The 269,538-nt window shown below is 46.1% G+C and overlaps 41 protein-coding genes across 68 annotated transcripts; 16 read left to right on the forward strand and 25 right to left on the reverse strand.

Annotated features, from left to right (window-relative positions):
- Positions 1-2,460: 2,460 nt before the first annotated feature.
- LOC117587721 (tRNA-specific adenosine deaminase 1) lies at positions 2,461-4,272 on the forward strand. The gene is made up of 3 exons (XM_034278629.1): positions 2,461-3,390; positions 3,445-3,797; positions 3,868-4,272. The coding sequence occupies exons 1-2, from the start codon at positions 2,495-2,497 to the stop codon at positions 3,752-3,754; spliced, it is 1,206 nt and encodes a 401-aa protein (XP_034134520.1). The 5' UTR covers positions 2,461-2,494; the 3' UTR covers positions 3,755-3,797; positions 3,868-4,272.
- LOC117587722 (carbonic anhydrase) lies at positions 4,256-11,262 on the reverse strand. The gene is made up of 3 exons (XM_034278630.1): positions 11,035-11,262; positions 5,350-5,508; positions 4,256-5,287 (listed from the first exon to the last, which is right to left on the reverse strand). The coding sequence occupies exons 1-3, from the start codon at positions 11,066-11,068 to the stop codon at positions 4,668-4,670; spliced, it is 813 nt and encodes a 270-aa protein (XP_034134521.1). The 5' UTR covers positions 11,069-11,262; the 3' UTR covers positions 4,256-4,667.
- A 4,771-nt stretch (positions 11,263-16,033) lies between these two features.
- On the reverse strand, positions 16,034-21,774 carry LOC117587569 (brefeldin A-inhibited guanine nucleotide-exchange protein 1). Its single transcript, XM_034278394.1, has 3 exons — positions 20,674-21,774; positions 16,389-20,431; positions 16,034-16,321 (listed from the first exon to the last, which is right to left on the reverse strand). Exons 1-3 carry the CDS (start codon positions 21,458-21,460, stop codon positions 16,184-16,186), a joined length of 4,968 nt encoding a protein of 1,655 aa, XP_034134285.1. The 5' UTR covers positions 21,461-21,774; the 3' UTR covers positions 16,034-16,183.
- A 394-nt stretch (positions 21,775-22,168) lies between these two features.
- On the reverse strand, positions 22,169-24,255 carry LOC117587885 (zinc finger BED domain-containing protein 4). The gene is made up of 2 exons (XM_034278862.1): positions 24,099-24,255; positions 22,169-24,022 (listed from the first exon to the last, which is right to left on the reverse strand). Exons 1-2 carry the CDS (start codon positions 24,233-24,235, stop codon positions 22,195-22,197), a joined length of 1,965 nt encoding a protein of 654 aa, XP_034134753.1. The 5' UTR covers positions 24,236-24,255; the 3' UTR covers positions 22,169-22,194.
- A 483-nt stretch (positions 24,256-24,738) lies between these two features.
- Positions 24,739-31,091, reverse strand: LOC117588173 (ATP-binding cassette sub-family A member 2). The gene is made up of 14 exons (XM_034279287.1): positions 30,734-31,091; positions 30,501-30,624; positions 30,245-30,445; positions 29,712-30,182; positions 29,501-29,653; positions 29,258-29,436; positions 28,678-29,195; positions 28,306-28,618; positions 28,098-28,249; positions 27,853-28,039; positions 27,553-27,787; positions 26,846-27,469; positions 25,779-26,784; positions 24,739-25,717 (listed from the first exon to the last, which is right to left on the reverse strand). Exons 1-14 carry the CDS (start codon positions 30,917-30,919, stop codon positions 25,258-25,260), a joined length of 4,809 nt encoding a protein of 1,602 aa, XP_034135178.1. The 5' UTR covers positions 30,920-31,091; the 3' UTR covers positions 24,739-25,257.
- Positions 31,092-31,218: 127 nt separating this feature from the next.
- Positions 31,219-32,452, forward strand: LOC117588176 (protein FRA10AC1). The gene is made up of 2 exons (XM_034279291.1): positions 31,219-31,689; positions 31,746-32,452. The coding sequence occupies exons 1-2, from the start codon at positions 31,252-31,254 to the stop codon at positions 32,079-32,081; spliced, it is 774 nt and encodes a 257-aa protein (XP_034135182.1). The 5' UTR covers positions 31,219-31,251; the 3' UTR covers positions 32,082-32,452.
- On the reverse strand, positions 32,365-33,994 carry LOC117588174 (mitogen-activated protein kinase p38b). The gene has a single exon (XM_034279288.1). It carries the CDS (start codon positions 33,765-33,767, stop codon positions 32,670-32,672), a length of 1,098 nt encoding a protein of 365 aa, XP_034135179.1. The 5' UTR covers positions 33,768-33,994; the 3' UTR covers positions 32,365-32,669.
- Positions 33,995-34,394: 400 nt separating this feature from the next.
- On the forward strand, positions 34,395-40,164 carry LOC117588175 (glucose-6-phosphate 1-epimerase). Of its 2 annotated transcripts, none has more exons than XM_034279290.1 (7): positions 34,395-34,970; positions 36,417-36,468; positions 38,462-38,520; positions 38,580-38,736; positions 38,801-39,138; positions 39,197-39,348; positions 39,692-40,164. In XM_034279290.1, the coding sequence occupies exons 1-7, from the start codon at positions 34,883-34,885 to the stop codon at positions 39,737-39,739; spliced, it is 894 nt and encodes a 297-aa protein (XP_034135181.1). In that variant the 5' UTR covers positions 34,395-34,882; the 3' UTR covers positions 39,740-40,164. The 2 variants fall into 2 exon arrangements, with proteins under 2 accessions (XP_034135181.1, XP_034135180.1); XM_034279289.1 differs by lacking the exon at positions 39,692-40,164 and adding an exon at positions 39,419-39,521.
- A 439-nt stretch (positions 40,165-40,603) lies between these two features.
- LOC117588209 (transmembrane 9 superfamily member 4) lies at positions 40,604-43,412 on the reverse strand. Of its 2 annotated transcripts, XM_034279346.1 has the most exons (6): positions 43,263-43,411; positions 41,876-43,113; positions 41,583-41,810; positions 41,340-41,523; positions 41,143-41,281; positions 40,830-41,086 (listed from the first exon to the last, which is right to left on the reverse strand). In XM_034279346.1, exons 1-6 carry the CDS (start codon positions 43,266-43,268, stop codon positions 40,986-40,988), a joined length of 1,896 nt encoding a protein of 631 aa, XP_034135237.1. In that variant the 5' UTR covers positions 43,269-43,411; the 3' UTR covers positions 40,830-40,985. The 2 variants fall into 2 exon arrangements, with proteins under 2 accessions (XP_034135238.1, XP_034135237.1); XM_034279347.1 differs by lacking the exons at positions 41,340-41,523; positions 41,583-41,810 and having other exon boundaries at positions 40,604-40,972; positions 41,186-41,191; positions 42,292-43,113; positions 43,263-43,412.
- A 270-nt stretch (positions 43,413-43,682) lies between these two features.
- LOC117588207 (rho guanine nucleotide exchange factor 18) lies at positions 43,683-50,304 on the forward strand. Of its 2 annotated transcripts, none has more exons than XM_034279342.1 (3): positions 43,683-44,082; positions 44,152-44,930; positions 46,193-50,304. In XM_034279342.1, the coding sequence occupies exons 2-3, from the start codon at positions 44,198-44,200 to the stop codon at positions 49,489-49,491; spliced, it is 4,032 nt and encodes a 1,343-aa protein (XP_034135233.1). In that variant the 5' UTR covers positions 43,683-44,082; positions 44,152-44,197; the 3' UTR covers positions 49,492-50,304. The 2 variants fall into 2 exon arrangements, with proteins under 2 accessions (XP_034135233.1, XP_034135234.1); XM_034279343.1 differs by having other exon boundaries at positions 43,683-44,024.
- Positions 50,290-54,193, reverse strand: LOC117588208 (DNA topoisomerase 3-alpha). The gene is made up of 4 exons (XM_034279344.1): positions 53,977-54,193; positions 53,278-53,911; positions 52,756-53,217; positions 50,290-52,699 (listed from the first exon to the last, which is right to left on the reverse strand). The coding sequence occupies exons 1-4, from the start codon at positions 54,133-54,135 to the stop codon at positions 50,325-50,327; spliced, it is 3,630 nt and encodes a 1,209-aa protein (XP_034135235.1). The 5' UTR covers positions 54,136-54,193; the 3' UTR covers positions 50,290-50,324.
- Positions 54,194-55,052: 859 nt separating this feature from the next.
- LOC117588231 (zinc finger protein swm) lies at positions 55,053-59,920 on the reverse strand. Its single transcript, XM_034279380.1, has 6 exons — positions 59,795-59,920; positions 59,179-59,488; positions 58,618-59,116; positions 56,237-58,546; positions 56,041-56,169; positions 55,053-55,978 (listed from the first exon to the last, which is right to left on the reverse strand). Exons 2-6 carry the CDS (start codon positions 59,235-59,237, stop codon positions 55,751-55,753), a joined length of 3,225 nt encoding a protein of 1,074 aa, XP_034135271.1. The 5' UTR covers positions 59,238-59,488; positions 59,795-59,920; the 3' UTR covers positions 55,053-55,750.
- A 260-nt stretch (positions 59,921-60,180) lies between these two features.
- On the forward strand, positions 60,181-61,502 carry LOC117588232 (cytoplasmic tRNA 2-thiolation protein 2). The gene has a single exon (XM_034279381.1). It carries the CDS (start codon positions 60,267-60,269, stop codon positions 61,473-61,475), a length of 1,209 nt encoding a protein of 402 aa, XP_034135272.1. The 5' UTR covers positions 60,181-60,266; the 3' UTR covers positions 61,476-61,502.
- On the reverse strand, positions 61,490-62,731 carry LOC117588233 (nucleoside diphosphate-linked moiety X motif 19). The gene is made up of 2 exons (XM_034279383.1): positions 62,579-62,731; positions 61,490-62,513 (listed from the first exon to the last, which is right to left on the reverse strand). Exons 1-2 carry the CDS (start codon positions 62,672-62,674, stop codon positions 61,515-61,517), a joined length of 1,095 nt encoding a protein of 364 aa, XP_034135274.1. The 5' UTR covers positions 62,675-62,731; the 3' UTR covers positions 61,490-61,514.
- A 28-nt stretch (positions 62,732-62,759) lies between these two features.
- Positions 62,760-64,133, forward strand: LOC117588234 (nucleoside diphosphate-linked moiety X motif 19). Its single transcript, XM_034279384.1, has 4 exons — positions 62,760-62,905; positions 62,960-63,177; positions 63,237-63,579; positions 63,641-64,133. Exons 1-4 carry the CDS (start codon positions 62,804-62,806, stop codon positions 64,043-64,045), a joined length of 1,068 nt encoding a protein of 355 aa, XP_034135275.1. The 5' UTR covers positions 62,760-62,803; the 3' UTR covers positions 64,046-64,133.
- On the reverse strand, positions 64,063-65,239 carry LOC117588235. The gene is made up of 2 exons (XM_034279385.1): positions 64,300-65,239; positions 64,063-64,247 (listed from the first exon to the last, which is right to left on the reverse strand). Exons 1-2 carry the CDS (start codon positions 65,169-65,171, stop codon positions 64,145-64,147), a joined length of 975 nt encoding a protein of 324 aa, XP_034135276.1. The 5' UTR covers positions 65,172-65,239; the 3' UTR covers positions 64,063-64,144.
- A 1,400-nt stretch (positions 65,240-66,639) lies between these two features.
- LOC117587931 lies at positions 66,640-68,268 on the reverse strand. Its single transcript, XM_034278918.1, has 2 exons — positions 67,160-68,268; positions 66,640-67,100 (listed from the first exon to the last, which is right to left on the reverse strand). The coding sequence occupies exons 1-2, from the start codon at positions 68,217-68,219 to the stop codon at positions 66,724-66,726; spliced, it is 1,437 nt and encodes a 478-aa protein (XP_034134809.1). The 5' UTR covers positions 68,220-68,268; the 3' UTR covers positions 66,640-66,723.
- A 221-nt stretch (positions 68,269-68,489) lies between these two features.
- Positions 68,490-70,571, forward strand: LOC117587888 (nucleoside diphosphate-linked moiety X motif 19). 2 transcript variants are annotated; one of them, XM_034278864.1, is made up of 5 exons: positions 68,490-68,635; positions 68,699-68,943; positions 69,015-69,272; positions 69,329-69,410; positions 69,476-70,570. In XM_034278864.1, exons 1-5 carry the CDS (start codon positions 68,549-68,551, stop codon positions 69,884-69,886), a joined length of 1,083 nt encoding a protein of 360 aa, XP_034134755.1. In that variant the 5' UTR covers positions 68,490-68,548; the 3' UTR covers positions 69,887-70,570. The 2 variants fall into 2 exon arrangements, with proteins under 2 accessions (XP_034134755.1, XP_034134756.1); XM_034278865.1 differs by lacking the exon at positions 68,699-68,943 and having other exon boundaries at positions 68,563-68,635; positions 69,476-70,571.
- A 14,197-nt stretch (positions 70,572-84,768) lies between these two features.
- Positions 84,769-87,810, reverse strand: LOC117587836 (transcription factor MafB). The gene has a single exon (XM_034278798.1). The coding sequence runs from the start codon at positions 87,391-87,393 to the stop codon at positions 85,930-85,932; it is 1,464 nt and encodes a 487-aa protein (XP_034134689.1). The 5' UTR covers positions 87,394-87,810; the 3' UTR covers positions 84,769-85,929.
- A 6,209-nt stretch (positions 87,811-94,019) lies between these two features.
- Positions 94,020-96,516, reverse strand: LOC117587899 (alpha-tocopherol transfer protein). 3 transcript variants are annotated; one of them, XM_034278877.1, is made up of 6 exons: positions 96,416-96,516; positions 95,097-95,256; positions 94,941-95,035; positions 94,540-94,884; positions 94,294-94,472; positions 94,020-94,243 (listed from the first exon to the last, which is right to left on the reverse strand). In XM_034278877.1, exons 2-6 carry the CDS (start codon positions 95,230-95,232, stop codon positions 94,126-94,128), a joined length of 873 nt encoding a protein of 290 aa, XP_034134768.1. In that variant the 5' UTR covers positions 95,233-95,256; positions 96,416-96,516; the 3' UTR covers positions 94,020-94,125. The 3 variants fall into 3 exon arrangements, with proteins under 3 accessions (XP_034134768.1, XP_034134767.1, XP_034134766.1); XM_034278876.1 differs by lacking the exon at positions 96,416-96,516 and adding an exon at positions 95,565-95,606 and having other exon boundaries at positions 95,097-95,258; XM_034278875.1 differs by lacking the exon at positions 96,416-96,516 and adding an exon at positions 95,547-95,563.
- A 1,756-nt stretch (positions 96,517-98,272) lies between these two features.
- Positions 98,273-100,504, forward strand: LOC117587826 (ran GTPase-activating protein). The gene is made up of 5 exons (XM_034278786.1): positions 98,273-98,483; positions 98,546-99,227; positions 99,289-99,769; positions 99,831-100,007; positions 100,076-100,504. Exons 1-5 carry the CDS (start codon positions 98,378-98,380, stop codon positions 100,403-100,405), a joined length of 1,776 nt encoding a protein of 591 aa, XP_034134677.1. The 5' UTR covers positions 98,273-98,377; the 3' UTR covers positions 100,406-100,504.
- A 725-nt stretch (positions 100,505-101,229) lies between these two features.
- Positions 101,230-107,128, reverse strand: LOC117587608 (DNA topoisomerase 2). The gene is made up of 5 exons (XM_034278459.1): positions 106,904-107,128; positions 105,647-106,234; positions 105,163-105,586; positions 102,067-105,098; positions 101,230-101,991 (listed from the first exon to the last, which is right to left on the reverse strand). Exons 2-5 carry the CDS (start codon positions 106,199-106,201, stop codon positions 101,641-101,643), a joined length of 4,362 nt encoding a protein of 1,453 aa, XP_034134350.1. The 5' UTR covers positions 106,202-106,234; positions 106,904-107,128; the 3' UTR covers positions 101,230-101,640.
- Positions 107,129-108,744: 1,616 nt separating this feature from the next.
- Positions 108,745-110,182, reverse strand: LOC117587642 (putative nuclease HARBI1). 2 transcript variants are annotated; one of them, XM_034278528.1, is made up of 4 exons: positions 110,011-110,182; positions 109,792-109,949; positions 109,462-109,732; positions 108,745-109,394 (listed from the first exon to the last, which is right to left on the reverse strand). In XM_034278528.1, exons 1-4 carry the CDS (start codon positions 110,173-110,175, stop codon positions 108,768-108,770), a joined length of 1,221 nt encoding a protein of 406 aa, XP_034134419.1. In that variant the 5' UTR covers positions 110,176-110,182; the 3' UTR covers positions 108,745-108,767. The 2 variants fall into 2 exon arrangements, with proteins under 2 accessions (XP_034134419.1, XP_034134418.1); XM_034278527.1 differs by having other exon boundaries at positions 109,792-109,955.
- Positions 110,172-127,049, reverse strand: LOC117587650. 2 transcript variants are annotated; one of them, XM_034278541.1, is made up of 3 exons: positions 126,896-127,049; positions 124,330-125,075; positions 110,172-110,182 (listed from the first exon to the last, which is right to left on the reverse strand). In XM_034278541.1, the coding sequence occupies exon 2, from the start codon at positions 125,062-125,064 to the stop codon at positions 124,339-124,341; it is 726 nt and encodes a 241-aa protein (XP_034134432.1). In that variant the 5' UTR covers positions 125,065-125,075; positions 126,896-127,049; the 3' UTR covers positions 110,172-110,182; positions 124,330-124,338. The 2 variants fall into 2 exon arrangements, with proteins under 2 accessions (XP_034134432.1, XP_034134431.1); XM_034278540.1 differs by lacking the exon at positions 110,172-110,182 and having other exon boundaries at positions 124,271-125,075.
- LOC117587643 (heparin sulfate O-sulfotransferase) lies at positions 110,481-112,468 on the forward strand. Its single transcript, XM_034278529.1, has 5 exons — positions 110,481-110,738; positions 110,801-111,137; positions 111,192-111,330; positions 111,387-111,607; positions 111,665-112,468. The coding sequence occupies exons 1-5, from the start codon at positions 110,624-110,626 to the stop codon at positions 111,906-111,908; spliced, it is 1,056 nt and encodes a 351-aa protein (XP_034134420.1). The 5' UTR covers positions 110,481-110,623; the 3' UTR covers positions 111,909-112,468.
- On the forward strand, positions 113,813-118,897 carry LOC117587645 (alpha-tocopherol transfer protein-like). 2 transcript variants are annotated; one of them, XM_034278531.1, is made up of 5 exons: positions 113,813-113,931; positions 117,188-117,367; positions 117,702-117,796; positions 117,855-118,008; positions 118,068-118,897. In XM_034278531.1, the coding sequence occupies exons 1-5, from the start codon at positions 113,874-113,876 to the stop codon at positions 118,553-118,555; spliced, it is 975 nt and encodes a 324-aa protein (XP_034134422.1). In that variant the 5' UTR covers positions 113,813-113,873; the 3' UTR covers positions 118,556-118,897. The 2 variants fall into 2 exon arrangements, with proteins under 2 accessions (XP_034134422.1, XP_034134421.1); XM_034278530.1 differs by lacking the exon at positions 113,813-113,931 and adding an exon at positions 114,405-114,559.
- Positions 119,258-122,047, reverse strand: LOC117587649 (ras-related protein Rab-9B). 2 transcript variants are annotated; one of them, XM_034278538.1, is made up of 3 exons: positions 121,544-122,043; positions 120,016-120,210; positions 119,258-119,945 (listed from the first exon to the last, which is right to left on the reverse strand). In XM_034278538.1, exons 1-3 carry the CDS (start codon positions 121,733-121,735, stop codon positions 119,562-119,564), a joined length of 771 nt encoding a protein of 256 aa, XP_034134429.1. In that variant the 5' UTR covers positions 121,736-122,043; the 3' UTR covers positions 119,258-119,561. The 2 variants fall into 2 exon arrangements, with proteins under 2 accessions (XP_034134429.1, XP_034134430.1); XM_034278539.1 differs by having other exon boundaries at positions 119,717-119,965; positions 121,544-122,047.
- Positions 122,384-124,151, reverse strand: LOC117587640 (tRNA-splicing ligase RtcB homolog). The gene is made up of 2 exons (XM_034278525.1): positions 122,777-124,151; positions 122,384-122,715 (listed from the first exon to the last, which is right to left on the reverse strand). The coding sequence occupies exons 1-2, from the start codon at positions 124,067-124,069 to the stop codon at positions 122,488-122,490; spliced, it is 1,521 nt and encodes a 506-aa protein (XP_034134416.1). The 5' UTR covers positions 124,070-124,151; the 3' UTR covers positions 122,384-122,487.
- On the forward strand, positions 125,501-159,497 carry LOC117587637 (paxillin). Of its 12 annotated transcripts, none has more exons than XM_034278516.1 (10): positions 129,865-130,205; positions 136,828-137,003; positions 137,066-137,297; positions 137,370-137,511; positions 137,577-137,668; positions 137,743-137,908; positions 140,562-140,571; positions 142,574-143,269; positions 143,383-143,496; positions 159,460-159,497. In XM_034278516.1, exons 1-9 carry the CDS (start codon positions 130,121-130,123, stop codon positions 143,473-143,475), a joined length of 1,692 nt encoding a protein of 563 aa, XP_034134407.1. In that variant the 5' UTR covers positions 129,865-130,120; the 3' UTR covers positions 143,476-143,496; positions 159,460-159,497. The 12 variants fall into 12 exon arrangements, with proteins under 12 accessions (XP_034134404.1, XP_034134399.1, XP_034134402.1 ...); XM_034278509.1 differs by lacking the exons at positions 129,865-130,205; positions 143,383-143,496; positions 159,460-159,497 and adding exons at positions 133,573-133,697; positions 135,520-135,748; positions 145,454-146,038; XM_034278513.1 differs by lacking the exons at positions 129,865-130,205; positions 143,383-143,496; positions 159,460-159,497 and adding exons at positions 125,501-125,672; positions 145,454-146,038.
- Positions 130,068-130,916, reverse strand: LOC117587653 (C-type lectin 37Da-like). Its single transcript, XM_034278543.1, has 2 exons — positions 130,793-130,916; positions 130,068-130,731 (listed from the first exon to the last, which is right to left on the reverse strand). Exons 1-2 carry the CDS (start codon positions 130,881-130,883, stop codon positions 130,262-130,264), a joined length of 561 nt encoding a protein of 186 aa, XP_034134434.1. The 5' UTR covers positions 130,884-130,916; the 3' UTR covers positions 130,068-130,261.
- LOC117587636 (peroxisomal acyl-coenzyme A oxidase 3) lies at positions 146,812-159,158 on the forward strand. Of its 4 annotated transcripts, XM_034278506.1 has the most exons (7): positions 146,813-147,157; positions 151,733-151,875; positions 151,937-152,860; positions 152,916-153,041; positions 153,109-153,454; positions 153,515-154,074; positions 159,147-159,158. In XM_034278506.1, exons 2-6 carry the CDS (start codon positions 151,741-151,743, stop codon positions 154,069-154,071), a joined length of 2,088 nt encoding a protein of 695 aa, XP_034134397.1. In that variant the 5' UTR covers positions 146,813-147,157; positions 151,733-151,740; the 3' UTR covers positions 154,072-154,074; positions 159,147-159,158. The 4 variants fall into 4 exon arrangements, with proteins under 4 accessions (XP_034134398.1, XP_034134397.1, XP_034134396.1 ...); XM_034278507.1 differs by lacking the exon at positions 159,147-159,158 and having other exon boundaries at positions 146,812-147,137; positions 153,515-154,309; XM_034278505.1 differs by lacking the exon at positions 159,147-159,158 and having other exon boundaries at positions 151,730-151,875; positions 153,515-154,309.
- On the reverse strand, positions 149,251-150,988 carry LOC117587641. Its single transcript, XM_034278526.1, has 3 exons — positions 150,148-150,988; positions 149,903-150,098; positions 149,251-149,833 (listed from the first exon to the last, which is right to left on the reverse strand). The coding sequence occupies exons 1-3, from the start codon at positions 150,929-150,931 to the stop codon at positions 149,344-149,346; spliced, it is 1,470 nt and encodes a 489-aa protein (XP_034134417.1). The 5' UTR covers positions 150,932-150,988; the 3' UTR covers positions 149,251-149,343.
- Positions 155,290-157,894, forward strand: LOC117587648 (cell wall protein IFF6). 3 transcript variants are annotated; one of them, XM_034278535.1, is made up of 6 exons: positions 155,290-155,441; positions 156,705-156,792; positions 156,852-157,098; positions 157,193-157,267; positions 157,358-157,577; positions 157,642-157,894. In XM_034278535.1, exons 2-6 carry the CDS (start codon positions 156,732-156,734, stop codon positions 157,816-157,818), a joined length of 780 nt encoding a protein of 259 aa, XP_034134426.1. In that variant the 5' UTR covers positions 155,290-155,441; positions 156,705-156,731; the 3' UTR covers positions 157,819-157,894. The 3 variants fall into 3 exon arrangements, with proteins under 3 accessions (XP_034134426.1, XP_034134428.1, XP_034134427.1); XM_034278536.1 differs by having other exon boundaries at positions 155,294-155,441; positions 156,700-156,792; XM_034278537.1 differs by lacking the exon at positions 157,193-157,267 and having other exon boundaries at positions 155,292-155,441.
- Positions 159,498-159,765: 268 nt separating the features above from the next.
- On the forward strand, positions 159,766-162,119 carry LOC117587639 (fibroin heavy chain). 2 transcript variants are annotated; one of them, XM_034278523.1, is made up of 5 exons: positions 159,766-159,887; positions 160,077-160,089; positions 160,181-160,207; positions 160,358-161,816; positions 161,880-162,119. In XM_034278523.1, exons 1-5 carry the CDS (start codon positions 159,839-159,841, stop codon positions 162,030-162,032), a joined length of 1,701 nt encoding a protein of 566 aa, XP_034134414.1. In that variant the 5' UTR covers positions 159,766-159,838; the 3' UTR covers positions 162,033-162,119. The 2 variants fall into 2 exon arrangements, with proteins under 2 accessions (XP_034134414.1, XP_034134415.1); XM_034278524.1 differs by lacking the exon at positions 160,181-160,207 and having other exon boundaries at positions 159,768-159,887.
- Positions 162,120-163,308: 1,189 nt separating this feature from the next.
- LOC117587646 lies at positions 163,309-165,487 on the reverse strand. The gene is made up of 4 exons (XM_034278532.1): positions 165,217-165,487; positions 164,099-164,383; positions 163,867-164,004; positions 163,309-163,793 (listed from the first exon to the last, which is right to left on the reverse strand). Exons 1-4 carry the CDS (start codon positions 165,296-165,298, stop codon positions 163,342-163,344), a joined length of 957 nt encoding a protein of 318 aa, XP_034134423.1. The 5' UTR covers positions 165,299-165,487; the 3' UTR covers positions 163,309-163,341.
- A 7,502-nt stretch (positions 165,488-172,989) lies between these two features.
- LOC117587647 (parkin coregulated gene protein homolog) lies at positions 172,990-174,035 on the reverse strand. The gene is made up of 3 exons (XM_034278534.1): positions 173,790-174,035; positions 173,352-173,731; positions 172,990-173,296 (listed from the first exon to the last, which is right to left on the reverse strand). Exons 1-3 carry the CDS (start codon positions 173,945-173,947, stop codon positions 173,040-173,042), a joined length of 795 nt encoding a protein of 264 aa, XP_034134425.1. The 5' UTR covers positions 173,948-174,035; the 3' UTR covers positions 172,990-173,039.
- A 5,409-nt stretch (positions 174,036-179,444) lies between these two features.
- LOC117587968 lies at positions 179,445-180,120 on the reverse strand. The gene is made up of 2 exons (XM_034278977.1): positions 180,007-180,120; positions 179,445-179,945 (listed from the first exon to the last, which is right to left on the reverse strand). The coding sequence occupies exons 1-2, from the start codon at positions 180,103-180,105 to the stop codon at positions 179,445-179,447; spliced, it is 600 nt and encodes a 199-aa protein (XP_034134868.1). The 5' UTR covers positions 180,106-180,120.
- A 1,808-nt stretch (positions 180,121-181,928) lies between these two features.
- On the reverse strand, positions 181,929-182,674 carry LOC117587652. The gene is made up of 2 exons (XM_034278542.1): positions 182,444-182,674; positions 181,929-182,381 (listed from the first exon to the last, which is right to left on the reverse strand). The coding sequence occupies exons 1-2, from the start codon at positions 182,657-182,659 to the stop codon at positions 182,004-182,006; spliced, it is 594 nt and encodes a 197-aa protein (XP_034134433.1). The 5' UTR covers positions 182,660-182,674; the 3' UTR covers positions 181,929-182,003.
- Positions 182,675-183,630: 956 nt separating this feature from the next.
- On the forward strand, positions 183,631-193,678 carry LOC117587638 (tyrosine-protein kinase Dnt). Its single transcript, XM_034278522.1, has 4 exons — positions 183,631-184,114; positions 191,524-192,748; positions 192,818-193,114; positions 193,186-193,678. Exons 1-4 carry the CDS (start codon positions 183,961-183,963, stop codon positions 193,295-193,297), a joined length of 1,788 nt encoding a protein of 595 aa, XP_034134413.1. The 5' UTR covers positions 183,631-183,960; the 3' UTR covers positions 193,298-193,678.
- Positions 193,679-221,962: 28,284 nt separating this feature from the next.
- Positions 221,963-223,178, reverse strand: LOC117587680. Its single transcript, XM_034278571.1, has 4 exons — positions 223,047-223,178; positions 222,530-222,984; positions 222,192-222,479; positions 221,963-222,137 (listed from the first exon to the last, which is right to left on the reverse strand). The coding sequence occupies exons 1-4, from the start codon at positions 223,157-223,159 to the stop codon at positions 221,983-221,985; spliced, it is 1,011 nt and encodes a 336-aa protein (XP_034134462.1). The 5' UTR covers positions 223,160-223,178; the 3' UTR covers positions 221,963-221,982.
- A 391-nt stretch (positions 223,179-223,569) lies between these two features.
- LOC117587665 lies at positions 223,570-224,886 on the forward strand. The gene is made up of 4 exons (XM_034278556.1): positions 223,570-223,763; positions 223,827-224,281; positions 224,337-224,624; positions 224,677-224,886. The coding sequence occupies exons 1-4, from the start codon at positions 223,651-223,653 to the stop codon at positions 224,823-224,825; spliced, it is 1,005 nt and encodes a 334-aa protein (XP_034134447.1). The 5' UTR covers positions 223,570-223,650; the 3' UTR covers positions 224,826-224,886.
- The last annotated feature ends 44,652 nt before the right edge of the window (positions 224,887-269,538 follow it).

Here is a 269,538-nt window from a genome sequence, read left to right on the forward strand (position 1 = left end):
GATGAGACCCCGGACGTTGTTCTCACGAATTTTTCACTTAACTGTGGGCTATCTGCGTTGATAGCGTTCCTCCATTCTGCCATGTTGGCAGCTGCCTTAGCCGACTCCGAATTGCGTGCTGCCGCTCTTTTGGCTTTGGTCACCTCGGCGAACGAAGCAACCGAGTGAATTTCCCTAGCTGCCTCAGTGTTGCTGTTTTGGCGTTCGGGGAGGATGCCGTTTTGCCATGTGGGTGGGGGAAACTCCCCTGGGTCCCCTGGGTTGGGTGGAGATCTACCAAAGAGTACCGGGTACCTAGCCTTGACCTCAGATCGTGATAATTTTTCAAGCGTCATGCTTTTTTGAATAGCATACGCTTTCCTTCTGGCCTCGCATTGCGGGTGCGTAGCCGCGTGGTTTCCCTTGCAGTTAGCACAGCTTAGCCCCGAGCATAGAGTGTTAATGCTGTGGTCCCGACCACATTTGAAACATCTAGGTAGGCTCTTGCAGTGCTGCGCCATATGACCGAACCTAAAGCACCTGAAGCATTGGCTAAACTGGACGAACGGTTTCACTGCTACCTTGGTGTACAGGAACTTGATTTCCTCTAAACTAGAGTTTGACACTGCCGGTGGGTACCCTATCCCCCGAGGTTCTGTCAGTTCTGGTAATTCGTTGTATTCCCTCTAGCGGGACGTCCGAGATGATCAGCTCCGAGAGCTGCTCCTCCGAGTGGTGGCCAGGGATCCCAAAGATTAGACCCGCCTTTTGTACAAAGTGCCGCAAAATTCGGGGAGAGTACCCGTGGGCGGCGAAGGCACTGTTTTCCACAAGCTTGTTTGCACCGTCGGCCGACCTGCATACAACCTTGCACGTGCCATAGCCTATCCTCGCGACCTCCTCTATACCGCCAAGTCCCAGTTTTATCAAAAGTTCGGATAGCTCGAACTGGTTAATTGCAATCCCGGAATTATTATCGCTTAATTTGTCTATTTACACTTCAAAAGGGCCATTGTGACCCTCGTAGTCTTTGTTTTCATTAGTATTTGCTTTCAATTCATTTGTCGTACTCACTGACGTCTGACAAACCTCTACATGAGACTTCTGTTTTTCACTCGTAGTCGTTTTTTAGGTTTATTTATCGTTTCTTTCTCCTTCATGATGGTTTTCGTCGTCGTCGCTGTTGTTTTTCCCGCCTTTTTTACGCCTGCCTCAAATGCAGGTCTGGTGTCTTTTTCCCTGCTTTTTCGAGTCTCCACTAGGATCCTTGATCCTGTCGCCTTCTCCGTGGCCATCCTGGTCTTTCCTAGGCCTGCCATAGTTCCAGATTTCGCTGCTCCAGATTCCGTGTGACTGGCTTATCTGGGCCGAAATTGCGCCGAGGCAAGGTTTTCCGAAAAACTACGGATCCACTAAATGTTTTCACCCGCCGTCTTTATTTGTTTGTGGGGCAACCACTAATGATCGAATTATTGCTTTTTATTAAAGGATTTAGGCGAAATTTCGTGAAATAAGATAATTTTTTTCTTTCGCGGCAAATACGAACTTCGGCGTTTATTAATATGTATTGCAGGCAGCGTGACCGCGAAATTATCGATAACCGTCAGGTCCTCGAATATATACCAAATTATACTTTTTCATTTATAAAATATACTGATGAAAAATAATTTATTAAATACTAACGTATTGTAAGAAAGTACATATTTTTCGGATTCGATATGTTCACAACCATATACGTATCCTAAATTTTGTCTTATATATAATGGATTAGATACATTATATTTCGTAAATCTATATCTAAATTTGATTTTTTTTAAGTCTCGGGCAATATAAGCCCTTTTCACGTAAAGGCACTACCTGCTCTGATTCTGGTGCTATTACATTCTTCGGCTCTTCTGAATTTCGCAGCTAAGCTTTCTCCTCTACAAACGAATCAATCTATAAACGAAAGACAATTATATTAACATAGCGAAAAAGCGTAAAGAAAAACAATTGTTTTAAACGTATTTTTGATCGTCCGCAAAAGGTTGTAAGCAATGTTTCCTTGTGCTTTTGAGTGGCAGCGTGTTGTCATGCGATTCATATTGAAAGCCTTGAAGCAAGTATCAATTGAGAGAGTAGAGCCCGAGTCCTGTCTATAATTTTGTTTGAAACCTTCTCGAAAATGTGTTATCAATTGTCGAAATATACCTATGTATCCCGATATACCGTACATATACCGTCGACTCAATATCGACACTAACCATTGGAGCGCAAAAAATAACAAGCAATACATGTGCATGGCTGCGTGTTCTACACGAGCTAATCCACTTGTAGCTGGGTCCACTGGCTGTTCCACACGCACTAATACACTTGTAGCTGGAGCGTCTGCAGAGGTCCGGGACTTCACCACGCACACTGAGCGCTGACGTTTCGCTTGTACTGTATGAAGAATCTAGTATACAGTAGGGTTAGTGACGATAGCTACATTATTGTGTAAAAACTTATCGAAACTTATCAATTCATCGCATGTGTAATGTGTAATTGTGATACAAATTTATCTTTTGAGGATATATCCAAGATTTGCTATGACAAATTTGATTTATTGCCAAAAACCGGCAAGCCCTCGGCCAACCAGTGGACTGTTTTGTCATGCGTTGTGGAGCACAACCGTCAAACGAGAGACAGCCGGGTGGTGGCTCTCGGATGTGGGACAAAGTGCATTGGTTACACCAGACACTGCCCGAAAGGATTTATGTTGAACGACTCCCATGCCGAAGTATTGGCACGCCGAGCCTTTTTACGGTATCTGTACCACGAACTAGACCACGACCGTATCTTCCATTGGGACGCTAAGCACCGTTACTTTGAGCTCAGTGAACACGTGGAGTATCATTTCTTTAGCACTCAGACGCCATGTGGGGACGCTTGTATTGTGGATGAGTCCGTGGCAATGGGACTCGAGAAGAGTGCAAAGCGGCCCCGACTGGACGTGAACTCTGAGATGGTCTACACTGGCGGCAAGCTGATAGCCGGCCAGCTGCCTGGAGCCATAACCGATGACATGGAGCAGACGCCGGGAGCATTACGCACCAAGCCCGGTCGTGGTGTGCGAACTTTGTCCATGTCGTGCAGTGATAAGCTAGCCCGCTGGTGCGTGCTTGGTGTACAGGGCGCGTTGATTGACTCTTTAGTCTCCAAGCCCATATACTTCAGCTCGCTCAACTTTAGCTGCCCCGAGGCGCATCAAGTGTCCGTGGAGCGTGCAATCTATAAGCGATGGCAAGGACGGTCATCTAAGCACACGCGATTCCAACCCCAACAGCCACAAATACGCATTGATGCCAGCCTTACCTTTAAGTACTCTCAGCGAGGTGACAGGCAGCCCTCGCCCAATGGTTTGGTTTGGTCACAGCTGCCAGATGATCTCAGGTACGTTCTTATTTTTATGCTTTTGAAAGTTATCTCACCTCTATTTGCCTACAGGCCTTATGAGATCTCCGTGAATGGCAAGCGGCAAGGAGTGACAAAAAAGAAACTAGAATCCGCCCAAGCTGCTTTAGCGGTCAGCAAGTTCAAGCTGTTTCAAACGTTCCTAAATCTGCTACAGTCGCATGCAGAATTGCGTGCGAAATTTCAAAGAGATGACTCCGATCTGGAGCATATGACTTATGCTTTCTGCAAGGATTTGTGTGAGGATTATCAACAAGCATGGCGCCAATTGAAAGAGGAATACTTTCAGCAGTGGACCTGCAAGCCCAAAGGGTTGCTCGATTTTACTTCAAAAAGTGAATGAGCAAAGCATTGGTCTGTCTCTCTATGGGGAAACCTCAATCCGGGTAAGGAGCACTGTAACTTGGCAAATTTATTGAGCTTTTTACAGACTTCTAACATGTAATTTTTATATAGAAAGGCTTATAGCTGATGGCTGCTGGCATATCCAAATGCAACTAAAACACATCTCGAGTTAGCGCACATTCGTACACAAAAAGGTGTAGCTATTAGCTATGTATGTATGTATGTTGAGTTCTGACTGTCACCTGACTGTCGCCGCGAATCTTGAAAAACTGGAATGCCCATGTGAAGTGCATATGAAAGTCTCACACCGAGCGCATCTTGACCACGGCCACGGTTCACGGCCTGCAGAAGCGAAAGTACATAGATGAAAATTGAAGAGAAAGAAGTCGATAAGCGCTCCCTGGACACCAAGCACGCTCCATTTATCATTAAAAATGTACGCGTATTCCAAAACTCTGGGAATAATGCCCAAACAATTGAGTTTTACAAAATATATGACTAGATTTCATAATGCAACATTCAATCGTGTTATATTTAATTTGTAATACCATAATATGTAATATATAATATTATACTAATTGTCATTTTGCAAACGATTAACAAACAAATAATAATAATCAAAAAACGAACATACATTACAGATAAAGATACAGATACAGCTACGCATGCGCAGACGCGTAACCAGATAAAGATAGACGACACACACATAAAGTAGTAATATGAGGTACATATGCGTGCTTTGCTGGGAGTAGTACGAACTAAAGACGAGAACTGAACAGTAGGATGTGCTGGTGCTGGCATAGCACCATTTTATCTCGCTGCGTGGTGCGAACAACTAATCATACGACTTGAATCCATTGACTTTTCAAAGACTGCTCTGAGTTGACCATTTTCCCACCGACAAATCCACTTCAATGGCCGCCAATCTCGCGCAGCTCGCGCTTGCCCAGCGGCAATGGGGGGCGGAAGTTGTTGATGACTTTGCCGTTGAACTCATTGCAGGGGCACTCCTCCTTGACATCGTAGGCGTTGAGGTTGCGCATGGCATTCAGCTGATCGTCGGACACCTCGATGGGGGTCTTAAACACAATCCAGATGACACACTCCGAGCAGGGTGGTGTGGTCAGGGAGCCCTCGTAGGTCCAGTAGGTGTGAACATCGGGCAGCAGCTGGCCGGGATCGCAGCCATTGGGCAGGGTTACACGATCGCCCTTGTGCAGCACAAACTGCAGCAGGCTGCTGACCTTGTCCAGCTCGGCATGATGATTGCCGGCCTGCAGGAATACGCCCAGCACAGCTAAGCCATCGGGAGCAGCGGCAGCCTCATTGAAGGACCTGTACTTGGTGGTGTTCCAGTGGACCAAGTGCAGCTCCCCAGCATAGGACACTCCATCGACGGTGTGCTCAGAGCCCTTGGAGTCTGTGCATCCCCAGTGGCAATGGAACTGCTCCAGCTTAAAGATCTGATCGCCCAGGGGACCTCCAGTCAGCTGCGAGCCGGTGCCATTCACATCCACGCGCCAGCAGTAACCTTTAAAGAATTTGAATTAATTAGCTAACGCTTCTTCATGACGTTCTTCAGCATCCACTTACCGGGATTGACCAGGCTCTTGGTGTTCTCTGGAACATACTTCCACTTGAGTGGGGAAGCTTTCAGCTCACTTCCCTTCTTGGCGCTGGAGGGCGTAATGTCCACGGGTGACTGGCGATGGCCGGACGCATGTGGATAATCCTTGGCCCAGTGTGCGGGTCCTGGGAAAATACACAGAACAAATTTGAACTATCATTAGATATTTGTTCACTAATTGTTGTCCCCTCAGCGAAGTGTTTATAGATATGAAACAATAAATCAAATCAATTCATTTAATTCCCATTTGTGCCAGCGAATAATTTCCCTGAACAATAATTATGGGTCATTATGGTTGTAATCAAATTTCAATTTCCCACAATGTTTTTTCCCACTACACAAAATTAAAGTTGAAGTGTGACAAATCATTACAATCACTTTTTTAATGTGACTGATTAAAAGTCCACTTAGGATGAGAGAATTCTTTGGGCAGCTTTGGTTGAACCGAAAACAATGACTTTATTTATGCACATTTTCCAGTTTTGATAAAACTGTGCGACAGTCTTTTTGTACTTTGTCTGAGACAAAAATTAGGCTGTAGGCCTCAATGAGTAGATCACTTCCTCATACAAGTAGAAGAATACAATAGAAAATTCTACAATCTTTCACAGGACTTGCAATTATTGGTGATAGAATGGATATACCTAAAGTTATGGCTAGATATTAAGCTTTCTACCAACTCTATAGATTCTTGAATTTTTACAATTAACAAAAATTCTTTTGTATGGTATGATCATATTTTAAAACATGAACTCGTTAGTAGCATATATTCTTAACAAAATTAGCTACTAATCATATAAATTATTCAAGGAATGGATCAATATTGGGATGCTATGTTCATGCATTGCCATATCAGCAAACTGTCGTTGGGGTTTGAAGTTCAATAACATTTTGTATCAAGAGAATATTCCTGTGCATGCATAGTTATATAATTAAATAAAATACTGTTTGCTCAGAATGTGGCATTGCACATTATGACCAGGCAGATACTTCCTCCTAATAATTTTCAGCTTAAACATTTAGTTAGCATATTATGAATGCAAATGGCTCGGCAGTCCGCTCATCTGATACTCATAATATTTGTCTAGAAATTTTATCTGAACAAGCGGCTGTGGCAACAAATGTATTTGCCCGTTCTGTTCGTTCTCCTGTTTGCTGCAGTTTATAATTTATAAAAGTATATGTACTCATACCATGCCATACGAATTTTTTAATTACTGTCGGGCGTGCGCAAAGTGAGAGCAAATATTGACTCGTAGAACAACGTCACGTGCCAGTAAAATCACTCTGGAAACCCGCCAAGCGGGTAGTCATGTGATAGGATCGCTGCAGACGCACGCTCCAGATAAACCGCTAGAGTGTGGTATGTCTTGTAGGTTGGGTTTGTGGATGGAAGGGTATACTCTAGGGCTGGTTGACTAACCCGAAAACAACAATGTATGAATATGTTTGTATGCCCAAGTGCAGACCCGAAGGCCAGGGGCTTCCAGCGGGTCTTATCTAACCACAAGACTCAGGGAAAAGCCTCATTTGCCGCATGATAAATGACTGAGCTCAAAGCGTCAAAGGCCCTGTAGCTTTTTGGCATTAATTTCGTCAAAGTCCTATATTTAATTGATAATGGAAAAAAGTCAGGTGAAATGCATTTATCAAAGGAAACTTCCCCTTGGACAGTCAGAAAATCAAACAATGGGCCTGCATCACGTAGGCACATCACGTATACGCCGTGTTTGGCATACAGAGGAATTTGAGGGAGCGATCCTTTCGTAACTTAGCAGCCATGTGCAAATATCCGGCCATATATAACACCTTTTCTTTTATAATACGTAATCAGTTTTTATTTAACTCTATCTCTCAGATCATCTCAGCTTTTCTTTTTATTTGATTGTTTACCAAGTTGGGTGCTGCTGCCGTCTGATGTAAATGCTTCGAGTAAGATCTTCTGGCGACGTTTCTCCTGTAGTATTTACACTATAGCCTGTGTTTCTGCTCTGATAACAATGGATTGTGGAGTGGAGTGGGTAAAAAAACACACACTAGAGGAGCACTTGCGTAAACATTATAAAAATAAATGAAAGGAAAATAAAAAGTAAGGGAAGGTAAGGGTAGGGAAGAGTAGAACACGCCTGAATTTGGCGAAAAGTAACTCTAGCCATAACCGAAAAGCAAACAAATGGTTGTAGATTGATCCATTAATTTACGATCTTTGGGAAACTCGAATAATTTCCAAACATTCCCTCGACTTGCACTTTATTTTGTTTCAATTTAGATTCGATTCTCAGAATTGTGGTAATTAATGATTTTCAATTGAACTGAGTATCGATATCTATATCCTATCCCCACAAAGGCCCCGGGCTGGGCACCAGCTGAAAGTTGTCTTCGAGAAACTTGTTCCGGAAGCAACAACACACACGCCCCGCCAAATGGAATCTATAATGATCTTTCGTTGGAATCTCAGCGAAACGAACTTTTCCCTTAAAGCTGCAGTCTCGTTTTGCTTTCCCCATTCCAACCGAGAGCGAGAGAACAATTCCAAACAAAGCTTGTTGCTGTCTACCAAAAACATCCATTCAAAATTACACAAAAAGTGTCTTGGCATAAAAGTAAGATATAAAAGAGAATTCAAATAAAAAACAGAGAGAGAGAGAGCGAAAAAACAAAAGAAAATAAAACACTTGCAATTAGCATTTACGTATTTACGTCTTTACGATTTTACGAGTTAAGCGATTCTAAGCGAGCCTTGCATGATAATATCTGGGGGAATCATCGGAAATGAAATGGATGCAATCACGAGTTTGTTGCGTGTGTCAGGCCAGGCCTGGCCTGGAGGGACGATCGTAAGGAAACTTTTGACAAAAACTGGTTTGGGTCAAGTAACTCAATTCACTTTCCAGAACCCAGTAGCAATCCAAAATTATGAGTCAGAGCAATTCTGATGATATAATGTCGCACTCCGTGTTTTATTTCTTTTTATAGGCACACTCAATTGACCGGGCTAAAAAGCAACAACCCTTCAGACAACTGCTTTGTGCTTTGTTCGACTATTATTACCATCCCCATTCGTTTAAAGAAGACCCAGCAGTGCTCAGCCTTGGTCTAACTTTGTCTCTTACAAGCCATCCCAGCACCTGCAACATTCTGTTTGCCGTAATTATTTTTTTGCATGTGAAATTCAGAAAATGAAATGCTGAATTGGGGACAATAAACCGCAAATGGAATAATTGAATTGTCATTAAATACATCGAAAGCCTGAGCACAAGTGCATTTCGGGCCTAATGGAAACACTCCTCATACCCCATATCGTTTTCTTCCATGTCTGCTGATACTTATAAGGTGTGGGGGCTAATTGAAATGTTTTCGGTTTTTTTTATTTTCTCAAAATTTTCCAAACTCATAAATTGATATGTCTTTTTAGCACCCTCCATCTATACTCAAATATATATCAATTCAATTTTCAGCAACATTTTATTAGCACACCTTAATAAAATATCTCGATGGGCAATTCAAGCGTTAGATCTAGCCAAAAATAATATCAAACTGGCAATTTCTTGCACGTTCCTTGCGTGAGAAATATTTCTCCTCCAGTCTGTCCACAATAAATATTGAATCTAATGGGAATCCTCATCTGATGATGATTATAGGGTAAACAAGCGTACGACTTCCATTGATGTACTTTGAAGTTCGATTCCAAATATCTTGCGTGTTTTCTCAGTGCAAGCCAATAACTATATTTGTACATATTCTAGATAATGGAGATCTACATAGGAACGTGATAAGACAATAAATTATATATCATTGAAGTAATTATAAACCAATCGATCATTCTGACTATGACATTAAGATGATATAGCACCCTGCTCAAAGGTTTCTTTCTTACAAAAATAAACACTAGAATCTTAGATAAAATATAACCACTACCATCACGTTGTTTCGGAAGTGTTTCAATGAAAGATATGAAATTGCACGCCTGATCAGCTGAAGGGAAATCAGTGCTGTCGGAACGTTTTATTGATCTTCGTGCAAACACGAGAGTTTTAATCTCTCCGAAGTATGCGGGACTTCGTAATCGTATGAATACATGTGCAAATGTGTATGTACAGCTGTTGGAGGGTCAGAGGCTAGAAAACCTGAGCGATTTGATTAGAATTGTGGCACTAATCGGGCAATCTTGAAGGAATACTAATACAAAAGTCGTACTGGTCTGGTCGCAAAGAGGAAGCTGCGTGATGAAGGAGCTTCTTGCATTGGAAAGTTACCAGCAGCAGCATCGAATCAAATCAATCAGAGCAATCAGCGCCATTTAAGCAAATCAATTGAAATTGTCGAAAAATGGGAATTTCATATGTATGGCTAGGCCTTTGCAAAGACATTGGTCAAGTGCTGACTGTGGAACCGGTCTGCAATGTGTCCTTAACAGACCAAGAACGTGCACTTGACAAGTAAATGAACTGCCTTCGAAGCGGCGCGCAGAGAGCCGAACACCAAGAGACAGGGACGGGCAAGCGAATGAGAATTCGAGCATGAAGTTGTCGTGCGTGAGTGTGTGTCGGTATAAGTCGAACTCGTTTGCTGAAGACCGGGACTGAGACTGGTTAAATGGGAAGCACCCAGAGAGCGTCGGCGATCACGAGACACGGCCCGTGCGAAAACCCCCCCCGAACGCCACCAGCCCCGTTTGCCAGCACAATATAATTACTGCGTTTCGCCCATTATTCATGAGTGCCAGCGAATAGAACGTGTCCAAGTCGGTTCGGCTCGGTTCGTAAGTTTGTTTGCCCGCGTTAGATCGGCGCTTGTTCATTGGGTTTGTTGAGCTTATGAGCCATGTAATTGAAGTGCAAGGCGATGAATTTCATACAGAATATCGTGTCTTGTGTCTTGTGTAATCACTGTGGGATCACTCACTCTTTCACTCTCTCTCTCTCTCTCTTCGGAAGTTTTCTAGTATTACGCCAGAGAACAATTGGTTTTTCTTTCACTTAATTTGTAATCTGAAACCCTTACGATAAGCCCCAAATCAATGACTATGACCATTTCTCTGAAGCACTTTTAACCGTTTAATTATCTGACTAATTGCCTATTTATTGAGGGTGTAGTCGTCACTCATGTGTGTCGCTGAATCTGCCAGTACTTATGAGTACGATTATTATGTATGTATGTGGTTTTTATTGGGTTAGGTCCATCCCCCTCATGCCCCTTTGAGCGCTGGCTGTTATATCTAGCCGATATCTTATCGTTGGGAATTAAATTTACAGAATTCTGTCTGATTCGGGCATGACGTATTTGTCAGATACGCCAGACAAGCAATCCGGAAAAATTCCAAACTGACGCTTGCAATCCCAGGGGAGTGGAGAACTGGCCACAACCTGTCGACAGCTTCAAAGACTGCTCTGATCTGTATTATATTGTTGCACGCAGACGCAGCGTGCGTATGACTCAAAAATCTCCACAAATCTCGGCGGTAAGACGCGATAAAGGCAAAGCAGACTTGTCTGACCGAACGAAGGCCGGTGCGGAGAGGAGCGAAAAGAGCGAGCAGGGAAGTTGTTTTCGGTAATCGGTAAACAAACCCAAAGCTGCTTCGGTACCGTACCCGATCGGGTCAAAATAAACAAACAAATAAAAAGCGGCGTTCGCTCGCGGCGGCTTACCATTCTCTTCGGTGTAACCCCAGTGGTGGCTCATCTTGAATTGGACTTCTTCTTTTTTTGGAGGGGGACACTTGATGGGTTGCTTCACTCGCGAACTTCGGCACGCGTCTGACTCTTGTTAAGGATCTGGCTGAATATTTTATAGAGCACCGCGTAAGTGGGAATCGGGAACAGAGCCACGCGAAATGCGAAACGGGAGACGACGGCGACTGTTTGGGTAGTCCGCTGATTGTAGACTGTGCCCGACTCGGGGCAGCGCCGCTGACTTGAAACTTGACAGCACACACCACAGCACGCACCTCACGAGAGGCCCCCACAAGCAAAGAGAGCGACGAGCGGCGAGCGACACCGAGAGAGAGAGAGCGAGCGCGACAGAGAACTAAACTACTGTTTAACCCCAAGCTCTTTGGTTGAATGGAACAGAGAACGGGAAGCACTGGGGGAGGCATGAGGTGTCATTAGAACTGTTGACAGTGGCTGCTGGGTTCAATAGTTTGCTTTCGTGCTCGTACTTGAGTCCGGCACTGTGGTGTGCATAGGTAATCCGTTTACGCTTAAACTACTTCCGACAAAGGTGAATATGTTAGCTTGAAACTGAAAGAAACGGAAGCTGCTTGCATTGATTGCGGTTGTTCAATCGATTTTCATACACTTTCTGTCGGTTATATTCCACTGTGCTGAATATTTTTTTGTAAATTGCTCGCCATCATTTTTTTTTTGTGACTTTGTTGCTGTACTTTTTCGCATTGTTTTTGTTCCTGCACTGGGGACTTAAAGCGTGATCGCGATCGCACTTTCGACAACGTACACACATACATACACACATACATATGTACATGTATGTGTACCCTATATATCCCAAAGGGGAATGGCTATGGCGACACACTCTAATCGCAGTAGTTTTGAGGGGAAACTGTTCAGGCTGAGCTCTCAATTGACAGCCCGGTAGAGGGTGGAGAGCAACAGGGATCCATAATTCTCATCCCATCAACGCTATGTTCATGTTATTCCATTAGGCTCAGTCTCCGCATAGCACGAAGCCACTTCAGCGAGTTAAGCACAAAATTTGTCACTAATTTCACTTTTCTTCCGTTTGTTTCCGTTGCTCAATATAATATACATCCCCCTGCTAACACGATTATCGGATTGAAAATTGATTATATGTTTTCCCCTGCGTGTGTACAATTAATGTGAGCCGCGCGCGCATGAAGTTTTTGGTGTGTTTGCGTCTGGATTAAATGTTATCCCACTCCTGCCAGTGGAATTTTAGCTTAAAATCGAATTAACCTTGCACTTATTGGCACCGTTGAACGCTTTGTCGGCTACCCTACCTCACCCCTATCCGCACCCCACACCATTTCGGTCCGACCCTTCTCACGTGCATTTTTGTTTGCAGTTTGCAAATTTGCTTCCGCCTTTTGCCAAATGGAAATGGAAATGAAAATGGGAATGTATCTGGATGGAATTTGATTTAAGCTCCCGCTCTGACAGTTGACTTCAAGGTCGAGTAATTATTGTTAATGGGAATTAGCTGGTCGGAGCCCATGTGACTGGAGAGGTTACAGGGAGGGAACGGAACGGCACGGAACCACTGCGATCGTGCAGTGCAGATTGGCTGCTAGGGGAACGGAACGGAACGAAAGGTGGAAACAGAACTAGAACACTTTTTGTTGCTACTTCGCATGGATTCATAATGAATTGCCTGACAGGGTATACTTTGTACAAAAACCCAAATCAATAGTTAAGGTAAATTATGAATACACAACGGCTCAGAACCTGACTAAGGATATGTGATATTACGGCAGCTTTTCCAATGTTCCATGAAACTTTAATCTGATGATTGCCAGGATCGTTAAAAGGATTATTTTCAAGGATATTAATTCAGTTTTCGTATATAATATGGGAAAAATATTAAATAATAATTAAGAAGTAAAGCCACAAAAAAGTAGCAGTAGTTTCGGATAACAAATATTTGCCTAAAAGTTGAGAGATTTTGGCTGTATTTGCTTTAGATAAGTCTAATCTAAGATGATTACTGTTTTTCATCGTGATTCACGGAGAGAACTTTCAGACAGTTCAAGCAACTTATCAAGGCGAATGCGACAAGTGTTGAACTTTCTCAGTGACACACAGCCACAACCCAGTACAGCACAACCGAAGCCTGCAAACAATATTTTCGAGCTTTTGTTAGCTAATTATTTGCACTGCCCCCGACAAAAAGAACTTTTTAAAATGGTCAGGCTATCCAGCATCCTAATATTTACTTTTATAATATTTTTATATGAGTAGAGAATCTTTTACAATTATTTTTTGAGATGCGCGTGGCTAGGGATTAATTTTTATTCTGTTTTCTGGCAGCAGATGTTGGAAGCAGCTCTTATATCTCTTTTTATAAGAGGTACACCCATAAAGCTAGTCAAAGATCTTGAACTGTATTTGGTGGTGGCTTATGTGGATTTGGTTTGTGCTCTGTAGTATATTTTGTGCACTCTGTGCACCCCTCTCTAAAAAACAACGAGTCGCCCTCAATTAACACCTCTCGCTGAGATCTTTCGCAAATCGAATCAGAAGTCGACCGATGGAGAGCGTGATTAAGTTTCCTATGGAATTGACATATTAACTAGATTCATTAGCGCATGGCTTAGAATTTCCAGCTCACACTATAGAAACCCACACACGGAACCTCTTCTCCGGGACACATACAATCCGTTGATTCGACTTGATAATCTCTGTTCAGACCAGTTAACGTCAGTGCGGTGCGTGTTAATCGAACTGTTTAACCATCAAACAAACGAAAACAACACGAAAACAGTCATCCCATGTCATGTGGACTGGACTGTGGCACGAAATTGGCCAAACAAACAATAGATACTCGGAACTGACTGGACTGGCTTGCGAAATATGCCAATGGACAGTCTTATGTAGATACTAAATGAAGGTAGAGTGGATCCAATCCTAGCAGCAAAACAATTAGCTACTTATTTATACCTAGTGCCGTTTAAAAAAGATACAAATATTTTTGTGGAGCAGGTCAAACTGCCTGCGGCTGTATAATGAAATTTAACGAATAATAAACTCGGCTATCGGAAACCTACACACATCCCCATTTCATATTATAAAAGGACGAGCTTTGATTCAAACTACTTATTTAAAGTTCATTCCTTCATTTTAATCTAGTTAATTTTTCTTGGTAAAGTACTTATTTATAAATCATCAGATCAGGGTTAATGATCGCTTTCAGAACCTACAAAGTTTTTCCTTTCGCTTTTTAGATCAAAATATTCCTTTCATGAGTAATTCATGGTCTGAAAAATCCACGCACCTTAAATATGCTACTAATTGCAGTCCCCTTCCAAACTACTAAACTAACAGACCATTTCCTTAAATAGTTGTAATAGTATCTCTTTTAGTTCAATTTAGTTTTAATTTCTCTCGACCAAAAGTCTAACATCGCTTGGGTGGCAGATATTCTGCATTTGAATGGAACTCTTCCAATAGGGAGTGTGCAAAATAAATAAATGAAATTCAATGGTAAAATCTGTGAATTGGTCTTTACGTGTTTGTGGTTCAATCAAAATCAAAATATACTCAAAGATAGATGAAGATGTAGATGCTCTTTCGTGTGGGATGAAAACCATTTCGCAGACCAGACCCTGTCGTGTCCGTCCTGTCCGTGTTCTGATGCTCTCCTCCCTCAATTCAAATAAATTCGTAGCACACGACTGGGGCATAATAAAAATGCCATCAATATGGTTCCCAAAGAACGGGCAAAAAATGTACAAAAATGCAAAGCATTTTATTTGAGTTTTTTGTAAATTTGGAGAACATGACAGAAATATAAAGAAATTTGCTGTGTTATTTGGTTTGGGTGGTGCTATAAATGATCTCATGATGGCTAAAATAATCAGATCAGATCTTAGATCTTAAAAGACAATTTAGCATGCCCGAATAACAAGTAACCAGATCTTTATATGCACGATGTGTCAAAATAATATCTTTTTAGCTTTACATATTTTCTATGGCATCTCTTCCATTTTTTTTTTCCTTACAAAAAATTTAGTTTGTACAGGCGCTCACAACACTCAATTGTGGAGATGACTTCAACGTTGGACTCAATTTCCAAATGTGGTCGTTGCATAATATTTACCATTGATTGTCTTACGATTTTGAAGATTGAAAGATAGCCAAGAAAACTGGCTGCATGGCTTTATTTGCTGAAATCCCACTTTGGCTCAGAATTATCCTGCGAAGTCCCTTGTTGTGACTGTTTTTATTTGTGGGGTTGAACCACACCAAACACTCCTTCGGAATTATCACACGGGTTCGTTCTTGGCACACTGTGAGCAAATGCGGCAGCCACATTTCGGAAAGCTGTTTCATACCCAACTGATTATTCAAATCTAAAACCGCTTAGCGATGAGGTTGGGTATAGCTTTAAGAATATCTTGCAATTTCAACCTCCAATCGGCCGATTTTGTCTTACAAGAGTTGGCAAACCTGCTGAAACTTGCTCAGCAATGAGCTGATAGAAAATACTAAGCGAATAATATATTTATGGGCGGCTAGAAGTGTGTCATAGTCGCCCTCGCAGCTTCTAAACCTACATAAAGGAAATTAAGTAATCGATTAAAATAATTTGGTAATAATGGTAATATTTGTATATTTGAAATATATCTTTATATATGTATTTTTATATATAGAATTTGATTTAAGTTAACACTAGCAATGTACAGGCTACACAATTTACTCGCTTTAATTGTTATTTACGCTACACTTTAATTGGTAATAGGTAAGAAGGGGGGGAATATTGGAGGAGTGGAAACAAAGTAGTACAAATTCGGAACTCGGAAAAGACATTAAAGGCTTACATAGCATATATAAATGTATGTATGTGTATGGTATATATGTATGTATATATGTAAAAACAACAACATTTCTCTTTAAGCCTACTGAACAATACATCTTGCCTATGTATTTGTTTATAAATATAATAAAAATATATATATATACTCGTATGTGTAGTGGTGTATGTAACAACAAAACCAAAAGGGAACCGAAAGGAGTGCTGGATAAACTATTATTGGGAATTAGTGGGAGCAATCTATTAACATGGCCAAGTCCAGTCTAGTCAACTGAGGCTTTTCCTTGACTATTTAACATTCACTATATTAAATACTGGACCAATGCGCATGAACACGCGCCTAAGGACACTTCTCAGTTCGGGCTTTAGGTCGAAGCACATCATCTCGCACAGCAGGCTGTAATAGTTGGACACGTGCGTGGCAAACTGCAAGAGGGAGATAAACAAACATTAAGGATATTGTAGGAGTAGAAAGGGTTAAAGTACTACTCACCCTTGCATCGGACATCTTGAGGAGGCGTGTGAGGATAAGCAGCAGCAACGATGTCCACGCATCGCGATGCGCTTCGCTTTGCAGGCTCAGGTAGTAGGCCAGCGCTTCCTTGCATACCTGCACCAGCTCCTGCTCTATGCCCGGCCAGTCACTGCGCCGGTTCTCGTCGCCATACATCTTGAAGAAAATGCGCAGCACACAGGCCAGCGAGGAGGTCTCCTGCTTGAGCAGATTGGGCTTCACGGAACCCTTAAAGCCGGCACGCCACAGCAGACTGCGCTGCTCCTGGTCGGCATTGAAGCGCTTGGCAAAGCGATGCGATTGCGTCAGACAATCGGCCAGGGTGAGCAGCTGGCGTGTTCTGAGATAACCATACATGCCCTGCTCCTCACGCTGGCAGTCAAGCAGCTGCGATTGGGAGCCGCTACGTCCGCCTGTTAAGTCTGCTGCTGCCTGCGCCAGCGTTTCGGCATCCTCCTTCCGCGATGTGGCCGGAAAAAAGACAATATTATCCATGGTCTGGATCAGCTCCAGCTGCACCACGCATCGTATGTGCAGAGCCTCGAAGTGATTGTGTTCCTGCAGCGAGGTGGGGTGGCTGGCATGTCCCTTGGGTCGCCAGCTGAGCAGATCCTGTGGCAGCGTCGCATTGAAGATGTCCAGAATGCACTGACAAGTCTTATCCCAGGTAACCTCGTTGAACTTGAACCCATTCGAGATGACCAGATTCTCCAGACAGTTGGTGCCGGAGCGGGCCAGCTGCTCGTTGCTCTGCTGGACGCACCAGTGCAGCTGGGCGAACAGCTCCTCCAGCAGCAGGTGGCCGAGCACATCAAAGTATTGCGTGAAGACGTCAATGATGGCGTACAAGGCGTGATTGCAGGTGGTTGTCATCCATTCGGACTTCTCGGTCAAGTGCTCCGGCAACTTCATGTTATCGAAGATGCGGAAGATCACATTGAACAGATCCTTCCACCAGTTCGGCTTGAAGCTGTCTCCGTAGGTCTTTACGATCTCAAAGAGCACCGTGAGGGCGCGCGTGCGCACATCCAACTTGCATCGATTCACCACGCAGGAGAGCGAGAAGAGCATGGGGAACCAGCCGCGCACCCACACGCGATCCTCCTCCGCCACCGAAGCGTCGTTCTCCATGCCCGCGTGCTCAGCAAACAGTTGGGGCGCCTCGTGCACGCACTGGGCGCAGGTGCGCACCAGCCGAATGGCCTCCATGCTGGTGTCCGGGAAACGGGCGGTTGCAAACTCCGACAGACACTTGACGGCATCCTGGAACGAGTCCACCATGACGGCAAACTGCCGGTGGTACAGATCGCCGATGATCTTGCCCGTGGTCTGGAAGGCGAGCTCCACAATGGGCTCCTCATGGTCCCCCGCAGCCAGGTGGAAGATGCTGAAGATGTTCTTCCAGCCGGAGCGAATGTTGTGGGCCTGTGAGTTGACCATTTGGGCTATGCAACGCACCACCATGTCACGGATGGCGGGCGAGGCGTTCTTCTTCATGATGTGCTCGAAGGGGCGCAGGAAATCCTTCTGGAAGCGAAAGTTGCTAAACTCTCCCTTCTCCATGAACTTCATCGACAGTTGGCGTAGCGAGTCGAGAGCAAAGAAGGCAATCTCCTCGTTGCTGTTGCAGCCAACGGCATTGAAATGCTCGCCGAGCACCTGCCAGATGCGCGACCACTGCAGACGGATGCGCTCCATGTTGTAGTAGCTAATCTCCACGATCTTCTGAAGGGAGAACATGCGTGGCTGCTGCTGCTGCAGCTCATCCAACGACACCTGGCACAGGGCCTTCACAAAGTCGACAATGGCATCGCCATCCAGCCGCATGGAGCCCGTGAAAATGCGATCGACAGCCACCACAACGCTCTGGCTGCTCGTCTCCCCGATGTGCTCCTTTACGCTGGGGTTCAGCGAGTCCTTGAGCGTGGTCTGGGCGCCGGAGAGGAACTGCGGTCGCACACCCGTGCCAATGAGCTGGGCCAGCTCCAGCTGGCTGATGCACTTGACAATGTCCAGCCAGCTGCTGCCGAGATAGTTGCCATCCGTGTGGGCCACCATAATGAGCGTCTTGATGGTGTCTATGTTCTTGGCCTTCATCTCGTTGATGGGTGAGTTGGCGTTCAGCAGCGTGAACCTTGCCAAAGCCTGCACGTAGGCATCACGCTCCAGCGACATGTGAAAGATGCAGGCTATGCGGATGGCGCACCTGATGCCATCCAGGCAGAGTGTGGCTATCTCCGGATCGTCGCAGTCCTGCAAACCCACGGAGAAGGCGGCCAGGAATGGGGTCCAGGCCATCTTGAACATGGGACGCACGTGCTCCAGGTGCTTGGCCGATGTGAAGGGTGACTTAACGTGCGAGACGGACTGCATGAGGTTGGTGGCCGTCAGCGAGATCACCTCCATTTCCATGTTCCAGAGCAGCTTGCGCCGCTTTTCGGTGATGAAGGGCTGCTTGCCGCTGGGCTTGGGCTGTAGCATGCCCGTGTTGTTCTTCATCTTGATCTCGTGCTCGGCAATCTCATCGTAGATGGACGACAAATACTCCTCGGGCAGGTCCGCCTTGCTGTCGCTGATGCCACGATTCATTTTGATGTACTGCTCCTTGGTCATCTTGTGCTTGACCTGCGGCGAGTGCAGGTCCGTCGTTAGCATGATAATGCTGAAGGCCAACACGTACACCGTGTCTGCACTCTGGAATAGCTGATTCTGCGGATTGCACTCGCAATATCTGCTGGCAAACTTCTCCATCAGGCGATCAATCTTTTGCGCCTCTCCCGGCAGCCGAAACTCTTCGAGGAGTATCCTAAGAGCGGCCACCACCTCCATCTGGCGAAAGTTGAAGGCATCGATGTAGGCGCACATCACCTCCTTCGAATGATCATCGTTTTCGCCCAGATAATTTCCAATGACGGTCTTGTCCAGGCGCTCGTCGTCGTGCAGCCAGCGGGCAATGTCCGTGCAGGTGGCTCCAAGCAGCTGCTTCTCCTGCAGGAACTGCACTCCCTTCTGGGGCTTCCGATTGAAGAGCTCAATGCCCGTTTCCATCACCTCCTTGCGCATCTTGCGCTCCTCCAGCGCTTCGGGCAGATCCTGCAGCTGCTCCTGGTTGGAGTTGAGGCTGTGGCTGGAGCCACTGTACGTCGTCTGTATGGTGGTGTCCGCCGAATGATCCTCTGTTGTCGTGGGGGACTGCACCTGCAGCGCTGGCACGGGCATATTTGGGTTCACATACAAATCCTTGCTCCATTCCACCATGCACTTGAGGATGGAGACGAGACACTCCAGGCCACGGATGCGCATGGACTTCTCCTGCATGGGATTGGCGCCCAGCTCGAGTGCCTGCCGGCCCTGCGCTATCTTGGACAGGTCGTTGACCAGCCGCTCAAACAGATTGGCCGCCGAGAAATCACAGTCGTAGTTTACGTAAATATCCACCACAGACTGAGCGTCGGCACAGATGCGCGTCAGCGCTTGAATGACCATCCACTTGTGCTCGAAGCTGCTCGAGTTCGCCTCCAGAATGTTGAGGAAAATCTCCTTGAAGAAGACCTCGATCTGACGCTTCAAGTGTACTTTAAAGTTGGACAGCAGCGCCACGAAGATCGAGAGCGACAGCTCAAAGACCTCCGGCACCAGACTGACGCCATTGTTGGACAGGGCCACGCACAGATACTGCTTGATGGCCATGATGAACATCTCATTGGAGCGGAAGACTGGCCCCGCATTCTGCAGTATCAGCAGCAACAAATGCAGCGACAGCACCTTGGAGCGCAGCTCGTGCGACTTGGGATCAGGATGTCCCTCCGGCAGGGGTTTCATCGAGAGCTTGCACAGCGATCGAAACACCAGAAATGCATCCTTCTGCAGAATGTGTGTAAACTTGGCCGTAACAACGGCATCGTTCTCGTTGTGCAGCTCAACGCTGTCGGGATCCGAATGGGACGAAGAATCGTTGCCGTTCACAAGCACAGCCTCCACTTCGGTGGTTTCCTGATCTTTGAAGGCCTCATTGAAGGCAGCTGCAAAATAAATTAATATTAATTGCTATTCAATAACTCAACAATAGATCAGCAGGCACATGGTGAAATTACAAGAAAGGTGAAGTTGTAACTTATTCACCGTGTTCAAAAAGACAAGCGCTAGAAAGGGATAGAGATTGAGTAGTGGTCTCCGATAGAGAGCGCCCTGTGTAAGTAATTTCACCATGACCAGGCATCAGCAGAATGTGGTCCAAAGATATCTTGGCAGCCTTCCTCCTTACCTGTTATGATCTCAGCCAGCAGCTCCGAGGCAATGACTTCGTCACTATCCGCCAGTGAGTCCTCTCCATTGCAGTCTTCGGACACTGCCGAGTGTATGCTGCCGTTTGTGGGCGGGGGTGGAGGCACCTCGTACACCTGATTCTCCATGCGGGCAAATATGACGTTCAGCATTTGGGTGAGCGTCGCCCGCGCTGTCGTCTGATTGACTAGGTTCTTGCTGGACAGGTAAATGTCGTAGCAGGTGCGCACAGCCTGGAGGAGCGTAAACTCGTGGATCTCGACATGTTGCGAGGTGACCACAGTGAGCAAAGCCTTAATGATCTGCAGCTGTACGCCCTCGTCCGTCTGGGGACCGCTAAAGCAGCCGTATATGGTGATGACAATGCGATCGATTAGCAGATGGCCGGGATTGGCCGAGTCCTGGATGGAGCCCGTCAGATGTCCGTAGGCAATCAGCTTTTGCAGGCAGTCCAGGGCTGTGACCACAATTCGCGGCGAGCGACTCTTGCAGGCCAGCTCGAAGGGCAGGAAGTAGGTCTCGGCATTGATGATGCTGGCCGCATCGTTCTTTGGCAGCGGCAGGGCCGCGCAGGGCAGCTCATTGCCCTCGGCAATCTGGCCGGCGCTGATCAGCTCCGCCTTGATCTGCTCCAGTGCCGAGTCGCAGGACTTTTTCAGCTGCGAGTGGTGGGAGCGCCGTATGTCCTTGTCGGCAAGGATTTTCTCTAGAGCACGCACAATAAACATTTCCTTGGTTTTCGTGGAGTTACTTTGCATATTGTGCATATGCAACTCCCAAGGTCGACCTTTATATTGTTATCCCGAGTTCTCCAAGTGGCCCTCTTTCTTGCTGCTGCTGCTTCTCTCGCCCTCGCCCTGTGCGTTGTGTTGTTCAGCAGATTGCGGAAACGACAGCAACTTTCGCTGCTGGCTGCTCTGCGTCGGCTGTGTGGTGTTCCTCGATGGCTCCGTGGTCAACTCTCGGCACGCGGCGTGTTATTTGTGTTTTTTATGCAGGTGCATATTGAAATGTTTCACTTTTAATTCCACATTAAAAATGATGCGAAAAAAACGTCATCAATATTTTTTTTGCCAGCAGTTTTACTACACGATAACTACACTTTTGCTACATATTAACTACGGATTTATGTAATTAGCAACAGAGACACCTGTCGGGGAAATGCGGACTTGTGACAAGTTTTTTTTTTACATTTTCCAATAAATTGAGATTTGGTTTGCAACGATCAGGAGTTTTTTGCTCATTACGAATTAGCATTCGATGTAACCTGAAAATGGCTTTAAATTACATTTGTTTTTCATATTCTACATTCTCATACCAAGGTATATTCATGAAAAAGGTGCCAAATTTTCTGTCAAATTGAAAGGTATTTATTTAGTATTTAAAGTACTTGAGGTATTTAATGTACTAAAGTATTTACAGTATTAATTAATCAAAATCAAAATGTATTAACGTTGGTAAAAAATAAATATTTTGCTTTAATAGAAAAATGTTACTATAATTACCACTCATCCAATGGGATATCTGCCAGAAAGAGCGTGCTCTCCATGCTAGAGTCAGTCAGTTTTGCGTCCGCCACTGTGTCCGTGAACAGACTCGCCGGCGGCACAGCGGTGGCCGGAATGTGCAGATACTTTTTGGCCAGACCATGCAGAAAGGGATACAAATGCATGAGATTTTCCCACAGCTTCATTGGCTCCTCCTGTAGGTTACTAATTCTTCCATCAAAATAGCTGCTGATCTCATCCTCCCGGTCATTGGGCTCTGTTCTCTGCCTGTGCTGCTCCTTCTCATGCGACAGAGCCTTGAACGCTGCCCAAATGTCATAGTTTTCGGTAGCATCCTCTATAACAGTGGCTGCCTCGCAAGGCTTTACGTGTGTCTGAAAAATCTCATGCAGATCCTTCTTGTACTGGGACGCCAATACTCTGGAAAAAGGCATGGTGCGAAAGCGGGGATCCAGCAGGGTTGCCATAGCAAGTTGGACATTATTCTCTATGCTATAAAAGCAATCCTCCAGCTGACCGACCAGAAACATGCGCAGATCGTAGGTCAACTGAATCTCTGGGCTTCGGTTCTTCTTCAATTCGTTGATGAGGGTGTATGCTATGGGCAAGGCCTTGCTAGCCACGGGAAATGATGTCTCTCCTGCTCGACTGAGCTCCCTCATTGAGCTGGCCAGCGGCTTCAGGACACCAAGCAGTTCACGACACTGTTCCAGCTCTTCCTCTGACAGCGGCGGGCTAATCTCGAGTGGCACGCATTTGGACAGCTGCGGGGCTTCCCTGACGTATCCCTCCAGCATATCAAAGGTGCTCAGGGGGCGTTGATGCACATCCAGGTGAAGCTTTCTTTGTGAGTTGGGGACCCCACTGTCGAAGTAGCAGGCAACGTAGGGGCGAACCTTCTCGCTGTAGTGAAGAACCTCCTTGCGGAGCATTGTGGCCTCTAGTATGGTATTCAGCAGATAGCCAAAACAGGGTATATGTCTATGATCCCCCAGCAGGGACGTGACAGCATCCTCGAGCAGACGACAGCCACCTGTCACCACGCAGGTGATCTTTGCCTTGTTTATGCCGAAGCGTCGACATACCCGCTCCATACGCTCCACAATCTGGCTGTCAGTGTAATGCTCGGGCAAGCCTTGTACCGACAACGTTCTGGATATCTTTTCCAGTCCCTCGTAGAAGTGTACCGCCAGTACCAGGTAACTTCGCTTCTCTGGCCTATTGTGAAGGGCAACACTTAGGGAGAGTGTGGAAAGACTTGCTAATTGTTGGCGCAGCTTCGTTGCTTGCAGTTGTCGCTGGTTGCAAATGTACGTTTCCAGCTCATCCACGCTGGGTGGCTTGGAGCCTGGGCACAACGCACTCACCAAGTGCTTGAATCCCTCGCCTTGAATTGTCTGCAGTGGATGCCTGTCCCGGCAGACAAAAAAGGCCATGTCCTGAAGAAACGAACGGTGGACAGGTATTCTAGCTTCCAGATTGCTGAGGAAGTTGCTGCAAATACCTTCCTCTACATCGTTCGCCTCCTTGGGCTCAAATTCTATAATGTCCTCGGCAGTGACTGTGTCTGCCGTTGACTCCGTAACACCAGTCGTCCAGATGGCAGCCTGTTCAACTGCCTGACAAGAGACATCATCATCCAGCTCTCTGAAATGCTCTGTCTCCGCTTTGGTTTTCATTGCCAGCTCGGTGCTGCTGTTATATTGCCCCTCGAACAAGAACGGGAGGCCCTCGTAGGTTGGAGACTTTTTGATTTTCCTTTTCAACACACGCGGCTTGAAGATGCCACGCATCACCACAGCTTCATTATTGTCGAGATCTCTGCAATTTATAAATGCTTTTGGTTCATCAGCTCCCTCTGGAGAGGATACGCTATCATACGGCATGAAGCACTTACATTTGCTTGTGGGTCTTCATGTGCTTCATCAAGTTGGACGTGTTGCCGGAAGTTTTGATAATCCTTTCGCAGAGCTGACATTGCGCCGTGCTGTTGTCTATTTTATCGTAATATTTCCAAACTTTGCTGCGGGCCATGGCCGTGGACCCCACCAGTCGACCGCGGAGTTATCGATACAATTAACATGACCCTCAAAAATATACCGAAATGATACCGTAAGTTTACCGAATCTAAAACAAATTGTTGCTCGATTTTGATATTTCATTTAATTACTTTACTTATGTTTACAAAGTAGGGATCATACATAGGGGTAAATACAAAATAAATATCAATAATAATACATCATTTTAAATTCATAAATATATATTTTTCTTGGCATTTGGCCAACTTATTACGCCAACTTAACGTCAATGGTCAAGGAAATCCAATCGTTATAAGGAATACATGAAGTAAATTATAATAATTTGAATTCGAAATTTGATTATTATGTATAAATATAAGTAAGCCCTTAAAGCTATACATTTGTATGAACTAAACTAAAATAATAAATATAGCTGTTAGAACTGTTTAACATTTCGAAGTTCGTCGTTGTAGACAATATTTTAATCAATATTATCTCCAAAATATTTTCAAAAATATCTGTGTAGAGAGTGCTTTATTTTAGTCGGTTAAAGTTGATATCTTTGATATAGGTGTGTGTGTAAGTCTTCAAATTATGATTATACACAAGTTAAGTAGAAAAATCCGACAGATACGACAGACGCTGAGCACAAGTTACTGCCGCCTAAAGGATTAGCCTCTTTTGATGAGATTCAATAGAGCCGCTCAAGACACATTATGATAATAAAAATCATGAAAAATCGTGAGATTTATATGCGAAATATCTACAGGTGTACGTCGATAACGTATGAAGGTTGAAAACCAATTTGCGACAGAGCAGCAAGAGGTGGGGTATTTTTACCCGGTACTCGGTGAAACGCACAGTCTTAGATCCAGATCGAATGTATCACTAAGTACCGGAATGATGTCAGAGAAAAGAGAAAAGGGCCGTGCCGAGCCGTGGGCTAAACAAATTAATCCTGATGTCAGGAAAAAGTAAGTGAAGCTTACTCTGACGGCAGTCTTGTGCTCTGTGTCAGTGTCTGGCTTTGGTGCCGAATCACACAAAGTGGGACGCGTCCGGATTGTGTAGAATGGGTGAGCTGTTCGACGATGTTTGTGATGAGGGTGGGGTCTTTGATTGTTTGTCGAATTTGAGAAAAATATCCTCCAGTGTGCACTCATTCAGCGAGTAGTCCGCAACGAGGTGGCCCAATCGATCGGTCAGATGGTCCTCGGTTATCCTAAACACCTTCGACCAATAGACCAAGTTCTCCTGGGTGCTAACAAAGTAGGTTAGGGTACCGGCATGATTCTCCCGCAACTCCAGACCCTCGAACTGCGCCTTCAGTGTGTTTGTGATTGTGTCCACGTTCTCCTCCGTTTCCGTATCTTGTCTCATTTTAAGTTTTATAGTAAAGCCGCTCAGTCTCTTCAAGGCACAGATGTTGTTCAGGCATTTGAATTTCCCATTGGCCATAATTGCCAGACGATTGCACAGCTCTTCGCACTCGTCCATGCTGTGAAAACAAAGATAATATTTAATTGGCAAATGCTGAAATGCTCAAGCGTTTCCCCCACCTGTGTGAAGTGAGCACCACTGTGCGGTCCTGGCCCTGAAACTCCTTGATGCACTGCCACAGAAAGCGTCTGGAAATGGGATCCACCCCAGTCGTTGGCTCGTCCAGGAGCACCAGTGTCGGGGACCCGATCATGGCCATGGCAGCCAGCAGTTTGCGTTTTGTTCCACCCGAATAATGCCGCACCTGGACCTGCTGGTACTTAGTCAGGTGCATCTTTTCGAGCCAGTATTTCACGTTTTCCTTCACACTACTCGGTCCTTCGCTGGTGCTGCTCAGACCCCGCAGCAGGGCCATGTAGTGCAGGCATTGTTCGGCAGTCATGAACTTATTCAGTGCATCGTACTGGGGGCAGTAGCCAAAGCGATGGCGATAGCCCACTTCGTCTTTTCGAATATCGATGCCATCGATTCGTATGCTACCGCCATCCAGAGCAAGGTTGGCGGCAATCATTTGGAATGTGCTCGTCTTGCCGGCACCATTCACGCCCAAGAGGCCAACGCACTCGCCCCGAGATGCGGCAAAGCTGATTCCATCAACGACCACTTTCTTGTTGTACCGCTTACGCACTTTGCTCACGATCAGGGGAAACTCCTTCGACGGATGTGCCATGAGCTCCTCCACTCGCCGCTCCTCCTTGGCGCAGTCGTCAACCACCGTTAGTTGGGTGCTAGGACTCGTGCCCGTTGAGCTGCTCTTCTTCAGTGTGACCAGGCACCTGTTCATCCAAATGGCATCGCCAATTCTTTGGCGCAGGTACTTGTGCTCCAAAACGATCGTGAAGAACGAAAAGACCAGCACGCAGACGGCCACGGCATACACAAAGAAAGTATCCGTTGACAGCAGATGGGGATCGGGTACAGAGCTTCGGTTGGCAATGAAATTCTCATTGATGATGCGCAGCTGGTGGTTCAGATTGAAGTCGGGCAGGAAGCAGAGAAAAGCTATCTTAGTCGCGTGCAGTTTCATGGACTGCGCATTGCTGGAGGTGATCAGAGGAGCAATCGCTGCAAGGGCACACAAATAGTAATCAGATGAGTGGCAAGGCATAAGTAGGGATAATATTACCGGACACAATCAGCATGAGCAGCAGGTAGGTGGATATCGTCGATATGGACTTGAAGTTGTTGGCCAGCGAGTACAGAATGGGAAGGTAGCTACAGCCGTAGAAGAATATGCTCATAACGATGATTCTCAACTCGGAGGCAGAGTAGAGCTCCGACGGCATCAGCCAGTTCTGGAGCACAAACAGCGCCACACAGAGGAGCGCCAGCAGCAGAACGTCAAACGCAAATGTGGACAGCCAGAAGGTGTAGCGCGACATGGTCTGCAGCTGGCGGAAGCCATTGTCGTGCTCTCGGAAGGGCAACGAAATGAAGTAGAACATGCTGAAGAACAAGCCCACAGACACGATCACCGCATAGTACTCCAATCGCGTTGGACTGATGTCACTGATGAAGCGTCGAATTGGTACATATGTGGCCTCAATGTCCGACTCTGGGCTGACCAACTTCAGCATGCTGGAGTCCAGAAAGTTGATCAACTCCACTGAGCTGTGGCAGCGGTTGCCCGCGTAAAAGATTTCTATCTGTGGAGTTCCTCCAGTGCCACTGCCACCGCCATACATGTCAATGGCGCCCACCACTTGTTCGAGGAAGTCCGCCAAGTTGTCCCGTTGCAATTCGAGAAGCTCTGAAAAACAATACAAAATGTAATCGGAATAAAAGAATTAATGTAAGACATTCGTTTGGTACTTGGAACGGAAGGGATCTCACCATTTTTCACACTGCTTCCGCGTAGCTGCAGCGTTTTGGCTGTGAGTCCACTTAGTTCGATTTGCTGCCGCAGCTGCTGCTCAACCTGAGGATGATGGCCCGTCGGATTGTATATATAAACGACACCAGAACCCATCTGACTGAGCTTGAGCGGCAGCGCCGCCTCATTCTTAACCACAGACATGGCATGCATCACAAGAATGGCACCAAAGACGCACACAAAGGGAATGGTCAGCTAGAAAAGATAACATAAAGATAAGTAGAGTTACATCGATAATAATCTAGCGTGCAGCTGTTTACCATTATGACAGCATATTGCCACTTGTTGGTGAGGAATTTCCACTTCTTGTAGAAGATCGCCAGCCAAAGCTGAAACATGCTGGGCGGCGTATGCTGGCTGGGCAGCCGCTTGTAGGGCGCGGTCAGTAGAGGCGCATCGTTGCGTGGGCCGTCTGGAGTATCGACCTGATCCTGCTCGCCTGCACATCTGCACGGAAAAAGGTTAATGGATTTCATGTCAAGCGCTAATCAAACTCTACCCTTACCTTAGAAAAACATCTTCCAGTGTAGTATCCGTCATGGAAATGGTATTTATTTCCAGCTCACTTGTCTTCGACTCCAGCTTGAGCAGCATTTCCGAGAAGCGCGCCTTGTGCGCATAAGGCAGGCAGATATCGACTGTGGGTTTCACCACATTCTGTTATAAATGAAGATTAGATTAATGCCCAAACTGAATTGTGTGCAAAGTCTTACCAGCACGCGGGCAGTTGGCACGTAATCTTGTATAATTTGCATTATTTCATGTTCGCGGAATGTGAAATCGGGGACTTCCAGCTTTAGGCGATAACCGATGCCCGATCTACGCTTCAGTTCTAGGGGGGAGCCCGTGCTCTGCAGCTTTCCATTGGCCAAGATGCAGATGGTGTCTCCCAGCACCTCGGCCTCCTCCATGTAGTGGGTGGTCACCAGAATGGCCTTCTCCTTGCGCAGATTCAACAGAATGTCCCACAGCTCACGACGTGACTCGATGTCCAGTCCAGAAGAGGGTTCGTCCAGTATCACAATTCTGAGCAACATAAAATAACACTTTTTGCTCGCATTTAGCTAGAATTCGAAGAGACTTACTTTGTGTTCCCGGCAATGGCAATGCCCAGCGACAAACGCCGCTTCATTCCACCCGACAAGTTCTGCCCGTACTCGTCGCGCTTGTCTTTGAGGCCCAGTTTCTTAAGCTTGTTATCGGCCCAAAGACGCGCTTCCGAACGGCGTGAACCGCGCAGCTGGGCAAAGAACTCCAAATGCTGATAGCACGTCATGTAGCTCATGAAAACACTGTGCTGCGGACAGAAGCCAATCAGATGGCGATACGAGGCCACATCGCGCTCGCTGCATACAACAATCTTGCCGGAATCCTTCGGAATCAGACCCATAATCATGTTCATCATCGTCGTCTTGCCTGCTCCATTGTGGCCGAGTAGAACCGTAATCTCCTTGTTGTTGATCGTCATATTTAGATTGTCCGAAATAAGCGTTTCACGTTGACTTGTCTGGAACTTCTTGCACAGTTCCGAGATGATGATGGCATGTGTGCCGCGCGGTGCAGTTGTGTACTCGTTGCGTTGTCGCTTCTTGTACGTATTGGGCTGGAGGTGAGCGAAATCTGTTAGCATTTTAAAGGATAAGCCATGCCAGTTGCCACACTTACATCCAGGAAGAACAGAAAAGGTCGCTTGAGTCCACCAGGACCGGGAAAAACACACGCCATGTAGTTGTAGAGCAAAGCGTAGAGTAGGGATTGAGCAATGAGTGTAGAGTAGATCCAGAACATGCGAGTGGAGCCGTCTTTGATCTCCCTGAAGAGGTCCGCTCCCCCAAAGTGGCGGTCTAAGATGGAAACAAAAAAAAGTAGGTGAGGCAAGGTCAAGCTACTGCTGGTGGAGATGCTCACGTTTGTTGGAGAATGTCTGGAACACATCCAAGCCCTCGAGGAAGGCATTGGTGCTGAACAGGAAAAAGGCCAAAGAGGTAACCCAACTGCGAACAAAACTGAACACAAAGGGAATGATTAGCATCACCAGGCCGCCAATTTTCGCATAGAAAACTGCAAAAGGAAAATAAATAAGCAGAAGGATGAAGATTAATCTGTGGACAATTCTTACCTGAGTGAAAGCAAACAGAGATTAAGTACGCATATGACATGGTGGCCAATATATAGAGAAGATACAGGACAGCGATGTAAACGAAGCCAATCAGGCCCAGGGCTTTGTAGAAGTAGGCGGCGGTGAGAACAAATAGCAACAGCGCTGCATAGCAGACAAAGCGAATGAGAAAGAAGGTAAGGCCGTTCAGGAAACTCATTGGAGTGACCAGATTCAGAAATTCCTTGAGCCCGTTCTGTTTCTCCTCCACAAAGGCGACAACAAAGGTGCTCAGCAGAACGACATTGAAGAGAATGGCACACAGTGAGCCAAAGTATGTCAGACGATGGCTATCCATGGTGCTAACCTCCAGGTTGGGCATGGAACTAAGCAGGAGCTCATAATTGGGGTCCAGCTCCTGATACTTCATATACTGGCGATCCAGTATGTGCTGCAGCGTCAGAAAACCTGACCGTATGTAGTCGTCATCATCTGAAAGTGGACAAAGGGAGAATTTGTTAAATTATCTAAAGAAAGAAGAACAACGAACACACCCTTTTGATGATTGATCTCTTCGTCGTTTACGTATCGTTTCTTGGGCGAAATGCGCATTTCATTGGAGCTCAGACTATATTTGAATATGCCACCAGAGCCACGGTTGGGCAGTTGATTAAAGTTGATGGCAAAGCAGTTGCCCAAGCAGTTCTGCTCCATGTCCAACTGCATATCGTAGCTGCTGTTGTAGATGCGAAAACCTGCAGGGAAAAGTTGGATATATTCCGGAGTTTAGGCGGGTGTCTGCAAACTTACGCTCTGCGGGAATTTCCAGCTCCTGCCGCACCATGTCCATAATATCGTCAACATTATTACTGCTGGGTGCAAAATATACAAAGTCAAAATCGTTTCCCGGGAAGTACAGTTGTTTAAGAGTAGCCTAAGAAAAGGAAAATAGCAATTACACTCAAATACAGTCACACGACCATTTACAGATGGAATAAGGCATACATATGTATGTATGTTATTTTTTATCTTATCTTACTCACATAGTCTTTTGCCTCGAACCAAATTGCCAAATTGTGTTTCACGGGCTTTACTGACCAGTGCAGGTATCCACAGAGCACTGCCGCTGATCCTATGAAGATGCACAATAAAGGCACCAAATTGAATCGCAAATATAGAAAGTTTTTGCGCAGAAACACAAAGAACAAGGGGCTGCATCTGCAAGCCATTGTTGTTTTACTTTCCCCCCGTTGGCAAATGTTTTCAGTGTTTTTACTTGGGCGTCAACTTATGGGCGTCAACTATAAACCTATTGGTACTTTCAACCCCTCCCACTGCAGCCACCAATAACCATTGGAATATATATATATATATCTATATATTTATAATCTTATCGGGTGTGGCGCGAATTCTCAACACAAAAACAAGCAAATGTAGCAAAAATCCAAGTGCAAAGATGAGATGTGGAATATAACTTAATTCATTACCGATACTTTTATCGATTCATCGAAAAGGTTTGTAACTATCGCGAGCAGTCAGTAAATTAAAAAAAAAAACAACAATGAGCTCACAGCTATTTCCCATAAATTTAAATAAATTAACTGACAAAGAAGGCCACAACTACATTTTAAACCACTATGTCCTCAACACCGCCGCCGAGAGCGAGTCGCGTAAGCACAAGCGCGACATCGATGTCATCCGAGAGAACCACCGCTTTCTGTGGGAGGACGATGAAGTTGACTGTGGATCGCTGAGTTGGGAACAGCGCCTGGCGCTGCGCTACTACAAGAAACTCTTCAAGGAATACTGCATTGCGGACCTGAGTCGCTACAAAGATAACAAGATAGCCCTCCGCTGGCGTACCGAGCAAGAAGTTGTCGCCGGAACAGGTCAATTCCAATGTGGGAGTCGCCACTGTGTGGAGCGGAAAGATCTGCGCAGCTGGGAGGTTAACTTCAAGTACATGGAGCATGGCGTGCCAATGAATGCGCTCGTTAAGGTAGGATCTAATATGTGAGATATCTCTGGAAGTATACAATTTATTCACTGTTGCAGGTGCGACTTTGTCCCACGCACACGGAGCAACTGAACTACCGCACCAAGAAGAAGGAGCACAAAAAGCAGAAACGTAGGGAGAAAGATGAGCGCAGAGCTGTGAGAAGAAATAAGCGACGTAAATTGGATGATACGGCCGAGGATGACCAGGAGAAAGAAGATAATGAAGAGGAAGAACCTAAGGTGCCAGAAGCCGAACAAGAAAGAAGGAAGATTCAAGGCGAGGAAGACAACACCACCGCGGAAGACGAAATATGGCTGAAACAGCCCGATGTCGTCGCGGAACCCTCCAGGGAGCAAGAGTTCGAAAGCTATCTGGAAGATCTTCTAATGTAAAATAGATAGCACGTTTATTTTTGATTCAACGTAGACAATAGTGATCTTTTTAAAGTTACTGGCCGCGAGATGAGCTCGCTTATGGACTAAGATGTACCATGCATCCATTTACATACATCTTATTGTGTATTTTCTGGCATGCATACTCACATTTACATTTACAAGACTATTCACAATTATTTGTTAAAACCAACACCAAAAAGTTGAACTGGACAGTAAGGCTGTGACACTAACTCTGCATTCTTTTTTTATGTTTTTACAATATTTGTGTATTTTGTGTACCTAGAGTTTCAATCGCAATCTCTTTATTGATCGAGTGCAAGTCGAGGATAGTCGCTACAGGTTCGAAAATACATTCTCATCATTCGTTTGATTTGTTCGATTTGTTTCGTTTTTCTTTTGTTTCTACGCAACGCTCGACGTTAATTCTAAATATAAACTGAAGAAGCAACACTTTAAACGCTCTAAGATAAATGTCCTTGACTGTTTACATTCGATGAATACAAAAATCACGATTGAGAACATCCGCTTGAACTAGGTGTTACGACTGATCTAAAATTATAGCATCTCGTTCAATGGATTTTTTATTTATGGATCCTTCGGAAGGAGCTCGGCGAAGGCCTGAGTGGGCCTGAAGGCTTGCACCTCGGTGAACACCATTTCCCTCCACTTCTCCACGGGCAGCTCGTTCTCCTCGAAGCTCTGGTCGTACAAGGCCGCTGTCTGCTCGTCGGTAGGGTCATGGTACTTCTCCATATACGGATGGGCCAGCGCCTGCTCGGCTGTGATGCGCTGATCAGCATCTAGCTCGAGCATCTTTTCCAGTAGGTCAATCGCCAGGGGATTGGCACCACGGAATATGTCTCGGAAGTTCCTTCGCGGCATCACTGGCAGCGAGCGTATGTAGTTTCTGGCACTCTCCGATGAGATGCGGCTCATGAACTCTTCTGCGGGCGTGCCAAGCACCTCCATGATCAGGTTCAGCTGATGAATATGATCGGTGCCGGGGAAGAGGGTGCGTCCGGTCAAGAGCTCGGCCATTATGCAGCCCACAGACCAAATGTCCACCGTCTTGTTGTAGTGCATCCAGTTGAGCATGATTTCCGGTGCCCGGTACCATCTCGTGGCCACATAGCCAGTCATCTCGCTTTCTGCGGGTCGGGCCAGACCAAAATCCAAGATGCGTAGCTCGCAGTCCTCGTTCACCGCGATATTTGACGGTTTAAGATCGCGATGGATCACCCCGGCACTGTGGATATACTTTAAGCCTCTTAGGATCTGGTATATCAGGAACTGAACGTGATCGTCGGACAACTTCTGCGTGCGTATAATGTTGTTAAGGTCCGCGTCCATCAGATGCGTCACCATGTACACCTGCTGGAACTGGTCCAGCGAGTCGGCGGGCTGTCCGGGATGGAAGACATCCAGGAGACCGATCACATTCTCGTGCTCCATGTGCTTAAGTAGACGTAGCTCACGGTACGTCCGCTTTGCGTGCACCGCAGACTGAAAGGGCCGTGCTAGTTTCTTTATCGCTACCTTTGTGCTGGTTCCCCGGACAACAGCTTTGCACACCTGTCCGTAGGCGCCCTGCCCGACAGGCTGGAGGCTCTGGTATGTCTCCGGTATTTCCCACTCCGTGCGATTTATGTCCAGCTTGTAAAACTTGGGCATTTTTCGTGACATTTTACTGGATTTGTTGCTTTTACTGTATTTATTTTAACCCGTTTTTTCGACAGAATATTTTTTAGCAGTTCCTCTTCTTATTCGTATGTAATGTTATCTTACGTTCGGTTCACACTGCTCTGCCTCAACATTGCTGCGAATGAGTAATCAGTGGAAATAAGGGATGTTAGTGCACTCCCTAAATATATAAACTCGCTTATAAAAAATGCGTACACTGCAAAAATAATAGTTAAAATAAAGCTCAATGCACAATTAACACTTGCGTTTACAATATTCTACAAAAAATATATAAATAGTTGCACATTTTTCTACGTAAGCTATCGATATACAATCAGCTGTTTCTCATTTTGGCGTTTATGTGCTCCTTATGGGTTATTTGACAATAAGTACAGTGGGTATTGGCACAAAAAGTATACGTTTTTCGTGGCTCAATTTCTTTTATCAGAATGAGAAAACATATACTGATTAGATAAGATCATTTACGATAATTAAATTTCGTGAAATATTTTGTAACGGAAAGAGCTTCGATTTTTTAATTTCAAATGGGAATGGTCTCTGCGCGTGTCATTTCGACGTGGTTCGGTTCGCGCCATTCGACCATCCGACGAAGAATATGTGCTCCACTGGAACCGGTATTAGTTTCAATCGGGAAACTGTCTCCGCCACATCGCAAGCTAGGACAGCGCCGCTCCGCGTCGCAACGTTTTTTGCACGAGTTTTTTTCACGTATATTTGTTCATTGACAAAAACTGAAGCTGCTCTCCGTACACGCGTGTGAACCTGTGTGTGTGTGTGTTGTTGTTGTGTGGCGCGCTTGTGTAGCCGTGCGACTAGTCCTGAGAGTGTGAGTGCGAGTGCGAGCGCTGGGTTGGCTTTGTGTGCAGAATAATTTTTGCAAACATTATGTAAATGCGCAAATTAAAGTTCAATCGACACTAAGCTCAGCAATCCGGGCGAAAGACCATTTCAAATTCGAATCAAGATTACCTGGCGTTACATGCCCGAAAGTTACACTTATCAACAAATAAATACAGCCCAGAACAGGGACAACAGTTACACCCGACAGAGGGCGCAGTCAAGGCTCCAGAAAAAAACCGTTAGTACAGAAAACAAATATGGCCACGACAGCGGCAGCCATGGCTGCCACCAGCGTCGTCGTTTTGGATCGTGGCAATAATACGACCTGCACCATCAACTTGCATGGTAAGCGCTACGAGAGGGGACGGGAGGGCCAAAAAGCACAATTAATCATAATTAACCAAAAACACACACAACAAAAAAAAGCGACAACTGGAATGAACAACAATCAGCGCCGATTCTGCAATATCTGTTTGACGCCTCGCCAGAGTCGTTGGCGTTATTTTTAGCGCATGATTAGCCAAAAACAACCAGAACAGAACACTTTATAGACTTTCGTTTTATGGGGAGTTCCAGAGTTAAAACTCGTTTCTCCGCCCCCATTGACGTAGAAATCGTATTGCCCATCGGAGGCGACCTCTAGAGGTTATCAGTTTGTACTAAGAACAACCTTGTCGATGTGCTGCACTCTTGAGAGAGCTTTCAATTAGATTTCCTGTGGCCTATCTTATCGGCCAAGATCCCCCTTCGATAAGCACTAAGAGCCGTTGGGGGTAACGGGTTGGGGTAGCAGTTGCTCCCAGACGATGGGATCAGCTTCAGATACAGCGCCGGCTTTGGAAGCGGCTCCTACTCGCAGAAAATTTCGATTAGGCGTTATGTATATGTATTTATATTCCTCTATATAGCACACGTATTAATGTAGGTGTGTGTATGTCTCTCTATTCGAGTGTGTGCACCTATGCTTGTATGCGTGTACCCAGCGTACTTTCAACAATTACGACTGGCTCTGTCTGGCCTACCCACGTCGGGTTCGTCGTCGTTGTCGTCGTCGTAGTTTGAGCAACAGACAGAGACACAGCACAGTTGGCACCAACAGCGGAACCTAGCGACGGTACTGCCCATGAACGATCCGTTGTCAACAAGTTTTAGAGTGCGCTTTGGCCAAACTCCACTTGTTTGTTTCCTTCATCTGGGAATCCGAATCGCCGAACAGTCGAAGCTCTGGCTCCGGCTCAACAAATCTCATCAAGCATTGTGGCCAGCCCGAAGAGTGTTTTTTGGGAACAGCCAAAACAGCGCCAACAGCGCCAGCAGCGACGCCCACGCACCCATCAAGTGTGCACCCACCAATTGGCCGTAGGCCACATCCACATCCCCATCCATCCTACAGAGTCAGAGCCAAAGCGATGCCAAGCAAGATTTAACTGTACCATAAGCGTATGCCTCTGCGGCTGTCTCAACTGGCTCGCTCGTCTCCAGTCAGTCTCAGTCAGTTTCAGTCTCAGCCAGTTTAGTTGCAGGCCAGTTACGAGTACGTCGGGGCTGTATGTGTCTGTGTCTGGGTCTGGATATGTGGGTTAGAAGTGTGTGCGTCATGTACTTGGGCCACTGTCGATGGCTGTAGTTTTATAGTTGATCAAACTTTGAGTCAAACCATTTATTGATATGCCTCAGATCAGTCAACTAACTCTCATTCTTCTTCCATCAGAGGTTTTGCTTACATTTATCCCAGAATAATTTAAAAAAGTAAATAATAATCATTTCGCAATTCTGAATTTTTATTTGCAGGTGCCACAGTTGTCTCCTGGCGAGTGAACAACCAGGAGCAGTTGTTCGTTAGGTGAGTAGAACCAAAGACAATATAATTGAGAGGGAATTAAGCTCTTTGAACCCTCGTTCGCACACTTTAAGCACTCGCATTGCTCATCCGCCCGAGCAGCCCCGACTTTAAGCTCAAACTTACGCAAGCCAACGGTATTCGCTGGTCATGCAACCAAAAAAGTGAGATGCAAAGTTTCCAACACACAACGCACCGCACCGAGCGAGGGGGGAGCAGGCAAAAAGGCAGAACTGGCCACAAAGGACGTGAACCGACTAAGGGGAGGAGGTGCAGCCTTAGCCATTCTGTTTGGCGGCAAAATGTTTTGTATGACACCCAACAAAAAACATGTCGGGACCGAGCGACGGCCCCAAACGTCGAATCAACGAACCGAACCGAACCAAACCGAACCAAAACAGAAAGGGAACGGATAGGGATAGGGAATGTGCACTGCAGTGCCGCGCTTGCATTCAAACACTGGACAGCAGCGACGAAAAGTTGCACTGCCTCTCTCTCTCCTCCTCTCTCCGCCTGCTCATCCATTATGAGACCTCTTTTTTCGCACTGTTGCTGCTGCTCTCCGCTCTTCCCCTCTCTCTGCGTCCACTCCTCGACCACGCTGTGGCAAAACAATGTGCTAGTTTTTATGAATGGAGTTTTTGGCGCGGCAGAGCTAGATCGATAAATCCCCACTGCAGCTCTGCTCCCGTCTGTTTTTGTTCTGCTCTCTCCACTATCTTGCACATTTGCCGGCACAGTGGAGCAAACACGTCAACTTCCATTCTCAATTATTGTTTTCTTGAGCCCACTTTCGTAAGTTTTGGTGCTTGTTGTTGTTCACAAGAACACACACAGCTGCTACTCCCACATGCACACACACACACTTTTACTATTCGCTCCAGCTCACTCCTCTCGCCAAGGTGGGTGCGGGGCGTCGTCTGCTCTGCCGCTACTTTTCGACTGTTTTTGTGGCTGGCTCTCAGTGGCATTTGGAAACCCACTAAAAACTCCAGACGTTTGGGGGCCATGGCAATGAGAGGATGAAGCTGAAAACTAAATGAATTACAATAGTTGTACAGAGAACATTTAAATACATTCAACGATTTCAAATAACAAAAATAAAAGAAAAACATGCCAAAAAGAAACCTTTAAAATATGAGAATTATACCCACTCCATACAGTGATGAACAAATGTATTTTGCTGCTTAAGCAACAGACTTTTACTGGAATTATTTTGACAATGTCACAATTATTATTGTGTGTAATAAAAAGAGTGCAACACACAAACAGATTGGAAATAGCTTGGAAATAGCGAGTTGTAGGCGGTATTTTGTAGCTGGTATTGTCTAGGTATTCGTTAACAAAAATGAAATACAAGCTTAAAGTGGGATTGAAACAATATGGAAAAGCGAAACTGTTGAGTTTGTCTAAAATAATATTTTAATAGCCTCCTGAGCGAGATTATAATCTAAAGAAATACATACAAATATTCTTCTTGACCGAATTATTTCATCACTCACTGTGCATGCATCGAAATCGTAAGATCCCCTAAACACCCCTCTCCCTGCACCAAATCTCGAACCCAAGACACGAATATTAATGACAATTGCCATGTCAAATGCGTTCCACAACTGAAGGAGCAGCTCACAAATGATGCACAGAAGCAGCAGCAGCAGCAGCGGAGCTGAACTGAACTGCTTGATGGATGCGCCGGCAAATTAGCTGGGAAGAAAGGCAAAGCAGGTCCCAGATTCGACTCCGGGAACGTCGTCGCCGCATCAGCAACCAGGGGAAAAACAAGAAGCAAAACAAAAAACCAACAAAAAAACATAAAAAAGGGGCAAGGAGCATTTTGCCAGACACTTTTTTCTGCTAATAGCATTTCTGAATGTCTGGGCCCCGGGACGGAGGGGCGATGAGATGTCTGCTAACGTTTTTATGGCTGAAATATTTTCGAGCAGCTCTTACCGAATTAATCGACTCTTTCTTCTTCCCGCCCGTCTTTTCCCTGCAGCAAGCTGGCCTCATTTGATGGCAAGAAGGCGATACGTGGCGGGATTCCCTTTGTCTTTCGTAAGTTTTAAAGGTGACAGGAGAAGCCGTTCCTAAAGCATTTTCCTCTGATCTTGCAGCTCAGTTTGGACCTTGGTCGTTTGGGCCGCAGCATGGATTCGCCAGGATCACGCGGTGGCATCTGGAGCGTGCGCCGGATAGGCTGCACAACGGCGACGTCGAGGCCATATTCTCGCTGATGGACAACGAGTTCACGCGCTCCATTTGGAACTACCAGTAGGTGGACGATAGAACCAAAAGATTTCTTGTATGAACTGAACCTGTTCCCCTGTTAACGTAGATTTCGCATCACCTACCGCCTCATTCTGCGCGAGAAGGAGCTTCACTTTCACATTGGCGTCTACAATCCAAGCAAGGAGCTGAGCTTCTCCTTCAACATGCTGCTGCACACTTATCTGAAGGTGCCCGATGTGCGCCGCTGTCAGATCACGGGCCTGCACGGCTGCCACTTTATCGATAAGACGCGGGAAAACGCGTTGTACCAGGAGGGACGCGAGGTGGTAACCGTTAACGAGTGGACAGATCGTATTTACCAGCACACACCGCAGGAGCACGTCATCACCAACGTCGTCTCCGGCCGCAAGATGAGACTGCACAAGTACAATTTCCCCGACACAGGTGAGTCGATGGGGAGTCGGGAAGAATCTGTGTATATTTATTGAACATTCGTCTTCAGTCATCTGGAATCCCTGGATCGATCGATCGCGAGAGATGAGCGACTTTGGCGATGATGAGTTCCCCAACATGCTATGCGTGGAGGCGGGCAATGTGACTTCACCCGTGATCCTGCTGCCGGGCACAGCTTTCGAGGCCAGCCAGATCCTACAGGTAGGACAATCGCTGACAGTCTGTGAATCTGACTTAATCTGAACCTAAATCCCTATCCCTAACGTCACAGCAATTCAAGTGTCCCTATGATCTAGCAATTAATGCACCCAAGAAATCAAGAAAGAAGTCCCAGTCCCGCTTATAGACTCCCGCTTTAGGCTGGACACGAGCGTGGGACTGGTACTTGGTTCCTAGTCTTTGTTTATTTTCGTTTGCTGGCTGTAGCTTGATAAATCTCTCAAAAAAGATCGAAGAGGGCCACGCAACGAGGACCATCCAATTTCGCTGTAGCGATTAAATAAAAAAAAAAACTAAAACTAAATTATTTACTTTGCTTGCACAGATCATCATCGAGGGGAATGTCAGTCGCAAAACCAAAAGGAATCGCTAGCGTTTAAAGAATCGGAACCCCATGAGGTAAACCGATTCGCCAAAAACTTAAAGCGCACTTTTCAAGGAAGTTCACACCTCCCAACACACAAAGGAGGAGTGCCCAGAAAGGACAGAGGCAACGGGAGATATAGAACACAGTTTTGGTTGTTCCCGCATGGAATTTAGAATCTAACCTTTATTATTAAGTAAACGTAAATCCTTCTCTAGCAATAGCAATGTGTGTTGTGCAAAGAAATCAAAGGGAAAAGTAATTCCTAACCTACTCGTAGTTTTCCATCCGAAACCGCAAGCAGTGCAGGCAGTGCTCTCCTTGGGCTAGAAGTAACTGTCACCTTATGTGTGCTTTGGTTGGACCATATTTTATGCAAGTCCTTCTAGTCTTGCACGATTATATGGCATTGCGGATAGTTCGGTTTCATAAAAGTCATAAGAAAGAACAGCAAAAAGTTTGTGGCGTAAAGATGGAGAAGGCATGGTCTTCCCGCTCTCCGAAATCCCCACTACATAGGAACTTGCATTAACTAAAGTTAAACTAATTTGTCAGCTCCCATGGGTTGAACTTGTATACGGTTAAATTATATAGATAACGGAACTTATATTTAAGTTTAATCAATGTAAAATACTAATAGCAATTATCTATGCCAATTTATAAAATAAACGATCCATAAATATAAATCTTGCTGTGCAGCTAACTGCAACCGAAGCCTGGAATTGAGATCGATGGCGCTGGATGTAAAGTGCACTCTCACAACTTCAGGGGTGGCTAGATTGAACACTAAATCATTCAGATTGTCATTCAAATCGCTGGAAAATATCTCTCTGAGTCCGCAGCACACCCAATGAAATTACAAGAGTTAAGCGTAGTTTATTTGATTTAGTTTTTTGTTTATATCGTTTCGTTTCCTTTTGCTTAGATTAGATTCTTTACATAAATGTATAAATTAGGCATTTCTATAACGTCTCCTAAACGCAATGCTCTCGCGAATTGAGCCACCTCCCTGCGTGGGGAGACATACTTAGCAACGTGTCGTCTCAGTAGTTACTCAGGCTACTCAATTAGTTTCGTATGTGGTTCCTTCTGGAAGGGGTAAACGTTTGCACACTTTACACGGTAGTGGAGGTTCGGGGGCAGCTGTTGAGGGGACGACACTTGTACAAGTTTCTCTATAAATATGTTTATGATCGAATGATATTGCGGGGATAGTTTGGTGCACAGCGTTGTGAGAGGGGGGTGGAAATCCTTTTTAGTCAATCTTCACAGCCCCATAAATCCTCAGGATGAAAACATAGGCAGCAAAGAAACCAATCGAGCCGGTCAGCAACCAGAAAGTGAGCACCATGAGACCTAATGGAAAAGGATTTCATTACGAACGTTTTGAAGGTAGAGATTTTTGCACTTACCTGTGTAGCCCAAGTAGAGTAGCGTGGGTATAAACTCTGTGATCTCCAGCTTTGTGAAGAAGTAGAATATGCTATAGAACAGCACATAAACTGCCGAGCCGCCGGACACAATGAAGCTGCGCCACCACCAGCGATAGTCCTGCACAAACATAAATCAATTAAGCAGTTAAGCAATCAACGATTAAACCAAGTCCTACCTCGCCACACAGCTGGAAATAAGTCATGACTATGGAGATCTGGGCGCAGCTTACAACTAGAATGCAAAACACCAGAAACAGAAAGCCAAACAGATAGTAGAACTGATTCTGCCAGATGGCCGTGAAAACAAAGAAGAGCTCAATGAAGACAGCCCCAAAGGGAAGTATTCCAGCCATTAGAGTGCTGAAAAGGCAGAAGATTAGTCAAAGCAGTGCAAAGATTCGAATGACACCAAAGCTCACCTCAGGATTGCATTCATGTACCAGTGCTGAGCGGGCACTTGCCGTGGTATCATGTTGGTGCGCACTGGATGCTGGTACGGCTGCTTGCGGTAGCCAAAGTAAAAGCCGAGATAGACCAGCGGCACAGAAATGCCGAACCAAAGCAACAGCAGAGAGATCATAGTGGTGAAGGGCACAGCTCCGCTCGAGGATTTGTCCCAAATGAAGAAATTCAAGAAGAAACCGGTGCTGCAAGATAATAATAAATAATAAATGGATAGATGAAGATGGCTATTCTTTGTTTTAAAACTCACCCAAAGACAATGCCCGGGTAGAGGGTGGCTGTGAGAAAAGCTGCACGCTTCCATTCGCGACCCTTCATCGTCTTGTAGAGCCGTGCCGCATAGAAGCCGGCAATGGTGCCCATGAACACATACATGAAGATGCCCGAGGTCATTAGAGCGCCACGGGAGGAGGGCGAGAGCATGCCCAGCATGGCAAAGAATATGGTAATCAAAGCCATGAAGAATATTTGAATGCCGCTACCAATGATGGCGGAGAACAGACGGGTGTTCTTGGGCGGACGGAACACGTCGCCATGCACCAGCTTCCAGCCAGTCTCCTCCAGGGTGTCCTCGATGTTGTCGTCCGTGTTGTAGCGGGCGATGTCACGGCGCAGGGTGCGGATCATGATCATGGTGAGAATGCCAGAGAGGAAGAAAACCACAACGAGAGAGTTGATGATGCTGAACCAATGGATCTGAACGTCTCGCATGCCCAGATATATATCCCATCGGGAGGCCCAGCTGACCTTCGACTCCTTCCATTCAACGGAGTACGTGAAGTAGAGCTGCGTCTCGCCCGTTGGATTCACCAGCTGCGGCCGTGCGCTGTCCGGAAAGTTGCAAGTTTCTCCGTGGAACTTGAGCTCCTTGTGATTGACGGAAACCGTCTCCACCTCGAAGCCGACAACGCGATACTTGCCCTTCGAGTGCATGTGGTACGACAGAATGAACTTGAGGTGGTTGTTGATGTAAATGTTTTCGCCATCCACCTGGCCCAGTCGATAGCCATGCTCGTAGGTCACCTCGGACGGATTGTTCGCGTTGACAATTCTGGTGGCCACCGGCAGGTTGTCCACCAGCAGATGGACAAAGTACTCGTGCTGGATACGCTCCGCCACCAGGGCCGAGTCCTCTTTGCTCCAGTTAAGCGGTCTGTCCTTCTGATTGCACAACAGTCGGCAGTTGATTTGCTGATTCATCCTCAGTTCGTAGGGAGTATTCACAATACGATCTCCCCGCAGCACCTCTCCAAGGTTCTCCGACTTGAAGATGAATGTGCCGTTTTTCGGATTGCAAAACCTCAACGAGTAGTACTGATAAGGCAGCTGGGTGCGACTGCTGGTCATTTTCACAGCCTTCACATCGATTTTTTGATCCTGGACAAACTCAACCGGCGCCACGCCGGGCACATAGAAGCAGTCCACCACGCCATACCCAAGGATCGCCAGCACGAACAGCAGCCACCATGGCCTAGCCACGGCCACATACTGCAAACGAAAACAAAATTTATTACAATTTCTTTACTCCTATTTGTTCTGGTTGCGTGTCCCTTTGCCTACGTCGCAGCCCGTCGTTGGCAAGGCATTACATTGGCCGGCTGGGGGTAAACGCTTCAGAGAAACGATGAATCACTCACCTGCATGGTTGGTGGTTGGATACGATTGAATGTACCAGCAAAATTATCACTAAAAGATTTTTAAATCAAATGTCTAATCTAATATATTTTGTATATTTTTTGTCTCCTTCACTGCCAAATCTTCAGTGTTGCATAGTTCCCACTGAGACAGTGTTGGTCATGTAATGAAATAACCCAGCAAACTAAACGCTTGCCTCGCATTTGGAAAAGAAAAATATGGAAATATGATATCTGATATGTATAATTGGGATTTGTATTCAAGTGGGTAAGTTTGAAAACTCCTAACCAAATTCTTAGGGACTGGTCTATGTTAGTTAACATCACGAATTTAAATTGCAAAACTCTCGCTTGCGACCCACGCAAAACACCTGTGCGTTGGTTTACTGGGCAATGGTATCATGGTCACATCTACGTTACGATAACGATAGCCCGTCGCGACCTAGCGATAGGCAAAACGCATCTTAAAAAAAAACCACAAATAATGTGTCTCAAATAGCATTTATACTGTGAAAATATCTCATAGCTATTAGCTCTTTTTAGTTTTCGAATAAATACAACGAACAGTGTACCCTCGCTCCCCCGCCCTCTCAGTTGCTTTAGTTTGCATTGTTTTACACCCACTCCATTGTTGTTGCTGTGCTGCTGCTGTTCCACTTGTGCAAGGACAAGTGTCGTCCTTAAAAAGGCGCAACAATTTACCCCGCGCGCAACAAGGTGCACAGACGTGATCCGAGGGTTGAATCAAAAGAAAATCAATAAATAGTGCATGCGAAAGAGTGTTGCTGGCTGCTGTTGTTGTTCCCGCTGTCGTTGTGTGTGTGTATGTGTGGGCATGCGTGCAGGTGTGTGCGTGCATATTGTATACTAAACTTTCTTTTTCGTTTTCTAGGGCCACCACTGAATAACAAGCAAAAGCAAACCACTCTAGCCCTATTATGGACAACGGAGGCGACGACAGCGACAACGATGTGGTCACCGACTTCCTAAACTCCAACTGCAGCGAGACTGAGCCTCCGAGCACCGCGTCCGTCATCAATGGTGGCTCCACGGGGCGCGTCACTGTAGAAAGCCAAAACTATTGCATACCTGTAATCAACGCACCTGCTCTCCCAACTCTGCCTCCAACTTCGACAGCTGCTCCTGCTCCTACTCCTGCTCCTGCCTGTCTCAATAATAACAACACCAGCAGCAACAACAATATCCATAACATGATTCCCATCATCAATGTAACACCGCACAGCCCAGCCCTGGCTTCCAAGTACAACAACATATTTGAGGACACCCTCAGCCAGCTGCAGAACATCCGTGAAACGGTGGTGCAGATGAAGAACTCCTCCTCCAGTGGCCAGCATATGCAGGAGGGCCTCGCCAATCATGGCCTGCTCAGTGCAGCCATTCTAAGCGCCTCTCTGCCCGACCTCAGTGGCAATGGGCCCAACGGCAACAATGCCTCCTCCCATGCCTACGCCATGTGGTCCTCCACGGCGCCCCAACAATGTCTGCTGCTGCACACGGATCGACGAAAGTCATGGACAGCTGTGGACGATGCCAGTGCTGGCGGGGACTGCACCAACAAGAGCGTCAGCCTCTCCAGTCTGGACAGCGAGGAGCAGGAGACGATCCGTGTCACCGAGCAGCGACGCCGCTCAGCACGAAACAGCACTGGAGGTAAATATGAAAAAAATATGAAGAAGAGACAAGCCATTCTGTCTCTCAACCGCTCTCCTTTTCACAATCGACTCTGGGCACTCGAAGCAGCTAATATCGTTTGTCACGCCAAGGGCAACGACAGCTGCTGGTGATGCAGTTTCGGTAGTCGACTTGAGAATGCAATTCTCGGAGAGAATGCTGCCAGAAACGTCCGTCGTGTCTGCACCAAACTCATTATCTATACTGTCCCCTACTTGTCACACTCTTTATTAATGCACTAACAAGCTCTCGAGTACTCATGTATGCGGTTGTCCAGTATAAGGACATTCAATTTTAGTCTCGCTTGTAATGCGATCTCAATGGCATTCAGTTAATAAGCTTTGCACATATTTGACACCTTCATGCCCTCTTTTTTGATTCTTACACTCTTTGCGGGAACGCTCTTAATAGAATTAACTTTATTGATGATCTTGGTGTTAAATTAGATCCCTAGTTAAAGTTTAAAGGCATAAAAACTTTTTACTGTGTCCCTGCTTGTGCTCACCTGGAATGCAAGTGTGAGATTTCCATTTGTCTAGCTTTTTCCATCCTGAATTAGTGTTGGAAAAGGCCTTGTGTTATTTGTTTGCACAACTTGATCAAAGGTGACTTGGAGTGCGTTGACTTGTTGAGCCGCCTATACTTTACGGACTCCCATTAGATCTACTTCCTTCCACTTTGTTGATCGTATTATAAATTGCATGAACCATTTAGGAATCACTAACTCTAACATACCTTCCCCGTAATTGGTATTAGCAGCGTCCCTCGTTCGATTGAGTGGGAGTCGAATATCATTTCCACCTTGGATCCGTGCGTAACAGCCTTTGGCATGGTGCCGTCATTGCATATCAACACCCAAAGATAAAAAGCAATTATAAATTGTATATTTGTGTGTGGTTCCCCCCCTATATGTACGATAAAGTTGAAAACAAACCGAAGCCATATGAGGGTGTACCTCAATAATAAATAGATAAGATAGAGTATTATTCTATCGAATGTAGGGTTCTATCCGCTGTGTAGGGTGCAAGCACAGTGCCATTCCCAGGCAAAAGTTAGTTTCAATTTCGATAAGGAATTCCACAAAAGCCCCTTATCTCGGGGGTAGTAGCAACTGTAGGCATACCTCTACGGTAAATGCTCTGAGCCAAAGCAGTCCAGACCTACCGATTAGTAACTGCCATTATCACGGCCATTGACAACTTCTTTGTGTTTTCTGACTCTCTCCTCTACTTTGCTTACAGGCATTTCCACTCACTCCTTGAACGAGGCGGAACTGGCCCGCGACTTTGAGCGGATTGCGGCAAAGAGAAGTCTGGCCACGGAGATTATCAGCCGGATACCGCTGCAGAAAAGCATTTCCACGTCGTCGATCATAGCCAAGGAGGATATCAAGGCTTTGGCACGCCACCTGACAGACAGCGAGGATGAGAATCAAAGCCTGCTGCGCTCCCATGCCAAAATCGAGGTGTACGACAACGTAGAGAAGCGACCGAAGCGCGGTTCCCTCTTCTTTCGCAAGAAGAAGCCCAAGGCTAAGACGAAGTCTCTGGTTGGGGGCCAGCTGAGCGCCTGCGACGCCTGTGGGGCAAACATTACGCTGGCCCAGATCAAGGAGCATCATCTGGACTGCAAGGCGAGGAGGATGGCAGCGGGTGGGCAGGACTACTATGACGGACCGGATGCCACCACCTTCAGCAATCCCGAGGACCAGCCGCTGATACGATCCGAGCTGCAGTTCCTCAACGATCCGCCCATTGAGGCCCAGGATCTGGGTGCCGATCCAGCTCTGGGTATTGTGCTGAAAGAGCACGATTCGTGGACGCCTAACGTACCCAAGGAGCTGCTGAAAACACTCAAGGAGCTGCAGATCAAACGGCAGGAGCACATCTACGAGTTCATTATGACCGAGAAGCACCACTGCCAGACACTGATCGTAATGCAGAAAGTGTTTGTGGAGAGCCTAGAACGGCACTTTCCCGCTCTCAATCTCAATAGCATGTTCCCGCGCCTGCAGCAACTCACGGACCTGCACACCTGCTTCCTGCGTCACCTGCGGCAGAAGCAGCGGGAGCAGCCCATCGTGGACAGCATTGCGGACAATTTGTTGGATTTCTTCTCTCTGGAGCAGGCTCAGTGCTTGAGGCTGGCGTACGGCGAGTTCTGCGCCAACCATCGCAGTGCCCTCGAGCAGTTCAAGCTCTGCCTGACAGAGCCCAGCTTCGCGGAGTGGTACAAGCATTGCCTGCAGAATCCGCTGCTCAAGAAGAAGGGCATCCCCGAGTGCATTCTGTTTGTGACGCAGCGTCTCACCAAGTATCCGCTGCTGATCGAGCCGCTGCTGAAGAGTGCGCGCGACAATAAGCTGGAAACGGACAAGCTGCAGCATGCCCTGAACCTGGTCAAGTCACTCCTCGTCGACGTGGATGCCTGCGTGGCGGAGAAGGAGCTGCGCGAGCGACAGCTGGAAATCTATGGCCGTGTGGATGCCAAGTCCTTTTCCATCTACAAGAACAAACCCTTCCGCAAGGCGGAGCTGGGCGTTGAGTCGAGACGACGCCTGAAGTTTGATGGATTGGCCACCCTCATGCAGGGCAGGGCCAAGACGCAGCTGGTCCTCGTGGTTGTGCTCACCGATTGCCTGTGCTTCCTTAGCGAAAACTCCGGCCACAACAAGTACAGCTTCTTCACGCCCGAGCATAAGGCGGGCGTGGTGCCGCTGCAAAAGTTGCTCATCCGCGAGAAGGCCGGCACCGAGTCAAGGGGCATTTACATTATCAGCTCCAACCCAGACTTTCCCGAGATGTACGAGTTGAAGGTGCAGACGCCCAAGGACAAGAATGCCTGGATACAGAGCATCCGCCAGGCTGTGCTCGACTGCCCCGCCACGGACATCATTGAGGCGGAGGATCTCACGGCGGAGGAGAAGCTTAGGATTGGCGTCAACAAGCGGGAGACCATCGAGAAAATGCGGCAGAAGGACATCGAGCAAGCGCTCCTGCTAGAGGAGAAACTTATGTTGCAGCTGAATCTGCTCAAGGAGCAGCATCCCTTTGGAGATGTCACTGGCTCCTCCAATGGCAGCGCCGCCAACTTCCTGGCTGCCCTCGGCTCGTACAAAGATCTCGTCAGCGCCGACTGCGACACTGGTGAGCTGTGGCGACGAGTTCTGAATACTGTGCAGGACATTAGCCAGCTGGCATCCACCATATACACAGCGGCCACGGGTCTGCCTGTGTCCCGCACCCTCAGCAGCGTGGGCGAGAAGCAGAGCGATCAGTTTGCCTCCCCCACACTGCCGAAGCGAGCGGAGACCTTCGCTGGTTTCGATGAGAAGCGTGGGAAGCTGGGCTCAAAGCTGGTGCTGACGCCACGCCTACAGGAGTTGGAGGAGACAAAGCGGGAAACCAAGAGCACAGCGAGTGCGAGTTTAAGTGGAGGTGCAGCTGCTGTACAGCCAACTGAGGAGCCTTTGGAGAGCAATTATGCCGTGCTGCAGGTGTCGCATCATCTGCACACCCTTCTGTGCATCATTTCGCAGCAGATGACCAGCATCCAGAGCCTGCAGCTGCAGCTGGCCTTGTACCGTGAGAGTCCCAGGACCAGCGCGTACACGCACAAGGATCAGTTGGAGGAGCTGCGCAATCTGCAGGACAAGCTGCAGGAGGAGAAGACCGCCTGGCAACGCCAGAAGCTGCAGCAGCAGGAGGAGCTGACCGAGATGAGGGCACAGCAGCTGCAGCTTCAACAGGAGATCAAGGCCGAACAGGAGGATGTGCGACAGCAGCGGGAGCAGCTCTACCGCAAAATGGAACTGCTCTCCAGTCAGGGTCTTTTGTTGTCTCCCAGCACACCGCTGCCACCCATGCCGGTGTCCGCCAATCACCAATGCAGTCCCGCTCTTCCTCCTACGCTGGGTGACGACAGCCACGAGACGGACAACGGCGTAGGCGTGGCGATGGGAACCCCTAGCGTGATGGGAACCACAGATCGAAGAAAGGAAAAGTGGCTGAGCGGCAACTCCAACTGCAAGACACCGCCAGTCAATCTCCTTAGCGCCAACAATGCACCCAAGGCCAACTCCAGCCTGGTCAAGCAGAAGCTGCCAATGAAACTTTCCTCGCTCTCTTCAAGCGGCAATTCCAGCGCCAGTTCGCGCGTCGACAAGTCCGCCAGCTTCAACAATAGCTCGTCAGCATCGCCAGCTCCCTCTGCCGGCAGTGTGCAGCAAATTTTTCCACTTAAACTGGCGGACAAGCGGCACGCGGCGGCGGCCACACCCACAGGCATATCCACTCCCACGGTTCCCACTTTGGTGCCGCAGCACTCGCGAACGGGCAGTTCTCCGGCGATTATACAGCAGGCAACGACAGGCACAGGCACAGCCACAGCACCCACTGCAGTGGTGACTAGAGCCGAGTCCGCTCACTACAGCCAGAGGACGCCGACGAGCAGTCGAACGGGCATGCCACGCACAGGAGGACACTCGGGTACGGGTACGGCACCGCGAGCCAAGCCCGAGGAGGAGGAGATCTACTTCTGACGTCAGTTCACGCCAGAAGTTGAAATCTAAAAGTCTAACATATAAAAATATAGATCTATAGAGCATATCTTTAGCACCACGAACCCAATCCAATGGCTGCTATACATGTATGTGTTGTCCCCCCCCCCCCCACAGGTACTGGCCAAGGAGTGCGTAATTTTAGTGATTTTATTGTACTTAATGGTATTATTATTCTTCGCATAATTCCAGCGCATCTCAAATTGTTCTGTAATGTAGCTTAACTATTTATTAACTTGATGTTTATTTATACATTTAAACGACAAAAAACATCCTAACGAATTTTAACTTATATTCCATTCAAAGATCTGTCTTTTCCCACACACTTAAGCATATATAAATAACACTATATATATATATATGGATATATTCTATATATAACGATTGATGTATAAAACTTAACGACATTCCAAACAAAAATTCCAAAACTATTTTCTTTCTGTTTACTTTAGCTTAAAAATACGTTACCCAGAAAACCAAACGCGAGCAAGCAATTTCGCATGAGAGTCAACTGCGAGACTTAACCCAATAACACATTTGAATCGCAAACTACTCGCATGAGAGCTCGATGGCGAGTGTGTTAAGCAATTTGCCACGCTCGCAAAAGGCACGTTTTTGGTTTGTTGGGTATTACATATATACAATTTTTTGTACATAAATTCAACTCTCTATTTTTGTGTGTATAGAAACCATTGTGACAAGCTTGTAACCAATTGTGCTGTTGGATCGGATCCACTTGATCCCTGACACATTTTTGCAATATTTTAAGCTCGCTCCAATAAATGTTAAAAAAAAACGAATCTATTCCGCTTCGATCACATATCAAAGTCACTTTTGCGTGGACACTTGTTGCGCGTGTGACCCTCCTGGCGGCACAGACCGCAACGTCGCGCTTTGCTGCCTTCGGTCGCAGGTGCGGATGGTTTACGATTGCCGGTGCCCCAGGAATATGATCCTCCTGCTGTGGCCGCATTTCGTGACGTACCTGCGTTCTCATCACCCTCATCGCCCCACTTGAAGAAGCCGCAAGACTTCTCCCGAGTGGGACACGCATAGAACGGTCTGCCCTGATTGGGTCCGTCTCTGCGCACCGTGAGACTGCTGGCCAGCTGACCGCAGTTGCACTTCAGCTGCTCATCGCCGTGCGCTGGAGTTGTCCTCGTTTTAGTTTGGGTTATGGTGACTGTGCTGCTGGAGTTGGAACGCATTTGGGTGCCTCGTTGGGTGGAGCTGTGTTGATTATTGGCCACCGTCGTCACACGATTCGTTTGCCACGACGATTCACTTGAAGAGCTTCCTGCGGATGTGGATGGCAGCTCGTCCGCCCACTGGAAGAACTGACACTCATTGGGCTTGGGACACTTGTAGAACTGTCGTCCCTGGTTGGGTCCATCGCGACGCACGGTGTGCTGCCGTGCTGGCTGATGACAACCGCTGCAGCGCACTGCCGAGGGAGAGGCTGCAACAGCTGCTGGTGTTTCCCACTCCGCGCTGTCCCTTCTCGTCCGTTTGGCTGCCGGTTTAGGAGGAGGCGTGGGAGTGGAGGCTGCTGCGCGTTCTCGACTGCCCCACGGCATGGGCTTCTCCTCCGCTGCATACTGCTTGCTTATCCACGAGGACAGACTCGTGTCCAGCGCTTCAGCCGCATTGCTATGCCCTCGAGTATTTCCTGTTCCCGTGTTCATCAATGCCTCAAATTCCGCATCATCGTCGGCAGCAAAAGCGGCGGCTATGTCATCATCAAAATCAATTGCTGCATTCCCAGTGGATGGCGGAGCATTGCCCGACGACTCAACGGACTCTGCGGCCGCCAGCATGGCCTCTTCAAATCCATCGTTGCTGTCGAAGAATCCACCCATTTCTCTATTACTTTCTGATTGGCTGGCACTGCTGAAATAGCTGCGAATGCTTCCAGTTGTTTTTGTGGCTTTTTTCGACTTGGCTTGGGTGGCTGGTTTTGGTTTCTTGGGTTTGGTCGGTCCATCTTTAGGGCCGTTGCCTCTTGCGACGCCAACATTGGAAGGTCCGCCACCGCCGCCACCGCGACCTCCGGGACCTCTTCTACTAGGGCCACCGCCTCCGGGACCACCACCACCGCCTCCTGGACCACCACCACCGCCAGGACCACCACCGCCTCCGGGTCCACCAGCTCCTCCTGCTGTGCCCACAATACCTCCCACACGTTTTACAGAGTCCAAATTAATGTTGAACGTGGTCCGAAAGAGGCTATCGCAGGGCAAACAGGTCTTGTACCAACCACTTGGCGTGTTAAAGACGCCCCGGTAGTAGGGCGTGCTCAGGCGGAACTTGAGCAGACGATGCCCAGTGCCACACGTGGGACAGCATTCGTCCAGCACGGTGACCTCCTTGCACTCCGCCGGCAGCCAGACGACATTCTTGCAGTCGGGAAAGTTATTGCAGCCAATATACCAGCCCTGCTGGTTCTTCTTGGGCTTGAGGGCCAGCGGTGCCTCATCGCATTTGGGGCACTGGAAGAGCGTCTGCATCTGCGTTTGCTGATTGTTCCCGCCTGCCGGCTCGTTCGATGGCACCTCGTTGATGCGTGCCGATATCTTGGCATCCATGGCCGTGATCTTGTCGGTGATCTGCTGATAGGAGAGCTTGTACTTGGCTATCTGTTCGGTGCGCACCAGCTGCGGATCCTTCTGCCCCTGGCAGATGAGCTTCAAATCGGCCTCGAACTCGGCACGCAGCTGTGGCTTGGCCAGCGCCAGCTCCATGGCGTCGTAGCCCTCGTACAGACCCATGCCAATAACACCCGGCACCAGGGCACCCTTGTCCAGTACCCCAATGTATCCGCGCTCCTTGATCGTGTTAATGTGCTCGGCGTGCGTGGCGTCCGTCCCGATGCCATGCTTCTCCATCAGCGCAATGAGATCCGCCTCGGTCAGCAGGGGCGGGGCAGTGGTGGCTCCCTCGTGCAGTGAGACCTCCGTGGGCTCGAAGCGCTGCTCCCGCTCGTAGTGGTGAATCTTCTTGGCGCTCCACTTGTCGTATACGTACACATCCAGGTAGTTGCGCTCGTGAATGACCAAACCATTGGCAGTGAACTTCTCACCCGCGATATCTATGTTCACGAGAGTCTCGGAGCCAACGGCATCCTTGCTGACGCAGGCGAGAAAGTGTCGCACAACTAGTTCATAGACGCGTGCTTCGTTTCCCTGCAGATCTACAGGCGAAATATTATTTGAACCTCTAAATCGAACTTATTTTGTGTTTACTCACTGTCCGCGGCCTTGGTGGGGTGTATGGGAGGATGCGCCTGATCCGATTTGTTGCCATTGCGCGGATTTGGGCCCCAGTCCAGCACGCGCTGGGCAAAAGCACCCCAGTTGTTATGTCCTGTCTGCAGCTGCACGAGCGGTGCCAGCTCGAACTCCTTGGAGAACTGATTAGTCTCCGTGCGCGGGTAACTGATGAAGCCCTTGCTGTACAGCTTCTCGGCTATGGTCATGGTCTCCTTGGCCGACAACTTGAGCTTCCGCGAGCCGAGCTTCTCCATTTCGACTGTGTCCAGGGGCGTGGGACGCCACTTGTGCTTCGGCTTCACTGTGACACTCTCGACGGTGGCGCGGGGCTCTGGTTCCGCCAGACAGAGCAGCAGATAGTTCTCGCAGGCCTCCTTGTCGAACAGGCGATTTCGCGCCCAGTTAAACTCCACAGTCAGGTCTTCAATGGTGTGCAGCACTATAAAGAGTACAAATTTTGATAAATTTACTTTGATTGAGTAAGTGAGAAGTGACTTACCTCGAATCTTCCAAAAGGGTTCGGAGACAAAGGCCTCTATCTCCTTGTAGCGCTCTGCCACGAAGCCCAGCGTGGGAATCTGACAGCTTCCATACGAAATCAGCTTGTCCGCTATCTTCTCGGGGAACAGGCGTTGCAGTCGCATTGTCTGGAAGCGGGTTATGGCAGCGCCAGTGCGTAGATCCAGCTCCGTGCGCACATCCACGGCGTCGCTCTGCCGCTTATCCGGCTGACCAAGTTGCTGCAAGGCTCGCCGCACTGCAATGGCTGTTATCTCCGAAAAACTGGCTCTATAAACAGTTAGGTTTGGCTTTATCGCTTGACACACATTGATTATCTCAAAGCCAATGTTCTCGCCCTCTCGATCGCAATCCGTCCAAATGATGAGTCCCTGACAGCCACGAACCTCACGCTCCAAGGTTTTCTTGATTGGCAAATAGCTCTCGCCCACGGATTTCCTCACGGGCGCATCGAACAAGGAGCCGGGATCCACGACGCGCCAGTTTCGATAGGAAACCTGAAACTCCAATTGCATCAGGTGGCCTGACACCGAAGTCATCACCATTTTTGCATTCTGCCCACGCACTGCTGCCTCAAAGTCATAGATCTTGTTGTAAACAGAATAACCTTCGCGCTGTAAGATTGTATTTTGATATTAAATATGTCCTTGGCATATTTAGACCCTAGTCTAATACATACGCGAAACGCGGTCCCATTTGAGAGCAGGCCGGCAATTGTTTTGGCCGCATCGTTCTTCTCGGCTACGTTTAGAAATTTCATTTCTGTTGTTTGCTTAGCGTAGTGGCGAAAAGTTGTTGCATACCGGGCTGTGCGTAAACATTTTAAAACCGCTGTCATGTAAAATAGCAAACAAAATCAAATCAAACAATTTTAGGACCGCTTACGATAAGACCGCCCTCAGTAATATACCAACAAAGTGATGAAATATACCGATATACCATAAATAAAGAGTGAGTTAACATCGAACTTAACCCACTTAAGCCCCGTTTATTTATTTATTCCTTGTAGAAATATCCTTCCACTATTCTTAAAAATTAAGCTGATCTTGAAATCATTCACCGGGTTTAATAAAGTTTCATACGTTGAGTGGGAATATTTTAATACCCCAAGGTCGACAAGGGGCTAAAGTTATGTTTTGCTAATCGGAAATGATATTCCTCGACTTTAATATTCGACATTACCATATAAAATAAGGTTTAAACTAATAACTAAGAAATAACTAGTGTCTAAGGAATAAGATGTCATTGTTGCTGGTCAACCCTGTTTCACATTGAGCTTGGACATTTGTAAGCCTATTTTCTTCACCTAATATTAACTTTGTGTGTTCCCAACAGCATTGAGGCAGGTCTCGGCACTTAATCACTCAAGCGCCGTTTTTGCGTTTGTGGACCAACGGAACGTTGGTATTAGTACGACAGAGCCTCTTCGAGCACTGCTTGATTTTGACCATTTGACTTGTTTTCTGTTCATACATACATAATTTGCCCTTACCAAACTATCACTATAACTGCCAGTTTGTGTATTCTGTTGGGTAATCGTATGTAATCGCCGTTGTTCGCTTAGCTTCATACCTTCATTCTATTATCTACATATACCACTGTTTATTTTCCACATCGTCGCAAAGCCGACTGTAGCAGCTGCGCCTGCTCTGATATTTACATCTTGATATGTTTAGCGTACCGACCGCTTTTTCCACATGCTGCTTGGGGCCAAATAAAAATCCCAAATGAATAAGACTCATTACGATAGGGAAATACGAAACTATTTAATTTATTTATTATATCTCTCTATATAACTTGCCGGGCTTTGTATTCACGTTGTTACGTGCTTTTTTCGCTTTGTTTTTTGCCTTTGACTTTTCATTGCGCTTGTTTTTTGAGGGGTTTTTGTTTTGCAATTTTTTTGTGTTGTTTTAGTATTTTATCTTTAGCTTTAACTCAACATAAAATCTTAACAATTAGTTGTGTACATACATGTATAGGCATATACATAAATATATACGTGTATATAAGAAAAAGGATAGAGTGAAAAATATGTAAATACAAAGTATTAGATGATGATCTGATCCGATCTGTTCTGATCTGATCTGAGCCGATATGCTACACCATTCTCAATTTTGCCTGCTCTTCGTGGTTTGACAGAACATTGGACGTGCGATTCGCCGTTAAATCATTCGGTAGTATTTTGTATGCGATTTAGAACTTATATTCAGTAAACATATTAGTAATATTTAGATCGTTTAATTATATATGCAAAAGTGTGCTGGTGCAGGTGGTGTGGTGGCCCATCGCATCTTATCCTATGGCTGCCGCCTGCACAGCGTCGCTTCCATCATTCAATCCATCATCAGTTTTAGATATAGAATAACAACAAATACATGTTAAGGGTGCCCTAACACTTATGAGCCACTTGGAGCTTGCCGCCTCGGCACCTAGCAGCGTAGGGCGGTGCATCAACGACGCCAGGAACGATCCTCGGACTCCTCGTCCTCCTCCTCATCCTCAAGACGCAGCTCCGGCAACGTGTCGCTGCCCAGCAGACTCTCGCTCTCGCTAACAGACTGAATCAACTGCTTTGTGTTATCCAGAGGTGCAACGGCCACAGGAGTTGCCCCAGCAGACTTGTCAGCGGGCGCAGCCATTGGCGCAGGCGTTGGCGTCACCACAGGCGCCCAAGTGATCTACGAACACCAGATAATTATATTTAGCTATAGCTATAAATGGAACTTAAGCATTTACGCACCTGCAGCAGCTTGTCTTGGTACATTTTTCCACGATGCACTGCTTGCTCCGCATTGATGCGTGTCGCATAGGAGAGTATTAGCTGTGGAATCTCACGGTCTACATCATGCTTGCAAATCTCACCAAAGTTCTGCATGATAAAAGATTGCAAAGAGTCATAAAACTGTTCACCCTTGTCGCTCCCGACTGAAACCTACCTTGAAGTGCCCCAGCACAAAGTCCGCCTCTTCGGCCGCAAAGCCCGTGACAACGATGGCCTTTGTTCTCCTGTCCACACGCGTCGAGCCTTCCGGGAAGTTGGCCCGCTTGCGGTTGCCTGCGGCTGCCCCTGGTGTGGCTGCAAAGTGTGGAGGCTTTGTGTTGTTCGGCGCTTGACTGCCGCCGAGTGTGCGCTGAAGCTCCTCGAGACGCTTCTGTATGGCCGTTGTGTCGTTGCCCTCCTGCTGCTGGGCAAACAGCTCCAGCTCCATGTCGAGCAGCTCCTTCTTCTGTTGCTCTTTTGTCTTCTTGATGGGCGGCTGTTGTTGCTGCTGGATCTGCGCCTGCAGCTGGTCCTGATCGGCATGCACATCCTTGCGCAGCTTGTCGATGGTCTCCTGCAGCACTTTGATTGTCTCCAGCGTGTTCGCCCGCTGGGGATCCTGATGATCCAGCCGCTCGACCAGCTCGAGTGCAGTCTTCATTTGTTTCACATAGCTCTGCAGCAGTTCTTGCTTGCGCTTGCGCAGCCCATTGGCCAGCTGATGCACGGCCTTCTGCTGTTCCTCCTGCTTCTTCCGAATGCTCGCTGCATTGGCCGACGGATTGAGCGGTCGCGCTGCTGCCGCACCTCCCGCCGCTGCTCCAGCTGCGCCAACGCCGCCTGCTGCCGTGCTAGTGTTAAGCTTGAGTCGCATTGAGGCGGGTGCTGCCGTGTTGGCCTGCTCTGCCGTCGGCGTGGCATTGTTGCCCGCTCCCGCCTCGGCCAGCGGTGTGGCATTGCTGATCTTCGCACTGTCCGCATTGGGCGTGGGCACAGCGGGTACATTGTGCAAATGGTACTGACTGGCGTTCTTCCTGCCACCACCGCTGCCGCCACCCATGGCACCACCGCCCATGGGATTCATCTGTCCACCCTCCGCTCCGGTGCTTTCGTTGTGCCAGAAAACCTTGATAAAGCGATTGTTGAGCACCGCCTCCGTGCTTCTGTAGGCCACATTGGCCTCCGCGTGCGTGGAGAAGGTAACTATGGCAGCCTCTGGGTCGCCCTCGTACGACACTTGGATGTTGACGATCTTCCCGAACTTGGCAAAGTGATTGTTCAGATGGGCAATGGTGTTGAGGCCTCGCGGCACCTTCCGCAGCTCCAGCGAGCTGTTGTGCTGCTGCATATTCGGATTGACACGCGGTCCCAGGCGACTGTTGATCGGCACCTTGCGCTTGGTGGGCACATCGGCTATGGCCACAGTGTCCTCCAGCTCGAAGCGCCGTTTGCCCATTTCGGCCACGCCGCCGGAGGGCGCACCATCCACCACGGGTATGGGGATGAGCTGCCGCTGAAGCGGTGTGGCGACGGCTGTGGGATTGAAGGAGAATGGCATCATGGCTGGCTGCGGGGGAGCGGCTGGGTTGCGCGCATAATCCGCAGGATTGGGCACACCCATGGGATTGGGACCCGCGCCGCCCATCAGGGGATTCGGACGCACATTCCCCGAGAAAGGATTGATGCTGGTCTGGCCTGGTTGGTTTGGTCCACCCGGTCCCGCTGGGCCCTGGACAGCTGTCGGAGGGGGCACTCCGCCACGTGCCCAGATCTCAGGGGCATCTGGATTGTACTCCCGCATGGACATCATCAGGGCAGAGTTGTTGATGCCCTCAAAGACAACCGGATTGATGCCGTGATCCCAGGGACAGGTCTCGCCGCGCACACAGTATCCCTTCTCGTCAAAGTCTCGACAACGCTGGCGCGGATGTGATGCCGGATGCTCCACTGGCATGGGCACTGGCACCGCTACCGTCAGCTGGTTGGCGGCGGGCAGCGCCTGTCCCCGTTCTGGGGAGCTCTGGTTGCGACGCGCATTCCGCTCGGGCGACACCGAACGGCTGTGCGAGCGTCGACTCTTGTTGCTGCCGCCGAATCGCTGGCGCTCATCCGTGTTGCCGCCGATGCGGCGACGATCGAAGTTACGTCGCCCATGGTGACGATTGTCAGCCGCGCCCGGTGGAGATTTGTTGCGGAACTGGCGCTGGCTTTTCTCGCGCTCATTCATACGACGATCCCGGGATCTGGAGCGCCGGAAGACACGATCGTTGGACCGAGAGCGAGACCGTGATCGCGAACGCAGGGACGCTCGACGCCGGCGACTTTCACGTGGTTGATTCTCCTTGTCGGCATATCCAGCGCTGCTGCCCGCCAAGGCGACGTTTCCTCCGCTGCTCCTACCTGGGGGACTGGCACTGCGCACATGATGGTAATGCGTCGCAGACTGCTGCTGCTGCTGTGGGTTCTGCGAATCTTTGGTTTTTTGCTGCAAAGTGACCAGAAAGGAAGAACAATTTAGGCACTGTCCTGGGTTTGAGTTTTGATCTTTCTACTCACATCGAAGGCTGGCTTGGGGTGCGTGGTCGAATTGGCATCTGTTGTGGGTATGGAGGCAATACTGGCTTCTTGGCTGACGACGGCGGTGGCCAGGGCGTCAGCATCCCGTGCATCGCTGCTCGGCGGTGCCTGTGGCTGCTGCTGGTCGAGCTGCGGCTGATTGCCTGCGAGCCTTATCACAATATCATTTGATGTCGCCGAAGGGGGTGAGGGGGCGGCCAACACAGACTCAATGTCGGTGGGGCCATCAATGGCCAGTGCCAAGTCCACATCGAGATCTAGCTCAACAGCGCCACTTGCCACAGGCAGGGGAGCGGGAAGCGTCAAGTATTCCTCGGTAGCAATGGCATCGAACAGACGCTCCACGAAGCGCTCCGTCTCATCCCCCAGGAAGACTTCCAGCTGCTCGATCATGATGCGTTTGAGATCTTTATCCGATTTGTCTTTCTTAAGCAGCGCGATGACATAGCGCGCCAAAGCAGACGAGTCCGCATCGCAGCTGTTGTTAAAGAGTAAAATTGTGAAAATTCAATTCACTCAGAGCAAGGCACAACAACTTACAGTGGCTCCAGCACTACGCTCAGCCAGTCCTTGAGCTTATCCGAATTTTCTAATATCATTTCGATGACGGGAGGCAGCTAGATAGTGCTCTGGTCGTCGTTGTGGTTGCGTTGGTCGGCCTTCTTTTGAAGCTGGGCGGGGGGTTGGTCGGTCGGTTAATTGTGCTTGGGCACACACATGCACACGCGCCCAAATATATATTTTTAATATGACCTCTGCCGCTCGGGTCCACTCTCTACGTCACAGTGCCAGTTACCGCGATACGTACTATGCTCCTTACGCTTGTAACTGCTGATTGTAACTGTACGCTCTGTAAATATACGAAATTCCTGACTTTTATCTTTTATTTGACAATAACTGATAGTTTTTCTTAATTTTCATTATTTGCTCTTCTTCTTCTGCTATCGTCAATAAGAAAGTTTCTCGATTATGCTACCCGATACTTTTTCCTGCCTACGAATGACAGACACACAACTACACGTACACTACCACTCACACCACGCACATGCATGCGAATTTACATACGTATGTATGTACGACGGCACCCATTTTTTTGCGCCCAAATTTATTGTACTTGCTGTGCACTTTTCTGCTCACAAACCCACACTGGACGTACCTTGGGCCTTAAATTTAACTTATCAATTATTTTTCTACAACAAATTACAGTTTTAATGGCTATTTTTGTGTTTTTCACTGCACTTTTTCCTGCTGCCTTGCTTGACAGTGTGACCGCGGAATTATCGATAAAATATACCGTCTCAACCTCAGGAACATACCTTCTCATTTTGAAATATACCGTCCAAAACCCTATTCCTCAATTTTTATATTTGATTTAATAGACGCTCACCACTGAAAATGTAATTTTTCTGATAGATGAATACTGTTTCGACAAGATTGGAATATTTATAAAATAAACTGTAGGCATAGAAGGTCAAAGTGTTCAAGGAAACTCAGTTGTTGCAAGGTTGCTTGACAAGTTGGCTGCATACGCGATAAGCATCGATACTTCTCTGTCGCATCCAGCCCTGGGAATTTCGTTTACCTGTGAAATTGATTTGATTTAATTCTTGATTTGCATTTATTTTGGCATGTGCAGCATTGGAGAGGATGATTTTGGAGACGAGGGCGCTGCCCATGCAATGGTAGCGGAGTCCCTGCCCACCGGGATATTGATCAGCCTAGGAGACTGCAGCAAGTGCGGTGTGGCCTCCAATGAACTCTACAAACTGAATTTCCGCGTGGCCGAGTGTCATGACTGCTTCCTTATCCACTGTCGACACAAATTTCGAGCAGCCTTGGGTGCTGCCAAAGTCCTACCGCGCAACGCTGATGTCCTACTCTCATTGGATGGCTCTGCCGAGTCTCTGGTGCTCCTGGACATGCTTCACTTCGCGCAGACACAAAACACATTCAGGCGACTGCATTGCAATGCCCGAGTTGTGTACATAGACGATCAGTCCGTGCATGGAGGTGAATCGATAAATCTGCATGCCCTTCAAGCACTCAGCAAGCGCTACGAACCACTCGAGTTCTATGTTACTGAGTTTGGGGCATCGCCCTGCTCGCTGCAGCGGCTCGAGGAATACTCCCCAGCTGCCAAGGAGCCTCACACAAAGCTCAATAAACTCCGCAGCCTGACAGCTCGACAGGATTACCAGCAGCAGCAGCTGAAACACCTACTAGCCTCTGTGGCACAGAGGCTATGCTGCAGTCACGTCTTTGAGTCGCGTATCAGTGGCGATCTGGCCAGCCAGTTGCTGACAGCTATTGCTCTGGGACGCGGAGGTAGCGCCGCTTTGGACGTGGCCCTACTGGACGACAGGCTGGCAGCTGGTGTCAAGCTTCTGCGTCCCCTGAGGGATCTCAACGAGCAGGAAGTTCGCTTCTATTTACATGCCCGGCAACTGAAGCCGCTGCGGCAGTCCGGCAGCAGCTATGGACAGGAGCGTGGCCCAACTGCCAGCCTGCAGAACCTGACCTACGCCTTTGTGCATAACCTGCAACAGAATTATCCCGCCACAGTGTCCACGGTGTTTCGCACCGGCGATAAAATTATTGCGAATGCCCACGAGGAGCTGGATTCTTGTGCTCACTGCCAATCCCCACTGGACGCCAAGCTCTCTGACACACTCCTGGCCATCGAGTACTCAAGGGCCGTCTCAGAGGCTGGCGTGGGCCTGTCCGAGAATGGTGACGACTCAGAGCGTCTGGCCAAGCAGCGACTTGCGGTCAAGGATGGACTGTGCCATGCCTGCCGCTGCATACAGCTGGAGCTGGGAAGTGATCTTTTGACGTAACAAAACAAAATATATATAATTATCCCACAAATGTTTATATTACAATTTCGAGAGCTGGCTGTTGACGTGCTCCTGCAGCTGCAGATGGCCATCAAAGGGAGGAACGTTTGAGGCCAGCACTACCCTGTGAAAGTCGTAGGCGATGTACCGATTGTACTGCCGGGTGCTGCTGTTTAGTTCGGACACAGACACGTTCAGCATTATGGATTGTGTGCACTTTTCCGGCTCGCTTACGTAGAGTTCGTCGCCTGGCAGCACTCCAAACATGCAGCCATCACAGCGGTAGTACACCGGCTGCACCAATGTTGTGCCTAAAGCACTGCGCTGGCGGCAGAACTTTAGGAGATCCTCCGAACGGCGCAGGTTCATCAGTCGAGCCGTGTCGTAGAGCAGCATAAATGGCAGCCAGATTGTGCCGTTTTGGGACTGTGTCCAGGCGGCGTCCGGGTTCAGCCAGTGCGCCGAGGCCACCTCTTGGGGCTCTAGCAGCAGGCTCACCTGCTTCGCCTGCTCTTTCAGAGCGGTAACGTAATAGACCGTGTCAAACTTGCGGCTTGCAGTTGCCGCAGTTCTCCAAGCTGACCACTCATGGAGCGACCAGAGATTGGGCAGGACGTTCAGATGCTTGCATAGTGCCAGGAACTGAGTGCCATCGTCGTGCACTCGCTGCTGCCACTGGGAGCGCTCGTCTGGCTGGAGGAGCAAAGTCCGTGGTTCGCCCTGAGTGGTGGCATGCCAATGCCTAAGGCCCTCCTCGTTGGCACAAAGCAGCAGGCCCACTTCTTCGAAAGCTTCTCTTAGAGCTGTCAGCCTCAGGGAGATGTCTCTGGAAAAATTCTGGCCGCAGGACAGGAAATCCGGCCTTGTCGAGACCTGATCGCAGCTCAGCCGCTTCAGATCCTCGTTTGTTACGCCAAAGGAGCGAAAATATGACAGCCACTCTGAAGACTCATCCGCTCCGGCATCGAACACGCCGCCAGGAAAGACGCAGTGATTCAAGGCATAGGAGGTGCGCTCGCTGCGTTTGATTAAAAGTAACTAATGGACAAAAGATACATTTTGTAATTTAAATAATTTTCCACCTTTGTTCCCGCCTTGCTCACGCTGTAGTCAAACTTTGCAGAGGAAGCCTCCTTAGCAGCTAGTATTAGGCTAGCTGAGGCTCTGTACGTGCCAGGATCTTGGGGAGCAACCATCATGTTATAAATTAGAAACGGCAAACAGTTTCCATATCGTTTCAGTCCAAAATAAACCTTTGATCGGATCCGGCGAACCCGAAATTACTATCGATAACGGTAACTATCGATATCGGTTGTTACCTAAGCGATATGTCGAAACAGGTGCTGGCCAAAATACGACCGTCCTCCAGCCTAATACTGCTGGCAAAGGATGCATTAGCAGCAACTACAAAGCGTTCCTACGATTACAATGTAAGCCAATCCAAGCCCTACGTGGAGGTCATATTAACGAACCTGTTCTTTTAGGCGCTGCTGCTTACGAGAGCCTCAAAGTCCAGCTTCATGCCGGACTCGTCTGTATTTCCAGGCGGAGTGTGCGACGCCAGCGACAGCTCACCTGCGTGGCTCTCTCACTTTCAGCGGCACAACATTAGCTCTTCCATGCTGAACGACGTCTGCCACGTAAAGGGTCCACGTCCCGAGATATTCAATTCACGGCCGGAAACCGATGACGCGATTGACACGTGAGATTTGCCAAATTGTCGCCCAAACGCATCTTCATTGCCTTTAGTCTTTTGTGCAGCTCCTTGTCGTTGCGTCTGACCGCCATACGCGAAACATTTGAGGAGTTGGGCATCCTATTGTGCAGGGATGCTAAGACATTGACCTCGACCAGCGGCTACGGGCAGTTCCATGAACAGTTCGATCGCGCTCACTGGCAGCATGTGGTGCACAATGATGCGAGCCAGTTCCTGGAGCTCTGCAAGCAGCTGGATGTGCTACCAGACGTTTGGTCACTGCACGATTGGTCTGCCTGGCGCACACCTTCCACGTTTAAGAAGCGATTTGTAACGGCCTTCTTTCTGACCTGCCTCGAACAGCCGCCCAGCCTGCACATTGAGCCCAATGAGGTCAAGGATTGTGCGGTACAGCTCCATTGAAGAAGCTTTTTAGAACCCCACTAATCCTTATTTATGCTCGACACAGTGGCGCTCCCCTTTGGACTATCTTCAGGCTTGTTTGCGCAAAGAGCTCTGGCTGCCGCCGCCTCAGTTCTATGAACTTTCGCGCTGCCTCAACTTTGGCACCCTCGAGGAGCTGCGTCAGTTTGCTCTTCAACGCGCGTCCAAGGGCATCGTGCTCACCCATCCTGTCATGTACAAATGCAATGATGGTGTGGTGCATCTGCTGCCCGGCGACGATGCCTATCCATCCAATCCAGATGCCACTAGCGACAAAATTGAGACTGGCCTCTCCGTGGAGGAATTTCGTGGACAAGCGAAATCTAAGCTACATCGTTCGGAGCACAGGAATCAGCATGAATCGCAATTAATTATTAATTTTGCTCCCACTGATGGGCAGGTCGATCCCTTGAATCCAGCTCTGATGTAGAACGAAGGGAATCCTTGATTGCATTTGCATTTATTTATGTTTAAACTGAGTGAGATTTTCTGTTGTTAAATTGAAGCAAGAAAGTTGACGAAAGTTGCTTTATTCTTTGTCCTTGCCGTACCAGAGCTTGTACAGGTATTCGGTCTCCTCGTTTGTGGCGTAGCTGGTCTCGTACTCCTGCGGCTTTTGCCTCGGCTGCGAACTAAAGTGGGGGAGAGCTTAATAGGTTGTGTCTTCTTGATCAATAGACTTACTGGTGGACGGGCACGGGTGTGTATCCTGTGTGTGGCTTCCCATTGCCTGGGCCTGGATGTTGATGCTGCCAACGCTTGCACACCTCTAGACTCCGCTCAATGTTCTTCTGATTGCTGAGTAGTGCGCCCAGTTTGTGCTCAATCTGCGAGTTGTCTCCATGCACTGCGATTATTATCTTCTCAATGCCAGCCAGACTCTCCGCTTGGGTGTAGTTAAGCGAGCGCAGTCCCTGCTCCAGATGATCCACTTTCCGATTCGCGCGACTGGTCATCGCATTTAGCTCATCCAAGTAGACCACTTTGGCCTCAATGTTCCGCTGCTGCTGCTGCAGACCTTTGGCCTTCCTGTCCAGCGAGGCAAGCTCCTTGATGACTCCCTGCTTCAGCAGCTGTTCAATCTCCCCCAGATGCTTGTCCACGGATTTGGTCACCTTGCTGAGTTCCTCCTGGTGTTTGTTTTGCACGGCATCGACCTTGCCCAAAGCTCTTTTGATCTCATTCTCCACCTTGACCAGATTCCTGATGGCATTTGCGTTCTGGCTCTGGGAAGACTTAACAATGGCCGTCAGATTTCTCACGCCTGTGGCCGTCAACTTGAAACTCTCGGACGTGTCCTTCTCCAGTTTAACCAGTCCATTCTCCAGTCGCACAAGGCCCCCGATCTGTTCACGCTGATCCTTGAGCTTGTGCTCGACTCCTTTCTGATGTTTGATCACTTCAATCGCCTTGTGGTCCAGCGCCTCCAGCTGTTCGCTGATGCCCATCAGTATGCGTACGATCTTCCTGTCGCCCCCCGACTTGTCCTCCTGCTCATCAGCAAAGGTTAAAGCACAACCGATGCAGATCAATAGCAATACCGATGCGGCTCTCATTGTGTTCGTGTGTGTCTTGTGAATGTCTGAGATGGGATGTCCACAGCTGACTGTCCACACTCTGTGTAGGCGGCAACTTAAGTAGCCAAGCTAATTGAGCAATTGAGCTTCAAAACATTTCAAAACGTGTCTCAGCTGGGGCTTGCTATTATCTTCCACGAGCTAGTGGGTTGCAGCTGCAAGTTAAGCACTGCTAATGGCTAATCTTTCCCCCGAAAACAGGCGTAAATAGATGATTCTTGACGACGATTGCTTCTGCCTAGCCACTAACCATCTAAAGTCTGCCCACAATCCCCCACATTTCCTCCTCCATTGCGTATACTACTAATTTTCTACTAATTTTGTTTAACGACTTTTCGGGTGCTCAGTTTTCTAAATGTTGATAGTCACGTTCGTCTTGCATTTTTTTTTCCTATAGATACATGAATAGGTATCTTAGGGAAGCGATTGACCGGCGTTTTTGTGTGTCATGGGCACTACTTACGATATCAGACCTTAAACGTGACCATTTCTTCGAAGTGCAGCTGTTTGTTACCAAAAATTTCATTCAAAAATAGGCATGTTAGCCCTACTAAAGATAACATCAAACGGGAAATGTATGAATGTACATACATATGTACCCATGTAGGTACTACATACATGAAAGTGTTGAAGAATGTAAAAGATTTTGGCCATTATTGGGACATCGGTTCTCTTTTAGAAAAAGACATTTCACTCCCTAAACATATCCATTTCATCTATACTCGTATGAGGTATTTAGCCGCTCTCCAGTATTTGTTTCAGTTTGCAATAAAATAGATATTTTCAGCTTTTTGTTGGATTAAATGTAGAAACAAACGAATAATGGTGCGATCTTTGATAATTCTCCAACACTCTGCGTGCATAAAAAAGGGGTTCTGTATGTGCCTAAAGTTTCAGGCAAATTGCTTTAAAACTAGCGACTGATTTCCATACAAATCTACACAACCACCTCTGTTCGTCATCCGGATCAAGTATCATATGTACATACATGGATATGTACATATGTACATACAGCCAGGATTGTGCATATATGTAAAATATTCTTTACATATAGTTTATTAATATTATTAAATCGTGGTAGACAAGTACACAATGTAAGAGCAAGAGTCACGGCTGGTTTTCTGCTGATTTCTACTGCTGCTACTAAAAATACGTTCATTCGACTACCTTTGCTTTTGCTGCTCTTCTACTCTGTTGTGTCCTCTCTCTCTCTCTCTCTGCCGTTGCTGTTTATCTGCTGTTAATCTAGCTCTGCTGTAGTTTTGCTACTGATGTTATCCTCTTTCTACTGCTGTTATGTACAGCTGTTATCCTGCTTTTACTGTTGTTACTGCTGTGGATCTGATGTCCAATCATATGATTACATATGTATGTATGTATATGTATACATGAGTTTCATCTATTGAATTTTAATACAAAATGATACTCTTTCGGTTTGCATTTATGTTTTATTTATTTAGAGTTTAATCAGTTAATCAATTTGCTAATTTCCTACTCGAGGAGATCTATTTAGTTCCACTTTCAAATTCCTTTAGTAAGCATCTTTTATGGAATCATCGGCATACCAGATTCTGTAGGACTCGCCCGGCTGGGCAACGTGTTCATGGCCAGAGACAGAGACCTGCTGCGGTTTATAGGACTGTGGGGATGTTTTTGAATGTCCCTTCTGGCATGGTTTCTGGGGCAGCGGCAGAGGTACAGGCCTGTGAGGATGTTCGTGGGGATGATTCGGAGATGGTGCGGATTGGTAGGGAGATGCCTCCTCCCAGGGCAGAGGTTGTTGCCAGGACACCGAGTGGGCAGACACGGGCCCACTGCTCTGGTGCGTCTCCGACCACGATGCGTGCTTTGCCTTGGGTTCCGGTGACTCGGCATAGGCGCTCACACGATGGTTTTCGGGTCGCTCGCCTGGAAATCGACTGATCTTAGAAATGTTGGCAGATTGGGAGCTGTATGCTTGCACTTACCATGCTTCTGTGGCTCCTTAATACTCCAAACTTGAACCACATCCACGGGCTTGGCACTCGCCTGCTGCTGGTAATGTTGTTGCTCGTGATGGTGCGGCTGTGGTGCAATGTTTCCATAACCCTGGTGATGGGACTCCTGCTGTGATCCGTGCTGCTGGTGGGTGTAGCTGCTGTAGTGGGACTCAGGCTGAGGAGCGTGATGTGGATGCTGATGCTCAGTGGGTCCATAGCTCGGGGAGTGCGATTCAGGTCGAGGATTATGCTGGTGGGAGTGCTTGCCGCAATTCTCCACATCCAGTTCGATGCGCTTCTGGGATATGATCAGATCGCGCAGAGCAGCTTCGATGTGCCTCGTGTTCAATGGCCGCAGATGCCTGACTGCGCTGGTGAGTGCTTCAAGACGAGCCTCCTGAGTGCGATTGAAGTGCTTGAGCTGGTGATCGAGGATGCCCAATTTATTGTTGGTGTCTTCGCTCAACTCCTTCACACCGGACAGGCTCTTCAGCTCCACTTCAATGTTGATCTGCGCCGTCTCCAGGCTGTCGAATGAGCACTGCAGTCCATTGAGCTGGGGTAGAACAGAGCGCGTGACCAGCTTGGTGAGGCCGTCGATGCTGCGGTCTATGCCTCGGGCGCTTTGGATTAGGTGCTTTTGGTAGGCGTCTAGCTTGGCCTCCAGGTGGAGGATCAAGTGCTTGGTTCCCTCCTGCAGCCTGGTCAGATCATGCAGTTCCTGTTGCGTTCGCTTTGCATACTCATGGCCTTGCCGCGAGCTATTGGCGAAGGTTTCCAACAACGCCTCGGCTTGGGCTTCCAGGAAATCATTTTGCTTGGCCAGTAGCTGCTCGACCAGACCAATGACCTGCAGAGCCTTTCGCTGCGCTTCCAGATTCGATTCGATTCTTTTACCGACTGTGTCGATGCTGCTCAACAGAGCATTGGCTTCGCTTAGCTCTTCAGTGTTCTTGGTGAGCAGCTCCGTGATCTTTTGCCCATCATCCCCAATGCAGCTGCAGCTGCAGAGGCAGCCGACAAATAAGAGCGACACCAGAATTTTCATTTCTCAAGTAGCTTTCGAACTAGAATCCAAATTGGAAGTGTCTTCAGGGCTTCGCTTTCATGGCTTAAATATGTTTTACCACAGCTGTGCACGCTGATAATACATTTTTTTGTTTTGTTCTTGTTTCCACCTCCACTTTACAAAATAGTTTTTGTTGACGGTTTTATCAGTGTTTACAATTTGGCATTCTGCACGAATTCGAAACCCAACTAACTAGTGTTGGTAAAGATAACGTTTTTTGTTGCTTTTCGGTACAGGATGAGATATCGATATCGATGGGCAAACAGCTGATGGGGAATAAAACAATTTGAAATATTTTATGTTTTGTGATGTCTGCTGCAACTCCTAACAAATGGCGGACCTCGGCCAGTCTTATCATAATCTCCAAAGAAGCCAACAAGCAACAAGATTACAATGTAAGTACAAGTCACTCAATTATGTATGATGATAATGGTTTTAGAACTCCTCTGATCATCCAGCTATTGATGCTCAAGCGCAGCGATCCCACAGCGATCGTTACGAATCAAACTGTCTTTCCCGGTGGCCTGCTGGACAGCGAGGCAGATGAAGATGTTTCCTGGCTGCAGTATTTCGAAGAGTTCGGTGTGCCACAGGAGGCCTTGAGGCGTCTGGTGCTTCTCCATGAAAACAGACCAGCCATACTGGCTCCCCAGGGCACAGGCTGCTACGACCGCTTCTTCAAGCGCTCACACATTTGGTCGCGGTGAGTCCAAAGGTGACACATCTATCACATAGATTATTGTACTGATCTTTGTACTCTTTTGTTGATTCTAGGGAGATAACATTGCGACTAACTGCTTTGCGGGAGTGCTTTGAAGAGGTTGGAGTTCTCCTGTGTCGCAGTAAAAATGAACTGGATTTCGGTAATATTGCCTTGCCGAAGGAGCTGCCCGATCGCGAGGCTTGGCAGCAAAGAGTGCACAACAAGCCCAGCGAATTCCTGAAGCTGTGTCGGGAGCAGAAGGTGGTGCCGGATTTGTGGGCCCTACACGAATGGTCTGCCTGGGCCAGTCCTTCCATCGTACGCAAAGGGTGGGTTGGAGTATGTTTGCGGATTTTATACTAAAGCTAACAAAGACACCTTGCAGCCATGCTACTGTCTTCTTTATGACCTTTGTGGACACACTCCCCAGCCTGCTGAATGAGCCATCTGAGGTCAAGGAGTCTCTGGTGAGTTTTGGTTTTAATACTTATTACAGATTTCATAAATTGTTTTTTTTTTACCTTTAACTTAGTGGTTAACACCGTTGGAGTTTCTGAAACTGAACCAATTGGGGGAAATCTGGTTTCTGCCACCTCAATTCTACGAGTTGTCGCGACTTGCTGGAGTTGGGTCTTACAAATCCCTCCTGGACTTTGCCACAAAACGCAGCAGTCTGGGTACCACCATGTTCATGCCTTTACTCTATGCTTGCGAGGGATCTATGGTGTCTGTGTTGCCAGGCGATGACTACTACTTGCCAGAGCCGCAATATGTGGACGGAATCATCAGCTTTCCAGGCACCGCTGATGAGTTTAGGACACGCTCCAAGCACTTGCATCGGTTCACCTTTGGTGCGAGAGTTGAGAATCTGGAAATGAATATTCCTCCGCCAAATGGACACTTGAGACCGCTGAGTGTCTCGGGCGAGCGTCAAAAGCTTTAATCACATTCCATAGACAGATCCATCGAGGACAGTGACCTCCCACCCCAGTGACCTGACCCCATCTGCTTAGCTCTGATAAGATACTTAATGTGGCCTTTCAAATGGCGTTGGCGTTGGCCTCAAATTGTTATGAAATAATTCTAAGCGGATTTGGCTGGGCATCAAAATATCCAAGTGCCCGCTCTGGACGGCATTAATTATAATTTTATAGGCGACACTTTAATTAAAAAACTCTAGTTTAGGTTCAAGTCTGCCATAAGTTAGCTTAGGATTGAAGCAATGTACATCCAGAGGGGGGGATGCGCACATCAAAAGCGCAACTCTATGCAGATTCGAGTCCTCCCCCAACCCAAGGCAACCTCAAATCGAAACGGGAGTGGAAGGGCGAGTGGTTGGCCAGAGAGAGAGTGAGGCAGCACATGATTTCATACCATTATGAATGCATTTAAATCACTTTGTGCTCTCCTCCTCCCCACCCAATTCGTGGTTGTTTGCGCCACCTGCCGTGTGACTTTGTGCGCTTTACAGCCTTGGCTTGGTCCCGTTACCCCAGGCACAGGGAAGACAAGCCGTTTAAAAATCAAAAACTGAACGAGCTTGCTCCCCACTTCTGTTTGCTTCGTGCCTGCTCGACTGTTTATTATGCATTGTAAAGGACCAACCCTCCACGGGGGGTGTGGGCACTGGCATAGTGGGGGTGTGGGTGTGCAGGGGTAGACTGCCTGCCTCTGTAACAATTACTTCGTTTAATTTAACCTTTTGTGGGTTTCTTCCGGAGTTTATTGTTCTGTTGTTCATTTAATATCGATTAATTATGTTATTAAGTGGGAAACAGACAACTGGAAGGGAGAGTGGGAGTACCTGAGGAGCACTAAAATCATAATTAGTTGGCAGGAGGCAGGCCGAGAGGTCTGCAAAGCTGCTCATAAATTACAAATTAAATTTAAATGCATAATGTGACAAAATGTCTGTGTGAGTTATGAGCGGCGAAAGCGGCTTAGAATCTACTAAGATGTTGCTTGGGCAAATGAGAATCCCAGGCACGACAGGTTGAAAAACTTCTTGATTTATGCGGGAGAGGAGGAGGAGTGCTGGAAGGTGATGCTACTGGGTGGTAGATGGTGTTTGGTAGCTGGTTTATGCTTTATGGCGAGTGAAGACAAGACACCATGTAATTGAATTTTGAGCTCATTTTCATGATATAAAGCTGATTTACGTGGTCGCTGATAAGGTGAATACCGTACATACCGTTGAAATTGGCTTATTAATTGCCTGCAACCGTATAAATGCATATCACGTACTTTTTTTACTCTCAGCTCTGGCTTTGTCAAGCCCAATGCCCAATTATAGTGATTACTCCAGTACACAGACACGAACAGAGTCCAAGATGTCCTGCACCTGCAAGTGACATGAATACCAAATCCCGACCAGATCGATTCACAAGTAATTGACAAGTTCTCGCCGGGACTTCCCACGGGTATAACCAAACACTCCACACACTGCCACAGGAAGAGAGATTTATTTTTATGGCGTGCATTGTTTGCACTCAACTCGACTCGGCTCGGGGGGCGGCCGACCCCGCGGGGCGAGAGCGTTTGGCGGGCAACTAAATGAGTATTACCGCAATAAATCGCCGCAATTCATTTAAGGGTCGGGCACGGGCAACCCTTAAATCAGACAGCACCAGCAGCAGCGGCAGCAGGAGAAGCTGCTAACTGTTGATGAGAGAAAAGCAGCTCTGTCTCCACCACCGAACCCACAGGGAGATGGATGGGGTACCACCCACTATTCGTCAGACCGTGAACCTGTTACGGGATGTCAGATTGTCACTGGGGAAATTGCCGTTGGGCAGGGGGCTGCCTTGCCTTGCCTTGCCTTGCCTTGTACTCCAGCTGGTCGGACAAATTGCATCAATTGACTTGCGTGTTCAACATAATGGCAATTGTGGCTGCCTCTGCCCCCTGTGGGTGTGGCGACGACAGTTGGACTAATGCGTTACATGATTTTCTAATGATGTCTTTATTTCGTAGCTGGCAAACAGGTATGGTATGAATTACCAAAGGATTTTCTATTGCAATTTTGTTTGATTGAAAATAAGTTTCACTTAAAATAAGCGAAAGTAGTATAATAATGTGAAAATTGTTTGAGCGCCTCTGGCATTTAATAGTGGGTCGCGACTCGATTAACCGCAACTTCCTACTTAAGTAAGTAAACGACAGGCAGATACATTTATCAATGATCCATGTCAGTTGTGGATTCATTTGTTTCTTCACAGTTACGTCGAATTGTGTTGATATTTGGCTGGCAGCTATGGAGAGAGAGAGAGATAGAGAGCGAGAGAGTGAGTACCGTTGCAACGGTATCTAGCTCTATTGCCATTCTTCTCTTTGTTCCGATTCCGCCTGCACTCTTTTTGTACGCAATAAAAGACCTAAACAATGTTTACCCTGATTTCAGCTAAAATAAAATCAAATGTTGCTGTTTTACTTGAATTCTCCTTTTAAAATTAAAAGCAAACAGAATACATAAGAACATATGTACATAAGTACTCTCTTCGCATTTGGTTCCCATTTGACGAGATGCAGGTGGAATAGTTCACCTAAGTACATCATCACGTACTTTAGTACATACATACATATGTATGAATGAACATACATATATTTTAGTACCCACAACTAGCATTTAGGTACATAATAATGAGTGTGTATGTGCGTCACATACATTATTTAACGTTCCACAAAACATCATTGAAAGTTACCTGTACACGCACACACACACACACACACACTGGATGAAGCTTTTGACACGCACACAAACACAAAACGCTCGGTGGGCGTTTCGGTTTTTGGCCAAATATGAATTATGCGCTTGCTCCAGCCAAAATGTGTTCCTGTTGTTGCTGTTGGGGCTGCTCCATTCACTCCTCTGCTTAATTTCTATATAATTTCGCTCTCTCTTTCTCTCTGCAGAATTCACACCTAAGTAGAAGCAGCAGCGGCAGCAGCAGCCCCCATTACAGATGCTGAGTGGTGTCGGTGGCCCTCCCTATCCCATCACACCAGGCTAGGGCGCTTCGTAATTCATTTTCCAGTCACGTCACGAGCCTGCGCATAAGCACCGCTGGGGCTACGTTGGGGTAGGTGTCTCTCTGTCTGCTGATGCGGAGGGGCATTATGTTGTCACGGATCTCCATTGCATTCCATTGAAAAGTAGCAGACACACAAGCACCGATGCATGTCTGGGCATGATTGTGTGTGTGTGTGTGTGTGTACATGTGCAGTAAATATGTGTCGGTGCATGTGCATGTGCATGTGTTTTCCATGTGCATCATTTGCAATTTCGTTAGCGGCGCCGCCATCGTCGTCGTCACTTTTGACATTTTTCTGTTATCTTTGCAAAAAGTGTGACCTTGTCACTAGATCTTAATTGCGATTGGGAATATACTTGGATTATCGCGGCTGCATATGATTTGGCGAATCTATTGCACTTTGAGGCTGGAAAAGATTTATTCCAGTTTTGGTCCAACAACTCAATTCAACCCAAAGCCAACTCGTGTCAATTGACTCTCTCAAAGAAAACCAAAGACCCTTATCAAAAGTCTCGCATTTCATATTTCCATTGACTCAGGGAGTTACTCGAATTGTTCGGCATGGAGTTGGGGTGTGTCGTCATTTAAAAAACCATAAATTCAACGGCAATAACGTATAAAGTATGTTTATTTGGATATTAGGCTAAGCAGCGGCGGAACGGCAAAGGCCCATAAAAGGGGTAGAAATTCGAATAAGAACTTGCGACACAAGACGGTCCATAAGAAGACGTTTCTCAAAAAACTCTTTAACACTTGATTTAACTTCAGCGAGTACAGTGCGTGCTATATGAAAATTCCCATTTCCCATTTCTACTCTGTAACTAATATCTAAATTATCGTAGGTAATGCCACATAATTTCTTAGTTGGAATTATTTCGAATTGATTTAAATATCCAATTTAATTTTTATCATTGATTTGAATTTTCTTAAAGATTCAAATAAACGCTAAATTACATATCATTTTTAATCAACTATTCATTAGTAAGTGAGTTATTCTACGTCATTTTGTAATAAATTGCAATGATTGATGTTCATAATTCTCGAATTCCCTCGATGATCGCATTTCGTGTCAAACATTTTAAGTCATCGAAAAGAAAATAAATAGAAGTAATCATGTAAAATCCGTCATGCCGTGACATATCGTAGCGAAACGCACTGTATCTGATGCCCTCATGCGTCAGGAGAGGCCAGTCGCCGGAGGGTGGATGGTTACAATGTGCTCGGCATATGAATATGAATTGTAATAGATTTAGATATGAATCGAAAATCCATACATATGTCTGTCGTTCCGTTCCGTGGCCAACAAAGGTCTGGCACACTGAAAGGAGCAGCTATAGCGTATAATCCAAGCAAATTGATTGAAGATAACATTTTCTTGAGTCATTTGTACATGAAAGAAAAACTCTCAAAAATATATTGTAAAATGCCACAAAAGAGAAAAATTAATTTTCTGCCTTTGAGCGTGGGGATGTGGCAAAAGAAAATGTAATTTTTAAGCTAAATGAGTTGGGTCCGGTCCATCAATGGCAAAGTAAAGCAAAATTCACTGCAAAAGTAAGAGCCGCAAAAGTTTAAGATTTCCGGCGACGGAAAAATGTTGAAAAATTCTTGGGGCAGATTGAGCGTATCAAATTCGACACTCGGCAAAAGTCTCGTCCGTGCTTTATTTTTGTGCTGGTATAAATTATATGGCACTTGCCACGTGTCACCGATTTGTACGGGTGCAAAGTGTGAAATATTCCGGAAAGGACTCTACAAAAAGGACTTCGTTCACCCCCCATGCCATGCCATGCCCCTCAATGAAGCGTAAAATATTTTTACTTCTTACAGTTTGCGAAGAAGAATTTAATCCGTGCGGAAATTTAACCAATTTAAAAAGGAGAGAGTCACACACGACTAGAGTCGGCCACGCCCCCTTTTCTCGGGTCTGCCCTCATTGTATCCCTTTTTGTTGGGGAAGAGCGCTGCTTTATCCGTTTTATTGTGGTAATAAAACTACAATACAATATTGTTTGAATGAGATTGAACGACATTTGAATGGAGCATGGAATGATGCCGGTTCTCCCTGCCCTGAACCTAACGAGTCGATATTTATGGACCATTTTTGGTTAATTTAAGGGCGAAATTTCCACAAGAATGTTAAAGCTTTGGTCTTGGGGAATATCAAGAGGAGATGGACGCACCAGTTGGTTATTTTAGTCACATTAGTTACGAGCATCCTTGTGCTGTGCACACACAATCTATGGCACTCGAATTTTAATTACCAAACTCAGTGTTAAAATGTATGCGCTGCACTGGGTGGACCATTAAAGGGTTTATTCTCTCAGCCAATAAAATATCCCTAGGAAACAAGGTCACACATGGCACCCTTGGGCAATTTGGGTGACCGAACGCTTGACTTCTGGACCTGGTCAATGGGGGATACATATAATCTACATGTTTATGGCTATTTGCGTTTCGACCTCCGCCGAGATAAGCCATAATTTGATTAAGCCAACCCCTTCGTCCTCGTGGGGAGGAAGTTGGTAAGTGAATAAAAATATGTAAAAAGCATAACTCAAGGATGGTTGCGATCCGTGGACTTAGAGCATAAGCAGAGCAGCTTATGGGCATAAAACCAAAAGCATTAACCGTCGGCCAACGAATCCTGCGGTCAGCTTGGACGAGCTTGTGTCCGTGTCCGTGTCCGTGTCCATGGCCGGGTGTGCGGTCTTGTTTAACCAACGATTATGGAAATTGTCTGAAGCGGAAGGAGAATCAGTGTTGAAAAAAGGCTAAGGGAGAGGAAAGATTTGCAGAGCCAGATAGGACAAATGACACGTAGCCGGGCCCTGGACCCTGGCCGAAACGGACCCGCATACAGAGCGTGCTGGACACCCTCTAAAAAATATTTGTTCACACATGGGGGGGTCACACCAGTCACCAGTCACCAGTCACAAGGCAACTTGACCAGCAACGAGCAGCACTGCAGTCACGTGTGACTTGCCTCCTTCCTTCTCCTTTTGTGTGTCGTGTTTGCCCCGTACCCCAACGCATAAATTGCATTCCTCTACCCCTCTAACCTCCGCTAGTCCCACAGCGTTATTTAAACTAAATCAAGTCCAGGATATATCAGCGGCAAATTGGCAAGCCAGGAGTCGAGACTCAAACGGATGAGCATAAAAATAATCATAAACGTTTATCACATGACCAGTGGACAAGCGATAAAAGCGCCAGGAGAAAATAGGGATGGTGGATGGTGGATGGGGGATAGGGGATGGTGTTGAGGATGAGGAGTGGAGAGGTTTGATGAAAAGGATAGCACAAATTTGAACAGAAAAGGAACGTGATGGAACGCGCTATTTTCTCCAATTTTCTCAGATTCAAAGTGGGTCACAATAAGTGGATTTTTGGACGGTAATACTGATTGGGCAGGAAGCGGGAAAAAACGTTGAAATTCGAGCAATAAACATAAAGAATATATACGAAAATGTAGACTGTAGGACTTACTTTTGTTAATGCATTTTTCAAGGAGATGATTTCCTAACCAAATAGTTCCTCTTTCCTAGGTTTCAGTTACATTTAATATCAAAATTAAAATCTAAAATATGTACATCGCTGTGGATATAAACTACGTATTCTGTTGGCTTGTAAGTATCCTTTTCATATATGTACATATGAGACACGCGTACGTTCCATCTCCTATTTCCGTCAGCCCCTTGCAACATTTCCTTCCAATCAAAAACGGAACACCCCGAAAATTCCTCTTAAGTGATTTTAAACTGGCAACTTCCGCTCTGCATTGTGCTCGTACATGTTGTTGGGCGTGGAAACATTGTTGGCTTGACGAAACAATGAGCACTTATCAAGCACGGATTTCACCTTTCCACACATGGAAGACCAATTCCCGAGCTAGCCACACACATGAGCAGTCAGTCTCCTTTTGCTCGCAATTAAATTTTTGCCATTTGCCCAAACCAAGTCCCTTGGTTGTATTTACATCAAATGAGGGTCATTAAGCTGCTGCCCAGTGTTCGCCAGTGGCAAAGCAACATTTATCGATGGGTATTGGGTTCCCCCGGTCACTGGGCCTCTATGTATTCGTTTGTGTGCTAATCTCTTAATGCGTTTAGCGAACATTTCTATTTGCTTAATGAATTGTTACCGAATACATTCACTTCTCTCTCGTTCTGCTTTCTGGTATTCATTTATTCACTGCGTCGGGTCATTTGTCGACGTTTGTCTTTTGATTTGGAACGGTTTGGTTTGGGTCCGCCTGCGGTGGTCTGGTGCAAAGAACATTAGGAACATGAGGTGGAGGCAGAGGCTGAGAGGTTGGTGACAGAAGTTGGCCATTGGGGTCGCTCAATTAGGTTGATTGAGCTTTACTCTGCATCATGGTCAGTGTCAGGTCTGGGGTGTGTGTTTATTGTTTTAAAGTAAAGCTCAATAAGTGTTAGAACACAATTGTTCATAGTCTGGTCTCGCCACACAACGTCTTTCGCCGCAGGCTGGGTTGAAACTCGCTCGGCATCTCTTTCGCCGATCTGCTCTTCGCTCTCGCCTGAATTCGCTCTAGCCTGAATTCGCTCTCCTTCGTTCTTTGCGTTCTGTTTTCGCGTTTGGTTGCAGCACGAGTTAGTGTTTTGTATAACCGTTTTTGCCAGTAATTAAAGGTAACAAAATTATTTATGGCGACAGAGGTTACATACCTCTGTTTGAAACAATAAATCCAGCCCCAATCCCCTCTGGTAAACGTTTTCCATTTCAAGATCTCGCTCCACTAAACAGAAAACAAAAGAAAAAGTAAGCAAAATCAAAGCACAAATTTAAGAGTATATCCGCTTGTGGGGGGGGGGGACACAGATTTGAGTTGCTTTTAACTGCAGCCGCAATATCTACGTAACTATGAACAATAATTTTATTACCCCCGCGACATACGACGATATGGAGGGGAGTCCTTGCACGATGTGAGCGATATGCAGCGATTGGTTACGGCATAAATTACAATCAAAATGAATTGATATGCGTGTTAATAAACGGGGAGCAGACTATGGCGTATGGCAGACAGCGTAGGTCGAGACAGGAAGTAAAGCAGTTTGGCAGCCACCACGGGAATGGCGGCATTTCGATTTTACGCTTTTATGATTTCTCGATTTTGGTTGGGCGAGGACAGCAGGGGGAACGCACGAAGTGGCAGAGTACGAAGAGTACGTACAGGACAGAAGAGAAAAGGAGAGGAGGAGTGGATCGGAGTGGAAAGTGTGCGTCTGGAGACTCGCTCTTAATTAATAAGCCCGGCCAAAAATTGTGTGTGTGTGTGTGTGTTTGTTTGCTAAATATTTGCCATTGCATAAATTAAGGCCCTCGCACTCCAGCCAGGTACAGTAGCACAGCCAGCAGACAAGCGTCGATAACCAGAGACAGAAACAAAATCAGAAACAAAAGAAGCCGGAGAGGAGAGTGGGAACAGTCCTGAAATTGAAATGTTCTGGCCATGCCCGAGAGATTGTATAATTATCGAGCCGGCTCTGTTGACCGTGTGTGTGTGTGTGTGTGTGTGTGTGTGTGTGTGTGTGTAATTCAATATTAATTAAATCATCCAATTGCATGTACAACAATAAATAAATTAAGCGTCCAACTGACGGAATGCTGATCCCTGCAATCGATTCCGATGCCTCTTTCGTTTCTTTTTTTCGTTCTCCAATTTATTGCATATTCAGCAAAAGCCATTTGCGAAAAAAATGTATTTAATTTCAGTCGGTTTTTTGTGTAATTTCGGCTGCTAGCTGCTCTGCCAACAATATGTTGGCAAAAATATTTAAATTGATTTATTAAAAAATAATTTATGCATTTTTTTATAACCTCATTATGCGCTCAATTCGCGCGTGCACTCCGTCGAGAAAGCGCTGCCAAGCCCGACTTGAATGCTCGACATTTGTGCCACGCCAATCACTTTTTTCCCAGTTGTTGCTTTAGTTTTTTGTATATTTTATTTTAGTTTTCCGCTCGGCGGTTCATTGACCGACAGTGTCGACCCCAGAGTGCTGACACGAGCTTCGATGTCGCTCCCCCCCTTTGCCCAGCCTCGTGTTGCAATCGCTTCGAGTCTCTGTCTCCGGTCGCCCGTCTCTTGGCTTTTGCATTATTCCTAATCAGCGAAAAATCGTTGCGAAACTGAGGTGATATTTGCAACGAGAACGATCGCATTTGGGAGCAGAATCTTCTTTCTCTGTTCTCTGTGTCGCCAGTCGCTTGTGCAAGGTGGAGAGACAATAATAAAAGTCTCACTGAAAAGCGCATTAAGCTATTAAGAAAACGAATACACTAATCACGAGCACTACAAAGTTTATGGGAATATCTGTTCAAGCGAGCAAAGTTCATCATATTTATGATAATGAGCCACATAGAATATGGAGCAACATATGGAGGTCGAGGGTATACAACACCTAACGGAAGATCTTTATTAATAGACTCTGTAAGAGCTGCCATTTCTTGTCTAAAGAAAGCTTTAGGGGCAGGGAAACAGCAGGTAAATAATTGCCATAAGCAAGCAGGCTCTAGAAAACCAGGAAAAATTCCTGGTATAAATATTCTTACAAACGATTGATGACTTCAAAGTGCACTTCTCATTGCACTTGTCTGTGGCTGGCAAAGGCATTGTTTACGGTTACGGGTTTCGTTTTCACGTAAACGTGAGGGAAGCCAATGTTTTTGTTCCCACGGTTCTTGAACAGATTTCAAGGTAAACGAGAGAATCCAAGTGAAGGTGTCAACTGATCGACTTGAGGAGACGCTGTTTACATGTCTAGGGGGGGGGGGAATGCTTAAGGCGAAATTCTAAAATCAGTTTAGGGAAGAGGATCGTTAGAGTATTTTGTAAATATTTCCAAGAATGCCTGACATGCGACTCGTTGAATGTGCCAAATTCTAACCTTCTTTTTAATTGTTGCCCACCTTCCACATTCCACAGCTTAGATTCCAGGAAACTCTCTGCGAGTGTACTCTAGCTTCAGCCATATTAAAATACATTTATATCAAAGCATTTTTGGCTTGCACTCATTACTCATTCGGCTGCTGCTTTTTGTTTGCCTCTTTACATAAGTCCCACAAAATATAAGGAAAATGAAAACGAAATGAAAATAAAATCTGCACACTCTGCGGAAAGAAAACACCACAGACCAAAGAGTAGCAAAAAACAATCAAAAATACAAACATTATAAATACAAAAACAAAGCTTGAATGCACCTGTGTGGCGACACCACTACCTGGTTGTGGCTTCTTGGATTTGCCGGGGGGTTGGGTGTAGCAGCGGGCAGCGGGTCTCTGCAACCTTCTGGTAAACGCGAACGCTCAGTGAAGGTTGCCCCAGAATAGCTACAACCATCGGCAATCTCTGCCTCGCCCCGCTCTGTGCTCGGACACCACACAGTTCTTGTTCTTTTTTTGGGGCAAAATCAAATTCAACCAATTTGTAATGGCCCGGAATTGAAGGAAAAGGCAAATGTCTTCATATGCTTCATGCTAAGGCTTCCTTCCACTTCGTTCTGTGTGTCTCTTTTTTATGGGCCACAGCCAATGAACCAGATAGACATCCTGCCGTGGCCCACACACACGAACGCCCTAACCATTCGACAAAGGGTTTCGACAAGTGTTGGGGCTGGGAGATGCCCTGTAACATAATTTAGAATAAATAAAAGGAACATCTCTATGTAAATATATCTTTCAACAATCATTTTACATATTCAAATGATGTGTGCCAAACTTTTTGTAATATTTCCTCGTTCGTTCCACTGTTGCACATACCCTCAAAGCCCACATCTACAGGGTATGCCACAGTGGGGGTAAGAGCCAAAATGTGATTTAATTTATTATTACAAACGTTAAAGGAGTCGTCCCTGGACAGGGTCCAGACAAAGTTCGAATCTCTGGCAGGGCTGGGGGGGGGTCGAAAAGCGATTTACGGCAGCGCATCAATACAACGTACAGCAGAAGGACGCGGGGACTGGCAAATGAGTTCCATTTATATCATTGGTCATTACGGAAATTATGCGACGCCGAAGCAGCGCCCTGGAGTAGATACACTGGGCACGGAAGCGGTATAAAACGATAAAGATACATTGCAAACGGAAGTCGAAGTATGAAAATCGCCTCAGGGACGACGACGACGACGACGACAACTGCATGGCAAAGGATATACTCGTACGGGCATGAATGACACTGGACATGAAGACGCGTCCCAGCCTGCTGCCCACTGACACGGATTGGGGGGTGAAAGTCGTAAAAAACAGCAGAACAGAGCAGACCCAGAGCCCATCAATAAAAAAAAAACGCAAGACAATGGCCCGTGCTGTGAGGGGGAACTTACTCGTAATCCAAAGCAAGAACGAAGGAAGCTTTAGACTCTCACAAGATGCCAGCCCAGAGATTAGCGCTGGGAATAAGTCAGTGGAAAAAGGAAGTGACGCGATCTCAATGTATGAGATACAGTTTTTGGTCGCTTATCAGCTGTACATGAAAACTTAAAGAAAACATGCATTAGGAATTCCAAGAGATATAACATTTAGGGGTATGAAAGTAATCTTTCTCTGAAAATATGAACATATGTAAGCCTCTCATCTTTAACGAACTATTCCTCATCGCCGAAGAGCGACAAATGGAAACAATTGAAATGTACTGTGCCTGAGTCAAAAATTCGATTTTAGGCCTCAATTATTAATACAAATTCCAAAACGATTAGGTGACTGTTTGCACTTTTTAAATTCTTACACAAAATCTGCAGGGCGGATATCCATTAAACAAATTGAGTTTGATAGAAAATTGTAACATCTTTCATCTGTATGATTCATTTTAAGGTTTCTTCATCTTTGACAATTTTTTAAAATATATATTTTGTATGATATGATTATTTTATGAGACATGAACTCTTAAGTGGCATCTATTTTTAACTAAATGAGCTGCAAATCATTTCAATTGTTCCAAGAATGCCAAAGGTACGCATTTTTTAGGGATGCACCAAGAACAACCCGCTTCAAATCTTCCTTCAAAGAGATTCCCTCCCTGTACTGCCGAGTTCCACAGCTCGTTTTCTACTTAGATTTATTATAAAAAGTGATGTACAAACGAGCTGCTATAGAAGTTACAGTTTACTACAATTCATGGCGAAAGTTCAGCCACCCAAACTATCCTTTCACATCCTTCAATGATTGATAAGCTTTTGGCCGAGAAACTTTTTGGCACTTGTCCTTTGACGCGATAAATTCCCTTTTTTCAGCGCTGCCAAAATGAGATTTACGAGCATTTTTTGGAACAACTTTTAGCCAGAAGCAGAGCTGAGAGGCTGACACTGAGACTGCGACTGAGACTGAACAAAGCAGCGGCTAATGAGCCTTTGAAGGACCGCCGAACAGAGGCATTGGAAATCTTCATTAAGCTAATGAGTGGACTACCCACAGGAATGATGGTGCAAATATTTTGAATGGCAACTTATGTGTTAACGATTTAAGGTTAAAGTCAGCTGGGAAAAATGGAAACAGAACACACCCCCCCACCCTCTCTGTCAATGTCAGCGCTACGTGTGTGGCATAGCAAAGCAAAACGAGAGAGAGAGAGAGCCACGCGATAGACACGGAAACAGAGTAGAAGCAGTGGAAGCCACCCAATCATCCGGCCATCCATGCGATTACATGTGTGAACTATCGATTGAATTAAGAAGAAAAAGGAAAAGGAAAAGGGTCTGAGGCAGGGGACAGCCACTTAAGCGTGTCGCTTGACTGTCGTCGTCCGTGGCTCGTTGCTGCTGCTGGCTGGCTGGCTGGCTGGCTGGCTCATCCACTTGAGGAACGTAATAAAAAACGCACAAACACCCCCACACACCAGCCCCTTTCCAATCCATTCCCATAGCCGCAGCTCATCAAAGCCGTCACACGTCGCAGTGCAGGCATAAAAAGAGTGCCCCGAGTACGCAGCATAATCAAACTCAAACGGTGTTCGGACCATAATAATGTTGACAATCATCCCAGTTGGCAGTTGCCTGCCCCTAAGCACTGATTATGCCCGAGATGAACTTATCCCCATGGTCATGACAATTCACCGATTGTCAGTGTCGTGTCTATAAATTTCGAAGAGACCCGCCCACAGCCATCCACACTTGACATCCACTTACTAGTGTCTGCCTGGCCTGCCCGGCGGCTGCGGCTGGAGGGAGACTTTGCATCAGATATTCATAATTATTGTTTAAACTGCACTTGAAAGCCAAAGAAAAGCCCCAAAATGTCGCAGAGCTTAAGGTTGAAATATATTGAAATGGAAAGAATATTGTGTACCTTCCATATGGGTTGAATCGGGGATTCATATTTATTTAAATGGCGTTTAGCAGTGGTCTTCCATTCTCTTTTTGTTTTAACTTCTTGCATGTGCCGATTGCATGACCGAAAACCCAAAAGAAATCCGACACTTCCTGCTGGCTTAAATAATAATAAAGAAGAAAATGCAAAGAGCTCGGCATAAATAACCAAAATCGACAAAAATTGTTGCGCAACTGTTGGCCGATCGGGTTGTGGCCGCCATCGCCGAGGGCAGGAAATTCATATATTCAAAATAATAAATAAATTCAAGAGCCAGAGCCCAAAAAAAACCGAGCCCGATCTCGAGACGGAGCCAAATCTGAAATGCAATCAAAACAAACAAACTTGAAAAACTAAAAACTTTTATTAATGAAAAGTTACAAGGTCCAAACATTGATTCGCAGCCACAACCAAGTGGTCCAGAGCCGATCTGGAATTACCGAATTACGCCTTGGCCTGCGACTCCGACTCCGACTCCGAGTTGGATTGGTGTCTCGGTGGTCTCGGTCCCCTCTTTGGGGAACGCTTCTGATGTTGCTTTTGATCTTCATGTTGATGATTGTAATTTGATGCTGCAGCTCCAGCTCCAACGGCATCGCCATCGTCATCCACATCATCGGCATCGCCTCCTTCTGCTCCTGCATGCGCCGTTACGCGACTCGTGTTTGTTGATAGTACTTTTGGGGGCACTCAGCTGGGGACTGCTTACTGCTGACACTATCGGAGTCTGCAGTTTATTCATTGTTTATTGTTGATTCTGGTCTGCTTTATCAATGCCGACAGACCACACAAAGTATGCAATTCTATGAAACTGAGGGGGAGATCTAGAGATCGCCCTCCCTAAGGTTGCAAGTTGAGATTAAGAGCCAAAGGATGATTCAACTGTTGGAGAAATGAAGATCTGCAATTGCAGCTACAGACATCTTAAGGACCCAGAAAGATGATTATTAATGGGTTAAAACTTTTTTTGACTGTTCTTAAAGGTAAAGATTAAACGCGGGCACCTGCTGTTTCCTGCATTTAGAAATTAATAAGATTCCACCTGACTTGAAATTAGTTTTAAATCGAATGAAAAGTGAAGAAAAACACTCCTGGAATTTAAAATATTGGATGACGAACTGAGGTTAAATATTTGTATATTCATAAGAGTAACTTTCTTCGTTGTTTTCATCGTGTTATCCAGTTCTTGGTATACCTTATGTAAAAAGCTTCCTTTGTTACCAGTACCTCGGGTGAATTGTACTTACACAGGGATATGCACATTTTTCGGAGTTTACCAAAAAAAATATGATTTATGACTGAGTCTCCTTCAGGCTTCAAGTTACCTTAAGATTCGATGCGAACACTTCTTAAGTTTGAATTTTCCAATGAGTAAACTTTAAGAAGTCTAGAAGGATCTGCGACATCTTCCATTTGGCAAATCTGTTTATGGGGTTTGTTGTTGTAACGCAGAAAAAGATACACTTTGATTTGTTATTTTAAATTAGATTTATTACTAACTTGATTTATGCACACTTATCAGATACTCACAATGTTTCGTTAATTTTAATTAATTTATAATTTCTTGCATTACTCGCAAGTATTCTTCTGTGTCCAGAAGTCCGTGACACTCGAGAGACACTCGGAATGTGTGCCCAAAAAAGAATCTTAAATGTACAGAATTGGCGTTGTATCTTTGTATCTTTTGCATGTTATTTAAATCGGTGTGTGGGTGTGTATATACATTATTGTTTGCAATTATTGTATTACATTATACATATAGGACTTGTTTGTTCAGTTTTAGTTTAGTTTTGATTTGCTTTGTTTGGCTTTTCAATTTTACAGCTTGGTATTTTGGTATTTTATCAGTACAAGTACTTGAAGTATTTTAAACGTAATACAACCTTTAGTTTAGTATGTTTTGTGGTGGAACTAAGCAGTACAACAAAAAGAACCAAAAACAATAGAAAACAAATCCTCTAAGATCAACATTACAGCTACCTTTTTTCAGTGATTACTTTTCAGTTATGATATCTATATACGCTTCTGCTCGCTCTTAATACTAGGGAAGGGAAACTAAAACTAGAACTAATCAACAAATAAGCGTGTGTTACTAACTCGTAATTTGTAATTTGTAATTTGTAATTTTTTAATCGTAATACAATGTAGCGATCGATCCGGTAATCAGAAGCTGCAAAATGATTCTCCTTCTCTTTTCTTTTCCTTTTCCGATTTTGATTTGATTTTGCTTTTCATTTTGGGTTTCCTCTATACAATGTTTGTTCTTTATACAAATGTGTTTTTTAATCAATTTTTGCCTTTAGTCTCAGGCTGATAATCAGCAAAAGTTCCCTCCAAACATGATCCACTCTCTCTCTCTCTCTTTTCCTATTTATAACTATAGCTTTAAAATATCTCAAACTGAATTCTAAACGGAATTTATTGTCACAATCCTAAAAAAAAGAGAGACTTGGAATAGTTCTTTGTTGGCGGGAAACACTCCCTGGGGTGGGGGGAAAATACCTTTTGGAACACCTTTTTCTTGGAGTGGTTTCAGCCACTCAGTTAGCCAGTTGCTGGGCGGCCCACTGGTTGCCGCGTTGCTGATGCGAGGCTGTTGCGGAGGATGTGGTGGCTGCCGCCAGTTGGCGTCATAGGTAGAACTCCGGTGAGCTCTGGCTGTCGCCAGCTCCAGCTGGACCCCCGCCTCCGGCGGCACCAATCCTCTGGAGACGTTGCATGAGGGCGTCCCGCTCCTGGCATACGCGCGAGTACTCATGCTTGAGGCGGTGCAGGTCCTGGTTGAGCTGGCGATTGGCCTTCTCCAGTTCGTGTCGTTGGTGCAGGCGCTTGGAGCGGCAGTTCTGGGCGTAGCCGCGGTTCTTCAGGGTTCGCCGCTTCTGCTTCAGGCGCACCACCTCCTCGCGAGGGCAGCCGTGAAGCCGCTTGTTCAGCTCCCGCACTGTGAGCGTGGTCAGCATGTCGTCATTGATGCAGTCCTCCAGCGTGGCGTTGCTGTACGCTCCCGAGCAGGTGTGAGGTGACATGTTGGTCGAGGATCTCGTCGAGCTGGCCGACATGGGGCGGCAGGGCTGAAGGGCCGCTCGGGTGAGCACGCAACCTCCGCCCACGCTGCTGCTGCCGCTGCTGATGTTGGAGCCCGGCACCTGGGGCAGGCAGTTGGGCGTGACCGAGCCGGAGGCTGCCCCATACGATGCCGTGTGGGAGTGGGCGTGCGGGCTCGAGTGCATGTTGATGGGAGCCAGGTCGAGGTTGTGGAAGTGATGATGCGGATACTTGGCCTGCTGAAGCACAACCTGGTGCGGGTGCGGATGCGGGTGCGCGTGGGGATGGCCGTGCGGATATGGATGCGGATGGGTGTGGGGATGGTGTTGGCTCTGCATCAGCGGCTGTCCATGATGATGATGGTGAGCGGCGGCAGCCGCCTGCAGGGCATAGTCCCGCTGGCGATCCCACTCCTCGGCCTCCTCCTGGGAACCGGGATAGGGCAGCGGCCGCAGATCGAGGGGCTGCTGGTCGGCACGTATGGAGTTGGTCAGCCACATCATTTCGTGGCTCAGTCCGGCACTGACCACGGGCGCAGCTTCCTTCCTACAGCTACTGCTGCCCGTCGGCGAACCCACAACCGGCGGAGTCTCCGGCGGGGTGGAGGGAACGCCGCCTGGCACTCCGGCTGCCGACGAGGAGGATGTGTTGACCAGTATGGCCTGGCCGGGCATCGGGCCGTACTGCTCCGGCGGTGGCGAGAGTGGCTGCAGCCGGCGCTCATCTATGTGCCACTGGTGGCCCGAGAAGGAGCGAAGCTTGATGTGGGGCGACGGTGACACCTCCTCGACGGCTACGGCTGCCTCTGGTGCAGCCAGTGCCAGCGGCTCCGGCACCACCTCCTCGGCAACCGGTGGCTCACCATGCACAGTGGTCCACTTCACAGCCACCGGCTGTGGCGGACTATGATCCTCCCGCTTCACATGCCCAATGGCGGCGGTCGCTGTCGCGCTGGCATTTGCGCTGCTGCCGGCAACCGGCACCTCCAAATGGTGCAGATCGAACTCCTGCACGTACGTGTCGGCTATTGTGGGATCTTCCATTTTCATTGGATCGATCGCGACCGGCCGGTCTCACATGCGAGGGTTGGGTCGGGGCAGGGTCAACTAGGACAACTATTCGGGGGCTAACCGGAGGGGCAACTCGCACTTGGCACTCGAATGGCTGGCACTCTCCGAAGTTTTTTCGTTAATCTATCTTCTTCTTATTCTTCTTCCTTCCTTCGATCACTTTTGGTCACTAACTATCTCTTTTTGGCATTATCTGTGTGCCTGCTCTCTCTCTCTCTTTTGTGTTGCTCACTTTGGAATATATGATATTTTCGCGAGCGCGTGTTCTGCCGCTCACTACGTCCAGTTTCAAAGAGTTAACGGTAGCGAATGAATCTGACTGCGGCTCTGGCTGATGACTGAAGGGTGGCTGGGATGGCCTGGAATGGCCGCGACGCGCGCAGCGCCTTAATTTTATATACATGTACGAGTGTACGGTGTACGGTGTGTAAGTAACGGCAAAAGCTAAAGACACGACATGCAAAAAACAGAACCGAATGCGACGACCACGACAACAACAGCTACATCGGCATCGGGCATCGGCAGCTTGAACGCCATTCGCTGGCTGCTGGCACGTTTGACTCCTGCTGGAACTGGAATTGGAAAATGGAGAAAAGCTTGCACTGCCGCCGCCGCCACCGCACACTTGTCGGCAACAACAACAACAACGACAACAGCAGCAACAATCCACGAGAGAGCCCAAGCCAGAAAAGCCAACTGAGAGCTCCGAAGCTCGATGCACTGCACAGTGGGATCAGAAGCTAAGAAAACTGCTTGCCGAAGTATGTACACAAATTGAGTCCATGGGAAACTAATCGACAGTTACTAACCATATGCATTAGTATAACATGACAGTTAAAATAATACGAATAGAAAACAATCAACTTGGTGTAGAAGTAATAAAAAACATATAACCATACGTGTCACGCCTTTGTCATTAGGTTCGCTAGCCACTCGTGGGGACGAAAACTTCGACCACTGTGCAGGAGCAGAAAGTTTTGCTTGCCCTCTATCGCTCATTTCGCTTTGGTTTCGTTTCGTCTGTCGTGTCCCCCCCATTCATCCCCGCCGTGCTCCTGCGGCTTCACTTGCTGCTGGATGGGGTCAATTTTGGTGGTGGAATAGCTGCTGTTGTGGGTCTCTGCTCTCTGAAGTAGGCGTTTTTGAATTGCCATGGAGCGCATAAAAAACGGCACACAGTCACATGTACAAGCGAGCGAGCTCACATAAATGTTTGTACATATTATGCTGCCTCGACTCCGCCCACTTGGCTCTGGCCCTCTCTGCGAGCATTACCACACACACACACATAGCCAACATAGTCGCTTCCGCTGGCCATCGTCACCGTTTCCAGTCTCATTTGGCTGGCCATCACTCGGTTGGCGTTGGCCCTTTAACGGTCCGCTCCAGACTGGAAGAGCCGAGATGTGGATGTGGTCACATCCATTGTTCCATTTTCCAGTGCATAAGTCAATGCGAGATGTTTTAGCCCTGATAAGTCGCTCGATTTGTTTTGGCTCGTATATAATACTCCGCTCTCTCTGTCCTTCTTTCTCAGTAGATATACGTACGAGGATGTGTATGCGTGAGAGTATCGGTGTGTTTGTATATCTGTTTGCTCTGTGCAAAGGATTTCAGAGTGCACAGGTGCATTTACTTGCTGAGCCAGCAGAAATGGCCCCGGATACCTTACCAACCTTCTTCTGTCCTCCGTCGCCGACATCCGCATCCGTGTCTCCATCCCCATCTGCCCATCTTGGACATGAGTGTTTTTTTGTCTTTTTTTTTAATATGGACATGTTTTTTTTTGTTTTGTGCAAATGTTTTGTCTACGTTGGCCAAACAGATTTTCGTGATATAATATTGCTGTGCGATATGAGCTTCGATTCTCTTTTGTTTGTGCAACAAGTTCAGTTGTGCTAGAAGAATGAAAGGAAGGAACAGAAAGATTGGACTTTCAAAAATACGGACCAAAAAAAAAATATGACCATTTAGGCCATGATGTCATTTTAAAATTTTTGTTTTATCATTTGTATTAATATTTTAAATTGCACTAGTTACATACTTATTACAACTAAATCCTAATTTTTGTTCAAACAACAAAAACAACTTTTTTTTAGAGATTATTTTACTTAAACTTATATTATATCTTTTTTTCTTCATATAAAGGCTGATAAATGTATCCATAAATTAATTTTGAAGACTTTGTAGCTTCAACTCACCGACTGATAAACATGATTTTAAATATAAAATCATTTTTTGTATTTATTTTCCATAAAAAGCTCTGACTTCCGTTTAGAAACACAAATAAAAAATAAAAACTAAGGCACAATAATATTATAAGCTAAGACTGTATTTAACGGCGAGTGCGAGTTTGGGAAAGTCGGTCAAAAAGGCTGCAGCTGAGACTTTTATTCATTTTTAGGAATGATAACTTAAACAACTCCTTAAGGTCCATTATCACCAATGAATAATAATAGTAAAGTACAACAAAAAAACGAATCTTTTAAAGGCAAAATCTTATAAAGAAGCATACAATTTCGGTACTTATTTATTTCTCATTTTATTAGTTTTGTTCTCACGTTTCTTTCGAAAATCACGCATACGAATTTTCAATAACCGAAACTCATTTCCCCAAACGGGACAAAAGCTTGAGAACTATACTCGTATTTGGCTAACTTGTAAGCCACAAAGTGACCACAAAAAACTTTCATTTGGCTGCTGCTGTTGTAACTGGGTTATCGTTCCCCTTCGGACCATCAGCCCGCAGATTCTTATTCCCCCCCGTCACACCCATTCTAGACGCAATTGTTGTGTCGAGCAAAAATTGGGAAAGGGCGGATGGAAAAGAGGGAGCTGGAGTGGCAGTGGGTGGGCCAAGGAGGTATAAACATGCCAGCAGGAAAAACATAAAACAAAATCAAATCAAGTTTGGTGGGTGGGCAATGGAGGAAGGGAGGTAGGGTGGTGGAGTACTAGTAGTCTTCATTGAAGCTTGTCAAAATTAAATTGAACACAATCGAATTATACTCTGAATGCTCCATTTGGCTGTCTGCGCTGATTTCTGACAAAAAGGGGGCCCCATCCTGGTGCCCAAGAGGGAAAGAGACCACACACATATTTATACAAGAACGATTCGCTGATATTGATCAGAGGAGAATGAAGGAAAGAGAGAAAAGCAGCACTTGGGCATATTAAAAAGGGTTAAAGGTGTGCAAATATTTATCTGAGGCCAATTAAAAATACTTTTAATAATCAACCCAAGTCGAGTCAGTCACGAAGCAAGCCACGTGCTGCCCAAAAATGTTCTCCAATTTGAATTTCCCGCCAATATTTGCCTTTAACCATCATGCGGGAAAGTATGCTGTGATTTAGTTTCCATCTCTGCTCATTTGTAATCGATTCAACTGGATGTTGGGGCTGTGTCGTTGCCTGGAATTCAAATCCAAGTGCAAATATTTGTACGCGATTCCTTTCAATTGCATTTCAATTGTTGATGATGATGATGATGTTGCTGTGGAGTCCTCATCTCGCTAGATGATACTGATGACTCCTTCCCGCATCTCGTGATGCCTGTTCACATGAGAGTCCCGGCAACCAGGAACTGAACGCAATTGACAATGTTTATTACGGCGGATTAGGCAGCATTACTCGTACGACTTACAGAAAAAAAGGACTCCGCTCATTCTCAGTCGCTGTGATGTGATTGACTGTGCCAGGCGGCCTGGCTGTGCCTGCCACCCTGCAACATGTCTGTCCTGCCACTACACTGTGAAAAATCAACGGAAATCCTTTGAAGAGCTGAAGCAACGAATTTGAGCTCTTCGGCAAGCCTATACTATAAATACCTTGTACTATAAATATTTTATATATTTTATTTCTAGACTTTTAATCAAATTTGTACCATAAATAAAAGCATTTCCCTCAGTGTCTGGCCGATGTGGTTTCAGATCATCGCTTGGAGTGCCCTCTTTAAGCATGAAATAAAGTCGTGTTTTATCACAAATAATTTCCGGTAAATCAACAGAAAAATCGATTTGAAATACAACACCAACAAATACACAAAAAACCGTTCGCAAGCTTCTTGCCTCATTCCACCTACCTCATATCTGCATACCCTTATCAACGCCCCCTTTCGTTGCACATCTCAGCGTGAGTGCAGCTCGCTCTGGGGGTCCCTGCTAGGCAATGAAAAATGTCCTCTTCAAGGGGTCTACGCTCGGGTTTAATGACATGCAGAGGAGCAGAAGGATCGGGACCAGAACAGAACGGAACAGACCTTGATTGAAGGCTTTTCTTTGCATGCTAAATCATTCAGCTGTATGTTATATTTTTGACTTATTCTCTATTTGTTTCTCCAATTGAATTTACTATTTAATAAATGAATGTTACAGTTCTCCAGTCACTCCAAAGTTTATATGAAACCGCAACCTGAAAGCCATTCATGGATATCTTTATTTCGCTTAATCCACGCTGATTTCCTTGGGCACACATGGAGTCGTTGCCCCAGCAATTTATCTACTTGGGAGGTCGTCATACCACTCAGTCTCTTCGGTCGAGCTCGTGGTTGTTCTGTGTTCTGTGGTGTCTGTGGTAGCCAGGAGTCATAACGAGCTACCATTTATTCTGTTTACACCTTCGCCTCTGGCAGAAAGACGCACAGAGTCAACAAATTGACAGCAAATATTTCAATTATTCTGCGCTGGACTTTATTTATGAAATCCACAGGATCTAAAGGACTCACAGACCCCATCCATCCGCGGTTCGACCTCCGCTTAGACCAGTTTATGTCTGTTTACAAATCGCTGGACATAATTTATTTGCTCCCATTGTTTTGGTACGGCTTCGTGCGCCTGCCAATCGCTGAATGATAAACTGCCTTTGGTGATAAGCCACGATGCCACGGCATCAGGGGCATGCGAGGGCATCCATGGCCTCCGGGGTGTGAGCGAGGGGGTTGTTATTGTGGGACTACCCTTACCAGATCATTAGGAAGCAATTATAGGATTAGGGTTGCCAGTCACCCTCTCTCGCACACTCTTCGTACAAATTCGAAGGTCAGGTACATTTACGATCTGTCAGTTGTCAACGAATGTCAGTGTGACACTGTTGACAGCGGAGGCAACGCCCACAAATGTGTTGTCTGCATAATATGGCTAATTTCAGAATTGAAGTGCAAATTGGAAATGGCAAAAGTTCTTGAAGGGAAAATCAAACACGATTCTTATGGAATATACAACATTTTTCTTTGGTGTTTGCTACGTATCCATGAGTCCACTTATTATAAATATTGTGTGAAATATTCTTATGAATTCGATTTTCATTCGTTGGGTGGGACCTGAGGAAAATTTCTCAGTTCTTAGCGAGAGATTCTTCAATGGGAGATTCCCAAACGGGATGTCCCAAACCAAGACATTACTGGAGATATGATATCTAATTATGTCCCGTCTGAGTGTTGTTCTGTAAGTCCTACGGCTCCACTGTCCACTGAGGCCAAACTAACTTTGTGTCCACTGTCCACATCCGTTTCTGCCCTTGTCTCTGTGGTGCAGTGCATATTGACAGTTCTCTGTGCCATATGTTGGAGCATAGGATGTCCTCTGCCCTTTTCTACTTTCTTTATTTTTCAATAAAATTCGAATAAATTCAGTTTGCGAGCCATAAATTATGTCCAGTTCTGCCCTGAGTCACATAGCAAGGAAGACAGGGATGCAGATATGCACAGACACACACACACACACACACACACGTGTTGCCAGAAGCCAACTAATAACGGGACATTGGTCGTGCCTCCCAAAATGTAGGCTATGGGATATGTGCTACTGTTCCCCCCATAAATATTTGCGCAATAAATTTTTTAATCTTGTCGCTTTAATCGCACAAATGTCGCTGCCTTTTATACGCACACACACATAGACACGCAGATTATGGACTCCTCAGCCCCCGGCTCGCATCAACCTAGACCTCTCTCTCCCCGCAGTGGCAGCAAAATCAATTTCACTATCATTGACCAAAGGCCAAAGCCAAACGTGAGTGAGGGAGAGCGAAACTTTTTTACTGTTTGTTTGTGAGTTTGGGCACAGACACAGACACAGACGGCAACAACTTCCTGTGCGGAGGGTGTGGATGGCAGGGGGAGTGGGTGGGGAGGTAAGACAACGGGATTCAATAAAAAATATCAAACATATTTGTAGCGGTCAAAAAAATGGCACACACACCCTGCACGCACGCCGTGCTTTCGTTTGCTGGAGTGCAAACATATTTATGGTCTCCGACTGCATTTTATGCGTTGTCCAACACTCAATTACCATAACGGGAACAGTCCATGCCCCGACAGTTGTCTTTTTGCTAGGATGGGATTTTGCATAGAAAACACATAAAACGAACATGTCAGCTGTGGTGTGGCGGAAAAGGCTGGAGCTTCCCTGACCGGAACAAATTCAGCTTGTGGGCTCGTTTACTCATTTGATTTGGTTATGCCCGGTCCAGATTGTTATTGTCATCGGCCATTGACGGGACCATACAACGATGTGATGTGGTGTGGCCGGCAAATGTGCGAAGCATTAACTTTTATATCAGCACTGACCTCAAATTTGTGTGTCCTTAACATAACCTCAAACTGGCCATGAAATTTGGGAGATTTTATTTCTCAAACTTAGCCTACATGAATGATCCTTATTTTCAATATCCAAGTTTCAATTCTCCACTGTTTGCATCAAATCAAATCGCATCCTAGTGGAAAATAAAGCCCAACTGTTCCATGTCCTTCTGCACACTGCTTTCAGTGCTTTGCTCTTTCAGCATGTCCAACCAGAGCGTGTAAGAGTAATCGTCATGCAAGCCACCATAGCTGAAAGGGGAACATTAGGAATATTCTTAACGAAGTGAAGTTGAACTAACCGCTTGGGCAGGTGTTCGGGATCGATGTGCTTATGCAGGGAACTCATATCACTGCCATGAATGTAGAGCCGCTCTCGCATGGCTGAGTTAAGGAAGGGCTTGAAAATCTTGAACCCTGCATTGAACACCCAATTCTGGTTCACAATATGCAGCGCAGAGGTACGTATCGGCATGGAGGTCTTCAACAACAAATACAATTATTTCATCATCATCATGCATTCATGACCATAATTTGTTTCCACTTACCACCAACAGGGCAATCATCTTTTGTGCCACGCTGGGACTCAGATGAAGTATGTGTTCCAAGCCTAAGTCCTTGAGATCAAATATGGCCACACCTCCCATAATCTGAGAGATTGGCTCCAGGCTGCCCAGCTCCTGCAATACAATGGTGGCCCTAAAAATATCATCAACGGTAACGCGATTGGGTCGCCACAATCCGAAACGATATATGATTATACGATGGCCGTGCTGATCGCGATATGGCGTCACTGTCAATATGTCCGAATCGCCCAAGTGTCGTAGATCCAGAGGGCGAACCTTCTCGTAGTAGCTCTTGTTGTGTTCACGGAATTTATAATAACTGCAGAGCTGTAAAATGTAATTGAATAAAATTTAAATATCCTATGAGTATAATTTGTACTAACCAATCGATAGCTATTTTCGATCTTCCAGTAGCGTGCGCGTAAAAACTTTTCCAGATATTTGTCATCGTTGCGATGGGGCTGGCATTCGTTTCGCTCTGCAGAGAACTTCTTTGTTTAGTTTTGAGTTGGAATCAGGAGTGTAACTTGGTTACCCACCCATAATATAGCTGCGAAATTGTTCGATGGTTTGTTTCTTGGTCTTTGTACACTCGCCCTGTTGGCTGGCAATGAGACGAATGTGTTCAGGCACCTCCTCCTCGGAGACATTTAGCTTGTGTTCAACGGCAGGCATGGCTCGAGTTTTGGTACTGCTCGTCTGAAATATGTAAAGGTGGGAGAAACCCTTGATTAAAATCTAACTAAGTCAAGGTTTTGAAACCTCTAAATTAAATGACGTCACAATACCAGCTACAAACACAAAAATTAAACAAATTAAACAAACGTTAAGCGCTGCCTTAGGCCACATAACATTGTATTTGAATGCAATTAGCCTCACGTGTCTCATTGTTAGCCACATTTGAGAATTTGCAGCTCTGCTCCCATCTCACCAACTGTGTTTGGTGGGACTTAACTTTTTTTTTGTGTAAGAATTATGGGTTCCTTTACCATTAGAACGTTTTTTGTTTGTAACGCGATCCGCTCGACTTCAGTTTGGAAACTTGAATCAGTCCAAAATTTGTTCAGTCTCATGCAAAATGTTGTTTGTCGTTACACATGTACGAACATATGTAAATGTGTATGGGAATCATTGAATATTAAGTATAAAGAGTAAACAGAACCGAACTGAGCTGCGATAGCGGAAAAGAGACAGCAGAGAGCGACTGTCAAACGAGCGATTATCGCCGGATGGAGCTGCTCCGATGCCCCTGGTCCCTGGGACTGAACCTCGAACCGAACGATTATATTTTCCCCAATATATTCGCAGCAGGCCCTGATAAGCCGGCCAGCCCACCAATGTGTGTTTGCTAATCAGGTCGGTGGGGTCGGTGCAACGTCAAAGCTGATACAACGATGCGACCCCAGCACGTACCCCACATGTGGATGATACTCGTACACCCATCTCAAAGGGCACACACATGGCTGAAGATGTGCAAAGTACCTCTGTCAATATTTCAAATATATTCAAGAAATTGCAACTAATTACATGGTTCACATGTAAACGCCTACAAACATTAACACTAAAAAAGCCCTAATGACACTTAACCCACTAACTGCAGTCTGTATGCAGTTGCCCCCATCACGAACACACACACACACATAGATCCGTGGCTTAAGTGTTAATGAACTCCTCCAGCTGGAGTGATTACTGATTGTCTCCGCACTGGCAATTAATTGCAAGCACTACTCAACAAAGTGCTGCATATTTTAAACTTATAATTGCTAATAATTGTTAGACTCTATTTATAATGGCCCCGAAGTCAACACCCGATTTATGTGTGTACAACCACCAGTTGTGGGATCTCCACTTTCATTACCAGTTACTGATCTGATACACTTTGTTGTTATTATATGTATGTGTATTATTTAATTGTATTTCTGGTACTGCCGCTAATCACGCCAAGTGGAGCTCCACTGTTGAAACTGAACTGAGCAAAAGATCGTACAGAACAAAACGTTTTATGCCCCTACACACAGAACTCTCAACACAAAAAAAAAACTAAAAATAAAAAAATATTAAAATTTTAAGAACCAGTTGTGTCGAAGCCACCATGGGAATCTTCCATCAGATGAGATTCCTCTAGGAGGGTAAATAATAAAGTCCGTTTGTCCGTCTTACTTGTGAAGAGAGTGGAAAGCCAGGCGATGCAGCTCCCTCTCTGCGGAGCGGTTAACAGAAAGAGAGAGTGAGAGAAGAGACAAAACCCTATGCACACATCATACATAAGTTCAACAAGCTGCGGTGACGTCACGCAAAGCTACAGAATATTCTTTGCTTTTGCAGCGAAACGGGTTTCAGCTTAACAGAGAAAATTGCAACAGGAGCAGGCGAAATTATGTACATACGTTGATGACGTTGGACAAGGTCAAGGTGCTGAACAAAACCTGTTCTATGTGGCCATGGCTTTGCTTGTTACCTTAGACAAAACTGACGTTGATTTGAATTGATTGCCGTCTGTCTAACTGCAAAATGCAGTTGGTTAATTCAAATAAAGTTATACGATAAACTAAAAATGCAAGCGTTAAATACACTTTGCAAATAACAGTACTTATATTTACTATAGCCAGACAACATAAAGTACACATTTTTGTAGAACATTAAATATCGAGGGAAAACTTGAGTTTATTGGTAAACTTTTGGCAGTTTCGATAAATTGGAAATGTACAATTTCTTAATGACTTTAGTTTAAGAAAATATCCTTTATTCGCTATGATTAGATCGGGCAGATCAGCCCATGAATTTGTTTATATTTTGGAATTTCTTCGAACGTCAGTAGCCTCAGGTTGCGAATACACAGTCCCGGCTGAGCTGCGGAAAAATTTGTTAAGTTTTATTCCGTTTCCAATAATCCAAAAAGGCTGCAGAAGTTCTTCTCAGGCATATGCAAATTCAATACTCTTATATTTGTTTGCTAATAAATACAACAAACGACACTTCTTGTTTCTTTCCCGCCAAAAGGGGCTTACACCATGATGTCGGTGTTTTCTTCGATGATTGTCCTCCTCCGCCGCTAATACATGCCACTATAAGCAATCTTCTGCTTAGATCCAATTTTTATTAATAAAAATAAAAATAGGTAATCGAAACCAGCCAATCTTGTGGGAAACTGTTTAATAAATTAGATAAAATTATAGTTTTAGCGCCGAGACTCCTAACTAAGTATTAATATTAATTAGAACATCAAAGATGAGAAATATGATTTGAGTATTATGGTATATTTGTAAAATGAGAAGGTTTATTTTGGTATGCTTTATCGATTTATATATATTTTTTAGGGCTGGGAAAACAACGATAGTGAATATAGTATAGGTATATTAGATTGCCCTAGGAATAATAGCTAAATGTTAAGTACTGAAAATAGTTATGTTTCTGCTGAGCTTGTAAGATATCTAATATGAAAAGATACAGTGAAACTGCAATTCTCTGTGATAGTCAAGGCGCCTTAAAGGCTCTGAAAAGCAATGAATCAAATTCATACTTAACTGATGAAATTCATCCACTTTTGTGCTCTAATACCGTAATACCCTATATATATATTTATTTAGATCCTGTGGTATCGCAAAAACATATAAATATATGGTGATTTTAGAAAAAATAACGATGTAAATATATTTTTACTTTAAAAAATATCGATATATTGATATTTTGTTATATATTTGGCAACCCTAATATTCTAGCGCCCATTTTTTTTGCGAGGTTAAAACGAATTTTGCAGCCGGCGTCGTCAATTTTGAGCATAAGTACAGTGCTAGGTCATTATTTAAAAAATTGTTGAATTATGTCGATGTCTACCTTTAACTTTGCGAGCATGGCGGCCCAAATTACAGAAGAACAGGGCATATCATTCCAGGACAAAGCTAAAACCTGGGACTCTGCATCGGATGGTGAGTGTAAACGACGCCAAACATTGCAAACCGAAACTTACGCTCTCTCTATTGTTACACAGTCCAGGAGGTGGTGGATGCACTCAACAACCAGTCATCAGTTCATTTTCTGAACCTTGATGGCAACACGCTGGGAGTGGAGGCAGCCAAAGCCATTGGCGAGGCCCTGAAGCGTCATCCGGAGTTTCGCAAGGCGCTGTGGAAGAATCTGTTTACGCGCCGTCTTAAATCAGAAATTCCAGAGGCCTTGCAGCACCTTGGAGCCGGTCTGATCGAAGCAAAAGCTAAACTGACTGTTTTGGATCTGAGCGACAATGCCCTTGGCCCCAATGGCATGCGTGGATTGGAAGTATTTCTGCGATCGCCAGTCTGCTACTCGCTTCAGGAGCTGCACCTCTACAACTGTGGCCTTGGTCCCGAGGGTGGTGCCATGCTGTCCAAGGCTCTAATCGACCTCCATGCCAATGCGAGAAAGGCAGGAACGCCGCTTCAGCTGCGTCTCTTTGTGGGCGGACGTAATCGCCTGGAGGATGCTGGCGCAAAGGCACTGGCCAAGGCGTTCGCCACTCTGAAAACATTACAGGAGATTGTCCTGCTACAGAACTCGATCTATTTAGAAGGAGTTAAAGCGCTGGCCGATTCATTCAAGGCGAACCCACATCTGCGAGTGCTGAACATGTACGACAACACCCTGAAGTCCAAGGGCGCTGATGAAATCGCGGAAGTGATTAAAGGGCTGACAATGTAAGTGTAGAATCTAATGCTAATATTATTATATATTCAACCTGAAACTTGTGCCATGCAGGCTGCGGGAGATCCACTTTGGCGACTGCCTTATAGGCACAAATGGCGCCTATCAAATGGCCGAGGCTCTGGAGAACTCAAATAACGACATTGAGGTAATTGATCTGAGCTCCAACGAGATCAACTCTGATGGCGGTCTGGTGCTGGTTTCGGCCATCCAGAACAAACCGAAGCTGCGTGTTCTCAACATTGATGGAAATTGCTTTGGCCAAGAGGGCTGTGCGCAGATCATTGAGCAGATGTCCGCGTACCCGAATGCCGCTGCTCTGCAACCTTTCAATGAGGATGAGGACGAGAATGACTCGCAGGAGTCCAGCGAGGAGGAGGAGGAAGAGGAGGAACAGGGTGATGAGTACGATGATGGGAATGACGAGTACGACGAGCATGAGCACGCCAACGATACGACCGAAGAGGCCGACGAAGATGACGAGGAGTATGCTGAGGAGACCGCCTATCTAACCACCAATGCATACACCACAAAGGTTTGTTGCACCGACTCATTCGAGTGGTTATATATTTTTTTTAATGCATCTGTCTATGCAGTTATTCGACGAATCGACAAACTCCAAGGCGAGCGACACCTTTGCCATCGGCAACAAGCCGCCCATTATGTTCTGCAACCCCGAACAGTTCTGCCTGAGCCAGACGCCCTGCTCTCTGCAACAATTCGAGTCCCTCGCCGAGGATAACAAGCTGCAGGCCCTACAAGGGATTATAAATGTGAGTTGAGCCTTTGCAGGTATTCAATTTCTTTACTTTACCTTTCACTTTGCCATTTTTCTGCACAGCAATTCACCGATGACAACCATTTGCTGCTCCTCGTCTTTACCACCCTGAAGTGCGCACATTTGTCGCAACTATCTCAGCCGGCTCTTGAGCTCGCCGTTTCCCTCTTCCAGGCCACCTTCGACTATGCCGTAAAAACCAAGCAGGAGACCCGTGTCCTCAACTATGTCCTGAAGCAGTTGGGCCTTTTGCGCTGCGAGGAGGCCTTCAAGACGGACTACGATGTGAAAAGTTGCCGCCACGCTCTGCGGGAGGCACTGAAGAAACCCGAGTTTGCTAATGACAGCATTAAGAAGTCATTTAAACTATATCTCGATAACGTCGATGCATAAACTTGTCCTAAAATAAACCCTTTAAATCAGTATATGTAAATGTGAAAATGTGTAAAATTCCACTTCGTTGGTGAAGAAAATATATGCGTGTATGACGGCCATAAATGTTTAAACTTTAAAGAAATCGTTTAATAGCCGGTATTGGAAGGGTAAATAGGGAATATTTTATTTTTGCTCGAAAGTGGATGCAACATCAATAGCCTAGTCGATACAGCCATGTCTGTCTGTCCGTACATCGTATGTTCGCCTTGTTTGTCGGCTAGTACTCAGAGACTATAAAAGCTGGTGCCACCAAATTTTGCATCATCTGGATGACTGGCTGGGATTATACACTGTTACAAGTGTAGGCACACTGAGCGCGAAAATCTACTGTATCCACAATTTTTAGGATACTAAAAACGCAGTTCAGTAGGGAATGACTATACCTATCAGATCCCCTAAAAAGGTTCACATCATTATTATAACCAGAGTGGCGAAATTCATGTCCAGTGGCTGCCTCGTGAAGTGTCCGGAGGGGAGCGAGCTCAAAGAGCGTGTTGTCGTATGTATAAAAATTGTAAAATGTATAATTCGAAAAAAAATACATTTATACATATGAAAATATATGCTGACTGAGTGCCGAGTATAAGAGTTGTGACGCGTACGAAGCGTCTCACACGGTCCTCCTCGTTCATGATTAGCCATGCCCATGGCCGTGAAGGTATGTAAAAGGTTTCAAGATATTGTGCAGGAATCCATTGAAGAACTATATATTTAATCTAATTAGCAGCTAATTGTTAGCCAAGTAAAGCTCAAAATGCTCCTTCAGGAATAGACAGGAATAATTAGCAGTTAAATTGGGTAAAATTGATTTATTTACATGAAAAAATGGTATGAGTCTAAAAACTATGTTTATAAAACATGTTAATACAGCGAGATAGTACTTGTTTATGTTTATTCCTGCTGGTGGATTATTCACTGCTCTCCGACTGAGTGCAGCTACAGTAGACGAATGTAATGAAGTGGGTTGTTACCTAAAATACAAATTAAAACACCAACAATAAACACTGTTGATGGGGATAGCAGGGATGAAGAAACAAAGGGGGGGTTTCGAGAGCAGAGTGGGCAGGACAGAAGAGGATAGGAAGGACAGGAGTGATTCCAGTCTCCGAGATGTTTGCCAAATACTTTTCATAGAATTATGCGCAACCTTGGAGACCTTGAAACGATTTTCGTGCGTGTTTCCCTCGTTTCTCTTAGATATCAAAGTCGGAATCATCATCATCATCTACGTGGTCATCTTCCTCATCGCTTTCAATGACGGCACGCCTCTTCTTTGGCGGTGCCTTCTTTTTGGGTCCGCCACTGCTGTCCTCGTCGCGTGTGCGTTTAACCGGACGCTTAATGGGTGACTCGTCGTCCCCTTCATCCTCGCCGCTGCCAGCTTCCCCATTGGATGCCGCAGCAGCTGCTTCCTCTTCATCAGAAAAGAGGGAGCTGTAATCGATCTTCTTGCTTGCCGCCCTGCGACCAGGCCGCACGGCACGCGGCTCCACAACATCCAAGCATTCGACATCGCTGTCATCGGATTGCGCAGCTTTCTTGGCCTTAAAGGAATATAAACATAGAAGATTAATAAGTAAATGGGAATTATGTACATCTCTCCGCTGTTTCGTGCTCACCTTGGCCTTGCTGAAATCAAGTTTTCCCTGCTTCAGGGCGCCACCATTTTCCTTCTTTTGGCGCGGTTTTTTCTCGGCTGGTTCCTTCTTGGCTGCCGGCTCCTTTTTGACGGCTGGTGCCTTTTTGGCCTTTGGTGATGTCTTTGGTCCAGACTCGACCAGAGCATCGAACTCGTCCACCTCCTCACCGGCCTTGACTTCACCCGGCTCAGATTTAACCGCTTTGCCTGTTGGCTCCTTCTTGACTTTGGCTACCTTGGCCGCCAATGCCATTTTCTTGAGAATATCATCGGTTACCTTGAACTCGACATGCTCACCCTCTGGATCGGGGAAGATTTCCCCGGGTGGGGCCGCCGCCGAGCCCTTGACCTTCCTACCCTTGGCCGTGGTAGGCTTCTGGCTCTTCATGGCCTTGGATGTCTTCAGATTGACGCCCTGCTCTTCGAGGCGCTCCTTCTCCTCAACTTCGTTCAACTTCTGCTCCAAAGCATCGAGATCATCCAGCCAGAGCATCGGCGGAGTCCGCTTGCGCAGATTCTCCAGCTCGCTCAGCTTGTAGTCGCGCTGCTTGAGCAACTCGTTCTTCTTCTCCTCGGTCAACATCCACATGGACATGCCCAAGAGGTAGTCGAACTTCTTGACGTCCGTTAGCTTCTTGAAGGCTTTGTCGGGATCAACCTCCTTTTTGACATCCTTCTTGCTGCTGCTCGCAGCCGCTTGTTCGCCGTTCTCATCCTCCTCGTCCTCATTCTCATTCTCATTCTCCGCTTCGGCATCCTCCAGCTTGATGCGGCGCTGCCACTCCTTGACCGGATCCGGGCGATAGCCGCGCTTTGTCAGCTCATCGCACATGGCCTTGCGCTGCTTGTTCTCTACCACCAGCGTCTTCTCGCACTTTTCCAGAATGAAGCGAGCCTGGTCGCTTAGTCGGTCCGCCTGTGCCGTCAGCTGCCCCACCAAATAATCCTTTCTACGTGCGTAATACTCCACGCGCAAATCGTAGAACTCCTTGAGCACATCGGTGGATGTGGCGAAGCGCCTCAGGCAGTTGTTCTTATCGAAGGCGTGCATCTGGTTGATGGAGAGAGTGGAGCTCAGCTTGAACACGCGATAGAATCCTCCCTCCTCGGATCGAATGCGATTGAACTCCCCTGTGGTGAAGCTGATCACGAAGCGGACTGTGGTGTCTGTGTGATATTCACGATACTCGGCCACAATGGCCTTCACCTTATCCGTGCCATTAGAGAGCGGTTCGAGTACGTTTTCCTTGTAGTTCTGTGTCCAAACACCGACTGGGAGTTCGGTGATCTCGATTCGCTCCCCGTGTAGCATCTGTATGTTGCCGGTGTGCACGTAGCGCCCGTCCGAGATGTATTCCATGCGTCCTTGGAAGTTCTTGTACCACGGATGCATCGGCACGGGATCCTCACCGTTGATCATGCGCCTCAGATTCTTGGTAATTTCGCGGGGATTGTAGTTTGCTATCTTGGTTGACCAACCGGTGCCAATGCCTTCGGCTCCGTTGACCAGAACCATCGGTATAATGGGCAGATACCACAAAGGCTCGATCCTCTGGCCATCATCCTTCTGATACTCCAGCAGCGGATCGTCCAGTGGGTGGTAGATGAGGCGCGTCAGCGGCGACATAATTGTGAAAATATAACGAGCGCTGGCACAATCCTTGCCGCCCGTCAGCCGAGTACCGAACTGACCGCGCGGTTCCAGCAAATTGATGTTGTTCGAGCCGACATAGTTCTGGGCAAGGTTCACAATGGTCATCTGGAGGGAGACCTCACCGTGATGGTAGGCAGACATCTCTGCCACGGAACCAGACAGCTGGGCCACCTTCACCTCACGTTTGTCGTTGCGCTTGAAGCAGGTGAACATAACCTTGCGCTGGCCCGGCTTAAGGCCATCCACCAGACTAGGGATGGAGCGTTCGTTGTCTGCGTTGGAGAACAGCACCAGTTCGAGATTGATAAAGTCCGAGTAGCTGATGTGTTTGGTGCCCTTGGTGTAGAGGTAGCGCTCTGGCAGACCCAGCTCCCGGCGACGCTTGACCTCATCCATGTGATTGGTAAGCCAAACCTTGCGCGATTCGATGTGCTTGCGAGAGAAGGCCATCATTATGTTGTCATCGTCCACCTGTCCGTCGTACTTGAAGAGTATGCGATGGCGCTCCATGTCCTGGAAGTACTCTTTCGCCTCCTTGGAGGTCGAAGTACCCAAACCTTTGTAGTACTTGACGTTGTAGGTGTGATGATTGGGCGTATCCATCTTCCACTCCTCGAACTCTGGCAGCGAATAGAACGACAGCTCCTCGTTCTTTTTGGTCACCTTCACAATGGGCGTGATGAACTCCTCGAGGAAGGGCAGACGCAGCAGCTCCGGCCAGTTGGTGTGCACAAAGTTGATCAGCAGACCCTTGATGTGGGAGCCATCCTGATCCTGATCTGTCATGATCATAACCTTGCCGTAACGCAACGTCTTCAGGTCGTCCTCGGTCAGATATTTCTTCTTGTACTGCAGACCGATGATCTTGCACAGATTGTTGATCTCGGCGTTCTCCGACAGCTGCTTGAAGTTCGCCTCGCGCACATTGAGCAGCTTTCCGCGCAGTGGGAACACGCCGTAGTAGTTGCGACCAATCACGCCCAGTCCGGACACAGCCAGCGACTTGGCTGAGTCTCCCTCGGTCAGGATGAGTGTGCAATTGATTGAGTTCTTGCCGCCCGCCTCGTTGGCATCCTCCAGCTTGGGTATGCCCTTAATCTTGCTCGACTTTTTGCCACCCGTCTTGGCTATATCATTCTGCGCCTTGAACTTGGCCCAGGCCAGCACAGACTCCACAATGCCCGACTTGGAGAGGCTCGAGATGAACTTCTCGGACAGCGTGCACTTGGAGCCAAAGCCCTTCGCCTGCAGTGTCATGTTTTCCTTCGTTTGCGAGTCAAAGGTGGGATTCTCGATCAAACAATTCACGAAGATCCACAGATGATTGCGCACCTGAAAGGGCTTAATGTTGATGCCGCCTGGGGGAGACAGAAATGAAGCATTATGTATTGCAGCTCGATGGCATCTCAGTGCGGGCCCTACCTTTGTTTTTCTTCTTGAGCACCTCAATGAGCTGCTTGATGACATTATCCACAACATGATCGACATGTCTGCCGCCCTTTGTGGTGGCTATGGAGTTGACAAACGACACCTGCTGGAAGCCACGATCGGAGGGACAGCAGGCCACCTCCCAACGCTCGTTGGCCACCTCGTGTACGATTTTTATCGGCTGACCGCTGTCATCGTCCTGGTTCTTCACGTGCAGATCGATGTAATCCTTGAAGTTCCTCACTGTCAGTTTGGTGCCATTGAGGAAGACGGAGACGCCCTTCGAGGAGGCAGCCACATCGAATGCACGACGCGACATCAAAGCCACAATATCCTCGTCCAGTCGCTCCATCTTGAACTTGGCCAGATCCGGGCTGAATGTGATGCGGGTAAAGTCGGTGCCATTAAAGTCTTTAATCTGTGGGAGATAATATTATAGAATTCATGCATAAATACTGACAGAGGCTGAGCCACATACCGTCACATCAGAAGCCTTGGACATGTTGGCTCCCCAAGTCTGCTTGAAGGTCTTTTTGTACTGCTTTGTGGCCGTTTCGACAGTGAAGCTGGTGGAGAATATGTTGCAGAGCTTCGCTCCGTAGCCATTACGGCCACCGGTGACCTTTTTCTCATCATCATTGTAGTTGGACGAGGTAAGCAGATGGCCAAAGATCATCGTCGGCACATACATCTTTTGCTCCTTGTGCATGGTCACGGGAATGCCCTGGCCATTGTTCCAAATGGACACAATATTCTTCTCCGGATCAATGTCAATCTTAATGGTGTTCATTGCCTTGTCGCGCTGCTTGTTGTCGGCGGCATTGACCAGAATCTCATCGAATATCTTGTACAGGCCCGGCACGAATGCAATCTCACGCTGGATCATGCGCGTCTTCTCAAAGTCGTACACCCACATCAGTTCCTTGGTGAACTCCACGGAGCCGATGTACGAGTCCGGCCGCAGCAGAATGTGCTCCAGCTGCGACTTCTTCTGGTACATCTGCTCAATGGACATAGCGCTTCCATTCTCCATGACGCTGCTCTTGCACGTGCTGCTGTAGTTGAGCTGTTTGTGATAAAAAATTAATTTTTAATTGTTTATTGTTTGGCCAAGTGTAGTCTAACATCTAAAACAACGTAACTGTACCCCGAGTCCTACGATACGCTAACGAGAATCGCGATAAACCTTCCTCAAGCAACGCTCCCGAGGCAGCCTTTCGTGCCTGGCACGAGCAAGAGTGTAGCACCACAGGAATCGTAAGTATTATCAAACAATTTATGGTAAAATTTATGCTGTATTGTTGTTACTGTACCAGACGACGCGCTTACGAGTCTGCACAACAACCCTGGCTTTGGCGGCATTTGTGCCAAACTGCCGCCCGGCCCCTTCCGGCATTTGCCGATTTAAGCAAAACTACATTATACCATATCGATTTGCACATATTTTGATATTCGCATTAAATACCGCCAGACGGCAAGCATACATACTTTTACTTGCGGTGCAACGCGAGTGGTGTGTGGGAACTTGTAGGTACAGCGCAATGCGAACTGCATTGATGTCTATACCGGCAGCGCCATTTTTAATTTGCAAGCAAAAAAAGAAAAAACAAACGACGCTACCAAAAAAACTATATTCTACACATGAAGAGCAGCACGTGGAGATTTCTCCATAGCCTCTGTTCGCTATTTAGATTTAACCGCAGTTATATTTAAAACTGTCTGTGACCCGGCTTACCTTATTAATTAGTTGCGAGGCTTTTTGTAGTTGCTGCCGTCGAAAAAAACTCCAAGGCGAAAGCTGATCTTTCACACAAAGTAGAAGACGACGCACTACAGTTTTCGTTATGTATGCGCGGCCAAACGTCTACTGGCCTCGGAAATCTGATTAACTTTATTTATTATATTAAAACATTTATAAACCTTAAAACACTCGAAGTACACAACCCAGACGACCGACCGATTAAACCTTAAAAACAGTGTGACCGCGAAATTATCGATAATAAATACCTTTAGTGCCTCGAAAATATACCGAAATGTACTTTTTCGTGTTCAAAATATACCGTAAATATATATACCGTAGTCTTAATTCATGTTCTTCGACTTTGATGTTATATTTGATTTTAATAGCTTGCAAATGCTTTTAACACTGAAAAAATTATTTAATCCGATTGAAGAGTCAATTTGGCTTATTATAAAGACTCCCTTTAATCGGAATTTTTTGTTTTATTTTTTTTAATTTAATCGCTACAGCGAAATTCGCAGACGATGAGTCCGCATTGACCAGGTACTTTATGTTGAAATTAAGAATACTGAACATATTGAACTCAAAAAAGAGTTGCTTGCCGAACGAGAACACTTTTGTGTTTTCTTTCTTAAACCACCATGTTTGGTTTTGCAAGGATTTTATTACACTATAAAGTGATCGAATTTTTTCAAAATTTAGAATTCGAAATTTGCTTTGCTCATGGCCAATGGCCAGTTCTTTAAGGTGTAATGGCTCTTTTCGCAGATTATTATAGTATTTAAAAATACGAAACTTACCCCTGAGATTTGTGAACCGTTGTCACTTAATTTGAATTTTTCATTCAAATCACCCCTTCTGGAGCTTTGTCTACAGTATGTAAATGTATGTAAATTATTAAAAGAGACACATGTAGTTAACTGATATCATATGACAAATATGAGTGAAAGCGCGCGGAAAAAAAGAGGAAAATAAACAATGGAAGTATATATTAATAGCTCGAAGTGTCAAATATTCCAATTTTATATTATAAGGCGGGTATCCAGCACCGCAAAAAATGCTAGCCAACAATTTGGTATACATTTCTTGTGTGCGTGGAACGTAACTAACACAGGCATAAAAATCAACTGCAGTTTGAAATTTAAACTGAAAACAAAAAAGTAACAAAAAGAGCTGGTAGTTGAATTGAGAATGCTTTTGGCATTTGCCAATAATGCATATGGTTTGCCAAACGTCCATTATTGCCATAAGAGCATAAATACTAAATAATTCACTTATTCATTTCAGTAAAATGATTTAATTTTCAATAAAAACATGGGAGAAGTATTTTCTTGACTCCGGCTATCTATTATGACTCTCTTACTTTCCTCCATTTCGCAAACTACACACCAGAAATAAGTGTCAACCATATATTTTGGCCCAGTGACGTTGATATGCAATGACTGCACCCATGCCACCCAGGTGGCCCATGCGACACCAAAATCAGAAACAAGACAAAACTAAAATGCAACTAACTTCGGGAGAGGTAGGCTAGTATAAGAGATTTAAGAAGAGGAAGGGAGTTAGTTGAGGATATAATGTGGCAGAGGGAATTATAATCCGAGCATAAAACCCTAAGGGGTTCGTGTGAGGCATAATTCGATGTACATAGTGAAAGGAACGAAGGAATAATGTTTCTAGTGGGTCTAATGGAATGGGAATCGTAAAGTTTATGCGGCTCAGCCGCATGCTAGAAACAGCAACCGAGGTGGAGATAACCAATATGCTGTTCTCTAAGGGGCAGCTTCATGCCCAGACGCAGCTGCCATCCGATTATTAAATAAACTCGTTATATATATTTGAAATGTATTTGTTTTTTTTATCGAAATACACCAGCAGATTCATTCTGCCCAGGTATTGACCCAGCTGCACAGTTAACATAGTCCCTAATAGTATTTCTAACATGTTTGGGATAGTCCTGGACACGACCACGAAAGGATTCAGTAGCAGGGTCTGCTGCACTTTGAATTAATGGGCTTTCAACCCTGGCGCCATATTCTCTTGGGCTTACGCGCATCAAATAATTGTGAAGATAGCAGCATGCCACTATTACATTTTGCGCTCTGTCTGGGCCACAGCGTAAAGTGTCTGGAACAGCCATCCACCTATTGCTAAGAATTCCGAATGCCTTCTCAATGCAACGACGAGCTCGACTTAGCCGGTAGTTGAAAATCCTTTCAGCTTTGGATAGTTTCCTGGACCCATATGGTTTCATTATGCGCTTGTGCAACTGAAATGCCTCATCCGCAACAATATAGTATGGAGTACGCACTCCCTGCAGCATGCCATCCTCCGGAAATGTGACATTGCCCGATAAAATTGCTTTTCCAAGCGAACAATGTGAAAAGGCAGTCATTTCGGTCTCACTCCCGTAAGCACCAACGTCGATGTAGGTGAACCTATATGAGGCGTCACAAGCCGCCATAAGCACAATTGAGTGAAAGCCCTATAGAAGAAAGGAAAAGGTTAGTTATATACCTAGGTACATACGTTGCCTGAGGTAATTGACTTACTTTTGAATTGTAGAATGCGCTGCCACTATTAGGTGGTGCCCTGATGGCTAAGTGCTTTCCATCGATAGCACCAATGCAGTTTGGAAAGTTCCATTGCTCCATAAAATCTGTGGCCCACTTGAGCATGTTCTCAGAGTTCCATTTCGGAAACTCTCCGTGCAGCGCAGTGCAAATAGCGTGAGACACCAGATCAATTGTCCGGCCCATGTGTTGCTTACTTATCCGATAGGTCGAGCCAACGTGACACTGTAAGTCTCCGGTCGCAAAACACCTAACACAAACGATGTAGTGAGTACTCATTCCATAGTAAAAGACTTGCAGTAGACTTACTCAAGTGCAATGGCTAATTTAGCTCTGAGTGGAATGGCGTCCGGGCGTGAGTTGCGCTTCGGCACTAAATGTGGCTCCACCAATGAAAATAAGATATTGAACTCGCTTTCGTTCATATTAAAGTTCTGGTAGAACATTGTCGGGTTCTGCACCATATTCTGAAACTATGAAATGTTTATTTTACGTGAAACAAGAGATATTAATTATAACAATACTCACATCATTTTGAAATCTTCCCTTTTCTTTCCTCAGCTGCAAGTAAGGGTTCACCCAACAATTGGGGCGCCTCCGTTTGCTCTGTCCTTTTATATTTATCTGATCTTCCTTTTCTTTTGCAGCAACATATGCCGCCAATATCACTAATACTTCATCGTCAGAGTACATTTTTTGGCTGTTTGAATTTTCATTGCACTTTTCACCATTTGCGCTGTTTACAACAAACAGCTGATTCGCCAGCTTGTTTTAGTTACGTTCCACACAAACGAAATATATAGCAACTTCCTGGCTAGAATTTTTCGCGGTGCTAATATATCGATCTAAAATGAATTATTTCAATTTAATTTAATTATGTTCCTTTAAAAATAAAAACATAATTATTATCTTAAAAATCGTAGTTCTGGCGGGCACATGGCGATAGTAGCACGCTATGCAGCACTGCTCCAGCAGCTGCTTCATCAGCTGCTCAGCAACGTTGTCCAATTCTAGACCAAGTTTATTGCAGAAAATCAAACAAAATAAGCAAAACAGCACAGAATTAGGCTAAATACTGGCCTAAAATGTGGCAAAATACTGACATCCATTAGCGAAATTCGTTCGGCGGAAATATAGGAAAATGCTCAAGATGTTTATTCTTCTGCGCCCCACACACTGGCTGGTACTGATCGCCCTTTGCATTCTGACCTGCGCTGGCTATTGGTTGCTCTGGTCTGAAATACGCCTGGAAAATGGTTAGTTGTTTTGTTGCATCTTATCTGGGATCGTAATGTTAATGAGTTTATTGTTTGAGCAGCCTTCAAGCCGCTGACCAAAGGAACGGAGGGTGGCAGCGCACTGGAGCAATCTTTGGGTGTTCCTGTTGCGACCGCCGTTGTGGACAGCTTCGATTACGAGGAGCAGCTGGTGGTGCTCTACAACCGTGTGCCAAAGACGGGCTCGACCAGTTTCGTCAACATAGCTTACGATCTGTGCAAACTCAACAAATACCACGTGCTGCACATTAACGTCACTGCCAATATGCATGTTCTGTCGCTTCCAAATCAGATCGCCTTTGTGCGAAATGTCTCCAAGTGGCATGAAATGAAGCCGGCGCTCTACCACGGTCACATGGCGTTTTTGGATTTCTCCAAGTGAGTTCAATATCATTCCCGCATACCATACATTGCCTAAAGTGTAATTTTCAGATTCCAAATAGCCCACAAACCCATCTACATAAATCTCGTGCGAAAGCCACTGGACCGACTGGTCTCCTACTACTACTTCCTGCGTTTTGGCGACAACTATCGACCGAATTTAGTGCGAAAGAAGGCGGGCAATAAAATTGTGAGTACGATCCAAATTCAGGCTTTATAATTTTTAACTCAATTCTGTCTGTCTAGACGTTCGACGAGTGCGTGATCCAAAAGCAAGCAGACTGTGATCCCAAGAACATGTGGCTGCAGATACCCTTCTTTTGTGGCCACGCTGCCGAGTGCTGGGAACCCGGCAGCGATTGGGCACTCGACCAGGCCAAGCGCAATCTGGTCAACGAATACTTTCTAGTCGGAGTCACCGAGCAAATGTATGAATTTGTAGATCTGCTGGAGAGATCACTACCCAGGTAACATTGCTTTCAGTCTACTGTATACGAAAGTACATTTTATTCTCTTGTTTCAAGAATCTTCCATGGCTTTCGTGAGCACTATCAAACCTCAAATAAATCTCATTTACGCGTGACATCCTCAAAGCTACCGCCCAGCGAATCCACGATCAAGAGCATACAAAAGACCAAGATCTGGCAAATGGAGAACGATCTCTACGAGTTTGCGCTGGCACAGTTCGAGTTTAACAAGAAGAAACTCATGCAGCCGGACAACAAGCATTTGCAGAAGTTTATGTATGAGAAGATACGACCAAAATGATCGCGTAGGCGCAGCAGGAGTCGCAGGCGTATCAAGCCGACTTCCGTTGTGTAACAGTCCCTCCTCGGTCCGGTCCGGTGCTTGTGCTGTAAATATTTAAATTACATAGATTTGATCTGTACTTAAAGCAAGTGAAACAAACGACTTTGTGAAAGACACTAAAGACTTAAGCATTGAATATCGTTGACATATTAATCCAACCCATTTGTATGTAAGTCTCAAAAATCCCCCCACTCGAGAGAGAGAGCGCTTTTCTAGTTGATCGATCGTAAGCAATATCTAGCAACAATTGAATGCACAATATCCAACTCATTTAGTGAAAATGTAACTTTTTATACTCGACAATACAAAGATAATTCGTAGTTGTAACCACAGAGTCGTCAGTAGATCGATTTCCCGTAGTTAGCCATAAGTGTAACGATATTTGGAGCAACTCTCTCATTAATTGTAATCTGTAATCTTAAACTTAAGCTCTAAGGGCCACTCCATTGTATGAGGGTCCATCTCTCTCCTCCCGAATTTGACATTCAAATTAAATGCATGTACATAATTGATAACAATTTGGATTGCCTATTGCTCTGATCAGCGTATTAGCATCAGCAGGCTGTCGGGCCAGATCGCGTGTTTGTAAATTGATTAATGCCATCATTGGGTTACTTTCAACATTCAGCAACATGTTGTACTTTGCCTAAGCTAATTGCCATTGGTTGCCTGGCGCAATCCCGAACTGGACTTTCATAGCTGACGTAGCTCCCGCATGAAGGTGACTGCCTAGCTGACGACTGACTGACTGCCAGACAGACGGACTCAGGTGGGTCGGACGAGTGGACACAGCAGGGCAGAATGGGCTCAGCTCAGCTTAGGCAAGTGCAAGAAATACATTTAGAAACACAACAAGCAGTGAAATAATTAATTAATTGCTCGAGCTTGAAACCAAAGGCAAATGAGTTTGCGTTGCCCGCCACCCGTCAGTTGTTCATTTGGTCGTGAATCGCGGGCACGGCACACAAGTCTCCATCGCCATCGCCATCGCCATCGCCATCCCATAGTTGATCGCTGCTAGACTTCGACTTTGACTTCGGCACGTCTCGTTTACTATCCCAAGACTGAAGAGATCTTGAACCAAGCCATCCCCGTAGCTGAAAGTAAACGCGCGCTGGCCATTCGTTACTAAAGTATTAACTACGCCTGTCCGACAGACAGACCATTTGAAGCGACCCGTAAGAGAGATTTATAACAAGTTTTATAAATATGTACATAGACTATGTATTTGCATTTGTATGTGTGTATATGACAGTCGAGGAGTACTGGTTATGAGTCTTGAAACTAGTTGTGTGTACTGAAGGCGCGTTCAAAAGTTCAATTCTAATTGCGTTTATGTCGCGTATGTTATGTAAACAGCTACCAGAAGAAGACGAACAAAAGCTACACACTGCGAGAAACTGCAAGAACAATGTATACGAGATGATATAACAGTGCGTATAACAGTTAAGAAACCAAAGTCGAGTATAAACGTACTAAGTGCATATTAAATGCATTACAATGCGTTCGGCCGAGCAGAAAACTAAGAAAAGAGTGCGTACATTATTTGACTTCATAAAATGCTTTTTCAGTGCTTTCCGACACGAGCACGATCACCCGCGCGACTTTTGAACTTGATTTACGAAAAGAAAACCCACGACCGTGCTCTTTGCGACTGCCACTGGTTGACCTGACTTAGCTTTTATCTCCCTCTGGCTGCCTTTAATGGCCTATTAAATGTGGCTTAATATGACAGACTATTCTCACTGGCCTGGCCAGTTCGTTTCTTGATAACTTTGATGTACATATGTACGAGTACGTGTAACGATCGTTATACATAGACTCTGCTCGGGTATAAAATGATTTGCCAAGCCGCTTTATATTTCCAGTCTTTAAACGAGATTCTAGCCAGATACACAAACAGCGACCACAAGAGAAGGATCTATGTACAAGCACTTACTTGGAGCCCCCAAATTTCGATTAATTACCTACCTATCTTTCGGTAAGTTTCCGTTTCAACGTATGAACAAAGCACACGCTTTCTTTGGTTTCTTTTGTTCGGGTTTTTGCTGCTGCTCTTTGAGCCTGAACAATTACAAATTCAATGTCCGCCTGAGCATAACAATGCACATTACACATTAAAGCTTTTTCCCGCTCAACCCGTCTCTACAGGGTATCATATGAAGTCAAGTCCAAATTTGAGATAACCCAAAGTGAGTGCACCAATACACGAACAAGTTGCAACGGTAGCGCATAAACGTCACTGCTTTGCCTTTCGTGCAGTTGTTCTCTTTTGCTTTTGTACTTATTTTTGCGAGCATTGCTTTTACATGCCCATTCGGTTGCTGCCGAGAACATCATGTAAAGTTCAGTAACTTGCTGGCATTGACCTATTTCGAGTGTGCTCGTGTTCGATGTGACCGGCTAATGCAGGGACTTGTGTTGCTTAAAATATATTAATTTATTTTCATTGTTGCTGCTCTGCTGCATCGCGTGTTCGTGAGTGGTCTTTCGCGGTTTGGTTCGCATCAGCATGAAGATGCTGAGCACTGCAGCTGCAACCTGCGGCCTGCCCCAACAGTACACGTTGGCGGAGGTGGCTCTATCTCGTGTGGCGGCTTTCGACTCGGGTGAGAAACAGTGAAGCCACTTATGGCGTATAAATTAATGCCACATTCATGGGTATTAACATAGTTTGTTAAATACAATTGTGGGCGTTGCTTTAGTACACATGCTCGCAAATGTATGCACATATGTATGCATGTGTGTATGTGTGTGTGTACTGTTACCGCATGCAGGCTCCTCAATTCTATTGATATTTTGGTTAACGACAACCCAAATACTGGGGAAGTTGTATATAGGTAACAACAGAATTAGGCATTTACGATTTCCCGCACAACAGAACAGACTTTCCAGGCATACACAAATTTTAGAACGAGTACCGGTAAATGGACATTCCCATCGCAAAAGTGAGGTGTCAGTGAGTCAGTGCAAAATAAATAAAGGCGACTAGCGGGTATTCAATAGTCGGCAGTATGTACCTTTAACAGGTTTATGCCCCAACTCAAGCCGAATTGTGAATTACACAGACACAAATCGTCTCGTACTTGTATGTACATATGTATGTACAATATTTACATATTTATGTACATTTTAACCATTTTTTTGCAGAGTAAGGTCAAAGCACTTGTCATTGCCATTGCCAGGTCTTACAATTCCAGTTTCTGTCTTTTGTATTCCCCTTTTTTTTTTTGCAAAAACAACAACGAAGGGCACAGGTTGACATTGCATGCGGTCTTAACCCCAGTCTCTCTCTCTCTCTCTTCTACTTTACCGCAATCTCAATCTTCACGGTTTTATGGCAGCCAACTTGTGGCTGGCTCTCAGTTTTCAGCTCAAGTTCGTCATTAAAAATAGACCAACGAAATACATACCCAAAACGAAAACGAGAGTACGAGAGCATAACGAAGCGTAAAACCATGAATGGGACTCAAGCTTCTGCACGTGCGATCGTGCGATTGATCGTGCGTCTTGGCCAAAAACCGACGAGGCGACGAAAACTGGGCTGTGGCCAGTTGCTTGAAGGGAGACGTGCTAATTATACAAAATATGCCTCGAATATGATTGCTGCTGGACGGACAGGTGTAAGCACTAATTGACATCAACACTGAAACCGGATAGTACACCATTTCAGGGTCAGCGTCGACATAGACAACAGACAACAGACAACAGATTATTATAGACTACAGACTACAGACTGCTCTGCTCTGCTGTGCAATTACACTCGAAGAAAAGCGAACCAGTGGGAATTTGTGGTATGTTGTCCCATGGAATATCCCAGCTGAGAAAACTTTGAAACTGAAATCGAAACCGGCTTTTGTTGGCAATATTTCCCAATGATGATGCACCCGGCCAGCCCCAGCGTCTCTCTCTTCTCTGGCTGGCACACACGTGAATGACATGCTCAAGTTCAGACCGAGCTTTGCTCTCCCAGTTTCAGCTCCATCTCCAGCTGTAGCTGTAGCTCCGAAGTTTGTAGCTGCAGCTGCTACTACGACGCTCTTCCAAATCCAGTTTCGATTCTTGGCTTGCCATAAAATCTCCGCAGCGCTCTTTTGGCCGCAACAGTTTCATCTGCGCTTTCGGCACCGTTGCACGCGTTTTGTCTTAGTCTTATCCACCTTTTTGGCCAATAATCGCGGTTTGTCAAAGTCGTTTAGCAAAACAAGTTTCCATTTGTGTTGTGCTCTGTGCGTACTACTTAAATTATTCGACTAGACTTTGTATTTTCCCAGCCTCAGACACCCATGCACCCATTGTGCCATGCATAATTTTGTGATATTTACGATTTTTGGCAAAGCTGCGACGAAGCTTCATCTCTGCATGAAAGATCTCGAACGAATCACCTGGCCTAACTAATCAAAGTGGATTCAATGTCAGACCTAGGCCCATGCCTTTGATGCTAATTTCCAAGTCTTTTGTTTTGGTTTTGATCACCAAGATCGTGGTAGATCTGCTCCATATAATGAACAGTTTGTGGTGTTAATTCCAATGGATTCAATTTCAATTTTAAATATATATTTTCAGATAGATAGTCATATACTTAGTCCGGGTACTTGTTTTTACTCGCAATTTAAAACTCGTTCCACCAGAATCTCATCCAAGTAGAACTTGTCGAAAGATTTATGAAGCTTTGAAATCAGTTCAAGGTCTTTCGGTCAAATATCACCGCAGATTTGTAGAAATTGCCCTCAATGGGCATCCATGGTTTCCTATGTTGCAAAATCTTTGCTTTGCTTTAATTTAGCTTCCGACATCCATGCGAATGCGAATGTCAAGGTGAAGGTGAGGGCCAGGTTGGCCAGGTGATCAATAATGCGATCAATAAGTGGGGAAGTTGTCTTCGATGCAGTTTCAAAGCCGGTTCCGTAATAAATTCAAATTCTCTCTCTCTCTACTTTACCCTATAAATAGAGTGCACAATTTGTCACAAGGCAGCACAGAAATCGGTCAGAAATATATATATTATTAAATAGCGAAAAGTAGCGAACAAATTGCAAAATGAGTAAGTAATTGAATCGTCTTAGCATTCCACATATATGGCTAGCTAATTGCCAATCGCTGCTAATACATAGCCACTTAGTTGGTTGCTTTAAACATCGAGCGCGCTTAGAACCTTAAACACACTTCAGAGCTCAAAGTACAGAAGCTTTCGCTTGTTGCATGCTAATTGATTTTGCTCTCCCTCGCCCTTTCAGGAGTGCCCACCATGTTGTCGGACTTAGATCAGATGCCGTCGATCCAGCTGGGGGATTTTACGCTCCAGTTTGAGCTGGGCGAACCCACGGCCATGGGCAAGGAGGTGGCCATCAAGGAGCTGCGCGAGACTCCAGAACGCCAGAAGGAGGCCGCCAAGGATCTGGCACGTTTGCTGGAGGGTGAGTGCTGAAACATCTATTAATATTTATGGATACGAAATCAGTTTTCCCCAATTCATTGCTTGACAATCTCATGCCACTAATCACAGGTTATATATTCGAAGGGAAGGTTATAGAACGTAGTTTTGTTGTCTAGCTGGGGGGATTGTCATGTAATGATTAGTTCTACGATCGTAGATCTTCATAATAATATATGTGGGTGCATCGAATCGAGAACTTAATCACCTTAATTTTAGTTTCATTCGACTCAAAGTTCAGTTCGTTAGACTTGCAGTTGGACTGTAGACTCTGATATAAATATATTTTCAAATACTAATTTGATTGTTGTTTGCAGCGGAGAAAGATCTTCTCTATCCCAAGGACAACCAGGAATGGTTTATACGTTTCCTGCGTCCCTGCAAGTATTATCCGGACAGCGCCAGAGATTTGGTAGGCATTATCCTAAATAACAATTTGATCATCGCTTATCTTTCGATTCTTCTCGCAGATCAAACGCTATTACTCCTTCAAGGTGAAGCACTCGGATGTGTACAACAACTTGAAGCCCTCGGGTGAGGCCAACATCTTCCAGAGCAACATTCTGACAGTCTTTCCCAATCGCGATCAGTGTGGACGTCGCGTTCTGGTACTGGAGCTGGGCAGTAAGTGGCACTGGTTAACCCAGCGTTATGGTTTCTAATTTGTCATTTGCCTTTGACAGAACGCTGGAAGCACAAGCAGGTCTCACTGGATGAGGTGTTCAAGGGTGCGGTCATCTTCCTGGAGGCAGCCATGCTGGAGCCCGAGACCCAGATACACGGCGCCGTCGTCATCTTCGACATGGATGGCCTGAGTCTGCAGCAGACCTGGCAGTTCACTCCGCCTTTTGCCAAGCGCATAGTAGACTGGCTGCAGGACGCGGTGCCGCTGCGCATCAAGGCTATACACATTGTGAATCAGCCGAAAATCTTCAACGTGGTCTTTGCCCTCTTCAAGCCATTCCTGCGTGAAAAGCTGCGCGGCCGCATCATTTTCCATGGCACGGATCGCGACTCCCTGCACAAGTACATGTCGCCCAAGTGCCTGCCCCCTGCCTATGGAGGTATCCTCGAACTCAAGCGCGTTAACGGCGATGAGTGGTATAAGCTGCTCCTCAAGTGCGACAAGGAGTTTGATGCCATTAACTCGTATGGCTATAAAAAGAAGTAAAGCGATTGCTCCAGCAAGGGTCTTCAGCAAGTGATAATTTACCCAATATGCCCAGATAGTGTCCACTTCACAGTAACAGTCACAATTACAGTCACACCTATGTACACTTACGAATGATTTAGGCATATAATAGTTAAGCACTCAGTCTGTTATACGCTTGTCCCGCGACCCGTGACAGCGCCTAGAGTTTGCCGTAGTCTTAATCGATTCAATTCCAATCCAGCAAAAGTGTTATACATACTCGTACATATTATATATTTAATCCGGGGTAAGCGTATTTATATTGTGTTAAAATACTTATTATAAAAATTGTTGAAATATAAACACACGTATCCATATAAAGCATTTCTTTTGGAGACTGTTTTATGGAATCGAAAGAGATTCTATAACAGCTTTTCGGGTGTCTCGTTACTTAAATCTACTCGTTAGTGTATTCCAAATATATTTCACAACTTATTCAGACAGTGCATAAAAGAAAAATACATCAACTGCATTGTGTTCTGCTCCTTTTTAAGGCACTTATATATATTATATATAAAATGCAGGGGAGGATACAGGTTAAGGCACCAGCAGATACATAAACCTCTGAGTTTGGAAACTATACACTGTAAACAGGGGGCAAATGTCAGCTTCAATTTCCTTTAGTTTCTGTGACTGAACTGCTTTACAGCACACAAAATAATTTCAGAATAGTATCAAAAATATCATAAGAGAGTTACTTAATACAAATCATTGTGGTGGATCATTGTACTGCAAAATCTTCATACAATCTTCATCTCTTATACGAGTACTCGTATCTAACTTCATTTATAATATTATTCGCACCCTTAGGCATAATCGATACAAATTGTACGTCATATCGAATGACTTTTTGGTCGACTCCTTGTCTCCTCCGTTGTGGAATGTGCACAGCGTGTGGTTCAGAGCTCGTCCTTGAGCTTGAGGCGAACCCTTAACCGCTTGGTTAAATTAAGCGTAAATTCCCGTGACATGACAGCTTCGATGCTCATAGTCGGTAATTGGTAGCTGGCGCCTTTGGTGCACTGCGTTTCTGTCCAAACAGTTTTTTGGATGGGGTGCGCATGGCAGCGTCATCGCCGTCGCCATCCCCATCACCGTCTTTATTGATGCCGCCACCTCCTGTGCAGCAGAGGCGCCGTTGCACGAGGCGTATGGGTCGTGTCAAGTCAATGGTGTCGCCATTGTGGCGAAGCTCAGCCTCGGCCACACACTCCAAGTGCTTCCACTGGCGCAGACCGAGCACAAAGGCGTCGCTCACATTCATCGCTGCCTTCGAGGAGGTCTCTATGTGGGAGGCAATCTGTTGCTCCGCACACCACTGCTGGACACTTTCGTAGCTGACCTGCCGCTTGTGTGGCTGGATGTCGCTCTGCGCGGAAGAACAAATTGCTGGGAAATTACTTTTATATGTGGCTGTTTCAATGGGCTATTCCACTCACCTTGTTGCCCACCACAATGAAGGGAAACTTGTCCGCCTCCACGTCGGCATAGTTAAGAAACTCGTTGCGCCACAAACCCAATCCCCGCAGACTGTCCCGGTCGTCGAGGGCATAGCAGAGCAGGCAAATGTCCGATCCCCGATAGAAGGGAGTGCGCAGTGCCCGAAAACGTTCCTGTCCAGCCGTATCCCATATCTAGCTTGTGCGAAAACAAAGAAAATGCATCAATTAAATTCTGGTTGAACCTTCAATTAGATTCATATTGAAATTTGCTTTCGTTTCTTTCGTTTCTTAGGTATGCATTTGCTACCTTGGCCAGAAATCACCGTCTACACTGACTCATATCATGCCTTACTATTTGCTCTGCAAATATTTGATATCAGAGGTTGTCTCTGCCACAAAATCCAACCCAAGGGATTGATAACGAAGTGCCGCAGATAAGTAAATCAAAACAAACAAAATAAATAAGAAGCAATGTCTTTTTCAGTTATTTGTTTTTACAATTTGCCCCCGCAGTTCGACTTTCATGGCAAGCTCTGTCGGTTCCTTGGAACATTTCGGAGTTTAAGCAAGGGGAAAATACACGTCTTTACTGGCAATAACCCCTAGCATTAAACCCATACTTGGAGAGAATTTCCTGTTTTGTATTTGCTTTTTGGCATGAGAAACGTTGGATTCCCGCTTCTTGTTGTTGCACAGATTCGGCGAACCGTGAACCGGCATTCTTTTCCAGAACTTACCACGTGGGGAATGGGGAATGACAAACCACAACAAAGTTTCAACAAATATTTCTGCAATTTTCCTCAAATATGTAACATTCCCCAAGCACTACTCATACAAGCTGAGATTCTATTGCTTTCCAATGAATCAATTGCATTCATTAAAATCATTAATACATTCTTTTGCCATTTACTGCACTTTGCTTGCTCACTGAGACGCGCCGCCGCTCTCCATATTCATAAGCTTCTCTCAAAACTGTTGTTTGTTTTGTTTTTTTTTTTAATTTCCATGTTTCTATGGCAGCATAAAGGGAAAAACAAACTGGGAGCAGAAAACAAAACGCGACGAATGATGAAACACTCTGATGTCGAGCAAAGGAACTGTTTTTATTATTTTCTTTTCATTCTTTATTTTTTGCAATGCCTAACTGTATGTTAATTGAGCACAAATTGTGGTAGTGTGTGTGTGCATAGGGGGCTTAGATGAAACAAATACAACTACGAACTCAAGTACTGTGGATGGCACAGAGCGGAAAACAATGCTCGATCGTTGTTTAACTTTTAAACGCTTGCGCTGACCGCTGAACGCAAAAAAAAAAAACGTTGTCTACGTGTGTAACAGTTACGATCACACCACTCCACTGACATTTGAAGAACTCTACTAAGATCATCATGGATCGTAACTAATAGCTTCTATCTAGCGAAATATCTTTGGAAACGAAAGGGATCTTCGCTTCACTTGACGATTTCTTCAGCCTTCAAGCTCACCCAACTGTAGCGAAATATTCTGTGGCCAGAACCAAACCCACCTGCAGGGTGTACCGCTCCCCGTCGACCACGATATCCTTGTTCATGAACTCGACGCCAATCGTATGGAAGTTGTTCTCCTCATAACGGTTCGATACGAAGCGGGTGAGCAGGGCAGACTTGCCCACGCCCCCATCGCCCAGTATGACGACCTTCAGCAGCTTGGATTTCTGCGGTGGGCGCATATTTGTCATTTTGTTTATTTTTCTTCCACAATTAAGCCCGGCAACGGTGTGTAGGATTTGCTTGAACTTTTTCTTTACAATTGCGCAGCTAGCAAAGCCCTCCGCTTTGGTGACATGTGATTACTTTTCAATTTGTTAGATGCACCCACGATTTTGAGTCGACTTTCTATCACTTTTTCAGATGCATAAATTGTACACTCTTCTAATAACAGCAATTAGGGTAATGGAAAAAATGTAAATGAAAAAAATTCGAAACGGAAAACCGCGCTGCGGGACAAGTTGAATTCGGTTGGGTCGAGCGGGCGGTGAATGTCAGCTGACGACTAACAGAGAGGAGAGCACGAAGGAACGTGGTAGCATAGCCGAATTGTTTGACAGGTACTTTGGTGGCCTAAGTTGTTTTCCACCCGCTCCCAGATGGCGGAAGTTGATACAGAATCGCATAAGCGGAAATTGTTTTGAAGAAATAAGTGCAAAGTATAATGAATTAGCAATCACTCTCACTTTGTAACAACACTCAACGTGCTAGAGAGAGCGAAAGAGCTGGTTTGATGGGTCGCACCTTTACATTTTACTACCATGCGGGAGTGTGCCCACCAGCTGAAAGTGCCGCTAACAGAGAGCTTTTAGAGTGACCAAAAAAAAAGCTGAGACCTGTTACTTTACAATTTAATGTTTTAATTGAAGCGACAAATTATCTTGTCATTATAAGTCTTCGTCGATTTAATCACAAATAAATATCTTACGAGTACAGACAGCTTTTAGCCCTTGATAACAGCAATGGGACGCATTTTGATGCACTTCTTGCTAATGCCCGCAGCGTGACAGGTGTCCACGACATCGGTTACATCCTTGTACGACTCGGGAGCCTCCTCCATGACTAGCTTGGGAGAGGCTACGCGTATGGCAATGCCGCTTTGCTCGAGCTTGTCCAGCACCTCCTTGTAGTCAAGATTACGGCGGGATTTGGCACGTGACAAGGCGCGACCCTAGAAGAAGTCGTAAAGTGATGAGATATGGACACAGCTGAGAGATTGGGATTTAGCTTACAGCTCCGTGGCAGGTGCTGCCGAAGGTCTCCTTCATGCCCTGCTCTGTGCCAGTCAGCACGTAGCTGCAGGTGCCCATGGTGCCGCCCACGAGTACGGGCTGGCCAGTCAGCTGGTAGTCCACAGGAATCAGTGGATGGTGAGGAGGAAAGGCGCGCGTGGAGCCCTTGCGGTGGACGAGCAGCTTGCGCTCTTTGCCGTCCACCATGTGGTTCTCCACCTTGGCGATGTTGTGGGAGACATCGTAGATGACATGCATGTCGAGATCGTCTGGAGTTGTGTTAAACATCTTGGCAAATGCCTGGCGTGTGAGGAAGGTCATGGAGCTGCGGTTGACCCAGGCGAAGTTGGCAGCCGCTGCCATGGCCTTGAGGTAGTCCTGTCCCTCAACAGAGTTGATGCGGGCGCAGGCCAGCTGCCGATCGTTGGTCTCTATCTTGTCGCGTTTCATGGCCTTTTCCATTTGAACCAGCGCATCGGTGGCCACTTGGTGACCAAAGCCACGGCTTCCTGAGTGTATCATGACGACCACTTGGCCCTTCTCTTCGATGCCCATCTTGGAGGCGCTCCACTTGTCGTAGATTTCGTCCACCACCTGAATCTCTGCATAGTGGTTGCCCGCGCCCAAAGTTCCAAGCTGCGGCAGGCCACGCTTCTTAGCCCGCATGCTAACCTTGGCGGGATCAGCGTTCAGCATGCGGCCGTACTCCTCGCAGTGCTCCTTGTCCTCGGCCCAGACGTAGCCCTCGCGCAGCGACCAGTCCATTCCCATTTCCAGGGCCTCCTCCAGATCGCGTGCGTTCATTGGAATGATGCCCTTTGAGCCCACGCCCACAGGTATGTGGTCGAACAGAGACTGTGCCAGCTGCTCCTTCACCGGCTGCACATCCTTCTCGTAAAGATTAGTGCGCAGCAGGCGGACACCGCAATTGATGTCGAAGCCAACGCCGCCAGGGCTCACTATCGACAGGGGATTATCCATGTCAAATGCGGCCATGTTCCCGATGGCGAATCCATAGCCTGAATGTATGTCGGGCAGGCCGATGGAGCGACCCACAATACCTGGCAGGGCGGCCACATTTGCGATTTGCTTGACGCCGGGCAGGAAGCCACCCACTGCTCCCGGACGGCACGAGTTCTTCAATTCCTCCAGCATGAGTTGCTCCAGGCGCCTGTTCACATAGAAGCAGCCCTCGACGTTCATGTTCGGCTGGAAGCCCTTCTTGATCCGCCAGCAGTGGTCGTTGATCTTCTCCAGATACTTGAGCTCATCATTGTAAGAGCGAACCACCATTGTGAAATCCTTGCCGTACTTTTTAATTAATCCAAAAACATTAATTTAATTTCGCAAGAATTCCGGCTAGTGTGACCGCGAGTATCGATAAAATATATCGACAGACAATAGGAAATATACCGAAATATACCCTTGCATCTTCAAAATATACTGTAAATATACCGTAATCTTAAATAATTATCCTCGATTTTGCTGTTTTATTTGATATTTAATTGTTGGTGTTTTTTCCGTTTTTGTTTTGAGGTAATTTAAAATGTTACTTAGAACACTCAGGGGGTCTTGAAATATGCATGGTAATATTTATAGTAGTCTTGCAGGTAAGCTGGTGGTCCGTAGATTTTCAATTCACTGTTGATCAGGTCGCTAATCAGAAAGCTCAGGTGCGGACACTGCTGCGACAGCTCCTCAGGCGAGAACGGCAATATTCCGAGAATTGTTATATGGATGAGTTTTAAGGCCGGCATCTTTCTGAGTATATTGTATTGCAGATAAGATTCACCCGTCTGATTGTGCACATGCAGCAGAGCCAGCGCCTCCATCTTATCCGCCGACTCCAAGAGACGTGTTATCTGATAGTCCCGCACATCACAGTGACGCATGTCCAGGAAGAGCAGAGAGCTTGCAACTTTACACACAGCGTTCACGATATCGGGCGACCACTTGGCATGATCTAATTTGAGCGCATGTAGGCGGAGACTCTCCGACGCCCCTTGGCACAGGGGATTCAGGTATTTAAGGATATCTTTGTCGCTGGTCGAGTAACCCACCGTTATGTGCAGGCTGTTCAAATGGCGACCCAGTAACAGCATAAGCCCCTCATTAAAGGCTGGGGGGTGCCGCATGCTGAACTGAAAGTATCGAAATCGGTGCAGTTGCCGTTCAATGGCATCATCGAAACGTCTATTTAGTTGATTAAAAAGCGGCAGTAGCTCATCGAATCCAAAATGTAGTAAAATATCGTCCAAACAGTCGTCGTGGAGTTGCAAGAGATTCATCTTGGGTTCTTCTGAAATAAAATGGTAGTTCAAAACACTCTTAAAATAAGAACAGTTACGAAAACTTTGTGAGAAAAACACATTTTTGGCGCGTCAATTTGTATTAGTCCGGTGGTTGGTTTCTAGTACTGGTATTGAAGAGTGGTGTTGTGGAATACGAACTGTCAGCCAATAGTTCGGTTCGCGATAGTATCGTTCAATCAGCTGGCCCCCCCAACCACTGCTTATATATGTGTGTGCGTGTTGATGTTGTATTGTTTATGGCCGCCGCCGCCGCTCCAAAATTAGTGATTCATATAAAACTCGTCTCCAACTCGCGGCGAAACTCACGTATCACGTAGAGACAGAAATTATTTTCAATTCCAAGAGCAGAGCTCAAACTCCACGATTCGCAACGGCGGAGTGCTAGTGAAAAGTGTTTGCGTGGATTAATATTTTCGTGTTGGCTTGGTTTCTACCATCAATCAAAATCAATTAGGCACTCGTGTGCTGGTGCCGAATTCTTTCAGTCAACTGTGCGGCAACATCCCCATTGGAAATTGGAGCAGCCACACACACACACACACACACACACACACAATCCACAGCAAATACAATGGATGACTTAGGTGAGTGAACCACTTCCCCACCACCACAGCAAAACTTCTTGCAAAAATTCCGTCAGTGCATAGCATACATACCTAAACCACAAACTTATGCTGCTGCTCAAGGTCAGTTGCGTGGCGGACAGTTAATTAGCATTCCAGGCTGGTGACAGCCATAGACAACGGTTGCCAGCCAAGTGGCGATGAATAATTTTGGACACTGGATTCTTATCTTGTTAGACCAGCTACATATGTGATTACCAATCTTAATTTTTGTTTCTTATTGGCATGTACTAACTGGGGCATAGCTACATTTTGAATTTTGCATTCCTTGCTTTGTTCATTCCTGGAAGTCGCACACAAAACGATATCGTCTCTCCAGTGCCGTTTCAAGAGTGTGCGAGGGTGTGGTTCTTCCCGATTCCCAAACGAAAAGAAGAGAATTCAAGGGATTGTTAATGATCCGGGCGAATATCCGACTGGTTTTCTGTTCTTATTTATTTTGTTTTGTTTTCTCTCCTTCCAAGTCAATTCTCTGGAACGACCACCACCTCGCGCATACTTTTAGTCATCATCAGCAAAAAAAAGTTGCCGTCTCATACGCGAATCTGGAAGCTTTACTTTATTTTCATTATGACACAATTCTTTGCTGTTTTCCAGTCGCTGAGTGTGTGCAAGCTTGTTTCTGGCTGATCAGACATTCTTGAGAAATGAGTAAAGTAAAGAAAGGCCAAGTCACACACACACACACACACACACACCCACAAACACGCGAATGCAACTCCGAAATTCCAGCTGGCTGATTGACAATCCACCTACGCACAGTGGGTTGCAGCCAGTGAAAATGTTCACATAACGAGCGACTGCAGAACAACAACACCATCTCTTACAGGAAATTGATGCTTGTGCTCCTCTTCTTTTCCGTCTTGTGCCACAATTGCATCAATTTTGCAGCCATTAGTGAGTGCGCGCCCACTTCATTGATGGAGCCTACCCACTCGACACGCAATGTCTGCCCGGCTGCCCGACCGGCTCTGTTCGTGTTGCGTGTGCGCACTGTAAGAGCTGTTGACTGTGCAGGTCGTTTATGTATGGCTTTAAGGGTCGTTGGCGTTTTTGGCGAGTGCCACTCTATAGATCTAGACAACAGCAGCAGCACACTGGTACAAAACACCAAACCGCAGATCACTACAGCACCCAGGTAATGCAGTAATTCAAACTGATCTCACTAAAATGATTTCACTTACGATTTCCACTACATGCGGAAGGTGGTTCGTTCTTTCCAAATAATTCTTGGCACACTGTGCGCACGCACAATCAACAACCGTACGACAATCTTTGTCTCCGCTTTGGTTTCCTTTTCCGTGCGCCTCCCACTTGCGGTCTAGTCGATGCTTCGGCTGCTGCAGGCACAACGAAACAAAATGAAAGCGACTCCAAAAGCAAAACGAAAATCGGCCACATAGTATCTCTCAGAGCGTCATCAGATTGTTTACCTCTCTCCCTTGGTGTTTCTCTCTCTCTATCTATCTGTTGGGGCTCTCTCAGAGAGCGGACTATTTCTAATGGAGCTTTATTTGTTGGGGTCGGGTCCCATTCGGGTTTAGTCGCTCGCGACGCCTTTAACTCAATAGAAAACGCGACGCGCGCGCGTATCTTCGATTCTAACAAAATATTGGAGACAACAAACTGTCCAAGTGCATTGTGTGGAAGTGTCGAAAACTGCAACCCGGGAGCACAGAAGCGAAAAAACAATAAAAACCCGCAATATCAGTCCAGTGTTCAATGTTAAAAAACGCGTAAAAAAATGTATGAAAAGTCATTGGAACTTTGTTGGTGATATTGCGGCAGGTGGTAGCGTGGGAAATTGTTTACTTTGCTCGGAGAAAATAGAAACGCAGGAAAGCAAGAAAAACTGACAAATGGCAGATAAAACAAACAGAAAGCCAAAGATAAGAGACAATAGATAAGCAAGGAATGTTGCCAGTAGCTAAAAACTAGATACATCAAATTAGGTCCACAGATAATTTGGGATTTGTTTAGATTAAGGAATACGTTGCTCGTCTACAATGTTTTTCTTCAAACATCTTTAATTTGCACTAATTATGGATCCAATTAGCAAAGCTACACGACATCTAATAGATGAGGTATTTGCCCCCATGTGGCACTGCATAGAAATTTGGTTCGCGTCATTAATTTTGTGACCGAACGGATTCAGATATCAGATCGTAGGCGTTGAGATGGAAATTTGTTTTGGTTATTTCTGGAGGGGAAAAAGCTCCGAAAGAAATACAAAATACCAACAACATCAATTAAATTGTGCCCACTTAATCCATTAAAATTATGACATATTCCACATATTTTAAGCACTCAAAAGAAAAGAGTGGTGCAGTGAGTGGTAGCGATGCATCGACTTCCCCTCGTTTGTTAGGGGGAAAATTACAAAAGCATCTCGGGTTACGAAAGCAAATGAAAACGCTGGAGCATGATGTAAACGCAAACCGTCTGACAAAGTGTTCAATCGAATGCACTTATGAGAATCCCCTTTCCTAATGCCCTGCCTGCCCACCCACGTGAAGCATTTTGTTTAGCCCCCCGCCGTATCTCTCGAATCTCTCGGATGCCACCGAAACAGAGATGATGCCTTTGTATGGCCGATCCGCTCTGATCGCTGATCTAAAGCTCGTTTCTCATCTTTCAGTCCACGCTTAATCTCTGACTACTTAGCACCTCTGTCTTATTCTTAGTGAAATGAGTTCATCGCTTTTCGAATTTCGATTGCTGCTTAGCAGGTTCCTCTCTCTCGATCGCTCTCTGGCACATTTAACACAATGATTCTTATCTCCAAGCCATTAAATTTCAATTAGTGTTTGTTTTGTTTTGTTTCCATCTGCTGGACAATGATCAGTTCACTTTAAAGTGCACTTAAAAACTGAAAAGAAAAGACAATTCTTTCAGCATTTAGGTGCTTATGTACTTATCTTATCACAATGTGTTACTCAATGGTCAATGCGTTGCCATAAATTGTGCAGAATTTTATCAGCAGAAAGGCCAAAATATAAGTTCAATATAAGTTTTGTTCTTTTCACCTTCTTGCGCCTTCAGCAAGGTCAACACTCGCAATCCGCATCCACGCACACATTTTATCTACTTGCTAATAAAATATTTATATTGAGATCGCGCCGATCTCGTGGAATTTCCTTTCGTGCCTTTGACTTTTAAATAGACCCCAGACCATTGGCCCAAACAATTGCCAAAACGAACGTCATTGCCATTGCCGATCATCCATCCGCACGGAGTAATGTAATGCCTCCTCCCCTCAGGTGTGCTTTTCGGTCGAAGGGAAACTAATTTGTTTATAAAATAGCCTGGAAAGTGAGTTCCTCAGATAGTTTCTTTCTTGGCAAGTCTCTGCGGAAATCTATTGCAGCATTTTCAATTAACCTTCCCTAGTTTGGACCTCCCTTCGTTAGACAGGAAAAAGATCCAAAGACGACGACCGAGAGACATCGCCAGAAATTGTAGTTGTTTTTGTTGTTGTTTTTGTTTTTTTTTTTTTTGGTTATATTTTTAGTTTGCCAATCATTGGCGTTGACGTAATTTGGCAACCTTGATTTATCTTCCCCTTGCCACCCCTTTCCTATCCTGACTTTCCTGCCGTTGGTTTTTTTTGCTTTGTTTCTAGTTTCAGAATTTATATTTATTATTTTTTACCTTTTCCAATGTGTCGTCGTCGTTATGTGTTTTGTTTGAAACGAAACAAAATGTGTGGCATGCATGTTCCTTCTCGGCATTTTTATGATTCCATAAATCTGTCTTTATGGATAGATCCATAGATCTAGTATTAGTATATGTACATTGGGTGTATCTGCTCGTATCGTAAATTTTGTTGGATCCATAGATCAGCCATTCCCATCTTTGGTTGCTCTGTAGATAATGCCATCTGGCTTTTGATCACAGATCACATTGATCACATAGATTAACAGATCGGAATGCTTTGGTTTCAGTTTAGTAATTTTTCTGTGGATTAATTTCTTTTACATTCAATATATCTCTTAATCGATGGACTGCTTCATCGCTTCCATTCTCTCAAATGCATTCCATTCCCTAGACAACCATTTGCTGGAGCATGAATTCACTTTCTTTAGTTTGACTCGGGGGGGGCAAAGCTCTGTCGACAACGACAACAACGAACCATCGACAACATCCACAACAAAATCCACACTGACAGGCAAAACTCAATGCAAACAAAACGACAAATCCGTCGTCGAAAGGCCCCGAAAGGCCAAAAATAAAAATGCGCTTATAAATAATTCAAATGAAAAAGTTTTAGCTGCCGGTAGATGAGAGCCAGCAACAAAAAAGCAACACAAAATACAAAGAAAAACACAAACCTCAAATACAAAATACAAAATGTCATTAGACAGTTCCTTGGTTATTTATTGACAACAAAGTGGAACAGAACGTGAACAATGGATAGAACAATGTACGGAAAAATTGACCCAGGAGCGCGACAGCCATATCGCACAGCTCGGAGCAAGGGCATCCTGCCTGGCTGTAAGTATTCCATTATAGTGTTCCAAGTCCACTTTGGCACTAGCAGGTGACAGATCCTACTTCCACACAACAATCGATATAGTCTCCAGCTTGGGTGCCTCGCAAATAAACTTGAACAGACTGTTGGCATCATCGGCGCAGGGACGATCGTTAAGCTCGAAGCGCTGTGAGTCCTCATATATGTAGCCCAAGTGAATGCAATGCTCCCTGTTGCCTGCGTTGTCGGGTTGGTCGTGAGCCCATCTCATACTGTTGATCCTCTGGCCATTGCTGAACCATTTGTGCGTGCCCGTGCTGCCCAGATCGTTGCCAGAGGTCCAGTAGTTGTCACGATCGGCATTAGCCTTTAGATAGCCGGCAATGTGATCGAACTCCCCGTCTGTCTCGAAGGTAACCAGTTCGGCATCAAGCTCCCTGCATTTCTCGTAGGCCACATACCAGTTGACTCTCTCCCTTCCAAAGAAATAGTATCCCTCGTTGATTTTGGTGAATGGTTCCGATTTCAGGACAGCACCAATCGCATTGCCTGTTCCCACAGAAACACACATTTTTTCACTCGGTTTTAATTCACTTTGAATTCTCCTTACCATCGTTTATTTGAATGGTGAACTTCTCGTGGGCCCAGGACACCTGTGCGCTGGATACCAAACCGAGGAATAGGACCGTAAACTTCAGCATTTCTTTGCTCACTGAATGCTTGGATTGTCACTGGAGGGCTACGTGCAGGAATTTCTGTTGAATGTGTGTTTTCTTTTTAATTACAATTGTTAAACATTTCACCGAAACCCTCATTGCCTTTCCTTTGTTCGATTAACATTCGGGTAGGAGGTTCAGAGAGGTGACTTTGAATTAGTCGAGTTCAGTGGAAATAATGCAATAAGCGAGTATTCGGTAAGATTATATCTTGTTCCTTGACAAGCGGTATTTAATTTCAATTTAATTAAAATTGCCAAAAATATGCTACTCAGAGCTGAAAGAAAGTTTGATCTAGCTTCAGCCTCTAAAGAGAATCATCTGCAAACATTATTTCTGGGGAGTTTATTTCACAGAAGGCAGCTTATGTATAAGGAGTGTGAAAAGCAAAGAAATCTTTGATACATAAGTATCTTTAATTACAGCTGAAGAAATTGTGTGATTTAATTTGAATACAAAATAAATTGTAGCATTTGCTTACGTATTTGGGGTATACTTTTGGGGCTTCGGCTGGCACTCATTTCGCGGTGTAGAATTGATGTACAACTCGTGTTAAATTCCCATTTTGTGTAGTGTCCCAGAAACAACAACAAAATCCAGACCATAATTATTAGACATTGTTTTGGATCCTAGAACTTAGGAGCTACAGCGTACATTTATGGTCGAGAAATAAACGAAAATTTAACAGCATGTGAGAGGAATTGCTGGGGCAGTCTCCATTAAAGTTAACAGCAAATTGGTCGACCCGTCGGCTATGTAAACAACTTTTATAGGAAACAGACACACACATAGGAAGGGGGTGACGTAATTGTAACACTAAAGATGCACAACCTCCGCTCCCTGTCCGCGTTGGATAGACTGTCTATTACACTACCTTCCAGCATATACAATATAGCCAGTCACGTCGATCTATAATATTATGGACTATTAAATTTATAATAATGGTATTTGCTGGATCATGGACTATGACCTTCTGTTGGGTGTGTATACTCATTGCTGCTCTGTCTTACCTTAAGTTCCATCTTACTTTGCGGGCCGTTATTCTTGCCTTCCCTTGCGAGTCTCTCAGACACATTCGCTTACATTTATGTACATATTTACATTCCCGAATCTATTATTGGCTCTAAGATAGTAGCAAAAATTCCCTTTAAAATTTCCCCATCTAGAAGGGTAAATAAATGTCGAATAGCTGAAGTTTTCCACCATCGAGAGAGGCTCGCCCATGTAATTATTCTGCCCGTGCGTCTGTTCGACACTGTTGCATTTATTTTACATTTGGTTTTTAGTACTGTTAGCTAATGAAAGACGAGCAGCACCTCAAATGCATGCAAAGTCGATTCTCCAGGTACCTGAGCTTTATTTAAATACTTCCAATTCAGTTTGCACTGCGACGCCGCGCGGTCTTCATCGTACCGCATCTCTCAACTGCAGCAGAAAAGTGAATCAATTGAAATGAAAATCGGTAAGCGGAATGTGTGTGGAGGTGTGTGACTCCCTCGTATTACTATCTGGTATCTGGTAGTCGATGACCTTACTACGCGACTCATTCATTAGATCATTAGATCATTTGTGCCCATTGAGGCGACAGCAAAACCAATTCTTGGCAGTGGGCGTTAGTGGTTTTCATTCGAATGCTGTTCTATTTATTGCCAGACACGACACTTTGTCTGTATATGCACTCTGTATTCGTACATATTGTCCGTCTGTATGTATGGATATCCAAACACCCATTATGTATGGCGCGTTTCACAACGGTAAGACAGGAAAATCCCCCGAAACATTGTAAAGCATTAGTCAAAGAATGAGAAAAATACACTGAGATTTCAGCTTGAATATGGAACATTATTTTGAAATATTTCGATTATTACCTGAGCCCCATTGTTTGATAAGTCCCAGTGCGGAAGTCGAAACAATTAGTACAACAAAAGAAACACGTTAAAGACTGATTGGTAGTGCAGAACCAGTTCTCATAGTTGACAAAGGTCAGGGGCCGTCAGTTTCTACTTTTTGATAACCTCTTCTACCCCATTGTGGAATTTGAGCTGTGGAATCTATGCTGTTAATCTTTGATCCATAAGACTCAAAACCAAACAGAATGAATGAAATAAATTTCAATTAGTTGCTATTTGCTCATTTTGTGTTTTTGTTGTTTTTACTAATTTTAGTTTTCATTTCAAAGTCAAGTGATTCATCTACAAAAAAAAAAACCACTCAAAGCATCAATACAGCCGAGTGAAAATTAGATAAAGAGACAGAGAGAATGAGAGAGAGAGAGATCTGTGTGTCTTATTTTGTTTATGTGTAAACTGTAAGGTGTTTGTACTCGGGACTCGTAAAAATCAAGGGTAACGGCAGAGGAAAGTGAGAACAAACAATTTATGGATGCGCTACCTCGTATGATATCAGATTGGATTAACTTTTATTTTTGCTTACACAATTTTCATTTACATATTTTATTTTCGTATTTTAAATTGTATGTTGAATGCCACGTTCATGCATACATACATACAACATATCAGCATTCTTAGCCTCCATTGAGTACCAGGTATCTCTCGGGTCGAGACGCTCGACTACTTGTGCCACTTGAGTGAGTTTTCCGTTTGAGTTGGCTATGCTTTGAGTTTTTCAGCATCGGCGCCGTTTGTTGTCGGCCGACGTTTTTACAGTTTGTTCAGTTGCTTTTCAAGATTTTGCCGAGAAACTTTGCTTTGACTCGAGAGTCCGCGAATGAGTTCCGTCCCGATCCGTTCCGCGAGTGCCTGAGTGTGTCGTCTGAGAGTGCAAGCGTTTAATTAAACCGTACGCAATCGATCAGCACTTAAAACAGCAACAACAAACAGAAACCGAAGCCAGAACAGCAACAGAAACCAAAACCAAGAGCAAATGAAAACGAAAGTGCAAAAAAAGGAGCCATTTAAAACACACAAAACACAGAAGAAAGGAAAGGTGGGGTGGAAGCGAGAAGAAGCAGAACAACAACATTGTGCTGCGCTCTCACCCACGCCGCTCTCCCTGCATTATTGTCTCTCTCGCTTCGCACAGCATTGTGGCTGCACATGCATACATACACACATATGTAGTGGTTCCCTCTCTCTCTTGTTGCAGCATTGTGCAAGCAAGCTGTCATTGCCAAATCAACAGCTGCTGTATGTCATGTGCTCTGTAGGCTCTGTCCTCTTGATTGAGTGAAACTTCCCCCAGCCAACGCTTTCAATTGATTTTGATTGGGTTCGTTTCAGTGCATTCCTTATAAATAATATTCGGAGTGTCTTTTAAATTCAGTTACATTGGGCAGCGGATTGACCATCTTCGCATACATACATACATGCATACATACACGCATATGGACATATTTATGTACGTTTGCTTCTGCTCATCTTCATCTTCCACGTTGACCCACTGATGCGTAAAGTTCTGATAACCCTGCCCTGTCCTATTTTACGACCCCCTTCCCAGACACATCCCAGAAAACAGAAAACTATTCGACGGGCAGGTCCACATATGGTGGAATGAACGATTTCCCAGTCAACCACATGTTCGATCTTCCATTTGTTGCTATTTATAAGCGTATTGCGAAATAAATTGCCCGATCTCGCTTCCAACAAACCCCATCCCAACCCGCCCAGAGGCCCCATCACTTTGGATGCTTTTATTATATTCGTTATTAATGTGTGCCAAAAAAAATATAAATCGCGTCACACCTTATTTTCCTTTATATAACTCAAAATTGTTTGAGTGGAAAATACATTTCTATGTTTACTCTCACTCTCCCATAGAGAGTCTGTCTCTCTCTTTCTCTACAGGTGTGCTGTTGTGCGCTTCCTCTGGACAGGAACGTCAGGTTCTAACCTTAACATTTTTGTTGAATTTATTTGTAGACTTTGATGTCTTAATCGTTTGTTTCCATTCCATTGCCCCCTCCTGGTCTATGCTGTTGTGGGTGTGTAAAATGGAAATGTCAGAGTTCGATGTGATGAGATGACAGCTAAATACTTCAAGGTGGAGGTGACAGCTATCCATGACATATTTTGAAAGCTTCTTACTTTGAGGAATGCCGAAGTCAATTGAGGCAAGAAAGATTTTGGAAGGGTGTGTTTTATTCTACAATCCGTAAAAATAAAAGTTCGTGTTTCATAGCCATTTGCCTGCCTCCCTTTTGTCAGCCATTTGCCCGTTCTCGGACAAATTATAAGCGAAAAGAATGCAAACAACATTAATATGATCAAATATGTGTATAGCGTCCATAAGGAATACACACATACCCATACCCATACCCATACGACAAACAAGCTCGTAGTATTATTTCTAGACTCTGTGCGACTTTTAGCCCGTTCGACAAGTTCGGCCCACGAAAATTAAATCAAACAAATATTGTGTGTAGACAGAGACCACCTCTCCGTTGCTGTCTCTGTCTTTGGTTAGTTTTTGGGCTGCAGTGTGTGGGTGTATTTTCGATATGACTTTGTTTGGTTTGCCGTTGGTCCAACGCTTGTTCCACTCTGGTCCACGAGTTGATTGAGTTTTCAGTGGTTAAATTCGCTCGCAGTTTGTTGCTGCTGTTTTCGTTTCGGTTTCGGATTCTGTGGCTTTTGTGCTGTGACTGAACCCATACCGTTTATAGTGATCGATCCTAAGTGAAATTTAGCATACTGCAAAGGCAACAAAGTGACAATCAAACGAGTGAAATATTTCAACATTTTCGATTCTGGCCATATTTGACTGTTGACTGTGTGTTCAGTGTTGTTCCTTCTGGGCCCGTCTGAGAATGCCTGCCAAACTGATATCATCGTCGTTCCACAGCACGCCCCTCAACGACTGCTTCAAAGTGGGCGCCTTTGAGAGACGTTTGGGTAAGTTTGACGCCCGTGACGTGACTGCCTGTTTGATTTGAGTGTGGAACATCGAAGATGTTGTGGGTGTTAATGTAGTAGAGTTCATGATAATATCATTCATGCTTTGTATATCTACTCATCATTAGCCGTGAGTTCAAGTTCAAGAAACTGGTCTGGGTATGCAGCAAGCACGAAGGTTTATATGAAGACTCTTAACACGGCTATACACCTTAGAAAATGTATTTATTTGTATTACTTAAGCCATCATACATAACCATGTCTAGCTTAAGTGCTCTGCTAATTAGCGATCAACGTTAATAAGGAGAAGTGAATGGAAATTGGTCTGTGTGGAATGTGTTTGGAAACAATATTCAATATATTCACTGAAAAAGCAGCAATGAAGAAAACAACATAAGTATCATGTGCATGAAACATAAATACAACAAAATACAAAATACAACAACAGAAATGTCATGTGCATGATGCATTGATTTTTGAAACAAAACAACGTAAAAGCCATGTGCATGACAAAACAACATAAATGTCATGTGCATGACAAAACAACATAAATGTCTTGTGCATGATGCGTCGTAGTGTTAAGAGTTTTTGGTGTTCGACCTGCCTGCCCACCGCTGCTGCACAGAGTGATTCGTATCTGCCGCAAGCTGAGGCAAGCTTTTCAGTTGCCGGCATGCCTCGACATTAGCCAAGACACACACCGCAGGCAGGCAAGAGCTGTGAGGAAAGGTCTCAAGTTTTCAGCGAAATATCGCTTCCCGTAAGCAATACAAAAGAAAACAAACAAAACGAAACAGTTCAGATAAGAAACTTTTGTCCGAAGATACTGGCAGGCAGCAATAACAGCCGAGGGAATGGATTCTCCATTCAGTTATCACAGACCTATGCGTCAGAGGTGGCAGTGCCAGGTGCTTGGAATCGGATTTGGGAAGTTCAAATTAAGTTACAAAAGTTCTCCCGGAAAAAAAGCAGTGGACCATGGCCAACTATGGCGATTACGATAATCTTGGTAGACCTTAGACATACTTTTCATTTATCCAAAGACCAACTTCAGTGTTTCCTCTTTTCTGTCTTTGCAGATGCTCTCCTAGCTGATCTGCAGAACAGTGTGCCGGGTCAACCCCAACAACCTCAGCCTCAGTATGGCACTGTGCAGCCAAAGCAGCAACATCAGCCGCAACAGCAGCAACAGCAGCAGTTTGTGGACAATACACCAGGCTATGGCAGCCTCAGGGGCAAGGCCCAACCACAGGTGGTGAGTAGAAAGAGAAGATTTCATTTAAACAAGGATCAGCCTCTAATCGAAGTCCTTTTTAGTACCAGGAGCACTATAGCGTAGAGACGCGCTCACCAACCGCTGGGGACTTAAATGGCTCCTTCTCCATTCCGAGCAACGGCTACCCCAGCCAGGGCAGTGGCTCCCTGCCCCGCAAGCCCGCAACCACGGCGGTGGGGCAGAACAGCACCGGATTATCGGAGCTGGACTCGTTGCTGCAGGATCTGCAGAATGCACGCTACAACAACGGCGGTGCCGACAAGGGACTGAAGGGTGAGATACAGATACAGAACTAGACTCCATCAAAGGGAAGACATTAATTGTTGGCTTGTTCCCTTTTTGCAGACATCGATGTGCCAGTCAATTACAGCACGCCAGTCTCAAAGTACAACACGTTCAACAGCTATGCCACAGTCGAAGAGCGGCCTACCATGGACAGCCTGCTCAACGAGCTGGACAACGCCCACATCTACGCCGTGCCCAATGGGTAAGCGGATCACACATAGCATCACAATCAGACTGTAACTCAATTATTCTTTAATTTACACACAGATCTGGGCACAAATCCCCAACGCCCGGACGCCATGTCACCATTACAGTACGCGAAACAAAGACGGAGAAGCTGACAGGACCCGATGGTCCAGGTATTTATCTTGCTATAGCACAGCCCTTCAATCTTTACCTTTGCTAATGTCTATATGTTCGCTTGTGTTTGCAGTTGGCACGCTGGAGGAGCAGATTGTGCAGCAGAAAGATTCGTATGCACAGAACAGTGTTGGTCCGGGAATCCAGCAGCAGCAACAGCATCAGCATCAGGCATACACGTCGCAGGCCACCAAGGAACTTGACGACCTGATGGCCTCGCTTTCCGAGTTCAAGGTGAGTGATCAGAGGAGTGGAGATAAGTCGGAGGAAGCATGCTTGTAGATGGAGCGTGATTATAAAGGGAAAAGTATTCTATGATGTCTGAAGATGGCTTTTGGATGAGAAATTCGATGAATTTATTACTTAAATTAACCAAGCAGTAGGAAATATAATTTGTTGCAATGAAAACTTCATTTTCGATAGGGATAGTCAGGAGCAATAAATGTATAAATGTGGGATTTAATCCGACTATAAAACGACTACGCATTAAGTAGACAATGAATCAGAAAAGTATCATTTTGATGAGATAAGAATAAGATAAGAGGAAAGCAAGAGTGGCTGGGAGTAATGCGAAATTTGATAAAAGAATGACGGACAGTAACAAGCGTGGAATGCAGTACAGGATGAACTTCTTTTCAGACACAGTTTTTGAGCAATCTGTTTGGAATACATAATAATCTCTTTTAAGATTTGAACTGAAGAACTTTTAATCTATCTCAATATAGATATATTTTGTTGGAATGCATTTAGTTCGTGTTCCCATTTCCAAACAGAACAAATCTCTTCAGTATTCTTTAGTTTATTCTAATGTAACAACAAATTGATTAGTTTGTTGCAGTCCTAACAAATGTTTTCACTTTTTGTTCACCTGTCGAATGGTTCCGCTCACTTTGAAAAGCGTCAAAACAAATTGCATATGACCGGAGTGGGGAGACACTGCTCTCGGCTAGGTAGACATTAGATATTTTTAGGCCACTACAACCCAATATTCTGTTGGCGGTGATAAAAACCATAAAATGAACATATTTATCATCGCAACTCGTGTGACGCAGGCCAGCCAATCCCATTCAAGCGCCCTTAGTCGGATCTCACCTCATCGGCGGATAGCTCTTGACTTTGACATGGTCTGACGAGCATGATCTGTGAAGGCACATGGTAGAATGTGGATCTGGTCTTCTTTTTATGAGATACATTAATTGAGGCTGATTATTATAATGGCCAACATTTATACGGACTGAAATGATTGTCAGATTTGATCGATTTATTGCACGCGGCGCCACAATTTTATTTATATTTTATTATAAATATAAGTTGAGCAAAGCAGGAACATTCGCACTTTCAGAGAGTCCACATCGTTAAGTACTTTTTGATCAGATCCACAGATTGAATAATAAGGGACACAGGTGGCCATGCATCGATGGGGGTTTCGCCTGCTCCACAAGCAAAAGAATATAGCGGCGGGTATCCCATAGATCCCAACGTAACTTCTTGCTTGTTTATACAGCGTATCTCATTTTCATTTCTCATTAAGTCATCAATCAAATCGTGCGATCCATTGAGTAAACAAAACATTCGCCTTATTATTTCTGCATTGCACATCTCCACAATTTGTGTATCCAAAAAAGATACACAATTTCGCCTTCACTTGGATTAGAACATTTTCATTGTTGTTTCTACTTCGACATTCGTTTGTAGAACACATCATCTTGAGGATGATGTCTCTTAACAGATGTTTTTGCGTTTTATTCAGATGTTTTCCTGTTCTTTTTTGTTCACTTTAGTTTTTTAAATATATTTTTACTGCTCCTTTCCTTTAAAAATTTCGGTCAAGGCTGCACATTTCATAAAGGCTCTTCGATGAATGCTAATGAAACTGGATATTTAAATACCCTTAAAAGGTATATCAACTTCCATGTATAGTCTACTACTTCCACACTTAAATACACCAAAGTCCAAAAAATTTGATATCAATTCCATGGCAGATCGATTCTTCCTACCTTTTGCTCGATCTAAATCTTAAATGCTACATTTCCATATAAAAATTGTTTGAAAGATCCTGATCCGCCGTAGCATCCCAGTTGATTTATGAAAAATGTTTTAATTTAATTTTGATTTTGATAAATACTAAAGTATAAAATCTTTTGAGGTTTATTTGACACTCAAAGTTGTGTCTTTAAATAGAACTACTTAATGAGGGTATCATTCGGTGGGTATAATTATATTAAAGAGATGTTTAAATAATATAATTATTAAATTAGATATTAAATACATCCAAGTCAATCTATCGTTGCTTGTTTTGTTTCTAAAGATAACATGAGAAAATTATACTGCATAAGTATGACATGAAAGCTATCGACCTTCGTACAACAAACACCTCCAGAAAATACTTAAACGAAGAGGGACGTTGTGAGTCGCGTTCAAACGCATCATTAACTGAAGTGCATTCGTTAAAGGATTGGCACACCTTATACATTATTGGATCGAGTTCCATGAATGAAGGTGGAATCTACATACATATGTACTTATGTACCTAAGGGACTAGTTTACAGACATTGCCATATGGTCGCTTAAATATTTTCATCTGAAGGGTGGCTCTTATAATAAGAAAAACCCTTTCAAAGTACTGACAAACACAGTATTAACTTTTTGTAACTCTTTAAGCTAGTTCTTATAGCAAAACAGCATCTGGTCAACGTTCATAAGTAGTTTGATATTTGATTCCCTCTACCAAAGATATTTCACACTAGTGGTAGGCCTTGCGTAGAATTTTGCCAGAGGAATGCAGTGGTAATTATCAGTTTGTCGTTCAGTTATTCGAATCGCATTCATTAATAATTAATTCCTAAGTGAAAAATATGTGTGCATATAATATTCATTCTTTTGGCAATCTCTCAGCAACAGAATAAGCAAAAGTCTTTGGCTGCAATCAAGCAGACAACGATTGAAGCGAATGAATGGGTGGGGGATCTGTGGTCTGTGGATCCGAGTAAATTGCAATTCAATGTCATTGACGAGAGAAGATATAAAATGTATATGTGAAATATACATATGTATGTATGCATGTAGAGAAGGTCGTGTCTGTTAATTATTTAATATCATTTTCAATTTTGTGGCGCATGGCCCCACACGGGTGTAGGTGGGGTTAGAGGGAAGGACAAGGCAAGGCGTGTCCGTGACTTTTGTTGATATGATAAATATGAAAATGAAATAGGCAATCCCTCCATCTCTCTTCCTCTATGTGTGTTTGTGTGTGTGCAGAGAAGAACAAGGAAAACATAAAAATATATTCGGATATAAACAATATTGCACACGGCCCGTGTGTACATTTGCCTCATTGGATATTCTCGTGGTCCGTTTGGTTCTGCTGGGTTGGTGGAGGGGTGAGGGGTCGCCCACACAAAACTTTGGTCAGACACAAACGGACAGTAGTCGGCCGCACTTCCTCCCACCGCTGTCAGCGCCGCCTTGCTTTAGTTTTTTTTTCATTGCAAATCACATTTGCATGGCTATTTTTGAATGGGTCTCTTTTTTCTATAACCAAATATCCATATAATTATGCGATCTACATACGTCTCTCAGTCTGTGTGTGTCTTTGTATACAAAAATATAAATATATTGAATTTTCAATATTTTTGTTGGCTCTTTCATTGCCAAAATCATCAACTGCTGGCTGACAGTGCCCGAATTTGCATTTCCCCTTTGCTCCTATCCGTTCCACATTGATCGAGATTTCCTTCTTGTCTTGCTTCCTGTCCTCCTGTCCTGTCCCTTCCACCCTCTTCTACGCTCTACTCTCTACACTCGAGCGAGTGTTTACCGTTTCTTTCGTGCTTGGCTCTCTGGCACACGCCCATGCGCTTTTTATGGGGAAATCCTGTTGGCCAGCCGGTCGGCGTTCGTTTTTATAGTCCCCCGCCAAGCTGCCAAGCGGCGATTTCTCGGCTTCTCCTTCTATTCGATTCTGTATACGATTTTAGCCTTAAAATAGAATATCAAAATGTTGAAAAACGACGGCAAACCCAATGGCAATTACTTTTGAGACTATACAGGAGCGCAACAAGGCTGTTGAGGGGTTGGGCGCCCAGACAAGAGACAGTCTGCTTAACAGTGAGCCATTGTACATTTTATTGAGGATGAATTAGATATAACAGTTATAGTGTAATAACCAGCATCTTAGATTAGGCTATCTACTCTTATTTGTTTTAGTCTTTTCCGTTCCAACATTTTTGTATATGTCGCGCGCCCACCCTGCCCCTCTCAGTTCTTGAACCGCACCTGTCAAAAGCATAATACGTTCAATTAGGCGTCTACCTACATATGTACATATGTATGTATGTTTGTATGTAGTTAAGAGGAGAGAAACCAGGCATGAGACGACACCAACAACACACTAAATGAAAATGCAAAGTTTATGAAAGAAAAATGAACATTGAAATGGAAACTTGCACAACGACAGACATGATCCATACACACACATAGAGAGACCTCCCCCGCCACCCACTAAAAACGATCGAAGACCCCCCCCCGCCTCCAAGCATTTGTATTTTTGGCAATGAACGGAATGAAAACTACGTCAACGTGCAAGAAAAATGCTTTTTCATATGAGGAGAGCGTCGTGCGCAACGAGGTTCAGACACACAAACGCACAACAGACACACACACACATACACACACTCATGTAATGTAAATCAGACAGGAGAAGCTATGGAAAGAGGAAGAGTAGAATTATTTTTGATATTTTTTGTTTGTAGCGGCGGCTAAAAGCAAAAGTTTTTGTGTTAGCGCTCACACAAGATTTGATTCAGTCGAGGCAGGCACATCGACGCACGAGTAAGAGCGACGGCGGATAGAGCCAGGATGCGAGGAAAGATAATAATCATTTGTCCACCCTTTCCTCACAGGTCAGCAGCAACGGAACGAACGGCACAGGCGGACAATTCACGAACTCTAGCCCGCAGCAGCAGCACACATCGACGGTGCAGCACCAGACGGTAACGGACTACGCCAGACCGAACAAGGGCAGCCAGCAGGCACATCTCACGCAGACCATCGAGGAGACGACCATCGTCGAGGACAGTCGCGAGGATCAGTTGGATTCTATGCTAGGAAACCTACAGGCAAACATGAGTCGCCAAGGAGTCAACACAGTGCAGAAGGGCTGCTGCAATGCATGCGAGAAGCCAATCGTCGGCCAGGTGATCACCGCCTTGGGCAAGACCTGGCATCCGGAGCACTTCACGTGCAACCACTGCAGCCAAGAGCTGGGCACCCGCAACTTCTTCGAGCGCGACGGCTTCCCCTACTGCGAGACGGACTACCATAATCTGTTCAGCCCGCGCTGCGCCTACTGCAACGGCGCCATTCTGGACAAGTGCGTCACCGCCCTGGACAAGACCTGGCACACGGAGCACTTCTTCTGCGCCCAGTGCGGCCAGCAGTTCGGCGAGGAGGGCTTCCACGAGCGCGACGGCAAACCCTACTGCCGCAACGACTACTTCGAGATGTTTGCCCCCAAGTGCAATGGCTGCAATCGGGCCATCATGGAGAACTACATCTCCGCTTTAAATTCGCAGTGGCATCCGGATTGCTTTGTCTGCCGGGTAAGTTCTTCAGCCATAGATGCTCGATGTCTATCTCTTTATTATGGATATATTTATGAGCACATATTAATGTAACTATTCCACATTCGCACGATCATGATTCCATTATCTAGGACTGCAAGAAGGCTGTGCGCGGAAAGTCCTTCTATGCCATGGAGGGCAAGCCCGTGTGTCCACAGTGCGTGGGCGTCGATGAGGAGGAATAGGGAGCCAGATACACACACACACACATCAGCAAGAAGCAAGAATCTGTTGTTGAAGTTCAGCAGCCAACAAAAATAGACCCAGAGCCAGATACAGATACATTTTTTGTACGAATATGCGCGCGAGCTGCGTGCCACTTTTTTGTGTCCGCTCGCTTTTTACTATCTTCAGCATCCATCCCCTGTGGGGCAGGCAGCAGCTGCACGCCGTTTGTCTCTGGCTATTTTCGGGCAACCTCAACCACAACCAGAACCACAGCAGCAGCACAACATCCAACAACCGAGGCAGCAGCAACCAAGCAACCAACAAAAACCCCTGACCTGACCTCTATCTGTGTCTGTTAACTGTATGCCGCTCCATGCTGGCCCGCTGCCACCCACAGCAGGTGCCGCTGGAGCAGTGGATACAGTAGCCACCCTCTATGATGGTCTCTGATTGCCCCTGACCCTGACCCTGGCCCACCCCCACTCTTGACTTGTTGTTGAACTTTTCTATGAAATTTTTGGTAGGCTTAAGTCTTTTAGGTACTTTTAAATTTTAATTATTTATGAAGATGAGCAACAATATTGTAATTTGTTTTTGTAAATAAAATTTAAATAATTACATATTAAAAAAAAAACACTTAAAAACAGCAACAAATCCTTTAAAAGGGAAAGCAGGGAAAAGTTGAAAAAAAGATTTTTCTCTTTTTTTTGTTGCTCCTCCCTCGCAGACGACAGGTGGACCGCACCTCGTGCCAAGGTCAGGGTCAGTTTGTGCTCTGACCTTGACATGTGTCTGCCTGTCGTCTCAGTTGTGGCTTTGTTGCTCTTGTTAAACAAATTACAATATTGTATGCCGTATATGTAAATATATCTTCTGCTCAGCGATCTCCTCCCAGCGGAAGCTCAGGGGAATAAATTACTTGTCGAAAACTATTTTCGCTGCTTACGTACGAGTATCATTATAGCTTTAAGTATTATAGTATCCTATACGATCGACTGTCTTCTATAAGAATCGCACTGTTTTATGGCCCCCTCGTTATATTGGGAATCTCGGGGGTGTTCATCGAATTGATTGACCAGCACAAAAATCCGACGAACTCGTCAATTCTTCAGCGCTGGAGTGCAAAAAGATTTTAAAAATATTTTCCAAAAATAGCCATTCAGCGCTGCAATCGCTATAAATAATATTAAATTATTTTCTTGTAGTTTTGTTTCATATTTTTAATATTATTTGTTACGCTCTGTGGCCCACTTTTCGTAAAATCCACAGAGCACATTTATGAAATGCCTCAAAGGCAACTGCTGCTGCACCTGTTGTTTATGGAAAATTGATTGATGTTTAGAGAGAGAGAGAGCGAAGCGCTCTCCAATGTCCTGATATCCATAGGAATGGTTTCTCTTGTTTTCCGTCTTCCTATTTTTTGCTGGATGTTCGCCAAAAGCGTGCGCAAAATGTTTTTGTCTTGGAAAGCCCTCTTGTTGCTTTGTTCTTGCTGTTTCTGAAATGTTTTTCCAAAAGGCATAGAAAATGAAATAAATGGCAAACACGGAGATGCAAAGCATGCAAATGAGATACATATGTATAAATGTAATATGTACATATTTATGTACATTATATTTATCATATTCAAATTTCATGCTGTCTTGTGTTTTCTGGTGCTGTTCACTTTTGTTTTGCTTCCAATTAGCTCACGCCAACCACCATGCACAGTGGAAAGAATATTTTACTTTGTCACATTTTTCGTGTGCGAACAAATTGTAATTAGGTTTTTGGTGCCCGCAGAAAATAGTATATGGATATTACGGCCCAATCGGTTTCTTCATGCCATATGCCAACTAATTTATAGTCGTAATTAGCCTCGTACGCTGGCAGCACTTGGCCACTTGCTCCGCTATAGATCATCCAAAAAGGCTTCACCCCCACATCCAAACCCATCATATTTGTAGTTTTGTTTTTTGATGGCGCAGTAATTATTTTCTTGCCTTTTCTTTGCAGGACTGTCGACAACCCTTCCAGGGTGGCTCGTTCTTTGATCACGAGGGACTGCCCTACTGCGAGACGCACTACCATGCCAAGAGAGGATCGCTCTGCGCCGGCTGCTCTAAGCCCATCACCGGACGCTGCATCACGGCCATGTTTAAGAAGTTCCATCCGGAGCACTTCGTTTGCGCCTTCTGCCTCAAGCAGCTGAACAAGGGCACCTTCAAGGAGCAAAAGGACAAGCCGTACTGCCATGTCTGTTTCGACAAGATATTCGGTTGAAATTTCCCAGAGTCTGTCGGACCGCAGCTGCCAAACTATTCACTAGCTATGGATATACACACACATAAAACTGTTTTTTATACGATTTACGACCACCCCGAACCCCGAACCCCAACCAACTTAAAGTGCTTTGTATAACCGAGTCAAATTAGTAATTTAATTAATGCAGAACGAGCTAGAGGGTTGCCCTGCCATCGCAATGTAATCAATTAGCAGACACTAATCCCAATCAATTATGTCGGTCATCTTGATATTTTTACTCGTTCAGCAAACATGCAGAATGACCACGGAATGATAATAAATAAATGAGAAAGCTAAGAAGATCTTGTACTACTAGCCACAATCCTGTTGGACTGGACGGGTGACAAAGGGTAATTGAGCTCATTCTGGATTGGTTTTCTTAAGAAAGAAATTGCTTCGTTGAGGAGAGGAAAATACAATACACAACAGAAAATACAAGTCGTCAAAACTAAATATTAGCTAAAAAGAAAGGTTAAGTTCTTTCTAAGTAGAAAACATTTCACTATCGGACGGCACAGGCAACTCTGGATTTTAGTCATTAACTTAAACATGGATTATTTACATAAAACTGATATTTAAGGGTGTTAGTGAGGTCTCCTTTTATTGCATTTTTATTACAATTTTTAATCAATTTATGAGAGATGATAACGGTTATTAAATTTAACTCCTTTTTAATTTACTGTACAAAATCAGCTTTGCGCATGTGCGCCCAAGAGCGAACCCCGAAAGAGAGCGCCTGTGGTGAATACGTCACCTTCTTAGTTAATTCACCATTGCCTGACTGACCTTCGAAACATTCTACTCTTAACCATAGTCAGTTTCATGAGTACCCTGTACGCCCTGCCAATCGTTTTGGCTCTGTAGTATCTTTGTATCTGTAACTTTGCACGTTAATTCACACACACTGAAGCAACTCGATGCCGGCCGGTTTATTTGCCGCCTCGCTCTCACGCTAGCCACTTGACATTGGGGCTGAAAGAAGCGTGGTTGGCCATAGAGCATGTGTGCGTGAGGTGCGCGCCCCTATAAAACGCTGTAGCTGTAGGGTTTCCAGCACGTCCGTTTGTTATGAATCAGCAGTCATTCGGAAAGAATCCATCGGTCCGGGTCGGTTGCCAGTTGTGAGTTGTGCCAGTTGCCAGTTTCCAGCGTCGCTCGTCATCCGTCGGTCGTGTTTTGTGCCTTTTATTAATTCAGCGTGGGCGTGGGCGTGTGCTCAGTGCTGTGTGCTCGTACGTACGTGCATACTCAACGACGAATCGCTTGTTTAATTAGCTGCCAGTCATCCAGCTAACCGAGTGTGTAGTGAGCTCAGCTTGTGCCGGGCATTTCCATTCCGAGTAGTGGAAAACTCCATCGAAAAATAGCAGGCAGCCAGCATCAAAAGTGACTCCAGGTGAAGAAGAAGCGCTACAGGTTGGTGTTAGTGTATGCTTGTGTTGGTGTATTCTGTACTCCGCAGGCCTACAAATGTAAACACACAGATGGGCACATACACATCTTTACGATTATAGAGAAAATCTACCTCTCAGCCTCTCTGTGTCTCTGCCTCTTGCTCTCTCTCTTGGCGCTCACCGCAAAGGCGTTTCGTTTGCTACCTGGTCGTTGTTTTTGCAGTGTTATGTAACAGGAGAAGTAACTGGAATAGTATTTCGAGTCCTTAACTAAACAAGTCATCGTCTTCATGATATCACTACACGCCTGGCATGGCTTGGCCTAGCACTGAAATATTGCTAGACAATAACAATGGGGAGCAGCAACGGTAATTGGATGTATTGTGGTTCCAATTGAGTGTCCCCTCCCTCTTACTCCATGCATTTATGTATGTGTCTGTGTGAGAGAGTGATGATTGTGTGCTAATTTGTCAGTGTGTGGTGTGTAAATAAAAGGGAAATTAGCGGTGCAGTTGTTATTGTCAACAGTGGGACGATAAATTGCATTATAATTCATTTAATTTAACGTCCCATCACAGTTATTCGGTGCTGCTGCTGGTTAGGGTTTGAGTACCGCCCCCCAATTATCGGGGGAAACGAGTAAAAATAAGTTTTCAGTTATTTTCATGCCCAAGGTTAATGGACACTCCCCACTCCAACACCCCCATCAGGTTGGGTCACGCAACAGCTTCGCTCCCTCGAGTCGGACAGTGGGAAGGGTACAACATTTTGTTCATTATTTTACATGCAATCTCCACCTGGCGCTGGCACTCCACATGCCAGAGTTTGTCACGTAAGCCAGCCAGCAGTCTGCGGTTGGTCGCTCGCCTATAGCTGATCTGCTGCCCAACGACCAACGTCTTCCGTTGCTTATCAGTTATTTTCGGGCACTTGCTGCATATGTTTGCAGACTCTGCTCTTTGCTCTGCTCTTCTGATCAGGCTCCAGTTATTTTTTATGACTTTATTTGTTTGTTTGCCTCTCTGCTGTACCCACTTGAGACCCGATCCCGTGCGCGTACCCACCCCTATCTGGTTGTTTCTATTTCGGTTTCAATTACAAAATCCATCTTGAGTTTCGCGTGAATTGCTTCCGCCATGACTCCGCAAACAACAATCGAAAAGCGACTCATGCTCGTACCTAAGATTGCGAAAAAGCTTGGTAAACATTCTCAAAAACCCATAGAACCCCAAACGACTTGTGGATGGTTAGTTGGTAAGGCCCGAACCTAGACCAATGTGTTCTTATCACGCCCGTGGCCGTTGCCGAACCAACCGAGTCACCAACGTGACACATCTGCTAATTAATAACATCATAATTGCCATAATTATTGCTAATAGATCGCTAAATCGATTGGCTTTTGTTGCCATTCGAAAGCGAATCACTCCGCTAAGTATTAGCAGCGTGATACCCGTTATCCAACCAAATGCTTTTTCGGTATCTAAGTTGAAGTACATTCATTTACTTATCGCTTCCGATTTATCACGCACGTTTCGACTTTTAGTCGCAATTGCCCACTACAAAGTGTGATCATAGTCTATATTTTTGCACACTTTTTTGGGTAACTTATCTCACACTTCTTATCAAACTCTTTACCCCGATTCTTGGAAAAACCGTATCTCGAATGAAGCAAATCAAAGTCCTTCCTTACAAAACGCACTTGGAGATTGTTACAGCTGAGATTACGTGGTGAGCAACAGTCCACCTGTCCACCAGTACCCCCCATTCATATAATCAAATTCGAGATATGTTTGCTCTAATTAGTTCAATAGTTTCGGTACCTCTATCCATTTTAACCGCTTTTATGTTAGCAAATCTTATCTGGCATTGACCCTTAATGTTTGTACGTCATATCCTGGTCCAAAGTTCGAACTATAATTTTCTCCACGCAGTTGCATGATCTTTACCCACTTATAGTTACCACTTAAAGAGTCCAAAGTACGTAATCTATTTGTGTGTTTTAGTGATACATTAACTTTGATACATTCAGCATTTACGGCCCCAATTCCAGACACTTGGGAATTGGGAACCCCAAACCCATTTAATGGATAGACATCTGAACACAAAGTCACCGCAAATGATTGCCAAAACAGTTTAATCTTTGCAATTAGCAAATTAACAATAACAAGTAGAATTTTCATGTCATGTCAGAGAGAAGTCAGAGAAGTCTCACAAGTCGCCCTCCTCCAGCTTAAAGACCTGGCGATCCATGTCCGTGTAGCAGCCTTCGCTGGCCGGGTCATCCCTTTCCTCATCGAGCAGGCAGTAAATGTCGTCAATCTCCTGCTTGATGATCTCATTGCCGAGCTTCTTCCAAAAGGGGCGGCAGCGGTTCTTCCACTGGCGCAGATTGAAGAACGCGCAATATCGCGTCGTGGAGGACTTCAGCATGGCCATGTACAGGGGCGTGATCTCATCGGCCATCAGCTTGGCCAGCAAGTAGTTTGTCGTCTTCAGGCTGTGATCATCGTTGAAGTCCACGTAGATGCGCTTGGCCTGCTCGTAGCACTTTTTGGCAATGCTCGTCTTTTGTGTATCCTTGGCGAATATTTTGCCCAGATGAAGCAGAATCTCTGCCTCTGTGTCCTTGTGTGAGTACAAGCGCGAGAGACGTAGAGCTTTCTTGTAGCTGGAAATGGCCTTGTCGGGGTTTGCAAGGCTGCAAGAAATGATCAAACATGAGCCAAGGGTACCCCAAAGGGTACTCCACTTGCTACTTGCTACTCACATCTCGGCGCATTGTCCATGAAAGAGATAATACTTGATATTCAGCTTGACAAACTTGTAATCTGTGCAGGCTATGATTTGTGGTCTGATCTGCTCCAGGCACTGCTGGGCGGCATTGTAGTTGCCGCTCTCCATCAGAAAGTAGGCACGCTCCAGGAAGGTGTCACAGAAGATGTCCAAATTCTTCTCTCTGCCAACTAAGAGGAAATGGAATGGGTTCATGGATAAGCACAGACCCCAACTCACTTTCCGCAATAAGAACTGTGGCCCTGCGTGCTATGTCTATGGCCTCCTGCGGCTGCTGGCGCACAATCTGCTTGCCGTGGATGAGCAGCTGGCGTGCGAGATCCTGGGCCACCAGTTCGTGCAGCGTCTGGCTGCCGGCGCGCATGTCTGGCTGGGCGGTCCACACATGGCCACGCACCAAATTCATGGCAATCTGGAAGTAGCTGATGGCATCGGAGCGCTGTCCCAGGCGCACCAGGTACATGGCGTAGGTGTAGTAAATGCGAGCAACCATTTCAGCGGCATCCCGCTCCTGGCCTTCGATGTTGCGGCAAAGCCCCACAATGTGCTCCAGCACCGAGGTCAGAGCGTAACTGTACTTCTCTCTATGTGGCTCCAGCAGCACCATCGTCTGGTAGAACAGCGAAAAGCACTCCTTCAAGCCCTTCAGCTTGTGCCGGCGCACTGCCAGCTCGGCCTGCTTTAGATTTTCAATCACGGCGTACAGCAGTGGGCGATCGTCGGTGATTCGCTCCCGAATGTTGAGGCTGTCGTAGAGGCTCTGCTCCTTGCCGGCCAGACAGCGCAGAAATTCCGGCAACATGTGACATCCGGCGCAGCGCAGCTCCTCCTCGAGAGCCTCATAGACCGGACCCTTCACGCGTCGCGCCTCCTCGTAGCTCAGTGAAGTGATGCTCTTGCGTATCTGCTCCCGATCAAAGGTGACATCGCGAAAGGCGCGATGTGGAAATTTCGATTTGATTTGCCGCGAAAGCCGCATCATTTCCTTGTGTCGTTGCGCCATGATGAAACGCGAATTAAGTAACAAGTAAACTGTTTGTCAGGCTATTCCTGTTGAAGCTCTGATTTGTTTTTTGAATGATTTATAGCGGGTAAATAGATTGTTAGGATACGAATGTAACGTTCGAATGTATCGCGAGAGCTGCCCAGGCGTTGCCACATCAACAAAACAAATACACTTGGCACGCATTTAATGTATGAATGGTGCATTTGTTAGAGTTATTCTTAGAAATTTCGCAATTAAATCCTAATTCGACACACAAAAACCTGCAACGAATTTGTTTCTGTTGTTATCGAGCACTCGATATGCACATACAAAATTATCGAATATTTAATGGATAGCTGACACAAGCTGGCTGCTATGAAACAAGTCACACATGTGCTCGCGCCCAAACTGTTTTTAAAATATTTTATACATCATTTTGCATTTTCGGTCTGCTAAGATCCCAAATGCATGAGTTTAATTTAAAAATAATTTATGTGTGATGCGAAAATAGCAGTGGCATGAAATTTGCATTGACAAAATCCACAAAGACACTAATGCAGTCGGAAAATGACTCTTGAAATTGTTGCAAAACTGCAGAGACACTGAACCCTTGAGGTTGGGGCTTACTATGGCTTCGAGCAACTGGCACGTTGGCAGATAATGCCCAACTGGAGTGCTTCCACTTGATAGACAGACGACGTTGGGTAATTAAAGTCGTGGGCGAGATTGGACTTGGGCGCACTTGGTCGGCAAACGCGAAGCTGTCGACAGTTCAAATCAGAATTCAAAACTCTGACCAATTTCGCTTTCTTTTAGCAGAACACAAAATGGCCAACGAGGAGACAAGCTTCATACCCGATCTGCCAACTGGCGGGCCACTCTCGGTGTACCGCAAGCGGGCAAACTTTGACTGGAAGCGGCTGCGTTTGATCTTCGAGAAGGAGCAGGGACTGCGCATCAAGGTGAGTGTTAGTCGCTGACCAAGCCACAGACCAACTAACATTTACCCTCTATGCAATGCAGTACAAAGTGTGGAAGCGCTTGGAGAGCGACCCTCTCTTCGCACATGCCTCGCGCACGCTGCCGATGGACGAGCAGAAGCGACTGTGCGCCATGCAGGTGAATCGCATGAAGCAACTGGATCTGGTGCCCAAGGAGATCGAGAGCTTGAGCTTCTCCGCCAAGACCAAGTATTTGATGTACATAAACGAGGCGCTGGCCAGCTACTCGCCCAGTCTCTCGGTGAAGATTGCTCTGGGCGTGGGGCTGTTCAACAATGCCATTCGGGCACTGGGCACAGAGAAGCATCACAAATACATTGAGGCTGCGTGGAATCGTGAGGTAATCACATGCCTGGCCGTCACAGAGCTCTCGCATGGCAGCAACACCAAGAGCATACGGACCACGGCCACCTACGATCCGAGCACACAGGAATTTGTCATCAACACACCAGACTTCGAGGCGGCCAAGTGTTGGGTGGGCAACCTCGGCAAGACGGCAACGGTGGCCATGACCTTTGCCAATCTGTACACTGCCGATGGGCAGAGCCACGGCCTGCATGGCTTCCTCATCCCCGTGCGCGATCCCAAGACATTACTCTCCTATCCGGGCGTCCTCGTCGGGGACATTGGCGAGAAGTGTGGCCTGAATGGCATCGACAATGGCTTTGTGGTCTTCAGCAATTATCGCATTCCACGCGACAATCTGCTCAATCGCACGGGCAACGTCACCCCCGAGGGCGTCTACGAGAGTGTCTTCGCAGAACCGGGCAAGGCTCTGGGCGCAGCTCTGGAGAGCTTCTCCGCTGGCCGCATTGGCATCATGCAGGAGTCGGCCAATACCCTGTGCAGTGCCGCTGTCATTGCCGTTCGCTATGCTGCGGTACGCAAACAGTTTGGACCGGAGCGACAGGGCGCAGAGGTGGCCATCGTGGAGTATCAGTTGCATGTGAGTTTGCCTCGGTAGCGTATCCTTGCAGCCATCTATAATCCTTTTCCCTCAGCAATATCGCATCTTTCCCTATCTGGCTGCCGCCTGTGTGCAGAAGATCGCTGTCGAGGAGCTGACCACCACATATCTGGAGATCATAGAACGCTCCCAGGCGGATTCCAATGGCTTTGATATACTGGTGAGCCACACCCCAAATAATCCTCTTGAAATCTCTCTTATCTCTGTTTTGTTTTTTGCCTTTGCAGACCCAAAACGCCGCGGAGATTCATGCGCTGATATCCGCCTCCAAGCCGCGCATTACTTGGGCCGCCCGGGATGCCATTCAGGAGGCGCGCGAGGCTTGTGGTGGTCACGGCTATCTGGCTGCCGCCAAGCTGGGTCAAATGCGCACCGATCACGATCCCCTGTGCACCTACGAGGGCGATAACAATGTGCTGGGCCAGCAGGCTTCCAACTGGCTGCTGCGTCAGTGGGCGGCCAAGGAGCTGGAGACGCCAATTGGCAGCGTGCGATTCCTGGAGCGAAGGGAGCAGCTTATGGGCCTGCGCTACGCTCAACTTGTGGCAAAGAGTCCCCTTTCCAGCTGGGAATGTGAGTGGAAGTTCGGCAAGTCTCCCTGTGCGCTGACTAATCTCTCATTTTCTCTTACAGTCGCGCTCAGCTGCTATGAGTGGCTGCTCTGCCATCTGATGGCCCACACCACAGCCCACATTGAGGGTGAACTTGCAGCTGGCGGGAGCAAGTTTGATGCCCGTAACAACTCGCAGGTGGCCGGCGCCCGTGAGCTCTCTCTGGCCTACGCCGAGTACTTTGCCCTGTTCCGTTATGTGGAGCATGTGCGTCGCCTCAAGGTGGAGCCTGCGTATGGCAAGGTGTTGCGCCTGCTCTACGACGTGTACGCCATGTCGCTGCTGGAGAAGCACATGACCACCTTCTATGTGGGTGGATTTGCCCAAGGAAACGACTTTGCTGCAGCCGTGCGTAAACTCCTACTAGATAGCTGCCTGCAGCTGAAGGATGTGGCCGTGAGCGTCGCCGATGCCATTGCCCCACCCGACTTTGCCCTCAACTCGGTGATTGCCCGAGCCGATGGCCTGCTCTATGAGAATCTGCAAAACGAATTTATGACCAACGAGGGCGCCTTCCAGCGCTCTTCTTGGTGGCGTGACGTCATCATACCACAGCCCCAGGAGAAGTCCAAGCTCTGAAGAGTCCAAGAAGATGGGGGGTGAAGGTGGAAGGTAAAGACAAGTGCCTGATGATCGTCGCTGGTGGTGTTCCTAATACCCATCCTAAAGTAGATCGTAGTTATTGTTGTTGCCACACAAATTGTGGCAAATTTGCATTTGCATTCACCATACACTATGCCGTACATTCAAGTATTTTAAGATCAAATCTGTTACTACCCTACGATTCAGCATGTTAAATAATAAACATTAAATGATATTCCCCCAATAGAGAAGGGGGAGAAAGAACTGCCTGTGTCCCCAATTGGATTCGCACGATGATCGATGATAGAATTCATGAAATATAAACTGAAAAGTTGACAAAATCCCCGCAAAACTACGCAAAACAAAGATAACTGCATGAGGGGCTAGCACTTCAAATCTCTTTTAGGCTATCCTTCGTCACAAAAATGCTACTCGCCTGCGACAATGCGTCGGCCAGAGCTGAAGTCTTTGGCGCGGCACAGTGTGAACTCAACCGAAAATAAGCGGCAAAAGTCCAAAACTTTATGAGCTCTTTGGATATACATACGCATCTAATTGAGTATTTTTCAGAGTTTTAAAATTTAAAATTTTAATTTTCAATTTAATATATATGAATGTATGTATGTATAATTCACTCAAAGTAGAAAACTGTTTCAGTTATGCAAAAATTAATCGAACTCTCATTCCCTTATCTGAAATGGCCCATTGTGCAATGGGGCTGAGGATCGAGAGTTGAAACTTCTGCGTGCGCAGCTGGGTCTCGGTCACAGACGAAGCATAGGCGAAAAGAGAATTGCGACCCCACGCGCTCTGTATGCTGTGCGTAACGGTGCACCCAAATTGCAGGGAGATTCGTACCAAGGTGCTTCGCCATCATGGAATACTTCGCGATTCAAGTAGGTCTGCTTTAAGTTGATCAGCTCTTGGCTGTGTTTGTCCAATCTACTGCCCAATAAACAAAGAACAAAGGCATATAAAATGCTAAAAGCTTTTGCCAAACGTAACTCTTTCGATCGAAAAGAAGCAGCAAACAAACGAAACTATTTTTTTGATTTTTGTTTTTGCATTCTAATTAGTCAGCCATCAACGTGAAGTTTACTCTCTCACATTGATTCCCTCAAGCGTAGGAGAAACCGAACGACAGTATCATATCATCGTCGTCGTCGTCATCAGCAGTCAGCCACAGGTGTCAGCCCGGTTATAAGAGGACCAGCCTGGTCTACGATCCGGCTCAGACGTTCCACAGTTGCGGCACAGTGAAGAAGCGCGAGAGAGAGCGGCCGAGAGAATCTGCCACCGAAATCTAACAACTGAACCCGACAAAAAAACTGGTCAAGAACCGAATCACTGAATAAACACATCATTAAGTGAGTCGAGGCGGAACGCTGGGTTGTGTCGCTGTTCGTAGTGTTTCGGGACTCAGCTGTCGAGCTCTCCCAGCGATCTCTACAATATATTATTGTTGGTTTTGCCAATTTGTGGCGCAGTTTTTGTTTTGTATTTGAGTTCAGAGTGTCGATTCTGTATGTATGTGATGTGTTGTTGGGAGCTTTATCAGCAAAATGCGATTCAAATGATGATGCTCTACGAGTGTACCAATCAGAACATTTCACTGAACATCAATGTCATGGCATTGTAAAGGCCAAAGTAACAGAATGTGTTGTCGTGTTCTCTTCTAAAGTGCGACTCGAGTGCCGAGTGCCGACTGCTAAGTGCCGTTCCTTTGTTTTGTGCCGTGCCGTGCCGGGGGAGCACAACAAAAAGTTGTGCAAAAAAGTTGCTAATTACAAGTCATATGCGGCACTTAATGTCCAAAAATTGAAATTAGAAAAAACCAAATTATAAATCATCTGACACGACCGGTTATGGCTTAGTCCAAAAAGTCCAACAAAACTCATTCAATTAGAACAGAAAACACTTCAAGTAAAGAAATCTCCGCTCCCACGACAGCTCTTCTGTAAAAAAAAAACCAACAATAAAAACATAAACAAATTGGAATATAAATGACAAACAGAAAACAAAGAGATCTTCTTGCTGCTTAAATTTCTAAACGTTGAACAAAAATGATTGAAAACCGGTTCGGTTCGGTCCTCAATAATATATGTACATAGTCATATGGAGATCGATTAATTTACATTTTGGGGATTTCCGTTTTCAATTTGGGGTGGTCTCTCTCCCTCTCTGTCTCTTTCTTTGTCTCTCTTGCCCCCCCCCCCCCCCCCCAGCACAGAATTGTTTGTGATTTTTGCAAAATCATTATTGGAAAATCGTGTAAAGGCAATTAAACGGGCTTTGGCTGCCTGCACAATTTATGAAATGTTGGCAATTGTTAATTATTGGTTTCATAGACAGACTCCGGTTGTGTGGGATAGTCGGGGATGTACCTCTGTGGTGGGTTGGAGTGGAAGGGCTGCTTATGATAATGAGTGAGAAAACAATAACCAGATGAGCTTCTCCGCTTACACAAGCTTCCGCTTGGATCAATGGCAGATTTGCGTATCCAAACATCACATTAAAACAATATCCATATGCATCCCATCGCAGAGCGCAAACCTGTTCGTTTTGCACTAATTAATGAACCAGTTTTTTCATCATCACTCGACTCTTTTGTTTGTCTTCCTTTGGCACAGCTCAGACCCCAATGCGATTGAAGTAGAATGTGGAAATATTTGCTGATTTGTGTGGTGATGAGTGCCCTCAACGAGGAATCTTCGGCGGGTAAGTACAGTCCCAGTTCCAGCAAAAAATCCTTTCAACTAAAACTTCCTGCATTTTAGCTGGCCAGCAGCCGAGACGACGTCGCGGTTATACCGGCGGCTATGCTGCCGGCATTGCCAGCAGCGGCGGCGGAGGCGGAGGCGTGGGCCACAGCAGCTATGTGAGCACAGGTGGCGGTGGAGGCGGAGGCTACTACGACTACGATGACTATGATGGCAACTCGCCCAACTTTGGCATCATCGATCCGTATCTGTTCCATCAGCAGCTGACGAACCACATTCTGGCCCAGAACTACGCGAACCAACAGTGAGCACGGCGAGGGGGTTGAGCCTCGATTTTTGGGTAGTCTTTAGTGAGGGATAAGGGGTAAACCTAACCGCTTGTTCCTCTGTTTTTGTAGAGCTATAACGGGTCTGGCCACGGCTGGCAATGCTTTTGCATCTGCGGATGCCTCTCTAGTCGACGACGACGACACGTAATTACTTGCAGCTAACTGCTAACACACAACTAACCCACCTAAACCGCAGCTAGACTAAGACTAATCCTTTGGGTCTATACTTTACAGTCGCATCCAGCAGCAGATTGCCGCACAGCAGGCCTACCACGACAATCTGGTGCGTCAGAACCGCTACAGGGGAGGCTCGGGTTCGGGCTCGGGCTCGGGCTCGGGTTCATCCAGCGGCTCCTACAACTCCCATCGCTATGCACCCAGCTATGCCGCTGCCTCGGGCTCCATTGGACCCAATGGGCATCGCCAGACGGCCTACATTAGTCCTGCTAATGCGGTGAGTAAACACTACTGATCCTTTACCAGATCCTTTCCTAACGCAACTCCTTTTTCTTCCACAGGCCTCGCCCAACATTGTGAATCGTTTCGGTGGCTCATCCTCGGGTGGTGGCGGCGGCTACAAAGGAGTCTCCGTCTCCTCCTACAGCCACAGCAATGGCGATGGCACCAGTCGTCGCGGTGCTCAGACCACTGTCAATGACAATGGTAAGGTCACCTCGTACTCGACGCACTCTTAAAGGGATTCCAATCGTTTCAATATCGACTTACATTTCGTTTCGTTTGTATGACAGAAAAAATAAATATTTTTTTCTACGTATTTTTTTATTATAAATACGAGTAAATATTCGCGGACTTTCTCATCTGGTGGGGGTTTCCAATATGGAGCTTTCTTTTTATTAGAAAGTTTCCATCTCGCTTTCTGCAGGCAGGGCCAAAGCGCGGCACACCCATAACGCATAACACATCGAAATTTAATTTCAAATGAAATGCAAATTGTTTGATAACCTTGATTTTGATTTTGCTTAATCTTATGTACAATGCCTTACACCTACGAGTGGTCCAGTTGTCGTATTTGTTGCTCTATATATAAATGAATATTTGAGTTTGTTCCTTGTATTGCTGTGATTATAGTTTATGTACGCGGTTTCAAGGGTCTTCTGTTGCTATGTTGCTTTTTGGAACAATGAAACAAATCTGAGCTCCATGTAAGCTCTGTGGGCAGTGTTCTATCTGTACAACCCTAAGAACTATTATTTACGAATTTAAATTGAAGAATTCATTAAATTATTCCCAAACAAAACTCTCTGGCTAGATTTTGTTTTATTTTATGTTTTTTTACGGTTGAGTGGACCTTATCAGGGGTGACAGGAAATGATCTAATACCTAGGGGACAATATTCGAAAGAATATAAAAGAAGAAAACGACGTACAAAAAGTTTGGCAGAATTATTCAAGGTCTTGGGAAAACGTACAATATATAATTTAAAAAAACGAGAAGGGACGTGTGAGACGCTGCTTACGCGTCACAGCTCATATTATTACACTTGTAACAGTGTGAGCATACAGAAGTCTCGATGCAAAATTGGGTGGCTCTAGCTTTTACAGTCTCTGAGATCCAGGCGCTCAGCAAGACGGACGGACAGACAGACAAATTGGCTCGCCTATTGATGCTGATCAAGAATTTATATACTTTAGGGGGTCGGAAACGTTTCCTTCTGTGCGTTACATACAACCGCATTAAAGGGTACTCTTCGAGTACCTGGTATAAACAAATTTCTATTTCAAAACTCGTAATCTGCATCGCTGAGCACGAAATTCTTGTTCCCATTTAGTCACAAACTTTAATTGAGATTTTTGTTTCTCAATAAGAATTTGTAACTTAAATGGAAACAAGATTTTGCACTCAGCGATTTGGATTGGGCAACAGAATAGAAGAGTATCGACCCGTCTTTTCACAGGCAAATCAAAAATATATTCTTCATCTATGCATATTCGTATAATTTGCTGGGATCGTAGTGGCTCCCTTCTGTGTGAAACATCTAAGCATCAGATCGTCATCCAATCAGATTGAACTGATTGTTATCATCTCATCGAATGCCCCGCCGGAAGTCATAAAACTGTATCCAAGTTTGTTTACAAAACAAAAAACTAAAGCCGTAATCGGAATCGCTGAGAACGAAATGTTGTACTTCCTCAAAACTAGGCTCAAGGTTGCCTATGTGTTCCTTTACCTTACTCTCAATTTTCTAAGTTCAAGCTCAGCTAATTGCAATCAGCTACCGCACACATGTGCATATAGACACCCAATGATCTGAACAATTATACATGGCAACCATATACAACGGGTGTGCTGGAGGCCGATCAAGGTGCTGCGAAACCAACACAAACACAACCCAACAAAAATGTAGAATAAATCCATAAATATACAGGCAGATGATGTCGCAATTAACTTTCATCATTTGAGCTTTCTGCACCAATTGCGAGCTCCATTTCGAGGTATATGGTAAACATTATCAGTGCCGCGGCATCCTCTCTAGGTCAAGAATCAATCGGTTCAAGTCTGAGTTGGTATATGGATGAATGGATGGATGGATGGATGGATGGCTGGATGGATTTGATGTTGTCGCTTATCAGCGATCGGCGTTGTGTCTTCAACGTCTGGGCTTTAAAGCGCGATTCCATTCGCTCGATTCATTAGTACAATTTCAAGCATCGAGCATCGAACGTTTTCCGCACCAAAATAACATTTTCCCTCAACATGAATAAGCTGCTTATATTGGCGCTGTGCCTGGGTGTGGCTACTGCAGGTAGAACATTTTGAAATATAATCAAGAAAAGTGATATTTTGATCCTGTGAATGATGTGATGTCCGTCGTCATCGCGTATTTTCCACTGAATGAACTACGAACTTGTGTAATATTTACACGTGGCGATAAGGCAGCTTCTTACATCATGTTTCGATTAAACAACTAATGAGATTTTCTGTCTCTTTACAGATTTCCAGGGCAGGTAAGTGTCGGGGGGTTGTCATTTTTGACCGAGCTTTCGACTTATGATGATCTCTCTTTCATTCTGCAACGATGACGTGTCGTGTGGGTAGACTCAAGCGGGACGACTTTCATAGTCGGTAAGTGCCGTGTGGCAAATGTTGATGAAAAATATTTACAATTTTCCCCATTGGCAAGCAACATGGTACTTCAAAATTCAAAACCCAATCTGAGCTCTCTTTCCCACTCTTCTGTCTGTTCTAATTTGGACTTTTCTGCACCTCCCTTAGCCACTATACTGCCCACCAGCAAGCCATCGAGACAGCACGCAAGAATGCGGGCTATGGCTCCAGTGGATCGGCCAGTTTTGGGGCAGGCGTTGGTGGCGATGCCAGCAGTTTGGGCAACCTGGAAAGCTCCTACGATTCCGTTGGTGCCGTAGATACCGCCGGCCAGGGCAGTGCCAGTGAGTCTTTTGGTGCTGGCTCAAACTTTGGCCACGAATCTGGCTTTGGCTCCCAGAACGCTGCTTCCTTTGGCTCCCAGAACGCTGCTTCCTTTGGCTCCCAGAACGCTGCTTCCTTTGGCTCCCAGAATGCTGCTTCCTTTGGTGCCCAGAATGCTGCCCAGTTTGGTGCCCAAAATGCAGCTTCTTATGGCGCCCAGAACGCTGCCCAGTTTGGCTCTTCGTTTGCCAGCAATGCCGCCTTCAAGACCAGCCACTCGTCAAACTTTGGAGCTGCTGCCGCCCACAATGTGGGCAGCAATGTGGAGTTTGCCGACAACTCGAATGCCGGCGCTGAGGTTAACTTTGGCGCTGCCAACACTTTGAACTCGGAGTCCCAGCTCGTCAATGGAGTGCAACAGACGGTCCAGACAGCGCCCGTGAGGGGCGGCGCCAATGTCGAGTACGTTCGCCATGAGCAGATTGTGTCCCAGGCACCCAGGCAGATTGTCTACTCCGCTCCCTCCGGCGGCAGCGAGAAGTACGTGCATCTTGTGGAGCGCGTTGTCGAGCAGCCGGCACCAGTGCAGATCGTCGCGGCGCCAAGCAGCACTCAGCACTACTACCAGCGCAAGGTCACAACCACCGCATCGGCTCCCCAGATTCAGGTGCAGCAGCCATCCAGCCGTTTGTCCTACGGCTCCAACTTTGGCTCCAACACAGCCTTCAACACAAACTTTGGCAGCTCCTTCGGCCATTCGGCAGGCCTCAATGTCCAGCAAGCGGGCAGCTCGCAGCTGCATCAGCTGATTAACCAGGCACATCAGACAGCCAGACAGCAGGCAGCATCCGGCACGGTGAGCACTGGCTCCGGACTGTCCACGGCCGGCGGCTACAACAGTGGCCTCAGTGCCAACCAAGTTGCGCAGACCCAGACGGGCAGTGGCTATGGGGCCAACACAGGCTTCGGCTCCAACTCCGCATTCAACTCCAACTCTGGCTTTGGCTTCAACTCTGCCAGCTCCTTGAACTCCGCCAGCTCCTTGAACTCTGCCAGCGCCTTGAATGCGGGCAGCAGCGGATCTCTGCTGAGCGGCTCTCTTCTGAGCGGCTCTCTGCTGGGCGGCACTCAGGGCTCTCTCCTGGGTGGTCAGAGCAACTTTGGTGTCTCCGGCGGACTTGCCAGCGGACAGCAGCAGCAGCAGGCATCTGGTGCTGGCAACTTTGGAGCCAGCGGTGCCGGTGCCGGTGGCTACCAGACCAAGCAATGGGAGAAGCAGTCCAAGTGGTCCTCCCAATCTGAGGTGAGTTGTGCTCGACACGAGAGTTGAACAAATTTCTATTCAATGCGTTTCTGCCTCCCACAGTTCGACTCGGACGGTCATGTGAAGAACTACAAGGATCTGGCCACTGGCGAGAGCGAGAACTACAATGTTAATGGAAAGCAATTTGGCTACAACGCGGCCACCGCTTCCGTTGATGACAACGGCAAGGTCAGCACCTACAGTGTCCACTCCTAAGCAGCAAATGACCTTTCGCGCTCTGAAACAGAGCTCTGAGATTTTGTGAATCTATAACGAAATGATTAAATATTTAAACATTTAAAACTTTATTATGGGGCTGGCATAGGCGATCTGCTGACAACAAAATATTTAATTTTTCAAACTTATTAAAAAGAAATGCCCGAAAATTGCTAGAAGCTTTGCTTAAAAGCGAAAGCGAAAGCAGCAAAATCTGATGGGAAGAGGGGGAGAACGGTTGCAGTAGCAGCACAGAAAGTTTCGTGAGCGAGAGAAAAATAACAGTTATTCACGTTTGGCTGATGGGGAGAAGTGATAGAACAGCAAAAGCTATGCCAAGAGAGCGGGTTAACTGTAATGAGAGGCAATGTGAAGACACAACAATCCCGGCGCATAAAATTAATAAATAAACTATGTATGTATGTATGTATGTATGTTGTCACACAATTAATTGGCATGCATTTGCAGTTAAGACCGTTGTGATTTTTTCGGTGGAGTACTTATTTGTATCCCGCTACGTTGAGCGGTAGCTAAAAGTAGCGGCAGCGGTGGCTGTTTAGAGCGGTGCAATTAATGCACTCACACATCTATACATACAGTACACGTACCTGAGACAGGTGGAGAGCGGCGGTCTACACCAGCAGTCTGTCTTCTCTCTAGCTGCCCCTCTTTGTGCATTCATCTGCTCCCGCTGGACTTTCCGAGTGCTTGGCGTACCTTCGCTGTCGATGCACTCTTCTCTGCCGACTTATTGATGAGTGCTCTCCTCTTGGCTTTGGCATGGATCGCTGTAATCGGTTTTTGCTTTATCCGGTCCCGTTATTTTGACCAGAGCCGTGCAGATATTTGGCACCAGAGCCAAATATAGAGAAGACATCTTGCGCCTAGTGATGGTCCAAGCCGATACTAATGGTTAATGAATCGTGAATTAATTGTTTCTTATTACAAATTTAACGAAAACATTTATTTACAAATGACACTGCCAGTGCATTCGGATTATTGAATTTAAACTAAAAAAAAATCCAATTATGTAAAATTGGGAAATTTTTAATTTGTCTGATTAAGGACATGCCAGTAAAAACAGTATAGTCCGCGAATAATTTTGCTCATAATCGTGTGGTAAAACATTTTTGGTTGTATCTAAGATAATAATGCGATCTCTAATGCATACCATTGGGAGCAACTGACACTACGAGAGACTAAACGAATACGAATTTCGATACTAGCACGCTAAAAATTCTTCATAAAAGTAAAAAACATGAAATTTTATTATTATTGTGAAAGTAGAATACATATCCAGCATGTTGTTTCAAGAGAAGGGTTTTTCGAGCTTGCCATCGATCACCTGCACCACTCCACTATTGATTTTGGCTCTATTTCCAACTGCTATTCCCCGACTAGCCTTGCTGTCCCGCCGACGCCTGTAATCGGTGGAGGACATGCAGTAGCAGGGCTTCCAGCTGGGCCTGCGGTAGATCTGGCTCTGCTCCTGTGGTGCTCGTTCTGTTGTCCACACTGGAACGTAGTGAGTCCAAGTCTCGCCTGTGCGATGAATACTCCCTGAGCCAGATCCTCCACTGTTATATTCATGCTGTGGATAGTACTGTGGGTAGTATGCGCCTCGACTGCCTCCTGCCTCATAGCCGCGATGCTCGCTGGAGTAGTTGGGATTCCACTGTGACTTTGGATCGTAAGTCTTGTGGGTCTTGTGCTTGGAGTCGCTGCCACCGCGGCCCTTATAGATGGGCACACTGGCGTCCTCTAAAATTGGGAAGGTGTGAAATGGGTTAAACGAGACTGAAAGTGGACATTGGACTCTCACTTTCTCACTCACCCTTTTCGCCATGGTTCTGGGCCGAGCTAGTTTCGTTGCCCTCCCCCTCGGAGGTTATTTCGAACGTGATGTCCGTGTGGATGCCCACCCGCTTCTTGTGCTTGCCGCTGTCCGTAATTTCCACGCTCTCTTTGGACTCTTTACAGTTTTGTTTGGGATTGCAATTTTTACTCTCTTTTTCGTTGCATTTCAAGCTCAGAGCTTTGGTGTGGGTGAGTGCCAATCTAATTACCTTTAGTTTGCTGCTGTCCATCGCCCGTATCAACGGTTACCCGCACGCCGTGTATCTTTGGGCGATTGCTGCTGCTTCCACCACCTCCACCTCCTCTTTCGTTGACAGTTGTCCTGTCTCCGCCTCCGCCAAAGCTGCGACCCGTGCCCTGATCATAGCTGCCACTGCCATTTCCACCCTCTGCCTGCATTCCGGGCTGCTGCATCCCTGTCCGGTTTCCGTTGCTGCTGGAGATGCCATCGCTCTCATCGAAATCCAACTTGGATGACACTTTATTCGCCTGACCTGGTTGCGCGCCACATTCCACGTCCCACGTCCCACGTTCCACGTTCGGTGTTGTTTGTTTTCGATTTAGCATAGAAATTAGATTTAGCAGAAATTTAATTAAAGTTATGCAAACACTTGCAACCATCTACCCCTCCATCCTGTTCCCTCCCCTCGGCTTTCCTCAGCTTCGACTTTAATCAGGTGAATTGGAGCGTGTCCGCCAACGCCACAGCCATGAGGTTCGTGGCTTCTACTCGTACTCGTACCCCTAAGTGGTGCAATTAGCACACGCTGACTTATTTATGGATGCATCGCATCGCTCGTAACCCATCTGGTTGACTGAGCAGAGCAGAGTCGGGTCAGAGGCAAAGTGGAGCCACTGCACCAGCGGAATTATACTTATTGGATTTTTCCCAATCAAAAACGGATTAGCAACGGGCTGTGACCGCTATCTAGAGGCCAACCCCTGCATGGCTGATGACTTAAGGGCCATCAATAAAATTACAAATAAGTCTTTAAGGGAGTTTGCATCAGTGGAAGTTTACTTGGATCGCAAGCCATTTAGATCATAATTTTGAGCTTGGAAATTTTTGATTTTATTGAAAATTTTAGCACCAGAACAAAGAGGTTAACCATTGAAGGATGATTAATATATTATCTTCATGCAAATAATGAGCTTTGGAGCTTCATCTATTAGCAATTATTTATTGGATTCGCATTGTCGTGCTTCCCCCACAACTGGAATTATCCCCAATTTAAAAAGAGACACGCAATTGTTGCCCAAGTCAGTGGGAGGAGCTGCCACCTGTCGTTTGATTGATTATTTTCTACCAATTTGCTACTCGTAATACCTTGGACACCGCGATGAGTTAACAGAATGATGCACAGCAATGACAAGAGGAAGGCGGTGAAGGAGCTTGATATTGGCAACATTTCGCCTTGCAGCACACAGAACCCAACAATAAATGCTGGAGCAGGGGGTATTTTGTTGCGGTTTTTATTGGTGTTTTTTGCTGTTGTTGGCAGGAGTTTCGTAATCGACACTTGAACTTTGAGCGCGTCCCGTGTGCACACTTGAAAACCGCCGACAAACAACTAAGCAAAGCGAACCGACTCGAGACGAGATGAAACTGAACAAAACCGAGTCCGAATATACCTGTGGAGATTCATTAAAATTAACTGGCAAAAGCTGGGGAGTAGAAACAAAAAAAAAAAAAAAAAAAAAACGTTTGCTTGTGCTTCTAATTCTAAGTGTTTCCATTTCAGTGGACTTTTGCCGTTTGTTGTTTGCCTTCTGCTGCCACTGCCGCTTGAGCTTTGCAGATAAGATCTTGACTTGATTTTGGTCGTAGGTTCGTAAGTGAGTTGTTGCTGGTGCACCTAATCGAAGGAATGTGTAAGGCGGGTGGCAGCCAGCCCCCTTCCTTTCCATCCCATCCCATAATTGTCTCTAATCGTCTGGCTGGCATCTGCTGTGTGATTGTTTTGATGTAGTTTCCGTTGTATCTTTAAGATTCCATTGTGTATCGGGTGAACCTTTTTGTTCCGAGCTTAGTTTTATTTCTGTGCTTTGGGTTTTTCATAATGCTCTCATCGTTAATCATGGGACGAGCGTTTATCTATGGATATTGCCATTATATTCTGAGGCAATTTTGACAGCGCAAAAACGATTATCATCATTAGGCCACAGAATGCGGAGGCGGCTCCGTCTCAAGTTCAAGCCTCAAATTGCGTTGTATTTGAAGGTTTATCTGGTTTATATTTTGGGGACTTTCTTATGCGAGTTTCATTATTATTTTCTACCCTCGCAATGTTAATTCGACAGCTTCCTCAATCCTAATGAAGCATTTTCCCATTTGTCAAACAACGCCCCGAATCAACCACTTTCTCAAGAAAGGAAATTGCATTAGAAGTATCATCTAGATGTGCACCCCCTTAACAACCCCCCTTAACCGCACATGTTGGAATAATAATGTCAGGCCAAACAAATGTATGGGCCATAAATTCATCCTCCCTTCCTCATTTGGGGGGATCATCCTTGGTTGGAATAACAGGAGTGCGCCAGGTCCAAGGCAATTAATTAGCAATTGCATTTGGTGCTGTCATTACGTGTGATAATTAAAAGGCCTCCCCGGCCTCCACTCACCAAAGAAGCAGCAAAAGAAATCCTGCCAAATGTATGACCATAAATTGTATGCCCTTTGGGCCTGGCTCTTACTCTGGTCCCCATTTCCGTTCCTGTTCAGCTGCAAATGCACTTTAATCTCGAATTTATCAAGCGTAATAGTTTTGCCCTTAGTGCGGTGGAGGAACCTTTTGTAATCTCAGGGATTAGACAGGCGCACCAGGACATGCACGTGGGTGAGCCCTCCCCTTACACTCACACTCGTTGTGTGCCCATTAAGCAGATGGATTTCGTTGTCAACTTTTTTAATATACTTCTGGCTTGGCTGGACTGTGGTCCGGAATCTGCATCTAAATCTGCCGGTTCTGAATGTGTTTTTGATCTCTCTGCCTCTCGACCTGGCTCTGACTGACAGCTTCTTGTTCTGGCAAATGTTTTGCATAAACTTTTGCCTCTGCTTACATCAACTTAATTTTCATTGTCTCTATGCATTTGTGCTGCACTCGGCGGACCAGAGACCAGCGACCAACGACCAACGACCAACGACCACCAACCAGATACCAGAGAAGTTCAAGTGCGTTTCCAGCGAATGGCTTGCATAATTCTATGGGTACTTGAAGACCGCTAACACTTGGAGGGAATAAAGTAGAGTTTCAGTGCTGAGTGCGTAATCGCTGGCATAGGCTTGTGGAATTATTTGGCCATTTGAATTTGTTGTTCCCCATAAATAATAATTACACAACTATTCATATATTTATTTTAATAGCAGACAGTAGTCGGAATATCTACAGACACACAACACCTACTCGTAGCAGCAGCAGATGCAGCAGCAGATGCAGATGCAGATGCAAAGATACAACATGTTTGGGCCAGGCAAAAGACAATGAACGGTGCCAGACAGTCGCCGGTTGTGGCCATGTTGGCTTTGCCAAAACAATTAAAATTGCCAAATTCAAAATCGAAATATACAAATTTACAAATTTATGCGTCTAGCTGCCAGTTACAGTTTTTAGAATATTGCTGTTGGAAAATGCCTATCCCAATTCCATTCCATCCCCTCCACTCTCCCAGAGTAAATTGCACAATTTTCCAGGGGCATGGGGCCAATGCCTGAACTAATGAAATAATGGGCCGAGCGAATTAAATTATGGCCCAGGCATTCCCCAGGGGCCCCAAGGACCTCTAGACAATAACTAAATTTGCACCCACGTTGGGTTGGAGTTTTCATTTTCTTTTTTTTTTTTGATTGCATTGTTGCCCTTTGATTTGCAACCACTCGAAGCGAACGGAACCCCAGCAATCACCCACCAAGGGCCATCCGACACCTCAGCGGAACAACCCACCCCGCCCGACTTCGTCCACCTCGATCCGTTTCCGAGTCCTCCTCCTCTTCCTCATTGCCTATTCATAATTTTGTCTCTCCCTCTCTCTGCTGGCACATACAATTTTTATTATTTGCTCGTTTACGGATTTCTCTCTCTCTATCTCTCTCTCTCTCTCTCTGTCTCTCTTCCCGTTCGCAATTGCTCTTTGGATATTCGTTTGCTCGGGTTTATCGTTTTTCGTGTAGTGCGAAATTATCACAAAACTCATTGAATTTCCTTTTATTGTTGTTGGCTGTCGGCTGTCGGCTGTCGGGTGTCGACTGCCAAGCAGCAATCACACCCACCCTCCCCTGCGAAATCATCATTCGAGTGCAGCGGAAGAGCCAAAGAGCGTCGGCGGCTGCTTCTGTCGTCTTATCGTCGCCTTTGTTGTATCGCGTTCGGTCGGGAATGTGTGTGGCGGGGGGCAGGCACAGTGGGTCGAAGTCAGTTTCCACTTTGATGAGCACTAATCTCTGAAAGGAGTGCGAGTATCTCCATAACCGTAACCATTCGATTACTTAGAAATATTATTTTCTATTTTAATCTTATCTGCCGAGAAATCTCCCGCTGTTTCATGGCATAAGTATTAAAATAATATCGACAAATTCCAAAAGTATGCAAAGTATAATTGTATTTAAAACTGTTGCTAATTTGGCTCGAGTATCACAACGAAAATATAAAATATAAAGTAAAGTCACAGTAAAGTACTAGTATCTATTCAAACATTTCCGATGTGTGGCTGTGCGTAGAATCGCAGCTGCTTCCAACACTGAGACTTTCTGAAGCAGACTTAGACAGGTAAACATCTTGGGTTCCAGCGCAAAATATCAGCCTACTCTGCTCCTGCAGCGTGTAAGCCATCTGCAGCAGTTTCTGTACTTCGTCGTCAAACTCAGAGTGCTGGGCCGAGTAGTGCACCGCTGAAGCATCCTCCAAGAAATCGATTACGGTGTCCAGTGCCTCCATTCCCGAGATGACAAGTTGCATGCCTGCCCTTCGTGTGTCTACTGTATGAGCGGGTGCTTTATGCGAGTACTTTCTGCGACGAAGTAGAAAGTGCGAGAATACTCCAAACACAGCCAGGCTAGCGCTCAATGAGATGATCCAGACCTTTGCATTGGTGGAGATCGAAGGGGATGCCATGTTGGTGTATTTTGTTTGTTTCTCGAATTAGTTGAAGTAATTCTAACATTTCTGATTGTTTGACTGCCTTCAAAACTGCTTCTAAGCCTTCAGTTTTTTTTCACAGTTTCCCCATGGTGTGTCCCACTGTGCATGCAATGTTTCTGTCAGCGCCGCCACCTCCACCTTTCCCACAAAGAGCTGGCAGGTTGCTGGAGAGCAAAAAAGTTGGTTTAAGGTACTCGAAAATGAAAATGCTCTCTAGCATCGTTTGGAGGGCTGCTGCTTCTGTCGCTGTGGTTTGGTGACCATCCGCCGTCACCCCCGCAACGTTCTACACCCCGGCACTTAGCTGACAATGAGCAGTGACAGCTACGAGCGGATAGGGGGGTGGAGCGGATAGGATTCCACCGCCGGGATGTTCCATTGAGAGCCGCTTGCGGTCGTGCCACAACCCCAAACGCCAGGACTCGGACCCAGACCAGTACCCGTACCGTCTGCACGTCTGTTGCATCTGTCGCATGCCGGAACTAAACGACAACAGAGGAACGGAACCCGACACAAGGGTAGTNGGAACCCCGGACAAGGGGGGGCCCCCCCCCCCCCCCCCCCCCCCCCACAGGGACGGGAATGCGAATGCAGTCGATAATGATGTGTAGGCAGGGGCGATTATGATGAGTTTGATAGAGACAAGAACTCCTCGACTTGACACGCATGATTTAGTGTCCCGACCCCTACCCTGTGTCTCGTTTCGATTCCATTTCGCAAATTGCAAATAAGTCGCCCACTGCCCGACCATGGGTCCCCGGACCGTGTCGTGTGACAATTCTCGCAAATTATGTATTTTTTTTTGTTGTATTCCAGCAGCAGCGGCAGCCAACCTAATCCGATTATTGCTGCTGAACCCGGGGACAGGTCCCAGATCCAGGTTCGCGCTGCACTTTTGTGTATCTCGTTGCCAGCATATGGCATGCATGGATAGTGGAGAGGATGGAGGTCTGCACTTACACTCATTGTTCGACCTCTCCCACACTCCCGCACAAACATGCCCCGCCCCATAATTGGATTTCGATGACTGCAAATTGGTGATAATTTCGATTTGCTTCCGGGCAGCTTCCACGGACCACAGAACGCACCGTGCACCGCGCATCGCGCACGTGATTCGTGAAAAAGCGACCAGCTGTGCGCTCTGTACTCTTTATGTCTGGTCGTGACCGGCTAAACAGGGATTGCAAATGGCTGGAATGGCCTCTTTGCAGACAGTGGACTCTAAGCCCCGACCTTACAGTTACGGAGGAGGTGAAACTAAGCCCGAACCTAGACAATTTCCTAATCACCCATTAGCTGATAAGACCGGGCATATGAATGCGAATGCATTGCTGCAGATGGACAGACAATACAGACTTTAATGTTGGTTCTCATCTTGCAGCTAGCTGGCTCAGGATCTCAGTTGCACGGCGAACTATGTCCAGTTGGGAGACAGAGCGGCAAGCCACTGTCATACTCCAGATATGCATACTCGAGATGTGTTTAAGGATCCACTGCAATGAGGAGGATCCACTCAATGCCATATCCAAGTACCTCAATCAAACGGGGTTTGGCTCTCTGGCTTTGGCACCAAGAGTGGCACCAAGAACCAGGCGTACTTCAAGTGCCACCGCCTAACCCATAATTCTTTTCTCAAATTAAAGCAAAGAAATCTGCAGCAAAATCGATTGATTTTCTACTCGGGTTATTAGAAATTTACTGATGTTGCGAGTCATCGATTAACGGAAATTCGGGGCGGCCCCCACTCCACAAACCCCAAACCCAATCGATAAGAGCTCGAGGTGGAGTATGGGCAGCACTCTCGTTTTCTGCGCTGATGTCTGCAATGCTCATTACATACGATGGGATCGAATTGTGCCCACGGGCGTTTCGTGTCAATTTATGCAACTCGCCTGCAATTTCCGGTATATTAAAGCAATTTCCAACCCACTGGCCACAACCCACGGACACACACTCTATCATGGGCCATTGGCACGACTTAATAGCGTAGTCCTGCATATGACTGCTCAACTCTCTATGGATGTGCTTGAGTTGTGTGTGCGTTGGAAAAGCCCTCCTGGGCATTGTCGATGTAACCAAAGTGTGGGCATCAGGAGAGTCAAGTCAAGGCTAGGGAGAGCTTTACGATAGCAGCCCAAAAATTGATATCACACATTTGGGCGGGGTGTTCTCGCAGGTTACGGAGAAAGGAAAACTAGAGTTTGGTTTTGCCATCAGTACACAAAGCACCAAAAACAAGCAAGGGCGAAAGCATTGCAGAACGCAAAGGAAGAATGAAAAAGAGCGAATTCAGTCGAGAGCGAATTCAGACCAAAGCGAAGAGCAGATCGACGAGAGAGAAACTGAGAGAGTCTTCGACGTAAAAGGTTGTGTGCGAGACGAACGACGTTAAAAGCCTTTTCGTATGCCATTTAAATTGTGTTCTATCAATTGTTGAACTTTACTTTTAAACACAAAACATAAACCACCACATAAAATACATATTTTCAATGCCATTTGTTGATTATTTGTTCAATGTGGAACCATCTGTAACCTTGATTTGTATTCTGCCCGTTGAAGTCATATTCAGTAATTGAATACAATATTTCTTAGGACTCAAACCTGTTTACGGCGACTCTTATTATATAACCATTACGATTGCAATCTCTGGAAAGGATTTACCACCTAAATCAAAGTTTTGGCGTCCTGCAGGGAACCCCTTCCGTACCCAGACCATCCCCGGTGTTCCTCGCTTCACTGTTCCCGATCCACTGTTCCCACTCCACTGCTGCCTGTCAGTGTGTCTCTGCGAGTGTGTTGTTGTGTCTCGACGCAATAAAAACCGCTCCAGGAGAAGTGCGTATAAAATGTCAAAACGTTTTAACAGCATTTTGAAGCCGATGCTGGAAGCTGAAGCCGCCGATCCAGGGCCAAACAATAAAATGGGAAATTTTCGCAGCAAGCAAATGCAATTTAGCAACCAGGAGGGTCGACAAGTGACGCTGCACCCAGGGGGACTGTTTGATTTACCGTCAACAGGAGATTAAAAAAAAACGAACGAACGAAATAGAATCAGCAGCGGGGGAAACACGCTACCAAAAAGTGAATTAAGAACTTGTGTGCTGGAACGACTCCGGAGCGAAGCCCAGGGGGGTGGCTCTCTGGCTGGTAGTGGGTGTGGGGCAAATTGAGTTGCAACACTTGGCAGGTTTTTATCTACGCACCACAATCTACCCACCAAGCAACCAATCCAGTGCGGGTGCCGGCAGAGACAGGCCAACCCACCCATAGGCTAGGCGGAGTGACCATCCATCTGCCATTCCACCATTCCACCATTCCACAAGCAGCAGAACGGGACAGGAGAACGAACTGCGAACTGCGAACTGCGGACAACTGTTTCGTGTTTGATAACAAGATTTTTTTGTCCAAAAATTATGGTGGGTCGTCCTTAATTACGCTGAAAAGCGCAAGGAGCTCTGCCTAAACCACATCCACCCCAAGCAATTTAGTTAAATTAAATTTAGAGTGTGCCCATCCTTCGATTTGAAGATGGAGAGCTGCCTGGGCTGGGGGTGTACTCAAAAGTCAAAAGTGTGTGGCCCATTGCTTGATGTTAGCCAGAGATAAGGCCCAGGAAGCACTGCACACCCTCTCTCGTTAGCCAGACCGGGAGTCAACACTCTGTACATGGATATTCCATTAAAACATTGAACAATTCCCACTGTATGATTTATGATAATGAGCTTTTTATTTATGGCACGATTGTTCAATTGGCCAACAAAAAACGAAGCATTGCTGTGTCTGCCCTTTGTTTAACGAAAATTAAAAATTAATTAGGCATTTATCACTTGACTGTCTAACAGATGGCAACTTTCATGGAGGGTAAGCAGAGCGGAACACGAATATTTTTTCAGACAAAAAGAGAGTCCTGGAACTATGGATTTAATGATAAATAATTTTGTATTGCCAGTTGCCAGCCGAAAAATCGAAACTAAATAAACTAAGATCGAAAGCAAAACTGAATCAAAATTGCCTACGATGGCTTCGGCATCTCGCAGCGTGGAAAGACGCTGCTCTCGTAGGTGGGCACCATGTACTTGATGTTGATGAAGGCATTTGGTCCGCCGCAGTACTCCAGCAGCTTCAGGGTGTCCTCGATGACATCGCCAATGCGCTTGCTGCGATCCGGATCAATGCCCTCGCCCAGGTTCACGTTGATGTTCTTGTAAAGATTGCAAACGGCCAGCAGCTGGCGATAGAACGGCACCAAGGCCTGGCCCACACAGGGACCTAAGGAAGAAGTGCTGTAGATCTCACTTTCAATTAGTGAAGTTTCAAGTCTCACCCAAGCGCACCATGAGCTGCACCACCTGCAGCGCGGAGATGATGATGCGCTTGTCGCGTGTCTGAAAGGCCCGCTTCAGTGGCAGAATCAGTTTTGGCAGCACGGGCAGCACCTTCTTGGGCGAACGCATGATCAGATCGATGGCTCCGTTGATGGCCAGCAGCCGCGTGTCGCTGTCCATGTCCGCCAGACCGTCCACAAAGATGGGCAAATAGTAGCAATAGTCGAGCTCCTCTGGCACGCAAGTCCAGCGCAGGGGACGATCTTTGGTTGGATCCTGCTTGTTGCTGCGTCCGGCCAGGACACATGGGATGTCGCCGCGACTGAAATAGATCTTAAAGACAGTCTCCCGCACGGGTCGCCGCTTAAAGATGTCGATTCTGAGGAGCACGTTCTTTATCGCTTGCTAGATTTGTTTTTAGCTGATTTTGTACTCACTTTGGTGGTGGCCTTACCACCGTGTTCTTCTGCAGAGCCTGATAGGTAAAGGCGGGCACAACTCGATTGGGTTGCTTCGATCGCAAGTAGAGCAAATCGCGGCACACGCGTCCCGGCTCGTGGGGTCGCGTGGCACGTTCTTGGGTATTGGAACACATTTCACTTTGTACAAAATTACTTGCGGAATTGAAATTCAGATTATTGTTGGAACTATTGTGGCGAGACTACGTTCGGACTGGGATTTTTAGTTTTGTTATGGAAATGTGTTATGTTAGGGCTACTAGATACAAATGCCGGAGAGCCTGACTTGAACTATTCCAAAATGAGAATTGGGGTTGACATTGGAGGGGGGAACTGCCTCGCCACAACCCCAAAACAGTGTCGAAATTCAGAGCAAAGACACACACACACACACACACACACACACACACAGAACCGTAAAATGTAAATAAATTATTCGTATAAATATGAAAATATTTATGTAGCCCAACACCTTCTTATCAAGACGTCGACACGCCGGCAGGGTGTCCCTGCCCGAAACCAAACAATTTGGGCAGAATAATGCGTTGGGGGCTTGCCTCCACACACACACACACACACACACATCCAAAACTGTTTCGCGTCTCTAAAGAGTCATAAAGGGAAAGTGCAAACATTTGCGCACTTTATCATCTTTTTCCATTTCCCCTAGTAGCGGTGAGGCAAGGCAAAGGTAGCGGTAAATGTACGAGCAACGGTAAATATTTTGTAACGCCCGTCAATTAAGGCGTCTGGTGGGGACGCCCTCTCTATCTCAGCATCTCCCATCTCAGCATTAACCTACTTGGAACGGCGAGAAATAGAGAGAGGCAGAGGCAGAGGCAAAGAAAGAGAGAGTGAGGCAGAGGCAGAGGCAGAGAGAGTGACACAGGCAGAGAGTGAGAGAGGCAGTGACACAGGCAGAAAGTGAGTGAGGTACTATCAGTGCCTACATCTGGGCTCTGTTTCGTGTGCTTTGAATTAATTAAAAACCAAACCATGCGAATTACATCTCTCTGCCCTTATCCGACTTAGTTTTCAGGCTCGAGAATTTCCTGCTCCTGCTCCTGCTCCTCCGCAGCTCTCTAATTGCCCCACGCACAGCTTTTCACTTTCATTCAACACATCGTTGCACGTCGCAACTTATCCGCATTTTAATAATGTGCCCTGGCCCTAAGTCAAGACTTCCCTTCTTCATCCTTCTTGCGCCTTTTGGCATGTAAATTGAGTTGGAAGCATTTAGGATTATGGAGCATAAGGACTGTAAGAGTCAGAAAGGTGCCAACTGCCAACTCCACTCGCTAATTGCTGAAAAGGTTTTTCTGTCGATTTGATTAAAGTGCCGGATAATATACGATTAACCCGGAACAAATGCTCTGGTTGAGTAGCTAAATATGAGCCAATAAGTAAGTAAGCTGATTAAGTATTAAAAGATTAGAAGAAAGCCTACGAATGCCTTGAAGAATCGCACTTGATGAAGATTTGATGAATCGTTGGGCTCTGTAATTTGCGTGCATACTTTTGGGGCTTATACGCAGACTAATTTAGTCTGAAAGTTATTTTTACCATACATAAATAATTTACAAAATAATCATAAAATATCCCCCATTAGGAGGAGCTCGAGTGCAAATTGCTAAATGAAATGTTCTCTGAACAAAACCAGACAGCAATATCGCAGGAGCGCTCCCAGCGCTTACAATGGCCAGCGGCCACAGTGCAAATCAGCCAGATCATAATTTATTGGCCAAAAATGGAAGGTCCACAGAACAGCAGCTCCAAATAGGCCGAAAGCCGACACAAAAGGCATGATGATGATGGGTCGGTCTGGGGAGGGTGAGTGCTCCATGGGTTAGTTGAGGTGAGATGAGATGAGTGGAGGTGAGTGGTGGGTTTGAGTGCGTTTGTCTAGCTGACACTTTCATTAACAAAAAGTCAGAGCGATGACAACGGGCGTCTGCCATCCAGGGTGGAGTGTGTGTGTGTGTGTGTTTTTGCATTGTTACAAAGTGCAATTGTGGAATGGGGGAAATGGGGGGTACTGGGGTCCAGCTGCTCTGTGGGTGTTGTCCCTTCACCATTCATCCGACATGGCTGCAGTGCGGCACGTAAATCTAAACAGCCACTGACAGCTTTCAACTGAAAATTCACTCCCACAACCGAGAGTCACTCCGAACGGCAACAGCTTTTTATGTGCTGCTCAAAATGGACAGTCGACAGATGACAGAGTCAGGGGGGTGGGGGGCAAAGTCCAACCATCTTGAATGTCATATAAGGCAGATAGACACATACATACATATTGTATATATCAATATCCCGTTCATCCATCAATATATGTATATTGGTTTGTAGATGCATGCATACATATGTTTATATACATACATATGTATGTATGCATGTTGCCTGCGCCTTCGCTGGGTTGTTTGTCTGAAATTGACATCACATGCTGGAGCGGTGCTCCCTTTTTGCCTCTTTATCATTGAACATGGCCGACAGACAGAGCTGCCTTTTGTTTCGACCAGCTCCTACTCATCCCCTACCAAACCGAACCGTTCTCTGGCCGAGATTTTATGTTCGCATACATTTTGAGCGCTTTATTGTTTGTCCAATTTCGTGCAACATCGCCTGGGTGCAGGGCTCCGGCTCAGCAACAGCAACATGAAGAGTGTGAGAGAGAGAGAGAGAGAGTAATCGAGTATCCGTTGTCTGTCCCACACTGATGGGAGAGAGGGAGACAGGTCCCGTTCTATGGCAGATAGGTGTTAATCTAATAACTGTCAAATGCAGGATGTTGCTAGGGAAATTGCTGCTAACTAACCAACTCGTGTGTGGGCAAATAACAAATTGTATTCAGATGAGATCAGCTCTATGATGGCACATGCCAAAAGGGTTGGGGGTTGGATTAGCAGCTACCGGGTAAGGTGAGTGCTTAACCCCTCAACTTACTAGAACCCAACCTAGGGGTCATCCTCTCGTGAGTTCAAGCTTCTCTCTGCACTTCTAATGGCTTTCACTTTGTTTATTTGGTCCAACTGCGCCGCTGGGCAGCATGCGAATAATTTCTGCATCGCCAAAAACCCATAAAATCAACAACATTGAGACATTGAGACTCGCACAGACACTGCCAAGTGACTTGCAGGAGCAGTCGAGCATTAAATGGCCACCAAGGAGAGGCGGCTATTGGCGGATGGCGAATGGCGGACGGCGGATGGCGGCAACATATAAAAGTATCTCCTCTAACATTTTTATGAGTCGTAAATCGAAGCGATAAAAATCACAAAAAAATAAGCAAAGAAAAGCCAACGAGCAGAGGTCAGTCTGTGTGTCTAGAGTCTAGACCAGGCCGGGTTCCAGCTTGTGTTCCACATCGCTTCGTTTCTCTCGCAAGTCGCACGATAAATTCGGCAACATGGCGCTAATGACAACAGCAGTAGCCCGGAAGTTCATTATTGTCAGTGATTAATGTGCGAGAGACAGCCGCAGGCCAAGGCTCTGGCTAAGGATGATGACGGTGGATCGAATAATAAAATATATCCAAGCGACAATTGATCACAGCCAACCCAGCCATGATCTAAGGGCCATGTAAAGTGTTTCCAAGTGAAGAAAAAAAATGCATGAAAATGCAATCCCTGTTGTCCTGTCTGCACTGTGCACAGAAACTCTTTCCTTTCCATCGTACTCTGCCGATGCTGGAACGAGTTCTGGCCACATAAGTTAGCTGTGGCTGTCAGTTGGCCTCGGCCCGTGCTCTGTGTACGAGTGGAGGAAAATGCAGCAGGCAGATGGCCCGGGATTTGTTGGCTTCCCGGAATGTCACTCAGTCCGTCAGTTAGCCGGTTGGCCGGGAAGTGCACTGCCTTCTGCCAAAATGATTAGCGCGTTGATTGCATCCAGCTCCAAAGCAGAATTTTGTGCCTGCTCAACAGCGTTTTTGCCCTATTTGTCTCCTTAGACATATGCAGTGCTAAGGGGCATTGACAACGGCACGCACACATCCTTTGATAAACGAGAAGAATGGGAATGGGCTGAGGCCCTTCTGGAGTTGGTTCAATGTACGACAAGTGAAATTAATTTCAAACAATGCAGCAAACGGCGAAGACAACAAAATAGGAGAGGCAGCCGCACGGAGGAAGTAAAAGAAGCTAATACCCCACGACAGCAGAAGCAAATTAAATAAAAATTCCAACATGGAACTAGAGAGCTTCCGTAGGAGCAAGTTTCGCCCTCCACATGACAGACGCAATCTACGTGCCACGAGTCGATGAGTAAGCCAGGAGCAAGGACAGGCGACAGGCGACAGGCGACAAAAAAAGCCAAAACCAAACTTGTCGAAAATTATTTCGTTTTAATTATGCCAAAGGGCGTTGTCAAAGGACGTGTCGAAATGTGTCGCCACTTTTGCATGCACTTCAAATGAAATCACGTCAACGATTTACCACCCAGAACCCAGACCCAGACCCAGACCCAGACCCATAGCCAGCTCCTACAACTTTTCGTTGTCATTATCAATTTGAGTTAATTGCCGCAGCAGCCAGCGTGGGCGGAATGGGCTCCATTGCCGTTCGTGTTGCCTGTCTCGGCCTCCTGGTGCCTCGCAGACGACGCGACGACGCATTGTCGGTGACTGTTTAAAAGCGTTTAGTCGAAATTTATTTGTATTACAAGCCAACACACGGCAGACACTTTCCGCACAGAGCAGGCAGCAAGGAAGGAGATAGAGAAAGAGAGAGAGAGGAGACAGAGGAAGGAGTGAGAGATGCTGAATTATTGAATTAAGTTCTTGTTTGATTATGGCACAAATTCTGTCCAACAGACAGAAGCGTAGCCAAAGGTGTTTCAAACCCAATACTAACAGGAGAGTACAGTGCGTTGCAAAACTATTCGACATAAATAAAAGTCTGCCATATGAACTGGTAAGTTGCTTGAATTATTTTATGCCTAATCGGTATTACCCATAGCTTTGCCCAGAAAAGCAGCGCCAGCAGAACACTGTTGACAGCCCAGTTTAACAGCGTGCGTTACAGTGCTGTTAGCGAAACCCTTTACAGTGCTGTTAGCGCTCTCCGATAGCGCTCTTGGGGTGGGCACTTCGCACTCGTTCGCACGATCGGTCCGGTCCGGCTCGCGAGTGGCCTTAGCCATAAAGCAACTATATAAGGAGGTCTCGTCGGAAAAAAATTATGGACTAGTGCGAGTGAAAAGTGCGAGTGAGAGGGCTCTCGCTGTAGGTGTGAGGGCAACGACAATGGAGTGTGCTGATCAATCATTTGAAGGCAATGTGAAAAAAACATAATAATTGTTTCATAATTTAATTTTTAATAGTTTGCTTCATGATAGTAGTCAGTGTTTTGAAAGAATACAAATTTTGAAACATTTTCAAAAAACGAGCATAGTTAGTTGCTTTAGGGACTTCGATCAAGATTGTTTGCTTTTATCAGCAAGCTGATTCAGCAATACAATGCTGATATACAATGCAAGTGATTGTGACTTATTGGGGAAATCTGGGGAAATCACGCAGTTCGAAAGAACCAAAAAGAACCGAAGATTAAATAGGGAATATTGTATTTGTGGGGAATAACAGATTTTTGTAACGCACATTGAACATTCCACAAATCAAAATATTTCCATTATTTGCATTAATTATACTACTATAAGTTTTTCTTTGTCAACAGCTTTTGCGCTCGATCCTGTTTTACGCCTTTTTCCAAATATCAAGAGATAAATCAGAATGAGTATTAAACAGAGCAGAACTACCAAGTTCACTTTGTTCAGGGATAGCCAAATACTCAAAAGTGGTGTCTGATATTCGCAGATATAATAGTTATCGTATCCGAAGGTTTGTCGCATGTACAATGACGAGTTGGAGAGCACCAGACTGAGGTAGGATTTGAACAGGGGCTTCTCCTCGCCGGGCATCCAGCGGGTAAAGGTCAGCGGCTGTTTGACGCCCTCCCAGGAGTAGGGCATGTCGGCATCGAAGCTATGGCCAGACGTGGCAAAGGTGCTGCCGTCGGCAAAGTCCTTGGAGGAAACATACTCCTCGAGTGCCTTTAGCTCCTCAAGCGTTTCCACAGACACCAGCTGGCTGTTGTGCTGCCAGCAGTCACTTCTCGAATGAAACCAGTCACAGTATTTTAACGACTGAAAAGATGAAGGGTGGCGCTTTTCATTTCACTATTAATTTATGCCATCTTCCACTTACGCTGTCTTCATTGCCAATATAGTAGAACCCTTTGCCAACCCGATCTAATGAGGCCGCACTCTGACAAAGAGAAATGCATAAAATAGCAAATATTCTCATTTTGGATGAACCTTTATGCCAGTTCGATGCCAACGCTTTCTAGTGACTGATTGCATTTTATAAAGGCCAGTTGTTTATAATACTTTTGATAATGACAAAAGATTCGGAAGCTTGGGAATATATTAGTCCTCTCCATGCACAATATGAAATTATATTTTTTTGCAGCAAGAACGACTACTTTCAAGTAGTAAATTATTAAAAATCAAAATATAAAGGAAAACTTCAACTCCCTTTCTGGCAATGGGCAATTTTAAACCCCATGCCATCAAAGGGTTAATCAGCACACTCCATTGCACTATGGGGCATTTGACCACTTTTCCTGGCCGAAACTCATTTGTCAAAAGTAAAAAAAAAGTAATATTTACAGATTTACATAGGAATAAGATCAGTCCGTAATGTTACGTACCCAAAAAATTAACAGTGCGCACCCCTGTTAAGATAACAGCTGTTAAAGTCAGCTGTTTGCTACGAACGATAGAAAGTTATCGGAAAACGGATTTTGTTCATGAAGTTTAAAGTGCAAAAATTGATCAATTTACCAATTTTACAATATTATCGATACAGGCAGGTATTAAAAAGGTGTTTGTGAGTTTGAAATTACAAAATTTACCTCATAATATGTTTAATGGCTAGTTTCTTAACAAGTCCATATTAGTGACGAAAATTTGTCTTTGAATAGACTTACAAAGTGTTCGGCTCCCGCCGGAAGCATTAAACTGCATAGATATTGTAGAGTATTCAGTTCTTAATCCAATTGATGTTATTTTTTCTTGCGCTTTTCTGCGTCTTCGCAGATATTTGAATCTTCGTAACATAACCTAAAGTTTAGATTTTCGGAGTTGTTAGCAATGTTAAACTGAGTGAAGAAGAAAATTGCAGAAGAAGATGCGAATTGCATTGAATTTAAGTGTTAATACCTGTCACTAGCCTTGAGAACGATAAGGGTTATTTGTAGACCCTTTGAAGAACTTTTTTTTACAGTTTGTTGATTAAATTGAACATTTTCACGGAAAACTTGAAACAAATCGAAAAAAACTGTGCAGATTGGCTAAATTCGTGCTCAATTGTACAATTATAATAACGTTGAGACATTTCCAGTGCTATTGTGTCCCACATTCAACAACTCAAAGAAAAAAAGCTGCTTGCAGTATACAAGGAAGTCGATGTAAAAACCCGATTATCTTCTACTTTTCCATTTTTAAAAATCCGGCCACGACCTTTTAAGTAAAATATGGCATTGCTTCACATATTCCCATCATTTTTTGTTTGATTCAATTTAAAAATAAAATAAAAATTCGATTTTTCAAAGGACCTTCCCTTAACTCATACCAGAAAACTATATCAAAAAATATTGTTTCGTTTGGAAGTTATTAATTAATGCCACAAAAAGAGGCCAAATGCCCCATAGTGCATTGTCGTTTCACTCACACATATAGCGCATAGCCCTTTCACTCGCACTTGTTGACAGCATTGTTAGGGAAGAAATTTTGCCGACGGGCCCTCCTTATATAATTGCTTCACTTACAAGCCCTGGAGAGGGATGGGGATTTAGTAGGGGTGCACGAAAGAGAGTGCACTGTGGCGAAGACGTCACTCTGTAAGTCATTTTACCGTGTGCATGAAGCAATTATAGAAGGAGGTCTCGTCGCTTGAGTTCATCGCAGAGCCCTTGCACTCCCACTTATTGACAGCATTGTTACGCATTGTTCATTGGTAGCTTAATAACTCTCTTTGTGCTCTTTGATCGCGCATGCTCTTATTCGATGCTTGCAGATGTTGTAGGGAAAATAATTCCCTCTCACTTGAAGACATGCAAACAGCTCTTTAATAATTTGCAATATTTTATGCCTCATTTAATTTCTGCCCTAGCAAAAGAGCATTCCCAAACACAAATCATTTCAGTGAATTACAGTTCGGGAGTCGCTTTCGCTGTTGAGTGTCTGCTCGCAGATATCGACGGCTCGGGTGTAGCACGACTCGCTGCTCATGAACAGCTCGCCGGCGCGCAGTGTGAGAATCAGACAGTTGCGTCCCATTCGGGGAGTGGGTTCGTCCGGTGCCCAGTTCGAGTAGTTAAGAGCCCGAGCGCGGCCGAAGTAGTTCCAGTAGAAGCGCATATCGCCGGGCCAACGATGGCCGGCGCTCCAGAACTGTGTGCCGTTCTGGAAGCCGATCTCGTAGAGGTGCCGCGCCAGGATGCGCATCTCCTCCTCGCTGTCTAGGCAGACGCGCGAGGTCTTCTTCTCCTGGTAGCAGAAGTTGTGGAACGAAGTGTGCTGCGAGCCAAGAGCGCAAGAGTGCTGATGATCGATGATTCATTGCGAAGTCCACCACTCACCAGAGGCTCCTCATCGGCTATGAAGTAGCAGTACTTCTCCTGCACCTTCTCGTACGGCACCTTGCAGCGCTTCCCGCTCACTGCATCCAAGGAGAGGACCACAAAGCCGAGCAGCCCGAGCAAGCCCAGCAGCAGGTTCCCTTTCTTCCGTGCCTTCTGGCCATTTGGCATCGTCGCTGCGGTCGAACTGTCAAGTGGGTTGATGTTCATCCACATCCCCTAGGCGCTATCGCTATCGCCCAGCCCATGCGTAGAGGCGCTATAAGGCGATGTCTCTGTTTTGGTTTCGGGCTTCGCTGATAAGAACACTAAGCCGAACTATTTGGTTCAAGGTCAGAGACCCAGTAATCGAATGCACGAATCATTTCTGGATTGATACGCAAAACTCTCTCGTACAGTAATAGGGACTTCCAGATCGCGGAAGTGTTTGTTTAGTCTTTGGCAGATCGATGAGGAAAAAACCTCGGGCTGCGCAGTGTAAAAGCTTCGTGTGGCTTCGTGAGGCCAATGCACAGTTGCTCCTCTGCCGACCCACACATACATTCATATGTACGTTTTATAGATTTGAGGCGAATGTTTAGAATATCGGAACAGTTTTCAAATCGGGAAAAATAGTAAGGGCACTTTGCATTCAATATAATTGTGGGCATCCCAAATGTTGCTAGAAAGCCTGCAACATTTGGATCACAGATTTCAACAGTCTAAGTTTTATGTTAACGAGCATGCTGCTCACGCAAAACATGTTTACTCAACATGCTGCAAAGGAAAACCAGATGTTGAAGTAACATTGTCAGCAGGTATAACAGTTTTTTGGTTTGAAATGAATTTCCCATCTTTTAATTTGATTTAAATGAAATTCAAGTTGTCTGCTCCTCCCTAAATGTTTGATAACATTTTATATGTACATATTTCCAGCTCATCACTGAGCTCAGCGCACTTTTGCCATATGAAATTGGATTTTGGGTTTTCAAAAAGTGGCGCTCATTTTAACATTATGTGAGTTAACATTGACATACAAATACATTAACAGCACTACACATTAGCAGAGCGTCTTTCTAGAGAAACAGCTGACGGTATTTTAAATATTGTTTGGTATATTTTGGTATGGTTTCGGTATATTTGAAGTATATATTTTTTGTTGTAGGGTCAGGTGGTATATTGGATCGATAGCTTCGCGTGCACACTGTTCATGGTATTCAAAACAAAAAAAACAAGCGAAGCGAACCGATCGATGCGTTAAACGAGAGTTGAAAATCGCGTTGACGGGCAACTAATTGTTAAACTTAACTAAAAGTGCGTGTAAAAAGTGATATAAGTAAAAGACTTGTGAAAGCGGCGATAGGAGAGAATGTTCGTTTCGCTGCACTTCCGTTGCTAACATTTTGCGCACCCTCGCTCTCTCTCTCCTGTTGACGCTCTTGTGCGCGTGGCTGTGTGAGTGCGTCGCGCTCTCTCTATCGCACTCAATTGTTTACAAATTGTTGTTGCAAACGTGCTAAAAAAGTGTCGGAAAAATCATGAATTTCCCCATGAATTCCATCATTAAATGTCGTCAAAAATTGCTGTCGCTGTCGCTGCTGGCGCTGACTGCACTGCTCCTGCACCCGGGCAGCAGAGTTTCCGGCCATCTGAATGTTTTTCTCAATCCGGAGGAGGTTATGCGGCTGTTGGGTGAGTACATTGCAACTGAAACAATAGCAATTTGTGTCAATGACGATGAACAACTTGAAAGTTTTCATGCAACGAAGAAAAGCGCGCTGCTTTTCCACAGAAAATTATGTGTATTTGTTTTGCTTTTGCTTAATTTAGATTCCCTCTCTCTGTCTTGCGTCCCTTTGCCACTGTCTCGCTCTCTCGTTCTCCTCCTCTCTTGCTCATTCTCTGTCTGTCTTGCAGGTGTTGTTAAACAGTAAAATAAATAAACAAGCTCAAACAACAAACACAAAAACTAAAACACAACCAAGAAGAAGAAGAAATTTTACGCTTCGTAAATGCAAAAGAAAAAGAGAAACAAGGTGAAGAGGAAGCAGAGAGAGAGACACGCAAAAACAAGCATTAAATTTTGTATTTTTGAATATTTCTTGGAACTGAAATTCCTTGACTCTTGGGCTCCAGCCTCCATCCACTCCCCCTGCCAAGAAACGAGCGAGCATGCTGTGTGTAAAACATTGGTCGGGGAGCGCCGGGGTAGAGGCAAAACGTGACTTTTGCATAGTGGGCGGGGGGAATATGAAAGGGTGGTTTTGGGGGTACGGCACGCACGTCAGTTGTGTGTGTGTGTGTGTGTGGGGTGAATGCACAGGCACAGTGGAACGATACGAAATAGAATATTTTTTTAAATAAAGGAAATAATTGTAATTACTTCTGAATTTCTGCATTCCATTAACTCTTCTTAAATTTCACTGTTTTGTACGTCGATTTTCGGTTGATTTCCTCCAATCCTCGCTCACTTTGCCCACAGTGCAGTGTGTCTGCTTGTTATGCCTCAGCGCCTTGTGTTGTTGGGCTCAACATTATTTTTGGCAGTCTTTTTGATGACAAGTTTCCCGTTTACCCTTTCTTCCCTTCTCCTTCGCACTTTGCTTGCAGTGATTGTCGTTTCAGTTGTCGCTCTTGTTGTTGTAGCTTTTGGCATGAAATGTGCAGCCACGCTGCTTGTTAAATCGAAGTTGCCGTTTTCTAGCCAAATGTGTGCGTGTGTGTGTGTGTGGGAGCTCTTCTCGCATACGATAACGATGGCGATGTGCATAATTTTGCGTATGCATTTTGATTTACATTTCGGGGGCGTGAAATCAAATATGCAGAATACTCGCATGGTTGAGTGGGGGTTGGATGTGAATCTGTGGGCATCGCTCAACATGTTGCTGCTGACGGGGGGAAACTTCGTCTGCCCTGATGACTGTGGGACTGTGGCCGGGGGACGGGGGACGGGGGACCACAGTGGTAATTAAGACAAAGTTGAAAAGTTTTGCAGACCCGCCCGCCCGGGAAATGTGTGCGGTTTTTACAATAAAGAAATGCAAAAGCCATTCCACGCACTGCTATAAATCAATTAAGCTGCATAATTTGCATTTGATTTGTGTGCAGCGCAGCGAAGGGTTGCTGTTGCCGGCAGTTGCCAAAGGCAAAAAGGCTTAAATATTTCATTTTGCATTTAATTTATAGCCCGCAGATGATCCACACAGGAGACAGAAGATTCAGTTGCAGGATCACCCTCCCTTCCCCTTTCGCTGTGTCCACGGGTGGTGTCTGAGCTAAAAGTTTCAGGGTAAGAGCTTTGAGTCATAAAAATCCATGGGGTATGGCAGCTGACAGCGCAGCGCGATATGAAATACGATTCTCCCGTCAGATGGGTTGGTCGTACACGATCCCAAAAGATCATCGAATCTCGTACCCCTACCGTTTTCCATTTCGATTCAAATCATAAACACAAAAAATACTCATAATGGGGCACTGGACGACACGCGACACATTTTAAATGTCCCAAAAAAAAAAAAATAATGCATTCAATTCAACTTGAATTTAATTTTACTGCCCCTTTCGGGGTCATTGAAACAATTTTCTTGGAGTTTTCCTCGCCTTTTAATGGTCGTTTGGGTATTTTTCCTGCCTTTCTTTGGGTGCTTTGATTTAATTTGATTGCGGGTTTAGTTTGCTAATGAAGCAGCTATGGGAATTACAACTAAAAAAAATTAAAAGAAAAATGGCTGATGCCCGAAGCAGTGAAATTCTCTGGCAATCTTCACACTTGTTTGGCCTGGAATGGAATGGAATGGAATGGAATGCTGTCACGCCCACCAATAGCAGCGAGTTGATCGATTGGCTGCCACTCCAAGCCATAAATTAGCCACCGAAACAAACCGAAGATACTTGTTGTAGCTTCAAGATAAGTGGAAAAGGCAGAGGGAAAGACTCGGATGTGTTAGATCTACCACCAACTGTGTTAAATAAATTGAGAGCTTCGTGTTGCCGCTTCGAGTGGCTTTTGTTTAGGCCAATTTAAATATTTTCATATTTGCATAGCTATCCCCCAGGTATTGATGGGCTTTTGTATTTGAAGTGAGCCGCGGCTAAGCGGCTAAGCGGCTAAGCGGCTTACACGGGCAACACACAAGCTGCCAAAGTATCTGTATCTGAAAGATACACACAACGAGCCAGCGAGCTAGCGCTACTGTGGCAACTTTTAGCACCTCTGCGGAGTCTCTCTGCCATAACAAGCCACATGCCCCGCTTGTACGCGTTTCTCGTTTATTTTCGAGTCGCGAGAGTCGTGTTCTTGTCGAACGCAGCCAAGATCGGACCAACACGATAATTGGGTAGGAAACGAGAGGCTGCCTTCCCCACTTTATCGTGCTAAAAGCCTTCCACGAACTGCGACTCTGCTCTTGCTCTTACCTGATGTTGATCGGGTTGCATGATCTATATTTTAATTGGAGCCTGTTGCAGTGGCTCTCCTAGTGGCTCCTACACATAATGAAGTGCCCATTAACTAATGAAGCTGTCGCTCTGTCCCACCCCGTAAGCTGCTGGTTGAAGTAAAACTCTTATGAACATTGCCTCACCTTTTGCCAAACGATGTGCCAGAATTAACAGCTCCACCAGACACCTGTCAGATCGTAAAGACGGCTGTAAACAGCTTTTGCTACTACCCAGAGATGGGTTATCTTTGAAAGCCGTAAGAACTTTTCCCTGGAAAGGTGATGCTGATGAGATTATATTTCGGATTTAGTATCCGTTCATTTATGGGCACATTGTGCGAGTGCAGCAAAGTCTCACTTCGTGGGATTCCTTTTCTCTATCCTTTGCCATCCCAAATGTACAAATTTCTAAGTGAAATAGTTCATCTATCATCTGTCTCTGATGACATACTCACACGCACATGACGCGTTGACTTTTCGATGGATTTTCAATCTATTTTTAATCGTGGAACACGGATCATGGACCAGAGATCATGGGCTATCGGTTTCAAAACGATTTGATGCTCTCTGGCTTCATTCTCACTCGCTCTCTGGTGTGTCTGCTGCTACATGATTAGAGCTGGAGCAGAGGGACAGCGAAGGGCTCTGCTGTGGGGCGTGATAAACTTGGCTAAGCCCGCGCGCTTAAAGCGAATTGATTTTCCATTCTGCCCATTTCCCATTTCCATATGGATTTGCATGCAGAACTATTAATGGCAAAAGAGCGGCATTTAAATAAATGAAAATCGCATAAACCGATTGAGAGCAGAGCAATAAAAGCGACTCTGCCGACGCACAAATAAACAAAAGGGATTTTCCATTGTACAGCATTGGGAGTGAAACTCTGCTCGTCAAAGGCTTACATTCGGTTCGATGCTGTGCGCTGCGGTTATCACTGAGGAGCACTGACAGTAACACTGATAACCCGCGCTGCGGGGCATGCAGCAGTGGCAGCAACAGGGAACATGTCAATAATAAATAGCATCCATTGTTTGCAATGCCCTGCCCCGGCTCCTTCCCTGTGCCCTGCACAGGGCAATCTCCATTCACAGAGCCGACATATACTCGTGCTATATGCATATGGCGTGGCAAAAAGGAATAATCATATTTACATTAAACAACAACAGGGGGCAGCGGCTGAAAGGAGGCTGTGGATTTGGGGGACAGACTGGAAACAGAGTTTATTTCCATGTCACATGGACTGACATGGGTGCCATGATGGGGGCGTGCCCTGCCGCGCCATCAAACTTTCTGCAACAGCAAAGATGCAGATGCGGAATGTACATGTGTATGTACATATATGTATGTATTATGTATGTACATATCTGTTTATTGAGTTGTACTACGGGCATGCTGTTCTGTTTATTTGGGTTACGCGAACTGCTGCTCCGCTGTTCCGCTGCTGTGGGAGTTTTCCGCGCCGCTTGAGGAGTGGCACAATGGCATTGGAATGTACATGCATTCGGCTTGTATCTGCCTGCCACATGCTTCGCTTCGTTAGCTGCATGTGGGAGGGAGACTTGCCTGACAATCGATGCAAAATTCGTGATCAACGTTTGATGTATTGCAATAGATGGCACTAGCTACCGAGATAAGGATCTCCACAGATACGAATCTGTGCGAAAAGAGTTGCTCGAGAGAGTTACTTTTGTGGCGAAAACTGTGCCACAGCCACACTGCCACTCCAGAGCTACAAACTGTACATTTTGTATCTAATATTAGGTTCCACTTATATCTACACACAACGTCACTCACTCATCGCTCTTGACCCGCATCATCTTCAGCTTCAACTTCAACTTCAACACCAAGCGACAAACTGGCCAACGATTAAGGTTAATTACTATTGATTTTGGCCATTACAATGAGCCGCTCAACGCCACAGCGTTTTTTGTCAGCCTCCAACAATTTGAATGATTAATTTGGGGATAATTTTAAGAGCCGCGCAGCCAAAGCCAAAGCCATAGCCAGCGCCGGAAGGCAGAACCGAAGCTGCTCGGCGTTAACTGTGCCAAAAGCTGAAGCTAAGATATGGCTAATTCTGTTGCCAACAAATTTGTAACAATCAAAAGCTGAAACCCAAAACCCGAAGCCCATAGACGCTGCTGCTTCAGGGCAGGAAACGAGCGGCAAACGGAGCCTCAGTGAGCGCAAAATAATATCTGAGACGACAGTGGGGGCATCATTTATCATAACGACGACGTGAGGCAACTGAGCAACGACGATTCACAGATACAAAGATACGGCTGTTCGGGCAGGAGATGATGTGGCTGGAAAGCATGTTAAATGTTGACATGTGGTGGGCGTCTCTCTCTCTCTCTTTCTCTCTCTCTCTGGGGGGGTGGCTGATTGTGCGTGGAGTCCTGGCATGCGCCGATCATTTGTTTTATTTATTTTTCGATTTGGGCACAAACTGCACAGAGCCAGAGCTGCCTGCCCCTGCCCCTGGCCCTGCCCCTGCCCACAGGCACAAAGTGAAGTTTGGAGCCGGAGTTAGAGCCAATGCAGCAGCCAAAGTGACATATTAGCCATTAGATGGGGTTTAGAGATGGAGCTGGAGGCTGAGGCTGAGTTCAATGCGGTTCACGGTGCAGATGGAGTCTCCTGTACATCATTTATCATCCATCTATTGCAATTTGGTCTTGGGGATTGTCGAAAAGATACAAACAGGCAGCGGGCAGAGGGTTCTGCCTTGAATTGTAGTCACAGGCTGAGTCTGGGTTATTTGTCTAAGCGGCAAACTGATGACAGCAGATAGCAGCTACAAGACGGCCAGATAGGCACATTTGTGTCCCATTTAATGGAGAATATATTCCCCTAGTAATACTTGTGGCACTCTTTATTTGTCTGCAACAATCGCTGCAAACGTAGCATTAAAGCAGAGACAACCACTCACAGTGTGGCTTAGCTTTTAAGGGTGGCTTCGCGCTCTCTCTCTCTCTCTCACATGTGTGTTTCCGCCACATGTTTGCCCCACTTCCTGCACCAGCAGCCTCCCGCCAGAGTTACGAGAATGCACAGCCCCTCAGCTGACCCCTGAACTGGGACTGGCATCTGTGACTGGGAAAAAAATCAGCATAGGAAATCGACGCTGCGGAAAGCACTTCACGAATTGCAACGCTAATTACATGAAAATGGAAACTAAACCGCAAAACATTTTAACATTTTTGTTTGAGTGGAGTGTCTCCAGAGCTCCAGTTGCAGCTACTTCTATCTGTCCCTCACGGTGCAACAATGGTCACGACTCCGCGCTGTGCAGCTACACTCGCAGAAGCCAGCATCATGACTGCACGCTCCGAAAATTCGACATACGATATGCTGGCAGAGATGCAAGCCAGAGTCGAGGATAGACTCCACGCCCGACATCAAGGAGGCACAAATACAACAGAGCCCAGAGCCAGAGCCCAGAGCCAGTTATGAACATACAAAAAAAAGGTTAAAGAAGTTCAAGAGCCCGACACATGCAGCGGGCAGGCACAGGCACAGGCAAGTGACATTTGCTCGTGACATGGGGCAGACGACGACGACGACGACGACGACGATGCCACTCGAAGACGCCACTCCTCGCAGCAAACCCTTTTAGGGGCTACCCTGAGCTCGCTTACAAATGCAATAAAGCGAAACTTTCACATGAACCTGTGAACTCTCAGACTCCAGCCTCCAGTCTCGAGTCTCCGTGTGCTGCCTCGAGCAGGAGGCAGGAGGTCATTGGGTGGCCTGTGCCCTGGCTGCAGACGGAACGCGTTGCATTTGATTAAGTCATGGGCGCTGTTCCACAGACGACAACGTGCCACATGTTGCACATTCGCTGGGCAGCCACAGCCAGACACAAATTATGTGCCACCCAGTGGAGCCATTGCCGATTTTTATTGTTATTGCCAGTTGTCAAAGGAGCCAGGAGCAGTTGAGGAAGGAAGTGTGCCAGTGCCTTGTGAATTATTTCCTGTGCCACAGCCAAAGATTTCAATGCAAGAAAACCAATCAATCTGGGCTCTGGCTTCGTGTGTGGTCCTGCTACCTGCCTGATTATCATTAGCATAAGAAATCACAACAAGACAAAATGAGTTGGCAGACCTAAGCAAGGCACTGCCGAAGATGCCTCATTAACTGGAGACTCAAGACTCAAGACTCTGAGACTGAAACCGGGTCAAACCGCAAAGAACAATATTTTAATAAACCAAAAACAGACAGACATACAGACAGACAGGCAGATTCCACAGAGATGTAGAAGATACAGCGAGACAGGCAGAAAGAAATCTCAGTTTGTGTTTACTTTGTTGTGTTTTGTTTTGGGCTTGTCTCGTTTTGGTTTCAACTGAAAACCTGCTGTGACTGTGACTGTGCCCTGTCCCTGACAGATGCAGATGCAGATGCAGATACAGATACAGATACGACAGGCAGCAGATAAAGCCGAAAATAGTTTCCAAGGAATTCCCTAAAATCGGAGAACGAGCTCTGCTCTGCCATGTTTATTTATTTATACTCGAATAAAATGTTGCCAGTCGACGGTTGAGCAAACAAAACTCGGAGAAAGACAAGTACCTGCTGGGCTCCCAGGCAGTTGCAGCTTCAATTCCTAATCGATTCCCTCTCTCTCTCTCTCTCTCTCTCTCTCTCTGCTTCCAGGTGTCTCCGCTGAGGTGTACTACGTCCGCGAGGGATTGATCAACAATTATGCCCTGAACTTCATTGTGCCCGTGCCCGCGAATGTGCGGGACATCAGCTTCACGTGGCAATCGCTGGCGGGACGTGGGCTGCCGTACAGCATCAATGTGGTCAGCTCGGATCCGGAGGTGCTGCCGCGTCCGTCGCTGAATGTCTCGCACAGTGGGGAGATTCCCACCTACATCCAGACGTGGGCCATTGAGCTGCGGTGCAGTGGAGTGCGTGCCGCGGAGGTGGATGTCAGCGTCAGCCTGGAGGTGGTGCTCAATCGCTCGCTGAATAATGTCACCCATTTGGTGTTTCGGCGCAAGAAAATCTGTCTGCTCCATGAGAGCGAGGCGGGAGGCGGGGAGCAGCAGCAAGGCGGCATGGGGATCGGCTCTGGGGAGGATGTGGACGATCCGCTGATGCTGGAGACTGTGCTGTCGCCGCCAACGGGTCTGATCACCCTCGTGGTGGGTGTCTCCGTGGCCATGGGCTCCGTCTGCTTCCTCCTGATGATCGCCTACTGTGTGCGGGGAGCGGCCAACAAGCGGCAGCAGCACCAGCATGGGGGCCAGCTCATGCGGACCTCGAGCTTCCAGCGCCTGAACACACATCCCACGCTGCATCCCTGCCAGGCCTCGCTGGGAGGTGGCTCCGGCTCTGCGGCCTACATGACGCCCTCGATGATGGCGCCCCTGCATGCGGCATCGCTGCCGCGTAAGTTGGGGGCTGCCGTGGAGCAGCAACAGCACCCCGAGGAGCTGCATCGTCGCATTTCCGAGCTGACGGTGGAGCGGTGCCGCGTGCGCCTGTCCAGCCTGCTGCAGGAGGGCACCTTTGGCCGCGTCTACCGGGGCACCTACAACGACAATCAGGACGTGCTGGTCAAGACTGTGGCGCAGCATGCCAGCCAGATGCAGGTGCTGCTGCTGCTCCAGGAGGGCATGCTGCTCTACGGTGCCTCCCATCCGGGCATACTCTCGGTGCTGGGCGTCTCCATTGAGGATCACACCACGCCCTTCGTGCTCTATCCCGCCCCCAACAACACGCGCAATCTGAAGCTGTTCCTGCTGGACCCGGCCTGCGCTCGCACCGTCACCACCATCCAGATCGTAATGATGGCCTCACAGCTCTCCATGGCACTCGATCACCTGCACAGCCATGGCGTGGTGCACAAGGACATTGCCACAAGGAACTGCGTGTGAGTAGAGAAGGAAAAGAAGGATCTGCCAGAGCAGCGGCTTGAATATTGGCCACTCTTTCCTTTCAGTATCGACGATCAGCTGCGAGTGAAACTCTCGGACAGCTCGCTGTCGCGCGATCTCTTTCCCTCGGACTACAACTGCCTGGGGGACAGCGAGAATCGGCCTGTGAAGTGGATGTCCCTGGAGGCGCTGCAGCACAAACAGTTCTCGGAGGCCAGCGACTCGTGGGCCTTCGGGGTGCTCATGTGGGAGCTGTGCACCTCCGCCAAGCAGCCCTACGCCGAGGTGGATCCCTTCGAGATGGAGCACTACCTAAAGGACGGCTATCGCCTGGCCCAGCCCTTCAACTGTCCCGACGAGCTGTGAGTATTTCGAGTCAGTACGTAACTGAGAGAGAGTTGAATCTCCTGACGCGCTTCTCCTCCTTCAATAGGTTCACCATCATGGCCTACTGCTGGGCTCTGCTGCCCGGGGAGCGTCCCACCTTTGCGCAGCTGCAGTCCTGCCTCTCCGACTTTTACACGCAGATCACGCGCTATGTCTAGGCTCTAGGGGGTGTGCCCGAGGCGCACCTTCCATCTACGTTTAGTTAGTTTTTTATACGGATATTTGCCAAATCGAATTTTCGCCTGTACATATTACATTTATGTAGAATTACTCCTAAGATCATTGAAGCAAAGACTCAACTTTTATCACATAAATAATCATAGCACACAGTTTTAGCTGCAACATCCATCAATCCACTAGCCAAACAGCAACCGAAAAATCAAATATAGTGATATTTTTATCAATAGCGTTTACGAGTAGAGAATTTGTCCAGCCACTGCATATCGTTGGATCATTTTGTATGCATTTTTTATAGGAGAGATTAAAACATGATGATTTACACACACACACACACACACACACACACACACACAAATATACAAAAGAAAACCCTCGAAATGCGTATTTTATTTGACTTTATTCTACATAGTTTACAGGTCACGCCCTTGGGTTTTCATTCCTACTTTTCCAGCGAAACTTGCCTTGGAAGAGGAAGGAAATTTACGACGCGTAACTGGCAAATGGAAATGAGACAAAAGACGCAGGCACGTCCGTTTCAAGTAGGGGAAAAGGACAGCAAAAGGGACAGCCAACAAATTCACGTTCACGCACACAAATTAGCCATAAATTTTAATTTTACATGACAATGTTTTGCCAGCGAAGGAAACCCGCCCACGCCTCTGGGAGCTGGCAGTAAGATGAATATGAATCAATTTTGAGCCTCTTCGTGCTGCGTCCTTGGCTAAGTAATGGCCCTGGCTGAGGTCGCTCATATGGCTGGAAAAGTGTAGCCCGCAAATAGCATGTGCTACACATATCCTGTGTGCCGTGTCCTTGCCCTGGCCCTGGCCCTGGCTGTTGCTATTGTGCGGCTGGCTGGTCCTCGCACGACGACATCGTAAATATTTTGACAGAATCGCCTTTTGCTCTTACGTTTTGCTGGCCTTCTATGCATCTTATCCTTGGCATGAGGCACCTGCTCCTGCTGCCCAAAAGGTGTACACAGAGCACTGAGAGGCAGCCTCGTCCGTGTTAATCCTTGTGTTTGTGTGACTTGAACTGCTTCGTTTGCCAAGGCATTTCTGGTTATAGTCATAAGCGCCTTAAGCGGCTTTAAAGTTACCTTCGTGCTGGCCGCCTTTCCTGTTGCTGGTTGCCTGCTGTTGTGTTTCTTGTTGTCAAAGCAGGACATTAGGCACCCCCAAAGAGTGAGCAGTTTGCTTAAGCTCGTAGTTAGTTTATGGTTATTGGTCGATAATGTGTGTGTGTGGCATGTGGCAGGAGTGTGAGAAGTGCAGATTGACTGTCGCTGGACGTCATATCAGCTCGTTTGCCTCTGCATCCAGTTGCTTTCGACATGGAACTGATTATGCCAATTATCCAAATAAAATGGACAATAAACACTCGCTCATGTGCACTCCCATGATCTCTCCTCCCGATTATTGTCGCTGTACATCGCTACATTTCCTTACATTTGCAGCTTGATCTTCGTTCCCCCGTCTGAGTTGCAAAATGTAAACAAGCTTCCAGTGGATATGTAAAATACTGTCTTGCATTTCCGGCTGCACGGAGCGCCATCGATGGAGAAGAACAACAACGAAATCATTCACAGAACTGGCGCTTCCCTCTGCAAGGGGATACTTGTCGAAGCGGAGAGGGAACTGAGTTGGTTGCCACCATTTCCATTTTAATTTCACATGGCCATGCGATTTCCATGTACATCGCAGCAACGACAACGACTGCCTCAAGTGGGAGCCGCACCCAGCTCACGGCTCACGGCTCCAGCTCCAATCCCCCCACAGACAGCGTTTCGGTGATAATTTAAAAAGTTTATACAGCCAGGGCTGGCAGGGCTGCTGCTGCTGCTTTTCTCCCATTCTAATGACAACTTAAATAAACAACTGCCATGCAGAGGGAAACTGCAGGGTGGAAAAAAGTGCCAAGAAAATGCCAAGCGAACGGAAAAGAAGTTCAAGTTTCCCATCGACGAGGGCGGGCCATTGTGTGGAAATATTTATTTTCTATAAATTATTTTCGATTATCGCTTCCCGAGCACTAAATAAATACCCGCACTGCAACTGCAATTAAAGCTAAACAAAATTCAAAGTTTTTTGGTCATTTGTCGATGGGCCCTCCCCCCCTGCCCACCCCTCAGCTGTACGGAATTATATGGAGCCGATTCCCCTGCCAGCGGGGGGCAGCACAAATTTATGTGCAACGCTTCCGCTAATGGAATTTTAATGTTTCATTTGAACTAGACGCATAAATTTTTCGTTTTAGTCATTGTGAGAGTTTCCAATACGAGTTTTCAATGTATATTTTTCTCATTCGTTGGCTAACAAGTGGGAATTGTTGTTAGGAGTAAAAGAGCTGGCCCATTCAGTCCATTGGCGCCGCAATTTCACAGAAACGGAGAAACGAGAAACATTTATTGAATTGCTTTTAATTGGAACCGAATTCAGGTGTCTGTGAAGTGGCGCTATAAATATGTAGAAGGACATAGTAGATAGAATATATTTACAGATTTCCTATCAAAATATATTATGTGTCTTCCTTCTACCATTTTGCATTTGCTGCACTTTTTGTGTGGCCTTCGGATTTGGCAGCTAGAAAGTGTAAGTCCTAACTGAGTTATTCACGCAAATCCCTTAATGCCATTTATCATACAAGGTGCGCACACATTTGAAATTCATGTAAAATAGAACGAGACGCATCCTGGGCGGGGTCGGGGTCGGGGTCGGGGTCGGGGTCGGGGTCTGATCTCTGGCAAGCTGGCAAAGCAAAAACAACATTAAATTGAAACAAATTGAACATAAAAAGCATTCAAAATAAAGCAAACACCTCGACGATGAGGCAAGGTGCCAGCAGCCAGGAGCCAGAAGAAGACGAGCTGCTGCCATAGTAAACACAGAGAAAGAGAGAGAGAGAGAGCGAGAGAGAGGGAGTACCAGAGCAAGGGAGCGACAACGACGACAGCGACACCGTCACCGAAAACTAGCAGAGAAAGTACCGTTGCTAGTTGGAAGTTCTTTTTTTTTTCAAGCAAAGCAAAGGTACACACAGCAGAGAAGAGCAGAGCAGAGCAGAATAGAAGAGAAGAGAAGAGAACGGAACGGAATGGAACGGTACAGAAATGAAGAGTAGAGACAGCAGCACTGCCGGGCGGGTGGAGTGGAGTTAAAAGGAAACGGAAGTATTTTCTGTTGATACTGAACTCAATTTAGACGAAATCAAGTCAAACATGGCAGGGAACCGAGCCAGGAGCCAGGAGCCAGAGACGAGTGCGGCCACAGGAAATGTTGTAGTAAATCATGTGGGAGCCGTGAGGCAAACTGTGGCAGGGAGGCAGCAGCAGCAGCAGCAGCAGCAGCAGCAGAGCATGTGGGATGCTGGAACTGTGGAACGGGCTGTGGGTGGGTTTCCAAAGAAGCGCGAGTGCTCAAGACGATGTCCCACACACACTTCTGGCAAAGAAGTTGACAAAAGTACAAGCATCCAAAAAAAGAAAACCCAAACCCAAACCCAAACCAAACTCAAGGCTTGATTGATGTTTGTGCTGTTAGTTGTTGTTTGGGAAGTCTCCTTCCATGCCACCACCCCCCCCGTCACAGTTGCTAAAGGCTACGCCTTTAAGTTTCGATTAAAGATTTCGACTTAGGGCTGGCAGAAAATTGGTTCTCTGTTCACTTGACAGTGGCCACTAATCAAAGCCTGACCAAATATTTATACGTATACCAGAGCCAAGTGAAAGTCACACAAAGAACAAAAAAACTAACGAAAAACATGGAAAAACAAAGGCCACACGAAAATGTTGCTGCCTTGTGGCACTTGCGAGGCTTCTCGAGGCTCGTTTTCATGGCAGGACCGCCCACTGTCCGTGGCTCAAACCGAGATTTAGAGTTAGAGTCGACTCTCAGCATGTGGTGCAAGGGATTTAGTGTCCTTGTCCATTTGTCCTGCCGCACTTTCACTGCACTCCGCGCTCTATTTACAGTTTACGGCTTGGGTGTGGGCTGGTCCTGTACTCCTGCTCGAGTATGTGGCTGTGGCTGTGGCTGTGGACTAAGGACTTTGCCGGAATTGTGTTTGGTAAACATTTTTCGGCTCTCTGTTGTTTTTAATAAGAAAATTGGCCAAAGGCCACACACACACACACACAGAGTAGAGCAAAGGAAGAGGGACGAGGGACGAGGAAGGACGAGCGACTCTTCTTCCGGGGCAGATTGCTTTTTAATTTTGCTGGCCTGCTTCTCTTGTTGTTTCTTTTGTTTTGGTTTATTTTCTTTACTTTTCGGTGCTGTTCTTTATTTTTCCAGTGATTTATGTGTTTGTTTTGGGTCTCTCTCTCTCTCGCTCTGTGGGTCAAGCCGTGGATGAGTGGAAAACCGTTTATAGGAATTAGTCGGGCAGAAGCCGAGACTTTCTCGGCAGCTCGGCCTTCTGCAGATATTGGCAGGATTTTCCACTGCTGCTGTCTGCATAAGCAAAAATAAACAAAAATAAAGAAACGAAATTGTATTGAGTTGACAATTCCTAGCCCCAGTCCCAAAATATATTTCGATTATAATCTCCTGGGTAAAGCGGGTAGAGCTGTTTCCCAAAACAAATGCAAATATTCATGGAATTTTCCCCGCATTAAAATGTAAATAAATATGGAAGGAACATATGAAATATAAAACATCAGAAGCCAACAAGCGATACAAATCACAGTCGAAATATTCAGAGGGGAGTCCCAGATAGCATCTGTCTGAGGGGATGCTTCCCGATTGGAGCCAACACTTATCTCGACAATCTACACCAACGGCAGGGGCACATTTAACCCGAGTTTGCCTTGGGTTAAAAGTGTACACTGAAAAAAAAAAACAGCAACTAAAATATTAGAACAAATTCGCAAAGCCAATTAGTATGTCTTTTATCTATTTAGTTCTCTTTGATGAATGGTTTATTTCTTATTTTTCGCAGTGCAGTTTGGGGCAGGGAACACCGCCGGGTTCTGGGCGTCATCAATTAGGCTCCGCTCCGCTTCGAAAAGGTAAACAGTTCCCGAGCCATGTCTAACACTCGAAAAATGGTTGGCCCATAATGATGGCTGTTGATGATGCTGCTGCAGAGGCAGAGGCGACTCCCCACTAATGCAGAGCCAGTTCTGAGCTGAGACGGAAGGCATCCACAGACGCAATTCATTTATCGATGGTCTCGGGGCTGAGCCTCTTTAGGCCAACTGATTAATGTTGATTATTATTATCAGATCCGCGGCTGAGGGGCTACTTTTCATGTGTTTCAGTTGATTAATGAATGGGAATATGGAAAACCCAGAGACACACTCTTCAAGAGTTGCAGGGGTTGGGCAGGATAAGGGAGAAAAAACTCACCCGAGAAAGTGAAAATGCACAATTAATGGACATTTTTTTTAGGCTTGATAAAAGGGGTAAGTGCAGGAAGGGATGTGCTTCAGGTATTTGTGTTTGAAGATATCAAGAAAGTTGTCAGAAAATATGTAATTATGTATGCCTACATATGTACGTACATACTCGATTGCACAACATTATGACAAAACAGATTTCCGCTCGGGGATAGTCTCACACACAACCACGAATAGTAGATAATCTGCGACAATAAGGAATTCTATTTAAATCATAAGCAGCTTGCAGTCGCAGCACCTTATTTGTCAACTGAGTAACTCGACAACATCTTTGACTTGGCATCTCCTCAAGGCAGCAGGACCTTTCCTTTGCGCCGGGCCAAAGCGGAGAGAAACCAACTGACTGTATACAGTGCGTACGAAAAATATACGACACAAAGAAATCAATTTGATTAATAAATGAATAGTAAATTAAATTTAAATATGATTAAATTTCCAGGCAAACCTCCATTCAACGTTCGACTTTCAACTGTGTTGCTGCAGTCTTACAGTCATGCCACGCACTGTCTCTATATCTATGTGCAGCCACAACTGTCAGCCATCAACGGCGAAAGTGTTGACAAAAGCAACCGACAACATCAGACGTCAACAGATGCGGTCCACCCGAAGAACCAGCCACATCCCCCCCCCCCCCCCCTGGACCCAACCCAAACCTACCAACAGGAGGCAAATCCAAGGTATTTTGCAGCGGAAATAAAGTGCACACAGCACAAACTTTTGAGTCTTTATGGCAGCGCGGAAAATTGTCTAGGGGGGGGGGGGGGGAGAGGAGAAGTTTGTTGAACATATTAAAAAAAATAAACTGGGAAAGCCCAGAGCCAAGAGAGAGATGGGAACTGTAAAAATTCACGGCACTGCCAACGGAAATAAAATAAATAGAAAAAAAAAACTAGCATTAAAAAAAAATAGATAGGACTTTGAAGTTGGAGTCTCTTCTAGTTTTCCTTTATGGTTGAGAAGTTTTTTTTTGTATTTCTTGTTGCACATTTTCTTGTGTGCAGCTGCTTCAGTGGGTTTTGGGAGGGCATGGCTGTGTGGCTTATTTAGCATTAGCTTCGGAACGCCTTCCAATTCGGGCCGGAGCCAGAGCCAAAGCCAGAGAACAAACTGCCAAACATGGCAAACTAATTTCGCATGCAAACTTGGCCCAGGCCGGCCTGGGCCTCAGAGCAGACCTCCCCAAGTTACTATTGAAATTTTGGGAATTTGCAATGCCAGAAATCACGAGAACTAACAGAGTTTTATGGCAAAATAATCATTTGCACCCATGCGGCCTATTGATTAGCATTTGCTCAATGTGGATTCCATCATTCTCCGTGCCTTTCCCCGCTCACTGCATCTTCCGAATGGCCATATGCAAATGCAGGTTGCAGGTGCAACGCGCTGGCATTTGCATGCAAATTAGTTGACAACTCTCAACACTAGGAGGCTTCGATTGGGTTCGATTCGGTTCGGTTCTGGGAGGTCTGCACCTGAGGCCTGTGCAGGGTCGAACTTTGTTGTGTTGCATGCTTGAGAGTTGCTGTACCCAAATGGGAAATTGTCATTTAAAATTTGAGGCAGTTCTTGATATCATATTTGAATAAATGCAAATGTTGGTGCTGAAATTAATTCTCAAAAATTTATTTTATTTATTTAAGAAACGAAAGAGACCAAAGGAGAAACTTGCAATAGGAATGAGGAAAACAAAATGTTCGAGAGAACATCACAAGTTCAGATCGAAGCTGACTTGACGCTCGTCAGGCATGTTTGAAGCGATCTGCAGGTTTTGGATGGAACACAGTTAAATTATTACTGAATGTAATCCTGGGTCGTGGGGGATGTAGGCATTAAATCACTCAAAAGGGTTTGTTCTTCTAAATATGCAGATATACGAACATATAACTCCATTCTGAGGGCATTAATCCCTAGTGCAGACACACACAAAACTTAAATCAAATCAAAGTCAAGGCGGGCATAAATGTAAATCTGGAAAATATATTTGGGCATGCAAAAGTTTCTTTTTTCTTTTTGTTTGTTATCTTTTTGTGCAGTTTCTGTTGACGTTGCTGCAGTGCCTACCCACGTTGCTGCTTCATTTGCATTGAAAAAAGTCCCACACAGGGAAAATTGGGTGGAGGAAATCTATTTGGTATTCCGCTCGTCGTCTGCTGCCTACTGAAAACGCCTTGCAACTCCATCCTTCATTTTTCCAGGCTCTCGCTCTCTCTCTCTCTCTCTCTCTCTCTCTCTTCTTTTTTAATCAATTTCTGTCAGTTGGCTGTCAGTTCGGAGCAAAATCCTCCCAGCCTGCTCTGCAACAGGCCACATACATAAACACATACATACATACATACATACATACATCCTCGTACATTCACAGACAGAAAATTATGCGCATAGATTTTCCACGTCGTGACGCTGTCCGGCTGGGACGGAAAGGATTTGGTGGGTGAACTTGGTGATTTTTAATTATGATAGAGTAAACCAGAGACATTTCCGCAGTCGATTAGGATCTGGAGCAAATTATTGCAAAGAGCTGCATTAGAATTTAAAACTATGCACCGGACGGCTCTATTCCGTATTTGTTTGGCAGCATTGAAAAGGCCGAGTCTCCTTCGGGGGAGGTTGATGCCACTGACCCAATGAGTTGGTTTATAAAATGCATGTTTGTTCAACTCGATTGAATACGCCACAAACGGGGCTCTCCTACAGGGTGTGTGCCAACATGTTTGAAGTCTCTCTCTTAAGTGTTTGTCTTTGCTTTCCCAGAGTTCCCTTTTGCACCCTGTGTTTTAAGGTTGCAAAATTAAATCATGCAAAATCAAATCTTTTATCCACCTTAATCGAGTGCCTTTTGTTTCGGTTTGCTTCGTATAACAAAGCCTCTATTAGGACCTCCCACTGTGACGGACCGGAGTTTGGCGACTACTTAAGCATCACCTTAAAGTGCCCCACCCCACGAACCGAACCGAACCAAGCGAACCGCGCTAAGCTCATTGCGTGGGCTGTGTCGGCACCTCCTGATCCGCCTCCTCCAACTGCAACTGCAACTGCAACCCCAACCCCAACCCCAGCTCAAGCTCCGACTACAAGCGTGCATGACGCACTGCCTCGTTGGCTTTATGTGGCTAACGATCGTGTTTGGGAGGCAACTGATCTCAACTCAACTCATCCAGCGAGTGTGTGGTTGGATGTGCCGCTCGTGTATCTGGCTGCAGCTTGTTTGTATCGCGTATAGCGTATCGCGTTACTTATGCAAATAATTTCACTGGAAATGAGGAGACATGAAATCTTTGCCGCCTTCTCTGCTTCTGCTTCAGCATCAGCTTCAGTTTCAGGTCCAACTTTAACTCCATCTTCATTTTTCTTTTGAATAATTTTTGTGTCTTTTTCAGTTTTTGTGGCCGGGGCCCCGTTGTTGTAATTTAATAACCAGGCAAGTCATATTTTTGCCTCCTGCTGCTTAAGGCCTGCGGCTCCGAAAATGAAACGGAGCCCCAGCCATCAGTGGGAGGAGGTGGCGTAGGATGTTGTTGCTGCCTCTGTCCCTGCTGCTGTGGCTTTTAAAGCACTTGTGCAATAAATTAAAAAGGCGATTTCATGTCGCCGTTGTTGGTGTCCTCTGCCTGTCTCCGCTCCCCCTGGGACAGCAGCCAGCAAGTGGTGGCAGACATGCAGATTTTTGACATACTTGTTTGCATTTTGCTGCTGCTGCTGCTCCTTCGCCGCTGCATCAGCAACATGTCGCAGTCGCTGGCCGTCAGCAACCTCAAGCAGTGGCGGCGTGGGTAAAGCAGTGCCGCGATAGCCGAAGCTTAGCTACCCTTGCAGTTGGTTGCTGTGGTGAATATACAATTCAAATGTGGCATGCAAGATAACCCCAGCAAGGGCATCGAAAGAGTTTCAGTAGTCTGAAAAGTGCAACGTCATTTCTGTTGAAGCGCTTTTTGCATTGAATGCACTGAGCGAAATCATTGAGAGCTTCTATACGCACCTCCTTTCACTTCATGCTCTTAACGGCTCTTCGTTCTCAGTGTTTTTGGAGCATGTCGCAGACATGACATTGCGTTTGCTGCTGACCCTCATCCTCATCCTCATCATCAACGCTGGCGTCTTCTGACTTTAAATCCGAATCTGGACAGTCGCTTGCTCACCCGAGTGTTGGGTCTCCGCTCAGGCAGGTCCCCGTTCCCAGCGGGAACGAGATGTTTGAAATTGTTTTTCAACTGCAGCGTCAGGACTTAGGCGGTCCATGTCCAGTGGGTTCTGCAGTCACGCTATGACTTGACCCACTTTCCATGGGGCCCGAGCACCCCATAAGCCGACACATAATGAGCTGAAAAGTGGACGCAGTCCACGACTCTCGGGCATATTGGCACCTGTGCCCAACAATAAGCTCGGGCTTTCCTCCCAGCACAGAAACAACAAGCAAACAGAGCCACAGCAGGGCGTCGCATCGCACAAATTGCTGGGTTGTAGCCCCAAATGGACGCAGAAGAAATGCAAAATTATGACAACTGCACTTGCAGTAGTCCGCCTGGCGGGGGTCTCCACTCGAGACTCGAGTTGCAGTTGCAAGTGTCAAAGTTAACTCGAAATTATTGTTGGCTAAACTTTTGTGGCCGGCTGCCTCCGCTCTGAATTTATGGCTCGTCCCTCCTGGCCCCGGGCCTAATCGACTGCAATTGCGGCAAATCTTTTATTCTCTCTCTCTGCTTGCTGTTCTGCTTGGCAATTTCAGGCCTGACTGCAGCAGCACTACAAAGTTTTGATTGTTCAGGGCAAGGACTTTGCGCCCTGCCAACTCTCCCCCATGTACTTAGTGGCTGGCCAAGGCAATCTCTCGTTTGACCTCAATTAAAGCGCATCTAATCCGCATTTCATCTTTTCATGTCCCAGTGCCGTGCCCTTTGTCGCCCTTCGCTTTTCTACCTGAGCGGCCAAACATTCCAAATCCAATTCCAATTCCGAATCCAATTTTCTATTTTCTATTTCTGTTTGGGAGTCGTGACCTTTCATAAAGACAGCGTGACACTTTCAGCTGAAAAATATATCCATCCATGAGGAATGTCTTCCGTGTGTATTTTTCAATTTTCGAGCTGTCAACCCCGCTGAGAGGCAATCAGGGCCTGGGCCCTGGAAAGGTTGCTCCCAGCCAAAGCATTAAGCAAAATGCAAAATGCAAAATGCAAAACGCACACACGATAGACTGGCGCATAAAAGTGCACAAAGTTTCGCATCAAGTTTCAGGCAGGACTTGGACCAGGTCCGCGCTCAACTCAAAACTTTGATGCTAATAATGACGCTGCATAAATTGCCTTTTAATGTCCACAAAGCGAGAGAGAGAGAGAGAGAGAAATATTATAATATCCCCTCAGCTCGAAGCAGATGTCAAAGTGCGAACGCAAAACGTGGAGAATTATTTTGCGGCTGGCGAAAGATATTTCCTGTGGCTGGCACAACTTTCCACATGCCACATGCAACGTGCAACTTGCCGCAATCTAATGGAAATTTATGTTGAAAGCATGCCAGTGTCTCCTCCCCGACAACGGACAGCGGACAACGGACAGCGAACAACGGACAGCGGAACAATTTGTAGGCATTTTCACATTGAACTGACCAAAAAGACTGACCCCAACCCCAGGCATGAGCACTGTGCAACCCAGCAATGTGTTGAAATGCATTTTGGAATATTTGTTCTGCCAGAGAAGCTCCTTTTTGCGTCTTTTATGTGCCAGTCTCACATATTGCCATTCCCTTTGTGGCTCCAGTTTGAGTTCCTTTAGTTTGCTGCCTGGTGTAAATTTCGATAGCAGATTTCCAGAGGGGAAATGTAATTTCGCAATTATTTGCCGGCCAGGGCCATAACTCAGAGACTTGTCAACGGTGTGGGGGGGGGGGGGCAAGGGAAAGGCAGGCCGGGGGCGTGGGTGCTAACCCTCGCTGACCCCTGGACTGCGCCTTCGGGCCCGCACGTTTTCAATGCCTGAACTTTGGCACACATTCCGCGCTGCTGCTTGATAGTCGCAGAGAGAAATATGCTCCACGCTGCCGTGAAAGTTCTGCCAGCCCTTTGGGCAACTGGTCTGCCACCTGGGACCCCGTCTCGCGACACGATCAGCCTGCGCAGATAAGGATTATAAATCATGTACACAATATTTTCCACAAGATAATAAATCAAAGCGAGAAAACTGTCGCTTGGCGCCAGCAAGCACCGTCAAAATATTCCCACAAACATGGAGGAAACTCAACGACTCTTCGACTTGGACTACGAGTGGATGATTTATGTAAATGCTACGCGATTATGATAAGCAATCGAAAAGTAATTTGCATAATTATGCGACTTATCGATTGCCTTTTGGCAAGGGGCTGCCCTTTGCCCTGTACTTGCGAATGATCGATAAGCGATGGCTGCCCTGCACCTGACCATAAATCAGAGTATTTCCCTTTCTTATCAGCAGCTGCAAGCGATAAGGGGCTGATCGCTGGCCCGAAATCTCCACGAATTGCTTCATTACCAGTCCCAGTCCCAGTCCCAGCTCCACGTAACAAGAGGCTGCTGGCTGACTGCCTTTTTAATTGATTGCTCTCGGCCTCAGCCCGATGTCTGGCAGTGCTATCAGAACAGGGCAATCTCGCTTTGGAGTACAGGAGAACAACAGAGCAAACACGATAAATAACAGCTCGCAGCGGGACTCGGCGACCCTTTCTAGGGTCTGACAATGAACCCTTTTCTGGGCTTGGACCGGCTGCGATAAACATCGAGCATCGTTAGGCTTTCAGGCCAGGCTCGAAGCTGCGGCACAGACTTCCATCTGATCGCTGAGGCTGCGCTTAACGAGCTTGCACTTGGCCCATCGATTGAGCGATTTCCATCGAGCATTTTCACTTATCCAACAGCTACGGCAGGCAGGAAGCGGGCTTAACTTAATTTCGGTCTACAAACTGCAAATTACAGACAGGCAACTGTCTGCTGGCTGCGGTTTAGTCAGCTGTCAGCACTTGGTACGAGCAGAAACCAGATCGAGACACACCCAGAGCCACCATCTGCAGATGCCTGTGTCGTCATTGCCTTTCGTCGCTGGCACCATTTTGACACTTCATTTGTCACAGCTCCTGATTTGACGAAGAGCTGCCCTGCCCGAGCAGATGTGTGTGAAAATCACCAGTCACGACGTCAACATCCAACTGATCTCGGGGGAAAACTTAATCGAAGGAGCAGCTCCTCCTTGAACCTATTCCCCGCCCAGCCACGAGTCTCGTCTGTCCCAAACAATGGCTCATAAAAATGCGTTTAAAGCCGGAATTTATTGCCTCGAACTGGCATTTGTTTGGGCCGTCCTCTGTGCCTTTCCCCCACCACATAATCGATGATACGTTGACCCCTGGATGGGCATCCACAAGCCACAGCGGTCTTGTTAGCAAAATCACCTGCAGTGCGGGCCAAGCGCAGGAATTAATAATGCAGAGGCTGGAGCCAATGGTTTGGGCACTGGCTTTGGGGCTACCTGAGGCTACCAGAGATCCACAAAACACTTTACTTTTAGGCATAAAACTGCTGCACAAAAATGCCTTAAAATTGAAACATAAATTCCATCTAAAACTTGCACAAGAATCGCTAACTTTTTAGTTCCATTCTTAGGTATTTTCCAACCAAATCGATTCGTTTCGATGCGTCCAATGAGAAAGCTGTAAACATGTCGCATAAATTGAATTAATTACAATTTCTTTATCCAATCGACCCAATTTCGCCCCCCCCTCCAGTGGGGCTCGAATGTTAAGCGTTTTATGGCCGCACAGCAGCCGCCCACAGATCATCATCGGATATTGGGATGCCCAAGGGCCCCCAAATCACTTGATCGCAGACGAGTTCGAGACGTTGTCGTCCAATCAAATGGTCTTCGATGAGGGCATTTCTTATTCAAATTTGATTTAGTTCTCCAGTTGAGCCATGAACCTGAATGGGAACCTCGGCCGGGAACTGCCTTTGGCAGCTCATTAGGAAAGTTGTTCCGCCTTCGTTGTTTATGCCTCTTATGCTTTAGGAACTTTTCTCTCTTCATCTGGTCGCGCTTTGTATTGTCAGGCGTTTATTCTACCAAAATGTTTTGATAAGAGCCGACCCTTCTGGTACAGTTTATGTGGCATCGTTTGTCATTTGGTTTATGGCTTGTTTAGGTGAGAAGAGATGCGATAGGTCTCGGGTTCCACTCCCCTAAGATAGATTAGCGGCAGAACGTGGCTGGGATCAAGGGTATCGTGTGCTGTCGCCAGACATTGTCTCCCTCCTATCTTATCCGAGTTGTGCATCGATTTCTACCTGCAGCTTTCTTTTCTTATCTAATCTGTGGCCATGTTCCGATTCAACAGTCTGTGCATTCATGATTACATTAAGGCAGCAGCTAGCTATCATGATCCATTGGTCGGGGAGCGACTTCTCGCTACTCAATCTCTACCCAATCGCAACAGAATCATTTGGAAAATCAAGTCGCTACTTGGGGCCACAATTCTTGCGCTGCCACACACTCGTCATATGATCATAAACCATCTTTTTTTTTTATGTCCAAAAGTCCCCCCGAGTCCCTTGAGTCATAATTTCATCGTAAAAGTCTGTAAATTCTTTATTTTTACACATTTCTCATGAACGAGTTACGAAAGTGTTCATTAAGAAATGGAATCGAACGGAAAGTCGCCGGCAGATGCCTAAGAATAATATTTTATTAACACTTCGTTCCAGTGAAGATCAATATTTTTGTGTAAACGCGAGACTCGCGGAGCGCCTGGTAAACGTATTTCAGCAGCAGCCAGGGGGAAATTCATTTGAATTTTCTGCCTCCGCACTTGCGGGAGTTCTTTAATTGTGCCATAAAGCCGTCAGCGAGCAGCACCGAAACTATTCCTATGTTTATTTTAATTTATATTTGTTCAAGTTTTTATTTATTTTTGTAGCTCTTTTGGGTTGCCCGAATTATAAACTGCTCGAGAGAGAGAGAGAGGGTGAGAGCGCGAGAGAGAGGGTGAGTCAGTTTATAAACACATGAATCACTCGGCAAACGGAAACTTGTGGGTTCTCTGCCGCCTCTCTTGGGGCAATCTTGAGTTCCAGGGGATGGCCAGCCATTAGCTGCATCGCCCCCCTGTCGGTGATGTGCGCCATTTCTTGGGGTCCCCGAACACTCGATCTCCACCGCGGTACACCCTCAGACTCCACCCAGGTAATTACCGGCCATTAATAATATGCAGATGTGCCTCCTCACCGGTCGCCCTCTCCCTTTTCTTCTCCTCATTCTCATCAACTCGAATTTCACTTTGCCATTTCTTTATTCACAATTTTTCGGTTATGTTCTGTTTATGTTTTTATGGGCCTCACATTTTCCTGAAGCACCCAAGTCGAAATACATTTCGTTTTCAAGTGCCAGTTGCGGCCGAAAAAAAAGGAACAGGAACGAGTCTTGTTTTTGTGTGTTTTCTCATTTCCATAACTTGACCCCACGGGAGAGACAACAAAAATTGCTTTTTATTATGGGAAAATTGGGAATCTAGGGGTGGGAATATCTTAAGATATTCATGGAAACTGGTACTGCGGAGGAAATATAAATCACAATCGATCCAATGACACTTTTTTGCAATGAATTGTCCCAGGAATAGTGGCATAAAATTTGATTATACACAGCCAACGCGGCTGTGGCTGCAGCTGTTGCCTGCGCCACCTAATGAATAAGAGAAGCTCTAATGAAAAAATCGTTAAGAGAAGAGTAGAATGGGGAGAAGAGAGAGAGAGAGAGAGAACAATAAGAGCATCAAGTGCTGCAGAAGAATGCAAACTATGGCGAAAATTCAATTAAAAATGTAAAACAACTCAAAAGCGCGTCGCGATTGGGAGCGGTGGAAGCAGGAGGGAGGCAGCTGATGGAGCGCACGAGAGATGCGACAATGCAAACGAAAACCCACTACATGCAATTAGAGAAGGAGAAGGAGAATGGGAAGGGGAATGGGAATGGGAATGGGAATGGTGAGAGATGGCAACAGTAGGAGCAGCTGGCTGGAATAAAGGCGAGGTGGGGTGGGGCCTGAAGCTGTAGCTGGAGCACAGTTGGCTTTGATTGCTCAATATGCGTGTCCGGTGGGACGGTTGGTTTATTGTATCGTGGCTTTAGTGCGAATAAAGAGGCTGCCTGCTCGTATTCCCCAGAACTGAACACACACATAATGCCCAATAGCACGGATGCTTCAGGGCCGTAAAATTGACAAAGAACTTAGTTAAAGCGAATAGCAACAACATCGTGGGCAGCAGCTACTACCAGCAACCAGCAAGCAGCACCATGCATCCGAATGGCTGTGGGAAAGGAGAGAGGCGAGGGACAAATGGGGATTATGCCTGCAAATGGTTACTGCAAATGGTGTCCGGTGGGGCCTTGTATATGTATGCACGTAGGTGCTTAAGGCAGCAGCGCTGTTAGCAGAGCGGGAGCAGCGAACTGAGAGCTCTCGCTCTCATGCACTTCGCTCTCGCGCTGCCCTGCTGCGATCCACAAGCTTTGCAGCTTTGGCGCTGCGCTGCTGCGATCCACCAGCTCTGGCGCTAGACGTAAGCTTCGCGGTGTCCGTTAGATTTGCGCACGTTCCACCCCCGAATTGTAACAGCCACGACTTCAATGTCTACACATACATATGTACATAAGTACATGTACATAAGCATCACGAAGCCGGCTTTTCCATTTCTACTGGAAATCACGTGTTTTGGAGCTTCACCTCTTCTTTGGGGATACTGCCAGGAGTCCGCCCGGATAACTAATGGATACATTACACATAAATCTGTTCTTACATAATAAATAATTTAATTTAAATTCATAAATTTGTAACTTCTCCAGTTTTAACAAAGATTCTTCCGTAAAAAGAGCGTTGGAACGCCTCCTTTTGCAGCAATTTGTAGCAGCCCTTAATCAACCACAAGCTGGCTTACGCAGATGGACAGGCTAACATTTTCACTCAACTCAATTAAAGTCTTGCCTCATGGCGGAGGAGAATTCAAGGGCCAACAAATCGCAGTCCTTGCACCCAAGACCACCATTTATATTGAGACTAAGGAGGAACAACTCTTTTGTGGCATCGGCGGGATTTATTTGCTGAGATTTGGGGGAAAGAGTTGTGGCCTGGCCCCCACCGTTGCAGCCGCCTGATTATCCAGTGCATTGAGCGCGGCCAGACATTAATTACCAGCAGCTGTTCAGCACCGGCACAAGGACCGGCACCCCAATCCCTCTCGCTCTTCCAGTCAATTCCCACTCCGGATGCTGCCTTAGGAAACCCAAAGCGCATATTTGCCTATTTATGAAAAATTATTCCAAAGTCGTGAACGGAATTTCCATGTCATATTTTTTTGTCTCTCCGACAAAGATGAATTCGGTCTATCGGTGCGTAGGTGTGAACTCCTCTCCTCGGATTTCCTTAATTGTTCGTTCGCTCCCCAAGTTTCAGTTTTTAGTGGAAACATTCGTGGGGACTATCGTAAATATTATATTCATGTGTGATGTGTGATGTGTGTTGTGTGTTTTGTCTGCTCCACCCCGTTGAGGGGTTGTGGCGGTTTTATGGTGCTAAAGACATTAAAACTGTCATAGCATTGGGCACTTAATTTGATATTCGAGCGAGGGATAATTGGAGCAGACCGTGGCATGTGTTCGCTGTGGAAACGGCATACGGGATACGGGATACGGGATATGCCGTACTGTGGTGCTCGTGTGGCTGCGGTGCAGGGAAAATTATTTCTGACATATACTTGGCGGGTTCATGGGTGGCCCACACACAAACACACAGCAGGAGCACCGAATGGGGGAGTTGCTGGAGCTGGGAGCTAGAGCTGGGGCAATTTGCTCTATTTCTGTGCTGCCAGCGGTTGGGAGTTGAGTAAACATTAGCTGGCGGCACTTGAAGGAGATTTTCAATGAGCAACTAAACAATGTCAGCCAAGAAGTAATCTACTTTCTTATCAAATATTTATTTATGTAGTTCTGCTGGAGCATTCCTATTCAGAGAACCACTTTCCATCTTGTCACATCTCTGGCACGTTCCTATCGCGAATCTATCGCATAAATCAGAATCCCAGTCATCACTGGCTCGAGGACTGTTCCCACGCTTTTGGCATTGGCGGACAGTCTGCCACCCAGCAACCTCGCAGAAGGAGAAGGCAATGGCTGATCGTAAACCATGCGTTGTGGGAGTAGGGGGCTGAGCAGCACCCATAAAAAAGGTCTCCTACAATATAATAAACAATTTCCTGATAAATCGTGAAGCGTTCGTCGGGTATGGCCCTGGCCCTGGCCCTGGCCCATGGCTGTGGGGGTTTCGCGTATTGGGTTCCTGCAGCTCATTGGCATGCCGCAAATGGCAGTGACGGCGACGACGACGACGGAAAGACCATCAAATTTATGGCAAACAGAAATTTATGTATTTTAAAATGTAAGCGAAATAATATAGACCGACTGAAGGGTGAGTACGTGTCTAATGTGCGAATGGGACGCGAGGCCTCTAATGAGCCAAAGGGGGCAACGTGGCTGTGGCTTGCATTGTTGCACAAATAACTCAAGTTGCAACTAATTACGACGCATTTCGTACTTAACAACTGTGGCAATAAATTCCGAGCGTGGCCCATGACACGACTGACGTCAAGTGGCGGCAACTGCGGCGACTGCTGGTCGCCAACAGATTCTCAGTCTGCCTGGCAGAATTCAGTCTCTGATTTTTGCTGGGACAACATTTAGCACGCCTCGTCATCATATTCGGAAGCAATACATCATTCCGCAAAGGGCCGAGTCGGACGGGAGGCTGGCAGCCCATGTCCGCGGCATGTGTCACGCTGCCAACCGAGTCCCTTGCCGCAAATTGGTTTGCATTTCATGGGGCTCCACCCCATCCACCCATCTCGTTAGCTGCACACGCAAATTGCCCCCTTCACAGAGGCTGCACAAGTCGCAGACTGCGTCAGGTAGCTGGTAAGTCGTCGACTCGCATTAAGGCTGACAGAGCAGAGGACACTCATCCTTGGTTCTACGAAGATTCAAACATAAATCTAAGGTTTACAGATTAAGGATACATTCAATTATGATGCTGGATTAAGTGAATTGTTATCAAAGCAATGGCAAACTCAGCTGGCAAACAGCAACCAACTACCCACCAATTGTCACCCAGTTCCATTGGACAAATGAATGCTACATACAAATTTGCTACAAATTTGATAATGAGTTGCATGTATTTTCGCTTTTAATTGTAAGTCAAACATCGCAACAACTGCCGGTCACGCACCGCACAAACATCGAACAGAAAAAGCAGCAACGGGGCCCCCGTCCCAGCCCACGTCGAGCAGCCGCGTCGCGCTGCATACAAATGGCACTCACTGCCACGCCCACCTATCGCCTAATCAGGCAAACACATGGGCGCTCCATAATTACATCGAAGCTGTTTACGTGCCGGCCACAGAAACCCGAAATTAAGAGCAAAACAACAACAGCAAGAGCAGCGACAATGGGTGTCAACAGCCAACACCCAGCGACAGGCAACACACGCAGAAAGAGGAGCAGAAGCAGTGGCACATATCAATGTGTTGGCATATTTTGTATGAAATAAGTCTAAGCAGAGCCCACCGTGCAAAAGGTGACGCACAAACGTCGAATATTTCGACAGTTTTGAACCCCTCCTCATTGTGATAGATCACGGGATGGGGAGGGAAGCAAAGATTATTCTCAATTAAATTTCAGAGTTTGCAATGTGAGCCACAAGCTCACTGCTTATACACATTAATTAGCTAAATTGAGACATAATTAATGAGTGCTTTATTTTCAACTCTAATCGCGTTTCCTCCTAAATATGTGGGTGAATCCAGAGCTCAGGGTAGCTTGACTTTAACTCTTTATCATTCCAGATCTCTTCCAATCTCAATCACTAGCTCGCTCCTAATCACGTTGATTGCGAAATCATCGGCTTCCCCTCTGGAGTCTAGCCAGAACATTCGCTTTCTGTGCATCATTACTCTCGTGTTGCATTGCACTCATCACGTGCGAGTGGGAACAACAGCTACAACAATGCCAACAATTGTAGCAACAACCGCACAATCAGCGCAGCCCCCCCCCTCCAACCCCTTCCACATTCCACATTCGGTCGGGTCGTCGTCGGGTATTGAAGTTTTATTGGGCACCGACGACGGACGACGGACGACGGACTGCGTCTATGTCTGCTCCGCTGCTGTTGCTGTTGCTGTTGCCGTTCCTGCCGCAGCCGCTTCAGCGTTGTCGTCGTTTCCGTTTGACATTTTGTTAACAATTTCGACCACAATGCGTTTCAGTGCCGCCAAAAGTCAAAGGGTGGTGGGGCTGGCAGCGGTATGTGGCACAAAGAGGGGGACGTGCGTGTGTGAATGGTGAATGAATGCATGAATGAGGCAGCAGAGCACTGCCCCGCAAAGGGGGACGACAGAATTATTGCCCAAGTGAAATCAAACGACAAATGTCAGCGAGCTAATGAATTGAAACGTGCCGAAATTGGGCAGCAATCCTCTCTCTGATGAACACAATGAAGATGAGGCTCGTTGATTTAGTTGCTATAATTTGGTATAATGAGAATATATGTATGCACATGTAAATATTATTTACGTAAAGTAAATGTCACTGCTTGATTTCTGCTCACTTCTACTGCTGCGATTACCTTCTTTTGCCGCTCTTTGTTTTTGCCGCTCTTCTTTTCCACTGTGTTCTCTCTTTGCCATTGCTGCTAATCTGCTGTTAATCACGTTACGCTGTTGGCTTGCTGCTACTGCTGTTACGGCTGTTATGTGCTGCTGTTATCCTGCCTCTACTGCCGTTACAGCTGTTGATGAATGGATCTGCAAGGGTGATCAATGGAGCTCCTTTTTGTTTGTTTGTTTGACAAGTTCAAAGTGGAATGGCCCTTTTCCAGGTGTTTGTTTGCTGAACGTTAACTAACTTGCCTAATGAAGTAGCAGCCAGCAAGTGTGTGTCCGTGGAAACTCATTGAAATTGGAAAACTCATTAAAGCCCAAACAGGAGGAGGAGCAGGAGGAGCTGGGAAAAATCCTTTCCTGTTCGGACTAAATAAATGTTAAAACGCAGCCGAAGAAGTGTTAAAATATTCACCAACTTTGTAACTCTTTTTAACGAGAGAGAGAGAGAGAGAAAGAGCGAGCGATGCGTAGGGCAGGGCGTGGCTGGCAGGGCGGGAGGCGTGTGCCAGCCAAAATAAACACACATTTAAAGCGGAACTTTATGCAGAGCCAAACTCATTTGCATGTTAAATGTTCCACCATAACCGAAGGGCGTTGGCGGGGCAGGGGGCGAACAACATCTAGTAGCCGGAAAATTGTCTCGGAAGTTCACACTTTAAACTGGCGATGGAAAAAAAAGCTACACAGAGCGCGAATGCTTAACGAAAATTTTAATTAAAACTCGCCCAAGACGGGGCTCCAAGTGCTACCCGAAAATGGTGCGTCTCTGGGAATTTCAATTAAATGCGCACATCCCGAAAGGCCACGCAATGCCACAGAGGAGGAGCACTTTCAGACCGTAAGTGATATAGATAAACACTCGAGTATGGAAAAGGGATTTCTATATCGACTTTGGGTTGGGTATAAGCTGCTTTAGCGGGCGTGCCATGGAATGGAAATCAGGCAGGACTTTAAGCCAGTGCGACACTTGAGCGGAGCAGCCAGGAGGAGGGGCGGGGACCTGGGACCACGCCTGAGCCAAGTCAAGGCAGCGCCCACTCAGGAGCTTCTCCCCTGCTGCAAGTCAACTGTCTACTTTGCGTGTGCCCAGGACAACTGTCGGTGTCGTGTTGGGGGCGTCTCCGTCTCAGTCTCCGTTTCGGAGTATGACTGCGGCAGCTGGCAGCCACTCGACAACGCTCAAGTGTTCCGCTGGCATGTTTAAGATTAAAGCTTTGCGCCTTGCAACAAAAGTTGCACTGACAATGGGCGGCCAGCCGTACCCAAGTGGGCCCCAGGCTCTACCCAGTACGAAAGTGCTTGAAAAAAGAAACAGCAGCAGAGAGAGAGAGAATGGCATGCGGAATTGCAATGTCAGTGCTCCGAGTTCACGTTGTTGCCACTGATGATGTGGCGGCTGGATGGATAAGTGAGTGCCTGGCCTTGTCCTTGCTCAGCCAGCTGCTGCAGGAAACCTTCTTCCGCACTGAGCCGGGATGTGTCTGACATGAGTCATTTAGGATATCTAAAGCTAAGCCAAAGGTTGATGCTGATTATTACAAAAATCTTGGTCAATCTCTAAGGAAAAGAGTGGAAAGCAAGGAACAATTATTAGCTTACGAGAGTTTCTTTAAGAGTTTTACTCACTTGAAGTAAATTGATTAAAAGTGCAAACAAATGAGTTGGCAGCCTTAATTAAGGTGGAAACGTAGCTCTTTAGGCTCTAAAATAATGTTCTAATGGAGTCTCCTCGGGTGCGGCCCATGCCCCAATCAATCTGCTGGCACTTTGTCCAAGTATGTGCCTGTGGAGTGCTGTTTGCATATCCCAAGAATGGCGCCTGCTCGGCCAACTCTGGTTGAAAACTTTTTGCATTAGCAGCTGCCACTAGACTAGGGATCTCCCTGGCCAACCTCAGCAAGGCACTCCGACCCCGAGTGCTGCTCTTGCCGGACCTGATTGCAACTGGTGTCTGTGGCATAATTGATTCGCTAACCACTGAAGCTCGACTGCAGCCCGGACTGGAGATGGAGCTGCGCCTGAAGTTTGTTCTCTGCTGTGCTCGAGTGTCTCTCCCTGGCAATGTGTACTTTTGCCACTAAACGTTTTGCTGACAAGCAGCCACTGGTCTGGTCTGACTCTGGCACATTCACATCGTCAGCGTGTTGGTCAATCAGTGACTTTTCTTTGACAACAAATTCTCTAAATGAAAATGCAGCATCATTTATCAACATCAACATCAACATCAACATCAAAACAGCAAACGGCAGCACATTGGGCTCATCATCCAGGGGCAACTGAAGTGGCGCTGCACTCTCAGCAGCAGACTGAGGGAAGTCGGGAACTTGGTCCAGACTTGGGGCCACACCTTTTCTGGCCGCAAAACTTGAACTCATTAGAAGGCGCCGAGCTCTGCTCAAAGGCAGACTCCGCACATCAAGAGATTTGCATGCACTTCATTAGCCGCAGTATGCCAGACGCCCACATGGCACAGCTCACAGCTCACAGCTCAGAGCACTTTACACACCCAATCCAGAGAGGCAGAGGAACCATCTATCCATCCAGCTGCCCCTACCCGGGCCACATCAATGACAATCCCAAATTGCAAGTTGTCGCTGGCTCTGTTTGCCCTCCCTCTGAGCCGGGCTAAATCAACACTGTCCAAGTGGAAATAAATTACAGAGAACTTTGTCATGTTGTCCACTCTGGCGAGTCAGCCTTCTGCTGTACGTTCTGCTGTACGTCCTTCTCCTTTTGGCTAAATAATTGCAATTTTTATCGGAGAGCGCAATAAATGCCAGCCATGGCCCAACTATCCACTCACTATCGTGGTTATAATACTCATCGTCATTGCCATCGGAGACAACAGACAGCAGACAGCAGACAACAGACTCTGGGGAATCTTGTCTTGTTGGTCACTCTCCGCTTGAGACACTCTGCGTTGGAGCTCTGACTATTTGGGACCTTTGAGAGTCTCTTACTTGGGTTGTACTTCACTTTTTAGTTCTGCTCTCTGGTTAGAGCATTTAAGCATCGTTTTGCCCCAAATGTTCTTCTCTCCTCTTGTTTCTTATTTGGCAAACTTTCTTGGACTCGACGTCTTGGCTCATATGCCTTGGCACTTAATTGGATTTCTGCTAAAATTGCGTTTATTACTCTGGTCTCTGCCGGTCGCTTCCTCCTTATGAGGTGTGAAGGGGCCAATAATCATGGTCCCCCTCCAGCACTTGCCCCCACACCCTCTACTCATAAGTAGCTGCTGCCCAGGCGGTAATTAAGTTTTTGGAATGCTCTCGCTAGTCCTATGCATAGCTTGCGGTTGCTGCGGTTGGAACGGAACGGAATGGAATGGAACGGAGCGGGTGCGGGTGCGAGTCCGTGCTTAAAGTCACCACCCGGACTAGCTTAAAGGTGAATTTGCTGGCAATTTGTTTTGCTGTCAGTCCATCAACATTGACAACCGAAAAATCTCATGTCAATTGCAGGACATAAATCAGAAAGTACTTGAACTGAGTAGATGCAAATGGCGAGGACTCTGAATGGAGTCGTGTTTACCCATGGCAGGGCAAGGATCTCTTGGCTGCTCCACATCGTCTTCGTTTAGTCGGCAAATGGCGACAATTTGTAAAAAGGAAACACCTCCCCTGCGCACTCTGCAAATACTTTTCACACATGCGTGTGCGGGGTAGCGGCTGCTCTGCTCTGCATTGCCATACCTTTGCTTTTGCTTTTGCTTTTTTTATTTGCCTGACCCCGTTTCATGTTTTGGAAGGAGCAGGACTTGAGGGCGACTTGATTACGCTTTTCTATGCGATCTGAATGGCGTTTTGATGGCTCCTAATGCAGCTATCTGGCATCGCGATGCAGTCCACTTAGTGCCAGTTAAGCTGAGTGCACACTCGACTCGACTCGACTCGACTCGACTGGACCCTTCTGGTGGCCCAGCCACATCTTGCCCTCCCATCACTGCGTATGCAAATGGCAGTTGGTCCTTGACTGGACAGGACTGCCATAATGCACCTGATACGAGCATACATAATCGTACATACATATTTACATATTCCTACATATTCGTACATATTCGTACATTTACACTTTTGCCTGGCATGGCACTCGACGTTGTTTCGTTTTGTGACAAAGTGTCAAGCAGTGTCGTCTGGCCTGTGACACTCCAGCGGCATATCTCTCGGAGTTGTATTAAAAATGACCGCCTATGCCTGGCACTCGCTCGCTCTGGGTAGCAGCACTTGAGATTTATGAGCCCTGTGATTATTGCTTCACTTGTCTGAAGATATAACAGAATCCGTCCCATAAATCCTGCGTCACTTTGGATTGGTTTATTGGCTGTGGGGGGACTGGGAGTAGATTTAAACCTAAACAACTTCCGGTTTGAGGCCCTGACTCTGCCTCTGACTCTGCCTCTGTCTTCCCCCTGCGCACAGTTTGTATCTTATTATATCCGCCGCGGGCCATACATTCATACAATTAAGCACTTAATTGTCTGACAAGCAAATTGCTTTGTCAATATTTTCACCAAGTCATGCCCCACCGCCATCCATCTGACAGCTTCAAGGAGCGAACTTCATTACACAGCTCCCATTTCCACTGCCAAACCATCAAAGAGGCTTTCCGGTCTGACCACAAGTGCTGTTGCTGCCACCTAAAAAGCATCCCCATCGAGGGGTGGTGGTGGTGTCTGCCGCGTGTCACTTATAAACTTCACTTTAAGCTGTCAATATTTGTAAATATTTACACTGCGCTGCTCTGTTGTGGTCTGGAGTGGCTTGAATCAGCTTTAAGTTTAGTTTAGTAAATTTAGGGAAATTATATTGAACACAAAGAGGGCCGAAGATGCAATCTGGCATGCTGCCCAAACTTCTAACTGACAATCATTAGGCGTAATAAATCCACTCCTAATATCCAGCTGAACCCTTTCTGCGGAGACACCAACAAAGGAGAACGATAGACGACTTCCGTTTCGGGTTGGGTTCAATTCAAATCGATTCGATTCGTTTCGGGGGCCATAAAACTCCAACGTAATTCTGAGGGCCTTCAAGCGGAATGATATTTTTATGCAAATTGTAATCAGGAGAGCAAAAGGCGGCGAACAAATGCCCGCTGATAAGTGTTTAAAATGTACAATTCCAATTTCGAATTCACTTTTCCAAACAGTTGTGCCAAAGGAGATTCGGGATTTCGGGAACAATGCCGCAGATGTTTGGCACATATTTTGTCAACTATTTAAGCTGTTGATTTCCACACGCTCAATCAAATAAAATTAAAAAATTCCCAACTGCCTAGGGGTTGTTTCTGGTGGCTCTAATGAAGCCGTTAAGGGTGGCTGCTGCCTAAATGTCCGCCCTGCATGTGTGCGGTTAACTTTCGGCACACACATAGAGACAGGCCCAGAAATGGGTCCATAAATGTTGGCATTCTGGCTGGCACATGAATAAATTATCAACTACTTCTGCTTGTACTTCTCGTTGTGTGTGAGGTGGCAAAAGTCCTTCTGCTCTCGGCTGGTAGTTAACTTTCTGTGCGCTCTAATTGCGGGGCCTTGTCGCCAGGCCATTAGAAGTCGGCCCTAATGGGTCTCGGGGAGAACTTGGAGTTGTGTCGAAGAAGCCACAGCAACATTAGCGCATAAAAAAGGCATTTGTAAGACATGAAAGGCACTCAGTCAGTCAGGGCCAGGTGGTTGCCTCTCCAGCTCCAGCTCCAGCTCCAGCTCCAGCTCCATAATCCCCCGCCCGAAGGAGCACAACAAAAAGGAAGGACAAATCAATGCAGGTGTCACAAATGTCAGACGACTGCTCTTGGAGCCTGTCCTGGAGGATATTAATGTCGCCAAGTGAATTGATGATGCCGATTGTTGTTGTCCCAAGGCATAAGCCGATTTGCCATCTTATCACAGGCCCATCCCATCCCATCCCATCGCATCCCAGGCACAAGGCTTTTGATTCTCTCTCCCCGTGTCTCCGTGTCCGCTTTTGACTGCCTCTGATTGTGATTCTGATTCCGATTTCAATCTCTGAAGCTCTGAGCTTTCATAATGGGCTTCCCCTTCGTCGATTGACAGGCATAATAAATCATGTGTTATAGTATTAATCAACCGGTTGCCCTGCCCTGCCCTGCCTTTTGGTTGCTGCTCTCCTTTGAGGTAATCGCTTGACATTTATTGCAGTTACCCCTGGGAGCCGAAGGACTTAAAGCCTCCAAAGTAGGCGCCGTGGAAAGTGCTCCTTGTGCTCCTGGGTTGCTCGTCTTTTGCTTTGCTTGCCATTTTCTTGCATTGTTTCTCTAATTGCTATTTGTCGCAGTGTCCTTCAGTGTGTCCTTCCACACAGAGAGAAGTAAAGCCGTCTGGCCGTCACATTAAGAACTTGTAAAGTTAAATTAAGTGTTGCGTCCACTAGGCAGAAAAAAAGCAAAGCGGGGGAGCAGTTGCAGAAGTTCTAAATGGAATAATTGCTGAACAATATTCAACTGACAAATGTAGAACTCTGGCTCCACACTTTGCCTGCATCAATGCCCCGAAAAAGTAACAATTTCTGTAACCGCCCACTGCCAGGCTTGGCTAGTAATATTATTTAATTCGCAGACTGGTAATTGTAATGCAATTAAGAGATTAGCTGGGAATGCCATTAGGCTTTATTCCGACAGGACAGCAGTGGGGATTGGGGTCTGCCTAGTTGTCGGGAATTATTCTACTCATTTCTTTCCATTCGCAAGCACTTCAATCACCAGACAGCCCCAGCCAAATACGAATGAAATGCACTTGTCAATTATTTAAATGACATTCTGCAACATGCTTAAGTGTTGACACAGGACGTGGAGCAACTTAATGTAATTGCTGTCGAAGGAGCAGCAAAAACCCCCAAATACGATACAAAAAAAAAGAGGGAAAACCCCGCAGGCATGTGGGCCGTCCACACGGTCCATTTAAATAAACCCAATGTTGACTTTGGCAAACTAGTTTCTAGATTTCTTTTTCGAGTATTCTTTTTGTTGAAAATAAATGTACTTGGATTTTATTTTGCTTTTCCATTTGATTTGATTTCCTGCCTAGGTCTACGACCGACTCCTGCTTCTGGGAGTTCCTTTTCCAGCTGATTTCAGCAAAAATCACAAATCAAATAAAGCAAATTGAATAAAAGACAAGTGCCACGCCTCCCACAGCCAGCAACTGTGGAAACTGTGGAAACTGTGGAAACTCTGGAAACTGTGGGAGCATCCAAAGTTCGGTTCGGACTGTGGAAATGGGCATAGAAATAGGAAAGGGCGTGGCAGCGGATGGAGTATAAAAAATTAGTTGGCGGAGGCGGAGGAGCACAGAAATCAAAATGTTCGCATAAAAGAATTATCTGTGCTTAAGTTGGATTATCCCTGGACCATAGAATCCAATTGCCAATTGAATGAAAAGATGTCACAGATTCGATTTTGCAGCTCCACTTTCCTGCCCATCCCCCCCCCCCTCACTGTTATCGACAGCCACTTGAAAAATCTGTGAGGGCAAACGCTCCTCGAGTATCTGTCGTTGTATGCATTTTCCTTTTCTTTTATCCAGTTTCATTTGATTTTCCTTGGGCTTAGGCCACAACCATTTCAATGTCTTTGTCTGCGTGTGGCGGCTGGGGGCCTGGGAGTGGCCAGGGTTTTGGGTTAGACAAATGTTTTAGTGCTATCAAGAAGCAGGCAGAATGGAGGTGGTCCTGAATGGAGGAGGGTACATGTGTCCATTAACTGTGTTTTGGGTTGGGCATGGATAATGTGGGACGCCTTTTCGATCCTGAGTGTTGATAACCCCAAAAAGCGTTTGGTATTGAACAGCTGCTGCTGCTGCTGATGTAATCCAAATGTAAGCAGCGCCAGTGTGTATGTATTCGGTGAGCATAAGTATTCCCGTTATGAAAGCGCACGGCTGCTCCCAAGCGGGGGTGGAAACCATAATGGAGCTAAGCCCGCTCTCGTACCGTAATGATCGTGAGAGCAAGCGCGTGCTCACTCTCAGAGCGCTGCTGGAGAGCGATAACAGCAATGTAGATGGGTGAGCTAACAGCGCTGTTACTGTCTGTTAACGGGGAGAGCAGGCTGTTAAACTGGGCTGTTAACAGTGTTGCTGCCCCGCTAGCGCTGCTCTTTTGAACAGTACTGTAGCCGGTTCGTTACTGTCTGTTAACGGGGAGAGCAGGCTGTTAAATTGAACTGTTAACAGTGCTGCTGCCCCGCTAGCGCTGCTCTTTGGAACAGTACTGTAGCCGGTTGGTTACTGTCTGTTAACGGGGAGAGCAGGCTGTTAAACTGGGCTGTTAACAGTGCTGCTGCCACGCTAGCGCTGCTCTTTCGAACAGTACTGTATACCGGTTGGTTACTGTCTGTTAGCGGGGGGAGCAGGCTGTTAAATTGAACTGTTAACAGTGCTGCTGCCCCGCTAGCGCTGCTCTTTTGAACATCTTCCGCACATTGATAACTGACTGGCTCTCCACTCTTGATAATGTCTTTAAGTCTTATTTATATTTAACCAACAGAACATGAATATATCCAACCAATAACTAATCATTACTCCATCAGCATAAAGCTCCTTCGAGATCCACGGCATCGCTCTTGTTGGCCTTGGGCGCAGCTTCAATCTCCCGAATAACGTCGTTCCAGAGACTCAACTCCCGTTTGATAAAGTCCAGTATAAGGGGCAGCTCATAGGTACGTAGACTGGGCTTTATGTCTGAGTAATGGAATGTCCAGCTCACAGTCCAGAGTGATAATTATTTCCACTCACCCCGCCGCTTGCACAGCATTTTATACAGGGTGACGATGCAGTCGATGGATCGTTCCTTGTCCAGATTGTTGTTGGCTATGACGTCCTTGCAGCTGCTCAGAATCTTCTCCCACTTGAGGCACATCTGACTCGCCTGGTTGTACGAACGCTCCAGTCTGCCCAAATCGGTCTTGAGGCCCAGCACGGTGAGGGCCGCCTTGCTGGTCACATGTAACATTTGCTGACGCATCTGCTTGATTTCCTCTATTTTCTGGCTCTGCAGTTGGCTGATCTCCACCTGGGCAAGCACTGGAACAAGAACAAGATACATTGAATGGGCTTCTGTGTAAATGACTTACTGAGTGCATCGCAGCGATCGATGCAGTCCTTGGGTGTCACAAAGATATCGGAAACTTTTACTATGTCCTGAAGGACGCACTCGTAGGGCTGAAACTCGGCCACCGTGGCCTGAAGATCAGTGCGGAATGCCTTCAGCACGGCAATGGAGCTCTTGAAGGAATCGATTCCCTTGTTCAGCTCCACGTGCAGTTCCCGCTGCTGCTGTATGACCTTGTCCGCTGCCTGCTTCTTGTCCACGCAGTCCTTGAAGAAGCTGTTCACCTCGATGAAGCGCTTCCTGAGTCTCTCCTGCATCCTGTACATCTTCCGAATGCGCTGATTGCCGACCTGGGACTGGCGCTTTGCATTTTGAAGCATCTCCTGCTGCAGCTCCTTCATCGCATTGTTCTCGCGAAGATTTTGTGTGTAGAGCAACTCAATCGAATCTCCAGCCGAGTCCCAGTTGGGAGGTTTGCTAAGGTTTGCCATTCGGTATTATTAGGTAAGAGCTGCTTATTGGCTTATTAATTAACTTACACAAAGTATTTGTCCTGCTGGCGAGAGGCGCGATAGTCGCCAACGGCCTGCTCGGGACGCAGATCCAAGTTCCCCACCACATCGATTGTGGTTGTGGGCTTTTGGCGCGGCATTCTCGTGTTTTATATAATAATTCCTTTCAAAATATATAATAATCTATCTCTGCTGTATGGAGAATGTGCTTCTCGTATAGGTTTTGGGCCACTGTTAGACTGTGGAAGACAACTCCTGTTGCGCCTACTGTTTGATTGTAAAGTAATTCTCAAATGAATTAGAATCAGCCAGCAAAAAGTGCGAAAATATGCTGATCAAGTTATGCCGCGTTCAAGCGCTTCTCACTACGTTCCTCCACGTTTTCTTTGTGCAATTTCCACGCCCTTGGCAACTATTTCCTTGGAGATTTGATGTTGTTCGCTCCTCCAGGCAACGGAATGTTTTCTTTGTTTCAGCCAGGTAAAATAATGTTCCAAGTAGGTCGCGCACTTTCTGTTACAATAGTAAAACACAGCTCCAAGCAAGCAGCAAACAGAAACTCACCAAATTATTAGCCTATACATTTCTTTGAAACATTTTATAGTCAGGGCATTCGGTCAAAGGCTCGAAGATGCCGCGCGTTAAGCCCACCAAGAAGCTCGATGTGCTGGGCAACTTGGACCTGCGGCCCGAGGATGCAGTCGGGGACTACCTCAACTCCAAGATGCAGGACAAGTTCTTTGTGTAAGTTCTCATCACCTTCCTCCTCCTCCTGCTCCACTCGCTTAAAACTCGATTGAAGAACAGCAAACCGCCAAACTCCGACTCTGCCGGGGACTCCATTGAGCTGTTGTTCATTCAGAATCATCGGGAGCATGACGCGATGACCAAGCTGCAGACGGAGATGCTGGCCAGTGCCAAGCGGCAGACGGAACTGAACTCTTCCCGTGTGCGAAAGATGTACAAGATCCAGGAGCGACTCAGGAAGCGCTTCATCGAGGTGAACAGCTTCATCAAGGACTGCGTGGACAAGAAGCGGGCGGCGGACAAGACCATCAACGATGAGATTGTCCTTCACGGCGAACTCAGCGAGGGCATACGGAACTTCAAGGGCTCGATAGACGAGCTGAAGGCATTCCGTGAGGCGCTCAAGGCCACCGTTCAGGAGTTCCAGCCCTACGAGAAGGTTCTGGACGAGGTGGTCAAGGTCTCCGACATATTCGTCTCGCCCAAGGACTGCATGGATCGCTGCGATGCGCTAAGTGAGTGAACGCGATGATGGGTTGAGCTCAGAATTATTCCTGTTGTTTCTTGTAGTGCTTGCACAGCTTGAAATCAGCCAGTTGGAGCAGCAGAAGCTCCAGGAAATCGAGGCAATGCGCAAGCGAATGGTGAAGGTGACGAACGAGGCTGCCCTCACGGTGCTGGGCCTCAAGAATGATTTGGCCAAGCTGGAGCGCTCGTACAACCAGTCGCGCAGCCTGTGCCTGAAGTGGGAGGGCATTCTGGCCACCACCAAGGATACCATAACCCACAGCTACATGGACAAGGAGCGCAGTCTGGACGGGGTCAATGTCCTCTACCGCACACTCTGCCGTCGTCGTGGTAGGTGCATGATCTTACCAAATAAACTTTGATCTCGCTGAACTCCACGCAGATATCCAACCCTCTGCATCTCGTAATGACGTGGAGAAACAAATGGATTTCATCAAGTCCGAGGTGGAGATATTGCTGGGCGTTCTGCAAGCCTCCCAGAGCGATAGCAAGTCGGATGCAAATGCCACTGGGGATTTTGCCCTCTGCTAGTTGGCTCATAATTAAATGTTCTTTCGTTGCAAATAAATTGTGAAGAGTGCCACCAAAAGAATTTTATGCTGAAACTTATCGGAGCTTCTGCTTTCTTTTCGTGTCTTGGGCTTTGACCCAGCACTGCAGTTGGTGACTGTTATTAATTGTTCTCGGCTGCACTCGCTTGTTAATGCCACTTTCTAATTGCTTTTACCTCATAAATCTCCTCCTTGGCCCGTGCTGTGCGGTGGATGCCCGGGTTTTTGTCATCATAAGTCACCGAATTGCCGGACACTCAAGACAAATGTGACGCTGGCTTATTTAATTAGAAGCAGACCCTGGCTGGCAGACAGAGGGCCAAGTGCGAGTGCAGCTAACGGCTCTGGCCTGTGCATCAATTGGACATTGAGCACAAACTGCGCCAACTTCGCTTGACGGCTTTTTAATTACGTCAGCCGGGGAAGTGTTTTTGCCCACTCGACAATTATTATTCTCCATGGCTAACAAAAGCCATTGTCAATTCTTCTGTATTTTCCTTCTATTTTTTCAATGGGGCAAAACTTTTTTAATTACCCCCGAAAAGCGACACTGGAAAAAAAAGGCACAAGAGCCGAGGGGCTCGCATTTTCAATTATATATTGACAGTCGACTCGGTTCGTCGTTTAACCTGTCGACCCCTTGACATGACACTGCCCTTCCCCCGCCTTTGCTGAAAACTTCTCACCCAAAAGTTTCGGGGCTTAACACTTTTATTGGCATGCAACTTTAATGTCCCCAGCGGGGCTGGTCGTTGGCTGTGGCAAAAAGTGGTGCAGTTTTTTGTTATCTATCATTTTGTGCATTATTCTATTATTTACTGGCGCTTTAATTGCTTTTTAATTATGCGCAAATGTCAAAAAGATAAACGAAATGTGGTAAAAATATTTAGAAACATAATTCACAGAATAAATCTCAGCGGAACAGAAGCCAAAAACACGCACAGTGATGCCTGGTCGGGATTCTGGGGAGACATTTCCGCTCTGGCTGGCCCAGAAAGGTGTTGTTAGAACTCTGCCGTCTGTCTGCATGGGAATGTGATGTCTGAAAACATTTCAATTAACGCTGACAGCTGAAAATGTCGCGGCCAGCTTTTGTTGTGTAAATTCCATCGACCCAAGGCGTTGGACTCTATAATTATGATTGGATTTTCCCTCTATTTTCCTTTTCCTTTTCCTCTTTCGTTCCTCGCTCGTTCTGCAATTGAGCAACACGTCAACAAATTAATCCGCTTAGCGCTTCCTCCTGGGGGTTGACAGACTAGACAACAGCCAGACCCATCCACAACCCAATGAATCAGCTGGGAAGACGGAGACGGAGTCCAGACACTTGACCAGACGGTCAAGCCTTAATCCCTGATAGTTGTAGGGTTTCCACTGGGGGCTCGTAATGCTCGCTTTCAATTGTTCACTAAATGCACAGCAAATGAATTAAGATTAGGATTAACAGGGGAAGTGCAATCCACCTTGAATTAGTATCAGAATAAGCCAAGACTAGAGCCAGCGCCCGTCCAAAAGTATTGATCCTGGATCCATGTTTTCCGTGTACTTTGCAACCCGTTGGCTGCAGGGCAAAGTCTGCAACAGCAACAGCAATTTTCATCGTAATAACAATATATAACACACAAATTTGAATAACAAATTAACTCGCACACACATACACAGAGAGAGGGAGAGAACTCTGCACGCTGAGTGACATTCAGGAAGTGTTTGACTCCGAGTTGGCCATGGAAATTGCTTGCCATTCGGCTGGGCACTCCTGGGCTACAACATAATTGAATGCCTGCAGGATATGCACATGGGAGCAAAGCATGGCAATAGCCACAAAATATTTGCTAGAGACCAGACCAGCACCGAGACTGTGTTGCCAGTTTTGTGGCACTACTGGAGACGCCCTATCCAGCTGCCCCTCAAATCTGATTGAATATTTCAAGCCATGCATCTTTAATAATGCGCCACGATGGCGATGACGGCGCCTCCGGGCACGAGGCATGCAAATGCAAATGCAAATGCAAATGTGCACAGTGGCAACAGGCCCTGGCTTTGGAGGATGTCATTTGGATGCTTTTTCCTGGCTAAACTGACCGATGTCTTGGCAGGACGGCAACGCCTTCTAATCAAACTTGTCTTGACTTTTCTTTGCTACGTGTTTGCATGCCCAGATGGCACAGGGTATGCTCCTCTACTCAGCAACATTCTCTTCGACCCATCCATGACTATTTGCAACTTTGCAACAGAATTTGCTAGAAAATATTCCCGAATTATCTCTGGGTATGCCGCAGATTTTGTTGCTTGCTTTCAACTTTGCATCGAGACTTGGCTTAGGTTTAGGTTGCTTTTTCTTATTCTTGTTCTTGTTCCGTTTCGGTTTCGGTCTGGCAACATCTAATTGAATCCGACCGCATCCAGCTGAAGTTCGTCTTTGGCGACAGTTTTGTTTGGGCTTTGCCTGCCCTCCCTGCGGGGCCCTATCCCCCTCTATCTGCTTTGTGTGTGTTTAGTTGACCGCAGTCAAAAATAGCTTTGAAAAACTTCGACGAGTTGCTGTCCGGGGCTGGCTGCTGCATCTGGCATCTTTGTCAGAGTCAAAAGTTTGCCATAGTTCAAGTTAATGTTGTGTGACTTTTCGTAGTTTTCCTTTTCGGTCAGCCAAATGAACCATGTTTCGGATGATGTACGGCCCCATTGATGTATTGGGCAGAGCGAAACTGTTAATAAGTTTGTCAAGTGCCTATTGCCAGCACAGATCGCAGCACATCAAAGTTTCTTCGGGTTAACAGAAGTGATTGGCAGAAAGGCCAGGAACAGTGGTCTGAGCCGCTTAGCTGGTGGCACAGTTAATTAAAATGTTGTATTCAAGAGGTGAATTGTGGTGCCCCTCAACGAGTCGCGAATTGTAGCAAATCAGCTTAGCGTGGCTGAGTCCCACAATGGAGAGTCGCACAGGTGGCCGGCACAACAATGGACCCAAGTGGGGTCCACAGCAGACCTACGGAGATTAATTTTGTGTCTGCGAAGTCTTTTCACAACATAAATGCAAGGAAACACGCCCTAATCCGGGAGCAGAGAGCAGAGCAGAGCCAAAAGATTGGCTTTAAGTTGAAGTTTCGAGTTTAAACAGCAGAAATTCGACAGGCAATCGGGCAATCGACAATTACACAGATCAGCCTTGGTTGGAGTGATGGTCATTAGGCAGCAATTAGTCACACGAGCAGCTCCTGCTCCTGCTCCTGTTTGGCACTCTCGATTAGGTGTGGGCGTGGCACAAGTGGCCCCCAACCAATCAAGCTGACACCCTGTCAATAATATCAACACGCAGGATAAGCTCTCTCGCCCACTGCCCACTGCCCATTCGCTTGTGGAGCTGCCAACGATATCCTGCTGACACTTTGGAGAAGCCGCAAGCCAACGACTTTGATGTGGCCAATAAGAGTAAGCCGTGGAGGTGTGTGTCCTGCAGCGGAAGCTGTGCATAATTGGCAAATAGTTTGCAGGCATCGGACATGCCGAAACCCCGCTGACAGGCGGGTCGCTAAGTAGCTTATGGCTGAGCCTGGCCTTATAATTGGAAGCCCAGGAATCGAACGGGCTCTCGCCATTGAGCGAGTAATCATTCCAATGAAACGTGGCAGCACAGCTCTCTGAGCACAGCTTTAATATTCACTTTCCCATTGAGTAAAAGTTTCTTCAACGAAGAAACCCCGCCCCCCCTGCAGGAACTGCTTGCCAAGTTTGTGCCAGCCAAAAAGTTTGGCAGGCGTTGGGCTCATAAATTTCAAATCTTGAGTTTGAAAAACTCCGCAAATCCAAAAACTCATTAAGGTAATTAGACAGCAGGCGGAAATTTATGTGGAGCCCGTTAAGTGCGCCTGTGGCCGGACGATGAAACATTTGAAATTTTCCATATTTGCAATTGATTTCTGGCTTCCCATCATTTAGGCCAATTGGTGGATCTGTGGCTGTGCCCGCTCATGGTTGTAGTTGCTTATCAACTGTCAGATGCACGAGCTCGAACGGGGATTGCTGCTAATTGAGTGGAACGAGGCTGGGCGAGGGGCGGCAACCCCATCCGCTGTCAATTTCCTTTTGCCCCTCACTGTGTAAGCACTTCATAAATAATTTGTTGACGCATGTGTAGTTTCTGGTTGGAGCTCGGGAACATGGCAATAAGTGCACTGACAATGGGCATCATAATTATGCATTATTACATCGATAAAAATTGCATTAAAATTCATTAATTTTTATCGCAATAATAGTTCGCACTCATTATATGGTTCATTATTGTCCTTTGCTGCTGCAAGTCCTTTAATTCATTTTTGAACAACTGACATTTACAGGCAATTCATTTTGGCATTTAATTGCCTGCTCTACGGCCATGGCAACTGCAGTTGCAGGACATTGAACCCTGATTGAATATTGACACCAATTCGAAAGTGCCCTCGATGCAGGCCGCAAAGAGGCCACTTCCACTGCAGTGGAGCCACCACTCAATGCTATGGCTAGGTTAAGGTGTAGGTGTAGGTGTAGGTGTAGGTGCTGCAGCAGGCAGCTTTAGTTTGCCTGTGCGTGCAACTTTCCGTTATGTTCATTTGGCTCTCAATATGGAAGAGAGTGGAAACCACAGCAGGGACAGACGCCGCAGCTCAGCCACGCCGCTGCTTGTGTGTATGTATATGTGTGTATGTGTACGTTGAGAGCGGAAAGCTGCCGCTGCTGCTGCTGCTGCTGCTGTTGTTGGTCTCTTTTGTCTCGGACAACCGCATTGAAATTAACTTTAGTGCCATTTAAAGTTATGCGCTTCATAAATTTGCAAAAACAGTTTCAATTAAAATGCGGCCATCATAAAAAGGAAATGCTGTCGGCTCACATTGCTACTGCAAATGCAATACAGTTGTTGTAGCTGCTCGCTGCCGCTTCACAGTTGTAGTATTTGTTGTTGTTGCTGTGTAGAGGGACGCGAACAAAAGGCGCTGCATCCGAACGACCACACGGCCAATAACGCCACTAGCCAGGGGCGCACATGCCTGGGGGTGCAGTTCTGCTTGTGCTTGGCCGGCCCCCCCCCCCCCCCCCCCCCCCCCGTCCACGCCACTGTCTCTGCTTACAGTCAGGACTACGTCCGGTTATCTGCTCTCGCTGCCACTGGCATGGCCACGTCCACCACGACGCCGCCATCATCATCAACATAATCTGAATGCAACGCGTTTAATTGCAAACTTGCATTAATTATGATTGAACAATTTTAAAATGAAATGAAACTGTTTCACCATACAAAAGACATTCCGTTGTGCCTTTTCGCTTCCCTTTTCCTAGGGCTGGCAGCTCGGAACGAGCGCCGCCTCCTATCTGCCAGGATGAGGGCATGTCTGCCTTTGTCTGCCTTATCTGTGACGCAGCTCCGCAAGTAATTCAAAGTACCTTGGGGCGACACGTGGAAAACTCTCATTCTCATTCTCATTCTCGTTTTCCTCTTACTCTTCCACTTCCTCCACGCTTATCGGCCACGAGACTCCATGGGGCTCACCTTGGCACTGCCCTGCGGCATTTCGGGATCGATAGGAGGTGGCGGGCATTGGCCAACGAGGGTGTGGAAAACTGTGCCCCAGTTGTACTATATTTAGGTGCTGCCATAAAATGTATCGCATTAGGAAATTAGCGATAAGTTTACGGAGCTTTCGGCTTTTCGCCAAGAAAAGTTGAGACAAATTGGGGAAGCAAAAACATGTTGTTGGGGGTCGCGAAATGTCCTGAAATAAAAGGGAACGTTTTTCGATGGAAGTTTCATATTTTGCATATGTGCAATGTATAATCTCAGCATAAGTTGAACAGCTGATTTGTAAGGTAGAAGAAAATATACAAAAATATTCCCAATTCCCTGCTTAAATATCAAAATAATTCGAGTTAAATCTTCGTTTTGGTCACAGGGGGAAACTCCTCCACGAGGAGTGCCATTCGATGCATATTTGGATGCATTGATTAAGCAGAGATTCGGGTGGAAAAAATTGAATTTACAGTTAATCAGACATGGCCACAAATCCGCTGTGAGCAAACACAAGCGTCAACAGCCAGCGGCAAACAACAACAACAACAACAAAAAGTGGCTAACGACGGGCATATCGGCGGAGCCTGGAGCCTGGAGCGTGGAGCGTGGGGATTGTGGCAGGAATTGGAACGGTGGCGTACCATTACACACTTTTCTTTTTTCCATTAAGCTGTGCCAGTCCTTGGGATCCTGGCATCATAATTGTTGAATACACCGACGACGATGACGTCGCCTATAAAATAAATCAAGGATAATGCTGAACGGAATTAAAAATTAAACGAAGTGCGCCATTTACTGGCTTCTTTTTTTTTTTATATATGCTGCTCCATGCCATAGCCACATGCCACGGAAACAGATACAGATGATGGTCCTGGTGCTGGTGCTGGTGCTGGAGTCCACGTTGTCGCCGGCATCCCTACATCCATCCATATTGCATATCGTGTGTGTGTGTGTGTGTGTGTGTGTGTGTGTGCATAGCCGATTTTTATAGACGCTTTTTATTGCGCATTTTCCATTGATGTTGAAATTCTCGCCCATTTTTCTTTATTCTTCCCGTTCCCGTTCCCGTTCCCGTTCCACCCCGAACCTCGTTTTATTTGAATGAAAATTGGTGAATTGTATGATAGACGTTGGCTACGTCTGGGCGTGGCGTATGCGTAATATTTTGCAGTGAAGGAGCACAAGGGCGGAGGCCCACTCGTGGCAGTGGGTGGTCCACGGGAGGACTAATGGCGGGATGGGGGAAAACGTTTGCTTGGCTGCACATCTGCTCAAGTAGCTGATTATGTTTGGAGGGCAAACATTGTTAACTTTAAGAACTTTAAGTGGAAGCTGTAGAGGGGGGAGCAATCAAGTTCGCCCTTAAAGCGCTTACAAAATTAAATAAAAAGTAATTTAAAATAATTTCATCTCTTTTTTTTTTTTGAATATTCAACGAGCTTTGGGCTTACTTGCTTCTCTGTCAATCTATGGACAACTTTCACTCATTTTTTTGAATGGCAAAACCAAATAGCCAGCACTTAACCATCAAACAATCAATTTCTGGCGACCCTAGGCCGGTTTGGTCCGCATTTAAGCAATTTATAATAAAACTGGCAACATTTTTTGGTGGCAACATGAGAAATTTGTCAATGTGTGCAAACAAATAGCTTGAAGGACACGCCTGCACTCGAGCCCTTCCCCGTGCGCCATGAGGAGGCGGCCTCCAAGGTGCCCAATCTCGGTGGCAGTCCCTCACTTTGGGGCAGTTTCGTTTATGTCAAATGACCCTCATTATTCGAACGTATTACGAGAATAAATTGAGTTTTGGCTTAAAATTCTGTTGTGTCAGCAAGGACATCCCAAGGCCCGTACACCCTCATATGTAACCGACCCGAAGGGACGGCCAGGGAGGCCAAGAAAGAATTTTGAAGTGAGCAAAATTAAATATTTACTTCGCACAAATGGTGGGGAAATTGAAATGAAAATTGAGTTTACCTGGGGAGCGATGGGCACTTGTTTCCCATCCTCAGCTTCCTTCATTGAAAATCCATCACGGTAGCTGTCAAAAGACAGCTCCATGCATAACCACTCCGATGTTTCCAGCGAACTTTAATTGCTGTTGCCGTTGGCGCCTCTGCAGATGTGAGAAATGCCAAATCAAATATTGACGGAAAGTAGGTAAAAGCGTGGGCTCCACTCCTCCACAGCTCCACCTCTGCCACCATCCACAAAATGGTAAATTCGATTAAGTGGCACGCAGCCACTAGGCGCAGCCATTGTGAGGCCATTAGCCCGGTTTCTGCTCCTGCCGTCTCAGTCCAGCGAAATTCAATTAAAAATGCATCATCAAATGGACGCTGATTTGATTAGTTGCGATACCTGGAAAAATAAACATGAAACACACCCAAAGTAGGTGAAAATTGTTAAGCATTTCGAGAGGAACTGTTGCCCATTATTGCACCTCCATTTCGAATTTAAGTTTAATAATTTGGCACCTTCCATCGCTCATGCTTGCTCTTCCCTAGCCTGCTTTCGACCACCCACAATTTGTATTTATATTTTGGATTTACTCCCACCCACAGTGGCCACATATCTTGAAGCCAAACAAGTCCTGGCATGCCGGGGCCCATGCTGTTAATGAAGCCATTTGAGTGCTCTGAAAACTTGTCGAAACTTGAGAAGGTTCGGGCACTGTCTGCCGGCAAATTGGGCAAGGACGAGACACATAAATTAGAGGAGAGCGAAAGTGTTCTAGGACAACTTTCAGAGCAGGAAGACAGTATCGTAAAAATCAACAGCCATATGGTGAGGTAACAAAAAATAACAAGCCCTGCTGCCACTTCAACGTTAGTCACCCTCGGGTGACACATTACCCCAGCCCAAGCCCCAGCCCAAGCCCAAGCCCAGGCCAAGTCAACCCTAAACATCACTCCACCGAATTGTCCTGAGCCAGGATCCTGGAAAATATATTTCAATTAGTTACGTTTTTTACGTAGTTGAAGAGATCTTTTGGCCAAACCATAAAACGTTCCTGGAGTTCATTTCTGGTTCGACATACTCGTAAATTATGCGACGGCGAATCGTAAATAATTTTAGACTTCTAATAGGGTTTTACAGCTCTGCAGATGAACTGAACAGATGTTGCTGTCTGTTTGTTCATGGCCCATAAAGGCACAACCCGAGCCGAGCACGAGACTGGGACTGGGACTGGGACTGGGACTGGGTGCATGCCGCGTAACTGCAACTCTCTCTATAAAAATATGACATGTTTGCTCCATGTATGAAGTGCTTATGGGTTTGCATTTAATTGGATTGGGGTGCGTGCCAATTAGGGTATTTCTTATGCAGTTTTAGTTACTTGTTCTGGCTTATTCCTTCGAACAATGTATCGTGAGAGTATCAAGGATTCATAGTGTGGCTGTGGCTCTTCGGACCACAACTTTTCCAGACACTTGACTATCAAATCAAATGTTCACGCATATTAGGCGCATTATTATTCGCAGCCAGACAGATGAATGTACATGTGCACCATGTGCTGTCCACAGCTGCATGATGATTTGATTCAAACTGACAGTCAAATGCAAGGGGGATGGTGCACCGCTTAAAACCGTCAAAGCAATGCAAATAAAATCGAATCGAATTAATGCTGGAGCATTTTCTCTCGGCCAGAAGGCATTTCGGCCCCGATGGCTGTAGCATCCAATGTCCCTTTCGGGATATTTTACTTTGTGTGCAGTGGAAAATTCGCAGCGAATAAATTCAATTGGAATCTGACCGTTTAGGACACGAAACCCAACAACAAAAATTCAACCGCATCCCAGTCAAAAAACCCAAACCCAAACCCAAGCCACACAACACACAGCACACAGCACCAAAAACATTTTGATATGCCCAAAAACCAAATTGAATTTCCCGCTGCCGTAAAAAGCGTTATAGTGGTCCGTACAGCAGTGGGTCCTTCGTCCTCCCCCCCCTGGGTACTCCTCCATTGCCCACTATGGAATCTCGGCAGTTTTGCTCGTTCTGGCCAGCATCCCATGCGCCCTTGGTAGCCATGCAAACTGGCTTAAGAAATTGGAAAGCCAAATTTATTATTCCTTCTTATTCCCCGTTTTGTTTTTGTCTTCCATCCTCGCGTTGTTTTTCGTCTTTATGCCACACTTATATCATTATTTTCTCCGTGTTGTGTTTGTCTGTGGGTTTACCGATAAGAGTAAATGGAACAACAGAAACAAGGCAATAGACCCAACGGAAACACGAGACTGCGAAAACGATGAGCCATATAAACTTGCCAGCCCTCGTTGGGGGTTTTTCTTCTTGCTGGCCGCTACTGAACGGGGGGGGGGGGGGGCTGGAGATGTATGAATGAATATATTGTGCTGCTGTCGTGTGGATTGCCCCGTGGGCAATTTGGTAGATATTTGCTTACGTCTGGACAAGTACAGAAACAAAGTTGTGAATGTCAATTATTGATATTCCTTATGTTTAAATAGTAGGCGACATCCTACATTCATGTAAATTACCAATGGATATATGCATTCTGTTTGTAGGAGCGTGGATTGCTGCTGACGAAGTGATCCCAGCGTAAGAATTTGCGCAAGAAAAGTAATCCACGATTGAATGTGTATGCATGTACATGTGTGTATGCATTGCAAACGGTATTACGGTAAATCACTGTCCAGTCCAAGTGCAGTGTCGCGGCTGGCACAAAGCGGGGGGGTGGAACGAGAGTAAAGCGCCAGAGCTGCGGAGACGGTGGATCGCAGCAGCGCAGCGGCAGAGCTGCAGCGCGAGAGCGAAGTGCACGAAAGCATGAGAGCGAAAGCTCTCTGCGATGCTCTCTCTGCGCACAGCGCTGCTGCCCAAGCACAAATGAAAACGCAATAATTAATGATTCGAATTCCACATACCCATTCCCAACAACAGCTCTTTCCATCGATTGACATCCAAAGGATCCAAATCCATATTCCGCCAGTAGCCCATCATCAGTAAATGCCGTCAAATTTCTCACTGGGGCTGCGGCATTCTTTGCTGTCGACAGCCGCATCCGTAGGAGGCAGTAGGCAATTTCACTGACGACGACTGTCAGCAAAATGAAATCATTTCTTCGGCTCATTCGACTGCCCGACCATCCGACTGTCCTTCTGTTCTGTGGGAGTCTGTGCGAGCCAAAGGAAAAACATCATAAAATACGTAACGAACGACGATTTGCCTGCCGTCTACATGGGCCGTGCTCTGTGTTTTTTTTCCATTCGCCGCCTCCACTCTTACATAGTCATATCTCGGCCGTAGTCCTGCATTTAGTTTGCTGTTCGCATTGCTTTTTGCATGCTCAGGCCGTTGGCAGATAGCATTTTTTGCTTTGTGTGAGAGTTTTCTTCTTCTATGAGTCCTGCTCCGCCTCTGTACCCTGCGCCCAGCGAAGCGTGTAAATGGCGATGGCGATGGCAATGTGGAATGTGGGTGGCTGGACGGCTGGAACGTCAGATGCAGTGGGGAAATTCCATCTATCAACAAATCAGCTGCCAAATTCCTGTTGACGCGTGTTTCCATTGACAACGCTTGTGGAGCCCGCGCTCCTCCTACGATATGCCATCCCCATCCCCATCCCACGCTCATTTTTTTTTTGGTCCACCCTTCCTCACAAATCACACAAACTGCTGACGCATGCGGTGCTGCTGCTGGTACCCCGAAGCGAAGACAACGAGTGGAACGGGGGGGGAGGAGCGATTCGAAAACAAATGCAAAAGAACGAAGCGACAAAATCAAATAAAATTGTTAAATTGAATAAAAATCGGCAGCTGGAAAATGGAAAAATATTTGCGCATTTAATGCAATTTCAGACATGGGAATCCCGCCATTGCCGGTAGGCCAATTTGTAGTGCTCCCGGGTATCCTTTCATCCTTGCGCCACTTCCCAACCGCCCGCAACCCACAGCCAGCGGTAGCAGATGTAGCTGTCCCCCAACTCTTAGGGGATCGTATCAGTTCCCGGCCCCAACCGACCGCCCGACCACCGAAGCGTGCCGTAATTAATGGCCCATCGCAGTCGGCAGCGTTTTAATGGACAGATGCTGGGCCTCCTCGCGCTCTCTCTCTCTCTCTCTCTCTGCATAAAGCGATAAAGTCTTCATTTGGCATTCTCATTGGTAACTCCATTAGCGCGGCCATTGAGTGTTCCACATTAAGCAAATGTAAATGGTAACAATCAAAGACGAACGGACACACCAACGGACACACGAGCGGACACACGAACTACAAGTGTATTAAAGAGCAAAGCTGGAGGGAAATAAATCAGCTTCAACTTTACATGCAGAAAGTTCAACGGAGATGCCGGTATCTTTATGATAATTTCATGTGATTTGGTTCTGGTCAGAAATGCGTCTCTAATTAGTGCTTTAAATCGTAAGACACTTGCAAGCAAGCTCATAAAGCCCAAAAGTACCTTTGTTCTTGATTTTCCTTGATTAATTAAGAGCTAGCCACGAAATAGACAAAAGCCTGTTGCCTGCCCACAACTAGGCAATGCTTTTTGTTCACTTTACGACCCAGCTCAGCTCAGCTCCTCCACAAACTGTGCTCACAGTTGCGACTGCAGTTGGAGTTCGATGTCCGTACGTATACTTCAAAGTTAGTTTCAAGTTCAGGCGCAATGCGCTCGACTCATTAAAGTTACACAAAGATGGTCAGCCAGCCGAGGGAGTGAGAGAGGAAAAGCCGCAAGAGGAGAACCTGAAATGGCAGCTCAATTGGAGTGGAGTGAAGTGAAGTCCAGCTCCTGCTCCTGGAAGTGACCAACTTGATGTCTCGAGCAGTGCAGGGGCTCTCCTTTTTCTGCGTTGCTTGCACAAGAAATGCCACACGAAGGGGCAGGAATTCGTGCCCCTTCATCAGGGCAAACGAAATCGTCAAAAGTCGCACTTATCGCCCCAGCCAAGAAGTCCACGATGAAGCTCTCTGTGAAAACTTAATTTCCGCTTTTCGGCTTGGTCTGCGTGGGGCGAGCAGATGGGTTTTTGGAAAGTTTATGGCCGCTCGAGAGTCCTTGGAACAGCAAAATAATACTTAAAATAACAACAACTATTTGCTCGTAAACAAGAACATCCTCTCTCAATGGATAGATGACTGGATGGAAGGTCTTTCTGGGCAGTCCTTTGAGCTGCATAGATGGGAAAAACTTGGAGCGGAAAAAACCGAAAAACCAAGCCAACGAACCAAACTCTGAATTTGTCTGCCGGAAATCCGCAGGAAATCGTTGGATTCTCCTCGAGAAGGGGTTGCAACTCTCGAATGGACCAGCAAATTGTCTCATCTTTGGCTGAACTTCTTGGATTGAAGCCTCACGTTCAGCGTCTGGTAATTATTCGTACAGCAATTGAGTCTTGGGCTGCGGCCAATAGAGTTAATGTGGCAAGCATTAAGCATTAGCATCCCCAGCAGCAGAACAATCGAGCAATCGAGCAATCGCATAGTTGGCCAGCCCGTCTAATCGTTTGACGTACAAATAATTTCCAATGAGTTTGCGGCTCATTGAGCCAGGGGACGTGAGCAGCCGAGACAGGAGCAGGGGCTTGGCAGAATGGACCTTTTGTCCAGCGCTATGTCCAATTGCGGTTGAATTCAAACTAACCCTGAAGTATGTCTGCTGCTTGGGGTCTGGTCTGCACTGGCCAAGGTCTTGGCATTCATGTGAAACAATTTGACATCAATTAATGCAAATAAATATCTGGCAATGGGCATGTCTGTGTGGATTCTTTGGCTTGTGATATGCGTAATTTGGAGACAGGAATTTGGCCAAGGAATTTTGCTATCAATCCCCAAAGGGTTGGGGCTCCTAAATCCACCATGGAATATTTAATAAGCGCATCTTGGAAGACAGAACTTGAATCCATTATAGCTTAAGCTCAGTCTCTTCGACAGTTTCTTCCGCACTTTCATGCATTTATTCATCAATTTTAGTTGCGGAATTGTTATTCTTTCAATTATGAGTAGCTGTAGTTTCAATGCTGCACTCATTGCTGTGGCAACAACCCCGCCACTCACGTGGGTGCAATGCCAAACTGGCACTTTTCAAGTGGCCCCAGCACAAAGAGCAGCTGGAAAGAGTTTTGCATTCTCATAAATGCCGTGGCATAAAGCAAAGTTGTTGAAGCTCTCATTAAGTACATAATTTCTGTTGGGTGAAGCCAGGAAGCGGGACTGAGACAGAGACTGAGACTGAGACTGGGACACACCCATGCAGACATGCGCCTTTTGCCTGCTACAGTTGAGCGGAGTTCAGCTTCGTTCAAGCTGCCAATGCACCTGCCCCTGCCCCAGACTGTGTTTCTATTTAATTTTTATGAAATTGCAACGCAACCAAAAATGCTAGAGAGAGAGAGAGAGCGAGAGAGGCAAAAGCCGGCAGCAACTTTTCGCCAGGGAGGTCGTTAACACGTTTACTGCTTGCCAGCACCCAACAGCGTTCTCGGAGCAGCAACAGTTAACGTGGCGTATGCGCAACGTATGCATTTAATTTAATTTCATTATATTTATGCGCATCTATAGAAATGTGGGCGCACACTGGGTGGGCTGTGGGAGTGGATGGTGGGGATGCAAATTGCAAAACTTTGTGCTCGGCCCCATTTTGTGTTAAATAATTGATGTGGCAATGTGTGCCACACCATCCCAAGCACTCGAACGAGCGCTTCATGCTGCATTTATGAATTTAATATTAAAGCGTCATTTAATTGACATTTTCGATCAGATGTACTGCCCACAGATGCAATATATATTCGTCGGGGAATTGCACTTTGTTTTTATTCGGAATGGAAAAATAATTCAATTAATTAGCAACAAGTATTTGAGCATTTAAAATGGTTCGCAATCGCAAGCGAATTTTCAGCCATTTTCGGTGTATTTATTTATTTCTCGCTGCGAATTCAATTAGCTGTCCTGCAGGGAGCATCTGCTATTTAAATGTTTTGTTAATTTGCATTTGCTTTCAGCTAAAACACCTCCGCTAATAGCGATATTCCAAGTGCAGTTTTGCCACTTCGGGCTGTGGTTCATAAATAAACATTTCGCCATTGAACATTTTTTGGACCCCCTAATCGGGGTGTCGCTGCCACTCGGGCAGTGCATTAATGCTGTTTGCAATTTGAATTTTGAATTATGCTTTTGGGATACAAATTAGAAGGCGACTGGACGGGCAGAGTAGCGACGCTGATGCATTCGTTAGTTATGCAGATCGAGGAGCGGGCTTCGGGGTTCTGATATCAAAGGCAATTTTTCAGGCAGCTTTTTCATGGGGTAATGAGGGAGTTTTCCCCTCTAGCTTAAATGTAAATGTAGCTCCCCCGCAATAATTGTTTTAAGCTCGCTCGCTCATTATAAATGCAAAATGCATTGAGCGCGTTTCTGGCTGATTCAAATATTAAAGATGTGCCAGGTATGGCTAGTCCTTCCCTTCTGTGGGCTTTTTGATTATCCCCTCGTAGTGGCAGAGCACATTCACTCAGCGTTTAGCCACCAACATCCCATCTAACAAGACTCTTTGACCAAGTTATTTACAAGCGAATTAACTTATTATCCATAAAGTAAACCCCATTTGGCGGAGCTCTAAATGCAACAAGCAGAAGGCTTTTGGCGTGCTGCAGCTTCTGCTGCTTTGGCTCTCCTTACCTTCCCTTTGTTTGAGTTACTTGCAGTCTGCAATCTGCAATTGTTGGGCCACAACGGAGCGCAGGACCAGGCCAGGCCAGACCAAAGCATCGTCATCGTCATCATCAGCATCAACAGCGTCCCGGAAAGTGGAGCCGTGGAAGAGTCAACCCAAGCGGAAATGCTGCTTTTAGCTCGTTTTCAGCACAAATGTTTCACATTGTTTTTGCCTTTTTTGTTCTATTTCGTTTCAAATTCGTTTCTTTTAGTTGTGTTTTCTTCTCGCTGTTTTCTTGCCCAGTTAAGAGATTTTTGCACGACTAACACAGTTCCGCTCTTTATGTGCCATATTTTAGTTTCAAGTTGCACTTTTTGCGTGCTCCTTTGTTTGGCTTCTCTATTATGTTGCTGTTCCAGTCCTTTGTTTTATAGATTCGTTAGTTGGCTGCAAGCACTGCAGGCTAATGTGAATCTGAATGATTTTTAAGTGCACTTTTGGACGGATTAAGCAGAGGACATGGGGACCTTTGGCCTCCTTAATCCGTGCTCTCCATATGGAAACTCCTACAGAAACCACATTGCTGGCATGTTCCCCGCCAATCAGCCATGCTGATTATTTCTTATAATTGAATTAGAATCTCCAGCGCGCAGCTTTGTTTTCCACTTTAACTTGTTGTTCCTTTTGGAACCCAACAAAAAAAAAAGAAATCCCCAAAATAAATAAAGAGAAGCCGTAAATGCGCTTGGGAACTTTTTAATTACTTTAGATGCGAATGAATTTATGCTACTGTTTTTGTTTATATAAATAATTCTGGCTCCCCCACTGCCACTTGGTATTTTGTTTACTTTTTTGTATTTTGTTTTGTCTCGGAAAATATTATCATAAATTTGCGAGCCGCCACCCCACTAATTAGAAGTGTTTGTGCCCCATTGTGGCCCCATTTGGGTGTCTGTACGTGGCAGGGAAGTTTTTCATCAACTTTTCCAGCATTGCTTCCCTTCGTTGATTGCTTTGACACTTTTTGAGGCAGTTTTCCGTTTCTTTAGCATTCAAATTGAGTTTTTTATTGAAGGACAAACATGGCCTTGTGTTGTGGCTCATCCACTCCAATCTTCGCAGCACTCACAGAGCTGGCAGCAGTTGAAGCATGCAAAAGCTTACACACATTTCCAGCTCATTAGGAGGGCTTTAAAACCACCAGCTTGACCTGGAAACAAAGGGCGCAACAGTGGTTAAAGTAAGAACATAAATTCAGGCCAAGAGATGGCAACTCGTGCCAAACTATTTCTCAAGCAGCCGCACATCCAGTCATGTGGGGGACTCAGCCAGCACAGACACACTTCTAAAAGTTTCTAAACTGCACAGAAACTTGCACAGAGAAATTGATAAAATTTCTTTAAATCACCGGGGGGACACATTCCAGTGGATCCAGAACGAGAGACTCTCGCTCGTGGTCTTTAAAGACTCGTGGCAAGCAAAGCGCAAAATCATTTGCAAGTCTCATTTGTGCTAAGTAGGGAACAGACTGGGAGGAAGAGTCCCAACTGTGCTTAGGGGAATGCGTGGCACGCACAGCACGCGTTGCAGCTGCAAAATTTGCATTTAAAACTGTCGACGGCGTTTTATTAAGTTGAAGATAAAACCAGGAAAGCCACAGACTAAAAGTAAAACACAAAACTTTTACCCAAAAGCTCCCGGACCGTAGCTGGAAGCGCCTCCCAGTGAGTCGGCAAAGCAGGCAACGAATGTCGGCGATGCACAGTGGGACGAATGTTATGAGAATAAAATGTGGAACTACAAAAGAAATATTCAGACTACATTAATCAGCCATAAACTATTTTAGTTTTCATTTAAATTCTTGTAATAAATTTTGTTTAGTTTTCTTTTCATTTTTAAACTAATTCTAAAACGATTTCAGCACACATTTTCATAAACATATTTAACCCGGACAGCTTGTGTGTGTAAATAACTTTGGGACCACTGTGCAGCATCGATGGCGGCGCTGCCGTTGTGAGTTGTGAATGCTTGGGTGCCACCCCTTCGTCTCAGTGGTCGGCGGTCGACTTTGTGTGTTAAAGGATATGTAACTTGTGGCCTGCCTTACATAACCCAATCCCGCCCTGCACCCAAATCTCGCCATGCTGCTTTCTGTTGGCAGGTTTTATTTGAGAGTGTTTGTTCCCTTTTGGAGAGCAAAAAGTTGTATGTAAACGAAAGTGTTTACAAAATGAAGTTGCCACTTGAACGAGTAAACAAATGAATGAATTCATTGCTGCTGCCTGCGGGCAGAGCAGAGCAGGCGAAGGAGTCGGCGGCGAGGTGCTGGATGGTGCATGGACGACCCTGCCGGAGGGCAGCCCTCAGTTGAGTTCCGTTTCGGTCTGGGATCCCTGTTTGGGGTCGGGCTATTTGCCCGACATAGGTGTCAAAAGTTAAAGCATCGAAGCGCAAAAGTTGGCAAATTGTAAATGCTTCGCCATTTACACTCCTCCAACATTTGGCAACGGAACAACTTTTCCGGGTCAGAATGTGGCCCGCCCAGGATGTTCGTGTGGCGGTGGAGGAGGATGTGCCAAAGCAATTATTTTCGCGGGCAGCATTCTAAACCCAAGCTGCTTATAGAGCCGAGCAAAGATTAGTGGGTGGCATTTGCCATAAGCTAAGTCTCCGATTAAGCTGATGTCCATAACATATATTTATTAATTTATTTGAGCTCCTCTTTCGTCGAAATCTCATGCAAAACTTTTCCCTCCATTCATTTTCTGTAATCCACTTTCCCACTCCGAAATGCTCCTGCCCCGCTCCCAAAATATCTTCGCACATTTGCTGGATGCTAAACATTTTAAGCAAATGACCATTGGCCGGCCATAAGTTATGCCATTTAGCAGATACAAAATGCTTTTCATACTTTCCACTTTCGCACTTCATGACCATAAACCATTTTCCGCCTCCCCATATACATTCGCATCAAGGGCTAACGAATATTGTATTCAAAAGTTTCGCCTGCCCCGCTCCTGGTCTCAGACAACTTGAACTTTCGCCCCGAAATTGCGCAACAAAATGCAAAAGTCAAAATTGTGCGGTGCCGACCCTGGAGAGGGCGCAGGGCGTGGCTGGGAGCCTTGCCAAATATTCTCTGCTCTACTGTTGTGGAAACCTAATGCATGCATAATCAACTTTGTTTAAACTTGGCCGCCATTCTCGCAGTAGTTTCTCTTGGTGGCTGCTCTTTATGCTCCAATTGCTGTTATCCTTCGCGCTCCTGATAGCTCATCCTGTTGGTGTTGCTGTTGCTGTTGCTGTTGCGGGTGGCTTTGCTTCTGGCGCCTTATCTCTGGCTAGAAAGGCGCCAAGTTAAACTCAAGTTAAAGGTTCATTTCATTAATTTGCAAGTCGCATTTAGTGCTTCGATGTCGGCGGAAATTTGCATTTAAATCCCATGGCAAAACGAGCAGACGAAGAGACGATGAGGAGGTCCTTAGACAAGACGGTGGAAATGTTAAATATGCTGGAACGCGGGGGAGCAAGGGATGCGGAATCCTCCATACGTAGTGGGGAAGGAAGTGGGTGCCGGTGCTGATGTCAGCGGTTGCTGAGCAACTTATGGCACTGCCAACTTGCTGGCTTGGGTAGGTTCAGACAACTATCTAATCACACTTGACATTTGAACCTATTTTGTGTTTGTATTGAAACCATTCTGATGGAATTCTTTTTGCTGATGAACTTGGCAAGGGTACTCTAACTATCGACTTACTCTTCCGGGGATGAACTCGAACTCATTCAAGCTGAAATTATTCCGCAAATGAATCCGCCACTTGAACCGCTGTTGGCTTTTACTCTATATCTTTTCATTAGCCATTAATAACTTGACATCGGATATCGATGGGCAGAGTACCCCAGGGGGTATGGCTGCTGTGCTGGTTTCCACAATGGTTACAGAGTGGCAGCCACAAGGATCCATTCCTCTTGGTTCGCCTGCGGTTGGACACAAAATTATGTTTGCTGCTAGGCACCCGAAATGCTGCTAATTAGCTGCCCATTTGCGGCCTCGAATGGTTTCAATTCCAATTCAAATTTAATGCCTTAACACGGAGCAAGCGTCGCGTGGCGTGGCAGCATTACAAGAGCAGCTATCCCGGCACTCTATTGCCTTGATCCGGACTACGTTCCTTTGCATAATCAGGAGAGAGGAGTCCGGCTGACTGGCTCGTTCCCCATTAAGTGCCGCGTGAGAAGTAGCGCAACTGCTGCCGAGGCAGCAACCAACCAGGACGAGCTCTCCAGGCTATATGCATCGTCCTGTAGCTGTTAAAATAAACACAAATTATTTGTGTAAACTTTGCCGAGATCCCTCTTGCTGTCTCTCCTTTGGGCCAAGCACTTTGAGTCTACTTTTTAGAATATGAATTGAGGGATTGCGATGCCTAAGTGGCTCACTCCTCGTCACTCTCGTACATCTTTGCGACTTTGAAATGGGAAGTAGAATGGGTGGAAGTTGATTGATTGAAATTGATCGCTTTCGCCTAGAAAAGAACTCTAGGAATCCGGCAGGGCAGGCACAACCCTTCTCCAACCTGTCATGTCATCGGGCAATCGGAGATGGAGATGGAGAAGGAGATGGAGAAGGAGATGGAGAAGTAGATGAAGTTCCTGCTGTTGGCTGTCGCTCTCGTCCTGGGGTCAGGGATGGTTAGCTATTTGAGACATGCAAATCGATATGTACGAGTATGTCAATTTGTCACGCTTTTCATTTGCGTTGGGTAAATACTTGCACAGCTCAAAATTGAAATAAATAACAATGCTGTTTGCCATGGAAAGTTTTTCCATCAAGGCGGATCAGCCAGGGAAATGTAAGTTAACCAAAATTTTAATTAAAACCAACAACTTTTTGTTGGGTGGATATGTTAAGCTGGTGAGCTTTTTCACTAGCTGTTGAAATGCAAATAAAATAAGTATAATTTACAGTTTATTGATATAAGTGGACCAAATCTGGTGTGATGGCAAAAGCGATAGCGAGATTAACGAGAGGTTACTGGTAATGAACGGTTAAATTTCACGAAATGCGAGAATTGAGTGACTGAAATGCCGTTATATACGCCATAGATGGAAGTATGGAGCGCCAACGAACTGTTCAGATGCTGCAGCTGCGGTAACGAAACGAAAAAGGAGAAGGCGAAGGCGATGGCGAAGAAGGCGGCCGCTGCCGTGTGCTGTTACAAAATGTGTGTACAGTGGGCAGAAACACACATACACGCTGTACTTCAGTTCATCAGTCCAGCCACTCAATAATCATAAGATAACATTTCCAACAGCCAAAGGGTTACAAGTGGAATCGAAATTAATAAAAATCACTATGAATTAAATATAAGTTGTCCACGAATAAATGAGTGTGGAAGAGGGAGTGACTGTCAGACGTGTAATAAGTCCTAATTGCTGGCACATTCCATGCTCTTCGGTTGCTGCTCAACCCATTGTCTCTCGTATTGGTCATTTTGCATTCACATTCTCCCTCTCCTAACGTTGATCGAATGGTCACTGAAGGTGCGAGTGAGAGAGTTAGCTTTGCTCTCTTTGCATGCTTATTGAAATCTTTGTGGTTCCCTCTCCTACCTGCAAATGGAATGTGTAAGAGAAGTTTGTTGGACAATGTCAATTGTTTCTGCTACTTTCGGTTGCTGTTTTGGTGTGTTTGATTAACCGTTAATGTGTGCTACATGTTACATTTCCTTGGTCACTCTTGGTTTCGTTCCAACCCATTAGATGTATTGCCGTATTTCCTGCAGATCACAAACATGCTCTAGAAATGTGTTCGAAGTCTTTCCGTTTATGCTCAATTCGGTTTATCATTTCAACACCCACACAATGTCGAACAAGCATAGCCCATGAACATTATAAACGACGACGACGCCTGCGACAAACATTGAACGCCCGTTTCATGTTCCGTTCGAATAATTTCTGGGACGAGAAAAAAATAAAAGAGACCAACCTCTGTCAGGGGTCGGCGGTTCTTGAAACGCTGCCGCTACAACGCCACATATTGTTGTCATTAATTAAAACGTTTTATGGATTACATGGAGCGAGGTAGACCGAGGCGGAGAGTTGTTTCTTTTTGTTCGAGTGTGTGGCGGGGTGCTCCTGCTGTCGTGTATTTCACCTTTCCGATGATTTTTCAACATTTTTCAGCTTGCCACTAAATCACTTTAATATTCAAATATTTTCAGGCACAGACAAACACACACACACACACACACACACACAGTCACACACCGAAAACGAAAACGAAAGAATGAAAGACAAACACGAACAATAAAACATAAAAATGTCAGAGATTCCGGCTGGAAACCGGAGAGGGAAAGCTCCCCCTTCTACTGCCTATTGATATTCCACGGAGGGTTGGAGCTCCAGGAAGAAGCGATAGCGAGTGGGATGCGATATAGGGATTGCAGAGCAATGGGGGTCCTACGAAGGAGCAAAAAAATGTCACATACATACCAAAAGTCGAAGATGAAACTTTCGTTCCTGTAGTTTTCGGAAATGCTGACCCAGTTTTCAAGGCGAAGGAATTTCAATTTAGCCCCAAGGCCTGCCATGTCTGTCTGTCTGTCAGTCCGAGCCCGTTCCGTCTCTGTTGGGTATGTGTCGATGGCATTGCCATTACCATTATCCGGCTGCCGGAAATTAAATGCAATGACAGCAAGCCCCGACGGGGCCGAAGAATAAACCGCATATTTTAACCCTTTGTTGGCACGAACAGGCGCACAGCACACACCTCTGAAACACACCCCTCCACCCACGGCACCACATCACTCTGACGCCTCAGATGTCAGAGGCAAGAAGCAGCTCCTTTCACCTGTCGCCCGTGTTTATGGATATGGAAAATGTCAAAGAGTTGCCACCTCCCCCGCTTGCCGGAGCTACTGCGTTGTCCTGCCCTGCCGCACATCAAAGGTAATTCCCAAAGGAGCTCGTGGAGAGTTGTCGGCTGACTCTCGCCATTTACTTTGACTCAGCCGGGAAGCAAATGCAGCCAAAAGCAGTTTTTAATTTATTTTATGCTACTTGCAAAGCCAAAAACAACATTTTGTCAAAGCCACTGTCCAACACACAAAGGATAAAATTCATAAAAAGTTCCTGCCAGGGGCAGAGCTGTGGCTGAAGGGCTGACAAATCTGAAGAGCTCTCCGGCAAGTCAAAGAAGTGATAAGTAGAGGCGTTCAGCATTTGTTTTGCTTAATGGGATTAAGCTAAAAATATTGCACACTTTTCCCTATGAATACTCTGAGAAAAATATAGAAAAAATCATAACAGAAGGAATTATTATACACAAAGAAGCGAAGCCATCCCCATGATTAGGGTTCCTTTCGTAAATCCCTTTTCGATCAATTTCATAGACCAAAAACATCCTTCAATTGCTATTCATTCAGCTAATGGCTGCAGTTCTACAACTCATCCCGATCTCTGCAAATTGCATTAGCCACAAAAGCACTTGGAGCCCAGAGCCCTGATGGCGCCTCTGCAAGTGTCAAAAACTTAATTAAAAACGCGTTGCTTGAGCTGCTCTCTCGGCCAGAGTGGCGGAGCAAACAAACTTCAGCGTTAGCTGCGTACAACTACTACTCGCACTTCTGCTACTCACTGCGGCAGGCACTTAATTAGACGTTAAACACTTGTAAAACGCTCCACGATAATGGATACGATGCGTGGGAGCACTTGGTACTTGGCTGCCAAACGCAGGAAGAGTTTGAGCAATTCCAAATAGAAGGTGGGCCAAGAAATATCCAATAAAATATATATAGTTCTTCCTGGATGCGTCGTGTATCCCCCACCGAATGTGCTAGTTTTTAAAACATATTCAAAGCTGCATACCGTATTTTTAGCCAATTAATTAGTTCTCAGTTACCTATGCCGGCGTACAACCACCTGTCCATGTTGCTTCCTCGGTCATTAGTTAATTCACTGTACAGAGAGAGAGCGAGAGAGAGCGGGAAGTTGGCAACAAACTAACCATAAATTGGGGAGGGGAGCATGGTGTTCGAGACATTAGAACCAACTACAAGTGCAGATACGAGTAAGCCAGTACCAGCGTCGAGGAGGGTACTGAAAGGTGCGCATTTGGCGTTGCTGCCAAAGTGAAATCGTGTAAATTGGACCACACAGACCCCAGAAACCAGCCAGGACAGGGCCAGACTCAGTGCCAGGCCCAGAGCCATAGCCAGACCGACCAAAACCCAACCTAAGTGTGAGCTGTGCTGACTGGGAAAGTTTTGCCTGCAATTCAGAGACGAAGATGGAACGGGCGGAACTTTGTGCATACGAGTATCATGCATATGCGGTGGTCGACCCTCTGCTCAACTCTCACTCCCCCCATATATATTTTGCATAAATTATTATCCGAGAGCGGCGGGCTGGTGGACGCAGCGCAGCAAACAAGATAATGCCACAGCGGTGCAACATCATTAAGGAAATTACTTGTAATACAAGCAGCAGGTACTTACTGCTCTCAGAAGCAGCTCACTGCTGACTGCTGACTGCTTAATGCTGATTTCTGCACGGGCAGGGAAAGGCAAGGAGGTGGCAATGCAAAATTATCATAACTGCCGCCTGGTCTGGGCGAACAAGCGTTCTCAATATTTTAGCTGCAAAAATAATTAATGTGAGAAGCTTTGGCAGGTTGGGTTGGATTTGGTTCTGGTTTCTGGTTCGCCGACTCTCAACCTGATTCGGATTTAGTGGTGGATCCAGTTCTCCCTCCCTCCGTGCTACTTTTGCTGCTTAAGTCGGGGTTCGTCTAATTAGTTAACCTGCACGTAGCTGGCATTCCATCGAGAGGCTTAGAAATTAAGTTATTTACTGTAGTTGTGTCGGGAATTCGCAGAAATATCTGCTACACAAAATGGGTTTTGCCTTTTTTGGTGGCTCTCAGCACCCTCAAAAATTAGAATATTCAAAGAGTTTTGTCACTGAATCGCAAGAATGGACTTTTGTCTTCAATTCTGTGTATTTGGATTATCGATTTCACCACAACTTATGGGAATTCTTCGAAAATTAAACGAACGCTTCACCCTTCCACACTCTAAATATATTTTCATGTAAACCGAGGCGGAACGTTGTGAGATGCGCTTCAACGCGTCACAACTTTATACCGGGGCACTGCCAGCACCCGGTACATATTTTCACTGCATAAATAAGGATAAAAACTTAAGTAATTTTATTAGTTTAGTAAAGTATTCGTATCAAGTTGATTTGAATTCCATGCTGTACTTTTTTCTGCTCTCATTAGCTCTTTGTAATATAATCACGAGATATCCAAAAGTAAAATAATATCATAATTCAATTAAATAAACAATTTCTGCATTGGCAAAGTTGTGCGAGAATCTGCTGTAACCACACATGTCAGGTCGTCTCAATATCGGTTTTAGTTTCGCTGGAAGTTCTTTTGGACACACATGAAAACATGCAGCTCCAAAGCTATCCAGTTACTGCCTCGACCATGCCCACAAACACTTTCACTGAGCAGCCCAGGGGTGGCCATCACCTCTCCATCTGCAAGGCAGAATCCTTGCAAGGACGAGGCGATTAGGTTTCGTTTGTGGGGCGGTTGTTCTGCCGGTCGGACGGTCGGTTTTGCTTTGCTAGTTGCACGAAAATGCTGCTGAAAATTACACAAAAATTAAATGCATGAATAATTCGAATGGTTTCTGTGGTCAACAGCCCGAATCTCGGGTTCGGTATTCGGTGTTCGGGGCTTGGGCTTCCTCCTCTAATCACACAATGGGGGAAAAGGAGCGGAGCTCAAGCGGTTGGGCGAGGGAGCGCAGGAGGTGAGCTGCTTTGTATTTACCCTGCATTTTATCGCTTTAACACTCTGACACAATGAATATAAATATTTGGACAGCAAAAACAGCATCACAGCAGGAGCAGGAGAAGGAGCAACGTCATGTCCTGGCTGCAGAGCACCAGCACCAGCACCAGCCACAGCCCCAGACCTGACCTGCGCATAAATTGTAATACAAAATGAAAAGCAGTCCGACGATTGCCGGAGTATTTCGTGAGTGCGTACCACTGGCAAATTTCGCTATTATTTATCGTGTTCATTTTCCAAATATATTTATCATATTCATTCCAGACTGCAGACTCGATATGCATATGCATCGATCGATGGCGCCCAAGGAATATTGTTTGCTGCCATTGAAAATGTATGTCTGAAAATGTCGTACATTTTATGTGCACTTTTAGTTGAGTGTTCGTGGCGGAGTGGGCGAGAGGAGTTGAAAACTCGATAGACCTATAAATTGAGTGGCAAACAAAAAGTCAAAGTTCGTTTAAAAGGAAGCTCCGCCCCGCTCGCCCCACAAGCTTTTTGCCTGGCAAATTTGTCGCAGGAAATGTGCGTTATGTCCTCTGTCCTTTGGCCCTTTTGGGAGGCGCCCCACAAGCCTCCTTATGCTGCGCTCAAAGCGAAATCAATTTCCGCCATAGAAAACTGCCGCCGCCCGTTCTTCCCCGGCGATACAACTTTCTTCCTGTGCCACAAATAAATATTTTGCACCGGATGCTTGGGTCACAATTTTCCCCTCTGACACAGCCATTCCCTAGGAGGATACGAGTACTTCTGCCCTGTAAAATGTAGAGCCTGAAATAGTTATGCCAGACAATTGCATTTGAGTTGCAGAAAATTTAAGATCAGACTTCGCTTGAAGTTGTTCACGCGCTGATTAATAAAATCAATTAAATCAGAAGTTTAATTAGGATTAATTCAATTAATTTTCCACAAATATGTGAAAATGATTTCAATTGTGTTTACTGCAGGGGAATTAAATAATTGAATCAGTTGGAAAAATACTGAAAGCTAACTTAAAGTGGGCCAGCAGAGATTTGCCCACCATTCAGGTGTTATCCTCAGGTTCTGGCTGAAACAGCTTCATTAGTTGCCCAGCACGACTTTGTCTACGTCTCCTCCCTGTCCTCCCTGTCTTCCCTGTCTTTCCCTGCCTCCTTTAGAGCCTTCGTCTACCGTGCTGTCTGGGCAGAAGACCGCAAAAACTTCAAGGCACGCACTGCCCCCAGCCCGTGGGAGTCCTTGGCCATATCGGAGCTCGGCTAGCTGATTCCAAAGTCACTGGGATGGGCGGCAAAGTTTCTTAAATTTATTTCTTATTTCTTTTCTTGCCTCGTTCCCCGTTCAACGGCCGAAGCCAAAGTTTCATTCCCATTGTTGTCCTTGGAATGTTGCTAAAAGTTATATTATGATTTTTCCTGCTCGGTTTGGTTTCTGTTTTCATTTTTTGTGGCTGCTTCACTTGGTGCTTTGTGCTCTGTTTTGACTTTGTTGACAATTGAAATTGATTTTGTGGTCACTCACAATGGGTGTTGATTTTCGGTATAATCCACGCACTGCACAGAACACTTTAAATGAGTTTGAAACGAATCAGTGTCGCGGCTTCAGACGCGTCTCACAGCATTCCTCTTCGTTCTTTTATTTATTATGCGCTCTAAATAAATTGCTGCTCTAAATTCGATCATAAATAACAAATAGAAGCGAAACGAACAAATGAAACCAAATAAATCACAAGCAAAAATCGCGCAATAATCTGGAATTTGCCTGAAGGCAAAACCTGAATCGTGTGAAGTAGAAGGAAGATATGTAGCTGTTTATGTATGTACATTTATGTATACATATGTCTGACATAATTGACATTTTAATGCGCTTACCGATTTAATATTCTGATAATTGATAATAATAAATGGAACATTTTGAGTGCTGCTCGGACACTGTCTGGTGTTTTATGAGTGGGAATTTGACAATTGTACCAGTAAACATCTATCTATGATATTCATTTTGAAACTATTTATGTTCATGTTCATGCATCATTTGTTGGCTCATTAAGTCTTCATCTAATTCATCGTCTTTCAGTCTTCGTTTCATTTAACTTTCCGCTCATTACCACGGCCCCTGTGGGGCTGTCATCTGCTGTTTTCCCTCCGATGTTCACCCTTTCTTCAGCCAGAGGCGTGTCCAATAGTTTAGCAGCTCAACTTTAAGCATAAATCATTTTCAATTACTATTTTATTTGTATTTTATTTTGCTTTAAATCCGAGTGTTCCCTGGACTGAAACATACTCAACTCTCCCGTTCCATTCCGTTCCGTTCCGGGGCTGCTGCACACCTTAAGCAAACAGTGAGGAATAATGAGATCGTACGTTTTATTTGCCATTTTTTGTAGCTGGCATTAAAATTGAAATTGAAATGCCACAGAGCGGCCGCAGCTGATGATGACACAAAACCAAGTACAGTGGCAAGCAGCTAAAACTGCAGTCAGACCAATGCCAATACGTTTGAGGGCAGCAGTGGCTGTGCCTGTGGCTGAGTGTAAAACAAACGGAGTGGCGAGAAGCGCATAGTTTCATTATCCTTCCTGGAATTGTCAGCCAGCCAGCCAGCCAGCCAGCCAGCGGAGCAGGCACGGACCTGTCGCTACATGAGCAGCATTACAAATTTTTGAAATGAAACTGAAATCAAATAAAGGACAGAGCAGAGCTCTACACACACACAGACACATCAGTCAGTCAGTCAGTCAGTCAGTCAGTCAGTCGGTGGGAATGTGTCTCTGTGTGGGTGTACATAAAGTATATAGCTGGTAAAACATCCAACAATAGCAATGACAATGCAACGCAATTAAAAATGGCAGTGTCGAGGGGAGAGGGAAAGCGGGAAAAAGGAGCTGAAAAAAGAACGAAAAGAGCCAAACTGTGGAATGGCAAACATGCTGCGAATTTGTAATCCGTAATATGAATTCGAATTTAAAGATACGACGAGTGTGTTTCCCTGCTGAAAACAATGTCAGCTATCCAGATAGAACGGAGAACGGAAACGGAAACAGGCGAATATTATTGCAGTTCGATTTAATTGAGTTGCTGCAGGGCAGCAGCACGAACATTAATATGGATATGTGGAATACCTGTGTGTAAAAAAAGAAAAAAACAAGGGATAAGCAAAAATGATTGGCAACAATCCAATCAGCTGCACTGTAATTGGCAAAATGCAAAACTGCGAATGAGCTGTGGAATACTTTTTGCGGCCAATTGATTGAAAACTCAAAAATTGGCAAACTGATGAAATGTAATGCAAATGCGGTTGCCATTTGGTTTTGGTTTCATCATGCCAACTGATTCTGATTCTGAGCCAAAGCCAAGCTGGGGCCTTGTCACTTACGAGTGGGAAATAGAACAGCAAATTAAATGATTTATGGCTGCAGGCCGGCAGGAATATCGTAGTTCTTGTGGTTTTTGGCCATACCCCACAATTCATTTCACACATCTAATCGATCACTTTGCCAATTATTTCATCCATCGATGCCTTTACACATTTATTTTGCACTCGGCCTGCTTTCAAACATCCTGACTGGGCTGACTGACTGACTGATTGCTTTGTCTTATCGGTGCACAAACCGAATACAATTCAATTTGTCCGTCCGCCCATCCGCCCTGCCGCCCAATTTGTCGCTTTTCTGGTTGCCTTTTTTTGTACCTTGCCACTCGGCTGTTACCTTTTGGCTGTTTTCTGCCGCTTCTAATCAGAATTTGTAACCAATTTTCAGTGCTCAGTGCTCGGTGCTCGGTGCGTTCCTTTGACGCTCACGCAATCATCCAGAAACCATTTCGAGCCAGCTCAGCTCTGCTCTGCTCTGCTCTGCTCTGAGTAAAGCATTTGATTTTGCGATTGAATCAAACAATCAATTATCTTGTCTTCTCTCTGCGCTTCCTTTTTCCCATGTTTCTGCTCCTCGCTTTCATTTTTTCGGTCTGTGTTTTTGCTGTTTTTATGCTGGGACAGCTGCAATTTTCATTGGCCAAATGACAAAAGCCAAAGTGAATGGCAATGGCAATGGCAATGGCAATGGCAATGGCTGCACTCGCACAGAGCAGGCGAACGAGGAAATATAACAGAAATGCAAATAACTTACAATTGAATAAGCACTTTTTGGGCAGCAAAGAACGCTTGAGGGGAATGAAGACAAAGAAGACAAGATAGGAGTAGCTGATTTCACACCCAGCTTACTGTCACAGAAATAATCAATCCGTTGGATTGGACCTTAAGTTCAACCAACGCGTTGCTTGGGCAGCACTAACAGGGCGGCAGCACGGTTAACAGACCAGTTTAACAGGCTGCTAACAGACGACTGTGCAACCGTCTACAGTGCTGTTAGCGCCTCTGTCTACAGTGCTGTTAGCTCACCCTACTGCTGTCAGCGGCTCGAAATGAACCAAAGAATCGTTGAAGCCCCATTTCAGCTCACAGCTTATTTGAAGCAGATTCCAAACCCAATGTTGGTGTTGTTTCTGTTTTAGTTTGCACCTAAAAACCCATACGCTACCTTGTCAGCCATCTTGCGAGTCAACAGGAAGTCAAATAAAATGCACACTCACTCACACGTACTCGTGTGCATGGGTTTATGGTGAGACAAATACCAACAAGTGCGCGGTAAAATGGCGAGCATAAATTTCCGCTTTGCCCTCCAGCCCGGGAGGAGGAGGCCGCTGAGCCAAAGATTGTTTATGGTGGCCAGCAGTTGATTCATCGCCTTTAATGGATAATGCCGGGGCATATTCAGCAGAAAAAGAATCAAGTTCATGTGCCGAAGAGAGCAGGGACTATTGTCTGCCATTTGTTTGCTGAATTTATGAATTTATTTTCTGCCTGAATGTGCAAAAAGAGGAGCGATATATTGAGCAATAAATTTGCACGAGCGGCACATGTCTCTATGCAGATGGGAGAGCTCCTGCCTGCACGCAGCTCCTTCGTCAATTGAGGAATTTATCCACATAACCCGAGCACACATTTGTGCACACTTAATGAACCAGCAGTCAATACACTTACAACTGTTTTCCTTTTCCTTCCTATTAATATAAGCTCAGAGTTCCCCTGCGTTTGCTTGGCTTTTATTTGGGTCAGCTTTTCTATGCACGTAATTACAAAGCCCAACACACCGAGTCCCTGTGTGTGTTTTGTCGCAGATAAAGCATTTGTGTGGGGATGGGAACCAGACCTCCGACTCTCACTTATTCTCGCTGTTATAATAATAAGAAATAATGTCATTTGATGTGTTATTCCTGCCTGGCCCATTGTTCGCTGGCTCTCTGGCTCTCTGGCTCTCTGGCTGGTTGCTTTTAAGGCACAAGTCAAATATTTATGCGACAAAAGACAATTTTGGATTTATGTTTCTCTGTGTATTTTGTTCTTCTTTTGCTGGCGCAGCACTAAAAGTGGCTCAGGCTTTTTGCCGAACAGGAACTGCTCCATAAATAGCACAGCCATGGCAGGCTCTCGTGTGTGCGAATTTATGTGCCCATGGGCAGAGGAAATTGTGTGCGCTTTTAGCCCGAAACTGGAACAACAAATTAAAGTGCTCTCTGCAATGAACTAAAGTTTCAGTTTAAGGCCAAAGCTAGTTCGGCTGGAAAGAACAATTATGGCAGCGACAAATGGGCAGTCGAGTTCCCTTAAACGATTATCAATGTTCAAGTTATCGAAGCTGGCACTCAGCAAACAAATCTCACACAGCATCCGGGCATGGGATGGAAGGCACTTCATTTTCAATATCAAATTTCGGCAGCATTTTTTAGCAGCCGCAAACACTTGAACATTTTCCCAGCGCTCAATTAAAGGCCATTAGCCAGGAGCCACATCCAGCCAAGAACTACCCCGAACCACGGAACCCTCAACCAATGCATTGTGTATGGCCGAGGGATATACACAGAGACACGCATTGGGTTACACAGCCAAAAGACTGAAGCTTCGAAGCTTCCCTCCATCCTCCAACCTTCAACTGAGTTTCCATATGCAAAAATTCACATCGCTCCACGCTGCCATCCTCGAGGGTGCCTGTGGCCCCGGGGCTGAAGAGTGTTTCGCTCCTTGGGCCTTGGAGTAATTAAAGTTTTGCACAAGTGTCGATAAATTATGCGGAAGATGCTCTCTATGCAAATGGCTTACAACAATACAACGAATAGCAGCTGCCAAGCGGACGGACAGGCAGACAGGCGGACAGGCGGACAGACTTGACGGACAGTTGGACGTTCTTTTAGCTTTCGAATGACAGGCACTTCATCATCGTGTCCTTCGGCGAGTGTGTAATTCATCACGCGAACAACCGCAGCATCAGCCTCGGCTTCGGCCTCGGCCCAAGTTTGGACGAGCAAAAGTGACATGACATGTTGAGCCTGCATTTTGCATGATGGAATGGGGAATGGGAGCCGTGACAGGAAATTACTGCCGCCTGTCTTGTGGTTCCGTGTGTGAGCCGCTTTTCGTGCTAAGGCAAAAGGAATGCTATTAAGCAAGTTGACATTAATCGCTGTGACTTTTTAAGATGCTGCAGAGAGGCCACGCTCCTGCTCCTGCTCCTGCTCCTGCTCCCGTATGCTAATGAATCTCCCTGGTCGCTGTGTAATGAGAAAACAATTAAGTATGTAAAATGAAAGTCTTGTCAAAGTGCTCGTTCGTCATGCATAGTAATATGTGGTCGGCAGGGGAGCAGCAATTAGTTTGTCTTGGAGAAGACTTTCATCGTCAATATCTTGGCTCTAAGCTTTAGCCTGGAATTACCTACCCGACAGAGCAATCAATGCGGCAATTGTCAGTAAGCATTAAGCAGAGTTCTGGCTCCAATTATTGAACGTCTTTATGCCAGCTTTATGCATCTATGTGCTTGGTTATATCCTAATTTATGGCTGTGGATTGGAAAATAGCTCGAGCTGAAATCCAATAAACAAGATTGCGCATACGACACGTAGGACACATGCATCCCACTCCCACTCCCACTTCCGCCTGCTCTGCTAACAGAAACTTTCGTAAGGTTTACCATATGTGTACCTATTTACATTTGCACAATTAATGAACAACTAATGCGCTTGTTTGCTGCTCTCACTCCCTGTCCCTGTCCCTGTCCCTGTCCTCCCCATCGAATAATTTCCGGTTCCAGCAAAGTTGGGAGACAGTTGCAGTTGCAGGGCATTGTTTGTGGCATTAATGTTAATGCAATTATGAAACTCAAATCTTGTTTATTCGCAAGCTGACAATTCCAGGGCTCTGGTTTAAGATAAAGCCAATGGCAAGTGCAGGCTGCAGGTCGCATGTGGCATGTAAATATTATGACTAGGCTGCTGTCTGCGGTGACTTTGAGTTCAAAGTTGTGCAAAGATGTGCCCACGCGTTCAACCAGGGAGTCCACACACCAGACAAAAGCTTGACAAGTCGAAGTTCCACATAAATGTTTGTACCTAAACGGATCTCTGCTTTCCCTCATAATTTTCACTCCTTAAAGTTTATTTTGCACTCATTTTATTCACCAATTTTGTGTTTATTTTCATGGCCCATCATGTGTCATGAGACCCCAAGCAAAAATGAAAAATCGCTTACAACAAATTTGATTTCATTGAAGAAGTTTCCCCTGGGGTAACTCCTCTTTGGAGTCTATCGTTTGCTCTCTCTTAAATAGCGCTAATCATAAGAATGAAGTTTATGTGCATTTACGATGGCGATTAGCATTAAACTTGCCCGAGAGCCGCACATAAAATCGTTTTATGTCCAGCCATAAACAGGTGAAAAGGCGCAGCGAGGAAGAGGAGGCTGGAGCAGACTTGTGCCACATTGGGGGACACACACAGGTGACGCCGCTCCAAAGTTCGCTCAAATGTTTTGGCTTTTTATTGGGCGCGTGCCCCAAAATGGCCAGCACATAAAAATTGTATTAAGCCATAAAACGGTGAGAGCTGAGAGCTGAGAGCTGAGAGCTGAGAGTGTACATAAAATGAGTTGACTTGCGGCTGCAATTCAATTGAGTTCTACTTGGACCATTTAAAACCCAGACTGGGTTTCCCCCAAGCCCACCCATTGTGAATCCAGTCTCCAGCATCTGCAACTCTTCGCTGAAATCTTTGACTCGATTCATCAACTATTAAGCAGCATGGGTTCCGCAGGGTAAACTTCACTTCACTTCATCTTCCATTTTCCATTTCCTATTGGCATTCCTATAAGGTTTTCCCTATTTTCTGTTTGTTTTTCTTTATCCCCTTTGAGTTCTCATATTCTTTGTGTTGTGGTGCCACTTGGGTGCGGAATCCTCTGCTGGAGAGTCAAGTGGAGTCTGTTCCCTGGCTGCACTTGCCCCAAATATGATTTCAGTATTTTTTCAGCTAAGAACATTTCAATTTGTGTTCCATTCGACTGGGGAGTGGCAGTGGGAGTGCAAGTCCTCCGGCTTGGGGCAAACATAAATCGCAGAGCATATTACACAATGTGAGACGCGTGCCCGACTCACAGGGAGGAGGCTCCTCTCCTCTCCACTCCTCTCTTTTCCTTTCCTTTTTTTGCTGGCATTGTTTGCATTGCAAATGGTTGCCGGGTTGCAGGAGGGGAATGGAGTTGGATTGAGTAAGCATAGTTAGGGGTTACGGGAACAAAGAGCAAACTTTTCACGCTACGATTGTCCTGTTGCTGGCGGGGCGGGCGACAAGCCACCAAAGGGAGCCCCGGCTTACGGGTAGAGATGAGTGCAGGAGCAAGTCTGTCTGGCAATGGGCTCTCCTTCTGCTGCCTGCCCCTCGTTAATCGTGTGCCCAAATCGATGCAAGCGGCGGCAGGTGAGGAGTGGAAATCGTGTCACGGTGCCATCAGCAGGAGATAGTTGGAGGAGCCAACAGAGTCATCCCCGGCTGGGAGCCTGCGCTACGTGTTCTGGCTGCCAAAGCATCCAAATTGTTTACCGTATGAGCGACGGAGGAGGGCGCACGTGAATGCCAAAAGAAAATTGTAGTAAATTTTAAATGGTACGGCAGCAAAAATGTGCAGCGACTCCTCCGGCTAGGAGCTGCTCCAGGAGCTCCTCCGTTGCTCCTGACGCAGTGTAATTTATTGGCAGCACGTTTATCATGCCGTCGACTCTGCCACTGACTACGACTCGGGCAGACTCTCTCTCCGGTGAGCCCTAAAAATGCAGCCATGCGCCTCATGCAAAATGCCTATGCCTAGACCTGGCGCTGCCCCTTGTGCTGCAGTTGCCTCATTCTGGCTTGCCACAATATTTGCACAAATTGCATCCACTGAGGAGCATTTTGCCACAGCCAGCAGCCAGCAGCCTGCCACATCCTTTTTACTTACTTTTATCGTTGGCCAATGTTTGTCGAGCATTTTGAAAGCCTGCAACTCGGAGCCACAGGAGCGGAGCCCATTGTTTGTCCTTCGGGTAGCGGCGTCTGCTGCAACATTCATTAAAATGTTGCCAATGTGTTTTTGTGTGGCAAATTGAAGCTGTCTGCAGGAAGGCAAGAGCGGAGTCCAGCACCCCTGCATATGCATAAACATGAGGCAGGAATTACACCTCAAGCTGAGTCGGGGCAGACAGCAATGATGGGAAATTACAGAAGGCAGGGCAATGCCATCGATCTATGATGAACGAATATGTATTGCTCTCTGCTCTGAGCCACTGCATCTAATTGTTATTTAACTAAATCATAAACGCTCGCCATTAAGGCGGCGTCTCCAGCTTCCGTTCTTTTCCGTTTTGCTGTGCCCTCGTTGCGGCTCTCCAAACTGTTGACACTTTGTTAGCAATTAGTTTGGTCAATAGAGCGGTGGGGCGAGCTCTTGCTGGCCAAGGACCTACAGTTGAGTGGCGTCTGGGCAGCGTCTCGTAGGAAAGTGCCGAGACCAGGCATTGCAGCAATTTTTTGCCATCTAATTGGAGCAGTCACAAAAAGGAAACGAGAAGTAGGGAGCGCAGAAGGAAGGACGCAGTTGCCTGGCTACAAAATTAATTAAAATGCTGACTTCTTTTCTATTTACACAACAAATTGCGGCAAATGTGCATAAATCAATTTGTTCGCACCGTTCGATGCTTGCCGCGAGTGGGGATGAGAGGAGTGGAACACAGACCATTTTCCATGCATATTTCATATGTTTGTGTGTGTTTTTCGCAGAGTGTTTAAAGCCGCACTCGAGGGTCCCCTTGAAGCGAACACTCCCCACTGGAGCAGAGCCAACAGGTTTTCCCTGCAGCAAAAAAAAAAAGCAGGCCAGAGGGGAACCCGCTCAAATGGGTAAGGGCCGGACCTGCCTTTTGATTCATGCGTTAAATGAAAATGAATCCGATTTAATCTGTCGCTAATTAGGTTTACTTTGGGCCACGTCTCGCACCTCTGTCCACTTGCATTGTGTTCGCTGTGGAATCAATTAATGTTCCAGAGCAAAACCAATTCGCAATTTGTACGCCAAATGCCCAAACAGATTAATGGCCTGGCCCTGCAAAAAGTAGCTTGATTTATTGAACGTTTCCACACACATTTGAGCCACATAAAGTTGCCAATTAATTGCAGTCTTTTCAGGGGACATGCTCTGGCAGGATAATTAAAGTTTTCAGCATTTTCAAGCAACATTTCTTGCACCTCGAATATGTTCCTGCTGGCCAAGCCTTGACCAGATCTGTATCAATGCCTCAGGTCGCACTCTACGGCCCAAATCAATGCCTATGATGACACTCATACGCACTGTTGCCTTTGCCAAATCCTGAATGCGTCTGCCGGCGATAGCTGCTGTTGACAACAGCACACACACACACACAACACGTTCATGTGTGCCATATGGCTCTGTGTCTCTAGTCGTAGTCCTGCCTGGCGTTGGCGTTAGGCGCCTCATTTCCATAACGAAAACAAAGCCAAAAATCTGAAGTTTCATTAGAGGAGGAAGGGGAAATGCTCGAACTACGCCTCTGCCATGCAGCCTCTGCCTGTCTTTCCCCCTCTCCCACTTGTGTTTGTGCATGTCAAAACCTGCCAAAGCCAGAGCCAGAGCCAGAGCCAAAACCCTCACCGTTGTCTGGCAGGCGTCTGTGCCTGCCTAGATAATATGCTTAATACGTTTTTATGGGTTCGGCATTCTCTGGTTGGGTTCCATTTCCATTTGCTGCCTCTGGCTGGATATTTGCTGTTTCATTGTTGCTGCCAACTGCTCCTCCTGCTGCTGCGTCGCGTGAAATCAAATTTCCACTGAAATGACTTTTGGGCAAAAACAAAAAGTTTTTGTTTTCGGTTCTCGGTTCTCGGTTCCTGCAGGTTCCGTAGGTTCTGGTTTAGGTTCAGCTCTCAACTGGGGGAAGCCATGAATTATGCAAAGGACTCTTGGCAGCCTCTGTCTCTGCCTCTGCCTGTTGGTTATCAGAAACTATTGACCCATTAACGGGTATTGCTGGTGCCTGCTGCCTGGTGCTTGTGTGGCTGCCACTTGAGTGCAACAAAAGCAACAAATCCACAAACTAATTAACATAACGCATTAAGGCGGCAAGCACTCTGGAATTATGTCAAGTGTTTCGGGCTGCAGAGCCATCAAAGGATTACGTGCTGGATGGCGGCCTGTCTGATAAGAATATGCCCCCTCCTCAGGCACTCTTTATTCCATATTCCATATTCCATATTTCAGCCGGGAACTGCATTTGCATTTATCGGACGGGGCTTTGGACAGGCTTTGTTTGCGCTTTGACACGCGCTTCTGACACTCAAAAGGATGATGCCGATGCCTTTTCCCGACAGCGCGCAGCTCGAAGGCGCAGCCTCACTCAAGTGGGCGCCAGAGACTCTCCAGTGAGTTAGAGAAACTGACTTTTCCGACTCCATACGATTGGTTCAGTTAGCCGAGAATGGAGCAAGAAAAGCAACAAAAAAAAGCAATCCCTATGAATGTCGCAGTCAGCACTTGAACTGCTTGAGAGTTGCGACGGAAGCAGCCTTTGAACCGCACTTGAACTGGCTGCAAATTACTCGAACCATGATGGAAAATGTGTGCAGTGCATTTTTTTGTAAGTCTCTCAATGATTAATTAGGTCAGACAGCTTGCAGCGAGCGCTGGGAAAGAGTTTGAAAGAATGTTCGCTGGTAGCTTGCTGGGTTATCTGCATAGACACTGAAAAGATGCTGGTAATTACGGTAAAAGTTTTAAGTGGAGTGCGGCAGCAGCGCTGTTAGCAGCGCACGCGTTGGCTCGCACTCGCTCTCAGGCCCAGGCCGCTCTCTCTCTCTCTCGTGCGCTTCGCTCTCGCGCTGCGCTGCTGCAACTTTGGAGCTGCGCTGCTACGATCCATTTGCTCTGTCGCTGCGCTGCTGCGATCCACCGGCTCCGCTACTCTGTCGCTGCGCTGCTGCAATCCACCAGCTCTGCCGTCAACTTACTCTCAAACCACCACCAAATTATAGTGTGCCACCAGACAGAGAGGGAGAGAGAGAGAGAGAGAGAGTGGAATGTTGAGATCTGATCTGCAGATTGGGTACTGGGTATCATGTGCCAAGTGCTCCACTCATTATTTGCTCATTATTTTGCGAAACACAATGGCCCGGCCCGTAATAAGCAATTACATAAAAGTTGATGTAATTATTAATTATTTAATGTAAATATAAACAAAAGTCGCGGAAGAGCTTCACCGCTCGTGTGGCAGCGGTAGCGGCAGCGTGTGAAGCGCAATAAATGTATTTAAATTTATTGCATAATAAAGATTAAATATTTATTTACACAACGTTTCAATTAACTTTCGGCTTTTCCGACCATCCCCATCCATCCATCCATCCATCCCATACCCAGTCCATTTGTGCATCCCATCCATGGCGCGTGCATTTCATTCCAATTTAATTACAAAATTTATTGTTTCAATTCGAGTCAGCAACAAAATGGCGGCCAAAAATCCGGAAGCTCCACCTCTCCCCCCCTCTCTATTGGGCATATCTCTTTTCGCTGGCCGTCTGGGAATGTGCCACATTTTATGCGGCCGCTGGCACTAGGCGATGGGAATGTAGGCCGTATTCTTGCCATAAATTTCCAGTCGGAACAGGCGCCGAATGGTAAAGAATTTGCAGCGTTTTTCCCTGCCTCTTTTTGTGTAAATTTCACTTCACTCAATTGACATTGGTCAAGGGGTCTCTGGAGCTGCAGTTCTGTTAGTTCTCGTTTCCCCACTTCAAAGTCAACGCAGCTGTTGCCCGGCACAGGACAAAAAAAAAAGATTCCGGAAACTGCACGGAAACGGAAGTCGCAGTGGCAATGGCAATGGCGTCGGAACAGTGGGGGCAGCAGAGGGAGAGAGCTAGAGCGAGAGCGAGAGCGAGTAGTAGCAGCTGCGCTGACCATCCACAAACTCATCGTACTCCTTCTCTCTCTCTCTCTTTGTGTCCCTCTTCGTGGAGCATCCAACGGGGAGCTGGGAGGCAAGTGTCCGTAGAGAGATGAAAGTCGCGATGCTGCTGCTGCTGCTGCTGCTGCTGTCGCTTTCAAAAATTCATATTCGTAATTGTTGACTGTATTGTCGCCCCGCTGCCAGAGGCAAAAGGATTGCCACAGTGCAGATTCCACTGCAGATTTCCACTGCCAAAAGCTACAGCTTTGGCAATACTTTTCAATGCATTAACATCTGTAGTAGGAATACTTTTGATGCGGAATACTTTGAATTCCACTCTGGAATCTTCACTGTCTTGCTGAACCTTTAAAGTGCATTTCTGGGCTTTGGCTCTGTCGCCTCTGTGGAGCATGCAAAATATACAATATTTTACAGACTAATCTTATGCGAGCGGAACTGCTGAGTTCCGGCTCAGCTTTGCCAGCGCTTTCCGCTTTCCGCTTTCCGCTTCCCTGACCGTAGTCGGAGCCGGAGCCGGAGCTGGTGCCCCATGCATATGTCTTGAATATCCTGTCTAGAAGCCAACAGGCAACACGCAGCGATAGCAAAAGGGTTTATTTCTTTTTGGGCAGCACGAGTATGTGTACATAAATTCTGTGTCTGTCATAAATCCTCGGCTAATCGTCTCAGGGGGGGGTCAGTTATATTTAGCTTTTCGCTGATAAGCAACTTAAAAATAGCAGAAACTTTCCCTCGCTCTCTCTTCGTTCTTTGACTGTGGCCGCCAGCATTCAACGAGCGACCACACATCATATTTGTGAACATTTGGACCCACACCCGCACCCGCACCGAGCCTCACTCCAACTCTGACTCCGACTCCGCCTGCCGGAGTCTCAATGAGTTTAATTGAAATAATGTGCCGCACACTTGGCGGGGGCACAAGTGGAGAAATGCATTAATAATAATTTTCTTGCCTCCAAATTGAGCAGCCGCATTTTCAATTGCCCGAAGCTGATGCCCAACTTTAAGCACTTTTGTTTTGTCAGTTGAGTGCCTCAGCAAATACTTATTCCTTGCCTAATTCTCATTACATTTCATTGGCAATCAACGAATTCCTAGAGCACAACTGACAAATGTTCTTGAAGGGGGTTCCTCCACTCTTGCTGAACTCTATTCTGATGGCTAACAAGCAGCAATGTGACATGGTAACGACTGTAAGGTATCCAGAGATGTGCCACCCATTAGGCCCTGCTGTCTGGCACGTTTAGTGGGTTTGGAAATGATCTATTGTGGTGCTGGGGCAGTGCTGGGTCCCCGAAAAGTTAAGTGAATTGTGCGAAAGTTTCTCGCTTGCTGAACAACAAAAAAGAAGAGAAAGAAAAAGAAGTTGTGTCCCTCTCCCCAATGCCCATTCATGAGCAGGGGAAAAGGTAAATATGCCGAAGCAGCAACAAAAGCAACAATGCCAGTACAATGGCTGCCTGAAATGTGCTCCCCAGATGCAAAAATGGTTGTCTGTGGTTTCAATGGCAACGCGCAGGACTTGCAGCTGTGAAATTTAACGTGCTGAACTTTTATGGTGTAGGACCAGGACCGGGACCGGGAGCCACCAGTTGCATTGACACCAGCCCCCGCAAAATGAAAAGTTTTTACACCCGTCCAGGTGTAATTTGCAATTGTTGTTGCATGAGCTCTTCGCCAGATGAAGTAATAAATGTTGCATTTAATGTATTAGGGGGTGTCGGCCCCTGTTGCGGTCCCGGAACGAGGCGAGACTGGCAGATTCCACCGCGTTTTTGCATGCTATAAAAGTGATTTACGAATGAGATTGAATTCAGCTGTGGGTCTGATGGTGCTGGCAAACAGCAAGAGACAACACACGCTAATGCGATTTGTTAATTGAATTAAGTTAATATTTGAGCTCTGCAATCCATAATCTATAGCCGCTTGCCAAATTGATGTTTTGAAGTGAAAAAATAAAGCTCTTGCTGCTGAGCTTAAGCCTGGACTTTCTTCTAAGGCTTCTTCCTGCCCAAAGCAAAACCGAATTGAAGACAACAAACATTTCAGGAATGTGCAGAACATGTTAGTCGGAAAGTTGGACACTCTCGCAGCTAGCCGTGGTCCTGGGACAAATGCAGTCGATTAATTGATTGTCTAAATGCACTTGTAAGCAACTCGGCGAATCAATGAAGTGTGCAAAACAAGCTCAAGGCGAACACATGGGCAGCAGGAGGAGCAGAGGAAAAACAGAAACAAAGAACTCTGTCTGGGAATTGGATTTTGCGGTTTCACGTTTCAAATTACCATCGACAGCAGATGCGGGCGGGGCCAGAGATACTCTGGCCAGCGAGAGCGATTTCCGCAACAGAGTTAGCCACGCTTAATTGTCACTATCGCTGTCTGGCTGTCCACCTCCGTGCTGGTGTGTGTGTGTGTGTGTGTGGCTTTTTTTATGGGAATGCCTGCTCCCTGCTCCACTGCAATCGCCTGGAATTTGACTGCAATCCATCCGCGTCTAAGCCACACTTCGCTGATTCCTGAAGGTTCATCAAGTTGTTAAATATTTCACATTTTTCAGCGTCGCTTCTTTGCTTTATTCTGCAGAGTCGGTCTCGGTTCTCGGTTCTCGGTTCTCGGTTCTCGGTCGGTCCCAGGCACTTTTTGTTGGTGCGCCAGAAACCTTTTTGCGGTTGTCATAATTGTAATTTTGGTCACTGCAGGGCTGCGGCACAAAGTGCATCAATTTATGATGACCAACAGGAGTCGGCACCGGGTCCGGGTCCGGGTCCGGGACCACTCTCAAAGCCCAAAGCCATTCCTGACACAGATTCCTGCCATGTCTGCCTCATAAATGTCACAAAGTGGCTTAAATATATTTACATATCTAGGCACATAGCTATATTTAGTACACTTTCTGCTCCAAGCATTCACAGCTCGCAGCTTAAGTCAAAAGTTTGCAGTTGCAGCTTGTGGCTAGGTGCATATTGAACAGAGTTTTTTGAGGAAAAGTAAAAGTTGGGCAGCGCCTCACCACTGCCGCTGGATGGAGTCAAATTGGTTAAAGAAATGGCCAAAAGGACTGCATCTAAATACAAAACTTGTTGGCCGATGCAGTCGTGCAATCATTTTAAGCCACATTTTGTTACATCAAAATCAAAACCACCTCCCAGAGCTCCTGCCCCACGGCAAAAGCGCATGTCTGGCTGGTGCCGATTTCACTGTTGACCGAACATTTACACAATTTATACGTCAACGTTTATTCTATTTAAAACTCAAAACAATTTCCCAGGGCTTAGCAATCAACAAGGCAAAACAACGCAAATAAAACTCCATCAGATGCCGATACTCGTCCTGCATTGGGGGCCAGTGCCAGAGAAGTGCATCGACCCAAAATGTTATCCACGTTCGGATGGCTACTGGATGGCTGTTATCAATGCAAAACTCGTATGTATGCATGTGTCCTGACATGGCTGAATCGCTTTTAAATAACCAAACAATAACTACAAGTGGAATCAAACAAAAAGCAATTTCGTTTGTTCCTGCTGCACTTTTATTCACTCTTGCACGGTCAAAGAGGGGAAGCTGGAGGGATGTCTTTAATGAAGTCTACCATTTGTAGTGTAGTGTTTGTAGCAGGGTGGATCCCAGCCGCCAGAGAAGTTGTCCACGAAGCTGCTTCAATTGTGGATGTGTGGAATTAGCAATGCTTAACAGTCAGAGCGTCACTTTCTGCCAGCTTCTGACTGTTTCGATCGAGAGCGCGAGCTGTCGCTAACAGCACTGTAGACGGGAGCGTTAACAGCACTGTAGACAGGGGAGCTAACAGCACTGTAGACTGGTGAGCAGTGCTGCTGTTCCGCTAGCACTGCTCATCTGAACAGTGAATATTTTCGTTTACATTTTGTACTACCATTAAACGACTGCTGTTGATAACATAACATAATGCAGCACACAGCGCGCTTCAACAGGCTGCGAATATTTACATTTAATGCACAACTGCTCTTTGTGTTTACTTAATAAATTTCTAAATTTTTACTTGCTTTACTTTACAAAACAAGTAATGAAAATAATTGGATATCTATCCATGTATCTCCATCGTTCTCATCCAATTAGAATATACTACTCCGATCTACTCCATTTCCACTATCCCCACACACATAAAGCTGCAGGGAGCACGGCCAATAAATATGACAATGGATGGCCCATGAAGGGCTGCTGCAGAGGCGGCTGTGCAGGACTCGTTTAGGAGCCGAACCTCAATTTGTTTTAGCGCTAAAAATACAAATAAAATACCGCCAGGCTCCATTATTCGTCCTTCGTGCTACGTCCAGTGGTGACCCTTGAAAAAACCACGCCAATTTGCAGCTGCCAACATTTTACGCCGCTGCCGGGATATCGTACACGAAAAACAACAACTGAAAAATCATAAAAACAGCAAGGAAATTTTGGCGGAAAGAGCTGGGTGGCGAAAAAATATGTCTATTTAAATTTGTTTTGTGGTCTCGTTGTGTTCGTCTGCGGTTCTTTTAGGTAATTTGCACATTTTACACGCAGACAGGACGAAGGCAACGGCTCCCGCACTCGTACGCCCAGATAGATACGATGGATACGATAGATACGAGCGCATATTGAACCAGACTGGACCTGAACAGGGAGCAGCACAGTGGCGGGAAGAGGGAGCCTTGCTGTAACGCAAATATTGAAATGTATTTGGCAGCTGCGCTCGCTTTTCGGCCAAGAGTAAATAGACGACTTTGATGGTAGTCTGCCTGGAAATTGGTCTACAGAAAGTAGAGAGAGAGAGGGGGGGGGAGTGCATATGTGCTGTGTGCTGGCACGTGATTTGCCTTTAAAGCGTTTCCCTCTGCCCTTCTATAATGTGTAATATGTAATCATAATGCAGCGGGAATTAAAGACGATAAAAATATTAATCATACGCCGCGTGGCGCTCATTATGCGCCACTCGACGTAAATTCCGCGTAAAGCCAACAAGTAAAAGCCACTCCCAAAGGAGAGAGAGAAACACAGAGTGGAAGAGAGAGAGAGCGAAATAATGAAAAGTGAAAGGCCCCCCACACAGCGAGGCGGCGTTACGGTCCAAGAAAATTTCACACGAGCCCCCCAAACGGATGTTTGAAAAATTTAATTAAAGCGGACGGCGCTGCGGGCCTCCAACAAGCAACAAGCCGGATGGGGCCGGAGTTTGCCAAAAGTGGTAGAAGTTCGAGGCTTGGATGTGCCCGGAAAGTAAATTCCGTGTAAGAACTGGCTGCTAAGGAGGCTTCTTGTAATGTTTGGGAAGCCAAAAGGTACACAAAAGGAGGTGTAGAGTATACATATGTACAAGATGTTGGAAAATTATTCATAACATTTATGTCTTGTCGGAATCAAGGACAACTTTGGCTATTCGTTGTACCACCTTCAGACATTGTCTCCCCATAGCTCTCGTGCAGCCGATTTGTCCTTCAAATGCAGTTTATTTAACGTAGAAATCTTGATGCGTTTAGAAGTTATTAATGGAGAAATCACCTTCTTTATGCAAAATAGTTTCTGTGCTACTCTTTCCCTCACAAAATATAAAAAATGACCATTAAGCTCCTAGATAAGGCATAATAAATTCCGATTTGCAAGCTCAAATGGTGAAAAGACCCGCACCGTGTGACATCCTCGTAGAGCTGCGATCATCAATCTGCAAGTAAAAGATTATTTTATTGCCACAAGCACAAGTGGTGTGCCATAATGGCATTAACTGTGGAGTTTTCAGTGCATAAAGCATCGATTCCCACCACTCTCTAAGTCCCCATTCTACACCCATTTATATGTGGGGCTTTCTACTGTCCAATGTCTGTCCGTTTGTCTCTACTCTCATGCACTCCTCCACTCTCCGTGGTGTCCCGCTGGAGCGTGTGTGTGTGTGTGTGTGGGTTAATAACGTCATTTATTATGCACTTCTTTCCGGCATTTCCGGTATTTACCGCGCACGCGACACGACATATAAATGTTGCCATAAATTGTAGCACTGCAGCACCGCAGCACCGCAGGACCAAGGACCGCTTGCAGCTTGGGCTTGGAGCTCGGAACTCGTGACAGTCTTATACATATGCATGCACTCTGTGTCGCATCTGCGACTGTGTGTCGAATGCAGTTCACGTTTATTCGGCGGCATTCATGGTTACGACTCCGCCAAGGATGTCTCAGCGAGCGGGCTCTCTTCTGGCAGTACTTTTGCTCGAATAACTTGCAATTTACCTTTTTACCTGTCTGGGAGGGGGGTTGGGTCTCCGTGTGTTGCGAAAAGCAACTTCCGTTGACGCCTCCACCATTTTGTTGGCGCGCCGCAAGCGCCATTTTGTGTGGGGGCAACAACACTTCG

The sequence above is a fragment of the Drosophila guanche genome, unplaced genomic scaffold, assembly GCF_900245975.1.
Source record: "Drosophila guanche unplaced genomic scaffold, DGUA_6, whole genome shotgun sequence".
Taxonomy (NCBI): Eukaryota; Metazoa; Arthropoda; class Insecta; order Diptera; family Drosophilidae; genus Drosophila; species Drosophila guanche.

What these genes read in the sequence shown, in the direction of transcription:
- LOC117587721 (XM_034278629.1), top strand. Translation starts at nt 2,495, where the DNA reads ATGTGTAATTGTGATACAAATTTATCTTTTGAGGATATATCCAAGATT. An exon ending in CAGCTGCCAGATGATCTCAG is followed by an intron (nt 3,391 to 3,444) that starts GTACGTTCTTAT and finishes ATTTGCCTACAG; the next exon opens with GCCTTATGAGATCTCCGTGA.
- LOC117587722 (XM_034278630.1), bottom strand. Translation starts at nt 11,068, where the DNA reads ATGAGCCACCACTGGGGTTACACCGAAGAGAATG. An exon ending in GGGTTACACCGAAGAGAATG is followed by an intron (nt 5,509 to 11,034) that starts GTAAGCCGCCGC and finishes GTATTTTCCCAG; the next exon opens with GACCCGCACACTGGGCCAAG. An exon ending in CAAGAGCCTGGTCAATCCCG is followed by an intron (nt 5,288 to 5,349) that starts GTAAGTGGATGC and finishes AATTCTTTAAAG; the next exon opens with GTTACTGCTGGCGCGTGGAT.
- LOC117587569 (XM_034278394.1), bottom strand. Translation starts at nt 21,460, where the DNA reads ATGCACAATATGCAAAGTAACTCCACGAAAACCAAGGAAATGTTTATT. An exon ending in GCTGGCTGAGATCATAACAG is followed by an intron (nt 20,432 to 20,673) that starts GTAAGGAGGAAG and finishes TTTATTTTGCAG; the next exon opens with CTGCCTTCAATGAGGCCTTC. An exon ending in TCAAGATGTCCGATGCAAGG is followed by an intron (nt 16,322 to 16,388) that starts GTGAGTAGTACT and finishes TCCCTCTTGCAG; the next exon opens with TTTGCCACGCACGTGTCCAA.
- LOC117587885 (XM_034278862.1), bottom strand. Translation starts at nt 24,235, where the DNA reads ATGGCCCGCAGCAAAGTTTGGAAATATTACGATAAAATAGACAACAGC. An exon ending in ATGAAGACCCACAAGCAAAT is followed by an intron (nt 24,023 to 24,098) that starts GTAAGTGCTTCA and finishes TATAAATTGCAG; the next exon opens with AGATCTCGACAATAATGAAG.
- LOC117588173 (XM_034279287.1), bottom strand. Translation starts at nt 30,919, where the DNA reads ATGGCTTGCAGATGCAGCCCCTTGTTCTTTGTGTTTCTGCGCAAAAAC. An exon ending in CCAGACATTCTCCAACAAAC is followed by an intron (nt 29,437 to 29,500) that starts GTGAGCATCTCC and finishes TTTCCATCTTAG; the next exon opens with ACCGCCACTTTGGGGGAGCG. An exon ending in GCTCATGCTGATTGTGTCCG is followed by an intron (nt 26,785 to 26,845) that starts GTAATATTATCC and finishes GTGCCCTTGCAG; the next exon opens with CGATTGCTCCTCTGATCACC.
- LOC117588176 (XM_034279291.1), top strand. Translation starts at nt 31,252, where the DNA reads ATGAGCTCACAGCTATTTCCCATAAATTTAAATAAATTAACTGACAAA. An exon ending in CAATGAATGCGCTCGTTAAG is followed by an intron (nt 31,690 to 31,745) that starts GTAGGATCTAAT and finishes TCACTGTTGCAG; the next exon opens with GTGCGACTTTGTCCCACGCA.
- LOC117588174 (XM_034279288.1), bottom strand. Translation starts at nt 33,767, where the DNA reads ATGTCACGAAAAATGCCCAAGTTTTACAAGCTGGACATAAATCGCACG.
- LOC117588175 (XM_034279289.1), top strand. Translation starts at nt 34,883, where the DNA reads ATGGCCACGACAGCGGCAGCCATGGCTGCCACCAGCGTCGTCGTTTTG. An exon ending in CGGGATTCCCTTTGTCTTTC is followed by an intron (nt 38,521 to 38,579) that starts GTAAGTTTTAAA and finishes CTGATCTTGCAG; the next exon opens with CTCAGTTTGGACCTTGGTCG. An exon ending in CGCTCCATTTGGAACTACCA is followed by an intron (nt 38,737 to 38,800) that starts GTAGGTGGACGA and finishes CTGTTAACGTAG; the next exon opens with ATTTCGCATCACCTACCGCC.
- LOC117588209 (XM_034279346.1), bottom strand. An exon ending in ATTTCCAGCTGTGTGGCGAG is followed by an intron (nt 41,282 to 41,339) that starts GTAGGACTTGGT and finishes ATGTTTGTGCAG; the next exon opens with GACTATCGCTGGTGGTGGCG. An exon ending in ACTCTACTTGGGCTACACAG is followed by an intron (nt 41,087 to 41,142) that starts GTAAGTGCAAAA and finishes CTTTTCCATTAG; the next exon opens with GTCTCATGGTGCTCACTTTC.
- LOC117588207 (XM_034279342.1), top strand. Translation starts at nt 44,198, where the DNA reads ATGGACAACGGAGGCGACGACAGCGACAACGATGTGGTCACCGACTTC. An exon ending in AGCACGAAACAGCACTGGAG is followed by an intron (nt 44,931 to 46,192) that starts GTAAATATGAAA and finishes CTTTGCTTACAG; the next exon opens with GCATTTCCACTCACTCCTTG.
- LOC117588208 (XM_034279344.1), bottom strand. Translation starts at nt 54,135, where the DNA reads ATGACAGCGGTTTTAAAATGTTTACGCACAGCCCGGTATGCAACAACT. An exon ending in CAAATGGGACCGCGTTTCGC is followed by an intron (nt 53,912 to 53,976) that starts GTATGTATTAGA and finishes ACAATCTTACAG; the next exon opens with CGCGAAGGTTATTCTGTTTA. An exon ending in CCCCACCAAGGCCGCGGACA is followed by an intron (nt 52,700 to 52,755) that starts GTGAGTAAACAC and finishes TTTCGCCTGTAG; the next exon opens with ATCTGCAGGGAAACGAAGCA.
- LOC117588231 (XM_034279380.1), bottom strand. Translation starts at nt 59,237, where the DNA reads ATGATATTAGAAAATTCGGATAAGCTCAAGGACTGGCTGAGCGTAGTG. An exon ending in TTGTGCTGGGGCACTTCAAG is followed by an intron (nt 56,170 to 56,236) that starts GTAGGTTTCAGT and finishes TTTATCATGCAG; the next exon opens with AACTTTGGTGAGATTTGCAA. An exon ending in ACCAAGACAAGCTGCTGCAG is followed by an intron (nt 55,979 to 56,040) that starts GTGCGTAAATGC and finishes TGGTGTTCGTAG; the next exon opens with ATCACTTGGGCGCCTGTGGT.
- LOC117588232 (XM_034279381.1), top strand. Translation starts at nt 60,267, where the DNA reads ATGTGCAGCATTGGAGAGGATGATTTTGGAGACGAGGGCGCTGCCCAT.
- LOC117588233 (XM_034279383.1), bottom strand. Translation starts at nt 62,674, where the DNA reads ATGATGGTTGCTCCCCAAGATCCTGGCACGTACAGAGCCTCAGCTAGC. An exon ending in CTGCAAAGTTTGACTACAGC is followed by an intron (nt 62,514 to 62,578) that starts GTGAGCAAGGCG and finishes TTTGTCCATTAG; the next exon opens with TTACTTTTAATCAAACGCAG.
- LOC117588234 (XM_034279384.1), top strand. Translation starts at nt 62,804, where the DNA reads ATGTCGAAACAGGTGCTGGCCAAAATACGACCGTCCTCCAGCCTAATA. An exon ending in AGCGTTCCTACGATTACAAT is followed by an intron (nt 62,906 to 62,959) that starts GTAAGCCAATCC and finishes CTGTTCTTTTAG; the next exon opens with GCGCTGCTGCTTACGAGAGC. An exon ending in ACCGATGACGCGATTGACAC is followed by an intron (nt 63,178 to 63,236) that starts GTGAGATTTGCC and finishes TCTTTTGTGCAG; the next exon opens with CTCCTTGTCGTTGCGTCTGA.
- LOC117588235 (XM_034279385.1), bottom strand. Translation starts at nt 65,171, where the DNA reads ATGAGAGCCGCATCGGTATTGCTATTGATCTGCATCGGTTGTGCTTTA. An exon ending in ACACCCGTGCCCGTCCACCA is followed by an intron (nt 64,248 to 64,299) that starts GTAAGTCTATTG and finishes CCCCCACTTTAG; the next exon opens with TTCGCAGCCGAGGCAAAAGC.
- LOC117587931 (XM_034278918.1), bottom strand. Translation starts at nt 68,219, where the DNA reads ATGAAAATTCTGGTGTCGCTCTTATTTGTCGGCTGCCTCTGCAGCTGC. An exon ending in TAAGGAGCCACAGAAGCATG is followed by an intron (nt 67,101 to 67,159) that starts GTAAGTGCAAGC and finishes GTCGATTTCCAG; the next exon opens with GCGAGCGACCCGAAAACCAT.
- LOC117587888 (XM_034278864.1), top strand. Translation starts at nt 68,549, where the DNA reads ATGTCTGCTGCAACTCCTAACAAATGGCGGACCTCGGCCAGTCTTATC. An exon ending in CGCTCACACATTTGGTCGCG is followed by an intron (nt 68,944 to 69,014) that starts GTGAGTCCAAAG and finishes TGTTGATTCTAG; the next exon opens with GGAGATAACATTGCGACTAA. An exon ending in CTGAGGTCAAGGAGTCTCTG is followed by an intron (nt 69,411 to 69,475) that starts GTGAGTTTTGGT and finishes CCTTTAACTTAG; the next exon opens with TGGTTAACACCGTTGGAGTT.
- LOC117587836 (XM_034278798.1), bottom strand. Translation starts at nt 87,393, where the DNA reads ATGAAAATGGAAGATCCCACAATAGCCGACACGTACGTGCAGGAGTTC.
- LOC117587899 (XM_034278875.1), bottom strand. An exon ending in ATTTCGCAGCTATATTATGG is followed by an intron (nt 95,036 to 95,096) that starts GTGGGTAACCAA and finishes AGTTCTCTGCAG; the next exon opens with AGCGAAACGAATGCCAGCCC. An exon ending in TCGAAAATAGCTATCGATTG is followed by an intron (nt 94,885 to 94,940) that starts GTTAGTACAAAT and finishes TACATTTTACAG; the next exon opens with CTCTGCAGTTATTATAAATT.
- LOC117587826 (XM_034278786.1), top strand. Translation starts at nt 98,378, where the DNA reads ATGTCGATGTCTACCTTTAACTTTGCGAGCATGGCGGCCCAAATTACA. An exon ending in GTGATTAAAGGGCTGACAAT is followed by an intron (nt 99,228 to 99,288) that starts GTAAGTGTAGAA and finishes TGTGCCATGCAG; the next exon opens with GCTGCGGGAGATCCACTTTG. An exon ending in CCCTACAAGGGATTATAAAT is followed by an intron (nt 100,008 to 100,075) that starts GTGAGTTGAGCC and finishes TTTTCTGCACAG; the next exon opens with CAATTCACCGATGACAACCA.
- LOC117587608 (XM_034278459.1), bottom strand. Translation starts at nt 106,201, where the DNA reads ATGGAGAATGGAAGCGCTATGTCCATTGAGCAGATGTACCAGAAGAAG. An exon ending in CCAAGGCTTCTGATGTGACG is followed by an intron (nt 105,587 to 105,646) that starts GTATGTGGCTCA and finishes TATCTCCCACAG; the next exon opens with ATTAAAGACTTTAATGGCAC. An exon ending in TTGATTTCAGCAAGGCCAAG is followed by an intron (nt 101,992 to 102,066) that starts GTGAGCACGAAA and finishes TATTCCTTTAAG; the next exon opens with GCCAAGAAAGCTGCGCAATC.
- LOC117587642 (XM_034278527.1), bottom strand. Translation starts at nt 110,175, where the DNA reads ATGTACTCTGACGATGAAGTATTAGTGATATTGGCGGCATATGTTGCT. An exon ending in AGGGAAGATTTCAAAATGAT is followed by an intron (nt 109,956 to 110,010) that starts GTGAGTATTGTT and finishes AACATTTCATAG; the next exon opens with TTTCAGAATATGGTGCAGAA. An exon ending in AAATTAGCCATTGCACTTGA is followed by an intron (nt 109,733 to 109,791) that starts GTAAGTCTACTG and finishes CGTTTGTGTTAG; the next exon opens with GTGTTTTGCGACCGGAGACT.
- LOC117587643 (XM_034278529.1), top strand. Translation starts at nt 110,624, where the DNA reads ATGCTCAAGATGTTTATTCTTCTGCGCCCCACACACTGGCTGGTACTG. An exon ending in TGAAATACGCCTGGAAAATG is followed by an intron (nt 110,739 to 110,800) that starts GTTAGTTGTTTT and finishes TTGTTTGAGCAG; the next exon opens with CCTTCAAGCCGCTGACCAAA. An exon ending in CTGGAGAGATCACTACCCAG is followed by an intron (nt 111,608 to 111,664) that starts GTAACATTGCTT and finishes TCTTGTTTCAAG; the next exon opens with AATCTTCCATGGCTTTCGTG.
- LOC117587645 (XM_034278530.1), top strand. Translation starts at nt 114,463, where the DNA reads ATGAAGATGCTGAGCACTGCAGCTGCAACCTGCGGCCTGCCCCAACAG. An exon ending in TCTGGCACGTTTGCTGGAGG is followed by an intron (nt 117,368 to 117,701) that starts GTGAGTGCTGAA and finishes TGTTGTTTGCAG; the next exon opens with CGGAGAAAGATCTTCTCTAT. An exon ending in TCTGGTACTGGAGCTGGGCA is followed by an intron (nt 118,009 to 118,067) that starts GTAAGTGGCACT and finishes TGCCTTTGACAG; the next exon opens with AACGCTGGAAGCACAAGCAG.
- LOC117587649 (XM_034278538.1), bottom strand. Translation starts at nt 121,735, where the DNA reads ATGACAAATATGCGCCCACCGCAGAAATCCAAGCTGCTGAAGGTCGTC. An exon ending in GGGAGCGGTACACCCTGCAG is followed by an intron (nt 120,211 to 121,543) that starts GTGGGTTTGGTT and finishes CGCACAAGCTAG; the next exon opens with ATATGGGATACGGCTGGACA. An exon ending in TCATTGTGGTGGGCAACAAG is followed by an intron (nt 119,946 to 120,015) that starts GTGAGTGGAATA and finishes TCTTCCGCGCAG; the next exon opens with AGCGACATCCAGCCACACAA.
- LOC117587640 (XM_034278525.1), bottom strand. Translation starts at nt 124,069, where the DNA reads ATGGTGGTTCGCTCTTACAATGATGAGCTCAAGTATCTGGAGAAGATC. An exon ending in GCAGCACCTGCCACGGAGCT is followed by an intron (nt 122,716 to 122,776) that starts GTAAGCTAAATC and finishes GACTTCTTCTAG; the next exon opens with GGTCGCGCCTTGTCACGTGC.
- LOC117587650 (XM_034278541.1), bottom strand. Translation starts at nt 125,064, where the DNA reads ATGAATCTCTTGCAACTCCACGACGACTGTTTGGACGATATTTTACTA.
- LOC117587637 (XM_034278508.1), top strand. Translation starts at nt 130,121, where the DNA reads ATGGATAGAACAATGTACGGAAAAATTGACCCAGGAGCGCGACAGCCA. An exon ending in GACAGGACCCGATGGTCCAG is followed by an intron (nt 137,669 to 137,742) that starts GTATTTATCTTG and finishes TTGTGTTTGCAG; the next exon opens with TTGGCACGCTGGAGGAGCAG. An exon ending in CGGATTGCTTTGTCTGCCGG is followed by an intron (nt 143,270 to 145,453) that starts GTAAGTTCTTCA and finishes TTTTCTTTGCAG; the next exon opens with GACTGTCGACAACCCTTCCA.
- LOC117587653 (XM_034278543.1), bottom strand. Translation starts at nt 130,883, where the DNA reads ATGCTGAAGTTTACGGTCCTATTCCTCGGTTTGGTATCCAGCGCACAG. An exon ending in CACCATTCAAATAAACGATG is followed by an intron (nt 130,732 to 130,792) that starts GTAAGGAGAATT and finishes CTGTGGGAACAG; the next exon opens with GCAATGCGATTGGTGCTGTC.
- LOC117587641 (XM_034278526.1), bottom strand. Translation starts at nt 150,931, where the DNA reads ATGGCGCAACGACACAAGGAAATGATGCGGCTTTCGCGGCAAATCAAA. An exon ending in CACAGTTCTTATTGCGGAAA is followed by an intron (nt 150,099 to 150,147) that starts GTGAGTTGGGGT and finishes ATTTCCTCTTAG; the next exon opens with TTGGCAGAGAGAAGAATTTG. An exon ending in CATGGACAATGCGCCGAGAT is followed by an intron (nt 149,834 to 149,902) that starts GTGAGTAGCAAG and finishes CATTTCTTGCAG; the next exon opens with CCTTGCAAACCCCGACAAGG.
- LOC117587636 (XM_034278507.1), top strand. Translation starts at nt 151,741, where the DNA reads ATGGCCAACGAGGAGACAAGCTTCATACCCGATCTGCCAACTGGCGGG. An exon ending in CCAATGGCTTTGATATACTG is followed by an intron (nt 153,042 to 153,108) that starts GTGAGCCACACC and finishes TTGCCTTTGCAG; the next exon opens with ACCCAAAACGCCGCGGAGAT. An exon ending in TCCCCTTTCCAGCTGGGAAT is followed by an intron (nt 153,455 to 153,514) that starts GTGAGTGGAAGT and finishes TTTCTCTTACAG; the next exon opens with TCGCGCTCAGCTGCTATGAG.
- LOC117587648 (XM_034278535.1), top strand. Translation starts at nt 156,732, where the DNA reads ATGTGGAAATATTTGCTGATTTGTGTGGTGATGAGTGCCCTCAACGAG. An exon ending in CAACGAGGAATCTTCGGCGG is followed by an intron (nt 156,793 to 156,851) that starts GTAAGTACAGTC and finishes CCTGCATTTTAG; the next exon opens with CTGGCCAGCAGCCGAGACGA. An exon ending in CTAGTCGACGACGACGACAC is followed by an intron (nt 157,268 to 157,357) that starts GTAATTACTTGC and finishes TATACTTTACAG; the next exon opens with TCGCATCCAGCAGCAGATTG.
- LOC117587639 (XM_034278523.1), top strand. Translation starts at nt 159,839, where the DNA reads ATGAATAAGCTGCTTATATTGGCGCTGTGCCTGGGTGTGGCTACTGCA. An exon ending in CGGGACGACTTTCATAGTCG is followed by an intron (nt 160,208 to 160,357) that starts GTAAGTGCCGTG and finishes CACCTCCCTTAG; the next exon opens with CCACTATACTGCCCACCAGC. An exon ending in AGTGGTCCTCCCAATCTGAG is followed by an intron (nt 161,817 to 161,879) that starts GTGAGTTGTGCT and finishes TGCCTCCCACAG; the next exon opens with TTCGACTCGGACGGTCATGT.
- LOC117587646 (XM_034278532.1), bottom strand. Translation starts at nt 165,298, where the DNA reads ATGTTGCCAATATCAAGCTCCTTCACCGCCTTCCTCTTGTCATTGCTG. An exon ending in AACTCATCGCGGTGTCCAAG is followed by an intron (nt 164,384 to 165,216) that starts GTATTACGAGTA and finishes GCGCGCAACCAG; the next exon opens with GTCAGGCGAATAAAGTGTCA. An exon ending in TGGACAGCAGCAAACTAAAG is followed by an intron (nt 164,005 to 164,098) that starts GTAATTAGATTG and finishes AAAACTGTAAAG; the next exon opens with AGTCCAAAGAGAGCGTGGAA.
- LOC117587647 (XM_034278534.1), bottom strand. Translation starts at nt 173,947, where the DNA reads ATGTGTTCCAATACCCAAGAACGTGCCACGCGACCCCACGAGCCGGGA. An exon ending in GTGGTAAGGCCACCACCAAA is followed by an intron (nt 173,732 to 173,789) that starts GTGAGTACAAAA and finishes CGTGCTCCTCAG; the next exon opens with AATCGACATCTTTAAGCGGC. An exon ending in GCAGCTCATGGTGCGCTTGG is followed by an intron (nt 173,297 to 173,351) that starts GTGAGACTTGAA and finishes CTTCTTCCTTAG; the next exon opens with GTCCCTGTGTGGGCCAGGCC.
- LOC117587968 (XM_034278977.1), bottom strand. Translation starts at nt 180,105, where the DNA reads ATGAGAATATTTGCTATTTTATGCATTTCTCTTTGTCAGAGTGCGGCC. An exon ending in ATATTGGCAATGAAGACAGC is followed by an intron (nt 179,946 to 180,006) that starts GTAAGTGGAAGA and finishes TCATCTTTTCAG; the next exon opens with TCGTTAAAATACTGTGACTG.
- LOC117587652 (XM_034278542.1), bottom strand. Translation starts at nt 182,659, where the DNA reads ATGTGGATGAACATCAACCCACTTGACAGTTCGACCGCAGCGACGATG. An exon ending in TAGCCGATGAGGAGCCTCTG is followed by an intron (nt 182,382 to 182,443) that starts GTGAGTGGTGGA and finishes CTTGGCTCGCAG; the next exon opens with CACACTTCGTTCCACAACTT.
- LOC117587638 (XM_034278522.1), top strand. Translation starts at nt 183,961, where the DNA reads ATGAATTTCCCCATGAATTCCATCATTAAATGTCGTCAAAAATTGCTG. An exon ending in GGAGGTTATGCGGCTGTTGG is followed by an intron (nt 184,115 to 191,523) that starts GTGAGTACATTG and finishes CTCTGCTTCCAG; the next exon opens with GTGTCTCCGCTGAGGTGTAC. An exon ending in TTCAACTGTCCCGACGAGCT is followed by an intron (nt 193,115 to 193,185) that starts GTGAGTATTTCG and finishes CTCCTTCAATAG; the next exon opens with GTTCACCATCATGGCCTACT.
- LOC117587680 (XM_034278571.1), bottom strand. Translation starts at nt 223,159, where the DNA reads ATGCCGCGCCAAAAGCCCACAACCACAATCGATGTGGTGGGGAACTTG. An exon ending in CAGCAGGACAAATACTTTGT is followed by an intron (nt 222,985 to 223,046) that starts GTAAGTTAATTA and finishes GGCAAACCTTAG; the next exon opens with CAAACCTCCCAACTGGGACT. An exon ending in CGATCGCTGCGATGCACTCA is followed by an intron (nt 222,480 to 222,529) that starts GTAAGTCATTTA and finishes TTCTTGTTCCAG; the next exon opens with TGCTTGCCCAGGTGGAGATC.
- LOC117587665 (XM_034278556.1), top strand. Translation starts at nt 223,651, where the DNA reads ATGCCGCGCGTTAAGCCCACCAAGAAGCTCGATGTGCTGGGCAACTTG. An exon ending in ATGCAGGACAAGTTCTTTGT is followed by an intron (nt 223,764 to 223,826) that starts GTAAGTTCTCAT and finishes ATTGAAGAACAG; the next exon opens with CAAACCGCCAAACTCCGACT. An exon ending in GGATCGCTGCGATGCGCTAA is followed by an intron (nt 224,282 to 224,336) that starts GTGAGTGAACGC and finishes TGTTTCTTGTAG; the next exon opens with TGCTTGCACAGCTTGAAATC.